The following is a 237,971-nucleotide window of genomic DNA, read 5'->3' on the forward strand; positions in this document are numbered from 1 at the left end:
GGGATAGGAAAGACGTCTTTGTGTGACGATAAGCTGTCTGTTGGACCGGGGAGGCTCGTTTGAAGATGTCTCGTTGGATATAGTAGCCGTTGGATGCGCGTATGCTTCCGGTTCTCGCCTTGTAGGTCTTTTCCTTTTCTGTTGTTTCCCAAGACACAATGCAGAAAACTTTGTCTGCTGTATAGCCAGTAGAAACACCCAACACCATGACTGGACGTAAGCATTCCGCCTCAGAACCCTCCCTTTACATCTAGTCACCGGAATCCGGAACAGACAGTCCATGATACTACTGCCTCTCGGCCAGCATGTAAACCAGCCTAAACCGAAAATGCATAAACGACCCCATCGTCTGTGAGCACCACCAAGTCTATTGACTCGCCGGCTCTTCCCCAATAAAGTCGCTGCTAAACGACGGCATGGTAGTATTGTGCTATTGTGCCGAGTCCCTTCTGTTGCATTGTCCGCGATGCCACCCGCTCGCGCCCCCCGCATCACACTAGTTTAATAGTGTTGCCTGGAAGTTGGAACAGACGGACCACGCTGCCATGGCTCCAGGACTCTCGGCCTTGACCGAAAACCCATCTCTCGGAGTCAGAGTATGGACAAGACCTGCACGGCGCTGGAACCAACGGGCCGTTACGGTCCACGGAGGACCGACAAAGAGACATGGCAAGGAAAATAAAAAGAAAGGAAAATCGGCCGCTCGGGCGGGAGATTGCCCAGCCCTGCGAGGCTAATCGGTGCGGGAGGGCGTGTGTGTAAGTACGTATTGACATGTGTACATATTTGTGCGCATACATAAAGTACATAGTACTAGGAATGTGCAGTGCATGCATCTTGGTCCGTACTTGGTACATATATGTGTGTACATGTGTACATACTACTACTCGACTATGTAGGTATGTACTTGTGCATCCACGGGTCGATTAATGCCGGCGGTTGGTTGGCCCCAAGTTCGTGTTTATCCTGGAACCAGACCAGGCCTGTGTGTCACGGCGACAATGCACGACTGCATTGATTCTTCATTATTCGTCCGGATGTGAACCGAACAGCAAAGGCGTCGGCGGGCTCGCGGGCCCAGAGAGAGAGAGAGGCCTTGGGCATCCACCCGTGTGGCAATGAGTTCCCACGGGTACGGATTTATCTCTCTCGTCTGTCGTTGTAAAGCCGCCGCCGTCGTCGAGTCATCGTCATACGTACAGTACTATCCGCCTGCGCGCCTTCGTACGGGCGAGAGAGATCTGCTCCTCAGTGCTCGGTACGATGCAACGCACGCAATAATAGCTCAACCGCTTTCGACAGGCCCCAAGCCCCAATGTCTCGAGGACGGCAATTGGGATCTGAACAAGACAGAAATCCATGCGCCTGAATCCCGCCCGCGTCCCATTCGCCCAGCGAGGCGTATTATTAGTTAGACCTTGAACCCTTGGAGAAGACATCCGTATGTATGTATGTATGCTGTCCGACCGACTGCCTTTTTGCCTTTGCCGTCTTGCATTTGCCACGCTGCCGCCTTTACTAGTAGTACTACTAGTATTCGTTTCCTCCGCTCCTGTGTAGTAGTAGTAGTTGTTGTTGTTGTTGTCTTGTTTCCCTGTTTGTTTGTTCGTTCGTTTGCTTGCTTGCACAAACCTGTGATTTCCTCCTGTCCCCCTTGTGTTACAATCTTTTTGGTCGTACCCAAGTTACACACTCCCCCCTGTGCGCCTTTGGATGCCAGGGATTTTTATTCAAAGCAACGGGGGCGTGGCCTAAACCCGACGTCGCCCTTTTTCTTGTTTTGTCATGTTCACAGTTGTGTACGGAGTAAACCAACAACCCAACAGGGACACATGGCCTCATGTCGTACATGAATCCATACATACAGACCAACACGCAGAATACTAGCACCAAACTCACGCTGTCAAAGCCAAAACTGCGGCCGGCCCAGGTTTGGCCCGGCGCCGGAGCGGCCCCCTGTGGGTGTTTTGTTTCTCTTCTTGTGCAGGGCTGCAGCCAATATTACATTACACAACGCTTTCGGACTGACTGTTGGGCCTGCCAGGCTCGCGGAGCTGCAAGTGTCTGTCTACGCTCTGGTGTATCCAGTTGTCCTCGCCGGCCCATCCAACCGACTCATCGCCTCACCGGTATTTCCTTGCACACATGCCACCGTCAAGTCAAGACGGACAGATGCGAAAAACATGCCGGGAGAAACACCCCACGAGCTTCGAACCACCAGCCGGCGACTCGTGGATGGGCATGCCAGGAAGCCTCGTATCGTGTAGTATATCACAACGGCCAATACTCTATCCAACGTGGTCCACGGTCCGCCCATGGAAGAATCCAAGTTACCAATGGCGACCTCGTTGAAAACAAATCACATTTAACATAGGATCCAATACTTCTCCCCAGGGGCATGTGTCCAGACCCCGGAAATTGTACATGGCATGATTGCAGGCCCATCACCCATCATGGTCGAATTGCACCTTGCGGGTCGAGATGTGAAGATGCCTCCGTACCACTTTGATTGATTGCCACTCGCTGATGCTGCTCGTCAACTAGCATCCTGTTGATTCGCAGCCCCAAAGTCTGTGTGGTACGGTACGTAGCACCCAAGCACCCAAACACTGACTTGCCAAGGCGAATATCAAGACATGTTGGCCGAGAGCGTGTGTGGGCGAGCAGAGACATGGACCCAAGACCTTGTTGGCCCTCCCCTCACCTTCAACCAGATTTCGTAAACGCATTCCACATCGCGGCATGCACCTTTATTTGAGAGCCAAATGCAGGCAGTACAGTAGTACTATGTGCTAGCCTGGGATAGCCCTCCCCATTTACAGCGCCTTGGCACGTCGATCGATGTGATTTACCGTTCGTACCAGGCTGCCATACGACAAGGCGGCTGTGGCCCTCGGGAAATCCAGAAGCGGCGGCGTCAAGAGAGGACGAGGGATTGCCAACGATGCATCCTCCGGCCGCCCCCACTCCCTTTCAGAGGCTTGCGGGTAGTATTGCATAAAGTTGTCGCCCTACCGATGCACTCAACGTCGGACATGACATGTTTACGGCCGAGTGAAGCAAACAAACCAAGGGAACCAGGTGGGCGAAAGGGCTGATGCGGCGCAGGGGAGCAGGGGAGCAGGGGAGCAGCAGACCTCACAGGACACTGGGCGGCCCAACAGGGCCATGGGATTCTCTCAAAGTTCAGACATCTCCGAATCGTCTTGTCGTACCAGATGCCATTCGCACCAGCACCGAGGAAAGCTGTAATGGCCTATCCACCCATATCATAAGCTTGGTTGAGGAGAGCCACTCCATCAAAAAATGGGGGTCGCGACTTGTCCTGCACGTACCCTTGATACGGACACGCCTTTTCAGGTCAGAGCTTGTAGACCCGCTCTGCGCAACAATTTTTTGTCCGCTCCTTCCAGACTCCTTCTAGAAGCTTTCCCTCTTGGGAAATACCGTGTGACGCGTCCAGCAGGTCCAGCCGTGTCAGGAGCTTGGCTTTTTGCAGTCCGAGGCCGAAGATGCAACGACCAAGCAGGTGCCGAGAGCCGTTGTAGCGGGACGGGGGCAACGAGACGAACCCCCAAATAGCGTGCTTGCGTATTGCTCCTCGTTCCCGACATGATGTGGTGCAATGACGCAGCCGTGCTGTAACCACGCCGTGTTGCCACGACGCCAATGCAGGAATACAATAATAGACGTATAGTAGTAATAGGCAAAGAAGGGTCAACTTAATTGTAAGAGCGGCCTTGATGACCCCGCCAAGTCAGTGGGTAATTTAGTCTCAGGAGATCTTGATTTACCACGTTATGCACACCACGCAATTTGACGGGGTTGCAAGTTCCGGGGGTCAAACTCCAAGACTTTCCTGTCGAATGACTCGTTTCATATCGAACAGAGTATTTCCAATCTTGATCAACTTGGTTGCAAAGTGGTCTTTCGGGCAAGAATGCCGTCAACAGGCACCCCTTGCAGCTTAGCGCCTTCTTGAAAAAAGTCCGGTACGCCGATGTAGTTGGTACGTAGTCGTCATTGCTTCTTGGCCTCCAGAAAAGCTCGAGCGTCTCATCAACGAGCCCCCCCCCCCCGGGGATCCCCATTCATGCCGACAGTTTTACCACCGTGCAAGCCGATAAACACTGTTGGCCGATACGCCAGCCGTTGGTCATCCCGATACTCCCTCTAGCCAGAATTACTGCACAATCCCCAGGGGGAGTTGGCCCACTTGTGGCCGGCAGAATCGACCAACTTCAGGTGGAACATTGAATCTTGTGGCGAGCCAACTGTCTTCCGTCTACTTGCCGCTTACCAATGCCAGTTGTGGTGGTCACGGCATCGTCAAAGCGACAAAGTCTCAGCAACAGTAACCGCAAATGCTTACAGACTTTGCATGCATGCATGCGCCAGCCGCAATGATTCAGGTCGTCGACAACAGAGTTTTGGACCTGACAAAACCAAGCATTGAGCAACCGGGGTCCTAGCAGCAACTTGCATAGTGGCGCTCAATAGCCCACGGGAGGACTACTAATACAACGCTCGGCACATGGCTGCGGCCCTGAGCAACATGTCAGAGTTCGTCACCAGGCTCAATAAACGCCGATGCTAGGTGGGAGCCGCGGTGGCTTTCAGCCCTCCGGGGCTTTTGATTCAGCGCCAAACCACGCAGCCTGCTCGTAACCAGATTGCTAATCAATTCCGCACCGCCAGGTCCAGGCGGAACGCCATTTTTGTGAGGCGTCTTTGGGTGACATGTTAGTACCACGAATGCTCTGTGACATCCCTGGTCTGGGATCGGCTGCAGTGGGGTTTGCCCAGCGGATAGTTTCGTGAACATGTTGGGCCAAAAGAAGCATCGAGTAGACGGCCTTGTCACTCGCTCCTTTCTGCCGCGCGTCAAACATGGAAAGTTCCAATCCACCCTGTAGTGGGAAAGATCGAACGCTGAGGAAAGGGGGGGGGGGGGGGGGGGGCTGAGAATTTGGCGTAGGTGCTGATAACGATTTTGGATCGGCACTCGATGTTGCCCAGGCGTGGTAGTATCTGTGCAATGCGCTTCACTGCCCTCCCAGCACGTCATTGAAGCCCAAGGAAGCCACTGACGTTAAGTGCCAATTGTCAAATAAGCACAGCATTGTTTCCATTAGCCTCCTGAGTGGGCTAGCTCCATCTTGTTCGGTCAAACATGCTTGAAACGCCTTTAAAAAAAAAGAGTAGAATAGTGACCTTTTTGGCGTTGAAGGCGAATGCCACGAGTATATGGAGTACTAGAGGCGGAAAGACACCATGTGTAACATCAAATTACTTGTCGAGTTTGCCTTCTGAAGCGGGGACGCCCTCCAGAAGCTGTCAGGTCTCGGAAAACGGCAGACTATACCGACAGTATATACCAGATGTATGGACGAAGCTTCGCAGAGCTTTCTGGGTTCAGACAAGCTCCAAACCACCCGCTAGTGGAAATGGTCTCTGGCAATTATGTACACCGTTGCCCGGGCCGCAATGGTCGCCGATCAAAAACTTTAACTGCTCACCATCAAATTCCCGGCAACTTGGAACGCTGGAGCCGGGTGGGTTCTGCCCTTCATCTTGCGCCATCAAGATGTTGGCCGATGAGGTGCATGCGCGACCCGTGAGCGTCTTTGGAGATTCTGCTCGACTGGCTTTGTGTCATCTCAAGACCTTGATTTTTCGCTAATGCCACCAGGCAGCTTTCAATTGTGCCACGCCCTCAGGACTATATCATGGAATGGTGAGCGAGTAGAAAATACCTCCGCCACTCAAAAGCCTGGAAGCCACCTGCGTTCCAATTGGGCAAGATTTGTGTTTGCCGGCTCCTATGCCGGCTAATATGCCGTCGACTATGCCGTCGACCAACCCTTTGTGATTTTGGGATTTTGGGAGAGGCATAAGAATTACACGGAGCTCCCTCCGTTGAGCCATCAAATGAGTATCAGCCTCCAGCCGATGGCGGTAACCAGGGTTGCAAGACCGCCGCCGTTGACGTATGAATCTTGGTGCAAACTCAACAAGCTTGCTTAGAAGGCACGTGCATGCCAGGAATTCCATGATCCAGCGGCCGTCTTGGCTACTATTGAGCGAGAGAATAGTTGCGGACAACGCCATGGCTTGCGTGGACGCTGGCCACTAGAGATCAGCATCCAATCGCCGCGGGCGGATTGAAGAGACGAACGCCAAGTGGTGACGCCGCAGTGTCAACAAAAAGCAGCTCGAAATCCCTACTGGTATGCTGCCAATTGGCTGGCGAGTCAGGGGCATATCGGAGATGCGTCCCTACAACTAGCAAGACGTCTGGATGTGAAGACGTCTCCCGAAACGTTATTTGACACGAACCAAGTGAAAGAGCCCTCGAGATACTTCGAATCAATGCGAATAGTTTGGCAACGAAATGTGGAGCCAACGAGCCGGGCCATGGGTTGACAAATTACCAAAGACAGCCGACTTTTCCGTGAAGTCGTGGCAGTTGAAATCTATGTATGTACTGCCTGCTGCTCCGGGCATCCAGGAGAGACGTTGTTCACGTATCCCGATAATCCGGACAAGGATGGTGCCGCACCACGTTGTGTATTCGAGACAACGACTCGTAAATGACCAATCTAGACGTCTGAGCGAGTCGCATGATGAATCGTATGGTGATTTTGGACGGCCACCAAGTTGATTGCGCACGCGACACTTCGGTGAGGCGTCCAAACCCTAAAAGAATGAGCCAAAGGCCAGGGCGTAACCCAGAAAAGGAAGGGTAGTGCTACTAGTCGAGCGCCTCATCGCTTTGGCGGGTCTTTCTGGTTGGACAAGTTTCTGCACCCAGATCTGTTACTCCCGAAGTTGTATCTGGCCATTCACAACTCGCCAGTGAGTCACGAAGGAAAAATAGGGACGGCTTGCCCTGGTTCCCACGTTTGAACCGACAGAGCCACCCAGGTCCGCACCTTGACATTTTGGACCTTGCAGCCGAACAAAGAACTGAACCTGTGGAGACTGGTCCTCGGCGGTTTTGACGTATTGACGCATGTACTACTCCGTACATTCATTGTCTCCGGGGTTGTACCAACTGCTCAGGCGTTGGCGACTAACACATGGTTTATGGCTGGGATATTCAGCCGTTCACCTGCTCGTGTACCGCCGAGCTTCCCGAACACGCCTTTTATGCACCCCATAGGCCCCATCCAAGACATCATCCGCTGCCCTCTTCACCCAAATTGGGACATTCGTCCCGTGGACACGCCCGTGGACACGGAAATTTGCTGCCATTTAGCGCGAATAAGCCCGCAAATAGGCACCAAAGATCAAGATAGTCCACCAGACGGCGCAGGGTTGACAATGCTTTGGCAGCCGTCCTTAATTGTGATGGGATATTGGGCAGACGTGATATGTACATTCTCCAGATGTATCGTGAGACGAAACCACTTTGGGAAGCCTAATTTCGCCGTGCATTGCCTGCCAATACATAGTGCCGGCATGCGTTGACGCCAGTATGACAGTCTTTTTTTGGGGGCCATCATTGACCAAAATCCAGGCATCATTGGCCGGCTCACTGGCACGAGACAGAAGCAGGTTCGTGCACTGGCCCTTCGCAGACCCTCGGCGGGAGCATCGGCGGGAGCATTCTGTTATCTGTCCGTCTGCTCGGTAGTGCGCCAAAAACAGTGTCGAGTAATCAGAGCTGTAACCAGAATTGTTGGCCAAGATCGATGACCCAGACTGTTCTGCCGCAGTAGTGGTACATACATACTTTGGCAATTACATGCAAGATCTGGCACAGCCCCAGTTAGATCCCTGACAAATAATAGCACACAGGAGGTACGGAGTAGCCAATTGTAGCAAATGGCCGTCTTGGGTTATACCACGATCTAAATGGCTCCGGGCCGCCGTTTTTACCTGAGATGCGAGGAACGGGAGCATCTATATTTGGTTGTCGCAATGACACACAAATCGCAGAAGGGCCACATCCTGACTGCGCCGCCCTTTTGCATTATATAACTCGGCATGAATTCGGATAATTGTTGTGGTGTGTACCTAGAAGCGGGCAATGAAAAACACTCATTTCTCACCTTGCTTTGTTGTGCAGTTGTCCAAAGGTAGCTTTCAACTGGTATGCGGAGCCATCACATTCTCTGCGACTTACTTGACCACACGTTCGTGAGATAGTAGGGGAGGCTATGCTTTGCATCATGAGGGGCTCTCTTGGAGAAGAAAAAAAGGGATGAAAAGAAAGGAAAAGATAAAAATATGTTAAGAGTATGGTTGTGTAAGTGGATGCATTGGTCCGTGGCCCCTACCGTCCACAACCATTATCACCTTGGATGATGTGCGTGCGCAATTTGTGCCAGCAACACAAACAAGGAATCTGGCTTCGATGAGGAAAAGGTGTTATGACCCCTTCATTCACCATTCATGTGATATTTCGCTGGTTGACATTTGTAGTTTTGTTTGGCCGTGACGCGTATTCACTTGAGGCTTGGATAGGGCCAAGTCCGAAAAAGAGGGGAACTACCACCATGTCGTGGATCGTTACGGAGTAGTATAATGGGGAGGGTGAAATCTTTTGCCCAGATAAAAATGCTGCGAACAAAGATTTGATGAACAAGACGAAAGAAAAAAGGGGACTGACTGTCTATTGTGGAAACAACGCCGGACGTCAACTTCCCGCTGCTCTGTGAAGAGATTACCACAGTGCTGGTAAAATCCATTCCATCCTCAGTTGACGTGGCATCGTTTCGAGGAGATCCACGACAGCACCACAGGTAGTGAAACAGGATGACGCCGCCAATCAGGGTTGGTTCTAGCTTAAAGTTTGCCACAGCAGGTGATTGGGTGTATACCATTTACTGCCGCCGTTGGACTATATACGGGTCCTAACGACTAGTTCCGCATTGGACTGCCTGTATTCAATGTGCGAAAAATGGTCTTTTGAGGGGGGTTTCTTGAAAAACGAAACCTCAAAGCTTGGCTAGTAAATTTTGAGGGGGGCTTGTTTCCAGCGTGTTTTATCATTGCCTTTCGAAGTGATGATGCTGCAGTATGTAGGGCCAAACCGGTCGGTGGTCTCGGGCGCTTGCAAGTGGAGCGTCTGGCTGATGAACCTGGGCAGGGCGTTGTATAACGTCTCATTGCGTTCTTAATATTGCTCCGTATGTTGGCGGTATTTGATTTTCTCTGGTACATCGGCATGTTTGTCTCGGCATTGGTCCTTTTGTAGGGCAGCGAAGAGGGACGGTTCACACCTGCACCGCATAAGCACTGGAGTGGCAGAGATGCTTGTCTCGACCGAGGGACCCATGTTTGCCACGGCACTCAAAGGGAATTGCTTAGAACTAAAGCCGGGAGAGATCCGCGCCCAATGGTTGGCCTGCCTGGGTAAACCTGCTCATCGTCAGCTAGTGTGGCCGGCCCTGTCAAGTCCCTCGGGAAAGGAGTGCATCTTTCCCCGAGAATTCTTCTCGGAATCCCAAGAGCCTCCACAATGGCTAGTTCTATCCCTTTGACTGCGGTAAGGTCCAGCTAAGGTATCGGGCCCACCTTTCTACGATACCTATTAGGTACCTTTACACCGCATTATAATTGCAGGATTCTAATGTATTCTTTTGTAACCCAAAGAATTACCAGTACTTATATCGTCATACTATTTACTAGTGGGCCTTTGTACCTTTTATTTTGATTTTCTTGATTGGCCAGAACCCTTACAGGGTACAAAAGTTGGACCTTACCGCAGTCAAAGGGATACATATATCAGCAGCTGTCGACATGCGTCAGGGTTCCTCCTGGGATAGGACAAGGCGCAGAACCAGAGAATGTTCAAAGGAGGTTGGCGTCTAATACCGCCATGAAATGCTGCTGAACAGGTACAACCTCCTTGTGGCATATCAGTGATTTTCGGGTTTGAGACTCGATGTCAGAATTGCTTCTCGCCCTGACCTTGCTTCATTGGGGGCGGCGGTAAACGGCGGCAAGGTCCACTCCAACCACACATGCTTGGTTATGTCAGACACCTAGGATCTCCGCTAATTGATCAAACATCCAGCGGCTTAAAGTGACGTCCAGCGCGTCATGCTAACCCGTCATCCACCGTCGGGGCTACCCTGTCGGCCGCACTTTCGGGCGAGCTGTCGTCTGGAGCCGCCGTCAGAGAAACAGTCCGGTGTGATTGTCACTTCTCCAGCGAGGACCAAGCCTGCAATCTCCAGGGGACCAGTGCCGGCTGACTGACCTGGATGGATCTCGATTGGCCTTCACCCCGCTGAAGTCCAGTTGGGAAGCTCTTGTTCAAGAAGGGTTGCAGAGTCCTGCTGCTCTCGGCCCTACGGCTCTTGGCCCTACGAGGTGTGGGACAGTATGTCAAGCGTCTGTTCTGGATGCGGACCAGTATTGCGTCTCTGGCCAAGAAGCCATCATGATGCGAATAAAAATATAGTGTGCTTGGTAGGATCCTTGAGTTAGCTTGTTTGGTCGAATGGCATGTGCCCACCAGTTCGTCCACTTGCACATTCGTTCTTAAAAGCAGGAGTTTGAAGATAATATTTCGATCCCACATTCCGAGCACCCCAACAGCACTGAGAGTTTAGTCCGATCTCGACCACCGTACTCCGTATTCTCAACCAAAATGTTTTCGCAAATTGACGGCTGACTGACGTGGTCCCATGGCGCCGTGGGTCCGTTGGTCTGTTTGTTCCTTTCGTCAGCAAACGACCAGGCGAGTCCGCGAAAGAATGCCGTGATGAAACAACGTCATGCTAGCCAGGCAGTGGTATAGCCAGCCTCCAGCTAACTTGATGCACATCAAATTTCTAAGCCAACGTGAAGTTGATTGTAGGCAATATTCAATAACTGGGAACAATATGTTCAACCGTTGGTCATTGCCGGTGGCCAAATCAAAGCTCCAGCTTGTGGCAGAATTCCTATGCGTCGGGACCGCTCAACTCCATCCGGTCTTGTATCAAGATTGGTTGGCCTTGGAAGAGAGTGTAGGCGATCTACCTTGGCCGTTGGCTACATTTTCCTGCATACTTCATACTACTACTAGTACCGACGCCAACACTAAAGCAGTGGGAGTTCTTTGGTAGTAATTTGATTCGTGGGCATGGCGCCGGTATGTGGGTAAGCTGAAGCTTCCCAGCGGTTTCATGCTCCAGAAATGCCTTGGAAAGTAATAATGGTGTCAGGTTGAGCCGGTCAAGTGCGAGTCGTGTCGCCATCTTCTGTTGAGGGCCTGATCCCGAGCGGACAAAAGAAATCAAGAGAAAAGAGAAATGAATGAGGGCCAGCCAACTTTGAGCATCGTCTTATTTTCAACTTTTGTTCTCATCCCCCCCCCACGCCCCGTTTTTTCCTGTTTTCTTTTTCTTCCTTCCTTTCTTTCTTTCTTTTATTTTATTCATTATTTTTTTTTACAAAAATATAATAATTTAGGACTGGCTTCTGTTTAATGTTGGAAGTCGCTTGCCGTCATTCGATGAAGAATCGACAGTCAGACAAATGCGGGTTGCACAAGATTTGTGCATGCGCTCAGCCGGAAGTAAAAATGTGCATAATTCAGCATATCTACGCCCAAGATCTGAGGGCCTGGTCTTACACGCCCTACTCCAAAATGCGCGGAGTCCCATGGGGCAGTGGGGTGTAAGGCGCTCATGACCAACTTTGAACACAACGGGTGTTGGTAGGGCTGAATGCCATTGCGGGTCTTGTATGGAGTTATTAGCAGTTAGGTGATGGCGAACAAAGGCTCTCTCTGCTGAAATTTCGACGAGCTGGGACTGGTGCACCGGGGCAAACTCCTGAGCCAAGCCTCGTGCCAATCAGGATTCGTGACACGCCCTCGTCTACCATCTTTCAGCTGTGACGGGAAGGTCTTGTTCCAAAAGCAACTTGATACGAAAACGGGCTGAGGGCGCTGGTGCCTGCGTTTTCAATCATGCTGTTTTGGTCTTTTGCGATTGGCATGTTGTATTTGTCTTTACTGTGTTAACATTCGGTTGAGGTGCGGCAAGGACGAGGCGTCGAAATCCTGCGACATCTGTCTCTTTGATGTTGCCTTCGGCAGCTGTGTAAGATTTCATGATAGTTTGCCCGAGAGGCTGCTCGCCCATATCCTGTAGGTATCTACCTAGAGGTAGAAAAATGTCGGCCGGGTACTCCGGTGGCAGCTACACTTTCTTCTGCAACGCTACTTGTCGTGCCCGCAGGCATGTTTCGGCAACAAGATTGAACATGACGGAATGATTACTGCGTCCGGGGCAGGTCTCTTCTTCGCAGGAGGATCCTATGTCCCGAGTAGATAAGCCAGCTCTATTAAACAAGTGGATATTATATCTGGGGCTCGTGCCAAGTTCATCGAGAGCTGAACTGGTGGGAAGTGGGCGCTGAGATCTTTGATCCCGCGCCAGCAGACGGCACTTACCAATTTTTAGACTAGTAATTCAGAGGGCAGCCAGTAGAGGGCTGGCTAATTGTTGCACAACAGGAAATAGGATTTTTTTCCAACCCAATATTGACGACACCCTCCCCCATCTGGAGAGGGGATTGTTGTAATGCAGGCTGGCATTCCGTGTCGGAAAGTTGCTTTGTATCCTGATGGAGGACGGAATATGCTTTTGTCCATCAATGGCGAATCTGTCGGCCTGCAACTCTCGCCATGCCTTAGCTGACACGCATGTATCGCAGAGATAAGACAGAGAGAGAAAAAAAGAAGAAAAAAAAAAAAAAAAGAAAGGCTGACACCGGCCTGCAGATAACACCACCTGCAGTGCAATAGTCTGCCAGGCCGGCATCGCAGTGACAGTATTGATTTCAACATATGGTCTCTTCTACTTTGCATGTGTCAATCGTTCCGTTTCCTTGACCAGATTCGCGGAAACATGGGCCCCGCAAATCATCGTTTTGCGGCTGTACATACCTGTTTGCTATTCGTTGTCTTCAGACAGTGTCAGCCAAGACGGTTTGTTGTGCCTTGCACAGATCCGAAAGCCGATCTGCTGAGCCCATACGCCCTCATAGCCTGTCGTATATACCTCGTGGCCTGGACCAGTGTATGTTAGGGCTGAATCGCAAACTATTTAGCTCGGAGTAAATTGTTCAAGAAAATCACAGTTGAATAGTATCCTGTCTACCCTCCCAGGCCCAATGATTGCCGTTATCGGGATGACGGGGACGTGGCCAGCCACAAGCATCCGCCAACCACTTTGTGAGGCAACAAGTGTCCAACAGAGTTTCTCAAAACACGTTTTCTGGCAACATGGATGCCACATCGCCGGCTAAGGCTAGCATATATCACTATCTAATAGTGTACATCAGGACATGCAGGTGCCTGACTGTGTCAATTATGCGTTGCCTCTTTTCTTTGCGGGCGGAATTCGCCCTTGCCTCTGTCCCAGTAGACTCAAATGTGAGCACACCGTATTCATTCGATGGTAACTCAGGTAGCAATGGAAGCCATCTCATAGACTGAAAGAACACATGTATCATGAATAGTAGGGAGCCATAAACGAGCCTGGAAATATGCGTTCAAGCGGGAGTTGAGCCCATTGGTGTTTTGGAGAACTTGGTACACCCGGTGTGATTCCTCAAGTCTTGTTCAGGTCCACGAGCTGAAACAGAAACTGCCTTGGTTGGATCTTGATTCAGCCTTGGTAGGCTCAGGCTTGATCTGCCCCCCATGTCGCAAGTCACGAACTTTCGTAATGGTGTAGAAGATCTCGGAATGAAGCGCCTATGCTGCCGTATGGCGTATCACAAACCATGTATGGAGTGGGCATCAAGTGGCCGCCTTTGAGCCTCATGCAGGTCGGTCAGCCAAATGATGCCCAAATAAGGCGTCCATGGCTCGCTCGCCTCAGATTTAGTCAAGCAGACTTGATGGCTTAACGCAGCTTGCAATACAGGATGAAGATAATCAAGGCTGCCCGTCGTGGTAGCCCCAATCTCGCTATTGTCGGTCGGCCGAATGCTGGTACGGGTGGTAGATTCCTGGTGGATCTTCGAGAAACCAAAGTTTGGTGGATCTCGCGAGGTAATCCGTCGCAGTGAAGCCTGGACAAGGCCAATGGCGTCAATGGCGGCCCCAGTAAGGTGACTGGAGAAGCAACCATTGATGCCAATGATCATCAACACTTGTTCTCATCTTGTCAGCCCCATTCACTCCTCAGGCAATCCTTATTCCGTAACTCACAGTTAGGACAGTCAATGTTGGCTCCCCGAGTCCACCAGAGGAGCAAGCCCAGTCTTTGAGCATCCAGATGCAGGAAGAGTAAGAGCGAGCACAACGGCCCAGGAGCAAAACCGACAAAGCCAAAATGACAGACGGGGCAAGCAACAGTTAATTGATGGCACTATGCACTATGGCGTATGGGTAGAGTGAGGTGCAGGAGACCAGGGCTGAGAAGGAAGCAGGTGTTTGTTGATCCAGGGCTTGTGTGGATTGTTGTCTTAATGGATATGGATGAGAGCATGCATTCTGTTCCTGACTGGAGCAATTGTAAAGATTGTAAAGAATCCTTGGTACTGCATACGGTACTTCTTCCTTTGTATAATATGTACTTACGCGGCCTAGAGTACTCAGCGCCTAGGCAGGTACCTCGCTGGGGCTTTGCCTCTACATCTAGGTACTGAAGTAGCTTAAAGAGGTGCCTATCTCGGCTCCTTCATTACTTAAGTACTTATGCATGCCTGGGACCAGGTGCCCACTTGAACGGTCCATGTCGGAGCGTTGGGATGCTCTCACCGCAACGAATCCAATTGGAACATTGACATGTACCAAAACGTCGACCAAAGCCTGCGGGCGAGTGTAACAACGGTTCAACGACCCTGACCATTTGGCCGGCCCTTCAAGGTTCAAGGCGCGTCGAGCCGGTTGCCCAAATGCGCATGCTGATACTAGTAGATGGCTGGCCAGCTGCTGTGGACTCCGGATGTTCTGCTTGAGTCTCAAGTTCGTACTTGACTTGGGTCTGGGTACTCTGGCTTCGAACTTGGCCTCCAGGTTCAGGACGTAGCAACTACCGTCATCCAGGTATACTCTGTGCCTTCAAGTGCTGTCTTGCACTCTGTACGCCGTATCTAATATACCAGGCTAGTTAGAATGTGCACCAAGGGAGCTCATTCACATGCGCCCCCTCGGGGAACTGTCATCCAGATGATCCAGATGCCAACCCCCCCCCCCCCCCCCCCCCCATCCGTCCTGTCTGGTTTTCCAAAGCTTGGGTTCTGGTACCCATCAAGCAAGCCCATGCCCTGAGACTTTGCCGAGGAGCTTCCCGTCACTCGCTTCCTTGTCGTTGCATGCACGGGTTCTGGGGTTCAGCCAGCCAGATAGTATTTCGGGCAAGCCAGAAGATCCCAGCCCAGAAAATGCCAGCCCTCGCCCCATGGCTGGCACCAAGGTTTGGCCCCTGGCGCCAGCATGGTCATCAATCATTTGATGGCTGCGCGGAACTCCAGCGCCCTGTGCCCAGGTGCCCATTTCTGGCACTCACCGGAGGTGGCACTACATGTGCTATTGTCCTTTGAGCGAGACTCCATGACCTGTTCTCCAAGTTCGAAGCAGACCCTCTGACTCAGGTGAAGGGCTGATAGTCTGTGGGAGCGGAGGCCGTGGCGCGTACGGGCTAATTCTCGAGGACTCCGCCTCTTCGTCCGTCGCATCAATCTGCATTTGGGTCATGTTAGGACCGTACAGGAGCTTTTAGAGTGTTTGGTCAATTCCTAGATATGCAATATCTTCCTGGTTTGTCCAAATACAGGGCAAGCTTGGAATCTTACCCACCGCCAGGGCGCGATTGAGCTGGCAGTTACACAGAGAGGGGACAATAACAAGATTTGATACCATGCACCCTTTTATCAGCTTGCCCGAGATCCATTCAAGCACCTATCTGGGTACCTACTTAGCAAGTACCAACCTACCTAAGTAGGTACTTAGGTAGGGGTGCTAAGCTGCCAGATACTCCGGATAGACACCACCCAAACTGTTGAGCCCTCGACCCTGGAACTTTCTCGCCTGGCTGACGACCACACGCGGCCAACTGCCCCGTTGGCGTTCCTTTGAGCGTCTGGTGGTCGCCACTAACTACGCCATTGCAGTCGCAGTCCTCTCACATTGTTACTGTGGCACATCACGAAACTGAGTAATGATGGATGTTATGGCCTAAAGTCGTCGCAAACCTCACATGTGGATGTGGAGTAAGGGTTCCCTAGTCAGTCGCTTAGAACGCGTGGCTCGAGGTAGCGAATAAACACCAGGCCACAGAAACTGGTGCTACCATGCGTCACAGTCAGCCCAGAACGGATATGTCGCTTTCCAAGAGTTCGGAAGGGATGTGTGCGTGGTGCGTCTCAGCAACTGCAAAACTGTTGCACATCTCTTCGAAACACTAAGATTAGCTTGGATGGATATTTAAAGATAGAGCTGCATGTAGAGATGGGCACACCTAGATGCTCTCTCGACCCCCTCAGGCTCATACGCATCTCAACTATGAACGTCCATATATGCAGTCTTGTTGAGAGCAGCACGAATCACGGCCCCTTCAACCCCTCCTCTCATTTTGCTCCTTTCGATACCACCGACAGTTCTGCCTCTATAAGCGGCCTGCCATCTGCCTTGCAGCAAGCACCTCGTTGTTCGGTCTTTCGGATCCTTCTCGCTCTCGCTTGTGACCCCATCGACCATATGTGCCGGAGTACTGCCAGGAACTACATCGACAGCACCTGGACAATACGTCTTGCCACACGCGTGGTCTGGACATCTAAAGGGCATGGGACCGAATGCCCTGCTAATTCTGCTAGTAGCTGTCAATCGTCGAGTCGTACTGATAAACCGACGGTAACAATCAATGCAAACGATGCCTAGAATAGCAAATGCATGATACATAACAACTGGCAGACCCAAGCCAATGGGCAACGACAGCGAGCCGAATGAGGCGATGTTTGTCGAGTATTGCGGGCACATGCACACACTGGACCCTCGTTGGCCCCTAGAGGCACAAATGTCTAGAGCCCTGTTTACCTACCAGCATGTAGATACTTAGCACCAAGTACTTTAGGCATAGGAACCTGAAGATGTTATTCAATAGGCGATGAGGGCGTGGATTGCCCGATTTAGGACGTTGTATTAGTTGTACGGAATACTTTATCGGTGCTCGACACTGGAGGAGGCGGCTCGAGAATGAGGTGAGGGAGTGCTGTGAGTTCTGCGAGGTATGAGGCAGGATGCTGGTAACTTGGCCACTCGGGCAAGTACCTGGGTACCTAGGTCCCGTGGGACTGGGCACTTACCCGCCAGCGCTCTTTCCCTGCCCACCGGCCCTGCACTTGCCCTGCCCGTCGCCCACTTTTCCATTGCACACGCCTACATATGTAGTCCCCTCTACTGCTACACGCACTCCCTCTAGTACACCCTGCTGACACGCCCCATTCACCAGGTCGTCGTCACCACACGGGGTCCCATAGCAAAGCCTCCACCTGCTCACTTGCGCACCTCCGGAGGCAACAAAAACGAGCCACAGCCCTCGACTACGGAGTACCAGCCTTGGAAACCTTATCCGTCAACTGGTCCCTTCGCTGTTCACTTATACCTTATACCCGCACCTTCTTCTTCCTTGGACTCGCGTCCTCTTGAACACTCGCCGGTTGTTCGTTCTTGCGGTCAAGTTTATTCAGTTGTTTGCTTTCTCCATTCTTCTTTCTCCTGTCCATACCTTTACACTGGTTTTCTTGTTTTTTCTTTCTTTTTTCTGTTTTTCGCTTCCAACACGGATCGATGATCACGCTGCTACCACAGTTGCCCTGGTCTTGCGTTTGAACCAAACAAATACCCTCTCGCCATTGCCACCCAGAAGCCTCATCTTTCACCCGAGTCATAAATTGGCCTTCGAATCCTGCAAACAGACGACTCACGCAACGGCCCCTGGCGGGCGTGTTCACTCATCAATGATAGTGCTTGCCGTATCACTTTGTCCTCCGAACCCCATTCGCCCGCCTCCTTCGGCCTTCAGCCAGCCTCTCGACCATTATCTGTCAACCGTACGATCCGGTACTACATAACCCAAGGCTGGGGCTGTAAAACGGAAAGGCTTGATCAACTGCAATGGCCTTCCCTCCACAGTACCGGGAGCCTCCTCCCAGTTTACCGAGCATCCTGTCCTCTGGCCCTGGACGTTACAACATGCACCGCGATATGCAATTCTCCGGAAGCCCAGCAATTTCTATACCTGGGCTCGATCCGAAAGACGACGTCCCTCCTCCTCTACCTCCACCACGCCATCTTCCATTTTTGGAGGGTTCCGCTAATCCCGAAGACTCGAAGAAGGAATCGCTCGACCGCTTCAGTTCATCTACACACAGCGGGTACGGCAGCATGCACCCAGGGTCCTTTATGGACGAGAGACCAAGTTATAAGAGAAGAGGCACTGGAAGTAGCACCAATGGCGACGAGGGCTATGCAAGCTACACTGCAACTGAAAGGTTTGTGGCTGCTGCAAGTCATGAGTAAGACTTGGCAAAAACAGACGGCTGCAATGGCATTGTCGACACTCACTAACCTTATCACCAGTACTCGGGATTCTCGACCCACCGAATTCTTGCACCACAGCAAGTTTCACTTTCAGACCGCAGCTGATTTGCATGGCGATAGCATGAAGAAGAAATTGGATCCGATCCGCACATTTGACAGGTCGCCTCGATCAGCAACATCCTCAGCCTTGAGTGAGCAAGTACGACGACAGCCCGACCGTCGAGCCCCGACCCTGAGCATGCCTGTCCAACTGCCTATTCATACCAGATCACTACTAGATTCACCTGCTAGAATGACGGATTCGCCCATTTTCTCTGCCGTTTCTCCTCGATCTGGTCCATTTCGACCTTTCCCGGGGGACCATCGTTTTGCCAAGGATGGATCAGATTATGACCAATCACCAAGAGGTCGTTCACAGCGAAATAATAGCGACGACGCATCTTCGACTCAAGGCAGTTATGATTTTACTGGTGTAGAAGATATGGAGATCGATGAGGCCACATCACCGAAGAGGCTTCACCCAGACGAAGCGTATGCCAGCGTAGGCCACAAACGAAGGGCAGCTAGTCCTCCAGCAGGAGATTCTTTACTCCACGGAGTCTCGAGCGATATTCGCCGACGAGAACTGGGTTCCCGTGGCTCTCCAACACCTCGGCTCACTGTCATGCCCCAGGCTTCGTCTCTATCATCCATGTCCTCTGCGGCTATCTCTCGTTCCAATTCTTACATCTCTACTATGTCCATACCACCCTCCAGTGTGACCACTGCAACGTCGTTCGGCCGCCGATCTCCGGGTGCTGCCTCTCCCGGTGGTGTCTCACCTACGTCTTGCAACTCGCCGTACACGACACCCGCTTCATTGAACCACAGTCCTCGAAACTCTGTCTCTGGCAGAGGTAATACACATGGACGAACCATCTCCGGAACAAGCCCGAGAAAACTAGCTGATATTCAAAAACCCGCGGGATCTAAGGTTCAGCCAGTTCTTATGTGCGAGTGTTGCCCTAAAAAGCCGAAGAAGTTTGACACGGCGGAAGAGCTCAGGTACGTCTCCCCCCCGGGGTTCATGAATGCTGGGAAGTTTTTTCGTTCTCCTGGTTCCGTTGTATTCAACCCCCCCTTAAGTTTCTTACCATACTGACAGAACACACAGTGCTCATGAGGCTGAGAAACAGTATGAATGTTCATTCTGTGGCAATCGTTTCAAGAACAAAAATGAGGCTGAGCGACACCAGAACTCGCTCCATGTTCGCCGACATTCGTGGTCGTGTTCAGCACTTTCCGGCTATGATCGTGCGTTTCATGATTCGACAACCCGTCCCGGGGAAGCCGATACTTGCGGCTATTGTGGTGAAGATTTTTTTCGCTCAGGTAGAGGACCTGGTAATGGGTCCTTGTCCAGAGGAATTGTCCCAAAACACGCCACGGATCAAGACTGGGATGATCGTATTCGTCACCTACAAGATGTTCACAAATTTGGCGAGTGCAACTCCTCCAAGAAATTTTACAGAGCGGACCATTTTCGGCAGCACTTGAAACATAGTCATGCGGGAACTAGCGGTAAATGGACAAATATGCTTGAAAATGCATGTATGATGGATGAAGACCCTACACCGCGATGACCGGCATGCTACTCAATTTTTTTCCTTCTTACGACTATTCCCAACAATGGACGGCTCTATCTGCGCGATCAAAGCGAAGGGTTGAATGCGGGAATCATGCGTCTGTATTGCGCCATATTGCACAATGCATGACATAGTACGACGCCACGATATCTGTTTGATTTATATATCTTTTATTTACGGAGTTCCGGTGGGACAACTGGACTGCAATGGTGATTGCGATCCGGACTGAAATACAAAATGCGAGATCAAGATTAGGACAGTTCAGTTTCAGCATCTGACGACTCAAAGTAGACGAAGATTTTTTTCAGGTTGTCCATCATTGTGTTAGCGCCTCGAACAATATTGGCAGGTTCCAACAAGACATGCCTGCAAAAGCAAACGGATGCGGTTATTCTGACGGAGGAGGCCTAACAATCGGCCGGTCTGACCGACTACATTTCGCCAATTTTTACGTTTTGTTCGGATATTCCCGTCCGCTATTGTTCACGCAGCTCTGTGGCTTCACTAGGCTCTGACTATCAACAACACCCTGGGTCTGGGCTTGGTGGCAATGGATAAGATTCGCCTTGGGAGTTTGTCGGCACTTGCTGTATGCTGCACCCTGAGTTTTCTTCCCGTTCTGCAACCGAACTGAGCGTGTGTGGCTTGCAGTTTTGGGTAGGCTGAAGCCGGTGATCCTTGTCTACGCATGGCGCCGGGCCAACCGGCTGCTGACGCACCTAGAGTGTGGAACAGGCCAGCGAGTAAGATCGTGTCTGGCATGAACTGGTGGTGTCTTGGATGGGTTTTTGTCCCCCTATGTTACATTATACCCAAGCGTGCGAAACGGGCTGCCGAGTTCGCTCTGGCAGAAGCACAATATGTGATGGCTTTAATTTAGATATGTGTACGCACTGGTGACTGTGTGTATGTGTGTGTGTGTGTACGCAGGTGTGTGCATGAGGGCGATGCTTTACAGTCATTTCCTGCCCTATGAGGTTGCGATGTTTTTCTTTTCCTGGTCAATATATGGCCGAAGACTCCGTCGCAGTTTGTTTTTAATTGTAGGGAACGAAGTAGTTTAGAGATCTTTCTTTTCCCTTTGATTTATTTACCTAGCCCTTAACCTTTTTCCCTCCCTGCGGCATATGGCGCAGGGCTCTAGTTGGGTTTGGTAGGGCTTGGATTCTGGATTCATGCCTTGAATGATGATGGAGGCTAGGAAATCAAACAAACAAAGCTTCGATAGCACACAAACATGGGTAACATTCGATAGTACCGTACTGCCTTCTCCGGGACGTGACTCGTCTTGTTCATTTTTACCTGCGGCACTGTATATTTCTGGATGTTGCATTCATTATGATCAACATGGCGCTTTCCTAGAGATGTGGATGGCTCCTTGCGACCCAAATGAAGCACAGCCGCGGTGTTTACTAGGGTGAGATGGACATGGAATACGCTGCTGTGTGGTACGTGCTCGGGAAAGTTGCGTGCCACGCTGCAAAATCAAAATCATTGAGTCAACAGAAGCTGTCCAAGTATCTTTAAACTTTGGACGAGGGGTATGAGAATCGATAGTGCAATGGTACCAGACCGCACTTGCAATTCGACCTAAAGGGCAATTCGTATGTGGGGTGCGCACACGCCCCTTTAGTTTGCGAGCTGCGCAGTAGTAAATTCACCAGCTCACCAGCTCGCCTGTGGCCACCTACCTTTTTTTTTTTTTGTGAATGAATCAGAGAGGGCACCACTTTTGTACCATCCAGTACTTTTGATCTTTGATGCCGTTGCTGAGACCTGTCTGCATAAGTATGTATGGAGTCTATGTGGGACTCGAGGACGGAGAATGAGGTGGTGGCCTTGCCACCAGACGCAATGGGAGAGGTTGTCGACCGCTGCGCTATGGCCGTCGGCTGGGGTCGAGTTTTTTTCATCCAGCTGAAGGGAGAAGGGCCGGAGATAAAATGGGGATACTAATAATGTGGCGCTTATTTTTTTTTTTTTCAAAGCACGACAAGGAATCGCCAAAGGAGCGGAGAATAGTCGGGGTGTGCTCCGTACACACAATGGAGGAGGGAAAATTCCACTATGGAATAAGTCCATTGAAGCGGCAGAGCTACGTGTGGGTGTGGTTATCGGTTGTTCGGTGTGGCAAAGAGATAGCCTGACTAGGCGGTTTCTCCGTCGTAATCGTATGTACATCTTTTCGTGTCTGGGTATGGGGAGACGCGTGGCGAGATTGGACGAAACGTTGAATGGCATGACGATACAATGGGATGGCTTGCTGTGGCAGCGAGGGGATGGCATCACGTGGGGCGTAGATGAAACGCCGCCCCGTAAGGCTGGCAAGCTGGGTACCGACGGCGGCAGATGTGGCGGCAGGTAGTGATCTGTGGCGGTGCGGGCTTGTCTCCTGGCCGAGGTATGTCTGCAGAGTATGCGCGGCAGGTGCGGCCGAGTTTGGGCGGCACGTAAACCGCACAAGTCTGGTGGAATAATCTCATTTGGCCCCAGGCCCAGAGAGCAGGCAACGTGCTGGGAATAATCGAGAGCCCAAGACGAGAGACGTGTTTTCCCTTTTCCAGCCTTGGCTTTCGGGACCACGGCATCCAGGAACCGGAGCTGCTTTGAGGGCCAAGTCGACTGTGCCGCCCCCGCCGTCACTTTTCTGAAAATTTCAACAGGGCACATTTCGACTTGTATCACGGCGCAGATCATTGTATCAACCGGCATATCAAAGCACGAACCCCTGGCAAATTTCTCTGGTATTGAACAGCCAGTCTGAAAAGACAAGAAAAACCAACGAGCTGGATCCTCCAAACGACCGTGAGCCGCTCCGCCAATGGGATAATTTCGGCCACCAGCTTGACGACCAAGAACTGCGCCAGCTGAAAAATAGCATCGCCGAAATGGCCCTCAGTCGGATTGAAGGCCAGGATAACCTCTACGTAGGCGGGTACGTACTGTATACTCACACTTCTCATATCCGCTATATACGCCACCACCACCATATTTTGCTATTCGACACGGAAATAACCTCAAATCACTAACAGACATCTGTGTGCAGAATCTGGGCCCTTCGCCGCTCAGATACCCTCACAGAAAAAGGTATAACACACGTTCTATCAGTGGTAGGGTTCAGCCCAGACAGCCTGAAAAACTTCAAAGACGAGCCGTGGTCCGAGTATGGCAAGCAATTTCATCATTTACTCATTGATATAGACGACGTGGATGAGTCAAATCTGCTTGCGGAACTGCCAAAGGCGGTCAAATTCATTGACGAGGGTTTGAGGGGGCCGAGAAACAGGAATACGAGTTCAGCTTCAGATCATGCCGAGAGTCAAGGTGGCACGGTCCGAGATGGGAGCGGGGAGAGTGGCATCGTGGACGAAGGACTGGAGAGACTGAAAATATCCAGTCCCAATTCCACGGCTGAAAGCACGGGTGCGGTGTCACAAGCAGGCGGTGTGTTTGTCCATTGCGCCGCGGGAAAGTCTCGCTCCGTGTCGATTGTGGTCGCATACTTGCTCTGGCGGTACCCGAACCGGTTCGATGCCAACGTCGTACCGGCCTCGGCGTATGGCAACGTCAGCAGCAAGAAGAACTCTGGCGCTTCAGCGGCCCATTCTGCGAAACCGAGCGCAGGCAGGAGCAGGTCACGCAAGGAGACAGCAGAGGAAGCAGTCGAATTGGCACTGGGGTTAATCCGACGAACGCGACCGATGGCAGAGCCCAACGACGGCTTCATGCAGCAGCTGGCACTTTGGTGGGAGATGGGCTGCCCGGACGATGTGGAGACGCATCCTCTCTATCAGCGGTGGGCGTATAAGCGTGAGGTCGAGGAACATGTCGCTGTCGGCCAGGCTCCCAGCCGACTGCGATTCGAAGACGAAGAGCCCTCGGCCACGGCCACTCGAGCTGCTGCTGCCGCCGGAGGGGGAGGAGGAGGAGACACCCAGCTGACGCTGCGATGCAAAAAGTGCAGAAGGACACTTGCCACGGCGCCGTTCATCAACAAGCACGTCGCCTCTGGGTCGTCAAAGACCTTTGATCCGCGGCAGCCATGCCCGCACTACTTTGTCGAGCCACTGAGTTGGATGCGACAAGAGCTGGAAAAGGGTGAGCTCAACGGCCGACTGAGCTGCCCGAACGAACGGTGCGGTGCTGCCGTCGGACGCTACGACTGGAAGGGTCTCCGGTGTGCCTGTGGCGGATGGGTCACCCCAGGGCTGTCTCTGCAGAGAGCTAGGGTTGACGAGGAGATGAGAAGGAATCATGGGGCCGTGGGCCAAGGACAAGGCCCAGGGCTGAGCGAGTTTGCGAAAAATATGGGCATTCGGATGCCTCCCGGGTCAGGGAGGGGTGGCGGCAACTTGTAAAAAAAAAAAACGACATAAAGGGGGGACACACGGCATATACATAGGCTATGTGCCGTAGTGGGATCAAACACAATGAGGAAGAAAGACACAAATGGTTAACAAGACCATGTCGTGGTGGCACAACGTTTTGGGACCTGACAGTGACGAAATTCGGTGGGAAAGCAAGATCCCAAATCATGACAGGACAAATCAGCTTTTGGGTCCCTGGTCACCCTTTGCGTCAAATTTTCTGCTCCGGGAAAGCCTCCACCATACAAGTCTCTTTCCTCGCCCTCTAACCGATGTGCTCCATCTCTTGTCAAAACCGCAGGCAGAGAGATGACGAGCTTTGTCCTGTGGTGCCAAGAACATGAAGGCTTTTAGGGCCACAAGGTTCCGCATTTGGCGCTGCCATAATAACTCGCTAAATTGATCCAATCGTGCTGCCTGTATATATACATGTCTATATTATGTATATATGTGCGCACGGCCTTTTTGCTCTTCCCTTGTTCCGACATGTTAGTATGGCTTCAAGGATAGCTTTGGGGCTGAGGTATAGGACCTATAGGACCCCCGTTCCCTTATCACGGCACTGCCAGAGCGAGGCTGAGCGTGTACTTCTATTTTGAGTAAAGTGAGTCTATTTTTTTTTCCCCTCAAGGCACAGGCGGCTCGGATTTCTGGGTATGCAGAGCTTGATGCTTTGCACGGATAATAATGAAACGTGATCATGGCCGGGATTCAACTTGAGCTGCGGCCTTGCCATTAGGCTTTCTACTGATCATTTACGTCATGTTCGCCGATTTGCCGCCCGCCTGATGTGCGAACAAGGCTGCCGTGGGTGTGGATGCTATTTCAAGGTCTCGCGACTCTCATCCGGTCCCTGAGCAGGCTCTGCCGTCGCCATCCGGCCCACGTTCCAGGCGCAGTCAAGAGGCGTCAGTCGAAGACGGCTTCTATGCCGGGGCCCGGCGCAACGCCCGAACTGGAGGCGAGTTCCGTCAAAGGTTCCGTCAAAGGCCATGCTTGCCGGCACCGAGCCGCCCCACTTGAAATGTCACGGATCGGCACGGCGCATGCGACATCAAATGCGAGTCTCGGCCGTATTCCTTCGGCTGGATGCCACGTGAGGCGTTTCAATCCGCCTTGTCACAGGACGAGCAATCTATTGCTGCGCAGACGCTTTCTCGCGGATTGGATGTTGCACGCTCTATTCTGGGTTTCTTGTCCTTGTCAGGTTCAGCCTGATGCCGTGGCCCAAGTATACCTTTTTCGGGCTTTTCCATCCATACACTACGATAAAAGGAAAAAAGAAAAAGAAGACAAGACAAAGAAAATAGTCGAGGAAGACGCACCCTGTATACGTACATGTCTATCCCGGGATACAGACTCAGATACAGCAACATATATGCTAGCGTGTCCTTGGCGGCAGGCAAACCGATTCAGGCCAGGTAGCACAAGAACCAAACCTTGCAAGGGCGTTTAATACGTCCTTGTTTTGCACCGACGACTCCGTAATTTACAGCCGGCCAAGTTGTGAGTACGTGATGCATAATTCCCCGACGCCCTAGTGCAAAAAATGACGTCTTCTTGGCGTGATTCTCGAGGCTATTAGATCGAGTCATGCCATTGTCGTCTCAGCGGCCCTTCCGTCCGTCCATCAATGCAACTACAGAAAATCCGTCATGACTAGACGACCGGAACTTTCTGTATTCACAAGGCGGCCAGGGCCATGTTGGACACCCCCTCCCCCGGTCCCTTCCTTTCAATATGCTTATGTTATTAGTGTGACAAGGCTAGCGGCCGGGAGGGGTTTTGTTTCCTCGATGGAATCACTACCAATTGCCCTACGAGGTCGACGCTATGCCTGTCCTGAAGCAAGGGAGCTACGCTGACAGCGGCCGAGTCGCATCCATGCCTCTCCATTTCAGCCGTTGCCGCAGCACGCGCTGCCTCGTCGCCCGTCAACATTGAATCATTGTCGTGAGATTCCATTGCCCGAGATCCGGATCCGGATCTAGTGGTGCTGGCGAGAGCAAGACACTGCCATCCGGAAATCTTTGTTTGGGGGCGTACCAGTCCGTCAGCAGACACGCGGTTGGTCCCGAGATCCCATCACGCTCAACCGAGAGGAGAGAGGGTTTGGAGAGCCTTAAATCTCACTGCATATTGGCGAACGAGAAGTGCAGCCTTTCCCCCCTCCCGAGTCAAGAGGATCATGATTGCGCAAGTTGTCATTCCGGCCCAACAGCCACGCTGGCCCCATGCCACAGGATCCTGGGAGCGTCTAGGTCGGTTAGGTTGAATCTCATCTCAGGCATCACGATGCCGTGTCTCTCCTCGCAAACATAAGCGCGCGTGATGATGCATGAAGACGAGATCCACTGCCGTAAGCAGATTGTGCCCCTACTCCTACGCTGGTCGAGCCTGCGCCCAGCCTCGTCCCATCCTCAGAGTAAGCATCCGCCAAAGGGCTGGCCATTCCCTATGCCAGCCACTGCAGTGTCATGATGAGTGACTCCCCGAACGTGCGACGCAGAGCACGCAAGGGTGTTGGGTGAAGGGCCGCTTCATGTGCGCGTCCCCCGCCCGTCGTGTTTCATAGATTTCCTTCAGCCTTCTCCCACCTCCTTCACCACCACCTCACCTCTCTCGTTGCCGGAGACTGAATAGCAGCATTCTTCTCATGCCGGCCAGGCGGTTGGGCCCCGCAGCATCGCCAAGCTGCGTTGCTACCCATGACACCATCGTCGACGGTACATGCGCTCCAAGTACCTGTTCCTCCGGCTTCAACAACAAGCACACGCCCCCCTCTCGAGCAAAAGCCCTAGCCTCCTGCTTGGGACTTGACACACATGAGCCTGCACGTGCTAGCAAGACTGCCTGACTTGCCCTGAAGTTGGCACTCCGGACATGCAGAAGCATCATGTTGCGAGTGACGCTTGGACAGGACTCTCCAATATAGTCGGGAGGGTTGTTCCCACGGCTATACGGCACGGGCTTTGATGCCCGGCCCCTTATATCCCGTTGACTTGGATGCTTTTCTCAGTGCCGCTTTTGCCTGTGTCAACTCAGATGCTCAGTTTCACGCCTGCTTGGAGAAACAGTCTATATGCTCGCTACGCAGGCGCCCAAGCTTGCAAGGCGGACTACTCTGTTTGTGAAAAGAAAAAGGTAAAAGGGGCGTATTAGTAGATAGCTTTTTGTTCTATATCGGACTTGACCTTTGTCTATCTTGACAACAACGACGTGTCCCCTCGCCCGTCTATACAGAACGGAACATACACTAAGCGGTGAGCACGGCAAGGGATTCCTACAAACATTTCACTGTTTCGCTCGGCACGCCTTGTAGAACTCTGAAAAGAAGCCTTTGGCAATTCTCGGCAACATCAGATTTAAGCCCAATATTGCTACCCTTACGGTGCTCCGTTATGCAAGCACCGGTTGCCCCTGTTTGCCGTTCCACGTAGCCCGGCATCATGAGCAACAAGCCCCGTCAATGAGCTCTGTTCTTGGGTGGCATTGTCTCCGTCATGAAACGATAGCAGCAGGGTCTTTGTTCAAATTGCCCAAGTTAGCCTGGCCATTAACGTGCTTGACGCGAGCGCTACGCAGCTTTGGGACTCGAGAAGCAGCACGTGTCAACCGTTGGAGCCGTGGTGGCTTTCATCAGACAAACGCATGCCTGAAGTTGCCCGAGTACAAATGCGTTTTTCTTCACTTGACTTACATCACAAGTTTGACTTTCAGCCGATCCTCCAGTGTCGGAGATGTAGCCCCCTTCGTAGGGTACGTCTCGCCGAGGCCCTGGAGTAAGCTTAGTGATGGTTTTACTTGGAACCTTGAAGGACTCTTTTTTCGATACATCTTCTTCTGTGGGACGGGGCTTGAAGCTACAATCTTTTGCGGGGTGGGCTGTCTGAGTAGCTGAGATCGAAGCCTCCCCGACTAATACTGATGGTGATTCAACCTTGGGAGGATCATCATAGCCGCAACGCACACTTGAATTGTCCGCGCGGGCTCCTTGTTGCGCCTTAAGACTTCTCGGGGGCCAGCCATCAAGCAAGCCGTTTCCTCGCCGGGGTACCTAGTCAAACGGCAGTCGCAAAACAAGAGCTCGAAAGAGGCATGTGTTGAGCTGCTGGGCTGTCCCGGCTGAGTTGCGTACGGCAGGGACGGAGCAACTCCCCAACCTGATTAGCCGTCAAATCAGCAATTGCTGGACACGCGTCGAGCCTACGAGCCCGGTCTTGTGGCACCTTTCGATGGAGGTCGAGATACTCCCTCTTTTTTGCTTGTTCGTAGCAGGGTTCTCCTTGTTGTCGTCTTTCATCCGCAAGATGTCATCTACAGACACACGGATCGCTCTCTGGAAACCATTTAGGCCCCCACCTGCTGGGATCACACTTCATCATCAATGGATTGAGGAAACTAAACGCACCCATAGAGCAAGCCGCATGCCATCAGCTGTGCAGGATGCCATGTGGGCCGTAGCTTGTGATAGCCGTGGCTTTAGATTGCAGCCAGAGCGCCAAGCTAAAGAGGCAACAATCGCCATAGTAGGGTTGCATCGGACGGCCAGCGCCAACATTCTCCATAACTAGCATATGGCTTTATCTAGGATTGAGTAAGCGTTCTCTGGCCTTGCCTATTGATCGGCTGCTCACAATAAGATAGAGTAATCTATTCATTGAGCATACATTCTCTGACTTGGCTTGATAGGCGACTAATTGTGTGGTAATAGACACGCTTAACCGTTGATTGCGCAAAGTCTAAAGGTCCTCTGGGGGGAGTTATCTGAGGTACGGTGACTCGGGCGGGCTAGTACTTCCACCGTCAATGTCCCAGGAACAGCTCGAAATTGAATCGGCCGACAGTAGCAGTCCGGGAGCAGGTGCCGTACTTGGGGGACTTCTGTTGCCATCAAAATGCAGAATCCTTGCAAGCTGCGGTCTGTTGGTGCGCAAATAATCCCAGGTTCATGTCGGGGAGGAATCGCATCTGTTTGGCCACCGGAGCAAAGCATGCATGCCAAAGTGCATCATCCCACGCCTTGCCCCTTGCGTTAAGCCGGGCTCTTCAAGTCTTGAAGCGAAATCCATCACAGGTGGCCTCGGGGACTTGCGCAATGTCTCAATGCAAGCTGCGAGGAAAACGCTGCCTAAACTCGCAGTTTTCAATTGCGACCCAAGAGGGTGGGAAAGCTGTGACAGAATCCTCCTCGGGGGTGGCTTGCTGAAGCTGAAAATTGTCCGTCAACATTTGTCAAGCAAGGCAGCTAGTGTCTCTTTAGACTTTCAAGTCCTCGTCAAAAAATATCAGGGTACTCTCAGCTTTCCGCCACATTTCGGTGGGAAGGGAATATCAAAAGATGTACTCTATCGTTTGTCGATAGCGATTTGAAAACTCACTGTTTCAATTGGTGAAAAATTACTTCATCCCTTCTGATGCTAGATTCCCGGAAGCCTCGGTCGGGTAAGACGATATTGGTCTGCTTATGTCGGAAGAAAAGAAAGTTGGGCCGAATAAAGCCAAGGCCACTGTAGGCTTTTGCCTTGTGAGCGCGACCAACTTTTCTGTGTCCTTCTCATGGCCTTGGTAGTGTAATCTAGATTGTCCTTTTTGCCTGAAGCTCGTCATTAAGTTGCGCATGGAGTTCAGGTCTCGGGGGCTGTAAAGTGAAGAGTGCAACGGATGAGCATTCGCAATGTGGCGCCACGAGTCAGCTTTTGAGTACCGATTCGCCTAGATGCTCCAGGATCTCTCGCATCAGCGCCATCCGATCTGATGAAGCTTGGTCGGTAAAAAGCAAGTTCACATCTCATTGTTGATTATCAGATTCTTTCATCGAATAAGACTTTGGGCACGGTCGCCAATCTCGTAGGCGAATAGCTGTTATCCTCGCAGGGGTCATCGATTGAGATGAACTGCTCACAAGACACTACGTTTGAGTATCATCTAGCATATAAAACTGAATGCGGCCTTTCCTTGAAATTGATATCCGTCTGAGACTGCTAAAAGAACAAGTTTGCCGAAGCGTCGCTGAGAAGTGATAAAGGAGCCCTGGCGCCCATGAGAGAAGAGTCAGAAGACTGTGGAACTAAATCGATTAGTCAAATTTGGGTATCTTAAAATTCTATGTTTGTCCGAAATCCGAAGCAACACAATCCAGTCATTCAGATAGTTCATGAAATGCTGCGGTGCTAGGCCCCTACACAACCCTTGATGATGAAAGGCATGAGAATGCAAGCCGACTGAGTGAAGATAATTGTAGCGACTACTACCTTGCTAATGCCCCATAACAAGCTCTCTTGCTTTCTGCATGGTCAAGTCATCCTCTGGCATGTGTTCCTGAGTGCAAACGATGCAACATGATATTATTTGGCGGGGGGAGCAGATGGAACAGATGGAAAGTATCCAGGTTGGGAGACCCGCTCTCGATCTCTCTTTGCAGCTTCAACCTGTCGTTTTCTTTGAAGCCGTTGTTGGTAAAATGCACTGACATGGTTAGCGCGATAGATACATGAAACAGAGGCCAACCAGAGTTCAAACCTCTTGAGTTCAAAGACACGAGGCTCTTCGTTTGATGTGCCGGATCCCTCGTCCTTGGACTATCGACAGGTCAGGTGATGAACGCAAAAAGCCCATGAAGTACACACTTTTTGAGCCGACTGATCAGCCGCCTTTTCCTCGTCTTTGCTATCCTTCTTATCAGTGTCCTTGTCCTTTTCCTTGTCGTCTTTTTTGTCTTTATCTTTTGACTCCTTTTCTTTCTTTTTGCGTTGACGTTCCTCGTATTCCTTCTTTAGCTTCTCGGTCTCCTCAGCTATTTCCTTCTCGCGCTTGGCCTTGAGTGCGGCTTCGTCAATCTTTGGGGTGCAGAAGTATGTGTCTTTTAAATGTGACGGACAGACATAGAAAAAGTCCTACATCAGTGTTAAACCCAGTCTAAACACCACCCGAGGAACATACAACACGCAACCTATCTGAACCTACCTTCTTGTCTGGCGTAATAAGAACAGAAGTGCTTGGCTTGTAGCAAACGTCACAAGTTTTGGCTGCGCTTTCGGCCACCTTTCTATGCGTGTAAAGATTGGGGAACGGGGCCGACATGGCTCTGCCAACGACTTGTCTTATTCCCAAATCAATCCTTCCCTAAGACGAGATGATATTCTCTAGCACTCTTATGGTGTTTGATGGCGGCGGTAGATGGTTGGCGAGGCGTATTGACTTCAAGAAGATCTGAGGATGCATGGAATGTCAATGGACCCCTCCGCGGGGCAGCCCCAACTTCGTGGGTCGGCCATCGAGCTCTGCATCTCTCCGTCATGGGCCAAAATGTACCCAAAATTTCTTATGTAATCATCTAGGTTTCGCGCCGACGTCAGTCGCTTTCTTCTGTTGCCGCGCTGGCCATGGCCGTGATTGCAATGTTGTTTCTTTAATCCCAAACCAGCTCACTTAATTGCTTTCTCCATCGCGTTTTGCCACGCTTGTACAAGTCAATTGGCAAGCACGGAACCCGTTACCATGTCTACAGCCCTTGATTCACAGAGGCTTGGCCTGATCTTCCAGTCGCGACCAGATATTATCGAGGGGATCAACCGAGCCGCCGGTAAGCACAAAGCTCCGTAGCAATGCCCGAGTTATTATTGGAGGTTCTGATCGCGGCATTAGATTCGCCTGGACGCATTGCTCTCTTCAACGAAATCGCCGGCCACGTCTACGACCAACTACACAACGGTGGCGAGCCCGCCCTGAAAAAGCGGAAAGTCGACACTCCCATGAATGCAAATGGTACACAACAGGCAGAAGTGAGCTCTGGAAACGCTTCTGATGAGCCCGTGCTATTGCATATTAGGGAGATATCCGTTTCGGTCCCCCAAAGAAAGAAATTCGAGATATGCCTTACTCAAAACTTTGTATACGCCAGGGCTCCTGGAACAACTGCCCCTATTCCAGGCATAACATACGCTTGGAAGGATATCGGTAGGCATTTGCGAGCCAGCGTTGTTGCTACTGGGATCAAGTTTCGAGACCCCTGACTTTTTATAGAATACCTCTTCTACTTGCCTGTGCCAGAAAAGGCGCAAATACAACACAACTATGTTCTCTTCCCCCGAGCAACATGCCTCCCGTCAAGGACCAATCCACCGACCGTCGAGCCGTTAGTCTTCACAGTTCCCGCTACGGCGCCAAAAGAGGGCACCATTGGCGGCACCGAAGCGTCAGCTGCTGCTGCGGTATCGGACACTTACAAGTCACTTTTCCACTGGGCATTTGACAGGAGGCTGCGAGCTGCTGGGAACGCTCATGATATCATCTCGGCAGATCCCAACAAATTTCACAGCGTTGTTCGCCAGCCCCACCGACCGAATGAAAGGGCTGTGCATGTGAGTGGCTTCCGTGGTTCAAAGGACGGGTATCTTTTCTTCCTTGAGAACGGGATCCTGTGGGGATTCAAGAAGCCCCTGATCTTCATTCCATTGAACCGCATTGCTGCTATCAGTTACACTAATATCCTGCAAATTACTTTCAACATGGTTGTGGAGACTTTCTCGGGAGATGGTGAACCAAACGAGGAACTGGAATTTGGCATGTTGGATCAACAGGATTACGGAGGCATTGACGATTACGTGAAGCGCAACCGGCTGCAGGATCGAAGCATGGCAGAACAAAGAAAGGCTAAGCTTCAACTTGCTGAAAACAGGGGCCCAAAGAAAGGCTCAGATGAAGCTGAAGGTGGCAATGCTGAAGGTGGGACCGAGCTAGAGAAAGCCCAACTCGAGGCTGAACAACAGTTACAAGATGACGAGGACGAAGATGAGGAAGACTACGATCCTGGTAGCGAAGGGGACAGCGAAGGATCCGGAGACTCTAGTGACGAGAATGGCGATGATGATGATGATGATGATGGTGATGGAGATGGAGAAGAGTATGATGACGATGAGGAAGGAGGAGAGGAGGGAGAAGAGGAAGAAGAGGAAGAAGAAGAAGAGGTCAAACCAGAACCAGTATCAAAGCCTGTACAGCCGGCGGGAGCTGAACAGAGCAAGAAGACGTCCCAAGTCCCCGTTCGTCAGGGATGGGCGACAATGGCGAGCTCACGGCCGACAGACGATGTGGACATGGAAGAAAAGTTTGAAGTCATGTAACGAGCACAGGATGGCGTTTTGTATTCTCCGTGTGTATGAGTGACACCAAAATCTGGGACGACGCTACAAGGATTGGAGTATTAATACCATCAAAAAGAATGTATGCTGCGCGTCTTGCATTCCCACCCCGATACCAAGCAGATGAAACCATCTCGGAAAGAAGATGCACTCAAGTTCAAAGTCGCGTGCACAATCCTCCCGCACCAATTTGCGACGCAGTGTTCTCATATCCGCAGCATCTTGCAGGTCTACACCTCGCATCAACCCAACGACACCCCATCACAGTCGTCCATCAACTACTCTTCCCCCCGTCCGCCTCCTTTCCCCAGGTCATCAACTGTCGCGACCTACTAGCGACATACTCCTGCGTGCTAATCTCGTCGTACTTCGGCCCTTCCCCCTCGCCGACACAGCTCTCCAAAACACCACACCGCTCGTGGAGGCCGAAGCCCCAAAAGAACGGAATGCTCACCCTCTCTTCACCACTCGGACTTTGCGCCCTGTGCACAGTGCTCACGTACCGATCGTTGGTGATCCTCTGCAGAAAGTCTCCAATATTCACTACAAACGTACCAGGAACAGGCCGGCCGTTGATCCACTGCCCGTCCCGGTTGAGAATCTGCAGCCCGCCTGTGGAATCTTGCCACAGGATAGTAAACAGTCTGAAGTCGGTGTGGGATCCCATCGACACTTGTCTCCGCGCACCTGCAGGTGGCTGCGGCTCCTTCTTGGGGTAGTAGTTCAGGAGCATCATCACGTCAGGGTACTTGACCTTGGAGTCCAGATGGTCTTCCCGGAGATCCAGCGAGAGAGCAAACGAGCGCGTGAGGGCTCTTGCCAGCCCCAGGCAAGATTGGAAGTAGGCGACGAGTGCGGCTTTGAGCTCGGGCATTTGCGACGTCGCCTCCCAGGGAGACTCGTCCGCCTTGATGTACTTGCGCGCATGTTCCGGGACCGCGTTGATGTCGTCCATCTCCGGGTCGTACGTAGCATCGTACGCCCAGGAGAAGGTTTCTCTGTGGTCGGCCCCTTCATCGGGGTTTATCCGTTGAGAGGCAAAGGGGCGATAGCCTGATATCTTGCCCTGGCTCGGTGCGATCTTTGCCCTCAGCTTTGTCTCCAGGTCCTGGCGGAAGAAAGCAAGTGCCGTTTCATAGGTACCGGCGATGACGGCATCGGGCACACCATGGTTGGAAATGTAGAAGAAGCCAATGTTTGTAGCGGCATCTCCGATTTCCCTGGCCACAGCACGCCGGTCGTCGATGGAAGGGCTGAAGACGCGGGAAATGTCAATCACGGGTATTTCTGATGGCAGCGCGTCTCGAGGTGGAGTTTGAAGAATAGTTCGTGTAACGGGCTCTTGTCCAGATGCCAGTCTGAGCTGAACCGTTTTCGGCTCATTCACCATTGTTTGTGATTTCTCCCTCTTGAAGATGCAATTTATTTGACTTGGCTCGGACTGGCTCCACCATATAATGTCATTTCCGCGCCTAAATATATATACGTCGAGCACACAGTCCGTAGTATCACGACTCAGGTGATCAGTTTTCTTTCACGTGGGACAAGACGAGGGGTCCCATGATTGTGCAACCGCCAAGATAACACTGTTCGCAGCAGGCTGCGCTTTATTAGGCAAAACGTGCAGGTACGGGGAGATGCTTTGTGTACGATTGCGCTGATATCACACGATATACGAGGAGAAGGGGGTAATGCCGGTGCATGAGAGTGGCCTCTGGCCACGCCATTGTTGGTATGACAGTTGATTTCTCCAAAGTTTTTGGCTACGTGCTTCGGATAGATACCGCCTTGAGATCTTTGCATACTACCTATCGAATGTTGCAGACACCGAATGCGTTGACAGCCTCGGAGTCAGAAACCCCTTCGGCTAGCGCGGGCGGAATCTCGCGAGCTGACGGATGCCAATATAGATGAGATGGATGGATCACAAGCATGTCACTTGCTATGAGAGACTCCATTTACAGAGGGCAATTGCCTTGTTTGTTCTACCTATCCAAGTATTGATATTCAAGAAAACGAGTGTTCGCCTTTCGCCATGCTTTCCAAACAACAAAACTAATAATAATGGTATCTTTCCCTGCCACGACAACACCATAAAAAATGCTCCAATTTTTTTCATGCCATCCAACTCAACGCCGTCGCAATGCCTGTATGCAATCATAAAATATATCTCTAAGAGGCAAAATGCTGTCATCCCGGCTCAATAAACGATAACAATGGACAAAGGTCCAAGTAAGACGAAGCAGCATAAGAATATGTAGAACCACAAGTGAGGAAAAGCAATAAAGAATATGCAGAAGCAGAAGCAAAGCAAAGCAATAAAGTATATGCAGAGACAGAAGCAGAGCAAGGCAATAAAGAATATGCAGAAACAGAAGTAATGAAAAGTAATAAAGAATATGCAGAGGCAAAACCAAGGAAAGCAATAAAGAATATGCAAAACTCCAAGGAAACGAAGCATAAGGATATCCAGAAATCCGGGAAACAAACAAACAACAAACGCCTCATTTCTTCCTGCTTTTCATCGTAATTATGCAATTGCTCATGTTCGAACTCGAGTCGACGATCGTGTAACTCTACTTGGTTTTGCTGGGGTTCCATTCTGGGACATCCCCAAAGTTGCTGCAACCTTGGCGGTGCGCTGTTGTTTCTGTGCGGTCATGGTTCGCGTGGGCTTCGCGATGCCACTGCCACTTGCCTTTGCAATATTCTTGCCTTTCATGGTGGCGATGCGGGATTTCTTAGCATCTTCACCTTGGTGTGCTTCGAGTGGAGTCTTCCATCCAACACATTTGCGGCCATTCGCTCCCTTAGTTGGCTCTTCGGGATCACGACTTGCTTCGCCGGATTCCTCGCCGAGTCCCTTTTCCTGGTACCTAGCCAAGACCTGTGCGGGATACTCTGCATTGCCTCTATTCTTGAGAGTGTTCTTGCGAGTCTTGTTGGAGAGTTCCTTTTCTTCATTTCGAGTGCGGTTGAATCCAGCACGACCACTGTTGGGTCGACCTCGTAGATTGATAGGGGTTGGGATGGATGATTTGGCGGTGCAACCAGGCTGCTGTCCTCGCAATCTAGTAGATCTGCGATATCCCGTGCCAGTTTCCGCCTGTTCCTCCTCACTGCGTTTGTCGGTGGTTGTGCCACCATTTGTAGCCGAAATGGGCTTTGCCTTCGTATCATTGTTCTGAGTTCCAACTTCGGGGGCCTTTCCCTTTGGATCGGGGAGTGATTTCTTCTCTGGGCCAGGATTGTTGGCTCGTCGAACCTTCTTAGGCAGAGGAGCAATAGATGTCTTCAGAGAAGAGTCAGAGTCTTGGTTCTCGGTGTCTGCCTTGCGCTTGCCCTTCTGGGGGCTTTCGACATTGGGACTCTTAATCCCGAGTGGTGCACGTCTCACTGCTGGCGCAACAGGAGATCCGGTTTCTGTGGTAGAAAGGCGGTTTCGATGAGTTCGCTTGATAAAGTCTCTCATATAGTCGCGTCCCGGGCTGTCTTCGTAATGGTTTTGTTGAGCAGGCTGGCTGCCATGCTGAGTGGAACTGCCACTTGAAGTAGCGTGAAGCTCTTGATGAGCAGAGGCGGGCGACGTCTGTGAAACTGCTTCGTCGTGGGAAATAGATCGGTTGACTGGTGTGAATGAAGTATTCAGTTTGGTCTCGGGTGATGGAGTCGTGATCGAGGGGCCCTGATTCTCCTCGACAGTCACCACAGGAGGACTGGCCAAGTCCGATACGGCTGAGATGATGTGTTCATTGTGCATCGAAGAAGGCGAGATAGCTTGCTCAGTTCGTGGCGAATCTTGGCCGTTTGTCAAGGCAAGTTCGTTGACTTCTTCGAAGGTAATTCGTGGTGATGAAGATATGCAAGAAGGGGTCGTGGTGAAGCGAGATTCGTCCATGCCCTGATTATTGGGAAACAAGTATGCATACTCGGTAGGTAGCTTAAACCTAACAACGAGCCTGCCATTCTCTTCGGTGACCATGACCTTAGCCTGGCCACCACAGCATTCGACAGCCATCTCAGCCAAACGATTGATTGCCGGAGGACTGGAAACGGGAGAAGGACCAGAAGCTCGAAAAATGTTGGGATGTCGGCGCACGTCGATTTTGCGCATGCCGTCTTTGTTCCCGGCTCGCTTTGGAGCGGGTGTGCTCTGGACACCGTCGCCAGACTTGCGACCTGTCATTTTGCCCCAAGAAATGGCAGGTGTCGTCATGGTCGAGGCAGGCTCGGAAGAAGCTGGCTTTTCGGGAGTTCGACCCAAGTTCATAGGAACAGGGTTGTGACCATCGGAGGCAGCTTCGTGTTGTGCCACAAAGACACCCTCGCTCGTAAAGTCATACTTGCGAGGCGAGATTGTCTGTCGTCGGGCAATCTGTGTTCGGACGAGGCTGCGAGTCACAGGTTCACTGTTGCGTCGAGTGATCTTTTTGGTGGTCTGTTTAGCTCTACTAGTAATAGTGCTACTGAGCCAGGTAGGCGCGTTGAAAGATGAAGTGGAGGGCCCAAACTTCAGTTGAGCTGAATCAATAGACGAAATCGGTTGCAGAGAGGATTTGTCGAGCTTGGGTGTCGATGTCGGAATGGATTCGACTAGGCCCAGACCAGCCTTGCCATTCTGCTGTGGAGTAGCAGTCTGAAGAGGAGTTGAAGGTTCCGCCTTGGACACTTTCGAAGGTGTCTGCACAATAGGTTCGGAGACCTTGGTTGGTGATAGCTGAGGTGACGGGCACAGGTTCGTAGTGTTGTTCAAGTTCGAGAACGAAGAGTCATATGAGGGTGCACAGAAGTGCTTCGTCGGGCCGGGAGACAGGCAGGGAATATCAGCAAGTGGTGAAGAGGGTGCACCGTGAGCGATGACGCGAGCCAGTGGCGAAGGGCTCTGGGTAGCTTCAATTGAACAAGGCGAATCAACAAAAGGTGTGGAAGGTGATCCAAGAGATTTGACAGGAGAAATGGCCACTTGGGGGCTCGTCGCAGGCATCAGCTTGATGACAGTATCGCTCAAATAACGAGGAGAGGCCTTGAGTGGTTCAATGGGAAGCGGTGATTTCTTGGTTGGCGATTTGCCCGACTCGTCCTGGAACTTGTCAAGCTCAAGCATGCTCAGAGGTTCAGGCTCATCTGCAATGACCGGCAGGGGTCGTTCGCCACATATCGCAACTCGCTCTCGGGTGCTGTAACATCCCATCTCTTTGAAATTGTAGGCCACATCAGTAATGGAACCTTCCAAAAACGTAATCCGTGTGCCACCCCTGTTAGTGGCTACGCGAGTGAGATGAAGGACTTCGGTGTATGTTATCAGCTTGTATCCGCCCCAGAGCCCATGTGTTTCGATACAGTCGTTTCCAGCAATGCGTCGCTTCGCAGGAATAGTTGAGCGATGAGTCTGGGTCTGCAGAAACCTGAGCTCGGCGCGAAGAAGCTCTGGGTCGATCTCCAGGATTCCATTGGCAATGTCCACTGGATAGCTCGTTAGTACAAACGTGAACAAGAGACTTTGTCAACAGACTTGCCTTTTGCTTTCATGAAGAAATGAGTCGTCTCAGCCTCGGATTCAGGTCCGCCACAAAATGCGATAAGAAATTCATTTGGTTTGAATGACTTGAGTCTGAGAGACTTCTTCGGGGGCATCTTGCATTTTGTCGGTTCTGTCCAGGCCGCAATGCGCTTGGTGGCAGCAATTTCCGAGTTTCCAGATACGAAAAAGCGAGTTCCATATAGACGTGGCTGTGGGTGACATGTTCGTCTCATGACAATACGGGTAAGATTGGTGTTCTGCGAAGGGAGGTATTCGGTAGGGACGCGGTGCCATGCTGGTTCTCTTTGGAAGGGGATTGGTGCTCGTAAGACGCCAACCCAAGACCTACAAATGTCAACAGTCAGTAAGTTCAGCCGTCACATGACGTAATTCACTTGTGGAATTTGATATGAGATTTTCATACAGATTTGTGTAGCGAAGACCGGTAGAATTCTTTCCATAAGATGAAGTGCCATTGTCAGGTGCCGGGAAGAAGATAACGAAAGACGGGGGCAGGTTCAAGCTGTGAGACGCGCCATGTCAGTTTCCCGAATTCAAGAAATAAATGTCTAGATGTTCCATCATGAACGTGTACTTACCTGATCTTGGGCTTGAGCCCAAGTCCCCAGATTTGGGGAGTAGGCGCGTCCATGAGGTCGGCCTACGAAATCGGGTGTTTGGAACGCGATTGCAGTAATCGAAAAGTGACAGGGCAAGCGCGTTGCAGATTGGTGAAATCGTTTTGTGAAAAGTGTCGTAACGGCAAGAGCAAAGAATTTGTGCTAAGAGCATCAAAAAACCGTAAAAGAGCAGTGCGATTTAAAAATTGCTTTGAATTGTTCGTAACAGTAGCTGTTGATGAAGATGGGAAAATACAGAGTCTCTCCCATACATCCGTCTAACTAGCATTTGTTTACCTAGGCCCAGCCAGCATCATTGCGTACCAGAGGACGCTAGTCCTGAACGGGACACTGTGGACCCCTGGCCATAGAGTGGTGGGGCTTCTAATAAACGCGCCTGTGAAAGAGTAGCGATTGTGGGCTGTTCTCATTGGCCCATGGCACTCAGGTAAGCGACAGCTGGTCGCGTAAATGGCATCGTACGTGAGGCAGGAGCAGCCGCGGCGTCGTGTTGCGTACCATCACACGTCATCATTTCAAGAGCTCCAAAAACAATAAGGTTTCCAAATATGATGAATTCGCATGTGAAAAGGCATAGTAGCAATCCCAGCACCAAAATTTCGTTTCGCATTGCTGGCGAGCTCCCATGTGCTGACTGATCCGCCCTCTGACGTCGAGACAAGGTCGTGTGGGGCAGCAAACGCATTCATTGTCTGACTGCCCCTCCACGAAGCGGCTCTAGCTCCCAACAGCCCAGCCCTCGTCACTGTGAATCTTGGGACGTCATCCCTTTGACATTGACGCCTTTGGACTACAATATTGTATCGCTGAGCCACGACTCGGGATACACCTTCCAAGCGAGCCTCTACCGAATCTTGAACTCTAGTTTCCATCCCACCACCCCCCTCCGGCCACCTTAAAACCGCGTTCCAACCACCGCCATGAACCGAATTTTCGGCTCCAAACCGTCTGGCCCAAAGCCCACTCTCTCGGGCGCCATAACCAACATTGACACGCGGATCGCCTCCATCGATACGAAACTAAAAGCCCTCAACGGTGAACTGTCCGCATACCAAGAAAAGCTGTCCAAATTGCGTGAAGGCCCCGGCAAGCAAGCCATCAAGCAAAAGGCCCTCAAGGTCCTTCAGCGCCGCAAAGCCTACGAGGCCGAAAAGGAAAAACTCGAGGGCCAAGTATGGAACATGGAGCAGGCGTCCAGCATGCAGGATAATTTGAAAAATGTCATGACCCAAGTCGATGCGATGAAGACGACCAAGAAGGAGCTACAGAAGCAATATGGCAAGATTGATATCGACAAGATTGAGCAGCTGCAGGATGAGATGGCGGATTTGATGGACGTGGGGAATGAGATTCAGGAGAGTCTGGCGAGGAGCTATGATATTCCGGATGAGGTGGATGAGGCAGAACTGGATGCTGAATTGGAGGCTTTGGGGATGGAGCAAGAGTTGGAAATGGAAATGGGAGGTGCGGTGCCTGGGTTTTTGCAGGATGAGGTAATGCCCGAGTTTGTGGATGAGCCTCCTCAGACGGAGGATAAAGTGAAAGAGGCTGCCGGTTAGGTACTTATGTATAGGACAAAAACTATATGTTCCAATGGGGCGGTGTTTTGGAGGCTTTGGAGTTGGAAAACAACTAAGCTGCTTCAAGGTCGCGGCGATAAATGTGGCATAGCAAGCGTGGGTTCGCACGAGTTCACTGTGGGTGAATGCAACTTTGTACTCACTGCTATAGCACTTCACATCAGATCACCATGTCGAGGCATTTACGTAGCGGATATGACTTATTAAAAATACTCAATGTTTAATTCCTAATCCCTAAATCCTACACGTGTCAATGCGAGATATCTCCCAGTGAAGTCGCAACCGATCCATAAACACCCATCACGGTCCATCAACTATGGGCCTATGCCCCAATGTGCGCCTTGGTATGTGTCAACACCTTCTTTCCAAGATATAAACCAGTCCCTTAGTGCCAAAAGTTCGCCAAAAAAAAAATTAAAATATTGGACACACGAGTGTCCCATCTCATCATAAGATCCAGCACGAAGCAACTCCCTTTCATGCAGGCGGCTAGGAAAGCAGCCAAAAAAAATCAGTGTCTAATCCACTGTAGCAAAGAATCGAGCAGTCTCCTCGAGCTCACTATCTCCGTTGCAAAAGTCCCAGCCCACAATGACGGGCGCTTGGCTACAGCACACAATCTTGCGAGCATCGAACTGGAGCTTGAATACGCGAGCTGGTGCATTCTCTGCCCCGGCAATATGCGGGTGGTGATGCGCCGGCGGGGGAGGGTTGTGTTGTGCTGGTACTTGGGCTGGTTGAGCTGGTGCAGGCGTGGGGGTCGGAAGAGGATTTGGCATTGGCGTAGCAGCCGTTGCCATGTTCACGTCTGGAGCAACATGTATCGCAGCTAGTGATGGTCCGGCGATGGCTTGTGTTGGTCTAGGGGTTGGGATATCTGCGGCCTGGTACGTTGCCGGCATTCCGGGAGGATTGCTGGGTCCCGCAACAGAAGGACCAGCAGCGGCAGCAGGCGGCGCTGTTGAGGCTGGATTCGGTGTACTGGCCGGGCGTTGTCTTGTCGACTGCTGCCCGGTTTGAAAGGCGACTAACGCTGCTGTGATGGCTTGTCGAAGCTGTGTGCGTGCCAATGGCGACGGCTCGCGTTCAATGACAGACTGCAGGTAGTTGTGGTGGCTAAGCATGGCTGGATAATTGGCCAATGTCTGCTCCAGTGCTCGGGCACCAAGGGGGACGACTTGATCAATCAAGTTCATATACAGCCCGGAGGTCCCCTGCGCACCGACGCTGGGGTCAACGCTGGCCTGGCTCATCTCCCCAAGGGGCGGGAGTCTGCTGCGGGAGGCAGGAATGCGCATGGCCGGGGGACCAGCAGATGGGTGCATTGGGAGGCCCCCTTGGTGTTGATTTGAAAAAGTAGGTTGTAGGATGGGTTGTGGCGGTATTGCCAGGGCCATGTTTCTCTGCGCTGCAGCTGCCGCCTCTTCCTGGCGAAGGTGATGGGCCGGTTTCCAAACACCCTCCTTGTCACGTCTCCAAATAATGATGCTCTGGTCGTATGACCCAGAAACAATTCGTCCATACTTGCGACCGCCGCCCCCTCCAGGTGGCACCTTGGCTCCAAATGCCTGCACATCAGCCGGCCTAGAGCTCCCTGCGTTCACTCTCGTAGTTCTTCGGTTTCGTCTCTCACCATCACGGGCCACCTCTCCGGCCTCAACAGCTTTGAAATACTCAGCATCCACAGTCTTGGCTTCCACCTCATCTTCAGCCTTGCTGTATGGCAGATCACCAAAGCCCGCTTGCACGGTTCTGACCAAATGCGCGTGGCCACGTAATTGTGCAACCTTCAACCCGGTAGGCGCGTCAAAAATGCACACCTCGTAGTCACTGCTACCACTTACAATTCGTCGTCCGTCGAACTCGACGCAGGCGATGCCCTTATCGTGAGCAGGGATGGTTTGCGTGCACACTTGGTCCGGCCAGTCCCAAACCTTGATATGCCGGTCTCCGGACACAGACACGATGGTGCGATCTCTAACCTGAATGGCATTGACGGCAGCACCGTGGCCTTCCAACCGGCCAATCATGGTATATGGTTCCTTGACAGGTAGCTCCTGGGCTAAATCCGGTTCATAGCCGTATCGCTTGATGATCTTCCCAACGGCGCTGAATGCCGACTCGCCCGCCCCATACCCCAGCTCTCCAAAGCGAAGTGGTCTTCTGTTAAAGATTTTGATGGTTTTGTCTTTCGAGGATGTGACAAGAATCCGTTTGTCGAAGCGAACATTCAAAACTGACTCTCGATGCGCCTTGGTAATTTGTTGAATAAGCTCGCCGGTTGAGAATTTCCAGATGAAGACATTAGAGTCACTGCTGCCCGAAACAATGATATCCTCGGAGGGGTGAGCGTCAAACTGCAGACACAAGACCGAACCATTGTGTCCGATTAGCGGGGGTCGGACTAGGCGACGCGTTCGAACGTTCCAAATACGCATCGTCTGGTCTCTGCTGCCGCTCACTAAATAGTCTGCGTCGAACTGCAGAGTATAAACGCATTCTTGATGTCCCTCTTCGGGGTACTGAGGGTGTGGCAGCTGGAAAGTCGTGTATTTGCCAAGTTCCCAGTTGGACTCAAGTCGTCGTCGCATGTTGTAAAGATACTTCCAGTTAATGCGATACCTTGAGCTACCAATGTCCCAAGCCCACAGGGTTGATCGTATTGAAGCACTTGGGTGATCTGGAGGCAATATGGGAGGCAAAGAGGGTTCCGGTGTCCCTCCGGGCTCCTTTCGCTTGGCACGCACAACATCTGATGAACCACAGCTCCTATCTACGCCTTTGCCCTTGTAGGCTGACGAACTTGACGCAAAACTAATGTCCATATCGACATCCCCGCCTGTGAGTGACATGAGTTGCCGATTTGAGGAAAACGATGAGCCGGGAGTTCCAAAAATGCTGCTACCCTCGATTCCTACTGGTTCTGGGACCATGTCCTGGCTCCGAGACGTCCCTGTCATTTCCTGGTCTTCATCTTCATTCAGTATCGCACGAATCTTGTTGGTCTGGCCATCCGCATTCTGGATTCGATGTAAGTGACCAATAGAGCTTGTTAGACCAACGTTGACTCTGCCCTCGCACAGTTCAATCTCGCTCGCCACCGCCTTCCAGCCCTCGAGATGGTACAGGCGCTCCCAGAGTTTCCGATCCAATGCCAATTCATACCAAGCGCGGCATGTTTGGGCGACGCCAACTAATGAAACGGGATCTAGATATCCCAGTATTTTGAGACAGATTTCGGCTGGAAGATATTGGACGAAATCGATGTATAGCCGGGGATTTAATCGCTGGACGATCTCGGCGATGGCCGAGGTGGGAAGGTCATCGAGAAGCGCGAGTGTTAATTCTGCGTAGGAAAACAACAGTCAGCAACAGCGCTCAACTAGTCAAGTTTCAAGATGTTTGTTAATTACCCTTCTTGACAGACACTGGCAACGCCGAGGCATTGCTTGCCAACCAAGATGGCAGCTCTGCCGGTGACCGTAATGTCGCTAAACTCGCCGGTAGACCATGATGAACGGTAGGATTTAGAGGGTCCTCCGAATAGCCTTCATCGGGCTGATGTGCTGGGGAAAACGGATCCATGGCCGGAAGTTGGTCAGGCTTCGCCATTGGGCTGGAAGCCAAGAGACGGACGACGCGGGGAGCCGAGAACACGGCCTGGCAGAAAAAATTGAGGCAAATAAGGTTTGCACAGGCCACAGGCGATGCAGCAGATGGCAGGATTTATTATTTCGCAGGGCGGCTGCCGGGGCGACTGTGATGCCGTGTCGATCCGGCCTGATGCGTGGTGGATTGAAGCTCCCTTGGCTGACTGAGACTTGGTCATGAAGCAGGCGCAAACACGATGCGCCCGTTTGAAGCAGCGGCGTAGCACGAAAGCGATGCCGAGCCGCTCTTGTCTGTCAACTATCAGCGCGTGCACACGGTGGTCCTCCTCGATCTCGGTGAGATGGGGGCTTTCGTGAAACGATGACAGCCGAGAGGGTCTCGTGGTGTTTGTTATCAAGGCGTCCGCGGGCGGCGACTTGGGGGTGCTGGGGTTGCACCGGAATGAGGCAAGGACCAACAGCAATTGAGCTTGAGCAGCAATTGAACCAATTGACGGCTCGGCCAGCAAGGACAAGGGCAGCGGGTGACGGTTACGATGGCTGTAACAAGTCTGGTGAGGTCAATGTCAATTCCGGGTGGCGGCTGGGGCGGCGAATGGCGGGTGGTAGCACTAATAGTTGGCCAGGCCAGACATCCATAGGCCTCGAGCTAGCGCACGATAAGCCGACATGGAATGATTAGCGCTCTCGGGCCTGGCAGCTTAGCAGCACCAAGTGCAGACATCAATTCAGTTGCTGTCTGCTGGCCCGAGTGAATACAGCACGCACTGGGCCGTACGGAGTACCAGCCGTTATCGACAACAGGCGTGACCGTGACGTCTAGAATCCCAGCATCAATGTTTATGTAAGCCCAAGGAGGCAAACTCGATTCTACAGCCGTAATGATTTATGCAAGGCCCCAGGTGCCAGGATTGAAGGTGCATGTGGTCTTGACAACTTGTCCAGTCTATAGCGATGTATGTATTTTCGCGTATCGTCAGGGCACGCACTCGGGTTGCAAAGTACTCAAGTACGGAGCACACTGAGCCACCAGTCGCCGTGTTTGATATGTAGCATCGCAATAGGTAGGCAAATACCTCTTCCTGTTCGAGCCAACCACGATTTCTTGCGTTGACCAGATGCTGCAAATATCCAGCCTATATAACTATACGGTTCAGCTTTTTTTAACCCGTGGTTGATCAATCGCTGTTACCAAATGGAAATGCTGGCTAGATGGCTTCTAGTGTCCCATGTCAAGCTGGGATCGCGGCGGCCCAGGATTCTGCATGGTGCGACTCCAAACATCTGGGCATGCCTGCTAGGTGCTTTATAGACACTTGAGAAACCCTCCTCCAATCTCTCTCGAATGGGAACTCTTCCTTGATCGTCATCATGTACCACGTATGCATGTCAAACAAGTCAATGCCGCCGTTCGGCTTCATGCCTGCACCCATTAATCCGTCCCCAGAGTTGCAACTTGCAAGAGTTGGGCAGACACCATGCGCTCGCTGGAAGGAGAATTCGACGATCCCTCGCTTGCCTCCTCTCTACACAACTCGGGAGAACATTCCTTGATGCTCTGCATCCAGTCGCCGCGAGGGCATGAAAGGAACATTCACTTATCAGTTGGTGTGGCCGTTCAGGCACGGATGCAGACGAGGAGCCAGGCCCAATAGACGATGCAACGCAGGTTTGTAGATACGAGGACAAGGCATCGCCAACTTGGAAACCAAACACGTCCATGCCTGTCATGTACTCTCGACTCGGGCTCGTCCGTCGTCGTATCGATGCTGCAACATGCCGCCTTGCAGGCGGCTTATCACCACTTTCATTTCACGTAATGGCGTCGAGTCGACCATAGAGTCTCGTCCTGTACTATGTCACAAATATGACATAATGCTCAAGTTGAGAATGCATTGCACGCCTACTTTAACTGCCTCATTCCTTGTTTCACTAAAACACATGGTGCGGGTTTGTTTCCGGCACCGCCTCTCCCCGAGAAGCAAACGGAATCCCTGGCTGTCAAGTTTCATTGTTACTGTATGTACAGTTCCTCGACTAGCCGTGGCTTCACCTGTCAATCACCAAGCCGCCGCGGGCTGAAGCGTATCCGGTTATGCGGCCGCGTGTGCCTGCGGAATACTACCAACCACAACAATGCGTTTCATGTGTCACGGCATTTTATGGCTATCCGTGACGATGATTTCAGCATCTCGGCTACGACATTCCTACCTACTTGTAATAGCCCATACTAAGCCAAGTGGATTTCAGTATCGTCCCAATTGGAAAATATCGAGACACCCGGGCACTTTGTACTCTACAGGGTAGTCCATGCGCAAAGCAGGTGGACAAGTGTTGCTAACTAGCAATGCCTACCATACCCAGGTAGATAAGTGAGTTTCTCTTGGCGCCGAGGTCTGCTTTACATGCTTACATTCCAGCAAGTAGTTTCATCGAGCCGCTGCATGCCCCAGAGCGCCTGCATTGGGATGATATGAAGCGATTCTTGGACCGTAGCTGTACTCCCGACTCGAAGGCATTCTTTCGGCTGAGGACTTTCCAGCCTCATCATCTAGCCTAGAGGAACAAAGATGATTTGTATTCGTCCCCGATTAGAAATAGACATGGCCCTAGGAATTATAAGTGCAGACAATCAGCTGTCCAGTTCGGATGCCGGCTCGCCACCTTTTACCACGACCCAGTAACTACCTAGGTAGTAGTAATTGGTGTTTTTCAGATGGCGCATGCCAACGAACATCTTCATGTACTCGGTACTGGTTACCTCAGATCTACTGTCGTAACCATGCGGTTCTGCATAGACAAGGACCGTGTAAAATGGAGACGCATGATGGCCATGCATCGCAGGTACCCTCCCTCGCCCTTCACATGGCGTCCATGGTTGGAAAAAGCAATGGAAAGTGGCTGCGGGCTGCTTTGGCTAGGAGGATGGTACCGGCCGAACCAGTTGTGGAGTTTGTCGAGGCCGTGCCGAAGGGTAGGTTGGAAAAGGCGCATTGTGATTGCATGCTTGAGTGAGTGAATGGCCGGAAGGCTAGAACTTGGATGTTGTTGTGCATGGATCGCAGACAAGCACACAAGCGGCTGGCTTGGCGCGGTTTTGCGCTCGCAAGGTCCCCAAGTTCCCAAAATCAACTTCCCCTCTTCCCCCACCAGCCTGGCAGCAGAACATCAGGATAGGCACTTATCCCGTCTGCTGAACCTTGTTTGGCTCCCCGATGGCCCCCCCGTATGTACATACTTTATGTATGTACTTGTCGAAAGATGCGACAAAAACATCCCCGAAAAATCGTCATGCCACACACAAGTCGGCGGCTAGTCTTTCTTGACGTCGTCAGCTGATGCTCACCCAATGCGCATTTCACTCCAGCCAGTGACTATTGGAATCTATCCATATACATACATGTTCCTTGTGCCTGATGTGGCAAGGACACACCCAACAAGAAATAAAACATAAAAGGCCGGGGGACAAAGGTCAACCCAGGCCTCCATCTGTTACTCCAACTCCGTATCAAAGGGCCGAAATGTGGTGGTGCCATCCTATGGTGCCGCCGCCTTCAAGCACATGACGTTGGCGAAACACCAAACGGCGCTCCAGCGAACCCGGTGGCAGTCTTCGAAACAAAGACGCCACTCTAACGAGGGACCGACCCCCTTTTCCATTTTCACTTGGACAGGTGCTGACGTTGTGCAATAGCCTATCACGGTTCCATGGCGCTGGATGGTGACCCGATGGGTAGCCGTCGTTGACTCGAGGGTTTCAACTGCCCAGCCCAAGCTTTGACGATTGGATGGTGGGCATTTGTAGATTTCGGCGCAGAGCGACACCCTGACTAGCATCGTGATGAGCCCACCCTGACCAGAAGAAGGGGCCCGGTATGAAGGATGTATGTACATACCTACGCCATGCAGGCTATACGGAGTATTAATTGGGGGCAGATATGATCTACAAGTGCCAAGCGTGACACACAAAGTTGAGTATTGGGGACGAAGTTTGGTACGTATGTATGGACGCAAGAAAGAGGGCTTGCTTGGACCCTACGGCTGATCCTAATTCAGCATGCGTACCTGGTCGTCTGTCAAGCGGGACGGCGACGACAGGGACAAAGCACTCGGGGCTACGGAGGTCTGGTAGCATTGTTGTATCAGAGCAGCCCAACTTTGGGAACCCAACGTCGAACTTGGCAGCCCATAGACCCGATGCTGGTGGAGGAACGGCAGAGGCCAGCCCAACTGTTCCAGCCCACGGCAGCGAGCGACAGTGAATTGATTCGGAAGATTGAAGAGAGATCGGAGGGCCCCATACACGCACGGCTGGACCATCAGATCAGAGCGCCGCAGGAGGGGCTGAGAAGCCGATTGAATTAAACAAGTCGCTTCGTGCATGTATTTGCAGTCAGCCACACGCAGGTCCAGGCTGGCGATGATGACGGCGATACCTGCATCTCGGCGGCGGCGTACATGCCCACCTACATACTTGGGTCTAAGTAGGTAGTTACCTACATCGATTGATGGCAAACTACTCCGTCCTTTTGAGTGCAGTCAAAATAATCCATGCTTTGCAGCCCAACTTCTGCCAGACAGGCCCAGAGACTAGACATAGCCCTAGTCTAGCGTTGTCTACCGAGCAGTGGTTTAGCCTCGCTCCTGCGCTTGGGGTACCTATTGAATAGGACCAACCTACTTGTTAAGGTATTACTAATAAAAGTACATACCTACTCAAGTACTTTACCTAGGCTAGAGGTAGCCTTCTTGAGTAGGACTGGTGTCTATACGTTTGATGGTAAAGTTTTAAACGCGACATGGGCCCCAAATGCTCCAGTGCCGCCTGTTCATGTCACCACCAGTTTGATCCCCTGCCCCTCCACTAGCGGACCGCCAACGGACCAGTGGCCTGCACCCACTCACACTCACACTCACACTCACACCAGACGCCAGACACTTGCTTGCCGCCACGTCTCTCGCAGCCTGGCCGCTGTGCACTGGTTCATGCGTCGGGGCTCAAGCTCCCCTCTCCGAACGTTGAATGCCAACCGGGTTCCCCGTCGCTCGACAATGAATAGCACCAGGGGACCAAGGGGACCAAGGGACCAGGCACGTAATAGACTCTGGCCGCCCGCCCCCAACTCCCTGTTTCTGTGGTCTTGTCTGATCTACCGGCTTCTTGCTTCGCCTGGTCCAGCAATCTGTTTGGCTGTACGGAGTACAATACGCCTGCATCTGCCTCACTTTCGTCACACGCAGGCACCGGTGTTGCCAAGGCCGCATCTCCCCAATAATAAAGACAATAGCCCGCGAGCCTCTGGCCTCTGCGCTGCATTAATAAGTATTACTACTCACCAACCAATTACTCGTTGCTCGACGAGAACACCGCCGTGCTCGCTGGAGAAGAGTCAGGCAGGCCGTCAGTCCCGATCCCACAGACCCACGCGCCCCACTTTGAGTTGCGCGGACGTGAGCCACTGAGAGCCACTGCGAGCCACTCTGGAACAGCGGGCAAATGCCCTGGCGCTCTCGAGTCGACTGTTTCCTGGACATCGCGCCAGGCACTCCCACACTGGCCAGGGGGGAAAGCACCGGGACACTGGGGCATTGGAACGCTGGACCGTTGGCTGTGGCCACCGCACCTTGCATTGAGCAACCAGACCTCGACCTCGGCCTCGACCGCCTTAACTGAGCTGTCTGCCCCCCCCAAACCAAACATACAGAACTGCGTACTTGCGTCTGCATCGTCGCCTGCAGCATCTCTCAGCTCGCCCCCGAATTGACGGTGCCTGTCGCCTGCTCCTAGACATCGTTAGTTCGACTTGTCGGGACTCACCTATTAGACGGTAATTTGCCACATCGTTGCTGGCCGCGAGTCGTTCGGTAGCGATTTGAGCTGAGATAGGAGTCGCCTTCCCCTCCAAAAATCCGCCTGCGTCTACCACCGCCTTCGTTGGTCTGCGCATCCAAGAAGGGAAAAAAAAAACCACCTACACTCGACCTGCCGTCTTGTCCCGCCCTATTCAACATCTGCTCCCTGCCAGAGGACGGGCAACTGCATTTCTCGCCTTCTCGTGAATCGTCTCGCCTGACCATTGTTTGTTGAATGACGCGACCAAGGCTACAAATTTGAGACCACTCCATGCCAGAAGGGAGGGCGTGACAAACAAAGACAACGCCCCTCGTTGACGAACGAACATACGGTTATCCTCCATACGACTGTACTTTGGCTACGACGAGCAACCCCTCATTCCTGCACCTCGACGACAAACACCTGTGCCCTTCATTGTTCGCGCTGGGGCTTTCATTTCTCCTGGACGCATGGAGTAAACGGACATGGCCCATGCCCCTCTGCTTCGAAATAACACCGCTCCGGTCTTCCACCCCAACCAGAGCGGCGTCAGCGTCCTTCCACACAACAACATGAACAGTGTGCCCCGCGGTAGCCAGCTGTCAGGGTCGACGGCGTATACCAGTTCATCAACGTCGCTGAATTCACTGAGTAGTGCTGCAACCGTGGTTCCAGGGCAGAATGGCGGATCTGTCGTGGCCACGGCCAACATCATCAATCAAAAGGCGGATGCTTCACGATCGCTCTACCAGATTTGTGTCTCCCTTAAACAACGATTAAGTCAAGTGCCCGATTTTGGACCTTTTCTCGAGCAACTTGATCCTACCGATCCTGTCGACCCCTTGTGGAATCTGTTCCGGTCGGGGTATCCCCTTCTCACAATCTACAACTCGCTACAGCCCACGGAACCGCTCAAGGTGGAAGACCCAAATGCATCCGAAGCGAAAAAGTCCAAGATTGCCATTTTCAAGTTTGTGCAGGCGTGTATGAAGGAATTGCAAGTCCCCCCCGCCCAGAGTTTTGTCATTACAGATTTGATGGGAAACGACACAAGCGGTTTCGTCAAGGTTACGCAGGTCGTCAACTACGTGCTTGATCTGGCAGAGCAACGTGGCCTGTTGCTACAACTTCAACCTTACCCCGAGGACGAGCCTGCCGTCGCAACAGGGGGCGCGCAAATGAGCTACAGGGATCACATTGTCAAGGAACTGGTTGATACCGAGCGAAAATATGTCCAGGACCTGGAAAACTTGCACGACTTGAAGAAGACGTTGGAACAGAAGGGACTTATCCCAGGAGATGTTGTGCACCAAATCTTTCTCAACATCAACGCGATTCTCGACTTTCAGCGACGATTTCTCATTCGAGTTGAAACGACAAACTCCTTGCCAAAGGCCGTCCAGCGATGGGGTGCCCCGTTTTGTTTCTACGAAGATGCCTTTGACATCTACCAGCCCTTTATCGCCAATCAGCGCAAGGCTGCTCAAATCGCCAACCAAGTTTTCGAGAAAATTCAACAATCAGAGCACCCTGTCGCCGCAGACTTTAACACCTTGGACGGATTTTTGCTAAAACCTATGCAGCGATTGGTGAAATATCCATTGTTGCTCAAGGACCTCGCCAAAAAATCGGAAGATGAGGAAGTCAAAGACGATCTAAACACGGGATGTGAAGCCGCGGAACGAGTTTTGCTCAAAGCCAACGAAGCCGTAAACCGGGACCTTCTTGATGAAGCTCTGGAGGAACTCATCACTCGAGTAGACGATTGGAAGTCACATAAGGTGGAATCATTCGGCAAGCTACTCCTGCACGGTGTGTATGGCGTTATTACTGGCAAGAGTGATCAAGAGAAGGATGTAAGTAATAGCCCCATTCCATGTTCGCATCGGGAGAAACTAACCTTCTGTTGATGCAGTATGAAATTTACCTTTTTGAATGCATCTTGCTGTGTTGCAAGGAAGCCTCTGGCAAGAAAGACAGGACGCGATCCACGGGACCCAAAATCAGGAATAAGAATGCAAAGCTTCAGCTAAAGGGCAGAATCTTCATGACTAACGTGACTGACATTGTGTCCCTTTCAAAACCTGGTAGGTGACGCGAACACTAAAAGGGGTTGACTGATGGCGATTATTATTGTTTTTTTTTTGGCTAACCACTCTAGTAGGTTCTCACAGCGTTCAGATTTGGTGGAAGGGTGACCCTGGTGTCGAGAATTTCACGATCAAGTTCCTTAACGAGGAGACAATGAGGAAATGGGCAGGCGGATTAGAGACACAGAGAAAAGAACATGCGCCACGGCTCTCCACCAGCCAAGAATCCATCAACAACGACTTTGCATGGACCAGAGACCAAGCCGGCGGCCTTGAGAACCCCTATCTACAGCAGGACGAAGAAGACGACGAAGACTATGGGCCAGCAACAGCACCGGCCCAGTTTCCAATGCCTTCATCAATGGGCACCGCCGTGCCTCGCACCGCTTCAAGCTCCAGTCTGAGACAACGTTCTGCCACAGGGGAGAGCACACAATCCCTTGCAGGCATCGCAAGAGCTCCACCGCCGCGTTTCCCATTGCCTATGCCGCCCGCTCCCCTCAATATACAGATCCAAGGCAATGGCGCCCCATCTCCCGGCTCGAGGGGAGGAGACAGCTACTTCTCCCCAGTGGCCGAGTCTCCAGCCTCTTCTCGTACAAGCACCACGAGCGGCATCTTCCCTGGGCCTGCTTATCAGTTCCCTCCCAAGGCCGGTACACCACAGGCCGTTTGGGACGACCCGCGTTACTCTCCTTCAATGCCACGGGCCCCGTCACGAGATGGTTCCTCCCCCAATCCAATTGGCATGGGTAGCAGGACTGCTCGTGGACCTTCTCTGCCCGCAATGGCCACCCATAGTCAAACTGCGGCTCAGCAACAAAGAAGTAGGTCTTACAGCACACCGGATGTCAATGTTGCAGGTATCCCTCGACATCGTCAACCGAGCCAGGGCAATATTCCAGCCGTGCCTGGCATTCCTCAGCACTTACACCCAGCTCATGACGGCAGCATCCCGCGATCGCAAACAGGCTCGCCTCGCAATGATTTACCAATTCGAACCAGCACACAAAGCCCGGGAGCCCAACGTGAGCGAATGCACCAGCACTCGGGAAGCCTCGGGGGCACGATGTCTCATTTTCCTCACCAACAACCCTATCCGCGTGGAAACACACCCACAGGCGGCAACGGTTTGCGAGTCGACTCTGCAACTGCGAATTCACGCAACGTGTCCCCATCCCTCGGTACGGCGACGCTCCCTCCGACCAGCAACCCCGTGGCGAGTCCAGATTTGCCCATGCCCACGCAGTTGAAGGTCAGGGTCAACTGTGATAGCGGGAACTATGTGACGCTCGTGGTTGCATTTAATATCACCTATCAATCCTTGATCGATCGAATTGACGCTAAACTTGCACGATTCATGACGAGCAGCATTAGCAAGGGTATGCTGAAGCTCCGGTACCGTGACGAAGATGGCGACTTTGTCACCATTGAAAGCGATGACGATATTCAGATTGCCTTTATGGAGTGGCGCGAGGGAGTCCGAAATATGTATTCCGGCGGCGTTGGAGAGATAGAGCTCTTCTGTGTTGGAGAAGGCCAATGAGACTGCTACGTCGCAAATTGGCCTTGTTATTCTCAATGGGCGTCGCACGAAGTTACTGAGTGCATTTGCCGACCACATTTGGCACGAGTAGGCGTTCAAGAACATGCCAGCATTCGCAATCTTAGAGTATAGAGCCCCTCTCGAATTCCGAACGACGACTCCAAACACGGACAATTCTTCCCTACTCTGCCCTCCTTCGCCCATTTTCCAGCAAACTCAACATATTTAAACGGCATCGCAGCGACTAGTATGACTGCACAGTTTTAAGCTTGACTGGGAGTTGATTTGTTGATGTTGGACGCCATTCTGAGTCTTGATCCTGACCTTTTTTCTTATTACATTTTTTTTTATTGTTTGGACTGCCACAGCCGGTTTCGCGGCAGTGTGTCTTCTTACCTTGGCCGAACAGCAGACTTTGTTGCCGCAAGGTTGCTTGCATGTGGACTCGGTCCATTTCATTGGATGTTCTGTAGAGACATTGGTACCGCAAGGCTGTAGCATGGCATCATATCTCATCTTTTGGGCAAATTTTATGGACATGATTTATAGGCGCTACTGGGAGGTTCGCGGAGCCAGGCATTGGAAGGCTGGGCGCATCCTGGGTTTCACTCTTTTTTTCCCTTTTCTATTTTGGTTTGAAAGTATATACGGCCACACACTCGTTTGGGATTGTATTTTCCTGTTATTCCCCCCCCTGCCTTCTGCCCATCCTCCAACCTCGGTTTATTTTTTCTTCCTCCTTTTCTTTTTTGGCGCTCTATGGACACTGAGCTGGATTTTCTTTTGTTGGCGGCTGCAAAGCTGGATAGACAGACGGTGGCATGGAGAGCTGGAACAGTTTGGGGTTGTGCATAGTAGATGTGGAATTAAGGAGGGAATGAGGCTTCTCAGCCAAGTTACATAGACACTGATTCAGACACTTGGCTGTTCTGATGAGCGATTTAGAAGTTTGGTGTGAATGAAATGGTCACGGATGTTACAAATAGTATGCCAACCCCGTAGTCTTGTACAGCTGTGATTTCCCTGGTGCTCCATGATGTCGACGTCTATCGTACACCAGCCGTCAGTGGGCCGTTTGCTCCCCGTACATCGTACATGTATAGTATTTACAAAAAAATTGCCAATGAAAACGCCGTGAAATGCACAAGTTCCATGCCCCAGACGCATATGTACACGATCAGACTTTTTTGCCCAAAAACCCCCTTCCCAACAAACGCGGATACAGCCTTCTTTCATGATTTGATAGTCGACGCGGATTCTCTACTTTTGCTTCCGCGGACTCGTGACGTGCTTCTGCATTCTCGAGAGGTGGTAGTTGACGGTATTTGCGGGCGCGGGCGGCGGCGCAGGCCCATCCATGCATTTCCGGAGCTGGTTCTCGATGGCGGCGCAGCCCGAGGCGTTGTAGCCCGCGGAGGCCCAGCACGCTGCACTTGTTTGTAAGCACTACGTGTGGGTGAAAAAAGAGGGAGGGGGGGGGGGGGGGGGGGGGGGACGTACCGAGCACGCTGGACATTATTGCGATACAGGGGTTTTCGGGCTGTCGCTTGGGGTTGTGCACGCGCAGGGTTTTGAGGGGCGGTAGACGGATGGGCTTGTGGCCGCCGGACATGGTGTCTGTGGTGAGAGCCGAGACGGGAGCGAGTCGGGAGGGGGGGGAATGCGTGATGCGATGTCGCGTGGTGGCTGTTCGTTTGTTCTTGGTGTTGATGCAGCTCTGGGAAGATTTAGCTGCTGGAGTCACGTGATACAACGGATCGTGGGGCCACGTGATTTGTTTTGATGTTGGAGCTGTTCTCGTTCCGGGGGGCGATTTACTGAGTAATTATGACATTTATCGCTGCTTGACGGTAGGGTAGTTGGATTGGAGAGCGTGGCTTGTTTATGAGGGTGCGTCGGGTCGGTGTTTTGGAGGCAAAGGTGAGAAGGATGGTTTTCATGCAGATGGAAGAGATGGTTCAAAAGATCACCGCGGGCAGTAGGAACCGTGCAAAACAAGATAATCCCTACAAATAATGGCAAGTATACCCGAATACGGGCCATGTGCTTGTCCCATCTTGTCTTGTGAGATGGCTACGTTCTTGGTCACCAGCTCGCCGGCGCCGATGCCTGAGCCGGCTGTTGTTGTGGAGGCGTGGTTGAACATTGGCTTGGCATGTTGTGAGATGTTGTTGGACGGGGAGAAAGGTGCGAGGGGAATATTTACTTGGCTGAAGTTGATATTATTGTTTTTTTTTAAAAAATCTTTTTAAAATCTTTTAAATTCTTTTTGGAAGACGTCGCGCCTATCGGTTGGGTTGTTCTTGATGGCGTGTAAGTGAGGACAAGGCGGGTGTGCATCATAATCTTGTGCACATTTACATTCGGGCCACGGAGGAATAGATGGCTGGATCTGAAATGCGGCTTGCATCTGGACTCTGTTGGATATCTATTACGATTCTGGCATTTCCCCTATGGTAGCGTCTCGGCTGAAGTGCCTTTGATGACGTCGAGATACACGCGTTGGGGTGAGGCCAAGATCACAAGGCTTCATAATCTTGGAGACGAACTAGTTTTTATTGCTGGATGGTGTACGACTAGGGTTAAACAGCTAGTGTCTAACTAAGTAGCAGGGCAATTCCTGCAAGAGATGCCCCCAAGCCTCCTTGTCCAAATGCCACACTTGGAGATGGCTTCCGATATGCTAGGGCGACTCGCCCCATCCAAAGTCAGCGGGTAATAAAACATAGGAAAATGTAATAAGGATAGAATAGCAGAGGGACCAAACATGTCCTCGACTCGCTCCAAAAGCCAAGACATGAGACATGCCTTGAATAGCTCTAAAGCTGTGACATCATAGTCTCCTCGTGTCCATGTGCCTTGGTAGATGAAGGCATTTTGGTGATCTTGGGTCCCTGTTCCAGAGTAATAGTAGACGAAGGCATCTCGGTGACCCTGATTCCACGCCCCTTAGTAATAGTAGACGAAGCCTTCTCGGTGACGTTGGGACCATGTCCCTCAGTAACAGTAGACGAAGGCTTCCCAGTCTCCTTGGGACCTTGTCCCTCGGTAGTAGTAGGTGAAGGCTTCCTAGCCGGTGTGTACGGGCACACAAATACCCCCAAAACCGAGGGATTCTTCTCGAAAAAGGTTTCGCAAAGGCCGCAGCACGGTATCAGTGGAAGCCTGGGCCTGGGGAAGCGGTTCGTGCTAACATTCGTCTTTGGAAGTTGAGGGCGCACTGGCTCCGTCCTGTTCCTGTTCAGGGTCGGGTCTCCAAAGATGAGCCAGCGCTTGGAGTTCTGAACCGTGATCCCCTCGGTGGTCTGAGGAACGCCCCTGTATTTCTTGTGAGGTGGGATCGAGGCCGTTTCGGTGGGCTGTGCGGCAACGACTTTGTAGTAGTCGGCCGGGTCGCGATGAGGGACATCGGAGACGGCTGCCTCGGTCTGGACGACGGGGGCGGCGTCGGTCAGAGCGATGGCAGAGGTGACTGCGACAACGAGGGCGAATCGCATTTTGGAGGAGTTGATGTGTCTTGTAGTTTAGATGCAGAAAGGATGTTTGTAAAATGGGAATGCTGCTGAGAGCTGCGGGTTTTGTGTATATAAGAGATGATATTCGTGGGTGGGTGAAGGATGAGTGAGATGATTTTTTCTTCTTTTTTTTTTCTGTCGGGGGGCGTGACATCCTTTTATGTGATTTCTTCCGAGTCCATCAGCTGAGAGTAAAATGTATTGCCTTTGCCGATGCGTATTGGTGAAAAGGTTGTGTGTCTCTATGTATCAGTATAGTTTACATGGACTGCAACGGCGTGAGAATCTGGCGCTTGGCGCTGCTTCGGAAAGAAGACAAGCACACTTAAGCCCGTAGCGGATACAAGCCGGCAAACTATAGTCTCGTGCAACATGCTTGGAATAAACGTTAAGTTGGATTAGACTAAGAACTTGTAGTGGGATGGCCGCGGCTTCACCACCGGTCCAAGTAAAAGCGCAACACGTACGCGGCCAACACATGCTGGCTCAAAGGTTATGGACGGCACGGCAGATACTAAAACTGGATGGGGGAAGCGGATTGGGCAAGCTACCAAGACTTACACAAAGCAAAAAGGATAATCCTTTTCTCATCTTTTCCGGGGGCATCGTGGCGTGAGCTTGTTGAATAAAACTACGAGATGAAACCTTGTGTAAACCTTGACACATCTCGGCAATGAACGGGCCCTTTGTCAAAGACAGCATAGCATGTCTACCAGAGCACCGTCTTGTCTGACTGTATGACAATGCGAGCAGGCCTTCTTTCCGCTCGCTTCAACTCGGTTACTCGGTTTAGACCCTAGGCGTCACGATACGAGACACATTGTTGATTCAGCTGCTTCATAAAAGTATTATTCTTGTTGTTTTTCGTGCTCCAGACAGAGTCTGCAAAGCCATGTTTCTTCACATGCCATAAATTTTCTTTGATCCGAATCTGTTTCGGGGTCAAGTTTGGTCATAAATTATGGTGACCGACGTTATGATGACTGGAAATTACACCAAGTTTGCTTGTTCCAGTTGCGTATTGAGCCGCAAGGACTCGGGTTGCCGTTGTCATGAACAGGTATTGATAGGAGCTTAGTCTTGTGGCCACGTACATGCGCTCCTTTGCCTCCGAGCTTTCACCCAGCCTCCTTGCTCTTGTATCTGCCACGATGATGACTTTGTGATGCTAGCCCTAACGTTGCGTCTAATGTCCTGTTACCAACGGTAAAGGTAGACGGCTTCATCACAACACACTCGTGTTTTCGTTGTATCGCGAGGAGATTCATTGTTGGCGTCGTGGCGCTGTTCTAGTTGATCTTGCGGATTGAAGATGGCGTCTCTGCTGCTGAGCTCGTAAGACCTCTTCTTGACATTGTTGGGCATGGGTGTACCACTTGGGCCAAATTCAATGAAGCCGGAAAGATGCCATTGTTCTATCTTCTTGGTTCTTGATGAAAGGAAACATTGGAGTTGGTCAAGAACTACCGCTGCGTCATCCGGGAACAGGCCATAATGAATTCTGCCAGGCGCTAAGAATTGTGCGTCACTTGAGCGCTCGGTTAGGAACCTCTTGATAATATAGGAAGTCGTAAGGATCCTGCTGATGCCAGCGCTTAGAAGACGTTTCCTAAATTACGGCCGTTCGGTGTTGGAAGCCCGACGGCTGGTGGACGAAGCCATCTTGGGAGCAGAAGGCGGGGACGCATGACCTCTTCTCATCTCGAAGCATGGGACGTGGAATGACGTTGCGTTGAGACACCATGGCGGCCGGTTCGCATCCATCATGTTCAACATTGGCGTGCGGTCGAGGAATCGTCGCCGCAGCATGTTGAGTGTGACGAGGAAGAACTTGGGCAAGGTTGAAGCGCATCGTATGGTCTGGTTCCTGGACCTCATGCGGAGAGGCTAGCGGCGGCTAGCGGGGAGTCGTCGGGGACTGAAGCTAGCGTCGATATGGTCTGGTTATTACCGACAGCCTAATTAATGTGACATGCTTTGAGCTCCGCCCAGTATTGACATACATATTCTCTTGATGTTGATCCAGATGTCCTTCTATCGCATGTCGACGTCTGCTCTTCCAGCAAAGGGCCCTGTCCGGCAGCCCGACGCACAGCCGACTCTGCAAATAACAAAGGCCGTCAAGACATCTTGACCAACAGCCACTTTGGAACAAGTATGAACTGGTAGCTGCCAGCCAGGCAGGCAGGTCTTCAGATGGTCATGTCCTACAATGCCCGGATGTTGTCCACGACCAAGTCAGTCGTACACAACCAATCAATACATGATTCAGTACAGGCTCAAGACCTCCCGACCAAGAAAACCCCAGCCCCATCACTACCATCCCGTCACAAGCCTCACGTGTCAGCATCCAAGCGTTCTGAATAGGCGCAATCCGTCTCCCTCTCCGTAAATCTCGCAATCCACGCCTAGATTTGCAAACCAACGAGTCGCATCTCATGATACCGCTTCCCACAATACAACCGCAAGCCCCTAAACACAGCCCGCCGCCTGCTATTCTCCCTATTCACCCAACGCGCCGCACCGACTGGAGAATGACACACAATACCCGGCAACCCCGAGAACCGGCAGCCACCACGTTTTCCTACAAGCCATCGAGAGGACAAGGTGGGGTGGGTGGTAGTACATAGTCGAAATTCCGCCCAGCCTTGATGCCTGGCCTATCATGGTTGCTCATTCCAACGGCGCAAAGTTTGTATTTGGAGCTTGAGCTATGAGATGTGTCGGTATGGCGTGCCAACACACGTGGCTGTGGTGGGTGAAGATGGACGAGGGGGCGACTTTTTTTTTTTCCCGCGGGATACTACACCAGATTTTTTTTTAAGAAAAAAATATACGTACTCCTGATGGAATAGTCATCTCAATGACGTCGTGAACATGCCTCAGTATTCTAGTACCCCGAGGCCCCCATGTGCAGACTCCTTTCCGGGTCAAGTACTTTTTACCTCTACGGTTGATGCATGACAAAAGGCAAATCATGACACCAGTCACTGGGAAACACAAATCAAAATAAAACTTATGGTATTCCTGCCATTCAGTGCCGACACCCTGTCAGCTGTCAATGCACCCTCCGTGACAAATTTGTTATCCTGAGCCACAATGCAATGCACATGCTAAAGCGAAAGTAATTCGAGCAAAAAAGGTCCCCAAAACTCCTAGTGAGTGCGCATTCTCCCCTCTATACAAAATTAAGAGTCTCTGATGCCAGAGCTATCCAAGTTCGCCATCGTGTATTCGTCGCGAGTTTGAATGGGTATAAGAAGTCTATCGTCTTGATGCGGTGATGCGATGATGTAGGATTCAGCCAAGGGTGGGCTTGAAGCCGTATAATTGTGACGACTTGGCTCCGGGCCATGCCATCCACTTTTACGATCCCAAGTTCGTCCCGTGAAGCTCCAGCTTGATATGCATAAGATAAAAAGAGTCCAGAACTTGAAAGGTCTTTTCGCGCAAGGTCTTCACTGTCGGTGGTTCTTGGTTCCCTTGTAGTGTCTCCTTACGCGCTCGCGACCTCGTCTCTCTTCATCCTGGCTGTGCTCGGCTCTTCCATCGTCGCTTCCACTGCTCAGTCGTCGACGGTCTTCCTCATACCACGCGCTCAGTGATTTCCCACCAAACATCAAGTCCTCGTCGTCAATAACAATCGGTTGTATCCACGCATACGAGTCGAGATCGACCTCGCGGGCAGACGTGTCTAGGGCACGCATGTTGGGAACGAGGTAGTAGGTAGGCTCCTGTTTGGGCGACATGGTAGTGGAGGATGTGTGAGGCTGGGTCTGTGGTGGCGACGTGGGTTGCGTCGCGTCTTGGTTCGTCGCGTCTTTGTGTTGTTCGTTGGTGCGCTGGTCTTTGATGGGGAGTGCCAGCGCGGAGGCAGTAACAAAATATCTTCTTTGTATGTAAAGAAGATATTTTTAGAATGTGCGGGATGGTTGATGTTTGAGTCAAGGAGATGAGATGGAAAGGAGATGGAGTCTCTGTTATATCGGGATCGGAGTTGGATTGTGGTGGGCCCCGAATTAGTCAAGCTGGAGCTCAGAGGGGCAAAAGTAACGAGATTCAGTAAACAGACGCAGCAAATTGTGGAGACTTGAACCACAGCGCTGGGCTGCGGATCGAAAGCGTCGTATTTAAGTCTCAGCTGAAGCAAATAGACTGCCTGCGTGCTGAATTCAATATTTCAGCTGCAAGCCCGACCGCGTCTCGACTCCGGGGATTTTCTTTCGAGGTTGAGAGTTGAAGCAACCCCCCCAAAAAAAAGAAAAAGGGGGATTTGAGATTTTTATCAAGAAAAAAAGGAGTCCGGGCGCCGGCACCGGACGAGTCATGAATATGTGTGAGCGTCTTTTTGACTCTTAACGCTGCGACCTTCGGCCAACGGTGCACAAGTTGCGGCGGTGGCACCGGGACCAGTCGGAAGAGGGATAACAGCAATGTTGGGGAACGTGTCAGAGAGCGGAGTGAGATGGGGTGTGGTGGAGGGCTGGTGGCGCTGGTGAGAAGCCAAGTGGGAGCTCCTACTCATGCGGTTGCGTTGGGTGCGCCGTGAACTTGGCAGGACGGACTGATTCCGACACTCTGGCTGGCGTACGATCGTGAGGTATCGATGGGCGTGTCGAGCTGGCCGAGAGGCTGTTGGTGCTTTCGGTCACTAGATGCTTGAATTTGAAGTGCGCAGGCACAAGTACTTTCGGGATGTGATGCAGATGCAAATGCAAAAGGGGGAAGGAAGGAAGAGAGAAGTTAGACGCACGGGGCCCCGGGGGGGAATAGGAGGAAATAAATGAAGCTGGCATGCGGCTCACAAGACAGCTGGACCGCAAGATTTCGTCACAAGGCGCAAAAGATGAGTATACGTGGAATAATCGCCTTGCTCATGGGGCGGAGGGTTTGGTCAAACCGACTCAGACGTAGGTCTGCCTGGTCTGGAGCGAGAATAGAGGCTCGGAGGCTGGAGGCTGGAGCAATCTGGACTGGGGACTTGGGTTACGTCGATCCGGGGCTTGGCGGGGCGCTGCCTTGGGACCAGCAGGAAGGAGCCACCAACTTGAGGGGACACAGTGCCGGGGAAGGCAAGTCCCTCCGGGCCAGCATGTACCTCGAAGCCAGGTATCTTTAGTCCTCTGCAACCAGGCCTTGCTCACTCGAGAGCCGACATCAGGGACCCTCGACAATCTCTCAACCCTGGAATCTTGACTTCAGAATGCTGGCCATAAACGGCACTGTGTGCCAGCCGGAAGTCTTCGCGGTAGGCAGGCGGGCTGCCTCCAGGCAAACAGTAACCAACTAACAGATTCACAGAATCACAGGGCTGAGCGAGCTGCCACGAAAGGCCTTTGGGTGAAGGCTTCCCACGTATGGTGCCACACAGGCAACCTTGGGATGGAAGAACGGTAATAGTCCAGAACGGACGAATGCGGCGTACATTGCATCCTGATACTCGATATCTTTCTACTGTTGGTAGCTTTTGTCATATTTGCCTTGCATTGTTATTACCACGCAGTATCAAAGTGTCTCGACTCTCCAACAAGCAGCTAACAGGTATCATCTCTGCCGCCTCCAGAAACCCATCTGAATGGCCAGTAGAATGCGCCGAGCACCGTCACATTTTCTACGGAGTACTTTGATGGCAAATACGGCATCAGGCAGCGATAGACGCCTCACTTCTCTCGCTCTCTCGCTCTCTTTGGGTGTGTACAGTGTGCATGAGGACGGACCAACAGCCTCATCTCGCGACTCTGCCAAACTCGACTGCCACAGAGGGCAAGTTGTCGTTCCGCCACTCTGCCACGCTGCCATTCTGCCCTTCAGTCATTTGTGTCGGCCTTCTTCTATTGTAAACTCTCACGTTGGCACCATGTGGCGCAGCTCAAAGCGGCAGCTGGCGGCTTCTAGCCCGGCGCCCGTCTGTTGCGGCCTGCCAAACGAGACATTCCGACGACGGTGGTGTCTCGCCCGTCTCGGTTCGCCGACTACCTAGTAGTACTATTGCCTGGCTGGCTGAGTGAAATCTGTCCTGCTGCTCACCTCAGCTATCAACTTGGACGCCCATATTACGTGGATTTACGTCGACGAGCCTTGACAGCCGCGTCAGATGCTGTGCCACCCCAGTTGGGCTCGCTTCTCAACATGATGAACTGCGAGGCTGCTGCCGTCCTGCTGCCGTCAGCTCACTCTTGACCGTTGACAACACTCCATGTCAGATTGCTCCATACGTCGGCTGCAAATGTACAAACCTGTCCCGTACTTCGTTTGTCAGCCGACAGGGCTGAGGGTCTGAGACTAGGATCACCGCCCATGGCCACGATCTGGGCTAGTTCGTGATGCTGCAATACTCCGTAGTGAACATGGCAAAGAATGATATTCCGCTCATCTTCCTAGCATCTTCTTCGCCCTTGCCGTTGCATCTCCATCTCCGGCTTCCTAATCTAGCCTAAAGACTTTTGACTACAGGATTCCCCTGAGTCACAAACTCCCTTGCTTGCATCGCCACCGAGTCTACCATGGCCTTTTGGCACCCCGAGACCCCTAACACCATGCATCTTGCGGTGGAGCGCTAGAGGATTGCCAAACAACGCATGGCTATTTGTCCAGGTCGTGCTCTGTCGTTGCAATTAGCCGCTCGTCTTGGTGATCTGGTTTGCGCATGTGCTGTGTGCTCATTGGGTGTCTTGCGGGGGGGTCAGCCGATGGTGGACGGGAGGGGGGCAGCAGAGGCAGGCGATAAAACCACAAGATACGGTGCATGGGGGCAAAGCGCCGCAGCCGCCAGACTTTGGCAGAATACGGGTCTCAAGCAGAGTGCGTATTATTTTTTTTCTGGGGTCCTTACGAGTTCTCGCGTCGATCTGGATGCAGTGTTGGAGCTGTTGTGTCGGTCATTCATGGCAAGTTGGGTGGATGCGACCCGGACAGAAACATCTGAAACCTCGAAGCTGGGCTGCAAGGTGCACATGCAAAGAAGCCCTAGACGACCAACACAACGATGCGGCTCTGCAGTCAAATGCGTACTATCGCGTCCTCGACGCCACACTCAGAAGCTACTAAGTAGGCATCAGCGGGTGCGCAGATGCCCATCTTGCCACACATCGCGCGGTGCGGACCTACCGGGAACATTAACAGTTGACAGGTAAAGCAAACAGGCAAGCTTTGCACGGATTGAACAAACCAAATGGGAAAAGAAGTAGCGGCACCTCCATCCTATCGCATCATCCTGCCAGAAGCCATGGCTCTCTTTTCGGAACCATCCAGTATGGCACCGTTTGATATGCACAGTACGGAATGCTACGGGTCCTCGGCAGGGTTCCCATGTCCCGCCGTGTCAAAAGGACATGGCTTCACCAGGCTCGTGACTTTTGCTAGAGGCGATCGGCTTGTGAAGTACGGCAGCGCAGATACTTGGCAGGTCGGAACATTACGCCAAAGTGGATTGTGGAATAAAGGCCGTCATGTTATTCCTCTAGAGTGACTGAGCCAGTCACATGGTCGCACCAGCCGTCGACAATGCAACCTTGACATTTTTATGCGCCGCTGTCGTGCAGCTGGAGGAATATACCACGTTCTGTTCGGGACCATGGCCCGAGGTTGAGATTCATCTTCACTCTGCACCGAGAAAGCAAAAAGAAAAAAAAAAGAAGAAGAAGAAAAGAGTACCTCTGGCTTGAGTATCTTGAGTTCAGGTATCTGCTTGCCCCTCCCCCGCCTTTTTCTTCCACCTTTGGCCCCGTCAATGACCCTGGTACGTATCCATGCAAACCATATTCCTTCATCGCACCAGTGCCAACTCTGTACAGAGACCAATGATAGCTGGCAGTACTCCGTACATGTGCTAAAAATTCGCAAGCTCGAGTACAAATGCCAAGGCCACCTACCTACTAGATCTAAGTACCTACAGGCCCTCGGAGATCCGGGGAGCATCAAAGTCATCTAAGCCAGTGGGAGGGCTTGGCTTCCGTCTTTGTCGGCCCTTTCGTGTCACATTACGGGTCAACGCCGTCATGATTCCGATTAGTATCAATGTCCATCAAGAATCCCCATCCCAAGATACGGGTTTCTTAAAACCCACGCGACGGCATGACGACAGGATTGACCGTCCCGGCTTGCCCAACGTGGAAACCTAGTGCCGAGTGTGAGCGGCAAACTCGTCATGTGTACAGAGTGACTGGACCCTTTTATGCCCGTATGCCCGTATTTATGCCCATATTTATGCTTGGTGGGATTTTGCTTGCATTCTTCTTATTCCCCCACTGTTTTGTCCAGTGGTTTTGCGCTCCGCCTTTTCGCCACGTTTGGTGGTCGCGGCGAGTGATGTCATCGACGACCGACAAGGAAGCCACGTTCAAAGACTGTGGGAAAGATCTTCCGTTCAGCGTGCACTTTCTTAAGCTTCTCCAACCATTACGGCTCGGCCTCAAAAGTGTTGCAATCCTGGGCTCGACTTCCATCTTCATATTACAAATTTGCGCAGAGAAGGATCATTTGAAGATTGTGCCACCAGCACTGATGATGCCTGCCGTGTTTGCAGGTACGACACGCTGGGAGCTACGGTCGAGTCGACTGCGACTTCCCAATGTGTTGACGGCCGAAAGGCTCAACGCGAGGTTTTTAAAAATGGCAGTCGCTCATGTTATTAAAAGTATCAGACGTAATGCTTCAATGTTTGTCAAGCGCGAACGTGAATGACACCAGACGTATTATAACCACTGGAGCGTCTTCCATACCATCTTCTCCAAGTTCTCTTCTTGCATCATTCTCATCTGTCATATGCTCCCAGAACACAATTCTTCTTACAGTCTGTCATACAAACCAGCCAAAACAGAGCCCGCATCTTACTTCATTCTTGAAACCTTGTACACAACGTCATTCAACATGGTGTGTGCTGCTGCTCTCATCCTCGCTGGCCTTGCGGCCGCTTCTCCCATGGTCGGCCAGTCCGGCGGCAACTATCCAGCAAAGTCCTTTTCCCAGGGCTTTCATCTGGTCGTCAACAACACCGACCCGTCCCGCGAGCTTACAGAGCCTGTTCACGCCATGTTTCTTCAAAGCATTCATATCGGCCCTCCCAACAGTCTTGTTGGCACCAGAACTACCAGATCGCGGCGTGTCTTCTACCAAAACGCAACCGAGGATGAGTTCCGCTCTGGCAATGCTCATATCCTCTCTGACGCTGCTTCCCAAAGCATCACGTACGGCCTCAGCTTTCGCTTGGAAGGCGATGCCGCCCAAGGTTTTGTCTTCAGACTAGACGCCGGTCCAGGCCAGAAAGGTGTTGCCATGTCCCCGAACCACCATCCTTGCGCCTTTCTCAATGTGCCCGGGCTAGCAATGTGCAACCGGCCCGTCGAATATTACAGGGGCAGGAAGATGAATATCCTGAAGATGTTTCCCAACCCCACCGGCAATCTTTGGAAGATGCCAGAGGAATGTACTCCCGTCCGTCTGCTGCCACAGTGCATTCCGCTTCCAGATGCTCAACAGGGAGTCAGTCCCAGCCACAAGTTCGTTCAGACCACGCACTGCTACAAGAACGTCTCTGCCATTGACTGGTCCATGTACACACCTTGTGATCAGGTTCGTTGAGTGGTAATGGTGGGGAGAGATACTCGATGGTTTCACGATTGCATTCCTACTGGACTTGATGGTATAGACTGAAAGGCATCATTACATTAGTATTAATATACTCTGTCGTATAATGTCTCCTCATGAAGCTACATGTGTAGTGCAAAGAATGAAATGATGGTAGAGATGGGGGAAATTTTGCCCGCTTTTTGCGTCTTTGAATGAAAACGCAGGCAAGCCAGCTGCAGCGTTGGGCTGCAGCTTGCAGCTCTGCCTCCCTAGAATAAAATATCCGAGGCCGTCCCTAGGCATCTGATTCGTTCAAGACAAAATACTCATTGGCAACTAGTTGGTAGAAAAGTGACTTACTAGACTGCAAATCACGCCGCCGGACCAGAGTCCAGACCAAGGGACGCTTGAGATCTCAGTAGATTGCCTTTTTTTTAAAAAAAAAAAAAAAAAATCAAGGATCAATTCCTGGTTCTTTTTGTTTTATGATATCCGTGATTGGAGGGTGTGAAACGACCAGTTTTAAGCTCCAATCATAATTGATCTCTATTTGTACAACTTTGAGTCTGGAGATGCTGTCAATAGAGTTTGGTAGCTTTGAAACTGGCTATGGTTCATGTAAGTGGTTGGGAATTGTGTGCATGCCAACCACTCTTGGCCACATGAAACATGAAAATTTTGGGGACTTGTGCGACAAATTCCATAATCTCTCCCCAGAAAATCTAGTTTCTTTTTCATGCTATTCCGACAATGAACAGCGGCAACGATGATGGCAGCCGAAAACGCAACGTGATACGGAGTACAGGGTACCCAACTCCCAGCCCCCCATCAACCAACCAATCAAGTAGCCGCGCATCGGCGCGCCCCAACATCATTTGAACGTCCAACCTCATTCTATCTCACTTTATCATCACAGGGAAGCCCAGCCAGCTTTCACCCTGCATCGCATCATCCATCAAAGAAAATCGCGGCCTATACAGCCCGGCGGCACTGACGTCAACCAAAATGTACGCCACATACAGCATATTATCGCTGCTGTTCGTCGTGGGAGCATGTACGTGAAACAGTTGAACACACAACGCGTGCCTGGCACTCGCTAACCCCACGGTAGATATGCTCTTCACCGGCAGCGGCGAGTCCTTCAACGTCGGCGCCTTCCTGGAGTCAATCTCCCCGGCGGCCTGGGCGAACCTAGGCATCGCGCTGTGCATGGGTCTGTCTGTCGTCGGCGCAGCATGGTACGAACAACGGCGCGGACAAGGAGCTGACTTTGACTGACTGTGCGCGCAGGGGCATCGCCATCACCGGCTCGTCCATCCTCGGTGCGGCGGTGAGGGCGCCGCGGATCCGCACCAAGAACCTCATTTCCATCATCTTTTGCGAAGTCGTCGCCATCTACGGCATCATCATGTCCATTGTGTTCTCGTCCAAGGTTGGCTATGCGACGGGCGCGGCGGCCTTCTCCGCCGACGCGTATTATACCGGCTACTCGCTGTTCTGGTCTGGCATCACCGTCGGCATGTGCAATTTGGTCTGCGGCGTGGCGGTGGGCATTAACGGGAGTGGTGCTGCTCTTGCTGACGCTGCCGATGCATCATTGTGCGTGGTTTCTTCATTTTTTGGATTTGGGCCCTCTTTCCCCCTCCTTCTCAGGGAGGCGGTCGTGTTTCCTGCTTCTGCGTGCTGACTTTTGTTGGCAGGTTTGTCAAGATTTTGGTCATTGAGATTTTCAGCTCGGTGCTAGGCTTGTTCGGTCTTATTATAGGTCTGCTTGTTTCGAGCAAGGCCAACTCGATGGACGGCAGTGGATAATGAATGACTCGGGGTTGAGTCAGCCGGCTCTTTTGTAAGACAAGGGCGAGGGTATGTATGGTATCCTGCGACATTGGCATCACTGATGAACTACGCGTAGCTGGGCAAGCTTGGAATAAAAAGCTTCAGAATATTTCACAACTTGACACGGTCCGTCTCGAATTCGCGCCATATTCGTCGTGCTACTGATTACATCTGTGCACGGCGTCCTATCCTCTGCGCGCGCCTTCTGTTTTACCCCTGCGACTCTGGCTCAACATGCGTGCCGAGTATATAACCGGGCATGGAAGCGCGAGAGACTTTGATGACTTGTCGTGTGTTTACTGCGTGCAGCTATGCCGGGGACCCATGGCGCAAAACACCCCGTCTACAGCAACCGAGCCCACGGTACAGAGTACACCAGGGCAGGGCGACGTGCTTTGGTTATGACTAAAATTAGGGGGCTTGGGACCCAGCGTGGCAATATGATGGCTGTTATCAAGTTGCATGGTTTCCTCAAGCTAGCTTCGTGGTTACAATTGGCTGCTGTACATGTTATAAAATGCAGCAATACTCGTACATTTCTGCGTCAAACTCGTCACTCTTATCCTCCGTCACTATCGTCCTTTCTCGTGGACTGCCGATATATTTCGGGAACCAAGGAATCTCACGGCTCAGTTTTTCCGGGGCTTCCCGCCAGTAAGGAGCAGAATGCAAGACATGTATCATGGCGTAAGAAGCGCGGTAATCTTCCAGCAGCCGGCGTAGCCTGATTTTCAAATCAGAACCTTGCTCTGCGGTACACCATGCCGCAATTGTGGACAGAGGAATGTGGTGTGCGCTCAACGGGAGCTGAGACTTGGATTTTTCCGCCAGCGTGGCGGCATCGGCGCAGAATGCGGCCCGGTCCTCTGCTAGTTGCCTGTCATCAAAGTCTCTGCCCGATGCGCGTAAAAAGGCATTGAAGTTGAGGCCGATGGCGATGTGAAGCGACTGTGCTTCCACTTGGATGGCCTGCATAAAGGCGTCGTGTTCTAGTTTATCCTCGACGGCCAATTCATGCATTGGGTTTACATCTTTAACGCATCTTGGATAGGCGCGCCTGATCATGTTGTATATCAATTCGATTGATTGCATGTTTTCCCTCGGGCGTCGCAGCAGCTGCGGTATAATCAGGTACACGCTGATGTCAAGACAGTAGAAGTCGTACGGCCAGAGCGGCTTCTTCGTCTCGCACTTGTGCCATGGCCGAGGCGCTAGATGGCGCGGCTCGGCCGTTGCATCAAACACCTTGAATATCCAGGGGTAAATGTGAATGTCACTGTTGAACACGCTTGACCGAAGCTATCACGTCCCTCGTGTCAGTGACTCTTGGGGGAAACGGGTTCCAAGGGCCGGTCATGGAACTGGACAAGAAGTAGCACTGGTGGTCCTGTACACGTACCAGTTGTATTGCAGAAAGTTTCAGAGCGTCGTCGGAAAACTGAGCTTGATCTTGCAGTTGTACATCTTTATTCAACACGGCGGTGATCAAGTGCGCCAGCCCGTCCATATGGCCGCGAGACTCATCAGCACCGTCAACCAGCCACATGTGGCAGGAGGAAAGCACAAACACGGCGAGAAGGGTATCCCTCTGGTACCGGATGACGGGGTTATCCAAGCTCTCGCGAAGCGCGCCCAGAGCAGACGTGTACTTGTGAAGAGGCCCGGTGCTTGAGCGGCACAGTTGCAGCCGCGATAATGATGAGGATGATCCCACTGGCGCCAGGGACTCTACAATGCCAACCAATGCCGCAAGAGACGCATCAAGCACCGGGGAGTGGCCAATGTGCTGGACAGTAGACTTCCTCACTATGGCACCTAGATTATATCCGGGATGACGCGCCTCAAAGAGACCGACGATGGAGTCGGCCAGCTTGCTCGCGGCGTTGCTGGGCGGGCTGGCGACGCGCGCAGGAGCCGCGGCGTGCTGCCGGTTCACGACGGAGAGCGAGGCCGGCTGGTGTTTGAATCTAAACCGCTGCTGGCCAACCCCTTCACACGGGAGGTTCTTGCGGGCGCACAGCGAGCACTTGGGCCGGGCGCAGTCGCACTAGTTTGCACGATGGGCGAGGCCTCGGTTAGCCTTCTTTTTGGGCCGGGGATTATGGTGGCGGCATGGTATAACTACCTTTTTCTTCCATCTTCGACAGTTGTCACAGCCGCGATACGCCCCCATGGCTAATACCAAACCAGGGCCGGGCCGGTTGTTGGGGAGATGCGCGAGGTGGGTTGGGACGATTCCATGGATGACAAAGGCGACAGACAACCCACGCGGTGGCGGAGGCTCGTTCCTTTTTTTTTTTTTTGAGCCGTCAGCGACAATCCCGGAGCGGGTCAGCACATGCAACTTGCAACTTGCAGACCCGACCCACTGGGTATCTGTTCAGAGATATTTGTGTTGCATTTGAAGAGTCGGGTCTGGTTTGACAGGACTGCGATTTTTGGAGCGGGGTGGTATTGCAGGTTTCAATGTTCAAATGTCTGGTTGGATCATGGCGTTGAGATGTGGAGGCAGCTAGAACTATGTTGGCAACGTGGATTGGTGCCTTAGGCCGTGACTCTCTCCATGTACTATATTCACATGCAGGCTTCCATCAAGTTACATGAATCCTGCATGCTTGACTGAACCAGATGCCGCGACTTGGTGCAGCGAATAATGGCATCATCCCGAGTCCTTTGCTGAACAAGGCTGACGTGAGCGCGCAATGAATTCCGCCTGGCTTCCGTTTTGCCTCGCCACAGCAATTCTTAGCTTTGTAATGGCAAACTACGTACTACCGTGTTATATGTGGGGCTTCTTGTTCCGATGGAAGCAGAGGAACCTGGGGTACGGAGTAGAATAGAACGGAAGAATGTAAAACATGAGGGGATCGACCAGAGCCAAGGCCGTTCAACTGGTTCCAATGTTTGGCAATGGCGGAACAAGTGGGTCTCCGCCCGGTACCCAGATTGACGGAATTCGGCATGTTTCCGCCGGTGCGCGGCCCCACCCACTGCCGGGCCCCAATCAAACCCGTTCACATCCACGGTTGATTGATAGCCATGAGACGTCTATGCAATTGTGCGATTACAACAAAATTTGCAAGACAGCAGGGCCAGCCGACGGACGTCAAGGCTAAGTCGATGATGCAATGCGCCAAGCTTACCGACTGTATTGCAACTACTGCGATTTGCATGGCAACGACGGCTCAGTTGCATCGAGTCCCCCGTCGAGAATGTGGCGGTCAACCTTTCAGATAGCTGTCTTGCTGAACCACAGCTCTGGTACGTGGCTTGGGAGCTTGTCCAAATCTGTGCTGTACCACGCGGACTGGATTTCGGGCCTGCCGGCAGCCGCGCCACGATCCATCCACGTTGGACAATTTGGGAAGAAATGCCACCCGCCCAAAAGGGCTGAGAAGGCTGAGATGCGCATCAAGCTTTGCTGGCTGGACTACCGCGGATGGGGTCCTGAACCAAAGCTCTGGTACGTGGCTTGGGAGCCTGTCCAAATCTGTGCTGTGACGCTGGATTTCGGGCTTGCCGGCAGACGCGCCACGATCCATCCACGTTGGACAATTTGGGAATAAATGCCACCGCCCAAGAGGCTGAGAAGGCTGAGATGCGCATCAAGCTTTGCTGGCTGGACCATCGCGGATGGGATCCTGCCACCCTTGAGCCGATTCGAGGAACTATCCGCTGCGCCCCCCCTCCCCCCCCCCTATCCGCTGCGCCCCCCCCCCCCCCCCCCAAGGCTTTGATTACATATTGGAAAAGATGGGATGCCATGTGGGAACACGTGGTTTTGTTTAAAGTTGGTGCCCCTCTCGTACTTTGGCAAATCAGAGAGCTCGCGCAAGGTCTGTGGTGGAAAGCCATTGACGTACGCCTCGTCCTGACCCACATGTTGGGTTCGAATGCGCGGAAAAACACCCGTCCAGCTGCCATTTACAACACCCAGGCCAAGGAAAGCGTCAATCCGCTGGGGCCAGTGTCGAGGCAGCGTGAGGACTCTGAGTTGTGGGAGCGCGGAGCTGGCACGCCGAACTGACAAGGCACCAGCATTTCTGGTCTACAGTGTGGCGCACGGCTTCTCCAGATGCTGGCACTGGGGCTTGTGACGTCTGGCGTGCCACGCAGATCCACAACGACTAGGTTTTTTGGTGGCTCAGCCGTTCATGAGAGATGGCGGATAGTTCAACATGTCGAAACCAGGCCCAATGGAGAATAAAAAGAACCAGACCCTAGTTCGCCATGACCTGGCTCGTGCCTGTGTCTCCATCAAAGCATCAAGAGTCAAGACTGCTACTACGTAGTATCCTCGCAAGTGCTGTCTTTTGGCATGACCTTGAGATGACTCGGCCCGTCCCTCTGCCTGATAACAACAAGGTCAAGGATCACCCCAGCTCAACCGACGCTACAGGAGCATCTGCATCGGCATCTGCATCTGCATCTGCATCGGCATCGGCATCTGCATCTGCATCTACGCACAGCAAACGTATGTAAAGCCCCCGAGACGAACAACCAAGCATGGAAACTAACCATGTCCCCCAGGCCACAGGTCGACCACCACCATGACGCCCGAACAGCTTGCGCGGAAGCGGGCCAACGACCGCAACGCGCAGAGGGCCATTCGCGCCCGGAGAAAGGCCCAGGTTTCGCAGCTCGAGGCCGAGCTAGAGGCACTCAGGAACAAGCCGCACGCATGCTGTCGCAAGCTGCTCCAGCGGAACCTGGAGCTCGAGTGCGAACTGGCCATGATGAAGGGGAGCCCGCTGCCATGCCCGTCGGCCACGCCCGCACACACAGACGAAGGCACATCGACACACGCATCACCCGAGATGCACCGCGTCAACGGCCAGCTCGAGTCGCCAACGTATCCCCCCGGCGGCGACATGGAGGACTCCATGTCGGCGAGAACAAGCGCGGGTGCCCTGCTGCTGTCCCCCGCGGGCGGCTGCGACCTGGACTCGTCCATGTCCGGCGAGACCACCAGTCCAGCGGCCGTCATGTCGACGATATACCCCAAGTGCGGCCTGGAGAGCAGAGACGCGCCCCTGCAAGGCGCCGTGGCCACTGTCTACGCCGCAGAGAGCATCAACGCCACCTGCATGGCCAACCCGGGCCTCGATGTCGTCACGTGCGGACAGGTCTGCCCGCAGGCCAGGATACCCAGTCCCTCCATGCCAGACCTGTGGCCTGCGGGGACGCCGCCGTACGCCACAAACGCCGGCGGCATCATAGACGGCCTGGTACATGTAGCCCTCGAGGTTCCGTGTCAGAGCATGATGCCGGCAGCGAGCGCAATCCCTTCAACGCATTTTCCGCAATGACTCACGCACACGTCTCCAGTAGGAGAACATGACGAAGAATGAAGTAATGTTGGCACATGGCCTGGTGCGCGCCAACACTGCAGAGCACGTCGTTGTAGCTGAGCGCAATGGTTCACGAAATTTGTATGGTGTAACGATTATTCATTTTCTTATTTCTTACCAGTATTTTTTACCCAAAAAGCGGCCGTATCGGTAGGCGTCCAGGGAGTTGAGTCTTTGGAAATTGATGGCTGGGGGGGCAATGTATAATACAGAGGCATGTCAAATGTACTACAAACTAGACATGTGGAAATGCAATTTCGCAACTGGGACAAAGAATGAATCCATCATCTCCGCATGCGCTTCTGGGACGACTCTCCATCAATATTTTGCATCCTCACCGGCAGGTTCAGTGCGCCGCATGTGGCAGTCAGTAAAATGGCAACAGAACAGCCCGCCCCCAAGGACCGCCATGATCATGAATCACCATGTATTTACGGAGTACACGTGCTCGGGGCCAAGGTGGCTTAAGCCACTTTTCCACCAACTCACCAGATGCATGAACCGTCATGTCGGGACGGCCTCGAGGACGCTCCTGTTCTCCAGGATGGTCTGCCGTAATGCCTTGGACTCGGGGAAACATCGCCTTCGTCTGCGCCATGGAAGACATAGCATGCATGACACGGGCGACGACGACCAACGAACTGGACAGACTGCAAGGCTGCCGTGACCAACACGGGGGCGAGGAAATGGAATACTCAAACCTACACAAACGGGTCTCTCAAGTGCCACCGTACCGGCAGCGTTGCATTTAAACCCAAGTGCCCTTACATGTCTAACTTTGCCAAGTGCTGTTGCACATTCCAGCCAGAGTATGGCAGGGGGGGAGGTTTACCACCTCGATGGTTCTAATGATGCAAATGTGATATACAGTGTTTCCTGCAGTATGTCACGGTTCTCTGGTTTGGTCACGACCAGGCACACACACGGTGCTCGTATAACTGAGCCCTACCTAATGCAGCGCCGGCACGAATATATTGCGACAGGTTAAGAATCAAACAAATTAATAGACAAAAATAAAAATATGTCAAAATTTAATGCAGTCAACGGCTACTACTGCGGATCTTTTCGTCGTCCAACTTCCGCCACAACGCAATCCGCAGACGATACGCCGTCCTCGCACCCGCCATGAAGCCACGAACCACGGCAGTTTCGCATCATTTACGCTATCCATTCACATATTCACAGCCGCTATTTGAAGCCCGTCTCCGATAACCTCGCCCGGGGCTCGCTCCGTCATCAGAGCCATCATCCGCAGTTCACCTATTCTGGGTCTCGTTGCTCGGCCGAGTAACTGGGCGGCATGTTCCGGGACCCCATGTCCGCCATGGCCAGTCGCAAAAGAGCTCAACGTTGGGTAGCAAGCTTGGCTACGTTTTATCCGCTCGTCATCACGGTTCTCCTCACGGGTTCTATGTATGTACATACGTAGAAAAATGTGGATATGGGTGCAACCTCGATGAAATAGAGTTTAGAGGTTGAGGGGCAGCAGCAACTGACTGCACATGTGGAAACATGAGCACGGGCTGGAGAAGTACATACTGCTACTATCTGGCACTGGATACCTAGGGATGTATGACCTTTGGCGTTTGTCTTGTTCAACGGGTATAGAAGCGTAGCGTGTTGGTGCGGCGAAGAACGACTGCCCAACATGGAGGCCAGTCCATGATTCAGGTTTAGACTACTCCGTAGAGAGCATCGTGTATACTTGGATGGGAAACCGCCCGGTACTTGCTCGTATAGTTGCAAACACAAAAAAAAAAAAACTTGGCAAACCAAACCGTCCTGGCTGCAGGAACGCGGCTGCCTGGAGGGGTTGTCGACGCGGTGTTGATGAGCCATGTTCATTTGAGCCAAGTCCCGGAGCCCTGGAAAGCATGTGTCCCAAACGTACAATCAAGGCCATCACCTGCTCGATTGGCCAATTACCCAGGTAGTTTGCCGGGTGCGCGATCAGATCTCGGAGGCGACACTTGTGGCGCTCAAGTTCTGGTTGGCTGGTTGGTGCTTGGAAGCCAGTCACGCCGTTGCGTTTGTAGCACCAAGCTTCCTCTGCGGTTTTATATTTCCCACGCGTCATCTTGGCCTGGGCGTCTCAACCGCAAGGCCTGCCATCATTTTGCAAAACTGTCGATGCATAGACGCGGATGCGCAGGGTCGCGGCCGCTCCGCCGCGGTCAATTCCAGTGTGGCAGCAGCCGTTGAAGCCAGGCGCTACGAATATGCGGCGATTATTTTTTCCTGGTCAGGCTCAAGGCCAGTGTGTCGGGCGTAGGCTGAGCGGAAAACACGACGAGAGAGAAAAAAAACAAACCATGTCGTTCCGGCGCAGGAACAACATGAGATGCAATCGAAAAGTCGGAGCATCCGGGGCCATTGTGGTTCGACGTGATGCCGCATTAGCCCTGCCTGATTGGGAAATACCGACTCCCACACCCGGCACTTGGACGGGAGCACGGGAGCACGGGATTACGGCAATTTGCCCGCCGTGGAAACAAACAAGCAAGCGCCCTTTTATTTTATTATATGTTATTTTTCTTTAAAAAAAAAAAAACAAGACAACAACAAGACATGTGCAACCCACACGCGTGTAGAGGTGGCTTCGCGTCCTTCTTTTTCGAATGCAGCAATTACTCGCGTCGTGGGCTACATGTCCAAAGTATTCCAGCAGCGCCGCCTAAAGACTCCACCGCCGCCCTTGGGCCCCATTAATCGATATCGAAATGTACGTACGCCAGATTCCCGTGCCGTCAAGACGGAACGTGTGGATATGTTCACCCTGAAACAGAGTCGAGTTTTTTTTTTTCCTCCTTTCCCTCTTCTCTCTTGTACTTGCATGTATGGCTTCTCCACTCCCGACCTTGGAAAAAAAAAAACACACACACACACACATTCACGGACGGATGTGCTCCCCTTGCCCCCCCCTCTTCAATGTCACCCTCCCTCGTCGAGTTTGGCTTCATGCCACCCGTAGCCTGCAGAAGGCTTGTCTAGGACCACAAGTGTCGGCGCAAAATCGTTAAAGTCATACCGTGTTTTGACCAACTCAGCGCTTGGTCTCGTACGAGCCGGATGCAAAGGGGGTCGCAGTGTTGGCAACCTACATACGTGACGGCAATATCGTCGCTCGCATAAACACCAACGGGCAGGGCAACCAAGAGGGAATGGGCTCAAGAGCGGATCTCTTGGGCCCTCATGGGGCCACGGGCATTGCAATGGACGTGCGTAGCAGTCAGGGCTGGGGCAGCACATGAGCGTAGCATGGTGCTGTCCAAGCGGGCAAACAGGCAAGGAAGAAACTGGCCATTTTATATACGTACGTGACACCAGACCAAGAAGATATCGCACGACGGCCGTGTTTTGAGTCTTTTTTTTTTCTTCTCTCCCTCTTGCGCTCGGAAAACAAACTGTGACTGTGACTGTGACTGCGACTGTGACTGCAACGCTGTGACCCCCTACGACGCTACGACTTCCCATGGCCCTACAACATGCCAGCCAGCCATGCGCATCGATCGAGGACTCGTCATGGTACGCTGGCACTACCTTTTCGTCTAAAAGTTGGATGCCGTGAGGATCCACCTGCGTCCCACTCGAGACATCGGATCGGCAGCCAGTTGGCGGCGGCCGACCAAGCATGAGGCCGTCGAGCTGATGAGGAAAACGGCTAGTCATGGATGGGACCGATTTGTTGAACGTTGACCCTTGTTTCTGTCTCTATAGAAAAACACGCCTGCCCGTTGTATGTATGTATGATTGTATGTGTATAAGAGACCCTGATCCCGGCCCGGGTTTGTTTTTCTTCTTGTCCCTTTGTTGTTTTTGTATTGTATCTGCGCAAGAGTTAGTACAAATAATCGTCGTGTCCGCCGTCCTCCTCAAGTACGGGGTGAATTTACTCTTGACAAGACCAGACAAGAAGACAGACTGCACCCACACTCACAATGGACTACCAGCCCTCTCCACGACGACTCTCGTCGTCAACATGCTCTATTGCGTCCAACTCGTCATGGACGTCTCATGACGAGTGCCCCCCGCTGGCGACGTCTCGTCGGTGCTCTGTCCGCTTCTTTACGTATCAGCACGACCGCAAACCGAGCACGTCGCCGTCGTCGGCTTCGAGCCGCAGCTGTGAAGGCATGAGCCAGAAGGAGACGCGCGAGCTATGGCGCTGCATGCTGCATCTCCAGCAGAGGTACGGGTGCTATAATTCCACGAGGATAGACCTGGCGGTGAATGCGGGCGAGGCGGGAATCGATCTGATGCGTAAGTGGTGTTGTTGTTGTTTCCATGTTATTCCCCTTGAATCCTGGATGCGATGCGATGGACTTGAATCTTGAAATGCTGCGTCTTGGCTTGCAGCCTCGGGCATGTCAGGCCACCTCAGGCCGCCACATGTCAACTGGTGCAGGCTGGGCTGCGGTTCCTCCCCAGCCGTCAATTGAATTGATCAATCATTGATCGCAGTGGGGCCTCCGGTCAGTGGGCCCCAGCGGGCATCAACTGACATCTGGGCACTGGGATCAATGACTGGCACTGAAGGCACCGCCCATTCCACTGCTGCAACCTGGTCCGTGGGCAAGGTTACAGCGGTCGGCCACCATAGCGGAGCAGCACATGCACTCACTTGAGCGCTCGAGACGTGCCGCCAAGCATTAATGCCAGGCAAGTTGTGCACATATGTGTGGGGCCAGTGCCGCCACAATCGATGCAACAACATTAAACTCGATGTTGAACACTGAACCCCAAACACGCCTGCCTCCGTGCGTCAATCAAGCTTCAAAGGCCAAGTCTCGAGTCTAGTCGGCTAACACGGGGTCTTCCCCCTCGGCGCAGCCAACCCTTTCATCATCGATACCCTCAACGACTCCCTCATTGATCTTCCCCACGAGGGATGGGAGATGCTGGACCGCTGCCTGCGAGGCGCGAACAAGGAGCTGCAGACGAAGCCCAAGTCGCACAAGAAGCCCTGGCGCCGAACTCGAGTCGGCATTCCCGTCCACCACACGTCATGAAGACTCGCCGCCGCCGATGATTAATCACGCGCTTCTCTGACGTTGATTCATTGATTTTTTTTTTTGTTCTCCTTTTGCGTGTCATGAGCCCGGGGCTTGGGATTGGAGCGGTCTGGTCTGGTACTTTTTGGTCCGAGTCTGTGCGTGGAGTTGGGAAGGGAAGGAACATTGAAGCGAATGGTTTTCAGACCATGGGAGAATCAAGCCGACTCACTTTTTGGTTTTCCTCTGGTGAATTAATTTTTGTTGGAAAATTTCTGTTTTCTTTTTTTAAAAAAAGCACTGCGATACCCCTTGAACTGAGAATGCATCACTAGATACTTGAATGGACAAAAAACATTCAGTTTGGACCATAATGACCCAACGTACACATCCAACCTCGCATCCAACCTCGCATCATGGCAACGCGAACCGAGTCAAGACCCGCCTGGGCCGGCTTACGAGGTCGCAGTTGCCATGTCCATCCATTTCCGATCACGGCTCAGCTTCAACACGCACGGCGAGCGAGTAAACCGGCGCCATGGTCCGTAACACCGTTCGCGGCGCCCTTTTTATTTCTTCACGTTCAACACATCATCGTTCGTGCTGTCACCTCCATCATTTGTCAGCTTGGCACGGACGACGGGCAACCCGGCCGGTTCGTACCCCAGATTCATCGGCGAGCCACGTCATTTTTTGTCTCATGTGCTTGTTCGTTTCCTCCCCCGCAGTTCTGATCTTGCCGATGCACGGGCTTCCTGGCTTACCAGATGGGGTAATAGTAGTCTCAGTGCTGGTACTTAGTATCATTGATCAGACATGACGAGCCAGGGTAGCTTGTTTCCCGCTGTTTGAGTGCCGGACATGGATGCATAGTCTCACTGGGCGGGCGTCTCTTGGCTTGTAGGTCCCGATTGCGAGAAGCAGAGGCTGCAGGTTAAAGGCGCAGGTATATGAGAGGTACCTCGCTGGTTTCCATTCGACGTGCTTTTGTTTACCGCGTTGCAGTCATCACAAGAAGAGACGAATTCATGCTTTTGCTGCCATGTTGCGGCTGCTTGTCGGGGTTGGCGGTCAAACTATCACACATGTTGCGAGTCTTTCCAAACCGCACGTAGGTGGGTTTGGATTCACTGTCAATGCTTGGATTTGGCAGTTGGCATCTTTTGCTTGCTGTTTGTACGTTTGCTGTAGCAAATGCACGTATAAACAATGACCAAGTGGCCAACACCAACCAGACATCATGTACTGGGCTCACCAACGTCACCGATAGAAGTCATGTGCAATGGAAATAAATAATAAATACTTGAAACTCGCTTTAGGAACAAAGTTCATCACCGACTTGGAGCATTGGCCAAGCTGCTTCTTCACTTGGTCGTTTGCCAACTACCCTATAGCTCGCCGACCTGACATACTCGCAAGAATCAACACCATCAGTGGTATAAGTATATGCTTTTTTTAATGCCCTTGAGAGAATAAAACTCAAATCCAACCAAATTTATTCGCCAAGTCGCTTCAAATTTTGATGACAGTGCCTTTGGAAGAGAGCCATGTAGGAACACACGGTCCATGTCTGATTGCCTATTCAACGGCGTGTCCATCATGATGTTTACGATTACCTTGCACAAGATTTACTGGCAGAAGCAAAATACTTGTTATTGCATCGTCTGCTTTGATTACGAAATGAGTTTCGGAATAATACAGAACAAGAATTTCCCCCAGAAATGTGTATCCAGCCAAGTATCAGCTTATACTTCCAGGCAGATCGGACTGTCCTCTCAGAGATGAGACGCAACGGCTGGATATATGCTCTATCAATCAGCCTACGGAAACCGCACCGATACTAGTACTTGTAAAGTATCCAAAACAAAACCCCGAGAAATGGCCCAATATCCGAATTCTGCCGGAAAAGACGGCCGTCGTCAGTTTCTGATACCCAACACTCGATGAACATGACATGATGGAGCTTCAGCAGAAGTGTATTTGCCATAGGTCTCGGACGCCGGTATATTTAACTACTCAAGCTTAAGGGATATAAAGGCTAGCTTATCGCTTTGTGCTTTATAGCAGCTGGCTCATGAATGGGAAGGAGGCGTACGTAGATCTTGGACGTGGCCAGCGTAATCATCAAACAGTGTCACAACCCAAGAAATTCGATAATTTGGGGGCACCTAACATCAGTCATGAATAAGAATGGTGTGAATCACCTTTAAATAAATGTAGTCCTAATTGACGGGGCCACCTGTCCAAGCGAGAGGCGTACTCATCATCTCTGGATCTCTTTGATCAAAGAAATTTCCGGGATTATAAATGTCTGCCCATTCTCCGAACACTGAGTGCCGTATCCATAATACTACGATAGGATGCCAAGTATAGTGTATTTTTTATGCCTTGACGAGGTACGAGACGGGGTTAAGATGTAAATATTTCATGAAATCCATCCGCGCCTCGAATATTCATATCGCACGAATCCCGTCATTCAGAATACACTGGCATATCTATGTAGCAGATATGTTAAGCTTGAACACAAAGAGACTCATATCAAGGCTCAGGTAATTTGCGACACTTGTATGGCCTGTTTATCCCTTGGAATGTACTTCACACGGAGGGAGAGGCATGGCTGCTGATGCTGCCACTTACCTTGACCTGGTTTTGTCGGGCCGTTTCTTCTTGAATTGTCTTCAACTACAACTGCCAGTCATGGAATTTCGTGGTACACCCGGGTGACAAACTGGGGAGAGTAGACAGGGCACAAAGAGACAAGAAGTTAGTGTTGGTCGCCCTCTTTTGGACAAGTTACAATGGCATTCAGAACCGGTACATGGCCGCATACAGATGCCCGTTTCGTCAGTCATCTATCTCGGTACACATGACAAGTGCTGGTCCGCGATGTTGACACCACCGCACACTGAGGAAGTCTGAATCAACTTGAGCAGCAACCTTCAGACTCACCGCCAACTACACGACTGCTGCTCACGACAAAGCAAAAACAAAGAAGAAGAAGAGAGACTCTCACCGCCATACACTCAGCCCAACCCACAATTTACCACGTATCACGGCTAAAAATGAAGAAATAAGAATAGTACCAACATTGCCCGCAATATGGTCCCGTCGTCATCTACCACGTTCGTTCAACAACAGCTCACGCGGTCAAGAAATCCCGCCCATTGCCCCATAGCATTTCCATCACGGCGTCCAAATCCTCAGAACAAAAACGGTCTACGATGGGATTTGCACCACAAACACCAGACATTTATTCACCGCCACTGCCTTGCATACCCAACCCCCACCACAACCACAACCGCAACCACTGCTCAAAATCCACGTTCTCGTGCGCACTTCGACAGGCGATGCCAAACAAAGAAAAGACCAGGGACAAATCTTGGTCCAAGAGGCCTGAATGAGGCCACTGGAGCAACCGTCCGTGTGTATGTACACATGGCATCAAATCCATCAGCGGCCCTCGGAGTCGGCGAATAGCAACGCGCCACACCGCGCAAGAACCACCGCTGCCGGGTTTTTGGGTGAGTTTCTTTTTTCCCCAGTGCCACGATCTCGGGCAGCAGGCGTGTTGGGCCTCGCCGGCTGTGGTCAGTGATATGAGTCCTATACTTGTACTGCAGGTGATGAGGGTGTCATGAACAACAAGACATTGTGACGCTTCTGTTGCGCCTTGACACCAGCCACTCGACGTTGGAAGGTAGGCAAACCCTAGAATGTCGAGCCAAGAGCACACCACACAGGTGCTTTGTGCCACTTCCATTCGCCGTTGAAAGGCGCTGCCAAGGCCGGTCAAGCAAACCAGAAGTCGTACCGGCGGCCAGTCTGCGGCGAGGCACACCATCACGGGCACCAGACTCATCACGAATGCAAGTCATGACGGGCCACCGGGGACCGGGGTGACGACGAGGGCTGGCAGCCTGGAAACAAAAATAAAAAAAATTTAAAAAATTCCATTGACCCCTGGAAGATGGCTTTTGCACCAGTATGAGCTCAATGGCGTCGGCATTCGGCGAGCGACCAAGACACATGCCATTTCTGGCTACCCTGTGGCCATTCTTGCGTTGGGTCCGGTGGAGTTTTGAATCGTCTTGCTCTCCGCGTGCAGAGTTTTTTTCTCAGTCCTGCGGGCCGGAATAACCACGCTTCCACAGTACCCATTCTTCAGCTCAAGCGGGGCCTTTTCGGAAATGCCTCCACTTTCACCATCCATCCTCCAACCCACCAGACGTCAGGCCAAAGGGTGTCCCGATTCAGCGGGCATTGCTGTACCAGACGTCAGGCCAAAGGGTGTCCCGATTCAGCGGGCATTGCTGTACCAGACGTCAGGCCAAAGGGTGTCCCGATTCAGCGGGCATTGCTGTACCATCATCCTTGCTCGTGATGGATTCGACCTGGTCCACCACAAGGATGACGATGTGTCAACGGTGGCGGCGAGTCCCCCAGCCTGCATGTGAAAAAGCCATTGCGTGCTCCATCGCACCACAGCCCGCGTCCTGGAAGTAAGTGTAGCTTGAAAGAGCATGCTGCCCGTGTTGACCTGCCATTCTCCATCTATTTGCCTGCTGCATTGTACAGGGCGGGAACACGTTATTGCCTGTGACTGAATGTTTTAGGTCAGATCGAGATCTCTCCAGCATGTTATTACTCATACTACCAAAAAAGAAGCTTGTGTATGGAGTAAGCTTTTTGACAAGGGAGAGCTCCACGGATGGCTGTGCACATCGGTTTCCCCTGATAGGGCAATGGCTTGGAGCTCATCTCCACCGAACCAAACGAGGACAGGAACCCGACAAACAGGTGGTGGGCTTCCCGGCCTCGACACAACAGTGGCAGGGGAGGCGTTCCGTCGGGCCTGGCTAATGTAAGGCACAAACTCAGAAAATCCCTCGCCACGTCGGCGGAAGGCGTTGGATCATGGTCATCAGCTGCGCCGCGCCGAAAAGCCTGTGAAGAGGCTGAAAAAAAAAGGGTCAATCACAAGACTGAGATTCTGTCCGTCTTGTCGTTGATCATTCACCATGTAGCCGTCAAAGGCTGACTGTCTTCAGTTTAAGCTTATTACTGTTCTCAAACAAACACACCAGGAACACCCGATAACTAACAAAATAGGCCCCATTTGTGCCACGCCAATGAAGGCCTCCTTTCCTCTCGGCTCAACTCATCGGATATAACTCCATTTCCATCTGTCGGAAGCAACGGAATCAAGCATTCGCTCCTTCCTTGCCCACCCCCAACAGACAATGGGTCGAAAGTGGTTGTGGCGGCAGCCCAAAGGCCAAATGAACCTGTTATAGTTAGTGTCATCACAATGTTGAAGCGGCAGGCGTCGAAACTTGTTCTGCTGTCGAAGAGGGACAATTGGGGGCCGGATTTTCCTCAGCCCGCATGAAGGGTAGATTGCGTCAGCCCTGCATCTCAAATCTTCATGCATTCCTTTCGCTAATGATACCACACCTCGGAGGACTCTCTCTGATGCTGATTTTCGTCGTTCTGGCAGACGACGTGGCCGGTCCGAACACATTTCCAGCGCTGAAGTTGCCATTTCGAGAGTGTGGTCGTGCCTGTGTTCAGAACATTGAGTTGGCCTAGTCTCCTCCTTCAATATATGCAGCCACAACTGGCCAAGAGGCCAGAGATCCAAAGAGCTGAGGATTACGTATGTATGCTGTAATCCCCAGGGTATTTGCATTTTAAAAATAGCAATGTACCGGGCTGATCCTCTGAGATAGTTTGTGGCAATGCTAGCAGGTCTGACTCCTAGCAGTCCCGCTGGACAACAAATCGTCGCTCAACGGCTCCGGTGGAAAGCAAGCAACGTTCAACTGAGAAATAACCCCAACAGGAGGCAATTCACTTGTCGTTGTGTCCGTACCGAGCTATCCGTACCGAGCTGTCAGGCCACAGGTGTGGGTTATTAGTTCCGAGCTCACCTGTAGCGATCGGGGACTCGGCAGTGCGTTACCAGATCTAGATCTGAGCGTGTGATGTTACTCAACAAATCGATAGCATCAGGCCACCTGGATATATATCCCGCCGCCCGATGTGTCTATCTGCATCCGCCTGTCCACACGTCACCTAATACTAGTCAATGTGCAGAGTGGGATATGTTCCATGTTCCTCGTAAATTGCACTGCGCCTGCGTAGCACATGTGAAATGTGGGTTATAGGTACGTCGACGGCGAAAAGCTGAGCGTTTGCGGGAGGGAGGTCTGCAGATACATCCCAGCTCGACTTATTATTGATATGGCCCGAGAGGCTCCCGGATGTGACTGCGACGGCAAGGAAATCTTATCCGCTTCTGCGCGCAATCGCCAACCATGCAGGCATTGGTGGTTGGTGCATGCAACCCAAGAAGCCAATGGGGCTGACGGTATGCCGTTCGACGCATGTCGCATTTGGCTACTACATCCATCTCGAAAGCCGTCATGTCGTACTTTATTTTCACTATCAGCACTATCCACGTATACTCGGGGCGGTGCTTGTTGTGTTATCTTTCTCAGGGCATTCGTATTGGCTACTATTGGTGGCGGTTGGTATTCATGTAGGATTCGTCATAGCCACCAGTGCATCATGATACATACTCCAGGAGTCCAGGGCAAAGGAGTCGGTCGAGCCTTGCCAAGAAAGCGCAACCCGAGAGCCTGCAGAGCGGCATCCATACATGATTTGCTGCTGATATCACTTGACATTACAAGACATTATCAGCCTAGGAATCCATCTCAAGGTTGCAGTGGTCAATTGCAGGACAGATTTACACAACATTTGAACTCGCAGTCATGCGGTAGGGCGCCATGGCTTACTTGAACCGTGCGGGGGGATGTGGAGGTTGTAATTGACTTGTTTCGGGCAGGAGAAACGGGCATAATTGTCCGATTTTCTTGGCGCAGAACAAATACGACGTGTCCAGAAGCTCCAGCACGACTTGACCGCAAACGGAACTTGAACAAGACCAAAACTATTCCGCACTTTTGTTTTCCTCACCAGACCAGAGTAGACCTATTCTTAGTTGCACCGGCCAGCGAGTGGCAAGCAAGAAGTTGCGTGGCCCATACGCTGCAGGTATGCGTAAACCACGGCTGATGCAAAGAAGCTAAAAATATTGATTTGTTTGTTCCTTTCTGTGGAGTGGTGCGAAGCGGAACGAGTCGTGTAACCCTACATCTCGATCTAACTGACTGTGGCCCTGGGCCATGTAGCTAGATGCGCGTGTATAGATCTTCGGAGTACGGAGTACAAGGGTTTGTGTTTTCGTCATGAAGCACGCCCGTTTGCTCAGTATGAACAAGAGGCCAGTTACCGACGCAATCAAGTCCAAGCACCGAGCACACCGAAGGCATGGAACATGCCGCTCTCCATGTGTGCTAGTAGTAATACGGTTTGTCATCGAAATCAAATCAAGACAATGATGGGTCGGGCCAGGCGGCGCAACAAATCACTGAACGGCTAACCCTACGCAAGTTGTAGTACTCCGTACATACGTCCGAGTCTACGACTACGAATCAACAGCAGCCACCGAGCCAAAACCGCCCTGACGGAAGACGAAGTAGATTAGATAGAGAGGTGTCCACAGCCCACCTGCAAACACTTGGCGGTTATTGGTACAGAGCACAGCAGACTCCGGAGGGATATGACATATCACATCGTACCGAGTACCTTTCTCTGTGCTGTGAGATGGCGAGCATGTCTTCGGGTATTGCGGGCTCATCTTGGATGGAGTATCTCGGGTTTCTCCGCCAGTTGGTAGGATACATACTGGTAGACCGGAAGCGAGACGCCCTGATTTCGAGACAGCCGAGGTGGTCTAATTGCCGAGACAGGTCCTGGACGAAGCGGAAGAAACTCAAAAGCCTTCCCGAAATTGATCTTGATATGACAAGGCTTAGCCTCATGTCCGGAGACCGTGCATTTTCGGGTAGCGAAACACCAAGTCTACTAGGTACCTACTGAAGGACCAACTCAGAACAGCGACTTGAAACAAACTTTAAAGTGGCAGTCGATAATACTGCAAGCGATCCAAGCTTTGGACCATGGGGCGCACTCCGCAGGTCGCTGGATCTGCAGATAAACTTATTTACTCCGTACTCCATATCCCAACGTTTCGTCGATATTGATCGGGGGGCCACTAGCCATGACCCGTGGGGAGTCTGGCATGTCAACAACTCAAGCAGGGTTCTGTCCACGTCCAGGCACGCCCGTGAAGGAAAAATCGCGCTGCTCATTCTGTAGGCCCCAAAGCCGCGCGCCCAGCCCAGCAGTCCTGCAGCACACACGGAGTCTGAAAGCCACCTTGCGGCGAACAATGCCCTAGGCACAGATCCCTTTGACCAAATCAGCCTAGCCCAGGGTCGTTTCTATCCATAACCGCTTTGACTTGGGGGAAATCCCGCCAGGTTAGGACCACAAAGGTGTATTGAAAACACGACGCGGCAGGGGGATTTGAGGCGGAGCTTTGCATGACCACGGCCGTTTATGACTGCGAAGCGTGATCGGTATTATTAGTAAAGTCAAGTGGCAGCAACTCGGCTGTCTGCTAGTTTGGTAGCGCAAGTTGATATTCCCCGTACGGAGCACTCGGTAGTAAACATATATTCCGCATCAATACATCCGCAACCCTTGGGGAAACGTGCTTTGCTAGGTACAGGCTCCATGGGCTTGGAGCCCTTGTCTAGGAGCTGCAGAAACCAACCAGTACATTGGAGCTCTAGCAGCCCTGGGCTGGGCGGGGCGGAGAGGAGTGGATAGAAAGAAGCCGGAAAGAGGGCGAGGGAGAGAGAATGAAGACAATGAAGACGAGGGCCCCGTCGCTGCGACTTGACTGCTCTCAGCGACATGCATCGAGCTCGAAAGCTTCTTTTGGACGTGGAGAGGATGGACAGTGGATCCAATGGCACACGCTTGATTATTATAGGCCTGGGCCGGCGGCGGTCGAGTTTCCGTCGGTTCGGTTTCTTCTTCCCACAGAAACGCGAAACTAAAAAAAAGCTGGTTATGGACTTACTGTATGGTTGTCCCGCGACCTTGGAAGAGAGAGGCTGGGGTAGAGCCGGGAGCGAGGGCGTTGAGAGGAGAGACAGGGACAAGGACAAGAGAGGCGCGAATGGCAACATTGAACGTGTTGACGGCCAGCCAAGGATCCCTTGTTGGGAAAAGGTCAAAGAGACGATATGAGAGCCATGTCGACGGCATGATCTGGATCTCTTGGGCCCGGGGCTTTCCGTGCCATGGGCAAAGCTTGGCCTCCCGCTCTGGCCTCGTCGCCGTCGAGCTGTCCATCTATCTACCCGTCCGTTGCGAGTAGTTGAAACGTTCAAGCTATGTCTGTGTCCGAGGCCGTCAATTGGTTTGTTTCACCCGGCCCAGCTTGGTCTACGTGCATGAATGGGCTCCAGGAGGAACAACAACAAAGCACGCAGCGACGACGTGCCGTTGCTCAGGCTCAGGGCCGTCGAATACGTCGCCCTCTCCTCTCAGATGCGTGTACATGGAGTAGTATCTCGTCCGACCTTGATCTCGGTCGAATGCACCCTGACGGGCCATTGAAACTACATATGTATCTTGTGCCGCCACCAGACCCTATGGTGATGCCACGGTCCGGCCCTCGCTGTTCTGCAAGTAGAATTTTTTAATTTTCTTTTTCCTTTTTTGCGATACTGTCTGTCCTAGCCGGCGGCATTTCTTTCGTCTGTTGGTTCTGGCAACCTGCCCATATCGATAAACGCTCACCTCCCCTCTACGCGCCAATGTGAGGAAACAAGAACAACGACAAGAAACAAAAAAAGACATCACCAGGCGCCGGATATCACTACAATACTCGTGCATCTGCCACACAAGACAGTGAGACATCGATTGCTGGCACCACAGCAAACGCCTAGGCAGGCTCGGTAGGCAAGGGTCATCTGGTCGCTGGATTCACCAGATTGCTCTGGCGAAGTGCGTCTCTCCACGTCAAACAAAAGCAACCAGCATCGGCGTCAACTCTCACGTGCCCGGATCAGCATCACCACATCCGCCGGGCACATCCGCAGGGCACAACTGCGCCTTGGTGTTTGGCCCAATCGAGCGAGGCACTTACCCGCTGGCTGTTGGATTGACGCAGAGACACACTGATACGTAGGCGACTGGTCGGTTGGCCTCTCCATTGGGCATACGCACACGCACACGCACGCTCGACAAAGGCAAGCAAGAAGCTGGGTGCCCTAAATTATCCAGCCCTCAGAGAAGAGACAACATTGAACAGACCAGACGGCTCCTGAGTCCTGGGCACCTCTGGCCCAACCGGCATCGCGCCAACACGTGGAACTGCAACCCCCCCGGTCTACGGTCTACTGCACGCGTTGGGCGTCTTGCTCTTCCCGCCTCGCCTTGGATTGCGCCGGATTTCGATTCATGGCCAGTCGACGCCGCCATTCATGTTTATAAACGGCCTGCTTCCGCCCCCTCCCGACAAACGCATTCTGGAGCATTCTGTTCTGTCTTCTGTTGCTGTTAGTGCCGTCTCCAGACATTCAACATTGAACACACGACATCCGCAACCGTCCACCACCGTCATCCACCTCCATCATCCCTCCCTCCACCCACACAGCATCCATTACCCCGGCGTCTTTGTCCTGCCATTGTGTCCGCACAAAGACCCAGCCCCGTGCGGGAACTAGGTCACAAATTCTTCAGCCTGCCGCTGCCCCAAGACACGCTTTGGCCTGCTTTAGTCTTGGGCCGTGGCCAAAAAGCAGAGCCCACTTTTTTTTTTTTTTTTTTTGCCCTTCCACAAGTCTTCTACTCCGCAAGCCCAACCCAGTCGCGTCAAGACGCCGGAGTACTTGGGTACATTGGCACAAGCACTAAGGATTGTGCAAAGACCCGCCACCCGCCCACCTCAGCCATCGGCCTCCACCCCGAGGAACTGAGTCGACCTGACCAGTCAAGTGTCTGCAAGTGGGGAACGCCTTTGGCCAGAAGGCTTCCAACAAAGACCCCACCAAAAGCCCACCTCTTGTCTGTTTCCCACTCAGTCGGTCACTTTTGGATCGATTCCTACGTCGGAGGCGCCCAAGAACCCGCATACAGCAGCCCGAACCTTCGTTGCCAGCAACTCGGTGGGTTCCAAAGAGTTCCAAGGACCGGGCTGTGACTTGTCTGTTCCGCTCAGGTCCAGGGTGCTGTGCGGCGCCATATCTTCGCTCGCCTGCCCTCCCAGAGTTTGCCTCCTCTCCTCCACGTCAACTCTATACTACTAGTACCTCACGACATATCGACACCGCCCGCACGATAGTTGACCAGTTCGCAAAGCCGCCAGCCACCGCTGTGTTCTCACAGCCCCGACGCTGTGCAGGCATGACGCCCAAACTCAAGCCTCTGCTCCTACCGCCGCTGGTCGAACAGCGATTTGGACTACGGGCTGAGCAGCAACAAGTCAAGGGACCCCCCGCCATGGCAACTCCCGACTATGGCGATCAATCATTCGTCTACTACACTACCAATTCCTCAGCATCCGACATCACCTCCCCCGTAACACCCATCTTCTCGCCCAAGGGCCACCAGAGATGCTCGAGCTCAACCTCGTCGCTGGAACTGCCCATGCAGCTGCCGCAGGAATGCCCAACCTCACCATCACAGGCCTCGAGCACCATGTCTAGCTTGCGACAGCTGCCTGATGTTGAAGAGGAACCGCTAGACCGCGGGGAGGACACAGCTACTCTTTCCGGTCACCACTTTGGCCTGTACAGCTGCCTGTGTATGTGCCGTCACTGTATCCTGGTCGTGTTGGCCACTTGAGCATGAGAATCGTACTGACCAATATATTCTTTTGCAGGTGACCAGCCTTGTTCCCACCGCAACAGCTCAGAGGCAATATTCCCTTCTGATTTCGTCTCGGAGTGTGACATCGACTACGACATGGGCTTTTTGAGCGACACCGACTTCACCACGGACCCTCGCTACCCTCGAAAAAAGCGCACTACTACTGAAGCTGCTTTATCCGAGTTCACGTCACGGCTGGGCGCTCGAATGCCTACTCTCAAGCGATGGCGGTCGAGTAAGCGTGCAGCTCCCAGAGCGTCGCCCACCACTGGGTTAAGCCTGGAGAACGTGTTTGCTCGTGAGTCGATGAGCAGCCGTTCATCTTCGATGTCCTCGTCAACCCATTACCTACCCGAGCGTGCTGCCGAGTCGATGCCACCGGTCCCGTCCAACCCAAACATGTCTTTCTACAGCCTCAGCGATGATGCGGGAACTGGACTTGGCATAGACATTACTCCTGAAGATCACTCTAATCTGGAACGCGATCGCGCCATGGCTACTACTCCTCTCCTCCCTCCCCTCCTCATCAACCCGCTCGCTTCGCCTCCACGAGAGTCGCCGCTGCAGTCACCCAAGGTTGAAACAAGCCCAACCCCGGATGCTCCGCTGTCGCCTGTGTTTGGTGCGCCGGCGCAGTTCTCCCGACCACCGCTGAGCACTCGCCCATCCATGTCCTCTCTGCGAAATGTGTCCAGCAGCACAGAGCCGCCGCTTCCGCTTCCCGCGATTTTGCAGGAGCATGACGAGTGGTCGGACAAACTTGGACACGCCAATTTCACCATCTCACCACAGCCGTACGAGCTGGAAACCATCAATCCAGAAACGATTGCCAAATTCCGGAATGACTGGGATCTGGCTCGCATAAATTACACGAAGCACTTGGTCAGGACTGGTGAAAATTATGGACAGACGAGCAAAATCTACAATCTCACCGAGCGGAAATGGGCCGAGGTAGAACTTCGTTGGCAGACAACGTTTGGAGACATTGTGAAAAACACTAGTCATTCAACCGCTGGATCCGTCAGCGAGTCCCGAAACCAGAGCCGGGGCCGGGGACGTGGCCGTTCTAGCAGCTCCAATGCCGCGGCGCTCGCGCGACTGCCAGCGCATGACGATCTTGTTGCCGAACTCGAGTGGAGACGTCTGGAGGACTGCCTTCCGAGCGCCGTGCCGCAAATGTTGAAGTCACTTGACGCGGACGGCAAGTTCCCCGGCCGGGGTGACGAAGACATTGTTGGACCCATGCAACGGGATGCGGTAATGGTGCGTGCAAGAAGTGAAGATGCAAAGGGTCGGTTTTGGAAGACCCTGGCAGATCGAGTAGGACTGCGCAAATAGCGTGCCTCACGGCTGCATATGCCGTCAAGCCACCGCCGTCATTGCGATTGAATTGGTGCCCTCACCAGCCTTGTTGAAGGCGAAATTGCGACCAAGCGAGTCTTTTTGCGTCTTTTATTGCAGCCCGGCCTTTTTTTTCCCCTTTGTTTTATGAAGCGACACAAAGAGATACCCCGACTACAGTCATTCCTTTTTTTTTTAATCGTATAACAACAGCTTGAGCGACCCCACTGGCGCCGAAAAGAAATTATTTAGATGGACAACCCAAAGGGTTCCTTTTGTGTTAATTACCTGTGTTGTGGGATTTTGTATATGGAAGGAAAAAAAGGAAGGCGTTCAACTTAAGAAGAGTGTGCCACAAGGGAACCAAAATTTTTTAGACGTTGCCACAAGACGGATTCATGTAATGTCAGAGTAATGTTTTGAAACTAGCATGAGGCGGAGGAAGAATGACGATGATGAAGTGGCAGCGGAACCAGGAAGGAGGTGGGAGACTGGGGGGGACATGGGTTCAGCTCCCGGATGACGCTCAGGGTCGTCCAGTGAAGAGCAATAAAAAATGAATTTTGACTACTGTACTGCCTTGACCACTATTGACCTGGGTTGATTGTGTTGTATGGAAGCTGGGCAGGCCTCCCCGGCTCAGGATGGCCAAACGATGGTACTGCTCGCCGCCTAGATTGGATTGATGGCACTTGATGTTGATTCTTGGGGACACATGGCTGGGGTCTAGATGTAGACGACGTGAAGAACAACGGCATCATGTTCAAGGTGGGTATCATGGTTATCATGCCATGGATGGTCGAACCAGCAGCCACGGCAAGGGGCGGGTAATACAGCGAAGCAGCAACTCGCACGGGTACCACATGAATGAGTGACTTGGCTGTGGGCGACGGCTTCTCAAAGCATTCGGGCCTTTACCACACGCCTACACGACAAACTACCTGTACTTATGTAGGTATGGTATGTATGTGTATCGGCGTGGTTCCCGGCGCCTATAGTGCGTACTTTGTTTCTCCCTTGGGTCCGCGTAGGACTTGAAACAATGAAGACAAGACAAGACAAGACAAGAGAAGAGAAATCAACCCTGGGGGCTGGGTATACAGAGCCACGTGGCAGGGGACACGAAGCAAAAAGACGTCGAGGCCCGGGGCCCGGGGCACAGGAACAAGATTGAACAAGTCCAGGGGCCGAGTTGACGTTTCATCTGACACCCGGTGACGCAGACGGCAGTCGATTTGATTGAGGAGCAGGAGTCGACTTGACGGGTAGATACTAGTCGGCGGGTACGCCGTGCAACGGTGCATATGTGGCGCGGGAAAGACCAGACCAGACGGGGCGCCGAGTCGACGATGCGTCAATCGTCAAGTCTCACCAGCCCCTTATCCCAGGGCGGGGGAGGGATTTGATGCTTTTTGACCCGGTCATTGATGGTGGGATGGGCCATGCGTGCTGTTGCACCGAGTCTACACGCGTTACAGGCGGGCAGTGCGAAAGCACCGGGCGTCTGCTGAAGAAGACGCACCAGACTGTTCAAATGTCTGGTTGGTGATTCAATTCCCCGTGGGACAGAAGACGGGGGAGGGGGGGATACACAAGCACAAGCACAAGCACAAGCACCTACATGTACTGTAGGGACTCGGCAGCCAGTGAGTTGATGGGACGGACGAGGTTTGGCAGACCAGTTGACGGCAAAAGGGGGCACGGCACCTGGGGAAAAAAGGAACGAGGCACCCAGCCGGAGTGGCACGCGCTGGTGGCACTGCGTCTTGTCGAGTGGCACGCTGGTTGCTGCCCGCGTTGAAGTAAATGCCGCCGCCGAACATTGAAGAGATGCTGTATTTTTGAGGGGTTCAATCGCGGTTGGACAGAAGACGGGGAAGATGGAGCTCGGTTCCGTCAAGGTCGACTGGTGTCGAGTCTTGTCTAGATGTTCAGGTTCAATGTTCCAAGTTCGCTTAGAGTTTCCGTTTGGACGGGCGTCGCATGGCGCAGCCAATGGCGGTGGCGGGCGGCTTCTGGGGTGAAACTCAAAACCAGCCTGGCCCGGACATCTGGACTCTCCAGTCTTGTTTCTTGTCTGGCATTGACGCTTATGTATGCTGGTGGGCGGCGCGATCCGTGACTGGTGGTGGGTTTAGCCCCGGGGATGGGCACTGGCACTGGCACTGGCACTGGGGTCATTGAATGTCAATGCCGGCCGAGCTGGTCCACTTGTCGCGTGGCATCCAGACGGGGGGCTTGGCGATGCCGACATGGACCAGTGTGCGGGGAGGCATTCAATGGGCCTGGCATTGATGACATCGATCTGCGTGGGGTCAATGGGACATGGTAAGAGACTGGGCGCGGGGGATCAAAATTGACCACGCTGCGATGGAGTGTCCTGGTGTTGACATCTGGATGTGAACGACGCAAAGCGGTGATGGGATTGATTTGACGCGATGGTCACGGTGGTGGGCCGTGACTGAGGTCAATTTGTTCACTTGGACTCGACTGGAGTGTAGATGTACCGCATACTTTGATTAGTTGGTATTCCTATAATTATACAATGGTTCTCCTTTTTTTTTTTTCAAAAAAAAAAAATTAATAATAAAAAAGGCAAGAGTAAACGAAAAAACCGCCCAGTATTAGATGTTGCTTGAAACCTTGGTTCGGTTCCGCACAAACGCCCAGTTCGAGTTCATGTCTCCATGTCTCGCGCACTGAGCCCGGCAACCCGTCACCGATGCCATGAAGTCTTGCGCGTTTCCACAGTTAGACACGGAGGCGGGCATTCTGTCAATCGGGCGACCTGGACTTACATTGTCGAGCGTCAACCAACTCCAAACGTCTTGGACAATGTAGAAGTGGTCCATCAGCACCACCGCCCCCAGCTGGCGCCACATGTAAGGGTACTCCTTGAGAAACGCGGCGTAGCTCAAGGCGGCATCCCAGAGATAGTACACCAGTAGCAATGACCTGCGTGACTCGTTGGCTCTTTAGAGACTGGAGGGAAACACACACACGGGGGAAAGAAGTCGAGGGGCTGCTTACGCGAGTCTGGGATATGTCGAAAAGGACACGATCCACGCGAGAATATGAACCGCCGTGAGAACGGGCCGCAACACCCTCTCAATGGTCTTGCGGGCAATGTATGGGCTCTTCCAGATCTGGGGGACGTCTCGCAGGGTGCGCAGGAACGACTGGATGGTGCTTCGCTCCCAGCGAAAGGCCTGGTCGAAAAACGCGCGGCCGCTCTTGACCGTGGTCCGGCTCACCCTCGTCTCGGGCATGGCCTGGATGGCAATGTTCCAGTCGTGCTGCTGGAGCCACCTCGACGAGAAGGTGTCGTCGCCCGTGTCCAGCTTGAAACGCCCGAGCCAGTAGTCGTTGGTGAGGCCGTGCAGGAACCGGGCGTCGCGGAGGATCTCGCCGCGGAACAGGACCGTCGACCCGGCCAGCACCCAGCACCACCCGGCCACGGCGTACACGGCCGCGAGGCCGCTGTTCCTCCGCCAGAGGGCCCTCGTCATGGCCGCCTCCCAGGGCGTCACGTCCCTGCTGTTCCGGCGCTGCGGCGGGATGTGCACGCCGAGCGCCGGCCCGACCGCCCCGACCGACTTGTCGTGGAAGCAGGGCAGCGCGCTCTCCAGGAACGCCTCGGGCCAGAGGATGTGGTCGTCGACGTTGACGATGATGCTGCCCGTGGCCGCCTCGACGCCCAGCCGGAACTGCTCGCGCTTGCTGGCCGCCGGCGCAAACAGCAGCCGGACCTGCGTCGCCGCGTCGGGAGGCAGCGCCGCCTCCCGGACCAGGCCCGCGACGTGCTCGCGCTCCTCCTCGACGCCGATGATGACAATCTCGCGCGGCTTGTTGGCGGCCCACGTCCGGAGGCACCCGGGAAACGACGTCTTGGTGCTGACCGTCGGCACGATGACGCTGACGTCCGACGCGGCCAGCTCGAAGCCCGGGCTGCCGACCTGCCGCTGCACCGGCCGGTACCTCTTGGACGCGCCCGACAGGATCCTGTTGTCAATGTATCCCCAGAGCCTGTAGCCGCCGTCAGTTGATCCGAGGCCTCGACTTTCAGCTCGGACGGGTCACGGGGGGGTGCATGAAAACATGCCGTCCTTGGTGCTTGACTTACCAGAATGCAACCAGCGTAGTGACGGCCGCCATTTGAATTGACCGGTTGACCTCACCTGGGCTCCCGAGCCACGGGCTATCTCTGTCTGACCTTGAGCACCTCAAGACATTGAAAAGAATCGAAAAAAATTTCTTCGAGGATATATGGACGGGCAGCAGCTCGATAACCGCCACGTGATGGTCTCACCCTGGCACAAACGAAAAAAAGCAAATGCATCGCCGTCACCAATCATGAAGCTTGGTTGAAAAATCATCTACGTAACCCTGTTCTCTGTGTCATGCAAGCAAAGTGAAGCTGCAGCGGGTGCTCGGGATATGCATTGCTATTTTTTCCCTCCTCCCCCCCAAACTGCATGTCGCGCCTCCGGAGCATGGACGGCAACATTCCGTTTCGCTGCTTCCTTTGCGTGCGCCGTGTCTCGACCAACCAACTTGGGACGGAGCCTTGTTTCCTACACTCTCATGTTTGTTGGTGGGACAGATGCTTTCGGACGCGATGAGATGGGCGCGACGGTGCTGTTGCCGCCGGCCGTGTTTGAGACCGGAGTAGTTGCGTGCCCCCGGGCAAAGAGAGCAAAGGGATGATGACGGATGTGCCCGTCGTGATTGACTGTGATTGACTTCTCCTGCTGGCCTCGAGGCTGTTGTTTTAGTATCTGATTATATCGTCTGGACGAGCAGTTGAGTCTGCCGCGCCGGCAGAGTTGCGCATTTTGGCTCTTTGACTAGCTGTAGGGACAAGACTTTTGACGAGTTTGGAACAGCCGCAAAAGATACTCGGTAGACTTGGGAAACAATATACCGTGACGCAAATGGTATTTTGCCAGGTGGACGGACTGTTCTGCTTCTCTCGCACATCTCATGGTTCATGGCGGTGTGTTGGTGTATTCATGGCCATGATACATAAAAATAAACGTGGGAGATGGAGCCTACACGCCGTAGATGATATATCATGATGCGGAGTAATGCTTGAGACACTGGTGCTTGTGCATGAGAAAGGACGGTTGCCACGAAATGTCGGGGGCAGAGACGCCTGGACTCACACCGCGGTTCCAGAGATGTCAACGGACCATCGGAACGGCAGCACTGAACCCGGAGAGCCAGCAGGCGTTGGGCATTCCAACTTGTCTCGGTTTCTCACATGCATTAAAAAACAAGGGCGCGAGGGCCGTAACTGATCAGCAATTGTCTGACTCGGTACATCATCCATGCTTTGCCCCGGCGTGGCGCACAAACTACATACATTGTTCTTGATTCATGTTCCAAAAACGGGATGCAGTTCCGAAAACCTCAGATTGTGGTGAAATTTGCCAATGGGGCGGGCAAGGAAAATTACCCGTAATGAGTATGCAGCCGGTGAAATGAGACTTCTCCATTCCATTGTTGGCGCCTTGTAGTCGTGATTGTCACGGTTGTTCACTTGTTGGTTAGACCAGACGTTTCGAAAATTTGTCATGACCTGTCGGCGGACGTGCGGAGAGCCGGATCCGTTTCTTGGGCTTCAAGACTTGGCTTCATCTTCCAAATGCAAACCTTGCAGTGAGGCTACGCCGAAAGTCGCAACATTGTCGGATGGAGACTGGTGATGTTGGTAGAACTTGATGTGTGAGTTTGGGCGTACCAGATCAACAGGCACTGAGCGATCACGGCAGGGGACTTTCACGACATTATGGACATGAGACGATAGAACCGACTATTGACTTGGGGCTGCGATAAATCCAATACGCCTTGACCTGGCGCTACGTCATCACGTCTCTTTCGTCCCATCCTGGCTATCCCATGTTAACAGACTCGCAATACTGTCATCAACACACCCAATCCGGATAACAAGTTTCCAAGTTTCAAACTTCTCCACAGGACATGTTGGAATGCGGCCCCAGTCAGTGCTTCTAGCCTAAATGTCAAGTTTCCCTGACCGCAGATCAAGACCGTCCCATCATCATCTTGAAGGCGGGGGCCCCTGGCGATCGCTACTCCATTGAGGTGCCAATCGTAACTTAATTATCAGACAAAAGGCACATGGGCCTATTGTACCTGGTATCTGGGGTTGACAAGATCAGAGGGTCAATGCGGTGGTTGAATTGCTGCCAACCTCAGATCTGTCCGGAGACAAGTCTGGCGTTTCCAAACTGGACAAAACTGGGCGATTCAAACAAAGAGGACAGCATAATGGTAATTACGCTTGACCAACTACGCACTTGGCGCGGGGTCCATCAATGTTGACATGGATGTTTGTCTTGTGTTTGTCGTCTTGCCCAGAACTTGCAGCATTGCGAGCAAACATCCACAGGATGGGCGTCACCACCCATGTATTTCACCGGTTCGTATACCTTGTAGTTGCGATGTTCTACCGTGGTGTTGAATATAGGTAAAGGACCTTGACATGTCCTTCTAGGAGCCAAAGTTGCAGAGCAGCAAGATGCTCCCTCACGCTTGGGAGCGAAACTCCCGCGGTAGATGATCGTCCAACAGGCCAATTCAGGTACTACTACGAACAGCATGCTCATCTGACCGACAACTCAACCCCTGTCATATGGCCGCATTGAGGTCTATGCGGGTCTGAACTTCGGGCCGTCGTTGTTGGTTCAAAGCCGTCCAACACGTCAAGGACGTCTGAGCACTTCCACTCTCAAGATTGGTGGCAAACAAGGTTACCAATACACACTTGACAACTACTGCAGCCATGGGGCATACCTGTCGATCACTGGAAAACCTGAATAGATTCAACGTTTCTTCTCCATCCGTCATGTCATGAATGGGATGCCGCTGGCCTCGGACCATACATGGGCCACTTGGACAGTCCGGCTCAACAGTATAAGTGCCCAGTATCCCTCCTCTCAAAACCACAACCCATCTTCTCTCGCATCTTCACATAAACTACAGTCACTCTTTAGCCAGTCACTCCTTCAAGTCACTTGCATAGCCTTACGCCATCTCTTTTGCTTAAACAAGCCCCCCCGTTTCTTACCTTGCGTCTAATAACCAAGCCTTACTTAATCTTATCAAAATGAAGTTCATCACCATGCTCGTTGCTGCCCTTGCCGGCACTGCCTTTGCTGCCCCCTACAAGAGATCCGTCCTTGGTGAGGTGACCAACGTCCTGGGCGGCGTTACTGCCAAAACCGGTGCCAGTCAGCTCGAGAGCCAGCTCCAGGGCGTGTTTGGAGGTTCGCTTGCTCAGGTAAGCTCGACATGCATTCTATAACACTGGTAGAAGGAATCTAGACTAACACATGCCATCGGTAGGTGGAAAAGGCCCTTGGCGGCGTTCCTCTGGCCAACAAGCTCCTGGATCTGATCCACGGCGGCCTCAAGCCTGCTGCTGCCCAGGCCATCGGCCAGGCCCTCGCCATGGTCCAGTCTGGCCTCCCGATCAACGCCGTCAATGCGTATCTCAACCAGGCTACCGGCGGCGCAGTTGCCAATCTCGAAAATACTCTTGGCGCCAGTGATTTGGTTGGCGCCCTGACCGGCGTCACCGGCTTGGTGAGCGGGTTAGTCGGCTCGGTGTAAGTGAGGAACCGTGTGTCAAGGATTGCGGCACGTGTAAAGCGGTGCATAATAATGAGTGGATTGTGTTTCCATGTCAGATATGTTGAATGAGTTTGATTCTTTGGGGGACGGTGCTATAGTTGCATGTATGCTACACATATATACACCACTACAACAGTCTTCTTGCACAGCCTTGGACCTTGCTTGCCGTACAATATCATGTGAATTCGATACTCAGGTGATTACGAACATCAGAGGCATGTTTGTGTGAAATATGGAGGGACTCTGGCAAATGACATGATGCTATCATGTGTTTGCGTCTTTATTGTGCCGACTGCTGTGGGATACACCTTGCGGGGAAATAATCCTCGATGTCGGGGAACTATTCCATCTTGAGTGTGCAATACAATGATGTACAAAAGGGAATTGATCCGTAAAGATGAATTTTGTCATGTGAAGAAATAAAAAGTCGTCAGTCGAAGAAAATTGAGTAATGGAGTTGTTTTTCTCTTTGGGAGTTCTTCGCTTCAGTATATACATGCTACCCTAAAGCTTGTGGTGTAATTGTCCGCGAAACTACCACATCAACCACTCGTTACTACTTGGGCTTGATAAGCTGACTAAATTGTCATGTATTATTGATGCTCTCTATTATCTAGATGAATACATTTGCTCAAACTTGTCGCTTTATTTGCGCCGAGCAAGACTTTTACTTTCGACAAGTTCAAGCTGCTGCCACAAGTTTGCATCTCTGGTACAAGTACCCGTACAGATGCCAAAACTCGTACTCGCTATGGGCCCATAAAAAAACACAAAGATCTCAAGCCTAAATGACCTGTCCCTTGACCTGCTTTAAGTTCTTCACGTCAGTGTTTCGCCAGATGGCAACTGCGGCAAAGCCAACAGCCCAGATCGCTGTACCGGCAGTCAACATCATGGACTGGGCGTCTGTGTAGGCGTGCTGAATCGCAGTGCGGGTAGGCGTTCCTATCGGAAAACTAAGCTGAACATCGAGCGCGGCATAGATGCTGACGAGATTCGGCAGATCTTCCGGCGGCAAATACTCAGCAAGCTTGACGGGGAAAACAGCCTGCCAGATAGCACCGGCAACAGTAAGGCCGATGGCGCCGCCAATGGACGAGAACATGGACAGGATGGCCATGACAACGGCAATGTGCTGGTGGTCTGCGGCGGACATGGCGGCAATCTGCGGCGTCATGATGATGATGCCAGCGGCAAATGAGATGAATATCTGACACATGATGAGATAGCCCACGCTCATGCTTGGGTCCCGGAAGTAAATCATGAGCCCCATGAACAGCGTGTAAACGGGGATGGCGACGTAGAGCGTCATGGCCTTAAAGCGGCCGGTATACCGAATGGCGACGCCGGCGGCAATGGAAAACAGACTGCTGCCGAGGCCATATATCTGGACAACGTAGCTGGCCTCGGTGACGCTGAGGTCCTGGACAACCTGGAGGTACGAGCTGAAGAAGCTATTCCAGCACCAGAAACTAATAAAGAGCACGGAGCCAAGCACGCACGCGCCGACCATGTTGCGGTCGAGCAGCAGCGCGTAGGGGATAAAGGTGACGGGGGCAAAGAACCTCTCCCACACGGCAAACAGGGCAAGCAGGACGACTCCAAAGACGAGCAGGCAAATAATCAGCGGCGACCGCCACCCCAGGGCCTGCTGCGTATACAGGTTAAAGGGCAAGAGGAACAGCGCCAGGCCGGCCGTGATCAACAAGAGGCCCACGGCGTCGAACTCGCGACAGTAGTAGAGGAACGACTGCCAGGGCGCCCTCTCTCCGTCCCTCGGCTTGATGACGCCCTGCCTCTTCGCCTTGAAGTAGTTCATCATCAGCAGGCCAAACAGGGGGAGACACAGGACGGGCACGATGATGGACAGGGCGCCGAAGCACCATCGCCACCCGGGGCCCTCGAGGAAGCCCTGCGAGATCGGGCCGCCCAGCCACGTGGTGACGATGTTGGGCGACGCCGTCAGGGCCGTCATGAGCGCGCGGTTGCGCAGGGCCGTCGTGTCGGCGACAAAGATGTTGACGCTGTAGAGCAGGGCGGCCGTGCCGACGGTCCAGAAGACCTGGGCGGCGGCGTACATTTCCACGCTCGTCGTCGCCGCCATCATGACCAGGCCGACGGTGACGACGACCAGGGACGCCATGTAGCCCTGGGGCCGGCCGAAGACGTCGAGCACCTTGGCGACGGTCAGGTTGCACGCGCCGCCAAAGATGCTGCTGAGGATGCCGACGGTGGGCGTGAGAGAGTGCTGCTGGAAGGCCGACGTCACGAAGGGGTTCAGGGCGGCCTCGGCGGCCTGCTGCATCAGCATGATGAAGTAGACGATCCAGATCAGCACGTAGGCGACTATGAGGCTGGTCTTGGACCAGACCGTCGCGATGGCCTCGACCTCGAGGACGCCGGCCTGGGCCTCCCTGTCGGATGTTGCACCCGAACCATGCTCCGACTTGTTGAAGGCATCGCTGACATCGTGGACGACTCCTCCGTCGCGGCCCTTTTCCATATATTCGTCGGCGTGGGCCGGCATGGGCTGCGGGTGTTGAGTCTCGCTCATGGTATGGTGATGGGAGCAGGCAAGACGACTTGTGGCATCAAGACAAAGACGAGGGCTGGGGAGTGAAAACACTTTCAAATTCAACTATCTAGAGGACTACGTACATGATAGTTCCATGCGTGCTTGGTTATGTACGACCTTGGGGGGCCATCTCCCTCGAGGATGCTGGCCCGAGCTGCGCAAAGATAATGTTGAGCAAATAAGCAACAAACTCGAGCATTCCCACACCAGTGAGGGTGGATGAAGGGCACTGGATAAGCAAGTATCTTGCTCAACTCGAGCAACCTTGCAGCTTGTTGATACGCCATCTGGTCGTGGCCCAATTCCCCAGCCTTTTCACCCGGACGACGTTGTGCCAGTCTGTTGCCAAGGAATGACACGCGAAATAAGGGGCCTACTGATGCCGGTTTCGAGCACGTTTAGGAAGCAATGCCTGTATAACATCGATAACATCCTGAAAGGATGAAACGTCGAGGATGATCCCGTCTATGGCTGGCTATATCCGAACCCCAGCGGAACGTTGGGCGTCAAGTTGGAGGCACAGGGGCGCGATCTGTAAGCCGCTCCCGGTCGATCTCACCGAATAGTAATTAGCTCAATCTAGCTCACTCGGCCCTTGCTGCGACAGTCAAGGGTATTGATTGGAGAGTGGATAGGCCCCATGAGCTTTGGCGCTCGGAACATTGAATGTGTCGAGTCAAGTCAAGTTGTCAAGTTGTCAACCAACACAAACACCAAGACCTGCCGGATGCCTCTACAAATCAAGCTACAATACAACCTCACCATCCCGAAGCCGAAGCCCGCTCCACACCCTCATTGCTGCACAATCCTCCTCAGCCAGGCCTGCTTCGACGCAATGGCTGCGCGGATAAGCGCCACGTCAGGGTTATCCATGCCGTCAAACAGGTGAAAGGCCCCCGGCCAGACATGCAGTTCGCACGTCGAGCCGCACCGCCACATGTCCGCGGCAAACCTCACAGCCGGATCGCGAAATACCTCGCACTCACCAACGTCCACATAGGTCTGGGGCAGACGGGACAGGTCGCGCTCGCGGGCCGGCGACTGATACGGCGAGACGCCGGCGGACCCCCGGGCCTCGTCGCCGACAACGTGCGCCCAGGCCGCGCGGTTCGTGACGCCGCACCACGGGCTGCCGTACTCGAACTGCTGGTCCGAGACGCTCCGACAGCGGTCGTCCAGCATGGGGGACAGCAGCATCTGCGCGCGGACGGGCGTCGCGGGAGACCGCCTGTCCCGGGCCATGAGACACGTCGCCGCTGCCAGGGCCGCGCCCCCGGACACGCCGACGACGACAATGGCCGCCGGGTCGATGCCCAGCCGCGACGAGTGGCCCGACGCCCACGCGAGCCCGGCGTGGCAGTCCTCGGCTGGGCCTGGGGCGCGCGTCTCGGGCGCGAGGCGGTACTCGACCGACAGGACGACGCACTCGATGCCCGCGAGGAGATGGAGCAGCTCGTCGACTCCGGCGAAGCGGTCGCCCGACACCATGCCTCCCCCGTGCATGTAGTACACGGCTGGTAGCGCGCCTGACGTGGGCTCCTTGGGCGCGAACGCGGACACGATGACTGTGTTGCCGTCGGGCCCGGGGACGCGATGCTCCGTGTGCTTGAGGTGTGGCCGCCCGTCAGTAATGGTGCCAGCATTGTACGACGGGGATTGGTCATCTCCGTCCGAGGATGACAGGCCGCGCATGAAGCCGAGATCTAGTTCCTCGGGGAGCAGGTATGAGTCGATGATGGGTGCGAGCGTCGGGTCGATGGGCGGGCGTGGCATCCGGATTCTAGAGTCCAGCTCCGCCGCCTGCGAGTAGCCGTAGGGGTATTCCGGTAGTTTCATGGCCACTTCTAGAAATGGTGGAAAAGTCGGTGGGCGTTGTGCTGCGCTGGCCAGGCATCCGATGGGCGGTTGCAGCAAAGTAATAGTTATCTGGTCGACGTGTGGAGGCGTGAGATGGGTTGCCGAGCAAGATGCGCATTTTTGCGTCAATATCCATGTGGATACGTGTACCGGACTATCCTGGCCTGCCTATGATGCTGTGCAAGAGACTACGTGCGTACCGAGTGCCAGGCATCGCGGGTGTCGTTTCTTTGTTGGTGAATAATTCGACATGTCAACTTGGAGATTCTCGGCCAGGCCCTGCGCTTAAGCAACCCTGGCCGCTTCCCCATTGGTGCTCGCCAGGATGAGATGTAAGCATGTTGATCATGGGGTGTTAACCGCAATTTAGGACTCTGGCTGCTACTCCGTACACATGGGATTTCCGTCTGACATCCAGACCGGGCTCCCGGGAATCCGGACGCCTCAACAAGACCAAGCCCACGCCTGTACAACCCCGTCATATCTTGGCAAGTGTCCATGTGAGTACTCCGTATCCTATCGCTGTGATACATTGCGGGACAATGGCCATGGCGGCCGTCAGCCAAATCTCTAATACTCCGTCGTCTCACACCCAACAAAGAAAGCTGACGCCCTTTGTTGAACTTGTACAACCTCCCCTAGCAAACAAATGTGGCAACTGGTGCTTATGCTACGACATGAGTCATTGATACCTATCAAAGTACTTCTTGGCGCCTCGCAGGACACTGTCTAGAACACCATCCTCAACAACACCATCTTGCCAGCTAAAGCCTACCGTCATCGAGCCGTCCCCCCCGGTGGCGATGCTAACGGTGACTGCGGCCCCAGAAGCAAGAGCACTTCGACTAAGCATCACTCTCCCTACCTGCCAAAGAGGAGCACCCGTCTGAGGAGAGGACGAGAAGACGCCAATGTTGGTCACCTCAAAGGCGGCGTCGCGCGGCTTCCCGAGCATGGATCTGCAGACGACGGAGAAGTCTGGGATGGTTTTGAGGACGGCAATGGCGGTATAGGGCTCACCGGTGGGCGATACATTGCCGAGATAGTCTCTTAAGGCCCCGGATACCTCCCGGGCCCCTGGCCAAATGTCCGTTGGCGAGCCGGAAGAGCTATTGCTGCTGCTCTGATGCGGCCGCGTAAACGACACCCTGGTGGCGTCAAAGTACGTCCCGATGGCATCACGAGCAGCGTCGCCGGGCAGGCTCAGCCACGGCCGTAAGCTGACGGGGATGATACAAGTGAGTGTGTCCTCGGGCTCTGGGAGCGTCGTGAACAGGACCGACGCCACGATGGACGACAGCGCGGCCGTCACCGATGTCTCTTGCCCCTTGCACTCCTGGAAGAAGGCTCGAGACACGCCTGGCGAGAGGCAAAACGACGCCCAGCGAGACCTGCATGGCATGCGGATGGAATTGGCGGTCCACTCTTTCCGGGTCTTGCTTCCAGGGCCAGGGGGGTTGGGATGATGAGGTGGAAGTGGTTGAGGGTGCAAGTCTTCGACCGGTGGGAGGACCAAGACTTTCTCGTCCGCCGTGACCCTGGACTCGGCCTCAGACTGTGATGACGAGGTGGAACACGCGGCTGCCAGGGCGGTCTGGAACGCCTTGTGGAAGACGAGGCCAGAAACTCCGTCCCCGAGTGCGTGATGGTAGATGAAGCTGGCTGTGAACTCTGTCTCCGCCCCGGGCGCTTGTAAGATGACGAGGCGCCAGAACGGCAAGGTGCCATAGTCGGACTTGAAGTTGGTATTGTGCTGGTCCTCCAGGATGGCATCTAGTTCCTTGTCGTCGCCGTCTGTACCGGCAGCCAGAGGGTGAGAGCGTTGGAGGAAGTGAATGCTCTGGTCGAGATCAATCGAAGAAAGAGACGCAAAGTAACTAGTATCTGGGGTGTCCTCGTTGACAGGAATGGCAAATAGTATGCCGTGTTTGCGGACCACGTCTCTTGCCGCCGAGTAAATTACACGGCGCAGGTCAAACCCAGCCGGAGAAGTAGACCCAGATAGAGCGTAGTGAGCTGAGAGTCCGATGTTGTTGAAGAAGCCCAGGTGGTGGCAAGATGCCGAGACTTGCTCAAGTTTGCCTGTAGAGCCGCATTAACTTGGGGAGTTTGGCATTACGTCGCAGATCTACTCGGGGGGTATCAACATACCCAAAAGGCGCAGCTTTTCCAGATGCCGCATCGTGGCCAGCGAGGACTGCGACCGCGCGAGAGAAGCTTGATTTCTGAATCTTAATAGTCAGAGACAACGTCGGGGTTGTGCTACGAATGGCAGCTCTGAAAACATGGTGAATGGTGTTTGTGATATACCAGAGATCTTTGATGTTGCGACTCGCAACGACTTTCAGGCCAAGCCCGTCTTACATTGGGCTCGAGGCCCAGTGGCGGCGAATTACTAATGCCAAGAATGGCCGGTCGCCCTGCCGGAGGGATATTAAGCTCATTTTGTTTTAGAAATCTCGTGGCTGCATGTTTATCCTTCCTCTCTGCCGGGGCTACTCCTCCTATCATTTGCCTCAAACGTGCTCAGCCGGATCTGAGCAACTCGCCATGTGTCAGATGGCCCCGAGGCTCACCACAGTTAAACCGTCATGTCTCACGATGGCCCATGTGTCACACCTAGGTGCTCCATTGTAAGGATTTCTTGCTCAGCCATGTCAGTCATCATCGGACACGGCTTGCCCGGCTCGCTTAAAGGCCTCTCGCTATCCCTTGGTCGGCCTTTCTCCCTCAGGACGGACCGTCTTATAAAAAACAAGTACCGAAACATCTTTGACTTTTTGCATATACTATGGAGAGTTCCCGTTTCAGTCCCATTTAACTGTCCGGCCGCGCATCTGCCTGTGACTGCTGTCACATCTGCATAAACCAGGCAGGACTTTGCCTACCCACCGCTTTGCCAATCAGCAGTGCACTGATGTTGGACAATACAACCTAAACTGAGTCAAAGCAGTGGATCATTACTCGATTCTTCTAGTACAACATCTCAATTGGCCGTCGTCAACATGAGGCGTAGAGACGATCTTCCCAAAGAAGACCTTGTTGGGAACGATCAGGGCTCCTCTCCCATCAACTCTTCAAAGCCCAACGCTGATTCGGAAGAGATATCTCGCCAAATCTTGGATATCATCGTCGAGTATGCCCTGAACAAATTCGACGACTCAAAGGAGCGACTGGCAAAGGGCGCAGACACGTTTCTCTCGTCTATACACCACTTTGTTGCAGCAGGGACCCGGGTAGAAGCATGTCTCCCCGCATTTCCCTTCAAGTCTGCCAACAAGGTGTACAAGGTTCTTGGTAACCTGCCGGACAAGGCTGAAGAGCTGGCTCTCTGCCGGTTGAACACCATGTGTACACGCATAAAAGAGGTGTACCAGCCTGGCGCGCAAGTCACCATCATATCGGATGGCATCACATACAATGGTGAGTCTACAATGCGCAAAAACACGGACGAATCCATTTGAGGAATGGGAACAATGCTGATACAGTTACATTCCGTCTCGTAATTAGATTTGCTGTGTATATCGGACCAAGACACATGGGCTTATGGAGAGGCTCTGCGAAAGTTGGCGGCCCAGAACAAGTTCAACTTTATCAGCTTTTCCAGGATGAAAGACCTCCTTGACTTTCCTTTGCCCCAAAAGATGACCGAGATTACTTATGTTGCCAACTGCACTACTTTCCGCCGCTTGCTGCTCAACAAGTACGGCAAAGCTGACCTCGATATTGACCATGAGATTGCCACGAATCCCGATACGAAGCTCACCTACCTCGGGTACAAGAGGTTTTTGGAGTCTGATTTAAAGTACATCTTCCCCAGGGGGGCGGATAGGACTGCGAATGGCTACAGAAGGGATTGCAAGTATCTCGCCAAGCAGATGTTGATCCGAGGCCATGTAAGTGAAGCCGCATCATCATCCCCTTCAGCACGTCACTAAATAGTTGCACCCCACAGGCCTTCGCGGGTGCTGTCAAGAACGCCTACCCCAATCATTTACGGCTCTCAATCCACGAGTCGGTGGCTGGTAACAAGGTTTCCATCTGCCTACTCAACACCAAGACCGGGTTCACGACCCCATGGCACTGCAGCGTTGCTCAGCTAGCCGATGGGGAATGGATCAGCGCCCCCATGGGTGAGTTCATCAAGGATGATAGGCTGGAGCTCATGTACATGGATGGCCAGCCAAGCTACTTCAAGGAGAAGCCCCGGGAGCCAGACGCCCTCGGCATCAGTGAGGCGACAGCAAGCTATCTCCAAGAAGCCAGGCCTCTCAGCGCAAGTGGCTATCTCACCGGAGCATCTACGCCCATAAAGACCTCGCCTGGTCGTCTTTCTCTCACACCTCCAGCAACCGAAAAGAGCAGTGCGGCCACCACGCCCAAGACGCCGTCTCCTCGAATACTTTCATCTTGCAGTCGGGACGCCGCTGCCGAGGATGAGTTGAGTAGTGATTTGTTATTGGAAAGCAATAATGGAGCTGCTTCGATTCCGTACGGAAAGAGGCTCATCCCTCAGATCATGGACAGCTTGGCTGTTGCCGAGCCGGACCGTACTGTATTCTCGCTGACGACATTGTCCGCCGGCTCACCTGAATTCAAGCAAATATCTGCTCTCAAGTTCACCAAGGCTGTTGACAAGACCGCATGGTGGCTTCACAACCGTGTTGGCAAGCCCGGCTCTGTTCTACCTATAGGATATATCGGACCACGTAAGTTGAACCAGATTTTCCCCGATGCTGGTCTTGCGTTGCAGCCATAGCCCAACTCTCTAACTCTCACAGATGACCTGCGACATATTTTGTTGACCTATGCTTGCGTCAAAGTTGGCTACGCAGTAAGTTTTGCTATCAAAACACAGAATCGCCTGGCTAACTCCCATCAACCACAGGCCTTGTTTCTATCACCCAAGAACAATACCGAAGGAGCATTGGCGGTCCTTGAGGCAACAAAATGCAGCATCTGGGCTACCGCGGGCGAAGTCTCACCAGTACCCCTGGTTAAAGAAATCCTGCGGCAACGTCCCATGGATGAGCTGCAGCTTCCTTTGCTCGATGAGCTGCTTGATGCCGATTCGGTTGCGCCGTTTCCTTATACCAAGTCGTTCGAGGAGGCGATCGACGAGCCGTTTTGTTTCCTGCATACCTCTGGGAGCACGGGGGTGCCGAAGCCTATTCCATGGTCTCATGGCTTGATCGGCACCATGGATGCGGTGCGACTGCTGCCGCCTGTTGATGGTGATGGCAATTTGCTGCCATGGACATCTGACTGGAGGTCAGGCGATACCATCTACTCGTCATTCCCTATGAGCCACGTGTGTATACCCGTTCGCCATTCTTATTAACACTAAATCGATATATGCCGAGTGACTGACCGATAAAATACAGGGTGCTGGTATTATAATGGACATTCTAATGCCCGCCTTGTTCGAGTTACACTGTGTCTTGGGACCGGCGGGCGTTTTGCCGAATCTCAATGTTATCGAAACTCTCGCAGAGCATGCCAAGATTGACATCTGGAGCATGGTTCCATCTCTTGTTGACGAGGTTGGGGAAGCACCCGAAGTCTTGAGCAAGCTGAAGCCATCCAAATTCATCTGCGCATCCGGCGGTCCCGTCAGTCCGATAAGTGCTAGCAAGGTAAACGAAGTCATAAGAGTGCTGAACTTGACCGGTACAACAGAGGGCCTGTTTATAGGAAACCTCGTGACCTCGAGGGAGGACTGGCTCTGGTTCTGCTTCCATCCCTACTCCGGGTTTGAGTTTAAAGAAGTCGAGGAGGACACATATGAGCATTGGGTGCATCGCAACCAACACTGGCCCCTATTTCAGGGTATCTTCCACACTTTCCCAGACAAAGACTCGATAAACTTGAAAGACTTGTACACGAGACATCCTACCAAGCCAAATCTATGGGCTTTCAAGGGACGAAGCGATGACCTGGTGGTGTTGTCCAACGGCTACAAGATTACCCCCTTGGAAACGGAAGCTTTTATTACTACTCACCCTGCAATCAGCGGGTGTCTTATTTTCGGCACCGGGAAGCCACAGGCAGGTCTTCTTGTAGAATTGAAGGACCCCTTGTCGAAACCAGATACGCTTCTCGACAGCATCTGGGAGACGGTCAAGAAGGCCAACTCCCTCTCCAGACACAGAAACCAGCTGCTGAAGGATTTTGTTACTTTTTCAGAGCCCAACAAGCCTTTTATTCTCACGGATAAAGGCACTGTCAAGCGTACCGCTACCTTGGCCCTTTACGCCGACTACATCGAGCGTTTCTACGATTCTCGCAACGAAGATCTTGCGGGCAACTTCCTCGTCGACCTGGAATCAACTACATCAATTCAGAATTGTCTTCGTGAGATTCTCACATCGTCACTCCCCGACATTCAGGAAGTACCGTTAGATTGGAATCTGTTTGATCTCGGGCTGGACTCTCTGGGCGTCTTTGCAGCCGTCAAGACTATTCGGGCCGCCACAGGCTTGGGAGAACAGGTTGCTCCTCGCCATATCTACGCCAATCCCACAATCGCCAGCCTGTCTGCTACTATTGCACGTATAGCGGATACAGTGAAGACAGCAAACGAGTCTGTCTCACACAATGATGACGATGGGGTCTTTAAGATGCGAAACATGATTGTCAAGCACAAAGCTCGACAATCATTTCCCTTGAACGCATTGGACTATGTTAACCCAAACCACGGCATGGGCCTTGTGTTTTACTTTTCATTACAAGAAGGAGTCAGCTACGAGCAAGTATTTACAAACTTGCAAGAAGGTCTGAACCGGACATTCGATATGATCCCGGCTCTGAGCGGCAAGATGATGAACCGCTCAGAGCAAGAAATCGGGTACACTAAGGGAGACCTCTGCGTCACCATTCCCTCTTTACCCATGGCGGCGTCTGTCCGCAATAGATTGAAATACAAGGATCTCTCCAGCGTTCTTCCGTCATTTGCAGAGCTGCGAGAAGCGGGATTTGCACCGTCCGCCTTCAAGGACAGTCTTGTTTTGCGAGACGACCCCTTCCCCAAGATGCCCGCCGACATCTTCGCCGGCCAGGTTAACTTCGTTTCAGGGGGCTGCATCATCGCCGTCGAGCTAAATCACTGCTGCCTCGACGGCCTCGGCGTCATGATCGCCATCAAGGCCTGGGCCGAGAACTGCAGATATCTCCAGGGCGACAAGTCGGCAACGTGCGATTGGTACGACCCAGAGAGTTTCAACCACAGCTTGCCCGAGATCATTCACGAGCAAGAAGGTTGGATTCGGCCTCTTGATGAAATCGATCCGGGCACATGGGGCTTTCTTCCATTCTTCCCCCCGGAGGACGAGTCTCCCCGCGTGGCCGATGAGAAGGACTCGACGGCTGTCAAACCCGTCGTTCGGCAGAAGGCGCCCGACGAATGGACTCTCAATCCTCGGCCTGTATTCCCCCTGCACTCTGTATGGCCTCTTCCTCGCGCTGAGAGATGCCTGAAGACTACCTTGTTTTCGATCGCGCCCGACAAGCTGGAGCAGATGAAGCAGGACGTCGTGGCAGACCCCGAGGCCAAGGGGGTCATCACGTCCATCAGCGACATCTTGCAAGCCTTTTTCTGGCGAGCAGCTATCCGGGCGCGATACCGGGTTGCTACGGAAATTCGCAGACAAACCTTTGGTCCTGAAGACGTGTCCATCCTCGAGCTGCCTACCGATGGCCGCCCGTACTTTTCCTCACTACTACCATCGACTTATATGGGCAGTCTTCTCATCTTGAATCGGTCCAGCATGCCCATACAAGAACTGTGCTCTCCCAAGACAAGTATCGGACAGGTTGCGTACCTGCTGCGTCAGTCTGCCGCGCGCATCACCCCTTCTCTCGTGCATGATGCATTCACGCTCTTGCAGTCTCTCCCTGACCATGGCAGATTCTCGACTGCAAATATGGGCCTCGAGCACATGCACGCCATGATATCAAACATGATGCTGTTCCCAATGAGCGAGATTTGCTTTGGAGACGGGCTCTTCGCCAACCAGGGTTCCCCTGAGTCTATGCGGCCGCAGATAGAGCGCGGCAACGGCCGCTTCAGGTTTCTTGTGATTTTTCCCATGAAGAAGGATGGGGGGGTTGAGCTGGTTTTGGGCACGCACCCGGAGGAGTTGGACATGTTGAATGCGGATGAGGAGTTTACAAAGTATGCGAATCTCGTGGATACTTGCTGCTAACTAACTACGCTTGGGTCATGTACACGATACACGGAGCGAAGGACTAGACTGTTGGGCGTAATTTATATTTTATAGTTTATTCAAATAAAAGTGAGATAAACATGTTACAGATTCGGTGTGGTTCCGGGCGAGTAAAAACTTGAAATACTGAAAAGGTGTCATTGACAACTATAACAGTATGGATCGTCTTCCGGGTAGAGTCCCCAGGTAGTCTTCAACATGTTGTGTAAATCACCCCGTCTTATCCGACCATGGTGCGATTTTCTCTCAAACGTTCCTGTGGCTGTTGTGATACAATTCCGTATACAGTCGGACTTGACCCATGCCGCTTGAGCAAGTTATGCTTATCTTGGGTGATGTGAGCAAGTTTTACTCCGCCATTCCCATTCCCACTCCCCACGCCATGAGCTGAGCTGCCCTTTGCATCCCCCAACTCACAAAAAACAGGCAGTGTCAACAAAAATATCGGGGAGAGTCCTAGTTTTCGCGAGGCTAGCAATAGGTATTCATGTGCCTGGCGTCTGTTGAGTCCCCCCCCTTTCTCCCTCGCTCACTCACTCGTGCATGAACTTGCTTGGGCAGGCACTGACCAGCTCCTCTCCACTCACCAGCAGATTCACATTTGACAGCCTTGTGCCTTTGACAGGCCACCTCACTTGGTGGTGCTGTTTATTTAATCAAGGCCTGCTTTGCTGCGCAAAGCGAGAAGAGCATGGTGTCGGCCGTCAATTCTCAGGTTGGCACACAACCCAGGGCCTACGCTGCCCTCGACAGCGACGAAAGCTCAAGTCTCCTCAGTGATCACGATGTCGACGGAAACGATGATGGCAATGAAGACGCCATTCGGGCTTCTGACATTCAGTCTGGTGTGCAGGACGTCGAGGCCATGACGGTGGCATGGACCACTAGCGCCCTGGTCTTTGCCTACGTGATGACATGGCTCACTTACTTCGTTGAGGGCATGTTGACTGGCACCACGGCTATCCTAACGCCCTATGTCACGTCTGATTTTGCCAGGCACTCCCTCACACCAACCGTTGGTATCCTGAGCAATGTTATCGGCGGCGTCACCAATCTCACTCTTGCCAAGGTCCTCGACGTCTTTGGCCGGCCGCAGGGATACCTCTTTTGCATAGTTGTCGCCGTGGCTGGGCTTATTATGATGACCCTATGCCGCAGTGTCCAGGCGTACGCCATCGCTCAGGTCTTCCAAGTAGTTGGAAACAACGGCATTCTGTATAGTCTGACCGTCTTCGTCGCTGATACCTCTTCACTGCGCAATCGGGGTCTCATGCAGGCCATCGTGAGTTCTCCGAATTTGATTACCTGCTGGCTGGCTGGGCCGATATCCTCTGCGTTCCTGAACGGATCCAGCTGGCGTTGGGCGTTTGGAATGTTTACAATTCTCGTGCCATCCATTACGCTCCCGCTTTTCGGCCTTTTATGGACCAACTTTCGAAAAGCCAAGGACCTGGGCCTTGTGGCAAAAGGCGACAGCGAGAGTGACCGCACCGCCTGGGAATCCCTCATTTACTACTCTCGGCAGTTCGACGCAGTGGGCCTCGTTTTGCTATCGGCGGGTGTCGCGGTCCTTCTTATGCCCTTCAATGTATATGCGCTTCAAGGCTGGAACTCCCCGCTTGTCGTCGCAATGCTGTTTATTGGCCTTCTCCTCATCATTGCATTCGCCATTTGGGAGAGATATTATGCCTCCATCACTTTCATACCGTTTCCCCTGCTCCTTGACCGCACTGTTTTAGGGGCTTGTATTCTGTCGGCTACGCTATTTGTTAGTTTCTGGTGCTGGAATAGCTTCTTCAGCTCGTACCTGCAAGTTGTTAATGACCTCAACGTCGAAAACGCTAGCTACGTCGTACAGTCCTACACAGTCTGCTCGGTTCTGTGCGGCATCATGGTCGGCGCCTTGATTCACTGCACTGGACGGTTTAAACCAGTCTGTCTTTATATTGGAATCCCGCTCAGCATCCTCGGTTCGGGCTTGATGATGTACTTTTGCAAAATTGAAAGCAGTGTTGGCTACATCATCATGTGCCAGATACTGATTTCTATTGCTGCCGGCACTATTATGGTCTGTGACGAAGTCGCCATTCTGGCCGCCGCTTCGCACCAACATGTCGCTGTTTGTCTCGCAGTGTTGGGGATGTTTGGTAACATTGGCGGTGCCGTCGGCCTGACCATTGCCTCTGCAATCTGGCAAAGCGTTTTTCCTAATAAGCTGAGGGAATACCTTCCTGTTGAAGAGCTCCCTAACCTGGAAAAAATATATGCCAATATCTCGACCCAACTGTCTTATCCAGTTGCCTCCCCGGCACGCCTGGCAATTCAGCATGCGTATGGAGACGCTCAGATGAGGATGCTGGCTGTAGGCACGTCGGTTTGGGTTGTTGGCCTTGTATCGGTCATGATCTGGCGAGACATTAATGTGATTGGAATAAAACAAAGCAAGGGCCATGTTTGGTAGTCTTTTGTAAATTGTCCTGGATGGTTGCCTAATGGAGGACTTTATCTGCTCATTGTTTGCATCGATATTTGAGCTAAAGGTTTGGATGACCTCTCCTCTTGAGAACACAAATATAGCGATAGGTTAAGTGAAGCACCGTAATTTCGCGCATCTTGAAGAAGCTTTGCAGCTGAAGTGTCAGAATCTCCCATCAATTCTCAAAAACGCCCCGACACCATCAATGTGGGCGTTGCTGTATATTAGTCAATGCTCTTGCTCCAACCGAACACAAGCTGGACTATTCTTCTTACTAACTGGTAAAGAAGATTAAAGTCCGAATCTGATACACACCGAGGATTCGTTGGTTCCAATTGTCGATAGAAATCTCGAAAATAGCTCACCTAGCCACACCAATCAAGGCATACACTACTCTTGTGAAGATCAGGACTATTGCGAAGTATATTTCTGGTGGTTTAGTTATTGAATGATTGAAAATAGGGACGGGTAAAGGATGTAATCTGAAATGGTTTGACACGATAATTATTTAAATCCTATCTACCTTTTAACTGCCAATTAGGCTTTGCCACCAACGTTATAATTGGTGGGGTGCTTTTTGAAGCCCCTTGTGATCTTGATGGCCACCGAGGTAGCCGTCCTGATAATGTCTTCTAGATCGAGGTAATTTGAAGGGCGGCTGCATCAATCATATCGCATGGAGCAAGCCCAGCCTATGCAACATGGGTTGATCTGATGAGCACAACCGGCTGTTGTTATACCTTCGAGGCGCCACGAAGAACTACTTGTAGTCAGGGTTCTCACGTAGTTGGTATTAAGTCTTGCCTAGCATAACCTTCTGGGGCAAGGCTTGGATCCCTTGCTGCTGTTGGGCTATCCGGGTATCATGGACCTTGCGGTCAATTATCTTGAAGTCAAATGCCCCCTCTAGCTCTCCCCGAATCGATAACAATTGATCTTGAGCTAGTTTTATGTCGTCTGGTTTATTGTCTTGGACAACGTGGGATTTGACTAGGAGGATCCAGCGATTTTGCATGTCGACTGGAGTTACAGCATCCCAGGCCGGTAGTGATGTGAGAGGACTTGGTTGCTGGCCACCTCTGGACTCCAAAGGCGCATAATCGCCAATCGATCTCAGGAAATACTGTCGAGTAAGACAGAACTCTATTTCTTCTCGAAAAAACCTGTAATTTTCTTCCAGTATTTCGGTTTTAAACCTGGCGCATGTCAGCTGGGCGAAAGTCTCTCCTAATCTGAGACCCTGCATACCTATAATTATTATCTCGCATAATTGGCAGAAGCTTCTTTTGCTCCCAAATTTCCACCATTTTTCTTTGAGTAAGCAATGGTCTTCCATGGGGAGGATCTGGAAAATCTGCCCATCGCAATACACCAGGCATGCTGTCCAAATCCATAGGTGCCGCAGAGGGGCCCATGTCTCGGTCTTTTACAATCTCGTATCTAACCTGAAGGATACATGACTGGCGGCTGAGGCTTTGATGAAGCTCTTTCCATAGTAATGCCAGGTCTTTCCGTAGGGGTTTATCAATGGATGACTGGTTTGTGATGCCGCTAGGTCTTGGAGGCCCTTGCAAGTAGAGCACTCTGTTCACAGTCTCCCAGGGTGACATGGCACAGAAGCCACTTAGGACAGCACATGCTGCGTTGAAGTCCTTGTCTTCAACCAAGGCCGTGAGGAATAGTTCGTACATTATGAGGAGATGGCGATGTGCTGGGTATACGCGAGGACGATTTATCAAACAGGCGGCCTCAAGTACCGAGGCGAGTATCCTTGGCGAAAGAGTCACGTCTGAGCCGGGCAATTTGGAAATAAGGCCTGTTCGAAACTCAAATGCTCATCTAAAACAGGGAAAATGTCATAGATGTTCTCGCTTTGCACAAATTCGCCCTCTGTTGCGTTAGATCATTATCAAGATCAGATCGTGAATGGTCCACGACTCCACGCTGTTGTTACTTGCCCACCTAGCACGTGATCGCGCGTTAAACGTCTCGCGTGCAGCCGTTTTGCTCACGCGCATCCTGAATTTTAGACAGCAACTTCATCTTGTACCACATTGGCTTGGTTTAATGCCACTGATTGACTGCAATTATATTTTGCATGAAGCTTAGCCATATGATACTTTGCAAGAGTGCGATTTTCATAGCATGGCGCCATCACATTCTGCTAGCAAACGGAAAGCTGGGGAAGCACCCATTTCGCCCCCTCCTGTCAAACGGTCTCTGCAGAGCACAACGACTAGTAGGTATTCATACACATGCATGTCCAGTGACAAAGATTCACTGACTGAACTACTCAGAGTCAGCGGTAGCCAACTTTTTTACTCCAACTTCACAAAAGCCTAAGGATCGAACGACTTGGTCTGAACGCGGTCCGAATGACGATGTTCCTGCCACATTGCTAGTCGGTCGATATGTACCTGAGGCACACAATTCCGGGCAAAAGCCCAGAAGAAAGATTGCGGCATTCGACTTGGATTCTACTTTGATCACGACCAGCTCTGGAAAGAAACATGCGAGTGATGCGACAGATTGGAAGTGGTGGCACCCACATGTTCCTGGGATTCTCCAAGAATTATACAAGGAGAAGGACTATCAAGTTGTCATTTTATCCAATCAGGGAGGAATGACGTTGCATTTCGATCCATCATATAAAGGCCCGAAGGCAAATGTCCAGAAGCGAGTTACCGAATTCAAGCAAAAGTGCAGTGCTATTCTCAACAGTCTTGATATCCCGATAAGTGTTTACGCCGCAACCGAAAGGGATATTTACAGGAAACCTAACACAGGAATGTGGAAGGAAGTTTGCGAAGACTACGACATCCCAGAAAACGAGGTCGACTTGGAACACAGCTTCTTCGTGGGCGATGCGGGTGGTCGAGTTGCTGGTCTCAGCGGTTCTGGTAGTGAGGGCCTCGTGGCAAAAGCCAAAGACTTCAGCTGCTCGGATAGGAACTTTGCTCACAATGCGGGAATTACTTACAGGACTCCAGAGGAATATTTTTTGGGGGAAAATCCAAGGGACTTTGCTCGAGATTTTGACGTCGCAAAATTTCCATTTGACGAGGCGGTATCTTCGTCTGAGGGACCTTCTAACGTGTTTGAAAGGAAGAATCAAAAGGATGTGGTATTATTCTGTGGGCCACCGGGAGCTGGAAAGAGCACATTCTTCCGGAGGCATCTCAGGCCATTAGGGTATGAGAGAGTCAACCAGGACTCTCTCAAAAGTCGGGACAAATGTCTTCAGGCTGCCAGGGAGTTATTGTCTGAGGGAAGCTCTGTCGCCGTTGGTAGGTGTGCATCACGGTCTCGATTGTTATGCTACAAAGAGCTGACAAAAGTGCTAGATAATACGAATGCTGACCCTGAAACACGCGCATTGTGGGTGGATATTGCGTCCAAGGCGAAGGTTCCCATCCGCTGCGTTTGGTTCAAGACACCGCTTCATATTTGTGAGCACAATGATGCAGTTCGAGCTCACAATCAGTCGTTAAATCCGGAAGCAAGGCAACGCCTACCAAAACTAGCCTTCACGGGCTTCGCCTCGAGATATAAAGCACCCCAAATCAAGGAGGGGTTTCAAGACATAGTAGAATTAGAGTTCAAGTTTCTTGGGACGAAGAAGGAGCATGATATCTGGGCACGATATTGGGCGTAGCTGCAAGCTCAGGGGAACGAACGTGAACCACGGGCGTCATGTGTCATTGTCTGACGCATAGGGATCTTTGCATTCGTTGCTTCCAGAACCACATGATTGGCGAAACCATTTTATCTTGTATGACAATACACGAGAATCAGTTCAGCGGCTCTCTTGGCAGTGTCTGGTAATGAAATGGCGGTAAGGTCAGGTTACCGGACATAACACGAATGCCGACTTAAAACTGCCCTGAATTGGCGAGGTTTATTTGCAACGAACGAACCCTGCAACTAGCGAAAATGAATCGGATAGACTTGACCTGAAGTTGAACCACAACGGGGCAGTAAGCAAGAGGGGACAAAAGCGGTTCCGTCCGCTGCCTGCGTCCGAAAAACTTGGCGGATTGCCGGCTTGCCCGACGGCATCTGTGGTGGCGGACGGAATCAATCCCACTTACGTGATGGCTTGCAGGCAATGGATGCGGCTCGAGTCTGGGCGTACATGGTCAGATGCTTCTCAGTTGATCTTCACGATCCACATTAAGCATCAATATTTGCAACTACCGCTGTCTAATAGCTGGATATACGAATTGACTATTCATAACTGACGAAGGTATTCATTCCGCACACGAAACGATGCTGTCCAAGTCATTAATGACAAGTCATCGCAAATACAGGCAATACATCCGGAGCAACAATATGAATGGCATCAAGGAATCGCAATGCAGCATATCGGAAGATTCTGTGTACCGTATGATGCAATTTTGATGTGTGCCATAACCTTATTGCGGCAGAATTGCAACTCTGGCTTTTTTAACTTGATGAAATGGAAAGCAGTCATTGCCACCCTCGAAGGTTACGACAGCGAGTCAAGATGATACGGACCATTGGTTATGCTTGCCCTGGACTTACCACCATCATGCACCAAACCCGGCAGTGGCACCACTCGAGCACCAGGGCTTTTTATCCTTTGTTCTAAAGTGATTGGTGGTTTTCAAAGGGGTTCAGGTATTGTTGGATTGTGGGCAAACCAACTTCCCCTCACCCACCTGGAGCCAGGGGTCAGAACCGGCAAACTGGTCACACAACTCATCGGCAACCCACATCCCACAGGCACTTTCCAATAACGTCATTGACGAGACAGGGCAAAAACTGCGTTGCGCGCCCTGTGGCGGAGATGGGACGAGGGCTGTTGAGGAAATGGTTGCTGGCTAACGACAGACCTGGATGTCGGACGTTGGCCGAGATATAGTTTCTTAACAATGGCGGCTTGCGATGCCTGACGGCCTAGAGGGTGGTGATGCGGCTCGTCACCTCGTGTCTACCCCCAAATCGGAGGGCTTCTTCGTGGGGGGGGGGCTCTTGGCGACGTGGGGAGCGACCATGCGGCTATTTGAAAGCAGCAGTCTAGTGTAGAATGGCGTCGGTCTGGCTGTCCGGGTTGGATTATCCCTGGAGTAAAGAGGTGGATTGTGCGGAGACGGTCGGGAAAGTCAACAACAAAAAAACATGATGAGAGATGTCCATGGGAAGCCCTCTGGAGACATCAGGCAGATCACCACTGACTCTGGGCTTTGCCCTTCTTTCTGGCACCTTTCATCTGACATCCGACTGCAGAGCTAATGTCTAAAATTGGAGAAGACAACTAAGTTGACCAATGTAAAACATCGTCACCAGGACCAGAGTCACATCGCAGTGTGTCGCGCCTCGTGGAAGCCCACAACCCCAGGTGTGAAGGTGAACAAAAGAGACAAGCAGCCACCGACCTCGGCTGCCCTGCTAAGACGAGCAACTAATGCATTCAATTCATGCGGCTGGACATTTGGAACTCGCCATGCTTCGACCCACCAGACCAGCGTGGCGCCCCGGACTGCTGTCCGAGTTCTGTGTGGGTTTCTAAAATGTTCCGGTGTTGTGGTGGCAAGCTGGCAAGGTCGGGCCTCTCTCTCTGCGAATACCATTGTTGGTATTTCGCCCCCGACCTATTTTGAGTCAGCTGGCGAACTTGGAGTGGATTTGTGGCCTCATGCCGGCGGACCATGAACCATGCCGGCAAAATCGCGCGCGGCGCCGCCACGAAATCTGCAGCCCCTAGGAATGATTAGAGTTTGTTCTCGAAGCAGGCATGCCTTACAGTACATATGCTCAGCATACATACGATGGACACACCGACAGACCAAAGCACTTGGATCTTTGCCTGCTAGTACTACTACTAGTCAAACAAGCATGTGTCGGTGCATCAATGGCCCGCCCCCTCCAGGTCGTCTCTCATGATCGTGTGCACCGTTTACCTTTGCATCCCTGGACAGTCTCGTGTGCTTCCCCCATCCTTTGATTCGGCCCTGTTACGGTGGCTAAATCTGCGCCCAGTTGCCGACTCGGGTATTGAGCGGAAGCTAGGAGTACCATGGCTCTGGCCGTCTTGTGAGCCTCTGGAACTGGTTTGCCGCATGAGAAAATAGACCGGGGTATATATGTCCAGTCCGACTTGTTCATTTCTCCACGGTTAAGGTTATGCTTTTGGAAAGAGGTTGCGACTTCGGTCATTCGGGCCTGTTTCGTTCCCCAGACCCCAGAACGCGAAACCCCAGACCCCAGAAAATTCCTCCAATTTACGGAGTGCATACATATATGAAGGTCACAACACCCGCCTACCTGTCGCCGCGTGCACCGTTCTTCGTTGCGTCTTGTCAAGAAAGCGTCTCTGTGGTTCTGATTCTAGTTTCTCCTATACCCCAGTCTTCGACTCGTCTCATCAACCAAGAACCTACCCAAAGCACCGCAGCATCATGGCAGGCGGTGTGAAAAAACCCGTCAACATCTTCCGCCTTAAGAACCTTGGGGAACCTGACGGGGTCTTCAATTGGCGCCTGTGGTTTGCCGTGGTGTCCTTTGGTCTTCTTGGTGCTGCTCGTGGTATTGACGAGGGTCTCATCTCCGGGGCTTTCAACTCGCCTGATTTCCAGTCAACCATTGACTACAAGTCCTTCTCTGCTGTCGAGCAAGCCAACATCAAGGCCAATGTGTCGGCCATGGTGCAAATTGGCTCCGTCGCCGGTGCTTTGATGTAAGTATCCGTCTGTCTCCCTTTGGCTTGCATGGTTTGTGCAGGACGCTGCAGCCGTGGCGTCATGTGCGCGCGTGAGCTGTCTGGTTTGTACCACGCGACAGCTTTTTTGAAAAAGAGCGTGGACCATTTGGCGGTGCGCATTGGCTGACATTTTGACAAACCATAGTGCTTTCCTTGTATGCGATCGCATCGGCCGCATCATGGCCACTCGGTTCCTCTGCGTCCTCTGGGTCGTCGGCATCATCATCTTCATGATCGGAGGTGTCAATGGCAATCTCGGCGCCATCTATGCGGGGAGATTCATTGCAGGCCTTGGCGTGGGACAGACCCCTGTCGTGGGGTAAGTTGCAACGCCTTCTTTTCTTCCTGGTCATGGGCTCGTGGTGTTGAGGTGCTCAGCCTCCTGCGCCGGGCAGCTCTGTTGGAAGAGATTAACGTGTATGAATTTGCTGACGGTTCGTGAAATAGCCCTATTTATATTGCCGAAGTCGCGCCCGCTTCCATTCGAGGCCTTTGCACATGTTTCTTCACCGGAGCTGTTTACATCGGCATCGTCTTGGCATACTTCACCAACTATGGCTGCAGGCTCAACATCCCCAGCTCAAGCCACAATCAGTGGCTTGTCCCCACAAGTTTGCACATCATGATGGCCGGCATCATTTTCATCTTGACCTTTATGCAATACGAATCTCCCCGGTTCCTCGTCAAACAGGGCAAGAATGAGAGGGCTACTCATGTCATGGCTCGTCTGCGCAAGCAGGCGCCCGATGGCGAATACGTCACGCGCGAAATCGCAAGTATTCAGGCCGCCTTGGACCATGAGCTCGAAGCCACCAAGGGGGTTGGCTGGGCCGGCAAGCTCAAAGAGATGTTCCTTGACAAGAGCAACCTCTACCGTGTCTACCTCGCCACCATGGTCCAATTGCTGTCTCAATGGTCCGGCGCTGGCTCCATCACTCTCTACGCCCCTGATCTGTTCGAGATTCTCGGCATCACCGGTAGTGAGGAGGGCCTTCTTGTCACTGCCGTCTTTGGTATTGTGAAGCTTGTTTCAGCGGTGCTTTGCGCCCTCTTCCTGGTGGATGTCATTGGCCGAAAGCGTGCGCTGCTCACTGGTATCACCCTGCAAGCTATTTCCATGATCTATGTCGCCAGTTTCTTGACGGCTGTTCCTGAGCTGGGCACTGTCAAACACTATGTCCTGCCTGCTTCAAAGATCCCCGCCAGCCGTGGAGCCATTGCTATGATCTACGTCTCGGGCTGCGGATGGGCTCTTGGGTGGAACTCGATGCAGTACTTGCTGACTGCAGAGTTGTTCCCCCTGAGAATTCGTGCTCTGGCTACCTCGTGGGCCATGACCCTGCACTTCGCCAACCAGTACGGCAACTCTCGCGCTGTCCCCAACATGCTGCTTCCCACTTCTGACGGTGGTATCTCCCCAATGGGCACTTTCTGGTGCTTTGCGGCAGTCACTATCTTGGGAGGCATCTGGGTCTGGTTCTCTGTTCCTGAGACCAGCGGTCGCAGCCTCGAGAGCATGGATCGCCTGTTCGATCTCCCCTGGTATAAGATCGGTCTGCATGGCAACAAGGACGCTGAACAGCAGGACATGGCTTATAATGAGAAACAGCGTATTGCAGAAGAGACACACGGTGCTGGACAGCACATCGAGGAGAGGAAGACCACGACGGTTGCATAGATTATGATACCCTCCTCTCCTTTTTTTGACGATAGCACGTCATCAATTAGGTTAGATTTCTTGGTTATAATTTGAAGAATTTGTATGTTGAATACTATTTTGCGACTTCATGGCAAAAATAATCTTGACAACGGTTGAACATGTCTGGGCGGCGCTGGGATCGAGTCATTGACCGCCCAAATACAGTTGATACAATACTGCATTTTCAAGTCGTCTCATTCGCGTGTTGAAACACCAACTCAGTCTTCTTGTCCCCAACACATTATGCTTAAATCAGCCTACAATTGATCTCCCGGCCCCAGGTCCATGTCTAGATTCAAAATGGGGGTAGTATCCGTCGTCACATCGCCCGCACAAACAATGACCAGTCACGTACCCCACGTAACTATCCTAGTTGGGGTAATTCGATGGAAGATTGTGAAACGTTGTTATTCAAGGGGCTGACGAGGCCGGGTCATCCCGGGTTCACACCGTGGTGAGCGAGACGAAGTGGCTTGAGGTAGTCTCAGGGACGCGGCAGCCACGACGGGATATACTAACCGTCACTCCGTAGTGAGCTCGGAGATTTCCTCGGGGACCGTTGGAGTTCCGAGGATAATGAGGATGCCGTTTGAACTCTTAATTTCGGGAAGCTTGAGATTACCCGGAATCTAGGATTAACCATGCTTCCCCAGAGTTGTGGACGTCTGATCGACGTGCGGGGTTGTGAGGTTGGCAAGGAGGTGGATTTTTACCTAGAATGGCCGAGTACAAAGGATGTCGGCGTAGGGGAAAGTTGTGTGCCATTATTGATATGGTATGCATGTGGTCTTCCAAGTGTTGTGATGCAGCATTCGGCGCTATGCTACTGACATGATGGCACTTGCGGCCGGCGGAGTAATTTCTCAGCAGGGCAGCGAGAAATCATCATGTTGCTTGTAGATGATGATGTCTTGTAGAACTTGGTTTGGGGCTTGGTATTCAAGATTCTTCAAGGTGAGCTTTCTCGTGGAACATGCGTGACGCCATCGCAGACTGATTACTATAGAATATATGGATAGTTCCACGTTCACGAGCGAGCGACTGGTTTATCTGAATAATCTTTATTCCCATCATCCAAGATACCCAAGTACATTGTTACTACCTTGTTTTTTTACAACTTCGGTAATCAGTCTGTACCGATTTGCGGGTTGGTGATTTGGCATACAAATCCACTTACATGGAATCTCGACGTAAATGGGATGAATACGTGATAACAGCGCCCGATCCGATTCTGCAGCTACTACATGCCTTATCTGGGCCTGTTTAGACCCTTGGCAGCTTGCCTGGATTATTTGTGTTGTGTCCTCGGCAGCATCAAATGCGACCTGGATTTCACTTTATTGCCAGAGCGTTGGCGGCACAAGGCGGCCATCAAAGAGCCTAGAACGTCGAAAGCACGAGTATAAATTGGATCTATGATGCGTTTTAGTTTGCAATTACAATTCTAATGCAATCGCGTCAATTGCCATGAAAGACGGGAGCGTCGTGGACGTCATTCGTGCAGTTTTAGACATGATCGTTCCGCTGCCAAGTACTCATGCTTGGTAAATATCACTGGAGACGACGTATTGATTATGTGTACTTTATGAAAAAAAAATTGTACGTTTTCGTTCTTGTTTGTGTATATCTCTCATAGCAGCGGAGAGGCAAGAAATGGCAACCGTTAGGGTTACTGGCAGCAATAGGGCATGCGAAGACAGCCCAAGATAAAGGATTTGTCTCCCTCTTCCCCTAACTGACATAAAACGAGACACGGAGATGATTATATGAGAACTATAAGAGTGGCGGGTTGATTTGCTTCTATTTGATGGCGAGTTGAGAACTGTCTAGATCGGATTTAACACCTGTCCACCACCTCTTTTGCTTGCGCTTCCTTGTCTATGCCGCTGACATTATCATAAATATAGAAAACATTCTCTACCATTTACCCAGGGCCCTTTCAATAAGAACCCACACTGAATCAGAGCCTTGTGGCAGATGCTACAACAGCCAAGATAGGTCTTCTGAGCTGCCGTCTAGCGCTGGTGAAGCCGGTCGCCGAATACTATTCCCCAAAGATGCACCTCTCTCAATGGACGTCGATGGAGCGTTAATACTTGTCCATCTGCCCGAGGTATTAGACGTGGTGGTAGACGGTGAAGGGGGTCGCGGCGGATCGGTACTGGAGGCGTCCAACGGCAGTGAATCCAGCCGGGATGATGTCGAGGCAGCAGGTGACCGTGAAGGCGGCCCTATAGGCTCCTGTGGAGAGAAGAATGGAAAAGAGGTATTTGTAAAGTCTGGATCTGAAGATTCTGAAAGCAACTGTATCGGAGACGCTGACCTTTCTGTAACGCCGGCAGCCTGCGCTGACCCATCATCTCTCTGCTCGACATACCAAGGGGCCCAAACCTCGGGAGATACTCTCTCTAGGCCAGCCGGATGCAATACGACTGGCTCCTTGTCGTAACCTTGATCGAGACGCGGTCCATCATCGTCGCTGTCCTGCTCAACCGGCGACTCTGGCGAGGGCACACTCTCTTGATTCCAACTCGGCTGGCCCAAGGGCGACGGTACGACAGGCTCGAAATTCGGGCGACCAAAACTCCGCGACCTGTTTAGAACGGCCTGGCGTGATAGTCGTCGAGATCCCTGGGCCCTCACGTAGCTCAGCCGTTCTTGCGCAGCCGAGGTTAGATCGGCTAGGGGGCTGAGGTCGTCATGAGGATCCTGCTGCTCCATGTTTGGAGGAGATGGTAATCTGTCATTATCTGTATGCTGTAACACCTCGCATAAGAGAGCTGTTGGTGCTATCGTACGGGCTTGGCGAGGGCTTTATATATGTCGTTGTGGATGTGATGAACTCGGATCGCTCCGGTGTCGAAGAAATGTCAATCTGTGATGTGCAGAAAAGGTGAGGTAGCGAGAAGCCGAGACCAAAGTACTATGTCCATGCAGTGAATGTCGGATGGAGGCTGTTTTGAACAAATGCACATTGTCGACCTTGTGTACCACGGGTACGACTGGCAAACGGATCCAGCGCGTAATTGCTGTAGTTGGCCATGTAATTAGTGACCACGTATCAAATCGAGCCGTGAAGAGGAACGACTGTCTGCTGCTTCTGGCGCTCTCTGTGACTGCATACTCGGTGCACAAAATGTTGGTGAATCGGAAGCATGATGATTCTGTGGCTCAGTGAATCAAGGCTGGGATGAGTAACGCAGCAGCGTAAACATGTGATGGAAGAAACACGAAGAGCGGGAGATCAAGGAAAGTACACGGGAGTCAAATCAAGAATCTCCTTTTCTGTGTGTGACTGTGTACAGTTGGCGATATTCAGTCATGAGTCTCTGGCACATTACAACTGACATGTCCTAATCGATTACCATTTCTTCGCAGACCGAGTAAGCTTCGGTACCAAGCCAGCGATTCTCGGGCCTCACTTTCCCATCCTTACTGCCTCCTTCATTATATGCCTCATATTCTTCATAAGGCACCAACCCCAAGCTCTTTGGTCGTCTATGATTTTCTCCAACGCCTGCAGCTGTATCGTCAGCGACGATTCCCCTACATACTGCTTTTCAAGAACGTGCCCTGCTGCCCCTGTGGAAGAGCAAAATACTGCATGTAACTCATATTTGTTCAGAGGTTCCGATATGAGTATGACTGGTGACGGCTGGCCCAAAAGGAGGCGAGGGACCATGACAGCGTTGTGAAAATAGGATGTGGCCCCGTGGATGATATGGGCAACGGGGGAGATGGACAGGTGTAAATGACAAGATCCCTACGAATTACTTTGGACAACCGGATGGCCAGTTTGGCAAATTACTCTTCGGCCCCTGGGCGCATTGCGGCTTCAACCGAGCGTGGAATACACTAAGTTCGCAAAGTCCACCAGGCTGGTCGCTGAAGTTGAAACATCTGAAGCAAGCAAGGCGTGATATTATGGAAGTCGCTATTGGTATAACCTGCGAGGAGGCCAAGGCCGAAGATGCTGTGGCTTTTCCCGGGAGGATTTCATCACAACGCCAATCGCCGTTGTTCCATCTCACTGAGTGCTTCAGGGACAGCAAGGGGAAATACATGATTAGATACCGAATATGTATGTATTATTGTATCTAATGAAGTTGCGAATGTGTCGTCCATTCATTCCGTCTACTCGCTAGATATTGTAGTTTACCAACTTTTCTGCCTTTGTGCATGCTGATCCAGCTCAACTGGCACTCCGTATTTTGTATTCACCCTCCCAAGAGTATTGTCGCCCTGGTTGCGACTCTCTGAGCCAGGTCACACATGACTTCGGGGGCTTGATGCCTCTTCAGCCATTTATTGAACCCTATGTCGATGGCCGTGGCACGACGGTAAAACTGGAGGAGTTGATAGACACCGTCCTTTTTCGTTGCTCCGTTCCAATTACAGTCCGTGCAATCTATTCATGCCAGCAGCATCCAGCCTTGCTGAGGGCCAGGGGATATATATCAACTTGGTTTCATATTCATAATTTCAAGGCCAAAGGTGTGTATGGTACAGCAGCAAACTCAAGCTAACACCCTTGCTTAAATAGTCTGACGAGGCGGCTTGTGATTTATACTCTGACTATTCAGAAGCAGCATCGCAACCAACGAGTAACAAAACATGTCGACGGAGCATGGCATATTGAAATACTTATATGGGTAGTTATGTACATGAATGATCTGGGTATCAAGGTAAGATGTTGACGCCGATTCCTGCGTGGAGTTGCAAGCAATGAGGAAGTCGGTAAGGGCTTCTTGGCTTGCCTAACCTTGTGGCAATCACACATACAAGACGGGCGCATGAGCTACATTTCTAGATGCATGAGCCAGCGATATCATGGACGATCCGACCTGCCCAAAGTGTCACTCAATATAGCAGGCCCGGACAATAGCTTCTATATCCGGGGCGGAGGATAATACGTTATAGGCAACGCTACATAACCTGGATAACAACTTTAATAAAAAGCCGGTCATTTTTTGAACTTGTCAGCGAGATTCAGCCCATGGACCATCTAGTCCAGGGACATAGCGGCGTGTATCCGTCGATGTCTGGCCTAGATATATTAAACCAGCCATCAAAGATGAATGAGTCTGGGTCAGACCACGCCCACATCATGAATGGCCTCCCGCCACCTGAACGTCACGACTCAAAACCTCGATCCGTAGTCGAATCAAGCTTGTTGTGGCATACCGCCTGTTCTCGTGCCAAGCGACGCAAGATTGGCCAAGCTTCTCGGCACTGGGGACATTAAAGCCCCGTGCAACGAATAACCTTAATGCGACAAGCTTGGGATCAGGCAGCAGAATTCTTTAACAGCTAACTGCTCAAAAAACGCCGTTTCATACTACCGCTGTTCTCGGCGAATGTATCATGTGGGCCTTTGTACTTGGCGTGTTGGAGAAGTTGAGCTTGGCGTTCATCAACAAAGGGGTCTGGTGCTCAAGAGATCGGCATGAGTTGCGCTCCTGGTGTGGAGTGGGTGGCCCGATCTGACTTGATTATTGTGGTTACATTTTATTAGTTGGTTCGTCGTCGAGTGTTTTGCAAGAGTGTGTCTGCTATCCCGACCCCTGGTTGCTATTACCATGAAATACCTTCAGGAAACGATAGCAGTTACTATCCATCATAGCTTGAGGTTACTGTATAGATCAGCAGTCAACTACAAGGCCGGCTTCATTACGTCATTGTGCCGCTTGATGTGTTGGTGATGATGGTCAGATTCTCTTTCTGGCAACTCTTGGCGACCATCACCTCCATGGAAGTTGCTTCACCATGCTGATGCCGAGACTTGGGCTTATCCACATGGTGCTATTTTCTCCACGTAGCCTTCTTTGCCGAGCAGCTTCTACATTATGCTTAACCGGATGAGCGCAACGGATGGGTCTGTCTGTCACGGCCCATCGCCATGGTCTCTCCGCATAGCTTCCGGTCCCATGGTCGTATGTGACATGAAGCCAAGTAGATAACTGGAGCCGTCTCCCCGTTTCCTGCAACATGATCCAGTTCTACAATCCATACCTTTGTCCCCTTGTGGCAGTCTTGGCCGGTCAACAAAGTCCGCGTCCATGTCGTTGTCTGCATAAGCTGTTGTCAACATCTTGTATATACAGGCCATTGACTTACACGCCCAGATCCTCAAGAAACCCCGATTCAAACACAAAATGCCACCTGCTCGAACAGACATAGAGTCGCCCAACCACGACGAAAAGTCTGTGCTCCGTCGCAACTCAAGCCATGGCGACAACTCGGCCAACTTGGCCAATGAGCGGAAGCCATCGACAGCGGCTCTCCTACGCAGCCCCTTGATTGGGATGACCAGGGAGCAACTCATTGCCGATGCCGACGCCTTTGTGGACGAAAAGGGCCTGAGCGAGTATCGAGAGGCCTTTCGCAAGGGAGCCTTGATCGCTCAGGTCATGAACACGAGTGGCGGCTTTGAGCACGTCCATCTTCTCAATGAGGAGGAAAAGACGGTGCTGCGACGGGAAATCACCAATAAATGGAGCCAGCCATTCATGCTCTACTTTCTTTGCACTCTCTGCGCCGGTTCAGCCATTGTGCAAGGAATGGACCAAACAGCCGTAAACGGCGCACAGGTACGGCCTTCTAACGGGTGTACCAAGCCTCGTAGCTGCTAAAACAAAGGTCCTGGTCAGGAATTCTACTACGAGGAGTTTGGCTTGAGAGACCCCCTATTGCAAGGTCTGATGAACGGCGCTCCGTACCTCTGTTCCGCACTCATCGGGTGCTGGACGAACCCGATCCTGAACAAAATCGGCGGCCGAAGATTCACAATCTTCATCTCGTGCTTCATGTCGGTCGTCACGGGCTTCTGGATGGCCGTCGCCGATTCGTACGTGTTTATCCCTGCCGCCACACCATGCCGCTCGTTGGTTGTTACTAACGACGAGAGAAAAGGTTTGGCAACTTGCTCGCGGCTCGATTCATGCTCGGCTTCGCCGTGGGCGCAAAGTCGAGCACCACGCCGGTTTACTCTGCCGAATCCACGCCCAAGACGATACGGGGAGCGCTCACCATGATGTGGCAGATGTGGACGGCGTTTGGGATCTGTCTCGGCTTCGTGGTCTCGGTGGCCTTCCAGCACACCGATTTCCTGGGGCGAAACTCCCAGTGGAGGTGGATGCTTGGCTCGACCTCGATCCCGCCTCTGATTGTCATGCTGCAGGTGTATTTCTGTCCGGAAAGCCCGAGGTGGTACATGGAGAAGGGCAAATACGACAAGGCGCTCAAGTCGCTGCTGCGTCTGCGGCATCACCCTGTCCAGGCGACTCGCGACATGTACTATGCGTATAAGCTTCTTGAGATTGAGAAGAAGGAGAGAGAAGGACGGAATCTTCTCAAGGAGTTTTTCACAGTGAGGCGGAATCGCCGTGCGGCTCAGAGCGCATGGTTCACGATGGTGGGTAAAATTTCTAGACTCAAATCCAATTCAACATTTAGTTATACTCGGTAAACTGACTTACTTGTTCCCTAGTTTATGCAACAATTCTGCGGAGGTAAGAACTTCCATTGCGGCACGATATATACGCTGAATCACGGCAAGCATAGCTAATGGAAACCTCTAGTAAATGTCATTGCCTACTACTCGACCAGCATTTTCCAAAATGCCGGCTACGATCGCTCTCAAGCTCTCCTGGCATCCATGGGAGGCGGGTTGATCAATTGGATATTCGCCATTCCGGCCATCTACACCATCGACACGTTTGGTCGCCGCAACCTCTTGCTCACTACGTTTCCTCTGATGGCCTTGTGTCTCCTATTTACCGGCTTCTCCTTCTACATCCCCGGTCGCGCTCAGTTGGCTTGTGTCACGACGGGCTTGTACCTCTTCATGGTTGTCTATTCGCCGGGCGAGGGACCGGTGCCGTTTACATACAGCGCCGAGGCATTTCCCCTGCATATTCGCGATATCGGCATGTCCTCCAGTACGGCAGTGACATGGGGCTTCAACTTCATCATCAGCTTCAGCTGGCCGTCTCTTGTCGAGGCCTACGGCAACACTGGCGCATTCTGCTGGTACGCCGCTTGGAACTTGCTGGGCTGGGTCTTTGCCTACTTCTTCTTGCCCGAGACCAAGAACCTCACCCTGGAGGAGCTCGACAGTGTCTTTAGTATGAAAAACAGGGAGCACGGCGGGTACTACCTCCGCAAGCTGCCTTGGTACCTCAACAAGCACGTCCTTGGGCGAGACGTTGCTCCATTCCCGCCGTTGTATCAGTTTGCTGAAGATCAGTCTCTGCCAAACGACAAAACGGAGTCTGTGTCTGTCACTCAACATAAAGAGGCGCCGTCTGTCCCAGCCCCGATCGAAGGTACCACGGTGAGAGGCAAATAGTATTCGGCCGAATGTGCAGCAACAGCATGGCTCGTAGTGTATGGTCACGTCTTGCGGTGTGCGGGTGTATACAGATGGCGACGGCTAAATACATTTTCCATCACAGACTAAAAAGGATCGGAATATATTCACGAAGTTCAAGTGTAATAGAGTTTCGAAAACCTGGAGAATTATTTATAGGCGACCAATCTACGACTCAAGTATAGGTTTATGAATATCAGAATATTGAGGTTTCAGAAACTGGCTACTTTGCTACCAGAAGAACAGTTCTAGCTCGTCGCCTTGGCATATACGTTGTCTTGGTTTCACATGTCAAGAGGGCATAAGAGCCTTTGGTCATGAGATGGGTTCAGGGGGTAGCCCCGGCCGGAATCTTCAATGTTCGTCCGCTTCCACAAATACAGCCACCGGGGGCCATGTAGCGACAAAAAACTCTTCTTCAAGATGATTTCTTCCCCTTCGCGTCCAACTGTGTAGCATTCTCATCATACCCATATATACCAGGTTGGATTCAGCCCATCTTTCCTTGTAAACTGGCGCGTGTTATGGAGTATCGAAAGCGGTACACATCAAGGTAATACCTGAAACACGGTCAAATCAAGTCTGAAGCCAACATCTAATAACAGGGATATCATCCATTATGGATCATGGGCATATTTCCTTGCTGTTGCAATGTTTACTGGCCAAGAGTTTCACGCACTCGGACATCCTGATGCTGCAACTGCTTCTCCATCTGAACCTCATCAACAGTTATTCTTCTTTTTCTCACGTCCTCTACATCAGGCGCGGATGAATGCCTCTCCCGCTCAAAAATAGCATCAATCTCTTCGAGAGTCTTGCCTTTTGTTTCGACCCAAAATACAGCCTAGAATCATCAGTACCGTTGTCGGCATGGAAAAGAATTACCCCCATTAACTTACAATGAGGAGAAACGTAATAATGTCCCACGATCCGTTAATCATGTACATTCTCCAACCGATGTTATCGAGCCCGATTGGCATGACGAAAACGAGCAACATCCTACAGCCGTTAGCCCATCTCAGCAAGAAGGAGAGCGACGTGCAAGAGGATACTCACGCCAAACCATTGAGGGTGAATTGCGAAAACGCAACGCCGTTGGCTCGAGTTGGGTAGTCCATAACTTCGGGGGGATAAAGAGTAAGCAAGGGCGTCCAGGCAATGGAATAGAATCCTTGGAACAAGAACATGACTGCGACATCGCCGTAGATGAGGCCCTTTGACGCTCCACCAGGGTTGTCGGCATAGATCTTTGAAAGACCGCCAATTATGAAAAGACAGGCAATCAGCAGCCCTTGCGACAGCAGAGCGGTAGATTTACGTCCCCACGAAGCTGCGAGCTGCGTGCCGGCGAGGCAGCAAGCCAAACACCAGACGTTCAAAACCACATTCTTCCCACCGTTAGCCAGGCACACTTTGCGGTAGTGATTGCAGATTACTTGCCGCTTTCAGCTGGTCATCGGAGCTCGTCACTCCCGCGGTGCTCAGCTCGTTGCCCAGATAGTACGACGCAATGATATTGCCGGCGATGCATGAAAACGGCCCAGCAGAACCGCCAATTAGAACCCTCTTCCTCGCCACTGGGTTCTGGACAATCTCCAGGGGACTCATCGTCCGGCCTTGCTTCTTCTCCCACTCCAGGGTGTCGACGATCTCCTGATAGACCGTCATGGCAACAGGATCGGTCAAATTGCCATTGGCGTTGGTCTGCGCCACGACCAACCGAGCATCCTCATACCGGTCCTGCCGAATCAGCCATCGAGGAGACTCTGGAACAAAAGGCAGAATCAGAATACAAACAAGGGAGAAGACACCCTGCAACAGAGACGGGCATCGCCACGCCCACGTGGAATCCCATTTACCCGTGCCGAGGGTAACGCCCGCCGCCATCAGCGCACCGACGTAATAGAAGTTGTTCAGCAGCTGGACCCCGTGTTAGAGACTCAGAGTCGACGACTTGGCGCGAATACGTACACCAACGCCCCAGGCACGCCAGCGACTTGGAAAGGTTTCGCTGAGATACACCGGGGCGGCAACGTTGCTGATGCCGCCCCCGAATCCGAGGATGACGCGAGCCACGACAAACATGGCTACGTTTTGCGCTGCGCTCTGCAGGACGATGCCAGCCAGGGTGATGATGGATGCCCAGAACAGGGCTGGTCGCCGTCCGAGTTTATCAGACATGACTCCCCCGACCATGGGGCCGAAGAAACCCCCGATGAAGACGGACGCCGTGTTGAGGCCCTGCGTCGAAGGTGTGAGCTTGAAATAATCAGTGTACGAAGGCAAAATGTTGAGTCCGTTGAGCATGGATCCGTCGTAGCCACCCGTGGTGGACTGGACCACGGAGCAGAGCATCAGGAAGACGGACAAGGTCGATGTGGACTCGGGAGTCCACGAGGGGAACCAAGTTCCCGATGGTGTTGATTGCAACATGGCAAGCTGGCAACGGCTTGTGCCTTGCAATTGCAGCAGGGACAAGACGAATGAATACACGCCTAGTTGGTCTCCGTCAAGACTTGAGAGTCAAGACACGGCCAAGCGTTATTCGGGCATCAGCTTCGTTAGGCGTTCCATCTCCATCTTGAACTCGTCCAAGTCGACTCGGGTGGGCAGAGAATGGAAGCGTCATGGGGTTTATCCGCGAAACTGCAGCACGGCTAACAAATGTAACCCTGATAGCAGCTGGAATGTGCCAGCAACGGCAACTCAGAAAGACGGGAAATTAAAACCACGAGACGTAGCGAAACGCGGGGCCAGAAAACCAAATGATGCTTATTGGGACTGGCGGCATGTCTCACAGTCACCTTCCCCTCGCAGATGGTTCCGTACAACCCACGGCTCTTCAAAAGATGGTGATGATCCGCAACGCTTCTACGCCAGGCTTGCACGTGGCGTCGGGGTATTAGAAAAAGACGAACATGAACTTGGCTTGCGGGGACGAGAGTAGAGTCTATGAATCTACATGTTGGGCGGGATATGTTGGGTGGAGGATTCTCGCCAACGCAGCATCTCATTCTCAGGCTACAAGTTCCCAAAACTAGGTGATCATCCCAGCCGTGTCAGCCAAAGCCAACCAACCGTAGCCATGGTCCGTCGTCCCATCATCGCCATCGCCGGCCTCGCGTGCGAAACATCAACCTTCACCCCATCGCGGACTCTCGCCCCCGCATTTCACCCCAAACGAGGTGACGAAATCATCCAACGGTACCAGTTCCTCCACGCCGACCAGCCACTCGGCCAAGATGCAGAATGGAAAGGCGCCCTCATCGGCCACGCACTCCCCGGCGGTGTCGTAACTCGCGACGCCTTCGAAACACTGGCCGCCGAGATCCTCCACCGACTCCGGGACATTGCTGCCCTCCACAAACTCGACGGGCTATGGCTCGACATCCACGGCGCCATGGTGGTAGAAGGCATCGACGACAGCGAAGCCGAGCTCCTCCGCCGGATTCGCCGCGTCACCGGCGCCCACGTCATCGTCTCTGCGTCAATGGACCTCCATGGAAACGTGTCCCGGGACCTCGCCCACATGTGCGACCTCATCACCTGCTACCGGATGGCCCCCCACGAAGACGCCATGGAGACAAAGGAGCGGGCGTGTAGGAACCTGGTCCGCGTCTTGAAGTCGAAACCTCCCGGTGCACGGCCGCTCAAGGCCTGGGTCCCCATTCCCGTCCTCCTGCCCGGGGAGCAAACCTCCACGCGGACAGAACCAGCAAAGCACATCTACGCCGCTGTTCCAGAGGTAGAATCGACCGAGGGCGTCGTCGACGCAGCGATATGGGTCGGGTACGCCTGGGCAGATGAGCCGCGGAATCGTGCCGTCGTCATGGCCACCGGCTGGGACAAGCACACCGTGGGCAAGGGAGCAGAGCGGCTGGCGAGACTATTCTGGGACGCGCGTGCAGCTTTTGAATTCGTCGCGCCCACAGGGTCCTACGGAGAGTGCCTCGATGCGGCAGTCGCATCTCCGGCCTCGCAGAGGCCGTATTTCATTTCGGATTCGGGAGACAACCCCACGGCCGGGGGCTCCGGAGACGTAACCTGGGGCCTGACCCGGCTGCTCGAGCGCCCCGAATTCCAGGACGCCGGCTCCGGGTATACCGTCATCTACGCGAGCGTGCCGGGGCCAGAGGCCGTGGCTGCCGCGGCAGAGGCGGGCGTCGGCGCGACAGTCACGGTCACGGCTGGCGGCGAGGTCGACAGCATCCACGCGCCGCCGCTTACAATGACCGGCAGAGTCTGCGCCATCAAGCATGGGGACCGGGATGCCGAGACCGAAGTGGTGCTGCAGGTGGGCTCCGTCTATGCCATTCTTACCAAGTTGCGGAAGCCGTATCACAAGGAACGAGACTTTACCGAGTTGGGCCTCAGGCCGAGGGCGGCAGACGTGGTGATTGTCAAGATTGGGTATCTGGAGCCAGAGCTATATGACATGGCCAAAGGCTGGATGCTGGCCTTGACTCCCGGTGGCGTCGATCAGGATCTGGAGAGGCTGGGTCATCGTAGAATCCGGAGGCCCATGTGGCCGTTTGATAAGGCGTTTGAGAAGGACCCCGACTTGGGAGCAAGATGGATATCAGCTTCTAACGAGCCTTTGGAGGGGCCTGATGAGTAGATATCAAGTGGTTGAGCAAACACCGAGGTAAAAATTTGACCATGTCGCTGCAGTTTCAAGTATAGATTTCATTTGCCTGTCTTGTAACCCCTTACCGGCTGCTCTTACAGACTCCGCTACCCAATACCATGTACAATTCTCGGAAATTGAGGATTCAAGTTCCATCCAATTTCTTAACAAAAAGTAAAATACATTGATACTACCTTCGTGATAGGCCTACCTCTAAGCCCAGAGGCTTCCTCAGAAATCCTTCTCTTGTTTCCATTGGTCCCTGTCGAAGAGTAACCGTGTAGCGTCTTGCCCAAGTGGCCAAAATCAGCTTCATCTCCATCTCTGCCACGTTTCGTCCCACGCAAGACCTCGGCCCGTGGCTGAAGGGAATAAAGGCGTTCTTTTGCCTAGTTGTGACATTCTCCCATCTCTCAGGCTTATACTCGTCCGCATCTTCTCCCCAGATGTCCTTGGAGTGATGCATGGTATAGGTGGGCACGCTAAGAACGGTACCACTGGGGAAGAAATATCCCTGGATAACAACACCGGGGGTCTCGGGTGGAATTTGACGCGGCAGTCCAATGCCAGACGTACTGTGGTGACGCAAGGCTTCGTCGATAACCCATCCAAGATACTGAAGATCACGAACCATGTCATATGTTGGAACATCGACATGTTCGGGGATCGAGGCGTCGAGCTCAGCTTGAAGTTTCTGTAAAACACGCGGGTCGCGGATCAGGTAGTTCATAAGAGCGCAGGAGGAATTGGATGTCGTGTCACTTCCGGCAATCAGCTGTGTCAGTGCTTCGGCAGTCAACTCTTCACGACCAAGAGGTTGCCCATTGTCGTCTTTGCCTTCCATGAGCCGGGCAAGCAAATCCTTACGGTCCACGTCTGGGGGATTCTCGACTCGGCTTTCAACTCGAGCAATAGCAATCCCGGCGAGATTCTGTACAGCTTTCAGACCCTGGCTGAAGAACGGGTCAGGAAGCATGGATGCGTATGGTTTGAGTTGCGGATAGCAACCCAGCGTTGCGCTCACTTCCCCTCTTCGGTTCAGAATCTCGATAGCCGGGGCATAGATCGGTGGGCTATCTGGCGATGACTTAATCTCGGCGACGTCTGCCCCTTTTTCAAGCATTCCAAACGGCGCACCAAATGCCAAGTCACCGATAACATCGAAAGCGAGAAAGTTGAACCACAATAGTGCATCAAGGTGTGCTTCCGGCTTTCCATCCTGTGTCCTGTGGGAGCTTTGCTCTACCAGCTTGTCAAGCTGTCGCACAAACAAGTCCAAGTTCTCATGGATATACGGCTCAAATTGAACCACAGACTTGGTAGAGAAGGTGTGAGAGACCATCTTTCGCTTTCGGGTGTGTTCGTGCCTGACTCGTGTGTTGAACAGGCCACGGCGAATGGACACAAAGGCATCATAAAACTCGCTAATCATCAGCGTTAGCCCCACGTGGTCTGGTGACTGGTCTGATCTGTTCCATCGAGACTCCAGATTTTGCTTACGATTTCAAAAATCCATTACCGTGACCATAGATGGTAGGAATCGCTGCATCGTCTGCGATACTAACATGGTTCGGTTGTATGCGCACTACTTTGCCCAGCTTCGCATGGTACTCGTCGACGGTCTTGTATCGATCTCCTCGTCGGCAAACCATCAATAGCCATAAATTCGAAAACTGCGCGCCGAACGGTGCTGGGATCCCGCGCAGCTTTCCATTCGTCACAAAGTAGTCGAAAATATAAGATGACAATACCAAGCCAACAATAGCCAGCACGGCCGATGGCGAGAACACGTACTCTGTCAGCGCCATGCCAAAGTTGACGATCAGCTTCCAAGTTTTAAAAGATGCCAGGTTTGGCTCACAATGGTGCAGTTTTGGCACTGAAATATTTAGAAAGCTGGCTGTGGCTTGAGGTGTGCCTCGACCACTAGCTAAAACACCAACCTGACGCCATATATATATATATACTGGCAGATGTGGCCACAGGCTTGATTTGGGCGAAGTTCCGACCCCGCAGGCTTCAACTCTCTCCCGGCCCGCTTTCTCGGGTTTTTCTATGGTTACAAGACGTGGACAGAGTCTTCTGGTAAAAATGCATGTCTCAGCCATAGGCCTAACCTGGCAGGCTACATTGATCTCCGTCCTCAAATTGCAATCCATTGTGTATAAGTGGCTGTCGATTAACCCCACACGGAGCGTTCTCGACATTGCGGGGAATGCAGCTGATGCGGACTGGCCAGACGGAACGTCAGGAAGGGTGGGCTGCTCGGGAATAGATATCGGCAGGCCACTTCCGTCGATGTCTACCGCATCTCGCGCACCAATGACGACACAGGTCCTGCCTTGATCCGATGGCGTAGGGAGCTCACGAGTCGGAGTCCATCAGCGGCACTTCGCGGTACCCCTGGATCGAAGAGTCCGCTCAACAGGACCGGACTGTTTGATACCTAGGGTAGCAACGTCGACGCTTCGTCTCAATGGGTCCCCAACATCTGGGAGCGCTGGAATCCACTGTGCGGCATGCGCCTAGCCGTCAACAGCAGCTTGCAGCCTACTGGACCCTTTCGTATTTTGCTGTGCTCGTGCATCTTGCAGAGGCTACTTCCGATGGCAGACGCGCGGCAGATGAATCGGTTCGGTTCGCTGCAAATGCCCGGTCAACTGGTTGTCAGCCCTGGGATTCGGAGAAGAGAATACGTTTTTGTAGCTTCAGTGAGCCAACGGTGAATGTTCCCTTGACGCTGACTAATGCCTTGAGAATTGTGTTGATGGGACCAACAGTGTGTCGCTCCTTCCTCCTCAAAGTCCAAAGTTTGCAGGGTATCAAATGTAGCAAGGCACTGCAGTCTGTTGAATAGCTTCACATACCGCCTCTCTCTATATGCGGCAGCCTTGGAGTATCTGTACTCTGGTCGCACACTCGGCTGTCCACTTATTGTGAAGAGAAACCAAAGCATGGTGCACACAGGAACGCTCCGTCCATCTTTCTGGTAAAATCTGGTCGACTTTCAGAAGCTCCGCCGACGCAATCAGGGTTCAAGTGTCCTCTGCTATTTCATTTGAGTCTAATTGTAATCTAGACGCATCTGTATCAAAATGCTTGAACTTCAATATACTCGGGGAAAATATCTGTCGACTCAACCACGAGTGATATTCATGCTCGCCACAGATCGGAAGTGGCCATACTGGTACGACATACGGGATAAACAAGCCCCTTGGGATTTTCAAACACGCCTCAATACACGGCGTCTTTATGCGGAATATACATGTCCATCCGTCAACGGACGACGAGCAGCAATTCGGTTTGAGCCTTGGGGACTGGTAGGCGCATCATACAGCTGGGTATTGGACTTCACAATCCCTGCTCCCATGCCCAAGTCAGTGTTTGTCGACGAGGAACAGCATTGCTCCAGAATGGCGCGTGCTCGCTGGGCCGACAGGGAACATTTCCGACGCAGGCTAGAAGCAGCAATTTCTGCTTCCACTGGCAAAGATTGACATGACGGCCTTAGTAGCAACCAATGTGTACAGTACAGCACAAATGCCAGGGTTGGCCAACGCCAAGGAAATGAATCGTCACGGTCTATAACGACCCAATATCATAAGATAGACTATTTATTGATCCTGCCTCACAGCACAACTGCTTTGTTATGGACTCTGGAGCAGCTGAGAGCAGAACCCAAAGCCCTGCATCATCGGAGAGTGCCGTCGTTCGGCATGTGAAGTGGAGGTTCACCAGGGTTCTTCGGACTGCTTCCCCAATCTGAAGTTGTCCTTTCTGTGGGGAAATTCTACCACAAACTTGTGGAGTAGAGTTTGACCACTTCACTCTACGAGATACGTCCTGAAATTTACGTCGTCCTCATGGTCCATGGCACACCCGATGCGCAAAACCAGTACACGGGTGCCATGTGTAGATCGCGCAAACATCGACAAAATAAGCCAATTATTGCAACGAAAGTGTACATGTATCTGAAAGCGTCTCGATGACACAAGCACCCTGCTGAGGATGCCTCGAGTCAAACCAGGCGAACGCCAGAGGGCCATGGCCCCCAAAGTACGAACGGGCTGCAAAACATGCAAGTTAGTCTAATGTCTGTTCCGTTGCTCGTCTGAAAGCCTCAATCTAATTCAAGTGTCCAATAGAAGTCTGCATAGGGCCCTCTCCTTTTTTATCGCGTGAAGAGGAATGCTGACATCTGAGCTTAGTTCGCAGGATCAAGTGCGACGAGGGACGCCCCGCGTGTGAAAGATGTGAGGTAACCCCCATAGGCTGATTTTGAGACAAGATGGCAAGCTGACAGTCTTCTATAGGCTGCAAGACTGGCCGCATCTGCGACGGATATGATGGTCCTCCGGCGACGGGCGTCACCACGCCGTCTCTGACTCTGACTCGCATTGCTTCTTCATCCGGCACAACCCAAGAAGTCCGGGCATTGCGGTTCTTCGTAGAGCGCACTGCTGTACAATTCGGAACATTCGCACCAGACGACTTGTGGAGTAGCCGAGTCCTCCAACTGGCCCATTCTAACACCTGCATCCGACATGCTTTGGTTGCATTGTCATCATATCATGAGCGGTACTGGAGCCATGATGTGGGCGTTGAAACGCCATATGGCCTGCGTCAATACAATTTGGCGATTAGCGAGCTTGTTAAATCCGGGGCTGACCGACCGTCATATCTCCATATTCAACTCGTTTCTTGCACGATATTTATCTGCATTGAGGTAAGAATCGCAAGTCGGCTGGCAACAAGAAGGTCGCAAGACTTACATGCTACTAGATTCTCCGGAGGAATATAAGTAATGCCATGTATCTCTTCAAATACGGCTGTAGAATGATCGAGGGGGCTATGAAGCAAGTCAGAAAAGGCGGATACGTTGGCGGCGCTACGGGAATATCTATTGAGCCCATTATTAGGCTTGTGGAGGCTTTTTTTGCTCGTATATCGACTCAAGTCTTTCTCGTGAGTGAGCTCTAGGCCCTAAACGCGTATTATAACCGACTAACTCGGGTTGAGGCTATCGGGGGTGATATTGATCACAAGCTTGCCGACATCATTTCGCCCATGCTAAAGCTTCGCATGGTAACTATGACACCTAAGCCAACACTGTCGTCAATTCAAGAGGCGCGGGATTCTTTGCTCAAGCTTGCCTTGCAATACAGACGCGATATGACGATGGCGCAATCCAAGGCTTTGGGCATCCGATTCGACGCTTGGACGGAGGCGTTTGATGAGTTTCGCAGGGCCGTTGACCGGAACAGCCTGAACTCAACGGACAAGCGGGCGCTTGCACTGTTAGAACTACACAGACGATACTTGTATATCAATATCGCGGCATTGAATCAACCCGACCGTGAAGATCCATCGATGTGGGATTTGTGGACAGATCAGTTCCGCGAAATGGTCGAATTTGCAACAGAGGCGGGCGGGCTTGATGCTGCAAATGTACCAGCCGATAACCAACCGCAATTTTATATGGAAGTTGGCATACTGCCAGCACTGTTCTTTTTAAGTTCCAAATGCCGAGACCCGGAAGTGCGACGACGGGCGATAGACATCATGGAGACCAACCACATTCAAGAAGGCATATGGAATAGCAAGATGGCAGCCAAGGTTGCTAAGAGAGTCATTGCCCTCGAAGAAGGCGAGTTTATCGTCAAGTCGAGCACCGACATCGACGGCCTAGCTCGAGTGCGTCGAGTAGCGGTCCATGCTGGTCCAGAAGTGGCTTATCTGAATGTGGGCTATGAACTGCACTGTGGTTGGGTACAAGAAGAGCTGGACTGATGGGATATGGAACGAGTGCGGTGGTGTCCGACATGATGAGTTTGACGATGCCTGAGAAGCCACTGTGGGCAAATGTCAACATTGGGTATTACACATGTGCCTCACATGTGCTCGTGATATGTTGAACGAAGCTGATATGCCACTCATGGAGACGCTTGGCACTAGTGTGGACGGGAGGTGAAGTGAGAAGGCGCCTTAAAACGACCCATGGTAAAGGCAATGGCATGAATGATTGCCAAACAATGTAGCCTGGAGGTTTGATAGAATGTGAAAAGAAAGGAAACAGGAAAAGGCGCTCCAGAGTCGAAGGATTAGCTGGGCAACAAGCTAGCCATGTACGAAGCGGATTCTATAGCTCCAAGGATGGCCCCTAGGAAAGACAGAGGGGTAGTCGAAGTATATACCTTTGAGGTTAACTGGTACTTTCAATAGGCATATGTGTGCTTCGCCCCTCACAAAAGTGCCATCGGATACACAGATACTGTCACGGTTCGCTATTGGCCCGTGGTCGTAGTTGATGGGATTCATTCGTGCATGCATGGTAATATCATGTCTTCTAGGTCCTCGTCTGCTATACCTCGATGTGAATGGCTCGGTCGTATGCCAATGGGTGCCAGCCTTGTTGCCTGGTAGGCTCGGCTCGAAGCGAAGAGGGTCTGGTCCAATATGCAGTCCAATGGATTGATGAACAGTGAAGTGTATGTCCGGTACTGAAGCCAGGCGTGCCTAGCGTGTCCTCAAAGTTTGGTGGTGTGATATCTGGAAGAAGATCGCAGCCTGGCAACATCGAGCCGTCTGGCCACTGACTCTGGTCGATTTGTCTCCGACGCCACTACACTCCCCCCAGAATCAGATGGAGCGCTTGAGGCCTTGGCGGGTCTTGTAGCGGCCAGCTCCCCCGTTGGTTGGTCGATTCGTACGCTCGGCTGGAAGAAGCGACATGGAGGCTCTACACTCTCGAAGCGAAGCTGTCTGGTGTGTGGTTCGGTTACAAAGGCCCTGGCACTCCTGGTGGCGCAGACGAATCAGAGCAGGGCGAGAACCGTGTTTGGAAGTTTGGCTTATCATGGCCGCAGTGCCTGGCAGGTGCCTGGCAGGTAACCAACAAGAACATACTTTATGTAAAGTCAATCTATTGCATGAGCCGAATTATGCATTCTAGTAACCATGCACAGGGCATTGTGCACCAGAATAAAAGCATTGTGCTGTACCCGCGTACCCGCGTACCCATGTGCCATGTGCCCAGACCCATGCTAGCATCCTGATTCCTCAACTCCGCAACACCACGATCTTGCCTTTCTATCGCCCTCTGGGGGCCCCTTCATGATTCATTAGCCCCGCAATATCGAATCTACTCTGTTATATTACACGTACTTACTACTACCAATATGTTATATTATACATACCACTACTTAAATTGAGTAAGTGGGCTAATGTGTACTGAGTTAGGTTCCGGTGACGCTGGCGTTCCTAGCTCGGCTCGGGATGAGCCTGGCCACGATGCCGAGCCTCTTTAACTTGGAGCTTTTCATGTCGCCCCGGACTAAATCAGCCGGTGGGCCTGTCCCATGGGGTAATGCGTTCAGATGTGTTGGTATCCTCCTCCTGCTTTTGATTCTCGCTTCAGCCTGAGGCCCTACCACTTTCCTTCTCCCGTTCTTTTTTTGGCCTTTGTATTTCGCTGCCGGTCGTGTGTTTCTGCGCCTTATACGCAAAAGTAATAACAAAGATGCGTCTTTTGACCATATTGTCGGCCTTGGCGGCGTGCAATTTTGGATTGACAGCTGCAGAGTTGGACCACGAGAAGCTTCAACGATCATTGGAGGCACGGACATGGGCACGCGAGACTCGAGATTTAACCAGTCTAGCTGGTCAATTGAAGACTTGTAACGGCTGCAAGGTTGGCGTTCCCGTATTTCCCACGTTATTCATGGACTTTGGCCGGTAGGGAGGGCTAACACGATGATGATTCAGAGGGTTCTCTCAGTCCTCAAGGCTTTGGTCAAGACTGGAGACGCAGCCCTCGTCATTTTGGGCAAAAAGCTCTGCAAAATAAACAGTGTCAGTACCAGCTGCACCACAACTTTTTTTGCGCAAAACTAATACTTTGTAGTCCTACGACGAGGAATTCTGCACTGGAGTTGTCGAGCGTGAGGCACCTTCGATTGCTTCCATAATCAGAACCATGAAAGTTGGGTCCGACTCGTGTATCCATTTCTGTATGAGTTTTCTCGGAGTGTGTGATGCCCCAAAAATCGATGAATGGAATATCGGGTTTACGACCCAGAAGTGTTGCCATGGGGCCAAGGACAAGATCCTCAAAGACGAAGACAGGGACATTATCCAGATTGTTCATTTCTCGGATATTCATGTGGACCCTTTATATGAGAAGGGATCCAACACCAAGTGTGGCAAACCCACATGCTGTCGGTCCTACACTGAGAATGACAAGCCGGGCAAGACGAGGAATCCCGCGGGACCATTTGGCGATCACGCATGTGATTCTCCGATTGCTTTGGAGAAGAGCATGTACGAGTTCATCAAAAAAGAGTTTCCACGGGCTGCTTTTTCTCTCTTCACTGGCGACATTGTCGACCACGGTCTTTGGAATACCAGCAAGTCTTATAACGAAGACCTCATCCAACACTCGTATGAGATGATGACTGAGAACCTCAATATTGTGTATGGAACTACTGGTAACCACGAGGTTCACCCACCAAACATCTTTGAACCCGTGTCCATAGGAAACGAAACTCAATGGGTTTATGACAGCCTTTCCAGGGCGTGGTCTCGTTGGATTGGTAACTCATCCATGGTAGAGGCCCGGGCCGTTGGTGCCTACTCCACCAGGTACCCCAAGGGCAATCTTCGAATTATTTCTCTCAACACCAACATGTACTACCGACTCAACTTTATGCTGTACCAGGAAGTGCTTGAGAAGGACCCCAATGGCCAGTTTGAATGGTTGATCAAGGAACTCGATGCTGCGGAGATGATCGGCGAGAATGTGTATATCATCGGCCACATGCCCATGGGAGATGCAGACGCTCTGCCCAACGGCTCCAACTACTTCGATCAGATTGTCAACCGCTACTCCAAGACCATAAAGGCCATGTTCTTTGGCCATACCCACCTTGATCATTTCGAAATCAGCTACTCCAATTATACTGAACGTACTCACGACAATGCCGTTGCGATTTCCTACATCTGCCCCTCGCTAACGCCCACAGCCGGCATGCCGTCCTTTCGGGTCTACGACGTAGACGCAGAGACTTTTGAAGTCATTGATGCCAAAACCTACATTGCCGATATGGATGACCAAAGCTTCCAGACGAGTGGTCCAACGTGGAAGCAGTACTACTCGGCAAAAGAGGCGTATAGTGAACTCGTCGAGCCCCGTCTCACAGAGCCCAAAGCAGACCTATCCCCCGCCTTCTGGCACAACGTCACCGTCGCTTTTGAGAATAATCAGACCGCGTTCGATCTCTACATGACTCGCAAGTCCCGAGGTTGGCAAGCTGACAAACAGTGCACCGAAATGTGTCGACAGACAGAGATTTGCGCCTTACGCGCTGGCCGTGCTCAGGATAACTGCTGGGTTCCAACTGCCGGCGTTCACTTCTCCAAGCGCGACGAGTCGGCGCACAACCATAATGAGTGTGGCTCTTCTGTCACTAAGAGTCTCCTGAGCAGCCTCATGAGAAGAGAGGACATGCTGGAGCTGCTGCAGGAGAGCTTTCTGGATGTGGATGCGACCATTGAGCCCGCTCTAGTGGGGTGAGAGGAGCTATTATCGTCTGCTGCCGCCAATGCTACTCGGACGCAGAATTATTGTGCCGCCGCATCTCTGAATTCGAGCGTCACTGGGACTCCTACGGGCAGTGTGGTTCCTGCCACGGTTAAGGGGAGTGCTGCTCGTGGGCTTGGACTGTGGCTTTTTGGTCCATTGCATTGTTCTCTTTTGGCTTTTGAAGTTCTTCTCATCTTGATGGTTGCTATGGGGTCAGGTTTAGTCTTGGGATAACGGGGGGTTGGCCTAGAGAGAGAGAGAGAGAGAGAGAGGGTGCATCAAGGATTGTTATATAGCTGTATGTTGTATGTAATTGCATCGTCATTACAATTACTTCTTCCCCGCAAGGCTCTCCATCAACAGCTCGGAAAGCTGCCTCACACTCGTCTCGGACGTTACCTGACTAGCCATTACATACAAGACATTTCCCAACACACGACTATGCACGTTCCAGGGGCCGCCCTCTCCGTCTGCTCTGCCCAGACCCAAGCTCTCCCTCAACCCCAGGGCGGCGTTGCTACTATATCCCACGCCAGCTTCATCTCTCAGGTGGATTGCCAAAACGCTGCCCAGAGCCCATACCCCAGCCACCTTGTCCGTCTGGCGCGACAGCCGTTCGACAAACTCCCTCGGCCACGTGGACCACACGTCAATCTGCGCTTCACTCTGGCTAGACTGCTGCTGCGTCCACCCTTGTGCCTTTGCCCAGTCCCATTCCCCACGGTTCTCCATGTCCTGCATCTCCTTGACCGACTCTAGAGCAACCTGGCATCCAATCGGGTGGGCGGTGTAGCTGTGTCCGTGGAGCAAAGCGTCCGTCTTGTCGGGGCTGAGGAAGATTTTGAAGATGTTTTCCGACGCAAGCGTCGTGCACAGCGGCACAAGACCGCCAGTGAGCAGCTTGGCGTGAACGGAAATGTCGGGGTGCACGCCCAGGAAGGAGGAGGGCGTGAAACGGCCAAGGCGGTAGAGCCCCGTGAAGACTTCGTCAAAGACGACAGGGAGACCAGTCCATTCGTTAGGGTCTTGCGCTTCGTCCGCGGAGAGGGCCGACTCGCCAAAGAGATGGGAGGACTCGCGGACCGTGTTGACGAGAGTACGTTGGAATAAGGGGTCCCTTGAGGCCTCTGTTAGCGACTGTTTTGGAGGACGGTAGTTTGTTTCCGGACTGGAGACCACTTACACAAACTGCATGCCTCCGGCGCCCAGGACGACGGGTTCCAGCATCAGGGCGCCGAATTTGCGGCCCTGGCTCTTGAGCCGCTGCAGCGTAGACGTGACGTATGTCTTGTACGCTTCGTGTTCGCCGTTGGCCTCGCGGCCCGCGAGGTCGAATATCTCACGCAGCGAGGCGTACGTCCTTCCCGGGCCAAGGCTCTCCAACAGCCCGTCCGCCGCGGAGACGCTCCATTTCCCGTCCCTGCAAAGAACGGTAGGGTAGTCGAGCCAGTGCCCCTTGCCTTGGTACCACTCAATCTTCTCGTTGTAAATGCCCGGCTCGGCGCAGTCCATGGCGCCCATGGTGTCGCCGTGGTACGAGCCTTTGAGTCCCAGGATGCCCAGTTTCTGCGTCGTGTCCCAGCCGTAGCGCTTCCGCGCGGCCCGCAGGCCCATCTTGATGGCGACCTCTATTCCCGTGCTGCCGTTGTCGGAGTAGAAGACGCGGCTGAGGCGCGGGTTCTGGATGCCGTCGAGGAGCGTTTCCGCGAGAGCCATGGCGGGCTGGTGGACGGCCGAGGCGAACATGACGTGGCCGTAGCGGCCGGCGGCATACGCAGCTGCCATTGTGAGCTTCGGGTTCGAGTGGCCCAGGCCTTGCGTCCACCATGACGCCGAGGCGTCGAAGGATGAGCGGAGGACGGGCGTGTCGGGGGACGGGGCCGAGGTCGAGGCCGGCGGCGCCAGTGTCTGGAAGTAGTCGCCGTGGGCTGAGTCGATGGTCATGATATCCTTGGGTCCGACGAGGCTTTGCTGCGTAAAGGGGTACCAGATGTGTTTGCTGGCTCGTGTGGCCATTGTATCCAGGTTTCTTATCCGGGCCGCATGGTTACGGTCCAGTGTCTCGAGTACCTGGCCGATGATTTCAGCCAAGTCCTTGCGACGGTAGTAGTTCTCCATGGCCTCTGCATCCTGCTCGGGATTGTCGTGTTTTTTGGGCGGCGGCAGCAAGCTGGTGACGGGAACGCCGTGTTGCTTGCGGAAGTACTCCTCGAGATAGCGATAGTTTTCATAGCCGTCATCCTTGAAGAGGAGCACAGATTCCACGTCGTAGCCGCGAATCCGGAGAGACTCAAACGCCGAAATTGTCTGCGAGATGCCTCCCAGCCGAGAGTCACCGATTATGAGAGACGGAGCACGCAAGGGGATGTATAAGTCAGCTTGAGTCTTGCCAGAGGGTCCGGGGGAATGTACGCCTCCAGCCGTCTCCATGAACAGCCATCCGTTTCTAGTAGCGCATTGGGCTGCAAAGGCACGGCATTTGGCCAGTAGTTCGTCTTCTGATGGGATGGGCTATGACCATGTTAGTGATATTGGCCTCAGGGGGTGCAATTGGCAGGCTTGTTTCTCTTACTCTTCCAGATGCGATGGCTGCGGTGTGAGGGCTGCATGGTATGTCATATTGATAGAGCGTGTTGCGGGCTACTCCTGGTGCAAACCGGCTTACATGTCTGCTCAATGGAATTAGATGTAAACTGCGGTGCCAAGTCTGGTTTGTTCAAAGAGCAGTCATCTACACAAGAGGTGTTGTTAGTCACGGACTCACGGCACTCGAGTAGAATGAGGCTGCAAAGAGACTCACACCGATCATCAGCTTCATCCTCGGGGCCAGTGGAAACAGGCTTCAGAAATGCCGCATTCTCATCTTTCCAGAGCTTCTTGGCCGTCCGGGCAAGCAATGTGGCAAAGATGGTCTTGCCGACGTCTGTATTCGCGCCGAATACCTGGTACACACGGAGGGAGCGCCAAAGCAGCGAGGCCAACGGCGACTTCATGGTGCCTCGAGGTCCCAATACAACAGGCAAGTCACGCCTTTGACGCAGAAGCCGACAAACACAGCATGGAGAAAGGTGCTGAGGCGTTGGTTCGACTCGGATGTGCGCAGTTATAACAGTTATACAAGGGCTGGCATTGCGGTGTTTTGTTGAGTCGCCGCGAACTGGAGGTACAAGGTACAAGTACAAGGTACAAGGCACACGGTTCTCGGTACTCGGTGTACGGAGTATCCCTGGACCTGTTCACTTATCCTGTGGGGATGCTCCAAGTTGGCGCTGCTAATCACTCCGATCTTCCAGTCTCCAAGGAGAACCGAGGCCCAACGCCCGTCAATCCATGTCGCAACATTGAAGTACAGGGGCTTAAGCCGCTTCACAAGATGGTTGAGCCGAAGACAGCCAACATTGAACATTGAAAACGTCAACTCAAGTTTTCCAGGGGCTGGCCGCGCTATTCGCACGTCGCGTTTCGTTTCGTCGGCCACCGGGATCGCACGGATGGCCAACTACCAGGGGCGTTTCTTTCGGCTTGCGGGATTGAAACGACAACCCAGTGCCCCATGCCGGCTCAATTCAATGTTGAGCTCTGCAAAGCGCTAACCGCCATCATCTTCAATGGTTTGCAGACGATGGGGCCGTGGGCTTGTCCAGCCCACATGTGTCAATGCCGAGATCAATTGACGTTATCACTCCACGGCATTTCCGCAGCAATCCTTCCCGAACTTTCCAAAAATTAAGAAGAAATGAGTCAATTGGCTCCGTCTCGCCGGCACTAATCATGGCTCCCTCCAAGAGCCGCCTAGACGACACATTCAAGGCCCTGCTCGCGCGTCGAGAGCACCAAGGCCGTCTGCGTCGCCTGACTCTCCGGGAACCGGCCACGGTGGACTTCTCATCCAACGGCTACCTATCTCTCTCGACGAACCCAAACATCAAAACAGCCTACATTTCACATCTGCAGAGCTCCTCGGATGAGTTCTCACTGGGGTCATGCGGATCGCGGCTGTTGGATGGCAACATACCCCCCGCGGAGAATCTAGAGTCTCAAATCGCCCAATGGCACGGCGCTCCGGCGGGTTTACTTTTCAACTCGGGCTTCGAGGCAAACACGGGCCTGTTGAGCTGCGCGCCGCAGCCGGGAGACTACGTCGTGTACGACGAGTTGATACACGCCAGCGTCCACGACGGGATGAAGCTGGGCAGGGCGCGGGCCATACCCTTTGCGCACAACCGCGTCGAGGACCGGCCTGGTGAGCAGGAAACCCCGGGGCCGAAACCCCTGGACGCGGTATTGCGCGCCTTGCTGAGGGGCCAGGACGGCCACAAGGTGAGGAGCGGGCAGACAAACGTGTTTGTTGCGGTAGAGGGCGTATACAGCATGGATGGCGACGCCGCTCCACTCGAGCAAATTGTTGAATGCGTGGAGAAGCATCTCGCCCGAGGGAACGGGCACGTAATTGTTGACGAGGCTCACTCAACCGGCTGGATGGGCGAGAGAGGAAGGGGTCTCGTGTGCCAGCTGGGACTGGAGGAGCGAGTATGGGCCCGAGTCCATACGTTTGGAAAGGCAATGGGTTGCGCTGGAGGTGAGTCTTTTTTTTTCACTTTCATCTGGCTCGTCAGATGTCATGGCAGGTTTTGTTGATACCTTTCTTCAGCTATTGTTCTTTGTACGCCGGCTACCCGGTCGTACCTGATCAACTACGCCCGCAGCCTGATATACACCACGGCAATGGGATACCCCATGCTCACTGCTATCCAAACCGTCTACGACTATTTGCAGAGCGGACAAGCAGACGGCCTCTTGGCCAACCTGATGTCTCTCATGCAGGAGACTCACACTCTTCTTCTTTCCGTCTGTCAGAAACATAGTCCTCCGCCCCAACTATTCAGAATCAACACCTCCCCGCCAGAATCACCCATCATTCCCCTATTCTCGGCACATTCGAGGAGTTTGGCAAGACACTGTCAGCAAAGAGGGTACATGGTGCGCCCCATCGTTGCCCCGACGGTCCCCAAAGGCACTGACCGAGTACGGCTATGTCTTCATGCGGCAAATACAGTCTCCGAGGTCCGTGGTTTGTGTACGGCCATTGAGGAGTGGCTTGAGCAGCAAAAGACAAAAGACTTGTCTCCTCGGGCTGACGGGGTGCAACGACCATCAGTCGGCGGTTTAACATTACTGCCCTTGGCCGAGCCTAGCAAACTATAGGATAAAAAGACTACTCGTAATCATGTGCAAAAATTCTCGTTCCATTAACTTTTGTGCTGCTTCCATGTGATTTCTCTACTTATATCTTGCCGGCTTCAATGTCACCAGCACCTTCGACGGGCTTCTTATCAAAGCTCTTCATTGGCTCCAAACCCCATCGGCCAAACATGGCACTGTCCTCATCCCACCCGTTGCAATCGGTAGTCAACATCTTCTCGCCAGTGAAAATGGCATTGGCACCCGCCATGAAGCACAGTGCCTGCTTCTCCTCCGACATGGTCTTGCGGCCAGCGGCAATGCGAATAATCGTCGCAGGCATGACGATGCGCGCCGTCGCAATCGTTCTCAGCATGCTCGTAAAGGCAATCGGGGTGGTGTCTCCTAGCGGCGTGCCCTTGATGGGAACAAGGGCGTTGACCGGGAAACTTTCCGGGTGCGATGGCAATGTCGAAACAGTGTGAAGCAGACCGACTCTGTCCTCGGATGATTCACCGAGGCCCAAGATGCCGCCAGAGCAGACATTGATACCGGCATCTCGCACGTTGCTCAGCGTCTTGAGACGCTCATCATACGATCTCGTCGTGATGATGGACGGGTAGAACTCTCTACTCGTATCGACATTGTGGTTGTACGCAGTTAGTCCAGCTTCCTTCAACTGCTTCGCCTGCTCGGCATCAATCATGCCAAGCGTAACACAGACCTCCATGCCCATGGCTTTGACCCCCTTTACCATTTCTGTAATGTTCTTGAGGCTGTTTTTGCGGCCGCGCATGTCTCGCCATGCGGCGCCCATGCAGAAGCGCGTGCTACCATTCTCCTTGGCGGTCCTGGCGGCTGCGAGGACTGACTCGACACTTTCGACACGCTTGGCTTCGAGACCAGTGCCCTTCTGGTAACGGGTGGCTTGGGCGCAGTAGGAGCAATCTTCGGTGCAGCCGCCAGTTTTGATGTTCATCAAGGTGCAGAGTTGAACTTCGCCCGGGCTGTGGAATCGTCTATGAACAAGACTCTGAGCCGAGGGCGTCAGCATGTTGGTGCTTGTGTCTAGATGGGGGAAAGCCCACTAGAGGGCAATTGGGATGGGTCTGACTCACAGCTTGATGTGCCAATTCAAGCAACGGCTGGTAGTAAATGGCAGAAATCTCCTGTCGTGTCCAATTTTGCCTCGGACCTGTGGCCGCGACGGCATCCTGAAGAACCTTCTTTGCATTGGCCTGTCTAGCGGTGTTCTCGACAACCTCGGGTTGCTCGTGGGCCGCCGTCGGCGAGTCTACCAGCGTAGCGCCAGTTCGGGCCTGCTCCATTGACGGCAGGGCAGGTCTGGAAATGGCTGTTGCCATCCATGGTCCCTGGAATACAGCTGTTGGTCGTGAGCCAACTGACCGTAGTGAATTGAGGCCACTAGTAACAACCGAGGACCTCATTGTTGAGTCGTGGATGGAAGGTATGGTTTGTGCCGCTGAAGATACAGACAGATGGGACAGGCTAGAGATAAGTAGGTAGTTGACAGGGTTCAACCAAGCAACGCTCGGTGATGAAACTTGTTACGAGGACAAAACCACCCGTCTCCGGCACAAGTGTATCGTCGTTGGGTTGTAGGGATAGTCCCGCTCTACATCGGCATTTTTATCTTGAGAGTCCTGCGGAAGCAAACACTCACAGAGTCATAACACTCCGTCGACGAGTTGCTGAGGGAGGGGGTGGGGACTAGAATCGATAGCCATAGCACACCATCAAATACGCAACATCTGGATGGACCGCAACATCGCAAGCGGATCCTGTTGTTTGTCCACTACTCGCGGCTGAATGGGGCAGCCGACGCCAAAATAACCCCAACATTGACAAACGTGGTCTGGCGCTATGCTGTTCTCCTTGTATCAATGGAGTTGATTCTGGTGACGGGTGACGTCCCTTTCCGTGTCGGGGCCGTTCCAGATAATATCCCTGGTACGGCGACGGAATAATGCCTCAACAAACCACTGGCTTGGTGAAGAGATCGATCGGGTGGGGATCAATGGCTGTGCGGCGTTACCAATCTCTATCATGAATGGGGCTTGCAGGCGTAAAGCTCTCTCGACTGTTTTGATCCGTACGGAGTGGTGAGGCTGGGCATGAAAATGCTAATTTGCTGGGTTTGGCATCAAAAACCTGGGGCATAAAAATACCATCCCGTGCATGGTTGTACAAATTCCATTGTGAAATCGAATTCCGGGCAGGTGCGGCTCGTTGAAACTTGCCAGTCCTCTTCAACAATCTAGAGAACCCCACAAAAATACAGGCTTAGGAATCTAGAACGGTGATCGTCAGTGGCGGGCCTTTTGGCACATGCAACTACGGATCCTGTACCAATCAGTCAGCCAGCCAGTTTACACTTTGACAATCAATTCTGTGCCGTCGTGGGACGGATTTGGTCTACCGAGCTAAGCCGACATACTACATCTGGACGTCTGCCACTCCTCAGATTCAAGCAAGTCTCTTTCTGTCTCGAAACGCGGAGACACGGAGAGGTCATCCTCTGATAAGCAACCACCACCTACCGGCAACTCTGGCCGAGGTGACTTCTCTCTATCCCACCTCGGGCTATATCAGGAACAAGATCAGGAACGAGAAACAATGTTGGGCTCAGCCCTATACAACGGTCCCAGGCACTTCCCCAGGCACCAGCTCTCGCCACAGTGGGCAACCATCCGCTGGTTTGAGTTAAGTAGTAACGGTTGACAGGAACGGACCCAATCATTTGACTCATCATCAATTACCCAGTCTCTAGCCATCTTGACAGCGGTGTTTCGACCCTAGGTGTAACTCTAGCCACCGGGGGAAGGGGGGGTTTCGCCTGCTTTTTAGAGACTCCAGATGTCGGCTTTAATTTTGTTCGGGCGACACTACTGCTACCTGAAGATCCTCGCATACTTTATACTCTCTCGCTACCTGACCGAGAAATTTCTGTTGCACACACACTTTGGCAGTTGGTGTTTGAGGCAAATCACCGCAGTGGTCATAGCATCGGGATGATCAGCGTCTGTGGTTTTATTGGAGTCAGATGACCATTTATCCCAGGCCTAGACAATGGATCTTCCTGGCCTTGCCTCTACTCATCACACTGAAGGGGGTGATTCTTTGCCCCGTGCCACCATCAACTTCGGCCTGCGGGCTAGGTCGGAGCATGTTGCGCGTGATCTTTACAAAGAGTCGGTATCATGGGTTCGTTTGGAAGCATTCTATACTCACGCCTTCTTCGTCCGCTTCATGAGTAACATTTAAATTTCGATGCTTGTTTGCTTATATTTTCGGCTTCACATACCTCAGAAAGTCTAGTCCAGTCCTCAGGAAACCAGAAGTTCAAGAGTCAGGGTTGCCTGTGTTTGAATCATCCAGAGCATAGCAGCGCATGAATAAATTTAGCCAATGCGAGCAGCACACGTCAAGAGGCATCACAGCAGGTTTTGTGTAAGCGGCGTCTCCGTCACGCTCTGACAGTCAGGCAATGAAGCCTCACTCGTTGTGAAAAGCTCTGCTCACCAACAAGGGAATGAAAAGGGTACCTAGAATCCCATGAAAGACAGAATTCTTCCGGTACTTTTCATTGTGCCCCATTTTCGACGGATAAAAATAAATCGAGCTATCCTCCTCGATACGTTGTCGGTTCAATGAATACCTGGGCTTGGCCAACCAACAGGCTTCACCACAAATCGCGCACTCTGTGCAACATGCCGCAACACGACGTGACCACACCTTGGGTCATTTCTAGTTATTGTATCATCACTAGCCAGTCAGCCATGTGTTTCAAATCTAATTTCGTGGCACGAATTGTGGATGAGGAACACGGCCTGCAATCCTTCACCGACTGTGCTCGCCGGGGTTAGGATCGCCCAGACCGAGCGTCACAAGTTGCAACAAGGCGACGGTCGTAAATTCATATACATGCATACATGCGACACGACACGCAAGACGAGTTGCTTCGATATACGGACTAGCGTCTGGCTGGCATCAGAGATTATGAGTTGGTTCGCGGTGAAAGCAACAAAACACTCCCGCACATGTTTCGGCCCTTTCCGTTTCAAAACACCAACTAATCGGTTGGCTTCCCGAATTTTGGCAGCTCATTCAGAAGACTCTGACTGGGCGTATTCCCAAGTATTTTGTATTCTGTCAACAGGGATGAGCGACTTACAAAAAATGACGATGACCTGCATAATTGGAGGGACTGTACATGTAGCCGCAAGACCAAATTAGTACGAAACGGCCAACCCCGAAAACAGTGCCCAATCCCCTCCCCATCATCACAGCTCCATCATATTGTCATCAGTTCCACAATCGCCGTGGCCGTTGGCAATGCTACCATCCAATAGCGCTGCTTCTGTCGCATAGCCATTGCTCAACTTTGCTAACACAGCATGGATGCCTCGACAAGATTTTTGGGTGTTTGACCCAGTCGGAATCCATGGAACCCAGATTTGAAAGGCTGCCCAAGGAAAAAAGACAGGACAGCTGACAGGGAAAGGTGTTGTCGGGGCAGTGCCATACTCCGCCCGCCCTATTGACCAAACACGGTCTTTGGACCGCGCTCCAGGGCCCAAGGCTGGAGGGAGGCCCTACCTTGCACCAAGCTATCGAGCAGTTGCGTCATGAATGGCTTGTCGCGAGAAGCACTTACAGACCCTTGCGGGGTAGACGGGCGTGCCAACATGGGGGGTGGTGGTGGTGGCCACTGGTGGTGGTGGTTGAATTATTCCGCACATGCGCCGAAACTTGACATCTGGTCGATGCGAATGGTCATTTTAAAAGGGAGTGGTGCCGCGGCGATCACGATTTCCCTGCTGTTTTTTCTTTGTGTTTTTCGTTCGTTGGTTGTGAATGGCCACGTTCCTTCTGCTCTAGCTTGTTTCCACAGACACGCAACTTATATACCTCACAAAGCCTCAAGATGCCGAGACCGGGAGCATTTGGCTCAAGGTAAGTTTTGCCTATATACACATGTCCTGGCATGGCATGGCATGGCTTGCGTGGGATATCTGCCAGTCTACTCCCGAAACGCACAAGCACTCACATTTACCTATAGTCTTGTCGACCTAGCCAGCTACTTACTCACAAATGGTCCTCGCAAAGTATATCCAGCATCACGACGAGTGCGTGTGATCCACAACAACACTACAATCGTGGATTCGACCAAGGCTGTGCACGTTTGGGAACACGATGGCTACCCTCAATTCTATTTCCCCCTAAGCGAGCTCAAAAACTGCTCCAAAAGAGATATACAGCTGGTGAGGAGTGATGGTGTTGCCAGAGCTGCCGTGGTGGAGGTTACCATTCCAGCAAGAAATGGCATCAAAGAGACCAAGACGGATCGCGTCATCCGATTCACGGATGACAGGAGCCTTGGCGCGTTGTCAGGCCTTGTGCGCTTGGAGTTTGGCGCAATGGGTAAGAGCCAGTAGACGTCGTCCATTCTGCAAACCAGACTCTTCCGTTCTGACAGCCGTCACAGATCAATGGCTTGAAGAAGATATCCCGGTATACGTACATCCCAAGGACCCCTTCAAGCGAATAGATATTCTCCCTTCTTCACGTCCAATAGAAGTCAGAGTAGGGGGCAAGACCGTCGCAAAGGCCGCTTCGTCCGTCCACTTGCACGAGACTGGCCTTCCAACGAGGTACTACATCTCGCCGGGGGCAGTCGATCCCGCCGTCCTGCGTAAGAGCAGCCTCGTCACGAGATGCCCGTACAAAGGCGATGCCGAGTATTACGACATTGTCGTGGACGGGAAGCAGCACCACGACTTGGTGTGGTATTACAGGCTGCCTACTCATGAAAGCGCCGGGATTGCAGGACTACTGTGCTTCTATAATGAAAAGGTTGACATCCTGCTCGACGGACAACTTTTAGAGCGACCCAAGACTCACTTTGGTTAGCATCAAGTCTGGTATCAGTGAGGTATTGCTGTGCATTGTCATGATGATGAGACTATGGCCGTTTTTATATCAATGCAATTATTTTACGCATAAATCGTCCTGCTCGGTTGCAGTACAGGGATTCATGCAGGAACCGAGGGTTAAGAAATGCCCCGATGCACCCATCCGTTTGCACGCCATAAAATATACTTTTAGACACGTGCGCAATTCTCGCATGTCTACAGCCAATGTGATTGGGCCACACTGATCAATCAGCTGTTGAATCATATGTTTTCCTGGGTTTTTTTTTTTCAACAGCCTCTTTTGTTTTACGAGTGGTGGTAGCAGTCAGTGCAGAGTATGTGAGTGTGAATGTGTGAATGTACAGCTATCTCAAAGTAAAGGACGCATGCATGGAAAGTCGACTTTGGTCCCGATGCAATCGGCATTCACACCGAGGAGATAGGAGCCAAGCGGTATCTGGGCCATATAGATGGCATAACTCTGCCGTACTTGGCCCGCGATTCTACGGTCTCTGCGAATCCGCACCAACCGCCCCCCGCCGGGCACGCACCTTATTTACCTGAGTACTTGGACATATCGCCAGATGCCAGTATAGGGTGGGTGCTGTCTGTGGCCACCCCCAGGAAACCTGGCAATGGTGTGTCGCTTGACGGGAAGCACACCGCTCGAGCAGCTGTATAAAAAGACGTAAAAAGGAAATATTTTGTAGTCCCGAGAGACGGTAGGTCTCGAATATTACGGGTACTTTAGTGCAGTGTGACAAATATCTAGGTAGGGAGCATGGTTCAGTATGGCTGGATCAAGATATCGTATATTGGGGCATGGCTTGTGCCTCCTGTGCACACCGGGCAGGATATTGCGCATCGATATGACATCAGGACGTTGTACAGAAGCCAGCCGCTGGATATCAAAGCTCTACGGAGTACGGAGTACCGGCAAGCCTACTTGATTTTCCATGTAGGGTCCTCGATCGAGCGGAATATGGAAAACGTAATCTATGCAATGTGCCTGCATAATCTACGGCATCATCGGCATCCGCTTTGAGAAGTCGGTGACTCAATCTGGGTTGTGGCGACCAGCGACATCAATTTTGCTTGATTGCTTTTCGCGACATCTCGAACCGAGCAGGACGAGGACACGGGTCGGTGATCAAGTCGCACGGCGTACCACGGGCTTGCTGTCTCTACCTGAAGATAGGTCCCCTTGCTGAGCTGAGCGTCAGAGAAGCTGACTCTTTGCAGGTTTTTCGGGGAAACACAAACAAAGATCCATCGGTGGCACAACGGCCTACAATACCCGACGTCTCTGCAAGGCTGCATCCATACCAGGTTCTGCCGCGCCTGCCGTACCGAAATAGAGAGTCGTCATTTTTGCCTGCGTGAGGAATCGGAACCTATCATGACTGCCTAGGCACCCAGATGGCGAGTACCTTGCACCCTGGGAGCCAAGTTTGGCCAGCTTGTTTTTTTGGAAACGCATAAACGCATCGCAGTCTCGATCTCAATATGATGCGCTGATCCGTTCTGCCCAGGTTGCTCATTGAATCCTTGGCAAGGCGAGAAGCGAACAACCAAAAAAGGATGGAACATTGCAAAATCGATGGTAACAAACCAGGCTCGAGACTCCAGTTGCCAGCCGGCCCCAGCTTGGCCTTGAATGTTTGCTGGCGCCAACCGTCGTGTGGCGTTTTGGCTTGCATGTCCGACAGAGCCACTCCCGCAGGGCTGTACATATGTATGAAGATGCAATACGAGAAAGCACCTCTTGGCAGCTGCAGAGATTTGCAGGGAATTTGGATTCAAGACAAACCAAGAATCAAGCAGAAGAGGGCGTGACCGCGCACCGACCGCGGAGTACCCGGCTAACGGTATATTATATTGACTAGGCTTCAATGCTGTTGGACCTTGCTTTTTCTTCCAGTCATTTTTTTTGAGCGAACTGGATCCTCCCCGCCGAGGGCTACAGAATGAGATAGACTTGTGCGCAGATGCGTATGTATGCGCAAGTGTGTGTCGCATGTGTGTGTACACAGGTCGTACGAGTGTCGATTTCATGTTTTCGATTGCAGGAACCATCGCAGGAGCCGAGAGGAAGGACCAGGAGGGATTCTAGGTACTCGGAAATGAAGTGGCACCTGGGGTGCAAAGACATGGACGCACCAAACCAACAAGTCCAGGCCAGCCTAAAAGCCCTCTAGTATTTGAAATGGGCCTAAAGAGTCCGGGGGCACCGTGCTAGTTCTGGTCGCACAAGCTATCGACCCAAAGGGTTCAGGTCTCGCGCAACCCGGCTCCTCCAGAGCTGACCGTGAACGCATCGATACACAGCCCCTATTGTAGGCTGTCTCGGGGCTGTCCTTGCCCTTTTTTTTTTTTACCGTCCCAGTGCTTCTTACCATGGCATCATTCCGGCTTGCATGGCCATCAGAGCACACCAACCAGCCAAGGTACCAGTTGACGGCAGTTCCAGGGTCAGTTGCATACCTTTGAATGTGCGCAGGTCTAATTGATGTATTCAACCTACTTTTTTATGATACTTGAGATACTTAAAAATACTTAAAAATACTTAAAGATACTTGAAGATACTTAAAAATATTGTTTTATTAGTAATAATAACTAGTATATTTTAATATACTTAAGTATCTTTAAAATCTTAGTAACTTTTATTATCATATAATCTTCTAGCAAGTATGTATCTTTTAAATAAGTAATTATTATTGGCTAGAACCCTGATCCGTTACAAAAGTTGCATTGGACAGCAGAATTGACCCAGTGCCTGCTCCACCGTCGAATCGCTGGCGCAGCTTGGCTTGATCTGCACGTGTGCGCCACCGCCCAGGCACAGACCATGGAAGAAGCCGAGTTGGTACGAGTTGCTTATTAGCCAGGGGTTTGGCTGGAGTCTCTCTTTCTCTCGCTTCTGCGGTTTATTGTAACCATGGCACGGATATCACGGCGCCCCAAGGGCTTCAACAGTCGCTCCTGTCTGCTTACGGCACGTACTGTCTCGGACGGTTGTAACCGAGACGTAGATGCATTTGCTCCTTCCCAGACGCTCAATTGCTGGACGGCCCAGAGCCATGTCGCCTCGAAAAAGGTTCCCAGTCTCGGTCAAGGCCCACCCCAAGGCAACAAAGGAAACGGGCAAATGAACACCATGGTCAAGGGAGCCATGTCGAGCCTGCCTTTAGCGCCGTTTGTATACATGGACTTCCAGAATAGTCAACAAAGTTTGGGCTTTTCGGCAACAACGGTCCACCCATCCCGACATCTGCAGGCACGGGCTCACTGGTCATATTAACATGACCGTTACGGCAGGCTCGAGTCGGGTCCTGCCGTAGGCCTTGTCGTGGCGAGTCTTGCTCGTATTTGTACGGTCCCCTCCCCTCGAACCTTGTGCACTCCTTGCTGGCACCACGAGTTGCTGCTTGGCCATATAGTTTTGCGTCGCCATCATGATGGCTTCTCGTGCGCTGCTGGCCATGGCCACGGCCTTTTTTGGCCTGGCTAATGGCCTTGGTGATACGGACACAATCACCTGGGGGGGTGACAACTCTAGAACTGGCTATCAAACGTGAGTTGACGATGTTGTTGACCCATTCGGCAGAAACGGGGTAACTGACCGACGTGGATGCACAGAAACCATAACATGGACCCGTCCATCGTTGGCAGCAGTCAGTTTGGTCAACTCTTTAGAACAAAACTGCCTGGTGTGTGGGTTAATCAACCGGAGCAAATCTTCTCGCAGCCTCTTGTCTATACCCCGAGCGGTGGTGACAAGCAATTTGTGTACTTTGCCACCACCCAGAACAATGTGTACAAGCTCGATGCTAAAACAGGACAAATCGTTGCGTCCCGCAACCTTCATATTCCGTTTCTCACTGCGGATCTCGATGGCTGCGTCGATATCAACCCAACCATTGGCATTACCGCAACCGGTGTTATTGATCCTGCCACGGACACCCTCTACTTGACAGCCAAGACCTATGTCGACCAGAATGGTGGTGAAAAGGCCCAGGGCAGGCCTGCCGGTCGATATTACATTCATGCTCTCGACGTCAATGATCTTTCCGAGCGCCCCAATTTCCCCGTCGATCTCGAGGGCATCATTGCCAGGAACACGGCCGAGCGCATGTTTCAAGGCGGTATCCATCACCAGCGCCCAGGTCTTTTGCACACTGGCGATTTCATCTATGCTGGCTTTGCCTCCCACTGCGTCCAGTACAACTTTACTGGCTGGATCATTGGCTGGCACAAGACGACGGGAAAAATTGTAGAAAAGTGGGCAACCGAAGGCGAAGGCGTTCCCAATACCATCAGGGGCGGCGGCATCTGGATGTCTGGCGGCGGCATCGCCTCTGATGACAAGGGCTCCATCTTTCTTGCCACGGGAAACGGGTACGCCTCCCAGCTTGCTGATGTGCCCGTCAATGGCTTCAACCCCCCGACCGCGTTGGAAGAGGCTGCACTGCACATGACGATAAATGCGGATGGCACTCTTCGGCTGGTGGACTTCATGATGCCCCACGAAAAAAGGGAATTGGACGGGGCCGACAAGGATCTAGGCACGAGTCCATTGGAGATCTTGCCCAGCGAGTTTTCGTGCGGCGCGATCAAGCGAATTGGTGTTGTAACAGGAAAAAGCGGCAAGACGTACTTTCTCAACCTGGACAACCTCGGTGGTTACAAGAACGGCAAAGATGGACTCGACGACGTTATTCAGGTTTACGAAAATCTAAACTCGGTGTACGCCGGTGCTGGTGTGTATCCTCTGGAGGGCGGATATATTTACATCAATGTCATCCAACACCCCACCATCGTCTTCAAGTTCTCGTGCAATAATGGAAGCCCTTCCTTCTCCAAGGTGGCCGAAACCCCCACCAATAACGCCTACATTCTCGGAGTCAGCCACGGCACAACCACTTCGCTCAATGGCCAGCCCGGCACAGGTCTCCTGTGGATCACGGATGTGCAGGGCCTCAACCTTCGAGTCTACGATGCTGTGCCTCAGGGCCAAACCATGAACCTGATTCAATCATTCAACATTCCCGGGGTCACCAAGTTTACTCGGCCCGTGTTTGGCAATGGTATTGTGTACGTCGGAACGACCCAAGGCTACGTTTACGGATTTGGCTCCCCTGTCAAGGTGCCCCTGAACTGCACATCGCCTGTGGATTTTGGCGGCGTCGACATGAAGAACAGCAGTATTGCCAAGCCGGTTACCTGCAAGGCTCTCATTGGAGTTACAGTGACGGGAATCGAGCTCAACGATGCCAAAAACAAGGATTTCAGCCTTTCTGGGTTGCCCGATTTGCCCTTGGAGCTAGCTGTTGATCAGACTTTTACGGTCAACGCTCAATTTTCTCCTTTGAAAGTTGGCCTGCAATCCAACGACGTTGTCGTAAATACCACCAACTCGGCCACTGGATTCAGCACCGGGACTCATGCCCGACTTACTGGCACAGGCCACAGCGCCGGCGCCCTCCTAGACCTCACTCCTGTGATCCTCACTTTCAAGAACGCTGTCACGGGCGAGGATCCCAATGGGATCTCGGAAAGCATCATTGCCTCCAACTTGGGTAATGGGATACTGACTGTCCAAACCGTTCTGTATTCCACTACCGGCACTGATGGTCCATTCCGAGCTTGGAACGGCCAGGGAGATTTGGTTGTTGGCAAATTCAGGTTTCAGAAACTGCCGCCTACCATTGCACCAAACTCGGCAGCAACTGTCAACATCCAATTTGATACATCCCAGAGCGGGACCTATTCTTGCTACGTAAAGTTTGTTTCGGACGGAGGGAACCGAACAATCTCGGTGGCTGCATCGTCAGGCCCTCCACCAAAGGCGCTGCTCGAGTTCCAAACACCAGACGAAACTGGATGGGTCAAATACAAACCTGGCACGCCCTTCTCATTCGGCAATATAACTGAAAATAATTCTAGGTCCCTCAAGTTTCGGGTCACTAACAGCGCAGCAAGGGGTGCGGCTCAATTGTCATTGACTGTGTCAAAGCCCCCCTTTGGTGTTGCTGGGCTCATCAGAGCCTTGAACCAGGTAGACCTTGCCGAAGGCACATCTCTTGGGGCAGGAGAGAGCGCCAACGCCACGCTGATTTGCAATGTACCCTACGCACAGTGGAATACGGCTCCGTACAATGGCACAGCCCAGTGGACTATGAACACCAACGATGCCACGCTTGGAAAGCAATTCATTCAATTCTTCTGCAATGCCGTCGCCGAGCAAGCACCGCCGCTTCTACCGAATGGATTGGGTCAGTTCAAATATGTTGGATGCTACAGGGACAATACTCCTGGCCGCCAGCTGCCCGATCAGATCCTAGCCTCTGACACGATGACCAGTGCGGACTGTATAAAGGCGTGCCATGAAAAGGGATACACGTTTTGTGCTACGCAGTATCATCGTGAATGCTGGGGAGGCAATACCATTCCGCTCCAAAAAGTGGACGATGCCAATTGTAATTACTACTGCATGGGAGCCCTGAAGCAGATTTGTGGCGGAAACGGAAACAACAACGATGGCACTTACATGTCAACATTTGGCGATGCACTCAAGTGGGATGGCAACACCACACAACCTCCCTCTGCAGCCGGACCGGTTGTCAATCCTGGTGTTTCGGGATACACGAGCATTGGCTGTTACACTGAAGCTACAGACGGCCGCGCGCTGACGAACGGCGTGGGCACAGAAAAGAAGACGGTCAAGGATTGTGTTGACGGTTGCAAGGCTGGTAATTATATATATGCCGGCGTGGAATATGGTGGCGAGGTGAGCTGAGGATTCTTTACCGAGGCAGCCAGTATATTGACTAACGCGCTGCGACAGTGTTGGTGCGGCAATGAATTTACCGCTGGCGCTGTTCCTGCTCCTGACAAGGACTGCAGCATGACTTGCAATGGTAAGATCAACGACGGGATATTTGTAGATTGTTGGCTGATATCCAATAGATAACTCGACAGAGTACTGTGGTGGCCCGTCTCGGCTTAATGTATACAAACTTGACGCCGGAAAGACCTCCAGTGCAACATCCGCGCTGCCTTCAGTTACCGTCAAGACCACGGCTTCTGTACCAGCTTCAGCTTCAAGCACGACTACTCTTGCCGGAAGCAGCACAGTTGCCACCTCTTCAGCTTCAACCACAACAAGCATTGCAGAAATTTCGACAGTCACCAGCACTTCGTCCACACCCACTCCAACAGGCCCCGTCAAGAAGGCCAAGGTCGGCAATTGGAATTTCCAGGGGTGCTGGACGGAAGCAACACACGGTCGTGCGCTCACCAGTCGTGCTTATGCAGACGACAACATGACACTTGAATCCTGCGCCAAGTTCTGTGATGGCCTGGCTTACTTTGGGGTGGAATATGGTCGGGAGTGCTACTGTGGCGACAAGCTTCAAGCTGGCAGTGTCAAGGCTGACAATCAGGATGACTGTAATTTCCTCTGCCCTGGCGATAAAACGGAGTACTGTGGTGCGGGTGTAAGACTCGAGCTATACAAATATGGCGCGTCTTCTAGCCTTTTGCCTACTTCTACTTCTGCATCTAACCCGCTCAGCCCGGGTTCTGGCACCAAAACCCAAACTCCCGTCACATCAGTCCCTACAACAAGAATAACCACAACGAAACTAGCTGCAGCCACCTCCGGTCTTGGCAGCTTTACTAGTGCAGACACAGCTGTGTCGTCGCCGTCAACTACAAGCCTCGATAGTACATCAATTGTGTCATCGTCCACCGAAACATCCACGACTTCGGCTACGCCCACTCCTACTGGCCCGGTAATCTCTGAGGGCAATGCAAACTTTACTTACTACGCGTGCGTTTCAGAACCATCTGGCGGCCGGCTTCTCAAGAGCCAAGTTCTCAACACTGATAATATGACGATCGGGATGTGTCTTGGCAAGTGCAATAAGTACCAATATGCGGGTGTAGAATACGGCCAAGAGTGTTGGTGTGGCGATAAGCTGAATCTAGGCGGTGACGGTAACGGTAGCCCTGGAAAGAATGTTACAGACAAGGAGTGCAGCTTCTTGTGTCCTGGTAACAGCACTGAATACTGTGGTGCCGGTCTAAGGCTGAGTCTTTACTCGCGCAAACAAATTACGAAGCGATGGAATTGGTCGATTCTTTGAAGATGAGGGGCCGAGAAGGCTTTCCTTGAATCTAGTTGGTGCTTGGGATTTTGTTGCATGGATGGTATATAATGATCTAATGTGGTGCTGTACATATTTGGCTGCGGATAAGCATGGTCGTCATTTGGCATTGACACCGGGACATTTCGCTTATTGCATTATCAGCGGAAGGAGCTGAAGATTGAATGAATTTGCGGCGGGTCACACAATGAAATAGTGACAAGGCTGCACAATGGGCTATAATCATAATTAATTGCCCCATGTTCAATCTTGTCCCACAATGTACTAATGAACTAAACTTTATATTTGAAGATGGACCCTGGCAAATGGGACTCAAACGACAAGGGAAAGAAACAAGAAAAAAAAAAGAGGTATACCAGAAGGCACCCGCCGTGTGTTCTCATCAAATACTGAAATGAAACGCTAATACATAGTAATAGTGAGCCTCTATATCCCAAATGCCATGCTAAGAAAAACAACGTGGTATCTCGTGACATGTTCTAATGTTGGAAAACAAACAAAGACAAGAAGAAAACGCTCCATTCTTCTAGTGTGATCGGCTTAGCAATTTCCCCCTTGCCATCTTGAGCGCAAGTCTATGCGCCAGGCCGCCATGATCTGAAGCAGCGCTGTCCTTGTCCTTACTGCCGGCTTCCTCTATGCCCAGAACCCGGGCCAGGGCCTTTGATTTCTGGGTGTTGCGAGCTTCCTCCAGCGCGATAAGCCCGTCTCTAACAGAGTGCGCGTACTCCTCTGTATAGTAGTAGGCGTCTTGAATTTCGCCCAGAATCAGAGGAAGACTGATGCTAGACAGGGCAGGTATGTCCATGAGGTTCAGGCCCGAGTAGACAGACCAGTCCCGGGGCTGGATAGCGACCGAGTCGTCATCGAGGGCCTGGTCGTAGTTGGGCGGCTCGTCGCCGCCCCCCGGCGAAGGGACGCTGTAGCTCGGCGGAGGCCGGGAGGCGACCTCGGCACGGCGCTCCGGGGAGACGAGCCCGAGCCCGCCGGCGGTGTCTTGGAGCTGCTGCATGCGGCCGGCCAGCGCGGCGTCCGCCTGGAGCATGTCCATGACGGCGAGGCCGGCCTGGGCCCGGTGGCGAGTGGCGTCCTGACTACTGCTCCTGATGACCCGGGGGGAATTAGCACCGCGCTGCCTTGACGTGGAGGAAAAGGGTTAGGCTATTGTGGACTTACACGTGTAGCACGTTCAGGAGCTGGGTCATGATAAACTCCAGCATGGCGATCCTGTTGGCGTCCTTGGCCAGACTCCGCGAGTGCCGCTGCACCATGTCGTCGACGCTGACGCCCAGCTCGCCGGCCTGCATGACCAGGCCCTCCAGCCGGGCTTCCAGCTCGGACACGGTCAGGACCGAGGCGGTCAGCACGGCGACGAGCACGTCCAGCTCCATCAGGCCGGGGCGGTCGCGGTGGGCCAGGGTCCCGGCCTCGACTCTCCGCAGGAACTTGTGCAGCAGCTGCGCCGTTGTCTTGAACGACTTGACCTCGGCGAGGGGCCTTTTCAGCAGCGCCGACGACGTGTTGAGCGCCTCCAGGTCGCGCTGCGCCTGGCACGACGCGGCGATGAGCCCGACGACGGCGTCGGCGGCCGTCAGCGGGGCCGACTCGGCGCCGGCCGGGACGGACGTTGATGCTCGTCGCCACGAGGCGAGCGGGCCGGGGGCGCTGTCTGTCGACGACCGTGATGAGTGACCGGCTGTCGAGACGGCCAGCGAGTGGCGTCTGCTGGACGGGCTGGACGACTCTCCCGTCACGCTGGCAGACGCAGGGTCGAGGTGTAAGTGCATGTTTGGGCGGAGGCTCTTGTCCCGGTCTCTGCCGGCGGTTGTGCGAGGGGGGGGCGGACGAGAGAAACGAGGGCAAGGAGCTGTAGGGCTTCTTATGATTCTGCGCGACGGTTGGCGCCGCTATCGTTGTACTGGGCTGCTGTGTATCGGTGCTGTTGTTGCTGTTCTTACGGGTGGTTTCGTCCAGAGCCTTGCCAACGGCGCGCTGCTTCGACTTGACGTTGACGGGCAGCAGGGCGTGTGCCGGCGTGCCTAACGGGTTGTTCATGGCTGCCCGCTTGGACCGGGAGCATGCAAGCCGCCTCACTGGGTCTTTGGTCTCGCGTTGCAATGTCCGCTGCAACGTGTGTGTATTCACCGGCGTCGGTAACCAGGCTCTGCGAGACGACGGCTGTACAGGCGAAGGTCTCGGAAGATAAGAGAGTTCTGGAACCAATCGAGTTGAAAAGTCAAAATTGTGAGAAGAGAATCTTGTGAAAATAAATCTTGGTCAGTTGGTATACAGCAGCGCTTATTATATGGTCTTTCATCAGCAGCAGCCTCGAATACGAAAGCAGCGCGAGTCCCGACCGGCCAAACTCCGCCCATCTGACTGAGCCGCTAACCTCATAGGCTCTTTGCATTTTTAACAAGAACCAAAACGGCTTCCAATCCAATTGAAGGGAGAAAATCTAGCCACGCAGTCATCGTCATCAGCATAACGAATATGTCGCTAGTCAACAGCCAGCGTGCGTTCTCGTTCGCGGCCCTACTCGTCATCCAACACCCTCCATGATCCGGGGCGACCCACAGCCACAAGGGTTCACGCATGTACAGAGTATTGATGCAAGTCCAGAAGCCGGCTGGAATTGGACGCTGCCTTGCGGTAGGCCAGCGAAGCGTCAATTCAAATGAGTCAAAATGCCCCGTTGTGAGTCAACCGGATGTGAAGCCACCGCCCTAAACCTCGTTGGAACCTGACGGCGCCCCCCATGACTGGGTTTTTCACGGGAATCCGAACAAACTAGGCGCTGATCAGCCTTGAAAGTTTCGGGTGGCTCACCCGTCACCCGCGCTATGTTTGCACAGACTCGACTCCAACGTCGTCGCTTGTCCCAACGACAAGGCTTCGGAAACCGTTCCCGTGCTGTCTGGACATGGGGGGCTGGAGAATATCTCGTCGGTGACTGTCATTGTCACGACGGCTGCCAACCAACACGCCGCGCTATCGTGTCTGGCAAACAGTACGTGTCGCGGGACGTGGTCGAGTTGAAGTATGGATAGCTTAGCCGCGGTAGGTATCTCCAGACGTGAGAACGAGTAGTCATACCGTTAGAGAGAACTCGGAACTAAGCCTTGCATGGCTAGCTGATGTGCCAATTGGCTCACAATTTGCGCAGCTATTTCACAAGAAACTCAGCCTATGTACAAGTGGCTGGATTGCTCACATCTCGCGTCACATCCGGAGTTGCCTACCAACCCGTCGACGGTGTGATACAACACCACAGCTCAACGCCCAGTTATACGCCCGCATAATAGATCACATCTTTCTGAACGGAGTCCGGAGCAGCGCGCCATAAGCCAAGTATCATGACAGTCGACATGTGCAGAAGCTCAGCCCCCATTCTGCCCGACCATCACTGCGAATAGTAAAAAGTGTTGGTTACACTGCTGATCCAGTCTGGCTGACGGCTCGTGTTGGCAGCGTGTTTACAGACATCACGTCAAGTTGTCGGGCGAGAAGGCCCTCTACTACACAGGGCGATCCATCACCAGGTTTCGGGGCAAAGCATCAATTTCAAGATTCTCTATTCATCTCCCATCAACTATTCCTTCCCACACACAGATCCTGCGACAAAATCCACCGAGCGTCCTATTTCTCTCCTTCCTTCTTCGGATACCCGGCAGAAGGCCCTGGCAATGCAGCCTCGTCCCGGCAATTTGTCCGCCCGTTTGGTCCCGGCACATCGTGGCCCCTTGGCGGCCCCCAAAAACCCGAGTCGAATGCAGAGGTGCCTTGCGAAAGAGTTGACAAGGCAGTAAAAAAAAAAAGACCCTTGAGCAAAGTGAACTGCTGACAGGGCTACCAAGCAAGACGGCAAGTTGGCAGGCGTTTCGAGGGCAGAGCCTCATGCCCTACCACGGCTGCCTCCTGGAACGGAGTACGAGCTCTGGTGCTAATTTCATAGCGGAGAATGCTCTTTTTCTTCGCAAGGCATGCATTTTTCACCGTGTAGGAAAACACACCCTTTAGGTTCAATGGCCCAGAATCGTCTAGAACAAGAAACGAATTCACAGGCGGGTTTGTATTCCTTGCACTCCTGGCAAAAGAATGGCCACGTAAGATGCTCAAAAACCGCGTTCTCCTCCTCCTCAGACAGGTGGCAGCGCTCCAGGGCCTCCGACAAAGCCTTTACCGCCGTTTCGTAGGGCCTTCCCGTATTTTTGTCAATTCCCCTTTTTCCTTCAGACTTATAGAGGCTCCTCCGGACGATTAAGTCTTTCCCCACTTGGTCGAACGTGGTGTCCAAAACCTTCCTGACCAAACCCTGACTACCCTCCTGAATCGTTTGTGCTTGCAAGGTCCGACCTTGAGCATGCTCTGGAGCCGTCTTTGACCGTGGGGTTGGACGATCAGGGAGTGGCCCGGACGGAGGGGGACCGGGCGATTGGGGGAATCGAGGATGTCCTGCTGGTCTTTGGTTCAGCCCGATGAGAATCAAGCCGGCGCCTTCGCCAAGCGACGTGCGGTTTTTGTCAGTCGACTTCGTAGGATTGATGCCGTTGTACATGATGTTGGTGTTTTGCGTATCGATGATACCAAATGGATATGGTAAATCTGGCGAGGGGGGACAAATGCCGTCGGGTGCAGTTTCGTCGTGTGAAGCGCGGTGTGAGCCCTTGCCACCCAACTCCTCTCATGGGCAGACATGACGAGACTTATATACCTCGACGCTCGAGATTGAAACATGATGCCAGCCATCTGTTCAGATTCACTTCAAAGACTCGCGAAGCAGGCCGGCGGCGCTGAATTCACCGGCAGCTGCAGGAAGAGGAGAGTGAAGAGGGTCGCTGGCTGAACACGCCTCGGACGAGGAGAGCATACTTTGCTTGAGGACCGAAATGGTAATACCCTGCGAGAAACAACCCCATGTCCTCTCTCGATGTGTTGGGAAAAGGGTCACCTGGTAGAGGAGATGCCGTGAACTTTGTGTGAACTTCATGGATTCTGTAGTTATGCGGTAAGTACGCGTGGTGTGATTGCACGAGGCGCAAGTCTTGCTGGGGCATGCATATGACGGCGTTTTAAAAAAAGTCACCCGATTCTCTTTTCTTTGAAACAATGCATGTTGGCTCTGCTGGCTTTGCTGAGCACTGGCCGTGAAGTAGTTGGTTCAAGTGAGTTCCTGACGTGTTCATTTCAGGAACCACTGTTTAGTTGCGAATAATGCCAAGGCAAACCCAGCGTTGCACATAATTTCTGCCAACAAAGGAAGCGGCATGCACATCAACTGCATGCAGCTCAGTGTTTTGACTTGTGCTTTGAACGGAGAGTGGCGCCGGCTTTTGTTGTTCTCGTCGAGTCTGAGGGAACCGTTAAGCGAACCAGTGAAGAGTCAACTGGTTGCATCTCCACAACTCCCGGTAAATGAATGGCGTTTCCACCCGCTCTTTCCTTTCTTCCCTCCTTCCTTCTTTACTTCCTTCTTTACTTCATTTTTTTTCTCTATATTCTTTTCATTGCGATGGAACAAGCAGACTCAACCAACGTCCACGGCGCATTAGAGACGTGCCCAACGAATCTGGGCTTTTGTTCTCCAGCTCATAGCCATGGCCCCATGAGAACATAGCCGAGTGAGTATAGTCCTGTCAAGTCTTTACTGCTCCGGACCTCAAGTGGTGGCATGTCTGACCTGCCTTCTGTGATAGGAATGGAACAAGGCCCTCCCCCTTTTCGCTCCTCTTGGCCTTTTGTCATCAGCCATTGAAGCAACTGTTAGGCTATTATCATTGCCATTTCCATCAACGAGATGCGGAACAATCTTCACCCTCCGTGATCTCTTTTGCAGCCTTTGTTTTGTTCTCACCCGACTCGCCATGAAATTCCCCCGGCAGCCATGTTTGTCCCTGCCGCCCTGCGCAGAGACATCACCGTCGCGGTCCTCATCGTGTTCGCTTAGTGGTAGCTGCGCTACGTGGTGTATCCCGAGCCGCCGACGCACATGGGCATATTGAAGCACTGGATGAACGACGACGCCCCGAAGAGACGCGTCCAGCATGTCACAAGCAGCTTTGACTGGAGCAGGGTCGACTTCGGCCGCCAATCGACCAGCCAAGTGTCTCCCCCGAGACCTGTGCGCTCGCCGGCACAGTGTACCGATACAGCATCAGTCTGCGCCCGAAGACTTGGAGAGCGCCGTAGCCGGGCTGATAGAGGTGCGTGGGCTGTTTTGGGAAAACTGGAAGGGCTACCGGGAACTTGCGTGGATGAAGGATGCGCTGCTGCCGGTGAGCGGCGGACCGAGGGATCAGTCCTCCGGATGGGCGGCCGCCTTGGCCGGCTCGTTGGACACGCTGTGGATCATGGGCCTGCGAGATGAATTCGACGAGGCCGTCGAGGCCGTCTGCCGGATCGACTTTGGTGTGTTGACGAGCCCAAAGGCCAACACGTTGGAGACCTCCCCGGCGCGTGGCCCATGGGGATTTCGATGAGAGACGAGGACGTGGTCGGCGGTGATGGCTTCATTCCTGACGCCGGCGAGGACTCTCTGTTCGAGCACCTCCCCAAGATGCATGAGCTGCTCCGAGGAGGCGAGGACAAGTACCAGGCCATGGCCAGGGCCTTTCTGGACACGGTGCCCTGGGAGCATCGTTCCAGTGCCCCTGGCAGGAAGGCCCTCTGAGACCACGAGAGGAGGAAGCGCCCCGAGTGGAAGCCATATCACCCAGAGGGATTCACCGCCGCCAAGGACATGCGATATATCCGGCGACCCGAGGCCATCGAGAGCGTCTTCTACCTGTACAGAATCACGGGCGCCAAGGCCTTCTTCAAAGACACGGCATGGGACATGTTCACCGCCATCAACAATGGCACGAGGACCGACTATGCAAATGCAGCCGTGTTGGATGTCATCGTTGCGCGGTATCCCTTGCCCAAGATGGACTCTATGGAGGCGAGTCTTGTACTGACTGGGCTTGCAGACCGTCACGGCGCAGCTAATAACGAATCCCACAACCCCCCTTCAGAGCTTCTGGCTGGCCAAGACATTAAAGTACTTCTATCTCGTCTTCTCGACGCCCGACGCCCGACGTCATCAGTTTAGACGAGGACGTGCTGAACACGGAGGCACACCATTTTCGCATCCTAGGGTAGAATTCAGCATACCGACGTTTTTCATCGCCACACAACGGGATATACAAGACCATGAGAAGAGGGGGAACAAAAGGGGAAAAAACCCTCCAGAAATTCATCAGCATTTAGTATGAAACTCATGCCTCGTCCTTTTTTCCACTACTTCCAGCAGAACACCATCACACGAAAAACCAACCAATCCCTCTGCAAATTATGTCCTATTACCAACAACACCGGCCCCCACGTTTGCAGCCCGCATGCATGTATCACCCCTCGAGACCCAAGCACTGTCCCTTGATGATGCCAGACGAATAAATGGCGCCCCAGACCCTGTCGTTCCACTCGCTGCAGCGGCAAATAGGGCTGGACCCTCCGGACAAGGAGGTGGTGCCGTACTGCGTGTCGGGCGGATCGACGCCGCGGCAGACATTCTCCAGCGTGTAGACGTCGTGCTCGTCGATGGCGCCCATGGGGGTCTTCATGTCGAAGCGCGCGAGCATCTCGCTGCGGGAATTGAAGACGAGCTTGCCCCCGGCGTTGACGGAGCCCCGGACGTCCATGAGCATGCCGGCGCCGTCGCTGCCCGTTTGCACGAAGACGCCGTAGTGCAGACAGTTGCCGACTCCGAAGCGGACTTCGTAGACGGTGAGCCCAGACATGGTGCTGTTACGGGATGTCCCTTCAGGCGCTGTGAGAAGGGGGGGAGAAGAATTGTCTCCAACTTGGCTGGATGGACTTGGTGCCTGCGTTGTTTTCCCAAGCTAGTAGACGCGCGCGAGCCAGCTCGAGGAGAGGGAAATATGTATATTCATATATATATCGAGGCTTTCAGTCTCCCAGACGCGGTAGAGAGTGACACAGAAAGAAAGAGAGCAAAAAGAGAGGACCAAATACAGCCAGGCGTCGGCTGTTGCTGACTTTATAAGGCATCAGCTGTGCGAAACGTCGAGGAATCAGTCCGACTCATTCTCACGCACATGACTGCAGCGTTGGATGCCCTGAATAACAAGTTTCAATGGCCGAGTAGCGAAGAAAATAATATTCAGTTCGCATTTAATTGTCACTCGAGCAACGCGCGCTGGTGATTCACCGGCAGGGCGAGACGAAGAGCAAGCATCCGAACGGGACATCTGGAGAGCATTCCCAAGCAAATCCTCCCGTCCTCACCCCCGGCTCGTCGCAAATCCCCAGGAGACAAGCACAACGGCAAAGTACACCACAACGGAGGCAGCCAATTGGCAGATGGCTGAGTCGCACCCGATTTGCACGGTCGCGCGTCTCGCGGAAGCACAGCATTTGACAACGATGCGCTTGCAGACTTGCCGTGATACCATCCCCCCTCCTTCTGCCCCTTCCCAATAGCCCTTTCTGCAAAATATGCAGACTGAGATTCCCGCTATTGGCCTGCTGCATGTTTTAAAGGAACCCTTCCGGCCGATGTGTACTCCGTAAGGGCGGCAGAAAAGGCGCTGTGAAACCAGCAAAGCGTGGAGATGAAGAAGTGAAACCGCGCGGTTGCAAAAAAAAAAGAAAAAACATCGACGACCTTCGTTGGGTGCGGCAACAGGCCTGCCCTGCGCTGCCACAGGACCATGTTGATATTGGCCTGTACGTAAACTCGCGTCTGCCGGTGCCCAACTCGGCTGACCGTGTTGCAAGTCGTTCCAAGCACCCATCCGAGTGTAGCCATCTCGAGCAGCTGCGGTAGAGTTGCGCGCTGGTCTCTGAGCCTGACGCTCTTTGGGAAGGTATATCCGACGCATCGTGAATGCAGCGAATACAAGAAGACGGTAAAAAGAACAGACCCAGCCAGAATCAGGCCTCTTGTTGTCGTTTCCGTGGCCCCCAACATCGCCACCAACGGGGGTTGCTGGCCTCATGCATATGACTTCCAAGGTTCAGCGCCACAGCGGCTCTGCTCATGGATAGATTTTGCAACACATCATATTCTCTGTGCGACTCGTACTTGATCCATGCGCCAGGTATCATCGGGACGAACCAAGGCTGCCCCGTTGTCCGTCTTCTTCCCCCCATTACTTACTCCGTACGGAGTACATACCGAGCAGATGACGCGAGCTTGAAACCTATTGATACACTTTAGTCTTGGTCTGCCTTGTCTAGGCTGTGCCAGCTGGAGATGATATACATACATATCTCACCATACAAATATGTGAGATGTAGCATGTTGGTGGCACCTTGATACCATGGTCGCATCCGATGATGATCCTACACTGCACCTGGGTCGCACACGCTTCAGATTGTCATGCTACCTCCACCACGTCCTGCCCCATCTATACTTCTTCGCAGACTCGACCACCGTGTGGAAGACTCTTCCAGTAAGGGGCCTTCTCCAAGTCATCCATCAGCTTCCTCCACATCGCACCCTCAGCGCCTGGCCTGTCCTTCACGCCATTGTCCATCAGTTTCCAACAGACGGCACGAAAGTCTCTTCTCACCCTCTTCCGAAGCCACCAAAAGTCATACCGAAGTAGCAGCCCCAACCAATATCCCATGAGCCACATGGCCATCTCATGCCGTCTCTCCAGGTCGGTGCGGAAATCAACGTCCAAAGACCCAATCATATTCACATAGAGAAAGAAATTCTTAGGGCTTGGCTCCAACTTATTAGTCTCACTCAGGATCCTAATAGGGTGAAAGAACTTGGCGTCAGGCTGGGAATCCCGCGTCAAGCCAACCAGGTCCAACCAATGAGGAGGAACGTCATGCAAGTGCATCAACTCCCATGAACCATGAAAAGACTTTGCTTCATCATCGGAAGAGTCAAACATCCAGTTCAAAATCGTATTCTCTCGAAATATCTCTGTCGCGTAGATGAGAGGCTTCATACCCAGTGAGAGCGACAACCACCCCAGCCTGTCAGGATGACTGCTGTATACCCACGAATTCCCGATATCCTCGTCCTCTACCGCCGAAAATGACAGCAGGTTGAGAAACATGGCCGTTAGGAGCAGCGCATCAGCAGTCTGTTGGTCTAGGGGTGAGGCCAGTGCGCCCTGGAAATTCTTGATGGCTAGTGCTTGTTGAAAGTGTTCGGCCACGCGATGCGACGCATTGGATACAGATTTGAAGCGGAGATGGGACGCCGAGACAGCAAAGATGGAGTCCATCAGGAATGGGCGGCATAAACCAAGAGCCAGGATGGGGGAGAGCTCTCTCGCGCCGATGATTTGCAGCTCCAGGAATACGTAATGGAAGTGGTTCATGAGGACGTTGCGCGGCGTCCCGTCGCCTGTTTGCTCCATTTCTGGATCAAAGCCGTGAATTGCGGGTGATGATTCGAGACAACCAAGGCGGTTTAGTTCATGACCTGAACTAATTGAGCTTGCCTCATCCTGGCTGCACAACCTGCCGGACCCAAACTCTTGGGTGGTGTAGCTGCACCAAGCACTGTTTCTTCGGCACCGGGAACATGATGGGAGAGCTTCGTCACACTTTTGACAGCATCGTTAGTCTTGGGGGAGATATCAAATATGGTGTGGACTAGTGTACGCAAGGGTGCGTTCAACCTTGACTCGCTTCAATTTACAACCCAAACATCCCGTCTTTGACTTCTGATGCGTCTTTCGACGCTGATATTTCCTGGCGGATCCGAATGCTTCTCCGCGCTGGGGTCGGAAGGAAATGACTCGAAAATCCGGCTCACCAGACACCCTGGATGGCATCTTGGTATTTGTGGTGTGTCGAGTATTCACGCCTGGCTGCTTAGTGTGCCCTTGGTTCGTTCAAGGATACTATTGCATTGCAGGACGACCAAATGGCCCTAACAGGCAAACGAGACCATCCCATTCAGATATGCGGTGACAGTTCTAGATATGAATGTTGCGTCGCCGAGTGTCAACGAGGCTGAGTCGAGGGATGTGTAATGCAGTCGGCGTAATTACTTTGTGTGGCGCTGACCTCGTTTTCCCTTTTGGGCAATAGCGCCGTCAGATTTGAGAAAAGACAATGTCAATGAATCCACTCCTTCAATCGGTCAATTGCTGAAAGATATGCCAATGCTCGAGGGGCGGGTGGGTTGTAAGACTATGCAACTAGTAGACGCAATGCTCGTGTGTCAAAAAATGTAGAGATTCCTCTAAGCAGACGAGGAATGCAACTCGTGGCCACAAGAGTGAACAGCCTCGGTCGTCTCGCTTGACTCGGGTTGCGGCAGGCTGCGAATCATCTTATACGGTTAGCACTGCCTCGATGGTGTGGACGGTTAATTGAGGCCAGCATGGTTGACGAGGGTCGTGAGTATAGCCTGGATAATTCGAATCCGCCTTATGATGATCCACTGCTCGTTTGCCTGATTAGGACAAGAAGCAATTGTCCCAACTCACGACTTAAAAAGACAGCAAGTTGTTGATGAGGTCGTAGAAGGCGGAGAGTAGGGCGACAACTCCATCCATCATTTGATATCAGATATACACCATGGCCGTGTTGAACCTTTCTCCTCTGCTAGTACTTGCGCTCCTGGCACGCACGTTTGCCAAACCTACAAATGACGTTCTGAAGAACGACCTTGTTGATCTCGGATACGCTCAGCATATTCCTACATACCATAACACAACAATTTCTGGTCATAAAGTCAAAATCTACAAGAATATTCGCTTCGCCAACGCGCCAACGGGTAACCTACGCTTTCGGGCACCAGACACCAAACTCACCAAAGTACACGGTGTCCAGGATGGTAAAGTGCCTTGGGCGAGCACAGCTTGCATCGCCTCTGCGCCGGGTTATATTCCGTATCCCGAAATCAACGGAACGACATGGGGCCGAGAAGACTGTCTGTTTCTGGATGTCTATGTGCCCGAAGGGGTGAATCCAGGTGACGATGTTCCTGTGCTGCACAACTTTTTTGGCAGCGCATACGCTTTTGGAAGCAAGGATATTATGTTCTCACCCATGGGCCTGTTTGATAGAATGTTTCGGGACCACGCTGACAAGTTCATATTCGTTTCAAACAATTATAGGTGCGGCTCTTCCTTCTCCTGTGCTCTCCAAGTATGACCATAAAATACTGATAGAAACTGTCGCCAAAGACTGGGGATGCCCGGCTGGACGTATGCTGAAGATCAGGATATGGACGGCAATGTTGGCATGCTCGACTGTCTTGCCGCAGCAGAATGGACCTCCAAATATATCAAAGATTTCGGAGGTGACGGCAATCGCATCACAACTATTGGGCAGAGCGCAGGGGCCGGTATGATATACTATCTGATGGTCGCATATGCGGGTCGTCGCAAACTCCCATTCCAACAGGTTTGATAAGTCGTCCCTAATAGGCATGCGATTGACTGACATAGTCCAAGGCGTACTTGTCATCACCTGCTGCGCCCCCGAAGCGAAATGTTACCGAGCGACAAAAGGAGTTGTTCAACCTAGTGCTCAAGACTGCAAATTGCACAACTCTGCAGTGCTTACGATCAGTTCCTGAAGAAACCATGATAGGACTCAACGATCAACTAATTAACCAGATGCCTTCACAGAGTGGCGGCGGCCAGATAGGCCCGCTCCATGGTTTCGGTCCTGCGCCCGACGGCAAAGTTATCCCAGATTTGCCACTGGCCATGCTGAGAAGGGGCGAATTTTACAAAGGACTGAATGCTTTGATCTTAGGTAGTATGGCGCTCGAAGGAATGGGAACATCGCACGACACTGGTTTGCCAGGCTATTTCCCCATCATGGTACGACAGCAACTGCCGTCTGCAAGCAGCGAAACCATCAAAATGCTGCAAGATGAATATCATGATGCCAGCAAGGTTTCAAAGATGGCATGGGATTGGACCACGGATATTGTGTTCGCTTGCAATGCGAACAATCTTGCCAATTCTTTGCCGAGCCTAGCAAGAAGGTACATAATGTCTACCCCACCGGCTGTGCATGGACAGGATCTGGACTGTAAGTTGATTTTTCGAGAAGCGGAGAGACTTGTACGCTAACAATCGCATCAGACTTCTTCAACAACGAGGACATCGCGCCTGTTAATAATACAGAGCTAGTAAACGGCTTCCAGAGACGACTGCTCAATTTTGTCAATGGCCAAAAGATGGATTGGCCGGTTTGGGGTTCGGTCAAAGAGATGTATAATATCACAGACGAGTTTGAGGGGACAACTTTGCCCAGGAAGCTGATGAAGCGGTGCGACTTGTTGAACCAGCTCATTCTCGACCCTGCTAACGGCGCTTGAGCAACTCACGCGTTAGAGATGGAGAAATGGACTTGTTTCAGTATTGCTGTCTTGCCGTACCTCAAGGTTTTGCTTTAACGTCTTGTTTGCCATTCTCGTTCATTGGCCGGTCTGAGGAATCCTTTGATAGAGTAGGAGATTTGGCTTGAAGGGCCAATGGAACTCACTCCTCCTGCCTCATGTGGCCTGTGTTTCATTCTGCTGAGCGCTGCAAGATACAGCTTCCTCCCGTAGTCTCGGCCATTACGAACTCCACGGACCAGGAACCGAAGGGAAACAGTATTGCGAGCCAGGTAGTAATGGAAAGCGGAGTCACCGGCAGGTCTTTGACCGGTCGGTACTGTTTGGCGCTTAAGAAAATGCCGTATGATGTGGGAAAAGCTGTCGGTAAACATAGAACTACACACACATGTTGAGGCTAGTAGGTCGAAGTTGACCGAGCCGGCCCCGAATTCTAGGTGCAATGTGAAAAGATCGGCAATGGATGCAGCTTGTTGTTGGCGGCGTCCGAGAGGCGTTGCGCTAAATACCGTCTTATTTCTTGGCAATGGCTGTGATAGGCTCGAGTGAGGCAGAAGGTAAGCAGACCACTCATGATTTGAGGCGTCTGCAGGAAACTTGAGCGATATTCGCACACAGTGCGCCTCTGTGGATGCTTAATGGGGGAAAAATGAATAAGGAGACTTTGAAACTGCGCGGTTCGACCTTTGGCCATGGTTCGGAGGCGGATGTGGTTGAGATTGATAACATGAAGCCATGTTATGCGTCTGAACAAACAACAATTTCTCAGCGAGACTGGAATTCGTGGTATTTCGGATGGCGCAAAAGAACTCCGAATGCCACGTTTGCTTGGATGCTAAATTTAACTCGCAGCCGCAATTTGGCAGCATGATACTCCGTAGAGCCTCACGACGTCGAAAGTGGATCCTGGCCTGTACATAGAACACCAACATGTCTACCACAATACGATCTCCATCTATAGGCGGTCCTCCGCTTTGGGTAGATTCGTAAGAAGAAGCCCATGTCGATGCGCAAAACACAATGCTCTGTCTGCAACGCAGAGCCTGTCGACCGCGGGAGCTGCTGTAGTGCGGCTCCTCGCCCAGCTGTGGAGGTGCGCAAGCACATGGCGGCACTGTGATTCAACCTAGAACATGGTTAGACCGGGAGACACAAAATGGCCAATGTCATGCCGCTCATCCGAAGCCGTCAAGCAAACCCTAACTGTCCAGAGAGGCTATAGCGACCGATGATGCTCCGGGTGATGGACACAGGGCGGCCAACCCAGCCCCCACGGCTGACCACACGTTTCATGGCAAACCAGCCACCAGTCACCGTCGGCAGCCGTCGTGGCGATTCAGCTGCGGTACGGAGTAGAGTCCATTGCTCGTGTTCGCGTGAATGCTTCAGGTTCTGCACCAAATATGCAACTGGGGAGCAAAAGTCAAAGCCAAGAGAGGTTCCTGACCAACCGTAGGACCGGTTCAGGATTTCATTTGTGATAAAACGCAGCAAAAGGACGCCAGACCAGGGACGCAGGATGCGCACCTCTTGTTTAATAAGTAAGAACATTGAATGTTCGAAAATGGCACCCCTTAGATTTGCCCCTGCGGCTGGCGGGGAACAAGCAGGGAAGGTGCAGTAGCGCTACCGATTTCTGGCTTGTGTCATCCCTGCCACGTACGCGTCCTCCTCCAAGTACTAGGTACCTAGGAGGCAGTTATTGCCGGTGTGTCCACGAAAGACCTCGATCTTTTTTGATCGATGCTTTGTTGTGGCCTTTGTTTGTATATCGACACCGCACTTGATTTGCCCTCGCGCCCGTGGTGTTGCCCCGAAGACTACTCTGTCCATGGCTATGCAACTAATACCTTCACTTCAGTCCTCACGTACTCCGTAGTAAACCGCCTCTCTCATTATTCTTACGACGCAGCGTAGACATATGGTCCTACTTGGCAAACTTGGCAATATCTTGGCAAGACGACGGCTGTCTCTCTCATCCTTCTCTGTCGACGTCGGTGTGCGCCTGCTGCAGCCGAACATTAAACGAAACCATGGCGTCAAGTTGTCTGGTTCCATAGTTCTGGCGCTTGTCTTCAGTCCGGTCCTCTCTTAAGTCTCCGTTTCCCCTGAGGTTGCCCTAACTCAAATTTGTCCCTTTCCTGCCACCTTGCCCACTCCTTTTCCCCTTCTCAGTTGTCCGTATTTTTGATTTTATTTGATTTTTCGCCATTTCATTGTCGGAACCAAATTTTCAATTCCTCAAGGGACGTTGGAAAGCAAGAGAGTCAGAGCTGGGGGGTTGTGCTTCTCTTTTGTATTGACTTGATTTTACTTCACCCTTCGTCCTTTCTTGAAAACCACAGCCAGGGCCAATCGTTCCGTCAACATTCCTAAGCTTGTTCCTGTGTTGGGCTGTTGTCAGACAGGCCGCGAGTTGTCTGGCACCCCACACTCCACTCGTTCAAAAGCGCTCAACCTCTCCCAGGTTCCCCACGATAAAATCGTCGCGAGCCGGCACAGGGGCACTTGAGCGCATGCGCCTTCGCGGCCCTGCCCGTCTTACCGCTCGCAAGTCTTCGAATGGTACGGGATCGCCCTGCCCAGCATGCTAAACAACTCTGTGCGCTCGACCAAGGGGATGGCCATCCTCGTCGGGGCCATCTTCTTCGTCGCAGCCTTCGTCGGCCTAGTATATAACCATCTCGACTCCTGGAATCTTCCTGTCAGGTACACACGCTTTATCGTCCTCCTGGTCCCGAGACCGACCGACCTCCGGCTGAGCTCTGCTGACTTTTTTGGCTCCATTGCCTCAATAGACCCCATACACAACATTCTCAACCGCGTCCCTCAACCACCGACGACAATAGCACCACGCCGATACAGAGGCCTCCTCCAGACTCCAAAACGCCAGCTGCAGCAACATCCACTGATGACGAGCTTCGACAATTCTTCCTTAAACAAATGTATAAACCCGCCCTTACGCCTGATGAACCCTTTTTTAAGCCGTATAATGCTTTCGAGTGGAGATTGCCCGAAGCGGCACATTGGCAGCAGCCCATGGGCGAGAATCTCTGCATCATCGATCTCGACAACCGCCTATTCAATGAGTCTGGCCAAGTGTTTGGCCCAGACGTTATGGACTGGGACAGTCCCAAAGGTGTGCACGGCCTGTCCCTTGGTCTTTTGAATCATTATGTGTATGGTATGTTTGTTACCCCCACTGGCGAGAGATTCCTGGTCCTGGCTGGCTAACAGAGGATAGCTCGCATTCACGGATACAAGTACTACTACATTAATACCGTTGACCCGGGTGATCGTCGGGCATCTTGGAAGAAACCCCCCGTTATTTCGAAAATTCTCAAGGAGCATGACGTGTGCATATACCTTGATTCTGACGCAATCTTCCACTATCTGGACCTTCCCTTTGAGTGGCTCATGAATTACTGGAGGCTTTATCCTGATACCAACTCCATGGCCCTTGCTGTCGACCCCGATACTGATTGGAACAAGGACCGCTTTGGCAAACTCTATCTCAACACTGGTTTCATCATTTCGCAAAATAACCCCATGACATACAAGATAATGGATGCATGGAACAGATGTCCGGACGATGACAGCCCGTATCCCGAATGCAAGGAATTCCGGTTGAATGCTCCAGGACGCCCGACGGACCAGGGCGGTTTTGGTACCTTTGTCCGCTACAACTATACGGAACATATTAGGGAGTTGCCCTGCACCGAGGCCAACGGCTTTCCGCAAACTGATTCTGGCTGTGACGGCATTTTTGTCCGACATTTATGGACCGGAAAGGACGATCAAATCAAGATCGACGTCGGAACGCAGATGCCTGGTCCCTATCTGAAGCTTTTCCACGAGCAATATTTGAAAGAGAAGCCTACTTTCTACATCGGACAGGAAGACTTGCTTCGTCTTGGTCCATCACAGGCACTGAAAGGCAAGTCTGTGATGCCATGATGCGCCAGCCTTTGGAGTGGTGGATTTATTGAAAACCGCCCGTAATTTCCAATAGTGTACGATACGAGTTGGGGTCTTGAGTTATTTTACCTCATTTCCTCCATTACATAACTATACCTGTGGCCTTTTGTTCCGCTTGGGCGCAATTTTGCCTCTGTTTTTACACACCTTGGCTGAAATCAATTTTTGGTCATGGGAAAATTCTATACAGCATGGATGGGGGAGGGGGGATTCACAGGAAGTGCATTGGAAGCAACCGGAGTTGATTTTGGGCACATGGCGTGCATAATACCCTAACGTACATAAACATATATATAGTTCATATGTACATGATGCATGTATTTGTGCTTTTTGGGCAGTGACCAATTTAAGAATGAAGAGCTAGTTGAGTGTATCATATTTTGTCAACCGGTCCATGTACGATTTCAGAAACCAAGCCATTGTCTAATCCACGTGCCTTACAGTTTATCTACCTCTTCCTCAGCTTCCAGGCGAGTTTATTATAACCATTCCCTCTAAAGAAAGATCTTCTCGCCAACCCCGGACACTTGGTATGTTTGCTGAGCTGGGGCTTCCTCACATCAACATGTGCGACTGGCCCTTCTCGGATGTTGGTATCTGGCGTCCTGCAGAAACGGCAAGCGAGATTGGTATATATCTCCGGCTTCTCGGACGAGTAGTCGCCATTCCGACATGACAATCCGTGTCTGTAGATGCAATGGGGTCGGATCTCGCCGTTCCAGCAGGGGACGAGGTTTCGCTGCTTGTTGAAGGTGCGGCGACAGGTTGTGCAGACGTGCCATGAGATGAAATGGAAACACATTTCGCCAAATCTAGGCTGGGGACCTGCCCTCGGAAATCGGAAAGATTGTGACACCGATAAAACTTGGAGTTGAAAAAAAAGGAGCAGAGAGTAGTCCTCTTCTTTTCGTCTCTTCTAGTCCGGGTCTCGGAAATGCAGACTTGTTAGTTGCAAAATCTGAGGCTGCGTCTACTTCTTGTCTGGGTAGGTGCAAAGATCGAGATATATATCACGCCGAAGTGACCCTTCCGGACCATTGCTAGCTCTTTCGGAGACTGCTCGAGATCGAGTGGCCGACGGTGTCGAGAGTCGAGACCCAACCGGCGTTATTGCCATGGAGGACGATATGTCAGCAACTATGGACACAGTAGCTACAGCAATCAAACACTCAGTGTAGCAAGACCGTTGCAATGAGCTCTGCAGGCAGATAACCAGCCTGCAACGACAAGATACCAGTGACTTGCCAGATCGTTCCAACGAGGGCCCAGGTTCATCTTGCGATTTGGCCTGCAGCTTACTTGAGCGGTGGCTGGCTTGCCTTGCTCACAAACGCGAACGGAGTGACAGGGCGCCCTCACTGCTTTAGTGTCGATTACTCGGAGCTGATAACCAGCGCTCAGCTGGCGGTGATGAAAGCGAGCGTCCGGCAGTTGTTATTCCTAGCCAACATGTAATTGTGCCTCTCCCCGTGGTCGGTTCATCAACAACCCTGCGTGGCTTTAATCCTCCGGGTCTGCCCAGATGACCATATTCGTCGGCGCATCCTCCAAGTCCGTGAAGAACTGACAAACCTGTCTATCCGAGTACCTCATGCTGAAATGGATCAAAATAAAGGTAGTCCCCGGCCAGCTGCGTATGACGGGCTCCAAATCGCTCCACTTTGTGTGCTTGGTTTTGTCCGCCTGCGCGGCATGGTCCTCGTACAAGAAGCTGCACTCTGTAATGACAACGGGTATCCCGTCCCGCAGCCAGGGCGGCTCGGAAGCCAAGGTGGCGATTGTGGTGTCGCCCAGAAACGCAAACATGGGCACCGAGTGAGGTTCTGTGATTTCCACGCCCGACCGTCGCAGATCCCGGAGCTGGGGCCCGGCGAGCGATTTGTATTCTTGCTTCAAGCGGTTAGTAGTGGATGAGAAGACGTATCCTACGCAGGGAACGGTGTGGTCGCAGTTGAACGCTGTGGCTGTGATGCCCTTTAGTCGCCGGAGCGGGACTGTGTCTCCGTGCATGACGCCGTGGGTGACGTGGGTGTTTAGAAATGCCCGCTCCTGGGGCGTTCGCCCGTCGGCGTCTGTTTCTCCATTCGTGTCGTCTACTTTGTAACCTTGCTTCTCTGCATCGCCTACCTCAACGAGGCCTCCCAGGTTCATCATTGTCGTGCCGAGAATGTGAGTGTCGAAGATGTGCTTCATTTCTGCGGGGCAATATACGTCTGGGGGATCTTCTCTTTTCACAAAGGCGAACGCTAGAAGCGTGTGGTCTGCGTGTCCGTGGGTGAGAAAGATGTGCTTTGGCCTTTGCTTGTTGACACAGAGGCCGGCGTCGAGGAGGAGGTTGAGCTGGGGGATGACGAAGGATGTGTGCCAAGCCGCGCGGGACCGGCCCGTCAGAACGAGGTGGTTGTGTGGCCTCGGGAATTTCCATTCCAGCACTTCGGAGCGTGTTGGTTGTGGGAGGGGCGTGGCAAAGGATATTTTGCCCATGGCTTTTGAGTGAAGCGAGAAGGGGGTCTTGGAGAAACATGGTGATGATATATCGAAGATGTACGGAGTTCGTGAGGCGGACAAAGGTAGTTCGTTTGGTGCCCCACAATAAAGTTGTTTGTTTTGACGGCAAGAATGCATTACCAGCAAACAGGCAAATGTCAAAATGCAGGCGCTTTGGAATTTTTTGCGTCACTGATACTGATACATAAATGGAGAATGATTCATCGCTGCGCTGTATACTTGCTTTAATTTCTAAATGGAATTGGGCATTCGCTATTCAGGGGGTTGGAGCCTCCCAGAGTACAAGACGTGAATTGAGTTACTTGTACATATATTGATATATCAGAAAAATAGATCTACCAAATTAACCACAATATCGTGCTTCTCTATCCGATCAACTACGTTGGGCCTCAATCCGACGGCACCAATCCCTCCCATGCGCCAGCTGATACGCACAAAGACTCGGCTCCAGCAAAATACTCACAAATGCCGCGACGCAGATGCCTCCACTGTCACTTACAGTGGTAGCACTCAAGCTAAACTCGCGCTCTTCTTCAGGGATATTCTCCATGATCTCAGCGAAGCAATTCACGTACACTGCCCCTCCCAGCAGGCCTTCCCAGAATATAATGATAAAGACAATATACACCGAAGGGATAAAGAAGAACAAACTTTGAAGAATCAGAAGCACCATGTTGCCAACCTGCAGGACGGACGGAACGTAGAGTGTGTGGATGCGGATAAATGGAGTGGAGGATCGAGAAATGAAGACACCCAGCTGATACAAGAATCCATAAAAGGGGTAAAAGCCACGATATTCTTCAAAAGGAGACGATTCGACGGGAAAGAGGAGGGTCGGCGAAACCCCTTGGTTGATGATGTACTCGGCGATGTACACAAGTAAGAGAGGTGCCATGTATGGAATAAACAGAGACTTGGCGCGCCTCAAGTTGTTTCTGAACGAGCTTGACCCCTCTGGGCTGTGTAGCGAGTAAGCTGCGTGAACATTCGAGGGGCCTGGCGCCAGCAGCGCAGACGAAGCCGCTCCCTGAGGCATATCCTCCACATCCTCTTCCGTAAGATCCTGGTCTGGAACCGTTTCATAGTCCTCCTGCTGCAAAGACTTTCGCAACGGATCCAGCGGCAAAATGAAGAAGAAGCTCACAAACATGACAGCAGGGAGAGACGCAGAAAACAGCAAGCTGTCTCTCACGCTGAATCTCCACCACTCCGTCAAGACAACGTACAGGCCGGCACCGACTAGGCCGGCAGCACCGGTCCCCGACCCCCATCCTACAAGGCTTATGTGTCCATAGTAGTGCGACAATCCCAAGAAGCTGAGCTCGCCTCCTCCGCTGCTCAGGCTCGCCAGCACCACCCCGACCATCTTTACCAACACCGATTTCGACGGCGGCGTTAACGCAACCATGAGCATGCCGACGGCCGACAAGGTAATGAAGACAAGGACTCTCACCCGGTACGGGATGTGGTGTATGAAGTACGGCGCGATGAGCTTGGTGAAGAATGACGGCATGACATCGGCGAGGAGGACGACGCCTTTGGGGATAGAGGAACCGACGAGGTCTTGGGCAGCCGAAAGAATGATGACATAGAGAACATTATTGATCAGGCCTGTTGCATCGCACGTCATGTTAGTCGCAGCTGTCACGAGATCTGTAGCGGAAAGAGGCATTGAGAAATCAGGCGCAGCGCACCGAATAGCCAAAAGGCGATGAGAACCTTGGTATCCTGGTGTCGGAGCAGGGACGACATTCTGGAGCGATACGTTGCCCATGATGAGCCTGGGTGCCCGGGCATGGGGAGCAGCACCGACGAAGACGATGGCGTGCTGCGGCCTGTCATTGTGGTGGATGTGCAGACATGGCCTCGATCTGGGGTCCCGAGATCGAGGGTGACGGGTTGCGGCAAGGAAGAAGCTGGGGTTATGGATGTCCGCGACGTCACGCGACATGCGGCTGTACATGGCGAGGACTGGACTGCTTTGTACCTGATACGCCTCACCACACCACCACCACACCACAATGCAACTCTGTTAACAGTTGTCGAGTACAATATCGGGTTACATTGAAAAGAAAAAACCTGCATGCAAGAACTTCTGCATTTTGTTTCTAGAACCTATATCCGACAGACCCTTATCGCGGGGAATATCCCTGTCTCCTTCCTACTCTCCGTCACGCTCTGTGGCGCAATCCACCCTTCGGCCGAAATACTATCTGGCACGCTCTCCTGCGTTTAATACTCGTCGCCCTTGAACTGGTAGGTGTTCAAGTCGGCCTCGGTATGTATGATTTCATCCATGACATGATATCACCTTACAGTAGATGCTCTCGCCATGTATTCTGATGTTGAATTTGGGCGAAATACAAGCGATTCAATGCTGCGTGGAGAATCCCGGAGGCTTTGGTCCTGTTCGAGATCGACGCGACCTTTTGTGGCGAAGGAGCTGTTATCGACTCCTGGTAGTATTGTTTTTAGTACTTCTTGTCTATATTCCATGCAACTGAGCATAGCGAAAATGATACTAGTAATAATACTACGTCTTTTATCAAAGAATAATAATGGGCGGTTCGTGTGAAGCTATCCAGTCAATCAATTACTATAACCAGCACTAGAGCTCAGAATGCCTAGTCCCTATAAGCACTGGTTGCGGACCACTAAAACCACTGGCATGGGTCGGCAAATGCCGGTAAAATGCACCAGACCCGGTAAAACGGCGGCTCGATTTTCCACTGCTAACAATCAATTTCCCGTCATCAACTATTCCCGATGCCGACGCCAAAAATTTGGCGATAGTTTCACCACAGGTCCCAGCAAATGCGCCTTAATTGGCACACACCTCAGCTCGACACCGCCTCCCGCCATCAGAGATTGATCCCAAAATGTCTTCCGCGAATAAAGAGGATGCATGTCCCGTCGATCACAAAACCCGCGACGCATGGCTCTCCCAAGCTCGCGCAGCCGAAGCTACCAAGTCGCAAGCCGCCGCCGCCCAATGTCCCGTGGACCATACCTCACAAGCGCAGTCCAAGTCATGGACTCAGGTAATAACATCTTATATGCCCTGGACGTCAGCATCAACGGCACCAGCCACCCCCGAAATCAAGCCTCGCAATGCTGCTCTCACCACTGATCGCGTCATCTCGACTATTCCCCGATCTACCACCGGGTCCGAGGCATGTCCCGTAGACCACGGCGCATCCGCCAATGCACCCAACGCCGAAATCGAATCCGGCGTCGACGCCTCCGGGAACTGGGTCTATCCCTCGGAGAAGATGTTTTTCGACGCCATGAAGCGCAAGGGCTACGATGCGAGAGTCGCAGACATGAAAACCGTGGTGCCGATTCATAATGCCGTCAACGAACGCGCCTGGCAGCAGATTAAAGAGTGGGAGGCTCCGTATCTCTCAAAATCAAGGTATGTTTCCAAACCATTCGGTTTCTCCCTGGACGCCCGCCCAGTGCTGACAAGAGGCGATTGTCAGCTGCGGCGGGCCAAAACTCGAATCCTTCGCCAACAAAAACGACCGCATGACGCCGACCGCCCGTATCAACACCATCCTCGGATACACCGCGCCCTTTGACCGCCACGACTGGGTTATTGACCGATGCGGCACTCGCGTCGAATACGTGATTGACTTTTATGCCGGGCGGCCGGGCGCCAAGGATAAGGCCGGGCCGAGCTTTTATCTTGACGTGCGGCCCAAGCTGAATACCTGGGAGGGCGTCAAGATGCGCGCCATGCGATGGACGGGTTTGGCGTGACGCCCCTGCCAAGGGCGGCTGAATATTGGCATTGCCTTCACTCTGTACAAAAGGAAGAAAAGAGTTTACGAAAACCTGTATGATACCATTTGGCGTTGGGCGGCATCTACACCAGTTGCCTGCGTGCGTTATAGACGAGCTTTTGCTCTTGTACAATATACTCCTCCCCATGTTTGGAGAAGTTTCCCCTCTTCGTTCGTTCTCATACCAATCGTCTAGTTCGCCATTCTGGCGAGTCAATCGTAAGCTATTCTACATGATTTTCGCATCCATCAATCTTTGCGTGGCTACTCGTCCTTCCGGGCAGCTGACTGGGCACGGAGTCGAATAGGCGCACTCGTCTCAAAGGCCTGCGCCTCCAGATCCCAACCCAGCCGGCTCAGTGACTTCCACAGGTCCTCGTCATCCGCGTGCCTCTGCGTGAGTACTGCGGAGGTCTCGACGTGGCGGCCCTCCTTATCCATCGACCAAGCAGTCTCCATTGCTTTAAACCACGCCAAGACGGCGTGTCTGGGTTCGCAGCCGAACCAAAGCAGTACCTTGATGACTCCAATACGGCCGTCGCGCGGCTCCGTAACAAACAAGGTGTACTCTTCCCCATCTACCACCTTGACTCGTCTCCCATTGCAGCTCGCAGCGGCCCTTTGGTAGCTCTCGGCAAATTCAATCTTGCAAACCCGTTCGGCAAGGCGGCCACCTACCACAGGAAGCCACAAGACAATGTTCTCCCGCGCGGCCACGGCCTCTGGAGTAAGCACCCTCCCCGTCGTCATGTACTCCCGGAACAGAATCGTAGCTCGCTGGCGATTAAGCGTCGTCATACAAACGCTCCTCACGCCGAGATAGTTCATCCAGAGATGCGCAAAGACCAAAGCCACCATCAAATAAACGACACTCTGATGATCTTGCACAAGCTTGACCACCAGCGTGCCGACGACAAGCCCAATCAACCCCACCGCCGTTTCCTGGCTGGCCTCCTTGGCATTCAGCTCGGCCAAGTTGTCGTGTTTGGCAAAGTGCACGCTCAAGGCGGCCTTGCTAGCACCGGCCGCCACTCCGCACAGGGCCCGCAGGGCCTGCCCGACAGAGAGGGCCAGAATCTTGCCGTAGTCCCCAAAGTAGGGGCTGTAGAGCTCGAGGAAAAACGCCGAGTCGTTGAAGATGTCGGCCAGGAAGCGGAACCGCTTGGCGTCGGGCTCGATGCGCAGGCCGAAGCGGTGCGCGAACACGATGGTGGCGATGCGGGACGTGGCATCCGTGAGGATGGTGATGAGCATCGCAAATGTGGCGGAGGAGTCGGCATCTCCCACCCCCAGGCCCTGGAGCAAAGCTCGGTTGGCCAGGAGGGACGTGATTGTCGAGAAGAAAGCCTGCAGAGAATCATACGTTTGATAGGCGAGGTAGTCGTTGGATACGGAGTGAGGAAATCCAATGGGCAGAAAGGCGTCTGAGAGAAATCGTTTCCATTCCCGCACGGAGCTGTGAATGATGCTGTTTGGCTCGGTTTTGGATTCCAGCTGCCGCGTGAAATGTCAGTAGATTGATTCATGGGTTGGTGGTGGAGTGAGTGAGTGAGTTGAGTGTTGGAGCATGGTGGAACTGACAATTGCTATGGTATTGTCTGAGCGATGAAGCCAGCGACGTTGAACATTGCCCGACTTGTCAAGCTCAGAAATCTCGACATCGTCCCCTTGCTTGATCAAATCTGCGAACTGAATGGGCGTCTGGTCATTGGTATCGTTGTGGAGGGCTTTTTGCTCCATGGTGAGTGAGATGTCAGAGGTGCGAAATTGCCAAAGTGGTGCCGGAATCGTACGGAGTAATAAGCCATAAATGAGATGACAATGATTTCGCACCGTGGTCCGCAACACACGTTTGGAAAGAAAAAAAGAGAGAAAAACTGAATGGTGAAGAGGAAAAGTGTGGGTTCACGTGTTCATGACACGGTGTTGTGAAAACATGCCTGTTTATTTTAATAGCCAGTCGCTCACAGCTGCCAACTACACCCTGCCAGCTGGTGATGGCGGGCGGGATGACTGACGCCGACCAAGCTTCAGGCCGCGTTATGTTGCGAGAGTTCCGCGAATCACCCGAAATCACCTGGTGTGTCGAAGAAAGTTGCCAATATGCAATGCCTCTGAGTAATTACAGCACTTCATTAATATATATGGCTTGCTTCTAGGTGAACAATGACATGTCTAGCCTCAAATCTCACAGCATGCCTACCTCTTCACAGCCTGACCATCCTCACCCACCAAATACTCTTCCGTCTTCAACGGACCCTCGCCAACGCCAGTCATAATGACTCTGCTCACTCCGTCCTTCAACGTGCTGGCAATTCCATCTTCCAACTTTGCGCCAGACTTGACGCTAGAGCTGTCGTCTTTCCATCCCGAAACGCCATTCAGAACTCCTGCAAACGCACCAAGCACTGTGGGGGCATCTTCCTCAAGATAGTAAACGACGCAGTTGGGACCGGCATCAAACGTGTAAGCGGCAATGGTCTTTCCAGCCTTGGCGTTGATTGACTCCACGGCGCGGATAGCCGCACGAGAGACGTCGTTCATGTAGAAAATTGGGGGATATGTATCGGCACAGCAGGCGTGGAACGAATTGGAGTCGCGCATGGTAACTTCGGCAAACTTGGCAAAGTCCTTGGCCTTGATAGCCTTCTCCATGAGGTCCATGTTGGCGGGGACGACTTGGGCGATTCTCTGCTGGAACAAGCCGGACGTGGCGACTGTTTGCTGCATGCCAGAGGTGGATGAAACGCCCTTCTTGGCGGCGCTGACAACGAGGATAAGTGCACGCATGCTGGGCCAGTGCGACGCCGGCGCGACCAGATCGGCCATGGAGTCGCTCCCGTCCTCCTTGTCTCCCATTCTCCACGCAACATAGCCGCCAAAGAGGCTGCGGCATGCTGACCCAGAACCCTGTCTAGCAATCAGGGAAAGCTCTGACGGCGACTCTGGAAGTTCGTATAGGTTGGCAATGGCCTGAACCAAGGCGGCGAAGCCAGCGGCCGAGGAAGCCAGACCAGCAGCTGTGGGGAAGTTGTTCTCGGAGACAATCTTCAGGGGCAAGGTCGACAACTTGGGAAGAGATGCGTTGGAAGCTTCCAGGGCGGCACGGCGAGCTCTCAATTCGCGGAAGCAGGCTTGGGTTCGTGCTCCGGAGATGTCCGAGAGTTCGCCATTGAGCATCAGGCTATCACCATCGGAAAAGGAGGCGGAGCAGGAGGCTGTCGTCAGGGTTCGGAGATCAGCTTGAGAGAGCGTGACGGAGAGGGAACTGTTGGTCGGGAGGTTGAGTTTCGCATCTCGCTTGCCCCAGTATCTATTCGAGACGATGTCAGCAGAGGTTCGCCCTCAATTGCAAGACTGAGCGTGGTGGGGGAGACAATTACTTCACAACGGCGATATTCACCGGGGCCGTGGTGCTCGCGCGATAGACCTTGTTGTCAGCCATTGTCGAAACGTCTGTCGGCTGTCAACTGTCAATTGTCGGGAGTGGGTGAAGTTTGACAAGTACAACGAACACTTGGCCTTGCGGAGAGATTTGGCCTACACCGCTAGACCCTGGGAAAAGAAATCAATGGCGAGAGCATTCGAGAAGGAGACTGATTGGGCTTGGCCGTCACACGTTTGGCCCGTCGCATTCGTCTTTTAGTGCGGGGCTCCGTTGGGAAAACCCCGCCATCGCCGCCCGAGGTTGCCAAGTCGACCAACATTGACGGATGAGATTGGCCACCTGTTCAGCATCTCAATCACCTTAGTGTCGAGCTAGCATTGACAGATGGCATCTGGGATCCAACCAGTCGTTGACATTTGCAAGTTGGAGACGCAATTAGAGGTTCTCCACTGTTAACCTCGCAGATCACTCCCACGTTTGATGGTGACAAACACCAAGAAGTCGACGATCACTACAACATCAATATCGAGCCACAAACCGGCGCAAAGCGTTAAACATTCATCATGACATCACGAAACGCCACAAGAGTCTTGACAACTATTACAATTTATTATCCAAGCCCGGCAGAATACAAAGCCAATCCAAGCACTAGTGTGTCCATTGACGGAGTGACGAGAAATGGTCCCCGAATCCACCGGTTGTGCTCTCATGTGAGCTAATATAACAAGTACAGAACAGAGAGGGAAAAGATACAGGCCCCCTCTCCAAGAAGTGATGCGCTTTGGAGCTAATAAAACAAGTACAGAACAGAGAGGAAAAAGATACAGGCCCCCTCTCCAAGAAGTGATGCGCTTTGCTACCATCTTCATCCAGGGCACCGACATATACATTCATTACGACAAGTTGGAGTCCATTGGGCCCCTAACCGATTGAAGTCGATCAGAGGCTAGAGCAACCACGCCAATAGGGTGTTCGCTCGATATAGTAGCCCCTGAGCGTGTTGCTGACACGCATAAACTCGCGACGGAAAGTCAAGTACCGATCCTCGCCGGGCAGGTCTGCCAAAAGGAGAAAGCAGAAAGGATACCACGTGGAAATAAAGGTCTGTTCCAGCGGACTAAATTCGTTGGCGTTGTACACCGGGCGGCTCAGGCCAACGGGCACGACGATGTAATAGTCCGTGTGGATTCTCGCAACGACGAGGTTGAGAATTCTGGCGTCTAGAAGCATACTTTGGATGCGATAAGTGAACTGGTCCAAGACGGCTCCTCCCTCGAATGCTGGGTAGTATCTCTTGTGCGGATAGCCACTCTGCGAGGCCTTTTCAAAGATTTCTTTGGCCTGGGAGCTCCAGTAGTAATCATGATCATGGTCATGGGCCCATTTGACAAGTTCTTCGCCGCTTTGTCTGCTCCATGGCTTCCAGCGGAAGTATCCCATGAAGTCCATCTCCCAGTTGAGGCGCGAGTTGTCAGCCATGAGGGCGGCCCGGGTATACAACACCTCGACTCCCGCACGTAGCATCATTCTGTCACAACGCGTTCGTTGTCGAGCGTTTACGATACTCGGGAACCAACGCTGCATAGGAGGCATGACCGGGGTGCGGTACAGATACGCCGGAACTGGGGTCGGTCGAGGTGCTTCTTCGCCATTGCGGGCGACTCCAGCTACAGAGGATACTCTTGCCCAGTTACATAGGATTGAGGGTCCGTCGTATGCCACGTTGTGAGCCAACAGTGCGCTCTCGGTCAGTGGCCCTCGTGGGCCAGGTCGGATACGTCTGTGGTTGACGGATGCCAAATCGAGAGCGGTTATGGTATTAGAGGCGAATGGCACTGGCGAGTCAAGTGGCGTAGAAGTTTCGTTGCGTGACAAGTCGAGCGCAAGTATAGTGTTTGAGGCCGTTCGTGCATGGCCCGTTTCCGTAGACAAGGGCGGAAACTCATAGATGGGCCGGGGGCGTGATGCAAGACTTGCACGTCGGGAACGTATTGGAAGCGTCAACCTTGCACCGAAAGTAGGAGCCATGGTTGAAGATGTTGAGGCCAAGGGCGAACTCGGGGGCATGATGACTGTGAAAAGAGACTGTGACGTTGGTGTTTTCGTAGCTGACAGTAGTAATACAGAAAAGCGAATTAGAGTACGTCTTTGTAGAACATGGAAGACGAAGAGACTGGGCAGCTGAGCATGTATATGTCTTTTCCCCAGAGGGCTGGGATTAAAGGCTTGCCCATATACTTTGGATTTTGCAAGTAGCTGAAGCATATCGCAAAGGACCGGCTAACTAAACATGGCACTATAATGGCCTAGCATTGTCTAGTAGGCTTAACCTGGTACTTTTGAGAATGCTACTTGAATTATACGAGATGCCACACACTAGGGCAGGCGGTATCAAAGTTGAAAGACGCAAGGACACTTTGCTGGACAAGTACATGGGGGCTACGAGAGAGCGAGGGATGGTGATGGAATTGACTATTACGGCACACTGTGGAACTTTATGGAGCTCTTTGGCTGAATCTTATCGTCGTTAGGTTGGACCGAAATAATGTAATGCCAATGTGAACACTGGCACAAGACGTCAAACGCCAAGGTACGTATCAGAGGGCATTCAAGCAGAACAACTCCTAGCAGATGGCACTGAACATGGCCACCGATGTACTTGAACAACCAGACACTCAAAGAATTATGCAGTTACGCTGGCAAAGGTTGACTACCCGTCGAGTTCTGCTGTAATATATCATGACACCGCCACAAAGAGCAAGGGTAGAACTACTAATTCGAAGAACTCTAAGTAACTACGCGGACCATCAAAATGCACCGTCTTCTTACATGGTAGAATGTACACATTCTAAAGACATTGGGAGTTTTCTTGGTTTTTTTTTTGGCAGAATTATAATGAAAAGACTCGGTAAGTCAAGTGAGGCCAAGTCAAAAGAGCTAGGACAGCCGTCTACAAGTGTCTGGTTACTCTGGTACAATATTGTCTGGACTCTGCAGCTCTGCAGGTCTATTTCGTCTGCTGCTTTCTCGTGTCGCCAGCGGGGTACATGAAGCTTTCAAATCGATCAGGATGCCGGCACGGAGAAGTCACTGCATAGTAGACAGTTGGAGGCTGGGAGCCACGTGCACGGCTCGAAGCTTAAACATGAAGAGGTGATGCCGTCGGCGCCCCGCCGAAGTTTGCGTGCGCCTCCAGACAGTGAGCAGCGAGCAGTGAGCACCAGCAAGCGACTGCCGTCTTGTTCCTGGGCCTGGGAGCGGCAAGCCGCGGCACTTGCGAGCCGACCACATGACGTCTGTACCGTCTGGCGCTGGTGACGTCATTATACCAGCAGATGCACAGATGCACAGATGCGCACCGTCACGTTCAGCAATCATGGCTGCACACGCGACCATCAATTAATTCCATTGACCTCGCATCGCCCACAGAGGTTGCTGGACCGCACTGCTTTTATCTGTGGCCTTTTCACGCCGTGCCTGCACAATTGCCGCTCGCGCTTGAATTCTGCACGGCGCCATGGGCCATGTCATCCGTGGCACCACGTTGGCCGCCAAAAAGATGGCTTGGTCGCCCGCCGTGAGCTTGGGCAACCCGCAAGCTGGCTGTTGGAGAGCTTCACCGTGGCCCATGATAGCGCCTAGTGCTCTCAAGCTTCAGTTTTCAAGTTCCAGCACAAGGCATACCAACCACACTAGCCCCCGGGACGAGGCTCGCGGCCGCGGTTCAACACAGCGAAAGGTCGATGACAGGCCGTGGCATCGTGAGAGCAGTGGATCGCTGCCCAAGTCGACCTCGCCTGACCCGACCGGGGGAGATGCAACCAAAGGTCTGTGGAAGTCAAGGGCCTGCTCATCCTTGTTTCCGCGACACGAGAGGCGCTAACTGCTCGTCGCAGGTCGTCTGCTAACAACTCCCACTCGACTGCTGAAGCTCATCCTCCCCATCCCCTTTCACCCCGAGCAAGAATACATCAATTCGAACGAGACCAAGACAAACAAGCCGAAACAAGAAGCGGTTGAGCCTCTAGCGTTGCTCGTCCATCCGCAGCAGCCGCTCTCCTACCTGGAGAGGCTCATTCAGGCCGAAATCCCCCCTCTTCGGGTAAAGGATCGCGAGAAACTGCCCGAAATCATCTTCCGGGCCGAGGCAGACTACACGGGCGGCAACAAGAGTGATGAGAAAAGGGGGGAGTCGAATGGCAACGGGTCCAATGTTGCATCTTATTCTGGTCTCGGGCGTGAGGGGCCAAGCAAAGGCGACACTCACTGGGTCCGATGGAGTGGAAGCACCGAGATTGGCGACTTTATTAGAGACGCCGCTCGTGGCCGCGAGTTTTCCGTCACGATCGAGGGGCACGGCGAGGAGCTGCGAGTTGCCGTGCCGAGCTTCAAGGACAGAACATACTACATGCGAATGAGGCTGCGGCGAATGTCGCAGGAGATTGACCAGATGGCAACGGTGAAGCGGGAGTGCGATCTATTGGCGCACAAGGGTGCTCATGCACTCGCCAAGGGCGGCTTCGCGGCGTTGGCTGGCTGGTGGGGGATTGTTTACTATGTGACATTTCACACCGACATGGGCTGGGACCTGGTCGAGCCCATTACCTACCTCGCGGGACTGGCCAGCATCATGGGCGGCTATCTGTGGTTCTTGTTCATCAGCCGGGACTTGAGCTACAAGGCGGCCATGAACGTGACGGTTTCAAGGCGGCAAAACGCTCTGTATCAAGAACGGGGGTTCGACCCGGCGAAATGGGACCAACTCGTACATGACGCCAATGGTCTTCGACGAGAGATCAAGTTTGCCGCTACGGAATACGGCGTGGAGTGGGATGAAATGAAGGATTTGGGGGGTGAGGAAGTCAAAGAGGCATTGGAGGAGGAGAAGAGTGGCAAGGAAAGGAAGCGAGAGCAGGAGGAGGAGGATGATGACGGCGATGACGATGACCAGGGCCAGGGCCATGGCCAAGGCCAAGAGCGCAAAAGGAAGAGATCAGAGAGTTCCAAGACGTCTTGACATGAGCCTTTGCGGAGCATCAAGTGTCGAGTCCACGTTTGGCTGGCAACACGGCGTACTCGGCATTCAATAGATTTCATGGCATTTATCAGCCATCACAGGCCAATCATGCGGTGACGCACTTGTGACAAAGATGGACGCAATAGCCGCAAAAAAACCCCGGCGTCTCGTCACTGTAGCATAGAACTTCCCTTCTGGTCACATCTGTCACAACGGGAGCATCCACGGTCAGCCCACGGTGCACACAAGCCCCGCCCCCGACAGGCACCCAATGTCCGAGAAGGCCTTGGTCAAGATCGGCCAAATGCGGTTCCTGGTGTTGGTCATGCTGTTGGAAACACGCATCGCGTGATTGGCCCGTCTCGGCGCAACCCGGGCCATGGTCAGGCCCGGCTCGGAGTATCACACCAAGGCTGTGTTTTTATCCATTTATTTGATGCAATTTGGCGCTTTCTGCTCTTGCCGAGATGGCGAGCAAGGCAATTATTGAGCGGCAGGACATGGCACGGTTGGCTTTGTTTGGCCTGGCTCGAATCCTCGATCACCCCACCTGCCTCTCCCGAGTCCTCAGTCCTCTCTTCCTTCCTCTCCTCATAGCGCTGCAGCGCCCCCTCCAGTCACTCATCCAACTACTCCAGACTGGACCCCAGAGCGGGGCATCATCGCCTTGATCACTTCACCTCTGTTCAGCCGTGAGCCCTGGCCTTCACTCTAAATATTTCTCGGCCCCCTTTCTTTTTCTCTTTCCATTGTTTGTTTTGCTATTCATACTCAAACCCAGTCTGTCTTGGGGCTGGTATGAATCAAAACATCTCTGCGGCACCATGACGCCCCAGATCTTACACTTGCCCGATGGCAAAAAGTTCACCGTCGCCCCCGTCTTTGGCGGCCTGGGGTTCCGCAGCCATAATCACCATAACCTGCTCCATCCGTATCCCGGAGGCTGGATGACGGTGCTGCACACCGAAGAAGACAGGGTCGAGTTTGAGGGCCCCAACGGCGGCGAGGGCCAGAAAGACCACGACGAGAACCTGCCGCCCCAAACAAAAAGGCGGACCAAGCCCTTCACCAGGCCTACGCTGCAGAACGACACGCTCTTCATCTCGTCCATCTCCATCCCTTCCGACGCAGAGTTCAAGCCAGCTGCTAGCCCGACGAGGGAGATCGCCATGATGCTCTGGATCACCCTGTACTGGTACTTTCACCAACCGCCTCCGGACAGGGAACTGCACACGGCGGCCTCCAAGGACACGCCCGCTGGCGCGAAGCCCGTCGGCGAGTGGAGGATTCGCATCAAGAGGGACGGCGTGCTCCGCGGGAGGAATCTAATCCCCAAGCTGGAGAGGATGGGGCTGATTGCCTCCGAGGACACGGCCGTGGGGACCTGCGTCGACGACAGCGGCGACGGTTGGACCAACATGTTTGTCTCAAAGCGCATGTTCTGGCAGATCCCGGCAAACTTGTTCCTGTTCACGCTGCAGCCCGTCCGGGGGGCCGACATGCCCGGCTCCCCCGGCACGAGTCGCCCGGGCTCGCCCATCAAGGAGGACCCGGGGCGTTTGGACGTGCGTCCGATGTACTCGCAGTCGCAATCGCAGTCACAGTCGCAGACGCCGGCCCTCACACCCACGGGCGCCCTGACGCCCAGCGGCGGACAGCTGGCCGCCGATGTGCCGGGCGCGCCTATGCCGACGAGCGTCGCGGCCGCGCCGGCGTTCCCCATCGGGCCGTACTTCTCCTCATCCCATCTGCCGACCTACTTCCCGCCGCCGCCGCTGCAGTACGTCTCCCCCCCCCGCCGCTGCAGTACGTCTACACCAACGGCGCGCGCCACCCGTTGCGGCCCAAGCCCCCGCGGATGGGGGAGGTCTTTTACACCCGCTTCATCGACAGTTTGGGCCAGTACCTGTCGTTCCGGGTCGCCTCGGCCTCGGCCTCGCCGGTACCCTACCTCGGGCCGCTGGGGCCCAACCCCCCGGAGCAGAGCCACCTGTCCTCCATGAGCGACCGAGATCTCCTCCAGTCGTGGTTCGCGAGCCAGCGGGGCAGGGACTTCTGGGGCAGCTACAGGGACTTCTGGGGCAGCTACACCCCCGAATTCCTCGAGACAGCGCTGTGCTCGCGGCACTCCTTCCCGGTGATTGGCCTGTGGGACGGCGTCCCCTTTGGATACTTTGAGCTGTACTGGGTCAAGGAGGACATTCTCGGCCGCCACGTGGGCGACGAGGCGGGCGACTGGGACCGCGGCGTCCACATCATGGTTGGGGAGGAGTGGTCCAGGGGCAGGGTGGCCGCCTGGCTCACGAGCCTGGTGCACTACTGCTTCACGGCCGACCAGAGGACCATGAATGTATGTCTGGAGCCGAGGGTCGATAATCAGAGGTGCGTGTGTGTGTTTGTCTCTGTTAAATGTTTCTCTCCCCCTTTCGTACGAACAAGTGCTGACCTCGGCGCAGGGTGCTGCGACACTTGGACGCGTGCGGCTTCTCCAAGGAGAAGCAGGTTGCGTTTCCTCACAAACAAGCTTGGTTCGTGAAGCTGCGGCGGGAATTCTGGGACGGGCCAGCCCTGTAGGAGCTTGTTGCCGAGGGAGCAATGGCTGGTGATGAGCGGGACAGGTCATCTGATGGGCGTAAGCAACGATAATCTACATTGTAACCTGTAATCGAGCTGCGTTCCTACTACAACCCCGTCATGTTTCTGCGATTTGGCCCCGTCGCCGTGCCATAAACCCCGGTGTTGCTCTTCATGACACACACCCCCTTGACTAGTCTGGTGGTGATGCCTCGCCAACAACTCGGAGCCCTTGAGCCCTTGCTCTACTCCTTCTCGGCGCATCTCGCCTCCGTCGATGCTGCCTCCTCCACTACACGCATTGATGTGTCTAAGCGTGAGCAAGTCGATGGCCGGGATCATTGGGCAGCACGGCAGGTTAGGCAGCGCAGCTAACAAGCGGGCGTGATAGGCGAGAACCACGGTTTTGGGGTTACTCTCGCGGACCTGGATGACGACGAGTGGGAGTCCATCATAGGGGTCGATCCGACGGGGTGCGTGTATTGCTTGAGGGCCATTGCGGACGGGGGCCGCCATTGTAAACATGACTTCTGTCCATGGAATGGTGAGACTGCCACTACGCTGCCGCGCTTGAATTCCTGCATCAAGGTTTTGGCTCAGGTGCTGCCGCGCACAATCTAGAAATAGCGTATCACAGCGCATATGGTGCCAGAAAACACGGCGTCATGGGACTTGCGAGAGCCGCGGCAGAGGAAGCATTGAAATGGGCATCGGGGTCCGGGTCAACGCCGTTGCGCCGGGGACCGCATACACACCCATGCACAGCAGGCTTAGATTGCAGGTGGCGGTTTTACTTCTTGGCCCAGAGAATAGCTTTGTGAGCGGGAGTGTTTACTCGACGGACGGGGAGTGGCTATAAGTGAGTCGAAGAGTGGCGTGGCATGAATCCACGATATCCACGGACTTTATTTGCAGTGTCTGGTAGCTTCACTCGACGCGGTGGCCATCCGACATGAACTATGACCCCTATCACAGTGTGTCTTGGTTTGTCATTCATTATATTCTCAATAGCTTGAGCCCATGTCTATAAATTGTCATTGCTACCTGTGCAGTAGAATAAAGGAAAGTCACCCATATCATTAATAAAATAACCCTCTGGTATTTTTGTCTTTTCATGATGCCTGGCTTGCTCCATCTCTTGGTTTTTTTTTTTTTTTTTAAATTCTCGTGCCCCTAGACCACTTAACCAACCCATCTACGGACGCTCTTAAAGATTCGAACCCAGGGACCAAAGTCACCCCACTCCTCGGTGGCCTTGGGGGGAATGTAGCTGTTTACGCCAGCAACGATTGTTCGTTCAGGGTGAGGCATCATGGCAACAAAACGGCCGTCCCTGCTCGAGACACCAGCAATACCCCCGGGGCTGCCGTTGGGGTTGTAAGGATATTTCTCAGTGACCTTCAGCCTGTTGTCAACATAACGCATGGGGATCATGCCCGAGTTGGTCAGTTCCTGCAGGGAGTTTGGAGAGGAGAATTTGGCTCTTCCTTCGCCATGAGACACAACCACAGGGAGTGATGAGCCGTTCATGCCGTGGAAGAAGACGGAGGGCTTGCTCTCATCTTCCTGGATTGTCACCATGCTGTATCGACCCTCGAACTGAGCACTCTCGTTGTGAACAAAGGTTGGCCAGTGTGCCGTGCCAGGAATGAGCTCCTGGATCCGAGTCAGGAACTGACAGCCATTACAGACACCAAGAGCAAAGGTGTCGGGACGCCTGAAGAAATGCTCAAACTCGCGGCGTGTGCTCTCATGCATCAAAACAGACCTGGCCCAGCCTTGGCCAGCACCGAGAACGTCGCCATATGAGAATCCACCCGGGGCGGCAATACCGGTAAAGTCAGCAAGAGACCGCCCTCCAAGGACATCAGTCATGTGAACATCAACCGGCTCGAACCCGGCAGCTCTGAAAGCGAAAGCCAATTCAGCATATCCATTCACACCCTGTTCTCGGAGAACAGCGACTCGAGGATTCTTGTTGAAAAATCCAGTAATGGAGGATGTGAGTGGCAAAATGTTCTCGGATGGTGAGTAAGTCAAGTGGTAAGAGAGGCCAGGGTCAGACACATCGGAAATTGTGGCGTATTCGGAGTCAGCGCAGGCAGGGTTATCTCGGAGCCGCTGCATCTGGTGGGATGTCTTGGACCACCACTGTTGCATTTCGGCGCGATCAAGATTGGCAAACGTGGTCGCCCCATGGCGGATAGTCAAAGACTGGTTAGGGCTAGCCTTGACGACTCCAAACTTGCGAATCAGGCCAGGAGGGGGGCCGCAGGTGGCGAAGCATCGCTTAAAGTTGATCTCATCAGACGCCTTGACCTGGAAGACAGCACCAAGCTCCTCATTGAACAAGGCTTCAATCATGTCGCCAGCCGAGCCGCTCTTCGAGATACCATCCATCATCATGTCAACACCGCAGCGACCAGCAAACATCATCTCGGCAATGGTTGTGATCAACCCTCCGTCAGAGCGATCATGATACGCCAGGACAACGCCACTCTTATGAAGTTGCGACAGAGCATCAAAATAGTCGGTAATGAGGTTGAAGTTCTTCATGTCGGGGGCCTCATTTCCAATTGCACCGAGCGACTGGGCCAACGCTGAGCCTCCCATGGCTCGTCGACCTTCTGCCAGATCAACAAACACCAGAATAGACTCTCCAACCTCTTCAACTCTTCGGAGCTGAGGGGTCCATGTGCTCAAAATGTCCTCCACAACCGCGAAAGCCGAAATAGCCACAGAGACGGGGGCCGTTACGCTCTTCACTTCGTTCTGTTCCTTCCAAACAGCCTTCATAGACGTTGAATCCTTTCCAACGGGAATGCTGACGTTAAGTTCAGGGCACATTTCCATGCCAATAGCCTCGACAGCCTCATAAAGAGCCGCACCTTCGCCAGGGTGGCTGACAGCTGCCATCCAGTTGGCCGAGAGCTTGACTCTGCGCAAGTCTCCCATTACATCTGCAGCACCAATGTTCATCAAGCTCTCTGCGACAGCCATTCTGGCAGAGGCTCCGGGGTTTATGAGAGCCAGAGTCGGTTTCTCACCCATGGCCATGGCCTCGCCAGTTCTCTGCTTTCCACCAAGGCTGAATGAAGTAGCTGTCACGGCAACATCGGCCACTGGAGTCTGCCAGGGTCCAACGAATTGATCACGAGCCGTAAGACCACCGACAGTTCTGTCTCCAATGGTGATGAGGAAAGACTTCGAGCCCACTGCGGGCATGAGGAAGACCCGTTCCACCGTTTTCTTCACCAGCGTTGCATTGTCTAGGTCGGCTCCAAATGCCTTTCGAAGACTGGCCAGGGCATCAAAAGGTGTCAGATTGGCCTTCTTCGTGTTGACATTTCGTTCCTGCTGATGCTTTGGTGGGAATAGTGCATCCATTGGCAGGTCAATGGGGCGAGGATATTCTTTGGATTCGCGGTCTGTGAGAATCAACTTGGCGTCTCCATTTGCATCCTTGGTGGCAACAGCTCCAACATCTGAGAATCCACAACGTTCTCTACGGCAAATGCTAGTGAAGCGATTCATGTTTTCGGGATTAATGAGTAGGACATAGCGTTCCTGAGCCTCATTACACCAGATCTGCAAAGGGCTCATGCTTCTGTCAGCACTCTCGACTTGGCGTAATTCGAAGTTGCCGCCGAAACCAGCATCTTTGACAACTGTACAACATGTTAGGGGCTAAATTGAACGGAGCGAAGCAGCGCTAAATGGTGAGGGGTCAAAACGTACGCTCGGGCAAGGCATTGGAGAGGCCGCCAGCTCCAACATCGTGAATCATGGCAATCGGGTTCTGTTCGCCAAGAGCAGTGCAGGTATTGATGACCATTTGGGCGCGGCGTTCCATCTGGTGCAAGAATTTAGCAAAATGAAGGCATTCAAACACAGTTTCAGAATGAGCCAACCTCTGGATTTCCACGCTGCACACTATCAAAGTCCAAATCAGCATTACTCTCACCGGACGCATTACTGGACGCAGCACCGCCCCCGAGGCCAATCAACATGGCCGGGCCACCAAGAACAATGACGTGGGCACCTTCGCGGACAAATCGCTCCTCTTTCAGTGCGTTAGAAGGGCGAACTGTGCCAACACCACCAGCCAGCATAATGGGCTTGTGGTATCCGCGCCATGCTGAAGCTTCAGCTTTAGCACCTTCGGCGGGAGTTTCGGGAGTAAGAAGCGTTCGGAAGCAGCCCGTAAGACAAGGGCGGCCAAATTCGTTATTGAAGCGAGCACTGCCGATAGGGGCCTCAAGCATGATGTCTAAACTGCTGGCGTAGTGGGCGGGGCGGCCGATATCAACCTCCCAAGGAGCTCGATGATCGGGAATCAGGAGATCAGAAACCCAGTAACCGGCAAGACCACCCTTCGTCACGGAGCCGCGTCCGACAGCAGCTTCGTCTCGAATTTCACCACCAGAGCCGGTGGCGGCACCGGGGAAAGGTGAAATCGCAGTAGGGTGGTTATGAGTCTCGACCTTGGCCAAAATATGGGCAACTTCGGGAGTCATTGTCCAAGTTCCAGTAGAGTAGTCGGGGGCCCAAAAATTCGCAGATTCACCCTGAAGAACAGCGGCATTATCGCTGTAAGCCGAAACGGTATAATCAGGGGTCTTCTTGTGTGTGTTTCGGATCATTTCGAACAAGCTCTTATTCTTCTTAACACCGTCAATTGTCCAGTTGGCGTTGAATACCTTGTGGCGACAGTGTTCCGAGTTGACCTGGGCAAACATGAAGAGCTCCACATCGTGAGGCGAGCGGCCGAGCTTCTTGAACACGTCGACAAGGTACGCCATTTCCGATTCATCAAGGCTCAGTCCCTTTTCTTTGTTATAGTCCTGGAGGACGTTGAGAGGATCCTTTCCGTCGGCGAAAATGTCAACGACAACAAGTGGCGCAGGAACCCCGGCAGCAAACATGACGTCAAGTTCGGGCTTTTCGAAGGAGAATATCTCGGTCATACGATCGTACAGGACATCCCGAAAAGTGGCGTCTTGTCCACTTTGATAGGGCTCTTCGAAATCGATGACAATGAGTCGGCCCTTTTCAATGCGGTTGACCTGATCCTTCAAGCCGCAGACATGGGCAATGTTGGTGGCTTGAGAACTCCATGGGGAGAGGTATCGGGGGGTGACGTAGACGGTAATTGTGTTGCTGGTGCTCTCAGAAGCAAGGAGGGGTTCGGAGTCGACATCCTGAAGGAGTGTTTTCACGTTGTCCAGAACAGCCTTGTTGGATGACTTCAGGTCGACAAAGTACACCCACTGGCCCCGGATCTGCTGGATCTTGGGCTGGCTGGTCTTGTTGGCACGAGCTTTGATCTCTTGTGCACTGGTAGCCGTGTAGCACGAGCTACCGACGAGAATCTCGTGCGGCATGGTGAGAAGTGTACCGCCGTGAGCGATAGATTAAAACGTGTAAAACGCCTAATCGTGGAAAGGCGTGAACATGAGCCTGGGTCGACAAATTTAGAGTCTTGCTGCCCCTCCCCTTATCGATAGAGGGGCTCACGAAAATTTTCGGACCGGCGTTTGCCCGCATCGACCCCACCGACAGAGCTTGCTGGGTTAGGGTTGGGGTTAGTGAACTGACATCTTCTGCCGGAAAACGGGACGCAACAACACCATGGTCTTCAGCACCGAAACGCAGGACCAGCTCACACTACTTGAGCGTTCTTGACACTGTATCACTCGAATCTACAGTAACCTTTTTTGGTCAGAGGAAGTTGGTTTTTCTGGTGGATTTTACGTCAATTTCCTTGCTGCTGAGAGCCCACGATTCAACCTTCGTCCACACGCTACCCTAGATCTAGCGCATGTGGAAAACGAATTCTATCCTGCAGGTACAGGAACATTCGCTAGGGATAATAGATCGAAAGCAAGTGGGAAGCATATCCAATGCTCATTGGGTGGGCTGTATGATTGGAGTTCTAGATGCAATGGTGCAGATGCGTCAGGCCAGGTGAATGGCAAAAGGTTCGTGTAACACGAACTTAGACCGACGTGGCCATCGCGGCGGGAGCAGCTGTCAGAATAAGGTTGCCGAACATGGGCAGTGATCACAGTTGTTCGGAGAGAACAGGACATTGAACTAATGCTATTCACTGCCAATTCATAATCAGTTGAGGGGCAAAGCTCGTGTGCATGATTATATTATTCGCAACACGCCACACCTCAAGCAGCACTGCATGACAAGCTCATCAGCGACTTGAATGGTCCCAAAGTCCAAGGTAGCTTTGTTACTCATCCATCGCGGTCTTTGTATTACCCGGTCCATGAGCTATAAACGGCTACTACAAGACCCTGGATAGTGTTGGTGGACAATCACCGGCCAGGTGTGTTGAGCGGTGAGTGATAATAGGCAACAAGTCCGCTCAAGAAACCAAGGGGAAGCGAACAAACCCGTGATGGACGCCCCCAATCTTCCGCGACGGCGCCGCACCTCGGCAAAAGTGGAGCCGGGCCGGATGAGCTGATCGGGAGATCAGTCATCCTGAATAGCATTGTGACATGGCACGATGCGCACCACACCCTTCGCCCTGGCCAAGCTTCAATGCACGACTGACTGGACCTATACGCTTGGTGCCGGCTTCACACCATTTCGGAGTGCTGTCTGGTGTTTCTGCCGCTACATGAGCAGGTTCGGCTAGTCGCCTGTGCTGGCCGTTCCATCGGCATCAATATCGCAGACGATTCCCGCCCAAATCAAGAGGGCTCGTTGCCGAATTTGTGCTGATGCTTTTTTCGGGACCCGGGCTTGAGTACGTGTCAAGCGCCGGCTCGCCTAAAAAGAAGGGCCTGAAGCTGCCTCCCAATGTTCCTCTGCGGGCAAAACTCTCGCTGTTTGACCGCGTCGCCGTCATTCGGCCGTTTCACATACTCTTTGCTAAGCTCATCCTCACCTTCTTGTGTCTCTACGTGGCGGTCAACTTTGGCATTCTTCTTAGCTTTTTTGCCGGCGTGCCTCACACATTTGGCCTTTTTAAATATGTCTTATCTGTTTATGCCTGTTTTCTACCGCATTTTATGTTTTCGCAGGGGCCCGTTAAGCTGATGTGCGAGTGGTTAGTGATGCATGAATACATTTCGCAACTCCACATGATCGCATCCATGACCACCCTCTTCCTCAGAAATTCACTTCATAGCATCGCTAAATCTAGGTTTTCTTATTAAATTTATTAAACTGTGTCTTACTTTCTTCCATCCTCTTTATAGACTTACATCTTACATCATGTTCATACAGAAAAGCCTCATGTCTGCCCCTCCTGTCCTAACATTGATTCATTGTAACTCCTCGTAAAAGGCCACGTCGAAACGAAAAAAAAAAAAAAAAAAGCTTGCTGTGCTAGAGAAACTAGCTCCAAACTCCAAATGCCATTCTATTCCTAGGTCGCGAATTCTACACCTCGAAACACAAAAGTTCACCACCTCGGTGCATACAGAATTAAACCCATCAGACAGCCGGATGTCAACGCCGTGACTGGCACAGTAATGAGCCAGCCCAGGTATATCCATCCCACCAACCTCGGATTGATACATTTCCAATCCCCATTAGCCAGGCCCACGCCCACCGTAGCTCCTGTGATGCACTGGGTCGTGGACACGGGCAGCGATAGTCTAGTCGCCGTGAGGACAGTAATGGCGCTGGCGAGTTCCATACAGAATCCCCGACTCGGTGAAATGAGAGTCAGCCGATTACCCAATGTCCTCATGACGTGGTACCCGTACGTCAGCAGGCCGAGCACAATTCCTCCGCCGCCAAAACAAAGCACCCAGATGGGAATATGGACAAGATCGGGGATGGTCCCTGTCGACCAGACTTGGTACGCAGTTGAGAAGGGAGCAATTGCGTTTGAGACATCGTTGGCTCCATGTGTGAATGATGCTGCGGCCGCGGTGAGGACTTGGAGTGACGAGTACACGTATTCCGCTCGGTTGTCGAATCTCGTTGCTCGAGAATGCATGTCTTCAATATCCCATTTTAGCACTGCATTGCGCTTCTGCATTGCAATGACGTCTTGTTCGATGCCACGAAGTAGGAAGCGATTGGCTTTCCAGGCCATGACAGGAAAACTCGTCGATGGTCCGGGTGGTCTGGGAGGAATAAGACCATCTTTTGATAGAGAACCTCTTCGAGTAGAAGACATTGGTGATAAGGCGGATGGTGGTAGAATAAGATCCTCGTTCTTATCCATGTCGGGTTGTTCCTCGGGGCGACCCCTCTGCACCGATTGCAACAACTTCTCTGATGCTCGCATACAATGTAATTCTTCCGGGGTCAGGTGGCCATGATAGTAGTCCTTGATCTGCGGCTTTACGAAACCAGGAGGAGTTGGCGGAGGTGGCTGTCGTCGTAAAAGCCAAAGTCCCTGAAAAACATGATACCATTTCAAGGTCCAATCTTGACGCATAATTCGTACCCAGAGATATGGCATGACAAAAATTATTTGCAGTAATGTAGCGCTAGCGGCTGCGATGCCAACGGACAATAGAACCTGCGTGGTTGATAGTTCGACTATCTGTATGCCCTTCCATACAATCAGCACTGCACATTGTCAGCTCCAGCATGCCCGCGACTGATTGGTGTCAACTCGTCAAACGCTTACTGGTAATAGACGCAAACGTAAGAAAAGTATAAAAGGGGATGGAATAGAAGGCCCGTTGCGCCGCCGTCGGCTTGATAAGAACGCTATGCTTTGTGATTAGAAATAGCAAAGCACCCAGGCATCCCGCCATGCAAGGCGCAACAGCCCAGGCAGCAAATACGTGCGAGAGGCCCGTCCATCCCCAATTCACATTTCGAATTCCAATGGACGCACTAGCTGTGCCTATCAGTCCACCAACCATGGCATGCGTAGTGGAAATGGGCATGCCATACCGGGTGGCAACGGTGAGGAAAGTCGACGATGCCAACACTGTGCACATCATGGCGAGTAGGAGGACTGGAGGCGAGGAGTCATACTGGTGAGGGTCGACGATTTTGGTACGGATCGTATCAGCTACTCGACTGCCGACGGTTGCACTTCCGGAGAATTCACAGACAGCAGCCAAGGCCATGGCCTGCTTCAAGGTCAGAGACCGGGAAGAGACTGACGTTGCGAACGAGTTGGCGACATCATTGGCACCTAAGCATGTTAGCTCAGAAGTCTTGTTCCTTATGCCTTGATACGCCTGTATCGATGCCTACCGATATTCCAAGCGTCAAGAGCGGCAAATGCGGCTGTAAGAGCAAAAACATAAGTATATTGAGTTAGAGCCGCCATCTCATGTGTCGAGGCAACTCAATGAGTGCCGTTGGCCTCGTCAAAAACTCGTTTGGATGGACCAATCTGGTCGGTGTACGGGCCTGAAAAGGCAGACAGATAGGGCTCGGGCTTTTCTTTCAGAACCAATCTACTTGACTTCCACATCCATTGTCATTGATAACGAAGAGGCCAGCTGAGGTAAACGTCAAAATGTGGGATCCGAGTGCTAAAGGCCAATGAATGGGAGTATACGGAGGCGATACAAGAGCCAGTGCCTACTGTCAACTCTGATAGCCCGTTGTGAGTTCCGAGCCTTTGTGAGTCCTCAAACACTACAGTATTGCCAGAGCTTGAAAAACAAACTGCAGTAGGCTGGGGAGCTGGGGAGCAAGAATATATGGTGTTGAGAGGCACCAGTTGACGGCTGCCGACTTCCACGCGCGCATGTGGTTGACCCCAGGACTGTGATTCGACGCTTTGGTGCTGCCATCGAGGAGATAGGCAGTGATGTTACAAGTGGGCAGGCCAGTCCAACAGGTCAAGCAGATGCCTAGGTAGCATCGAGTGTGGTGAGGAAGACTAGCAGGGGTGGGTGGAGGGGACCAAGACGTTGGAGTTGATTCTGGCGATGCTAGCATCATGGGTCGGCAGAGTTCCGCTCTCGGTCGCCAAAGAGGCGTTGAGTTCGGAGCCATGGATAGCAGACCAGGCTATCCATCGTATCGAGGCACGGGCTCATGTGGTGTTCGATTCAACGTTTGTCTCCACGACCCCGGCCGGCCAAGCCTTACGAAACCAAACGTGTTCTGTCTGCCAGGAGAGCACCGCGATGGCACCAGTATGTATGTGCGTGCGCCAAGCGTTTCGTTTGACTGAGAGAAGTTGATACATGCTCGTGGTTTGAGCAGCAGCATGCACCCTCGCACCTGCTGTAAAGAGCAGACGCTATACTATTAAGAGAACCGGTCAATTATGGAAGCAGCTAGCGTCATTAGGCAGGTACGCATGAAGTGGATGGCATCAATTCCGGTCGGGAGACATGTCTTCAAGAGGCAACGTGGATGGAGCCATCTATGCGAAGAGCCGGAGACGCCAGTTCTAAACCTCCGTGATCAACGCTGAGTACGTACCACTCTCTTGAAACAGGAACCGGAACCAGAACCGGAACCAGGTACTACCCGGCTCTGAGCAGCTTATCTCTAGATCCAGAGTCCCCGACACTTTATGCCAACATGAAGCTGGTCCACACTGTCTCGGGGCCCAATGCGGTAACCCAAGGGACCACTCGGGTGGCACAAGGAACCATGGAGCTTGTCGCATCAAACGTGTATTTATTACAGTTTCGCGACGCTTCCAAAATCCTGTACATGGGATGAAGAAAATCTCCGTAGTTCCAAACGCTCCGTGCCGTTACCTGACAGATCGATACAGCTAAATGACAATGAGCCACTGTTCATCCGTCGTCCGCCTATCGTGGTAGATAGATAACTTACCTTGTGATTTTACTTCACCAGGCACAATGCAAACAGATGATAGGGCTGTCTATAGCCTAACCTGTCCGGCGGCAAACAACATTGAATTGAAGCGCCAGGCTATCACTAGATTCACTACCGCATATGTACTTACCCAGGCACGGAGTACTAAGTAGGCTATGTGACAGCCGACTCCCGGCCCCACACGCGACACCCTCAACCAATCCCGCGCCTCATGAAAGCCATCAATCCAAGCGAGTGCATTCGCCTTTCTCAACTCCGGTTCCAACCATCAGCACAATTCAAAAGCACCACAACAGCCCGACGCAATCGTCTCAGAAGCCAACAATGCAACGCCTACGGCCCCTTCGCGCAATCCTCACCCGCGGAACCCGCACACGCACCTACTCATCCTTCCAGACCCGTCCCGCGCCCCCAAAGCTCCCCGCCTCACAGCAAGCCGAATTCGAGCGTCTCCAACGCGAAGCCGCCGTCTCCTCCGCCTTCCAGCCCGCAAACACCGGCGCTCCCGCAGAGTCACCGTCCACCCAGGGACAGACGCAGGCGCAGGCCAATACGCTCACGGAAGAAGAGAGCGTGAACCCGGCTCTGTTCCGCGGCGCGCCGCCCGAGTTCGACGGCGACAAGAATCCCAAGACGGGCGAGGTGGGCGGTCCGAAGAATGAACCTCTACGGTGGGGAGGCGACGGCGACTGGAGCTACAACGGGCGCGTGACGGATTTTTGATCCAAGCAAACAATCCACTCTACCGATACTTTTGACGGGGTGGGTGTACGGCACCAGCTGCCAGCGGCGGGAGAGGGAAGGCCTATATATAGCACTTATGACGAAGACGGCCGGGGGAACTGGGATGAGAATACTCGCTCGGCATGATGGAGACGGAGGGTGCGGCATTGAATTAATCATGATTTGAATTGAGAGGGCAGGCGTTTCCTCATCACATGTACCATAACGCGACACTAAACTGTACAATAAAGGCTGCCGGGCATGCCACATATCCATCCTCCTCCACCTCCCTCGTCGCTTTGCTTCCTTGATGACCGGTATTCTTACAGTTTGCGAATATTTCGATAAACACGTTATCCAGACGCCTCTAGGTATTCCCTAATTGTCGCAAGAGGAAATTAAAGCTGAAAAAAAAAAAGAATGGTTACTTTTCTTCGACAGTATCCGACTCTTTCTTCCCCGCATCTGCTTCCGTCATTTCAACATCTTGATCTGGCGTTTTCTTCGTCTCTTTGGCTGGCTCTTCTGAGTTTCCAGGCTGCGCCGTTACTACGCGGTTCTCCTTGTTTCCCTCGCTGGCTGCGCGCTCTTGGTCCGGCTTGTCATTCACAGCCTCTGCGGGCGCATCCGGCTGGTCCTTCTTCCTCCAGTTGCCGATGATATCGCCTCTTTGGGGCGACGCATTGCTTTCCTTGCTTTGCTCCACGTCAAGCCCATGGATGTTGCCAAAGCTAGCTGTGACCTCCTTCATTGCTTTACGCATGCGCTCTCTCCTAGCTTTGCCGCGTAGCCTTGCCTGGGGCTGCGCACCGTTTTCTACCCATCGGATGCTTTTGATCATGTAGCTTATGCCATCGTGAACCGAGTGTCGGCTGCCGTATTGACCTCCAAACTCACGGCTAGAAATGCCAAATCGCGTAGACCCCGAGTATTTAACGAGTCGAGGTAGGATCAAAACATTGACATGCAAATCCCGGTTTGCTGGGATGTCCATGGGTCCCAGTGGCGGCGGCGCGGTGATGGCGCCTTCTGATTCTCGACTCGGCAGCTCTGGGGTTGGAATCTTGGTCTTGCGCTTGCCACCCTCAGCTGTTCCCTGTTCCAGGTCCAACATGGCCGTATCAACGTCGTCTGTCCACTCGCCCTTTATCCAGCCGCCATGGATGCAAGCCGCAACTACGTCCGAATCATCAGTGTAAACGTCTGTGCCCCACAGATAGGCCCGCGCCGTGATTTCCTCGCGAGCTACAGGAGAGAGATGTATAAGCGGCACCTTGACTGTCAGTATGCAATTCTCCTTGTCCTTGATGATATCCCAGGGAAGCGGCTTAGGATTCGACGAGAAGCCTCTGTGTGTGGGTGTGTTTGGAAGTAGTCGACCCGGCTTCAGTTCGGGTTCGTATATGAAATCTCCGAGATGATGTCTTGCGCGATTGGCGACCGAGTCCAAGACAAGCTTGGAGGCTACAACTGTTTTGGTCTTTGGTGGTATGACAGGAGGCGCAGGCTTAGTCTGGCTGGCCGGCGCGGGAGCCCCGGTCTTTTGGCCATGGTGATGATGGTGGTGGTGGTGGGACTTTTCAGTCGGCGAAGCTGTCGGTGTACTGCCTTTAAGATTCTTAAACTGAGCAGCCGCAGTCGTCGGTGATGGTACTGAATCTTGTCCGTGGTGGTGGTGATGGTGATGATGACTAAAACTATCGGTTAGCTCCAGGCGATGCTCACAGCTAAATGGGGGGGAAAGCAGCATACTGGTGGTGATGATGCTGATGCGGTTTGGCACGTTTGTTTGCTCGGCCTGCAGGCGTAAGTCTGCCAGAACTATCATCATCACGAGCATCTTCATCCTTTAACTTTCGTCTCCTTCCAGGCTTTGCGCCCTTGATATTGTCGACGACAGAGTCCACCCCGACACTCTCAATGTCTTCGCGTTTGGCACCTGCAGGATGTGAGGTTTGGCTTGGGAACGCCGTCGCGGCCGAAGATGCTACCGGGCTGGACATGCCGATACCACTGACGCCGCTCCCAATGCCGGAAAACATGCGACCAAATTCACTCTTGATGCCTGGCTCGGCCGCAGGGCCAGGCTGCTGTGGTTGTGCGCCTTGGACTGCTTGCGGGAGAGGAGACATTCGACCCTTGCGATTAATATCTTGTACTGCCAATAAGTTTCGCTGTAGCCCATTCGGCCCGTGATGATCGTCACTCTCCTTACGAGGCGAATCAAAAGAGGGGCCATGCGAGGTGCCATAGCCCGCAGGAGCCGGTGGTGGTGGTTCTTCACGGCGGGGAGGGCCCTGAGGTTGAGGTGGATGAGGGTGAATTTGATCCATGCGAGCTCGGTCAGCCTCGTAGGACTGTGGAGGTGGCGCCGGCGCGTTTCCAGATGGATGAGGAGGATGCGAGGTTGGCGGATAACGATCGGGGGGAGAAGCCTGATACGGCTGCCCGTGGTGAGAGTATGGTCCGGATGCAGGGGGGTACTCTGAGTGTTGAGGTCGTTGATGCTCGAGGGGCGGTCTATAATTCGGGTCTGAAGTAGTTGGTCGTCCCCACTGATCGCGAGTATCTCGGTGTTCCGGAGGACGCCCATAAGCAGCCTGTCCAGGGTGAGTGTCTCGATGTCCCAACTCATGAGGAGACATATGCTGCTGCTGCTGCCGGCGCGAATCGGCCCCTCCCGAATACGCTCGCTCCCTACCTTCTCTCTCACGAGCCTCGGGAACTGGCTGTCGATCTCTATCGGGGTGGAACCGTTCATCGTAAGGGTATGGCCTGAGACCCGGCCGTTCAGGATTATATTCCATGGCTGGGGGCGGCCGGCTATCATCTCGTCTTGCATAAGGGTCATCCGATCGGCCCACCTCCAATGGCCGCGGTGGCATACCACCATACGGCGGCGGCGGTTTGTTTTGAGTCGGTGGCGGACCGGCAGACATTCTCCCTGGCTCTCGCGAAGTATCGGCGGGTGCAGACGGGTGACGCTGGTGATAGCCCTGGGGTGTATTGTATCGTTGTAGGTCGGGTGTGGTCGCAAAGGGGCCATGAGGTGACGGTGCAGCACTGCCTCGGGGATCGTATGGTCGTGGATGGTCAGGGGTCTGAGGTCGGCGAAATGGGGGATATTCGGATGACGCAGAAGGCAACCTTGGCGAAGCTTGCATGGCAGGCCCATATCCCGGCCCTGATGATGGCGGAGGACCGTGAGATGAGTAGTGTGGCGGAGGTTGTGAATCACGGGAAGCTGGAGGCGGTCCGCCAAGCATAGAAGATATCGACATGGAGCTACTTCCAGCGCCGCCACCCGGCCTGGTGAGCGAGCTCAAGGCCGGCAGCTCTCTTCCAGACGGGAACGAAGTTGATGGCCCAGCAGAAAGAGAAGGCGGTCGAGTCGGCATCGGGCCGTAGCTCACGGAGCTCTGCGACTGCTGGTGATGATGATGATGCGGCGGCGGCGGCTGGCCCTGCGAGGGCGAGGTTGGCGGAGGAGGCATTACGCGACTGTGCTCCCTGGCAGACGGGAGCGAAGGGAGCGACGAAGTACTCTGCGCGCGCGAGTGTGAATGCGACTGCGACTGCGACTGCGAATGGTTGTGGCCAAGCTCCGGAGCTGGCAAGCTGGCGCGGCCGGCCGGCGGGTAGTACGGGGTGTCTGAGGCCCGACGAGGGTCGGAGGCATACGCGGAGACGGGTGCAAAGGTGTGCGTCGCGAAGGGGTGGCGATGGGCCGAGTGCAGAGAAGGCGGCACGACGATCGAGGCGGGAGGAAAAGGAGAGGCGCCGTTGGAGCCTGCATTCGAGATGGAGTTGGAGTTGGCGTTGTTGGACCGTGGCACGGGAGCAGGCTGGCGGTGTCTTGGATCCATGGTCGTGCCGAGTTTTTAGCTCGAAAAACCCGACCTGTCCGGTGGGGCACGGCGGCAGCCTCCACCTGCACAGCCAATGAGATGGCGAGACAGGGATGCGAGCTAAGAAAAAAACGGGTCAGAAGAGGCGACGGGAAAGTTGCTGATGGTCCCCGGATTCAAGGGACATGGACACACGCACCAGCGCCTGACCGACGAGACCGGCCGACGAGACAGACAGGCCCAAAACAGGCCCTTGGTCAGAGGCGTCCTGTCCTGTCAGAGTCGGCGCATCGCACCCGGTGACCCAGCACTCGCGTAGGACGTCGAGAGATGTCGATGTTTCTTGTTTCTTCTGGGCTGGCCCTCTTTCCGTGATGGCAGGCTCACAGGCCGCCGCGGGAGCTGCTGCTCTGACGCTGTACGAGTCGCAACTTCGAGCCAGGCAGCCGATGCCTCCTGACTCCTGAGAATCAAGCCTGGTGGCGGCGATGGCGAAAGTGATGAGGAGGTGAGAGAGGTGAGAGAGGGAGGGAGGGAACTCAAGAGGGTGCCAGCGAGGAAGGCCGTTGTTGAGGAAATTTGCGGTCGGTTGCACGCATGAGACGCCGCAAAGCCCACATGCGGCACAGATGGAGACTCGCGATGTGACGAGCGGCTTCCTAAGGACTGGGATGTGGCGCCCAAAGCCAAGGACAGCAAAGCACTCGAGACCACCAACTTTAGAACATGTTGCGGTCGCCGAGCTGGGCGTCTGAGGAGACAGCCAGAACAGTAGTACTACATTCAATGACAAGACAATAATCATACAATACGGAGTACTGGCCGGACCCTCGTGCTATTGTCAAGGAAGGGAAAAGTGCTCTGTCGAGTCGACCGAGTTGCCAAGACTGTGGCACAATCTGGAGACAGATGCCACCGGCAGCTGAGGATGGAGATGAACCCCAGACAGTCGCGAGATTGTGGTGGTGGTGGCCGGGTTGGGACGAAGGCTATTTACCACAATGCTATTGGATCATCGTTTCTGCTCGATCTCAAACTTGACAACTCGGGTAAACAAGCAACGTCCCGCGCGTCACTGGATGAGGCAATGTGCCATTTCTGAAGACTTGGGCGAACAGAGGGGTCTTGAGGGCTGGATGCTAAATATATGTATTTTACTATACCATACCAGCAGGCCAAAGGAAAATCACCTACTAGTGCCTCACAAACGTCAGTGAGCCAACATTGAAGCTTGCCTTTTCGTTCTCGATCCACCCAGGGTCTTCCGCAACTCACACGAGCTAGTCACCAGGAACGTATGTAGGTATCGAGGCCCAGCGTTGCCATTACGGACCATGCTTGTCCTTCATTTTCATCCGCGGTTGTGACGTATCCACCAAGCATCGCGACATGACAATTCTGGCGCGAGCGACAGCAAGGAGCGATTGGGAAAATGCCACATGCTTGCGCCGGGCGACCACAGCAAACACGGGCCTCTCCATCTCCAAGCTGCAGCCACCCGGGTTGAGCGTTGGGAGTTGTTGGCGGCAGTTCTCGTGTGACACCCTCAGGAACGACGGTTTCGGGTTGCAGATCGACGGTTACACTAAGGAAATGATTGGTTGACAGATGGCCAGCGAAGACCACAGAAGGGGACAGCTCGAGCTGATGCAGGAAGCTAGACTGCCGGCATCGTCGGCTCCAGAGCAGTGCGGCGAAGCTCGCGGGGAAGGTCATTACTGACTATGGCGATGTTGACCATGATGCCTCGAGGTTCCAGAGCTGTCAGTGTGTCTGCCTTTGATGTACCGAAACTCTGCGTTACGCTTGCTGCAGCTTGCTGCATTTTGAGTCCGACAAGCCTTCACACGAGTCGCATTCCGGAGCTGTGACGAATAACTGCTCACCGTTAGTATATTATGCACTCAAGTTGTCAACATGCATGCATGGCCTTGGGCCTGTGTTTCTGCCATGCACCAACCTGCAACCACTAACGCCGTACACAAATGCGCATCACAAATGATGACTGCCATTCTCCCACCACGAATAACGCAACAGCAGGTCTGGAAAGTGACATCCATCGCCTGAAAGGACCCCCGCCATCCGCAAAGTTCAACAGCCACACACATCTCCCGCTCCAGATGGATCGATGGTGCGGATCTCGAGCCCGGGTGCAGCAGGTTCAAGGTTCACCACGTTCAAGGTCTGGTCCATTGTCCATTGTCCAATGCCTAACGCCAACTGGTAGCCCCTCACGCCTGGCTCCTACTCGTCAACTGCATGTGGTACTAGTTCCAAGACGAAGGAGCAACCGAACACCGGATCACATGATTGACTCCTTTGAGAACATTGACAGTGCAACGACACTATTTTGCAGATTCACATGTAAACTGGGACGACCACGCATTTCATGTATCATGTGTGAGAGAAATCCTGTTTCTTGCCTGTTTGGCCAACGTGCGAATATCTCTAACAATCTCCATTATCAAAATTTCCTTTCCTTGCCTTCCTTTCAATGTTCACTCTCCGCATCCTTGAACCGAACCAGCCCTACCACGAGTAGCTGTCGACACCATCGCGCTTCTCATGTCGATCAAAGGGCACATCCCGGCAAGGTACCGGGGCCAAGCCAAGAGGGAAAATGCCCCATTCATCGGTTAGGGCGGACCGAAAAGGTACATGATGCCGAAACCGCCAACCATTTTGCATCTTTTGTTCGGTGGATCAAAGGAGGCGCCGCTGGTGGCTGCGCCCAATCTGTGGGCTTAATCTTGTTCCTGGGCCATTCAATGCTCAAGGTCGTCGCTGGTTTCAGCTGCAACGTCAATGGACACAGCCCGTGATCAGAGATGGTCCAGCCAACGAAAAGAAACTAGTGACGTAAATTGGGCTGCCTCTTCCGAAATTCAATTGCACCAAACTTGACTTCTCTTATGATACATTTTATGACATCGAGCATCACATCACACTCTGGACCCGAACTTCGATTCCCATCCACCCGGACGAAACAGTACTGTGTATCCCAAGATGAGACTTTCTTTCACCTTTTTCCTATCACTTGTTGCCTTGGCCGTGTGCGATACGTTCTCCTGCGGCGGCACGATGTACAGCTCTAAAAAGCTCACCACAGCGACCGGGGAAGCATGCTCTTTGTTGAAGCAAGGCCGCTCAGTTGGAAGAAATAAATATCCGCACGAGTACAGGAACCTCGAGAAGATTAAACTCACCGGCAGCGGACCTTACTACGAATTTCCCATTTTCGCAAACGGTGAAGTATACGATGGCGGTGAGTATTTGCATTTCCCACCAGTTTCCAACCCCGCCCATCCTATGGAGGGCCATGGCGATAACTATATTTGGCTAACAGCATCCAGGTTCTCCTGGACCCGATCGAGTCATTATTACCAAGGATTGCAAGCAAGCAGGCGTCATCACTCACAAGGGGGCCAGTGGAAATAGCTTTGTCACTTGCTCGCCTGCTTCTGTTGGTACCTTGAACAGCCCGTCCGTCTTTGCTCTCTGTTTCGCCATGATACTTCACGCAGTCTTTGCCTGAAAAAACTACTCGGAACGCGCGTCATTGTTACTACGGGCCTGTACAATGTGGCGAAAAAATGCGTGATGTATGCTGAGCACCAGCACTGGCGCGAGGAATATGGACACGAATGTTGTCGAATCTGGTTTGGGGGAGTCGGAGGCACAGTTGGGTACGATGGGGGTTCTGAATGAGTTGGCTTGGTGTTTGCTGATCTCGGGAGTAACAAGAAACTGTCCAAATCACTCCATATTTGTAAATAAGCTTACAAAAAGCCTATTGGAAATGTCTGTATAGTGGTAATATGATGATGAGCAAACACGGTTCATAAGACCTCATGATTGAATACAGGATCCAGCGTAATATGAGACAGAAACATGGCTGAAGCGACAAAGATGCCGGCCACAATCCCCAGGCCTGCCAGATGTACGTTGAAACACTGCACGATGCAGCTGTGCGAATGGCAATCACAATATCCATGAACAGTGAGTGGTCTACAGGATCAGGGTCATTTATTGGTATCAAAAGCTCGGGGTATCTGCCGGGCCAAGTCACCATTTCTGTGGAAACCGGGAATGTGCAACGTAGGCACATTGTTGACTCATTGTATCGTATTATGATGTAGACCGCTTCTTGCAATTACATCTACCTACCTTGTATCTAATCTATCTTTCGTTATGCAAAGTGTTTTCGCTGTCGGCAGCTCGACTGCAGTTGACAGTAAACAGCCAGCTGGAAACTCAAATCTCGCCAAACCTTTTCCACGCATTGCGTGTTGCAGCACTACATCCTTCCTCCGCTGGTCGCGTTTTCTGTTCCGCAACGTGCGACAGAGACATGGCGAAGACTATATGGGATTACATTCGTGAGGCCTGCGAGCAGTGTAACATCAGCATTCCAAGTGACGGGCTCCCCTTCACTAACAACCAAGATGTAAAATCTTCCATCATTGACGCTGAAGGCAGAAACCGAGTTATGTTATTTCCGGGCGCATTTAATCCCGCCCACGAGGGCCATTTGCAACTTCTGCAAAGCGTTCTCAACGACATGAAGAAGCATCTCGACATTAGGGGAGTCGTCATCTTCCCCCACGATGACGAGCAAATTCGCGACAAGACAAGGGAAGAGCCAGCGGACCTCGGTTTAGACAAATCCAAGCGCTCGGCGCTTTGGCGAAATGCTGCCGGGTTCCCTGCAGACAACGCATGGATATTCACAGAGTCGCGCTCGGCCCTAACAAGATTCCAGGAACAATTGCAGGGTAATCTGAGAAAAGAGAATGTCAACCTGACGTTTTTACTCTTAGTCGGCTCAGACTGGATAAGCACTCGGGCAGTTTACGATCCCGGCCAGTGGAATTGCAGCGAGACGATTACCTCGGACGCGTCTCGGCCTGTGGATTTCCGGTGCGAGTATACGCTTCGACAGATACCGGGCTGCTTCGATTGGGTCCAAATGGTTTTTGCCGAGTCGACGACTTATTTTCCGTGGGATTCTTTTCAAACACCATACGGACGTAAGTTGTGTGGCTTTCTGCTTTCGTGGGCGAGCAAAAATGAGCGAGCGCTGGCTGACTTGTCGTTCAAGCTCACATGGTGGAAGGCGTCAGTCTATGGTCGACATCGACAGTTAGCCCACCGATTCGGCGATACTACCTGGTGCCTTGCCTGCGTGCATGTTCTCCCGGTACGCCGTGTCCAAGCTCTACGAGTATCCGTCAAAGGATATTCGAGGCCTGTGCCGAACGCCTCCCCATAGATGAGGCTGTTTTGGCAACGGCTTTGTCGCCAGATATTCTGCTGGGATATATTCAGGGAAATGTGCCATCTTTTCATGAAGAGGGGGCGAGGGGTGAGGAGTCTTAGAGGACGTTGTGAAGAAGGGCTCTCATGCGAAGTTGCTGATATGGTTGTTGCTGGGCTGAGCTGGGGGAACAAATTACCTGCCCAAGTTTCTCGTGGGTGACGGCACAGAGTTTAGCAGAGGCAAGCTCAAGTAATAAATAATTGATTTCATCATCGTTTTTCCACCGTCACGGGCCGCGGCGAGCGATCATTGCCATTGATTTTCTTGGCCAAATATCAGCGTACCCTATAGGTGCTTTGTCCAAGTCGAGCGTTTTCAATTTTGCAGCACTGGAGCCCAGATCCTCCGTCCATGTCGGCACTTGCATCGCGTCTCCGCAGGAATCTCACCACTCAAGTGCCGCCTCCCCCTTTCCTCCGTAAATACGTAGGTCGACGGTAGAGTCAGATTTTCTCTCCATTAGCACCGCCTTCCACGGCCATTGCGACCGCCAACCAAGGCAGCAATCCTCATCACGACAAGACACAATGGGATCGAGCGATATACCACCGCCCACAGCGCCAGGCTGGCTCATCCCGGCATCGTCAGCCCTCCTCAGCGCCGGCGTCGTCTTCTGGCTCATCTGCTACGTTCTCATGACTAAACGCTCCCTCAGCACTCGCGATACGCCCATCCCGCTCCTCGCTCTGGGGATCAACCTCTCATGGGAGATCGTGTACGCCTTCTACGTGACAGAGGAGTGGCTCGAATTCGCCGGGTTCGTCATGTGGCTCGCCCTCGACATGCCTGTGCTGTACACCACCCTCAGGTACGGACGCAGGTCGAATGCCGCCTCGCCACTGGTCGCCCGCCATGTGCCCCTGCTGTTGGGCCTGGTCTTCGTCTTTGGGCTCGTCACCAACAGCCTATTCGTGTCGTGGTGGCTCAAGGAGCCTCATCGCGGCTCAGGCCTCAATCCGGCAAGATATGGAAGGGTCTCGAAGCAAGAGATACGACGGAGCTGGCGTGGTGGTCTGCTGGCGTCGCACAAATGATCATGAGTGTTGGTGCACTGGGCATGTTGCTTCAGCGAGGGCATTCCGGTGGTCAGAGCTATGCGATATGGTGAGTTGGTCGTCTCTCACTTTTCTGCATCTGCATCGCCCTTGTCGGTGTTGGTGATGCCATGGAATAGTCCGTCTCGCCTGTCGCTTTCTCTTTTCTTGCCATCGTTTCTTATCCCAGCATATGAGAGGATAACCTGCCATCACGTATGTTGGGCCATCTTCTTCTTTGTCACATTTCTTTTTTGTTTTCTGGTTCAGGCCATTTTAGACGAAGGTGACCCCATAAGCTGAACAATATCGACGACCAACACACAACTCTCCCCTCCCCTCCCCACCGGCGGGCCATACAAGTTGGCCGATATTCGTAAGGCTGTCCTATCACACTGTCCTTGGCCGGTGCTTCCTGTTTCTCCCGGAGAATTAGTCTGCTTTTGCTCACTTTTCGGGCCGATGAAATTGCCTCTGTACTACGCGAGACGCAGCACTCAACATTAGAGTCATAGCTTGTAATATTTCTTATAGTGAGTGAATTTGCTGACTGACTCGGCTCCTTGGCCTTCTGATAGGTTCACCCGGTTTCTCGGGACGCAGCTTGGACTTCCTGGGACGTGCGTACTTCTATGGTGGTTCTGGCCCGAAGCACACGGGTTCGTATTTCACCCCATCTCTGTAATCATTGTTGGGACCTCTTTGCTTTGCGACTTGGCCTATCCGTTTCTTCTGGCACATGTCAGGGCGACGGAGAGGGTTCTTCCTGACGGGACAATCGTGGCGGGTGATTCTGATATCAAGCACCGGAAGAGTCAGTAAAACAGTGGCCGGCTTTTACAGAAATAGAGCGAATAGGATTCAGACATACATAGATTAGATTCCTACCTTCAACGCACATAGCTCAGGCTTCGATCACTAGGCGCAGTTCTGATCTGCAGCCACCACCGGATGCCAGATTCCCCGCCTTGTCATCGTCGCCCGACAAGACCAACTTCCTCTCAACGGCAGCTCGAGCCCGAATGTGGTCTTTTCCATCCACCGCGGCTGTGGCCATCTCCGCTAGCCCTGTCCGTTTGCAGCCGTTGGAGCCGCTATATCCATTCCATTGTATGCCCGGGGTTTCCCCCCGACCTGCATAAGATCGACTCAAACCAGGCAAGGCAATTTGTCAGTTAACGATTCGAGCAGGTTCACCTTGATGGCCCGGTAGCCGAGACGCCACCTTTGTTGGTTGCCGGCGTGAACCTGCCCTGTTCACCAAGGCTGCCTGCCTATTCTGAAATTGTCTGACTCATTTAACAAATTTTGCCCGAGTTGTTGTACGGAGTAGCCCTTCGTCATACTCCGTGCTCTAACTAACAGGGGGGAACGCATTGCAGAGCCAGAGTGTCGGTATATTAAAGGCGCACAAGCACCAATGGGAAAGGGGTTTGGAACAAATTGTTATACTAACCAACAAAACGAAAAAGGCATGAACACTGTCTGGGGACGCTGGGACTGCATCGAATGTCAAGAAGACGTAAAGATGCATAAGCGCCGCATGACTAGGTGGAGATGTCACTGGTGTCTTTTTCGGTATCAACAAAGCCTCATGCATTGGAAGTGTGTGGGGTCAATTCGTCTAATGTTTCTCAATCACGCATCACCGTCCACTACCGCTCCTAATATAGTCGTCGATGAGGGAGCAAGAGACCCAAAAAACAATCCCCAGTGCAATAGTCTTTTATTCTAGAGATGTCTCACCATGACACCTCGTTTTGTTGCCAAAAAAAAAAAAAACTATCGTGGTTCTTGGCAACGTCGACAGACTTGTTCCCAGAATGGGGTTGTATTGGACAAAAGTCACCTGACAACCGTCTCATGCGAGGACCCTAGTCTCAGGTTCTCGACGTACCTGTACTTGTGCCCTCAAACCCAGGGTCACAAATGCACACCCCCCAATTTGCCTTGAAGTTTCTCTACCATTACTACTAGTATTCCTAACGTGTGTCCCACCAGAAGACCGACGTGCGGAGCAACAGAATTGTCTCTTCAGCAAGTTCAATTGGTTCGTTGCAGTAGGTCAACTCGAGGGTGATTCAGGCACCATCGGCTGGCACTTCATCGGTAGGGTGTCGTTACATGTCCGTGACAAATTATCCAGACATCTAATTCCAAGTCCGAATGAAGGGGAACTAGTTCACGTCAGATAGCGGACAAGGTGGCAAGCAACCGTTGGCGAACATTTTGATGCCTCCTAGCACTGGGTTGAGGTTGGCATGGACTAGAAGCGAGCAATGCCTCTCGAGGCAGACAGCAGGGCCCTGCAGCGTGCGGGTTGCAAATGACGCATAACCCGACCCCGGCATTCGCTTGGAAGCGTCCATGAGTGCCAAAGCTGCAGGCGTCAACGCCGTAAAGAAGAACCGCCAAGACGCCAGCGTCTGGGGGTGCGAAATTTGTTGTCAGAGAAGGCTTCGACAACACTAGGTTCGCGGCATGGTACATTGCAGAGAGTGGATGATAGGCCCGTCAAACGAAATAAGGTTCGTTCATGCATGGAACTTGAAGCATCATCCTGCCCTTCACCAGCTAACGCGCGAGAAGTTGGGGGGGCAGGGCGATCATCAACGCAAGGACGCTAGGAAGCACAGAGCACGTTGGACTAATGCACGCTGGGCCAACGACTTCACACCAAGTCTGCCGATTTGTTGCATGATGATGGCGGGCACGCTGGGCACCAACCGCAAGTCATGGGGACGATGGATGGACAGACAGGGCAAGCAAGGAATTGACAGGGCTTGGGATTTTCAGCAAGCAACAGGGCAGTCACATTCGGCGGGCGTGGGCTAATCTAAGAATAGTGCACCAGACACGTCTCTACACCAAACTGTCAACAACGGAGTAAGGCAACTTATTGGCAAGGCTTCAAGGCTGTTGTACAAATCTCGTACTACATTAATTTGGCAAGCCATCGGACGCCGGGCAGTTGGACATGGTGGAAGAGAGGACGGCGAAAGAGAGTCGCCAACACACCTACCTAGGTAGTTACTTGCCTGGAAAAGCAGTCAACCTTTTTCGCCTTCATTTCTTTCCCTCCGTCTCTCACAACCATTGCGGCCGGTCACCCGCTGCGCATCTCCAAGTCTGGCGCAAAACTGCGCTCGCCGATGCGTCATTCACTCCAAAGCTGGACAGATTTTTCTCCCTCTTAATTTTTTTTGGACATGGACACGCTCAGACCCTGGTTCCTGCTCAACGGTCACGCATTAGTCCAAAGTATAAATGGCACCAGTACTACGACCAAAAGGCAGAAGCGGACGGGCGGCACCCGCGCCGCTGCCGGGCTGCAGCAAGGGCCGTTAATGGGGTAGGATTGGGCCGGCAGATTTGCTGCTGGTGAATCTTGGCAGACAAGGCAGTTGGCTTCGTGATGGGCGTTTCAAGTGAAATACTAAAATACGCGATGACGTGCTTTTTTCTTTCATGGGAAAAAAAAAGGGGCGGACCCAGCGAGCAGCAATTTGCATGTTTTGACCGGATTTACCCCTCCCAACTCTGTATAATGTATGTACATCCGGAGAAAAGTTTTGCATGGCCAAGTGCTGGGATATACATAAGCCCGAACCCATATGACAAATGTACATACCCGAGCTGAACGCGGTGGACAATTCGGAACATCGGCTTATCAGCGGAACTGACTTTTCCTGCTCCGACTGTTGGAGGGAAGACGGTTGAGGTGTTCCGAATCCGCCGTTTTCCACAACCCGGCCGCATTCAAGGGAAGTTGAGGGTGTCCTTTTCGTAAGGTTGCGCCTGACGAATGGCTGTTGCAGACCATGTTGTTAGTTGTCGAATGAAAAAGTCCTGGTTGACAGTTGACATGGGTAAGAAGGAGGATTCGGCAACCAGGCCATTTGCCACACGAAAGACTACGAAACTCTGTAGAAAGAAAGCTCTACCCTTTTCTGCGAAGACGCGCAATGTCAAGATGGAAATTGGACCACATTCGGCGTCTCCAAGCCCCGATTTGGCGATTTGGCTCGGTACGGATCCACCCAAAACTGGACATGGGAAGAAAGTTCACGATGGCGTTCAAGGCAAGGCACGGCACGAGCAAAAAAAACGCCTCTTAAATGAAGTGCCCCAATATTACCCGCCTCCCCCCCTTTTATTTTGAAACCTCACACCCTCGGCACACAAATGAAAGATTTCAAAACATTCACATCGTGGTTCTTTCTCCGCCTGGCGCCCGAGAGAGAGGGAGAAGCAAAACAAAGCCGCAACAGCGGGAAAGGGTCTCGGCAATGCCGGGCTGCTTTGGACGCCCGTGATGCCCGACGTGTTTCTCAATACTCGGGAACTACCAGGCTGTTTCTGAAAAAGGATAGGCGTGCACGGCCAGACATCTGGAGGCTCTTCAAAACACCCAGCGCGGCGTACGTAGATGCCGACAGGGATGGTTTCCTCCCAGTGTGTCAAGGTGGAGGAGAATGGGGTGTATTCCGGGCACCTGGAGATGGTATCTTTTTTTTTCTTTGAAGAAAAGAAAAAGACCAAGAACAAGAACAAGAAAAAGAAAGAAAGACTGTGCACAAAGACAGGTCTTTGATTCTGCACGGTAAACACCTCTCCAGTTTCGTGGATGGATGCGGCCCTGCATGCGCGACAGAGGGACGAGTGGATATTGTTTGTGCGCAGCCTCATAGATATCGACATGGTATGAATATACCGCGCGGCGAAACATTGAACAGCTGGGAAAGCCGAACGAAGAAGCCGGCTGCGGCGTGTTCTCATCTGTGTGCATGTATTCGAGATGCACTGCCCAAAAGACAACTCGCATCTCAACATGCCCACCGACCGAGGTGTTTTTTTCGCTCACCGAGATTTCACTCCAAAACCTCCCGAGGAATGGATGCTCGGAGTGAGACTGCGTCATTCAGTCGCTTCGCAAGTGCCCGGCTAAATATAAGTCTTAAAGGGCGAAGCCAACCAGATCGGCGGGACACTGGAATGATACTCCAACCTTGTCGAGCGTCGTGGCGCGGCGCAAAAAAAAAAAGAAAGAAGAAGAAAAGGACGACTACGGATTACATGGGCGTCAATTGGCTTCCAGTCAGCCAGTCTCTCACCAGATGATCGACTGGCTTTGTCGTTTTGGCACTAAGAAACGAAGAAAAAACAAGCAAAGGAAAAAAAGGCGATTAAGAAAAAAGCAAAACAAAGTTGTTTGCGCGGGTGCTTGGCCCAATGGTGTTCCGCTCACGGCTGCTTCATCGCATCCCTTCCACAGAAATCTCGGCATCATGACCACTTGTGGCTTCGCGCCGACCCAAGCGTAGTTTTCTCTCTTCGCTTCGCGCTGGCGGAGGGGGGATGGCGAAATGGGTACGGAGTAGTATTCATCTACTATTATACGGAGTAGTACATACATACTCTCTTGTAAGCGTGCTGGTGGATTCTTTGCTGCTCAGATGTGCAAAATTGCACACTCGACATTTTTGCCGCACTTGGGACCCCGGCATCTGTTCCCTCCCTCATCACGCGGCATCGCCAAGCCGTCAACAGTCGGTTGGCAGGGTACATGGGTAGCGTCGATTTGCCCTACGCCTACGGAGCCGTTGGAACACGCCTCGGAGCCGCCCATGGCAACAAAATGGCCTCACAGCCCCGGCGGGTGTTGCGCGTCGGGAAGGGAAGCCTCAACGCCATCATGCGGCTGCATCAGATCCCGGCTCACCGGGGATCGCAGGTGGTGAACTGGAACACTTGATTCCGATCAAGATGGCACGGCGCGGTTGCAGTCATCGTGGGAGAGCAAAAGACAAGATGCAACACTCCTTACATATACATACTGCTTCATGTCCGAGATGCCGGGACCGACGAGACTCGGCTTCCAGGAGCCCGCTGCAGGTACCGGCACGAGAGAGCATTGCATGTCTATTTCTGACTGCTCGCCCACCGGGCCATGCGTGTTGGCCTGGAGTTTGATACACAACCGGGGCCGGCATGTCGGAAGTTGGACATGTTTCAACCCGCAGCGTTGCGTCTCTCCGATGCTTTCTGTCAAATTAGGCAAAATGGCACGCTTCCCTGTGTACATCGACACCAAGACCAATAATACACTACGCCACGGACAAAAGCTGAAATGCAGCTCAGAACCCCCCTCCACTGCTCCGCTGCCAACACGTACATGTGTGTGTGTGTGTGTGTGTACGTATGTATGTAAGTGTGCGCATGAATGTACAGATAACTCGACCACTCCACAGTAAGATCGTGGCTTGCGCGCTTCTCCCTCCCGAGGCCGTCACACTGTGAGCTGGACGGCACGGGAGCCCGGGAGTAAATACGCGAATATCCCAGGGTCGGCAGATGGCGCTGGATTCTTCGCAGCCTCCACGGAGCCTTAGACACGGGAAAGAAGAAGAAGCGAGGAAAGCCGACAGCCATCGGGGAGGGACGAGATGACAGCGGCGTTGGAGACATGGGAGGAACATGGAAGGGCACGAGGCGTCGGGCGGCCGCCGTGCCGCTCCGTCATCAAAGTAGTATACTATTTCTATTGTACACATGTACGTATACGCAGTCTGGAGACGGGACGAACACACATCCACATGCGGCTTGAGCTGGACTCGAGCATGACCTGGCAAACAAGCAGAGGTTGCCGAGGCTGGCTGGCCGGCCATGAGCTGTCTCTGCACAGCCCTAAGGCCAGCAACACGCCGGACAAGCCTGCGGCTTCGGAACATTGAACGGGTCTCGTCCTGCTCGCGTACGCTTCTCATGCATATAGATACATGCATCTGAGCACACACGGCGATGGCTGCAGCAGGGCCAGAGTCCAAATGCTCCGGCGCCTGCTGGTTGGTGAGCGACCATCGTGACCAGGCGGCCCTGGCGAGCGAGGCATGCACGCCGCGCGAGTTCATCACCACATTCGTATACTGTACTACCACGATGCGTGGGGCCAGGAATTCCGCAGCGTCAAAGAAGGAAGATCAAGGTTGTGCGCCCACCGCTGTATCCCCTCGGCGGAGAGGGCTTCAACAAGCCCGGATTCAGCGTCACCAAGTGAACCATTGGGGCGGGAATCGGGGGCGCGGCCCGGGATAGTTTATTTTAAAATAGGATGCAGAGGGCAAAAGGAACAGAAACAGGTTCAGAGAGGAGAGAAACGTCCGAGGTATACTATCGAGCCGTGAGGCGCCCCAGCCTGCTGCTCGATATCATGCTTTCCATCTCGGCGCAGTTGACGTCTCGTGGTACGCGCTTATACGCATATCGTGAGGGATCGGCACACTTGACAGCTACATGTACGGAGTACTGACGGAGGCAAATCTGCGGCAGACAATTTTCAGCGCAAAAGGCAACCAAATGTCGACGAGTTCCATGGAATGTTCCTCCATCTTCTTACCGAGGCCGGCGCCCCCCCGGCGTTCGCTTCGATATCGGCTCTTCCGCCAGTGCCACTTTAAGCCTTGGGAGGTCGCGCAACGTTAAAAAACGCTGGCCGTCTTCCTAGACGTGGGCAGTACGTAGTAACACGATGCCAACGGCCACACTGCCGCAATTTAATACTACTCCCGACTGGTCCAGGACCCGTGGCACGAGCGCCTCGGGACTGCAGATGTGCATCTCGCCGCCCATGGCCCATGGGGCACTGAGCATCGGCAACCCAAGACCAGACGTGCTGCTCGGCCGCGTGGGCTGACTCAAGATTTCGAGACATAGGACCGGTGAGGCGGGCATCGCGCACTGAGTGGCCGGCTACCGTGTAACCATTTTGCCTCCTTGGCCCCAATCTGGATAAGAACTGAGATTCGTATTCTTCTTCTTCCCATGTCTCAAATCGAGCGGCATCTGCGAGTGTTTGGGGACTTGCAGGTCCAGCCAACTGCTTATACAAAAGTTGCACACAACGACAAACGCCGTCTCGTCCTCGTCTGTTGGATCCTCGCCTTCCATGGCCCCATGCAAAAAACAGGGATACCTTGGCATAAAATAAAAAAAAAGTGACAAAAGCCACGTTTCAGAGGACCATACGGAGCGCGACGTCCATGTCAAAATATGGCAAACGCAGCACGAACCAGAGGTGGGCTCCACGATGATGAAATCCTATCAATTGCAAAAACCGACTACGTGCGCCTGCCTTTGGCCGTATCGGTTCAAGAAAAAAAAAAAAAAATACACGACTGCCTTGTCTCTGCCACTGCGTTTCGGCTGCAGGTATCCCAGACCTGCTGGTGTCCAATAAGCCACTTATCCCGGTCTCGCTCCCTCAACCTATCTATTCCGGTTCCACTGGCTCATTGCCAATGCCGATTCTGATGCAATGGAACCGCCAAGTAGGCCATGCTATCCCCTCGCGCGTGCAACTCTCGCAACAGGTACGGAGAGAAAAACGGACGGAGCAAAACAAAAACACTTGGCCACCCAGAACTAGAATGACAGCGCTAGCCAACAGCCCAAGACGTGTAGTGTAATCAAACATCCTTCCTCCTATTTTTATTAAAGGAGTAAAAAAAAAAAAAAAGACGTAGTTTGCGCCCAGAAACTTTGCACTTCTTTCCATCCAATCCTGATATTCCTAATGCAATGTGTGACTGTGACCTAATCCTTGCGCCGAAAAAAAAAGGGATATATACCCGACTTCCTGTCCTGAGACGAACTTTTTAAACAATGTTGGATCCATGCGAAAGTTGAACCAAAGTAAGAACAGAAGATTGCTGAGCCTTTACTCTTCCGATTGGTGCTGTATTACTGCACTCCAGGTTTGACAAGCACATGCGCCGGCCACTGATGGGGCTGGTGTGTTGGTTGGGCCGACGATGATGGTTGGAACGGATGGATACAGATGCCGCGGATCGGTTATTTTTGGCCAGCGTGTAGTTACGTGTCCGTGTCCGTGTGCTGCTACCGTGCAGAAAGGTGATGGGGATACGAGGGCATCTTTGGTGCCGGCCGTTGAATTAATTTAGCCCACGGATGGTTGCTTGGCTGTTGTCGTTCTCGGCATGCAGCTGCGCACCACCCATTAGTATGTGACCAATGAATGACCAAGTTTAGCAGACGGGCATCTCAAATAACTTCGTAATACGCACAGCAAATGTCATCGCCCCTGTTACGAAAGCATTAGCATCGCAGTATCAGTCCAAGTGGCACCGTGGTCTCGACCCGAGTGCGCCTGTATTGTAGATGACCTTACCAGTACTGCTTGCTGACGATGGTGGGCGGACACCTCCGTTCCGTCTCGATATATTTGGAGCACCATGACTCAACGAGATGGTAGTGATGCTGACAGCTTAGCTCTTTCTACGCATCTACGTGGTCAGTACAGTAGAGTGTTGTGGTGTTATTCCACAAGCGTACTAACATAGATGTAGTTACACATTTTGGAACCAAGGGGCGGTAATCTCGGCACAAAAATGTCGTAAAGTTGGTGGTACAGATGCTTAAACCCTTGTTGTAATAGACAAGTCGGCGGTAGTGTCGAGGCAATATGTTTATGAGACCGGGTGACGGGAAGGGATCAGAGGCGTTACGAGGAGTAAGGAGGGTATGGCACAAAATAAATTGGCCAGTATAGTGATCAGCGAGGAAAGAATAATGGTCTCCAGAAACAAGACTTTTCAGCTGAGTAAAAGGCTCTCGAGGGCGGATTAGAATATTTAACTGTACAGATGCATAGGCAAAAGGCACCTCGTCCCTGGTGTTCTCCGTAGGCCTCATATATAAGCTCCGCGGCATCCAGGTCCTACTTATGAGGACCAGGCCGATGGGCCAGTTCTGCCAGTACTCCGCTTTGCCATGAGGCCTACCTACCCCCTGGACGGCCCATACCGACCAAGGTTTCTAGCGCGAGTTTGCTAGTTTTGAAAGCACGATGTATTACCAGGGTCAACAAACAGCAAGCAACGGCCACCACCAACTTTGGCAAGGGTGTCTACCCCGGCCCAGAAACTACACGCCCAAGACCCAGAGCAGAGGGGGGAGGGGTGGGCTCCAGCTCAATGGGCACTCCTTGGGTGTGGACCTTGCAGATGCCCAAGAGCCAGAGCCTCTTGTAATAGTAGCCACTTTGTATCTGTACCAGAAGGAGTCCCAACGGTCAGACCCTGCACCATCCTCCTGTCATTCACTCGCCGACTCTGGTTACCCCGTCAAGACAATTCCTTCAACTGGCCCATCGTCATAGCCAGAACTGGGGCCTTCCCAGAGACACAGGGCTGGGTGGGTAAGGACTGGTGTTGATGGGTTTTCTGGACCCAAACTGTTGCCTGCGAGACTTCCGCCACTCGACGTACCCGCCTCTCAGTTGGTTGTTGGGACCAGCTGGCTGATGCATCACTCCTCCTTGAGTCAAGGCCCCAAAGACTGTCACTGCGCATTCGTTGTTGTAATCGCAATGCCCCCAGCGTAGCTCAGAATGGGGCTAGAAACGTGTGTCGTGTGAGCCCAGGCAAGTCCTTAATAAAAGACATAAAAAAACAAACGACTACCACGGCCAGTCATCTTGCATGACACTCTTTCCCCAGTAGGCCAGGCTGCTGTTCCCACTTGTCTGGGAGGGACGTAGGTAACATCGATTCGACTTGGATTTTGCAAAGTCCATGCATCGCGGCCTGTGATACTCAAGGCAGCTAACTGGTTCATCGGTGTCGAGCGCTGCCAATCTGATCCCACTGGCAAATTGGCTGCATAGTCATCTAGGATGTTTGTTATCGTGTTGTAGACGGGCCTCTTGCAGTGCGTGGCGTGTCCTACCCAATTTGCGAGCAGACAGCTTCGGGGGTGGTGTGGCCAACCACCCGTCGTTGACACAAATATGGGCCTAACTGATCAAAACCTGGACCGGTCTAGTGTTGTCTTGGACAAGATACTGCACGTCAGAGAGAGCGAGAGAAAAACTCCAAAAGAAATAAGGCTCCCGTGAGAAAGTGCATGACGTTGCGAGTGCCACAAAGATGGGCAGCGCAGCAGCCTGGACTCAATAGACCGTCGGTACTCGGTGCTGTGCTCCGATGTCTTCCGGTCCATCGATTTCGGCTTGCAACATGCGTGTCAAGACGCATCACGGTACCCTGGGCACGTGAAGGATTGGACTCGAATAGAGGCTCTAGTCTGTTGTGCTCACCATCAGGACGATTCGTGGCCTTGGTGTCGATCAGCAGCAGTGCAACAGCAATTGTGCAAGACGAACCATGATCCCGATGATCGGGCATCGCACAGCATCGATTGGCGCTTTGGGACGAACCTGGAGTTGAGGAGTAGGCGGAACTGTACCGAGTATTAAAGCTAAGAGGCACTCTGGCATTTGTTGATACATTTTATTCGCTCGTGTTCAGAATCAAACTTGTTCGTTGGAGTCACGTCAATCTTGTCTCTTGCTGCCGGAAGATGCAGCTGGTACACCACTGTCAGCTGGTCGCTCCTTCCCTCTAGCTGACCACCCTCTCGTCTTGAGGCAGATCCGTTGCCTCGACAAGGTCAAGCCTCATTCATTTCTGCCCAAACCGTCATTTGATCTTGTTAATCTTCATCATACATAGGATAACCTGTCACCTCATTGCTATAAGGTCCTCACCTTTCAGCCCGTCACGTGGCGGTATTATGCTTCGTTGATGTCTTAAGATGCCCGAACCACACCCCCAATGTCCGGCTGACGCGAGTTGCACCGTCATGGACCCCGATTTTAGAGAATAGTATTTGCATCGTTGGGCAGAGGCCATGCCTATCAAAAGAATTCTTTGAGCAGCGATCCACACCGGGCCTGCAATTCGACAGGTTTCCCTTCTAGTTGACGACCTCGACCAGCCCACAACGTACCACCCCGAGTTCGCCAGGTTAGCCACACAAGTCAGTTTCGATATCGTCTGGACCTTGACAGTTGCTGTTGGGACCATGACATGGAGCTCCCCGCCATGCTTTTGGCCATTAGCTTCGTCTGCTCTACTCGGTATTGCTGACCTACTGACCTAGTCGGCGTATGTCCGAATACTGTCCAAGCGACGGTGTCATGCTCGCCCCTAGAATGCGCAGGAGTAGAGTGAATTTTCCCCTGCCAAATGCTGCGGCGAGCAAACGGTGTCCATAATTTCAAGCATCACGGTTCCAAGGGTTCCCCCTGCCATTTACCTTGAAGGGCACATAATATGTACAATCCGAAGTATGCTGTGGGTAGACGACGAGCAATACATCGACTCTCGGAATGCATACGTGAGAAGTGTGTGTATTTTGAGTTCTTACGTTCCGGAATCCGTCAATTTTTTTAAAGTCAAGTTTCTGCAGTTGTTCGACGCTACCTGACAACCTACAACCGTGTCCGAGCTACACACGACCAATTATTTCATTTCCAATATGATTCATCATCTGATATAATCATAGCTAGGTGATTGTAACAACAATCCATCTGCAATGCAGACCTGACACACAACAGTCGGTTGGATCTGGGACTTTCCTCAAGCTACTCGGAGATCTTTGTCTAACTCAACATATTCCACCACGCCGTGTGTCGAAATGTGCTGCCAGCCTGGAAGTGGCCCCGCTGAGGTGACGAAGTTTTTTTCGTAAACTTCAAGCTGACGGCAGGATGGCATCCAAAAAAAGAGCACTATGACGACTGATCCGCGATAGTTTGGGGTCTGGTTGCCATTGGACAACCAGCATACTCCCTGTAACTATTCCGACCGCCTTCCTCATGCAGGAACCGGTGAAGCCGGGCGATCGTCGGCCTCCAGCCAATAGTGCAAGAATGAGTACCAAAACACGTCTATCAGTGTAAGTTATACGTTTATCGTGCCCGGGCTGACTGTATGATATCATAATACTGCACCATAGTTGACAGCTATTCGGAAAGTCAGACTCGACCGCGACGGAGTCGAACTGGTATGCGTCCGGTCCGGTCCGGCTTGTGAGGTTAAAGCTTAGCTACAATACCAGTCTCTCTGTGGCTATGGAAACCGAAACCGAACAGCTCGTGGTCGCTTGATACCGGCAGCCGCAGTCCATCAATGGGAGCGCCCCTCAGGATCTACCGTTGCTCCTTGACAAATATTAATTATTCTGCAAGGCTTGGATCATGTATGCGCACTGCCAGCCATTTTTGTCAACCTTGCAGCGGTCTCACAGAATCCATGAAATTTCAAGCATCACTGGAATCTATATTGCCCACTTCATCAAAGGCTGCGATACTATACAACACAACAACATACATACTCTTCGTACCAGTAACGCTCAAAAAATAGCGTTTAGTGTCAAAACCAAGAGGCACTAGTTGGCCCCGACGCTACGGCTCGGTCCATCCGCCACGGCGGGTCAGTGACCCAGGTTGACGAAGTTATCTGCCACTTGACCGAATCATGGCTCCTCGGTGGCGTCCCTGGTCGATACAAGCCGCGACTCCGTCGACTCCCTATTTGTTAGAACACACGGCGCAGTTGTGATAGAGCGTTTCCAAGGGCTCAAACTTGGGCCCTGGCCAGCAAGGTTGTCTGGGGTCGGTAACAGTAGACCAATCAACATCGCCCCAGATCCACGTCTCTGGTTCTTCAATGTTAAGACCAGGGCTACCGTGGCTAGTCCACTTACTAGTTGCCAACGGGTGAGTTCCAGCCGTCGCACGACGTCAGTGCCACCGGCACAACTCTTCTCCCCTCTTACCATTTTATTGCTCCGTATATTGTACATACATATCCAGGGCGGATAGCTGAAGCCAATACCGGTGCCCTGCTGCCGTGGCTGCGTTCATGCAAAACGCGGAGCATGTTTTTTGGAACACGTGCTACGTTGTTAGGAGCAAGTGGTTCTGGCACGTCATGGTTGCCGCTTCTTCAGATCGCTTCATGATGCTGCTTCTTGAGTATTATGCCTGGCATCAAAGGTCCATTGAACGGGCCCCCGCAGGCCACCTGTCTATGGCCTAGGACCTGGGAGCCTTTCTAGCCGACTTGACCCTGGTGGACCGGTGGTGAGGGTCCTGGTTCCATGACGGGATCTGTCAGAACAGCATGTACACCGAAGCCCCTGTTACTCCCCAGACGGCTCTGGACGCTGGCGCAAAAAGTGACTTTGATTCGTTTCTGCTCCTCAAAGGAATGGCCGTACGGTAGCAGAGTACAGGGCTCAAGGATCCGACTATCAAGACGGAATGGCATCAAGCATTGCCACACCGGACGATTTGGCTTTGCTCTCTCCGGTTTCACTCGTCTGATACTCCCAGTACCAGTGGGGCACGCTCAACAACGACAGCGACAGTGTACGGAGTACCTCGGTACCTACCTACATAGGTACCTAGTAGTTTCTTGGGCAAGTGTTGTTGTCTCAAAGGTGGAGGCGGTAGCAAAGGTACGCGGCGACTTGGTGTTTGGTGTCGCTCCGAATATTCTTTAATAACAAACGGAACTCCCGAGAAGACACCTCTTGAGTTCCCCATTTAATTCATAGGCACACACGTTGGGAGCATGTACAAGAACCCTTGCTATCTTGAAGTGTTCGGCTAAAAAGGACGACTGCAGTCTTTGAACAGGATTCGAGCTGGCTCCAAGCTGGCTGGGTTCAAATGCGGTATACTCCGTACGCATTACTGAGAGACTCTACGGGAACCAGGCTTGAAACAAACCTTGGCTGAACATCTTCGAGGCACCAGGCAACCTGGGCAATTTGTGGAATGTGGACGACAATACAATAGGCACCCAGGCGCGGAGAAGACGTCCATATGTCCATAAACCTTTGATGACGCCACTTGTACCAATACCTGGGATCATGAGGTCCCCGATCGAGCCCGACAACCTGGTTGTGGGTAGTCTTGTCTCTCGATGCTGGTTTCGAGGACTAGATCAAATCAAATATCCTGGTACTGTATTTTGGACGCCGAGCGGGCAGTCAGTCAGTGACCAGTTGTCTGAGACATGCCTCGTCAAAGCAACTGTGACTGCTCGGGTTTTGCTTTCTTTTCCTTTCTTCCTTCCCATATTGTATATTCTATGTACATGAAGTACGGAGTAGCGCAGTGCCATTGCTAGAAGAAAGTGGTCACCGCCAGTCTCTCCACATGTCCTCTATCATTGAGACGATAAAGGTATTGATTGCATAGCGCGCCAGGATTTCACCCAGTTCAGGCCGCAGATACGTTTGTCTTGAGGGAAGCATTTTAATTCTGGTGTGAAAGCCACTGAAATTGGATCATGAGAACTCTTCTGAGTCGTATCATGCTGTCCTATAAGAGAGAACCATCTTTACTAGTCCTTGATTCGGCGGCCAAATAACTTTGAACCTTGCATACGCCCGACATCATCTCCAAGGTAGTGTAAGTGCAAACTTGGCGAAACCAACTTGCAAACTAGAGTGGGAGGTGTGCTCACTTACAAAATATATACGTGCATACATATCCGCCTTGATAATGAAATTCACAGGCGATATGGTTGGCTTGGTGTTTACGACTTCACGCTTATTCCTTGCACTGTCATCTGCCTGGCACTCAGCTACCTGAGACTTGGAATTGTCGAGATAGTCGAGTACGGAGAATCTACTATCAAAATGCAAGGGATAGCAGTTCAAAGGTAAGACAGAACAAAACGGTATGTTGGAAGAATCCTTAGCAGGCATTTGTTCTGGGGCTCAAAAGATGCCAAGATCTGACTTATAAAGACAGAAAACGCCCATCAAGAAACAAATGCCACTCTCTCTCAGGCATTGTAGTAGAAGACGCGTTGCATCTCGACAGACCGAGTCCAACTTTCCTAGATCACCAATAAGCCTGCAGCAGAGGCGGGAGAAGACACACGAGCAGCATCTTTGACCTGC

General features: G+C 52.7%; 61 protein-coding genes across 61 annotated transcripts; 32 read left to right on the plus strand and 29 right to left on the minus strand.

The window, feature by feature from the left end:
• Window positions 1-18,076: 18,076 nt before the first annotated feature.
• MAA_05493 (uncharacterized protein) lies at window positions 18,077-20,038 on the plus strand (the record flags this gene model as incomplete). Its single annotated transcript, XM_007823491.2, has 4 exons — window positions 18,077-18,453; window positions 18,542-19,546; window positions 19,656-19,676; window positions 19,738-20,038. 4 exons carry the CDS (start codon window positions 18,077-18,079, stop codon window positions 20,036-20,038), a joined length of 1,704 nt encoding a protein of 567 aa, XP_007821682.2.
• Window positions 20,039-23,015: 2,977 nt separating this feature from the next.
• Window positions 23,016-24,485, plus strand: MAA_05492 (Dual specificity phosphatase, subgroup, catalytic domain protein; the record flags this gene model as incomplete). The annotated part of the gene is made up of 2 exons (XM_007823490.1): window positions 23,016-23,062; window positions 23,174-24,485. The coding sequence occupies 2 exons, from the start codon at window positions 23,016-23,018 to the stop codon at window positions 24,483-24,485; spliced, it is 1,359 nt and encodes a 452-aa protein (XP_007821681.1).
• A 6,356-nt stretch (window positions 24,486-30,841) lies between these two features.
• Window positions 30,842-31,577, minus strand: MAA_05491 (uncharacterized protein; the record flags this gene model as incomplete). The annotated part of the gene is made up of 3 exons (XM_007823489.1): window positions 30,842-31,075; window positions 31,124-31,333; window positions 31,461-31,577. The coding sequence occupies 3 exons, from the start codon at window positions 31,575-31,577 to the stop codon at window positions 30,842-30,844; spliced, it is 561 nt and encodes a 186-aa protein (XP_007821680.1).
• A 417-nt stretch (window positions 31,578-31,994) lies between these two features.
• On the plus strand, window positions 31,995-33,619 carry MAA_05490 (uncharacterized protein; the record flags this gene model as incomplete). Its single annotated transcript, XM_007823488.1, has 3 exons — window positions 31,995-32,079; window positions 32,142-32,453; window positions 32,520-33,619. 3 exons carry the CDS (start codon window positions 31,995-31,997, stop codon window positions 33,617-33,619), a joined length of 1,497 nt encoding a protein of 498 aa, XP_007821679.1.
• A 292-nt stretch (window positions 33,620-33,911) lies between these two features.
• Window positions 33,912-35,027, minus strand: MAA_05489 (Oxoglutarate/iron-dependent oxygenase; the record flags this gene model as incomplete). Its single annotated transcript, XM_007823487.1, has 1 exon — window positions 33,912-35,027. One exon carries the CDS (start codon window positions 35,025-35,027, stop codon window positions 33,912-33,914), a length of 1,116 nt encoding a protein of 371 aa, XP_007821678.1.
• A 1,152-nt stretch (window positions 35,028-36,179) lies between these two features.
• MAA_05488 (uncharacterized protein) lies at window positions 36,180-39,810 on the minus strand (the record flags this gene model as incomplete). Its single annotated transcript, XM_007823486.1, has 3 exons — window positions 36,180-39,100; window positions 39,379-39,503; window positions 39,758-39,810. The coding sequence occupies 3 exons, from the start codon at window positions 39,808-39,810 to the stop codon at window positions 36,180-36,182; spliced, it is 3,099 nt and encodes a 1,032-aa protein (XP_007821677.1).
• Window positions 39,811-40,719: 909 nt separating this feature from the next.
• Window positions 40,720-41,358, plus strand: MAA_05487 (Snf7 protein; the record flags this gene model as incomplete). The annotated part of the gene is made up of 1 exon (XM_007823485.1): window positions 40,720-41,358. The coding sequence occupies one exon, from the start codon at window positions 40,720-40,722 to the stop codon at window positions 41,356-41,358; it is 639 nt and encodes a 212-aa protein (XP_007821676.1).
• A 539-nt stretch (window positions 41,359-41,897) lies between these two features.
• On the minus strand, window positions 41,898-44,991 carry MAA_05486 (F-box and WD domain protein; the record flags this gene model as incomplete). Its single annotated transcript, XM_007823484.2, has 2 exons — window positions 41,898-44,725; window positions 44,793-44,991. 2 exons carry the CDS (start codon window positions 44,989-44,991, stop codon window positions 41,898-41,900), a joined length of 3,027 nt encoding a protein of 1,008 aa, XP_007821675.2.
• Window positions 44,992-51,308: 6,317 nt separating this feature from the next.
• Window positions 51,309-54,459, plus strand: MAA_05485 (guanine-nucleotide exchange factor Cdc24; the record flags this gene model as incomplete). The annotated part of the gene is made up of 3 exons (XM_007823483.2): window positions 51,309-52,679; window positions 52,739-52,910; window positions 52,985-54,459. The coding sequence occupies 3 exons, from the start codon at window positions 51,309-51,311 to the stop codon at window positions 54,457-54,459; spliced, it is 3,018 nt and encodes a 1,005-aa protein (XP_007821674.2).
• A 1,260-nt stretch (window positions 54,460-55,719) lies between these two features.
• On the minus strand, window positions 55,720-56,071 carry MAA_05484 (Ribosomal protein MRP10, mitochondrial; the record flags this gene model as incomplete). The annotated part of the gene is made up of 2 exons (XM_007823482.1): window positions 55,720-55,886; window positions 55,960-56,071. 2 exons carry the CDS (start codon window positions 56,069-56,071, stop codon window positions 55,720-55,722), a joined length of 279 nt encoding a protein of 92 aa, XP_007821673.1.
• Window positions 56,072-57,278: 1,207 nt separating this feature from the next.
• Window positions 57,279-57,956, minus strand: MAA_05483 (uncharacterized protein; the record flags this gene model as incomplete). Its single annotated transcript, XM_007823481.1, has 1 exon — window positions 57,279-57,956. The coding sequence occupies one exon, from the start codon at window positions 57,954-57,956 to the stop codon at window positions 57,279-57,281; it is 678 nt and encodes a 225-aa protein (XP_007821672.1).
• Window positions 57,957-61,432: 3,476 nt separating this feature from the next.
• MAA_05482 (uncharacterized protein) lies at window positions 61,433-61,723 on the minus strand (the record flags this gene model as incomplete). Its single annotated transcript, XM_007823480.1, has 1 exon — window positions 61,433-61,723. The coding sequence occupies one exon, from the start codon at window positions 61,721-61,723 to the stop codon at window positions 61,433-61,435; it is 291 nt and encodes a 96-aa protein (XP_007821671.1).
• Window positions 61,724-66,842: 5,119 nt separating this feature from the next.
• On the plus strand, window positions 66,843-67,553 carry MAA_05481 (uncharacterized protein; the record flags this gene model as incomplete). The annotated part of the gene is made up of 1 exon (XM_007823479.1): window positions 66,843-67,553. The coding sequence occupies one exon, from the start codon at window positions 66,843-66,845 to the stop codon at window positions 67,551-67,553; it is 711 nt and encodes a 236-aa protein (XP_007821670.1).
• A 993-nt stretch (window positions 67,554-68,546) lies between these two features.
• On the plus strand, window positions 68,547-69,353 carry MAA_05480 (v-ATPase proteolipid subunit; the record flags this gene model as incomplete). The annotated part of the gene is made up of 4 exons (XM_007823478.1): window positions 68,547-68,595; window positions 68,653-68,779; window positions 68,832-69,140; window positions 69,242-69,353. 4 exons carry the CDS (start codon window positions 68,547-68,549, stop codon window positions 69,351-69,353), a joined length of 597 nt encoding a protein of 198 aa, XP_007821669.1.
• A 534-nt stretch (window positions 69,354-69,887) lies between these two features.
• MAA_05479 (uncharacterized protein) lies at window positions 69,888-71,618 on the minus strand (the record flags this gene model as incomplete). The annotated part of the gene is made up of 3 exons (XM_007823477.2): window positions 69,888-70,622; window positions 70,777-71,403; window positions 71,565-71,618. 3 exons carry the CDS (start codon window positions 71,616-71,618, stop codon window positions 69,888-69,890), a joined length of 1,416 nt encoding a protein of 471 aa, XP_007821668.2.
• A 1,989-nt stretch (window positions 71,619-73,607) lies between these two features.
• Window positions 73,608-74,686, plus strand: MAA_05478 (uncharacterized protein; the record flags this gene model as incomplete). The annotated part of the gene is made up of 2 exons (XM_007823476.1): window positions 73,608-73,851; window positions 73,908-74,686. 2 exons carry the CDS (start codon window positions 73,608-73,610, stop codon window positions 74,684-74,686), a joined length of 1,023 nt encoding a protein of 340 aa, XP_007821667.1.
• Window positions 74,687-78,666: 3,980 nt separating this feature from the next.
• MAA_05477 (uncharacterized protein) lies at window positions 78,667-79,737 on the plus strand (the record flags this gene model as incomplete). The annotated part of the gene is made up of 2 exons (XM_007823475.2): window positions 78,667-78,988; window positions 79,559-79,737. 2 exons carry the CDS (start codon window positions 78,667-78,669, stop codon window positions 79,735-79,737), a joined length of 501 nt encoding a protein of 166 aa, XP_007821666.2.
• An 11,313-nt stretch (window positions 79,738-91,050) lies between these two features.
• MAA_05476 (only proline and serin are matching in the corresponding protein) lies at window positions 91,051-92,853 on the plus strand (the record flags this gene model as incomplete). Its single annotated transcript, XM_007823474.1, has 2 exons — window positions 91,051-91,450; window positions 91,529-92,853. 2 exons carry the CDS (start codon window positions 91,051-91,053, stop codon window positions 92,851-92,853), a joined length of 1,725 nt encoding a protein of 574 aa, XP_007821665.1.
• Window positions 92,854-95,882: 3,029 nt separating this feature from the next.
• Window positions 95,883-97,011, minus strand: MAA_05475 (glycosyltransferase family 2; the record flags this gene model as incomplete). The annotated part of the gene is made up of 2 exons (XM_007823473.2): window positions 95,883-96,882; window positions 96,980-97,011. 2 exons carry the CDS (start codon window positions 97,009-97,011, stop codon window positions 95,883-95,885), a joined length of 1,032 nt encoding a protein of 343 aa, XP_007821664.2.
• Window positions 97,012-99,985: 2,974 nt separating this feature from the next.
• On the plus strand, window positions 99,986-100,491 carry MAA_05474 (uncharacterized protein; the record flags this gene model as incomplete). The annotated part of the gene is made up of 2 exons (XM_007823472.1): window positions 99,986-100,159; window positions 100,225-100,491. 2 exons carry the CDS (start codon window positions 99,986-99,988, stop codon window positions 100,489-100,491), a joined length of 441 nt encoding a protein of 146 aa, XP_007821663.1.
• An 805-nt stretch (window positions 100,492-101,296) lies between these two features.
• Window positions 101,297-103,066, minus strand: MAA_05473 (siderophore iron transporter mirB; the record flags this gene model as incomplete). The annotated part of the gene is made up of 1 exon (XM_007823471.1): window positions 101,297-103,066. The coding sequence occupies one exon, from the start codon at window positions 103,064-103,066 to the stop codon at window positions 101,297-101,299; it is 1,770 nt and encodes a 589-aa protein (XP_007821662.1).
• Window positions 103,067-103,879: 813 nt separating this feature from the next.
• MAA_05472 (lipase) lies at window positions 103,880-104,923 on the minus strand (the record flags this gene model as incomplete). The annotated part of the gene is made up of 1 exon (XM_007823470.2): window positions 103,880-104,923. The coding sequence occupies one exon, from the start codon at window positions 104,921-104,923 to the stop codon at window positions 103,880-103,882; it is 1,044 nt and encodes a 347-aa protein (XP_007821661.2).
• A 703-nt stretch (window positions 104,924-105,626) lies between these two features.
• MAA_05471 (Alcohol acetyltransferase) lies at window positions 105,627-107,126 on the minus strand (the record flags this gene model as incomplete). The annotated part of the gene is made up of 2 exons (XM_007823469.1): window positions 105,627-107,026; window positions 107,096-107,126. 2 exons carry the CDS (start codon window positions 107,124-107,126, stop codon window positions 105,627-105,629), a joined length of 1,431 nt encoding a protein of 476 aa, XP_007821660.1.
• Window positions 107,127-107,949: 823 nt separating this feature from the next.
• On the plus strand, window positions 107,950-113,148 carry MAA_05470 (transferase family protein; the record flags this gene model as incomplete). Its single annotated transcript, XM_007823468.2, has 6 exons — window positions 107,950-108,367; window positions 108,455-108,840; window positions 108,900-109,653; window positions 109,726-109,778; window positions 109,833-110,255; window positions 110,329-113,148. 6 exons carry the CDS (start codon window positions 107,950-107,952, stop codon window positions 113,146-113,148), a joined length of 4,854 nt encoding a protein of 1,617 aa, XP_007821659.2.
• A 712-nt stretch (window positions 113,149-113,860) lies between these two features.
• Window positions 113,861-115,630, plus strand: MAA_05469 (siderophore iron transporter; the record flags this gene model as incomplete). The annotated part of the gene is made up of 1 exon (XM_007823467.1): window positions 113,861-115,630. One exon carries the CDS (start codon window positions 113,861-113,863, stop codon window positions 115,628-115,630), a length of 1,770 nt encoding a protein of 589 aa, XP_007821658.1.
• An 808-nt stretch (window positions 115,631-116,438) lies between these two features.
• MAA_05468 (Mediator complex subunit Med18) lies at window positions 116,439-117,336 on the minus strand (the record flags this gene model as incomplete). The annotated part of the gene is made up of 2 exons (XM_007823466.1): window positions 116,439-116,808; window positions 116,894-117,336. 2 exons carry the CDS (start codon window positions 117,334-117,336, stop codon window positions 116,439-116,441), a joined length of 813 nt encoding a protein of 270 aa, XP_007821657.1.
• A 454-nt stretch (window positions 117,337-117,790) lies between these two features.
• MAA_05467 (polynucleotide kinase 3 phosphatase) lies at window positions 117,791-119,300 on the plus strand (the record flags this gene model as incomplete). The annotated part of the gene is made up of 3 exons (XM_007823465.2): window positions 117,791-117,884; window positions 117,943-118,932; window positions 118,990-119,300. 3 exons carry the CDS (start codon window positions 117,791-117,793, stop codon window positions 119,298-119,300), a joined length of 1,395 nt encoding a protein of 464 aa, XP_007821656.2.
• Window positions 119,301-122,067: 2,767 nt separating this feature from the next.
• MAA_05466 (Major facilitator superfamily domain protein) lies at window positions 122,068-124,047 on the plus strand (the record flags this gene model as incomplete). The annotated part of the gene is made up of 3 exons (XM_007823464.1): window positions 122,068-122,345; window positions 122,515-122,688; window positions 122,817-124,047. The coding sequence occupies 3 exons, from the start codon at window positions 122,068-122,070 to the stop codon at window positions 124,045-124,047; spliced, it is 1,683 nt and encodes a 560-aa protein (XP_007821655.1).
• A 2,001-nt stretch (window positions 124,048-126,048) lies between these two features.
• Window positions 126,049-126,789, minus strand: MAA_05465 (uncharacterized protein; the record flags this gene model as incomplete). The annotated part of the gene is made up of 1 exon (XM_007823463.1): window positions 126,049-126,789. One exon carries the CDS (start codon window positions 126,787-126,789, stop codon window positions 126,049-126,051), a length of 741 nt encoding a protein of 246 aa, XP_007821654.1.
• Window positions 126,790-130,223: 3,434 nt separating this feature from the next.
• MAA_05464 (plastidic glucose transporter 4) lies at window positions 130,224-132,418 on the plus strand (the record flags this gene model as incomplete). The annotated part of the gene is made up of 5 exons (XM_007823462.1): window positions 130,224-130,658; window positions 130,719-130,915; window positions 130,981-131,482; window positions 131,558-131,579; window positions 131,649-132,418. 5 exons carry the CDS (start codon window positions 130,224-130,226, stop codon window positions 132,416-132,418), a joined length of 1,926 nt encoding a protein of 641 aa, XP_007821653.1.
• Window positions 132,419-133,094: 676 nt separating this feature from the next.
• On the minus strand, window positions 133,095-134,872 carry MAA_05463 (Major facilitator superfamily domain, general substrate transporter; the record flags this gene model as incomplete). Its single annotated transcript, XM_007823461.1, has 5 exons — window positions 133,095-133,283; window positions 133,339-133,438; window positions 133,496-133,730; window positions 133,876-134,359; window positions 134,411-134,872. The coding sequence occupies 5 exons, from the start codon at window positions 134,870-134,872 to the stop codon at window positions 133,095-133,097; spliced, it is 1,470 nt and encodes a 489-aa protein (XP_007821652.1).
• A 652-nt stretch (window positions 134,873-135,524) lies between these two features.
• MAA_05462 (Microcystin LR degradation protein MlrC) lies at window positions 135,525-137,057 on the plus strand (the record flags this gene model as incomplete). The annotated part of the gene is made up of 1 exon (XM_007823460.1): window positions 135,525-137,057. The coding sequence occupies one exon, from the start codon at window positions 135,525-135,527 to the stop codon at window positions 137,055-137,057; it is 1,533 nt and encodes a 510-aa protein (XP_007821651.1).
• A 199-nt stretch (window positions 137,058-137,256) lies between these two features.
• MAA_05461 (Cytochrome P450 CYP53A25) lies at window positions 137,257-138,874 on the minus strand (the record flags this gene model as incomplete). Its single annotated transcript, XM_007823459.2, has 2 exons — window positions 137,257-138,490; window positions 138,567-138,874. 2 exons carry the CDS (start codon window positions 138,872-138,874, stop codon window positions 137,257-137,259), a joined length of 1,542 nt encoding a protein of 513 aa, XP_007821650.2.
• A 2,055-nt stretch (window positions 138,875-140,929) lies between these two features.
• On the plus strand, window positions 140,930-142,856 carry MAA_05460 (c6 zinc finger domain containing protein; the record flags this gene model as incomplete). Its single annotated transcript, XM_007823458.1, has 4 exons — window positions 140,930-140,978; window positions 141,380-141,792; window positions 141,849-142,031; window positions 142,086-142,856. The coding sequence occupies 4 exons, from the start codon at window positions 140,930-140,932 to the stop codon at window positions 142,854-142,856; spliced, it is 1,416 nt and encodes a 471-aa protein (XP_007821649.1).
• Window positions 142,857-144,818: 1,962 nt separating this feature from the next.
• Window positions 144,819-146,637, plus strand: MAA_05459 (Sphingomyelin phosphodiesterase; the record flags this gene model as incomplete). Its single annotated transcript, XM_007823457.1, has 2 exons — window positions 144,819-144,917; window positions 144,970-146,637. The coding sequence occupies 2 exons, from the start codon at window positions 144,819-144,821 to the stop codon at window positions 146,635-146,637; spliced, it is 1,767 nt and encodes a 588-aa protein (XP_007821648.1).
• Window positions 146,638-146,976: 339 nt separating this feature from the next.
• MAA_05458 (bifunctional dethiobiotin synthetase/adenosylmethionine-8-amino-7-oxononanoate aminotransferase) lies at window positions 146,977-149,639 on the minus strand (the record flags this gene model as incomplete). Its single annotated transcript, XM_007823456.2, has 5 exons — window positions 146,977-147,763; window positions 147,830-149,157; window positions 149,219-149,235; window positions 149,312-149,377; window positions 149,447-149,639. The coding sequence occupies 5 exons, from the start codon at window positions 149,637-149,639 to the stop codon at window positions 146,977-146,979; spliced, it is 2,391 nt and encodes a 796-aa protein (XP_007821647.2).
• Window positions 149,640-150,417: 778 nt separating this feature from the next.
• MAA_05457 (Aminotransferase, class-II, pyridoxal-phosphate binding site) lies at window positions 150,418-151,851 on the plus strand (the record flags this gene model as incomplete). Its single annotated transcript, XM_007823455.1, has 2 exons — window positions 150,418-151,225; window positions 151,298-151,851. The coding sequence occupies 2 exons, from the start codon at window positions 150,418-150,420 to the stop codon at window positions 151,849-151,851; spliced, it is 1,362 nt and encodes a 453-aa protein (XP_007821646.1).
• A 79-nt stretch (window positions 151,852-151,930) lies between these two features.
• MAA_05456 (Biotin synthase) lies at window positions 151,931-153,275 on the minus strand (the record flags this gene model as incomplete). The annotated part of the gene is made up of 2 exons (XM_007823454.2): window positions 151,931-152,860; window positions 152,946-153,275. 2 exons carry the CDS (start codon window positions 153,273-153,275, stop codon window positions 151,931-151,933), a joined length of 1,260 nt encoding a protein of 419 aa, XP_007821645.2.
• A 3,500-nt stretch (window positions 153,276-156,775) lies between these two features.
• MAA_05455 (mll7342-like protein) lies at window positions 156,776-157,761 on the plus strand (the record flags this gene model as incomplete). The annotated part of the gene is made up of 3 exons (XM_007823453.1): window positions 156,776-156,804; window positions 156,911-157,272; window positions 157,328-157,761. 3 exons carry the CDS (start codon window positions 156,776-156,778, stop codon window positions 157,759-157,761), a joined length of 825 nt encoding a protein of 274 aa, XP_007821644.1.
• A 3,460-nt stretch (window positions 157,762-161,221) lies between these two features.
• On the plus strand, window positions 161,222-165,913 carry MAA_05454 (Pyrrolo-quinoline quinone; the record flags this gene model as incomplete). Its single annotated transcript, XM_007823452.2, has 4 exons — window positions 161,222-161,337; window positions 161,403-164,553; window positions 164,611-164,683; window positions 164,733-165,913. 4 exons carry the CDS (start codon window positions 161,222-161,224, stop codon window positions 165,911-165,913), a joined length of 4,521 nt encoding a protein of 1,506 aa, XP_007821643.2.
• Window positions 165,914-166,460: 547 nt separating this feature from the next.
• MAA_10830 (mitochondrial triosephosphate isomerase) lies at window positions 166,461-167,989 on the minus strand (the record flags this gene model as incomplete). Its single annotated transcript, XM_011412749.1, has 2 exons — window positions 166,461-167,000; window positions 167,111-167,989. The coding sequence occupies 2 exons, from the start codon at window positions 167,987-167,989 to the stop codon at window positions 166,461-166,463; spliced, it is 1,419 nt and encodes a 472-aa protein (XP_011411051.1).
• Window positions 167,990-171,978: 3,989 nt separating this feature from the next.
• MAA_10831 (uncharacterized protein) lies at window positions 171,979-173,024 on the plus strand (the record flags this gene model as incomplete). The annotated part of the gene is made up of 3 exons (XM_011412750.1): window positions 171,979-172,342; window positions 172,378-172,556; window positions 172,614-173,024. 3 exons carry the CDS (start codon window positions 171,979-171,981, stop codon window positions 173,022-173,024), a joined length of 954 nt encoding a protein of 317 aa, XP_011411052.1.
• A 295-nt stretch (window positions 173,025-173,319) lies between these two features.
• MAA_05453 (uncharacterized protein) lies at window positions 173,320-173,712 on the minus strand (the record flags this gene model as incomplete). The annotated part of the gene is made up of 1 exon (XM_007823451.1): window positions 173,320-173,712. One exon carries the CDS (start codon window positions 173,710-173,712, stop codon window positions 173,320-173,322), a length of 393 nt encoding a protein of 130 aa, XP_007821642.1.
• Window positions 173,713-175,344: 1,632 nt separating this feature from the next.
• MAA_05452 (C6 transcription factor) lies at window positions 175,345-176,316 on the minus strand (the record flags this gene model as incomplete). Its single annotated transcript, XM_007823450.1, has 1 exon — window positions 175,345-176,316. One exon carries the CDS (start codon window positions 176,314-176,316, stop codon window positions 175,345-175,347), a length of 972 nt encoding a protein of 323 aa, XP_007821641.1.
• Window positions 176,317-177,487: 1,171 nt separating this feature from the next.
• On the plus strand, window positions 177,488-179,246 carry MAA_05451 (uncharacterized protein; the record flags this gene model as incomplete). Its single annotated transcript, XM_007823449.1, has 4 exons — window positions 177,488-178,029; window positions 178,084-178,318; window positions 178,369-178,957; window positions 179,011-179,246. 4 exons carry the CDS (start codon window positions 177,488-177,490, stop codon window positions 179,244-179,246), a joined length of 1,602 nt encoding a protein of 533 aa, XP_007821640.1.
• Window positions 179,247-181,854: 2,608 nt separating this feature from the next.
• On the plus strand, window positions 181,855-183,224 carry MAA_05450 (Galactosyl transferase; the record flags this gene model as incomplete). Its single annotated transcript, XM_007823448.1, has 3 exons — window positions 181,855-181,976; window positions 182,066-182,451; window positions 182,512-183,224. The coding sequence occupies 3 exons, from the start codon at window positions 181,855-181,857 to the stop codon at window positions 183,222-183,224; spliced, it is 1,221 nt and encodes a 406-aa protein (XP_007821639.1).
• Window positions 183,225-184,745: 1,521 nt separating this feature from the next.
• MAA_05449 (RNase Z) lies at window positions 184,746-185,729 on the minus strand (the record flags this gene model as incomplete). The annotated part of the gene is made up of 1 exon (XM_007823447.1): window positions 184,746-185,729. The coding sequence occupies one exon, from the start codon at window positions 185,727-185,729 to the stop codon at window positions 184,746-184,748; it is 984 nt and encodes a 327-aa protein (XP_007821638.1).
• Window positions 185,730-186,126: 397 nt separating this feature from the next.
• On the minus strand, window positions 186,127-187,716 carry MAA_05448 (Batten's disease protein Cln3; the record flags this gene model as incomplete). Its single annotated transcript, XM_007823446.1, has 1 exon — window positions 186,127-187,716. One exon carries the CDS (start codon window positions 187,714-187,716, stop codon window positions 186,127-186,129), a length of 1,590 nt encoding a protein of 529 aa, XP_007821637.1.
• Window positions 187,717-188,632: 916 nt separating this feature from the next.
• MAA_05447 (Cytochrome c/c1 heme-lyase) lies at window positions 188,633-189,515 on the plus strand (the record flags this gene model as incomplete). The annotated part of the gene is made up of 2 exons (XM_007823445.1): window positions 188,633-189,168; window positions 189,236-189,515. 2 exons carry the CDS (start codon window positions 188,633-188,635, stop codon window positions 189,513-189,515), a joined length of 816 nt encoding a protein of 271 aa, XP_007821636.1.
• Window positions 189,516-189,802: 287 nt separating this feature from the next.
• MAA_05446 (DUF647 domain-containing protein) lies at window positions 189,803-191,278 on the minus strand (the record flags this gene model as incomplete). Its single annotated transcript, XM_007823444.1, has 2 exons — window positions 189,803-191,032; window positions 191,120-191,278. 2 exons carry the CDS (start codon window positions 191,276-191,278, stop codon window positions 189,803-189,805), a joined length of 1,389 nt encoding a protein of 462 aa, XP_007821635.1.
• Window positions 191,279-191,737: 459 nt separating this feature from the next.
• On the minus strand, window positions 191,738-192,983 carry MAA_05445 (Diphosphomevalonate decarboxylase; the record flags this gene model as incomplete). The annotated part of the gene is made up of 2 exons (XM_007823443.1): window positions 191,738-192,851; window positions 192,922-192,983. The coding sequence occupies 2 exons, from the start codon at window positions 192,981-192,983 to the stop codon at window positions 191,738-191,740; spliced, it is 1,176 nt and encodes a 391-aa protein (XP_007821634.1).
• Window positions 192,984-193,865: 882 nt separating this feature from the next.
• Window positions 193,866-194,993, minus strand: MAA_05444 (uncharacterized protein; the record flags this gene model as incomplete). The annotated part of the gene is made up of 1 exon (XM_007823442.1): window positions 193,866-194,993. One exon carries the CDS (start codon window positions 194,991-194,993, stop codon window positions 193,866-193,868), a length of 1,128 nt encoding a protein of 375 aa, XP_007821633.1.
• Window positions 194,994-196,443: 1,450 nt separating this feature from the next.
• On the plus strand, window positions 196,444-197,943 carry MAA_05443 (siderophore biosynthesis protein; the record flags this gene model as incomplete). The annotated part of the gene is made up of 2 exons (XM_007823441.1): window positions 196,444-196,753; window positions 196,823-197,943. 2 exons carry the CDS (start codon window positions 196,444-196,446, stop codon window positions 197,941-197,943), a joined length of 1,431 nt encoding a protein of 476 aa, XP_007821632.1.
• An 824-nt stretch (window positions 197,944-198,767) lies between these two features.
• MAA_05442 (acetyl CoA:N6-hydroxylysine acetyl transferase) lies at window positions 198,768-200,517 on the plus strand (the record flags this gene model as incomplete). Its single annotated transcript, XM_007823440.1, has 3 exons — window positions 198,768-199,508; window positions 199,592-200,325; window positions 200,400-200,517. 3 exons carry the CDS (start codon window positions 198,768-198,770, stop codon window positions 200,515-200,517), a joined length of 1,593 nt encoding a protein of 530 aa, XP_007821631.1.
• A 1,182-nt stretch (window positions 200,518-201,699) lies between these two features.
• MAA_05441 (phosphoribosylformylglycinamidine synthase) lies at window positions 201,700-205,901 on the minus strand (the record flags this gene model as incomplete). Its single annotated transcript, XM_007823439.1, has 3 exons — window positions 201,700-204,185; window positions 204,256-204,370; window positions 204,429-205,901. The coding sequence occupies 3 exons, from the start codon at window positions 205,899-205,901 to the stop codon at window positions 201,700-201,702; spliced, it is 4,074 nt and encodes a 1,357-aa protein (XP_007821630.1).
• Window positions 205,902-207,943: 2,042 nt separating this feature from the next.
• MAA_05440 (Phosphate transporter) lies at window positions 207,944-209,785 on the minus strand (the record flags this gene model as incomplete). The annotated part of the gene is made up of 3 exons (XM_007823438.1): window positions 207,944-209,067; window positions 209,129-209,647; window positions 209,710-209,785. The coding sequence occupies 3 exons, from the start codon at window positions 209,783-209,785 to the stop codon at window positions 207,944-207,946; spliced, it is 1,719 nt and encodes a 572-aa protein (XP_007821629.1).
• Window positions 209,786-211,587: 1,802 nt separating this feature from the next.
• Window positions 211,588-211,986, plus strand: MAA_05439 (FMP21-like protein; the record flags this gene model as incomplete). The annotated part of the gene is made up of 1 exon (XM_007823437.1): window positions 211,588-211,986. One exon carries the CDS (start codon window positions 211,588-211,590, stop codon window positions 211,984-211,986), a length of 399 nt encoding a protein of 132 aa, XP_007821628.1.
• Window positions 211,987-212,410: 424 nt separating this feature from the next.
• Window positions 212,411-215,852, minus strand: MAA_05438 (Histone deacetylation protein Rxt3; the record flags this gene model as incomplete). The annotated part of the gene is made up of 2 exons (XM_007823436.2): window positions 212,411-213,677; window positions 213,739-215,852. 2 exons carry the CDS (start codon window positions 215,850-215,852, stop codon window positions 212,411-212,413), a joined length of 3,381 nt encoding a protein of 1,126 aa, XP_007821627.2.
• A 2,988-nt stretch (window positions 215,853-218,840) lies between these two features.
• MAA_10832 (general substrate transporter) lies at window positions 218,841-219,369 on the plus strand (the record flags this gene model as incomplete). The annotated part of the gene is made up of 2 exons (XM_011412751.1): window positions 218,841-219,099; window positions 219,188-219,369. 2 exons carry the CDS (start codon window positions 218,841-218,843, stop codon window positions 219,367-219,369), a joined length of 441 nt encoding a protein of 146 aa, XP_011411053.1.
• Window positions 219,370-220,185: 816 nt separating this feature from the next.
• On the plus strand, window positions 220,186-221,213 carry MAA_05437 (Rossmann-like alpha/beta/alpha sandwich fold protein; the record flags this gene model as incomplete). The annotated part of the gene is made up of 2 exons (XM_007823435.2): window positions 220,186-220,864; window positions 220,936-221,213. The coding sequence occupies 2 exons, from the start codon at window positions 220,186-220,188 to the stop codon at window positions 221,211-221,213; spliced, it is 957 nt and encodes a 318-aa protein (XP_007821626.2).
• Window positions 221,214-221,681: 468 nt separating this feature from the next.
• Window positions 221,682-222,188, plus strand: MAA_05436 (uncharacterized protein; the record flags this gene model as incomplete). The annotated part of the gene is made up of 1 exon (XM_007823434.1): window positions 221,682-222,188. The coding sequence occupies one exon, from the start codon at window positions 221,682-221,684 to the stop codon at window positions 222,186-222,188; it is 507 nt and encodes a 168-aa protein (XP_007821625.1).
• Window positions 222,189-237,971: the final 15,783 nt, after the last annotated feature.

Source organism: Metarhizium robertsii (genome assembly GCF_000187425.2).
Source record: "Metarhizium robertsii ARSEF 23 chromosome Unknown MAA_Scf_2, whole genome shotgun sequence".
NCBI classification, from domain to species: domain Eukaryota; kingdom Fungi; phylum Ascomycota; class Sordariomycetes; order Hypocreales; family Clavicipitaceae; genus Metarhizium; species Metarhizium robertsii.